The sequence below is a fragment of the Salvia miltiorrhiza genome, chromosome 2 (genome assembly GCF_028751815.1).
Source record: "Salvia miltiorrhiza cultivar Shanhuang (shh) chromosome 2, IMPLAD_Smil_shh, whole genome shotgun sequence".
Taxonomy (NCBI): Eukaryota; Viridiplantae; Streptophyta; class Magnoliopsida; order Lamiales; family Lamiaceae; genus Salvia; species Salvia miltiorrhiza.
In genome coordinates, this window is record NC_080388.1 from 33,670,520 (window position 1) to 33,958,877 (window position 288,358).

Here is a 288,358-nt window from a genome sequence, read left to right on the forward strand (position 1 = left end):
GTTCTTTTGGAGATGACAAGATTTCTGACATCACTTTTTGTGAACCTTGCATTTTAGGAAAGCATCACAAGTCTGCATTCCTCATTTCTGTTCCCTATCCCAGAAAACATGTTAGCACTGAAATTCTTGAGTATCTGCATGCTGATGTCTGGGGCCCTGCAAAGGTGCCCACTCATGGTGGTAATGTGTACTTCCTATCTGTGATAGATGATTTTTCTAGGAAAACTTGGGTGTTTCTTATGAAAAACAAATCTGATGTGTTTGATAAACTGTCTAAGTGGGCTATTCAGATTAAAAACCAAACTAGAAAGAGCATTAAATGCATAAGAACTGATAATGGCCTTGAATTTTGTAATCAGCCCATGGATAGATGGTGTTCTGAGTTAGGCATCATTAGGCATAAGTCAGACCCATATACTCCACAACAAAATGGAGTTGTTGTGAGAATGAACAGAACTCTCCTTGAGAGAGTTAGGAGTCTTCTTGTTGCTTCTGGTCTGTCTAAGCATTTCTGGGGTGAAGCCCTTATGACTGATGTCTATCTGATCAATAGGTCTCCTTCTGTGCCTTTACTTGGTAAATTACCTGAGTCTGTTTTCTGGAATAAACCTGTATGCTTGAAAAACCTGAGAGTCTTTGGCTGTGCTGCTTATGTGCATCAGAATCTTGATAAACTTGAGCCTAGGGCTAAGAAATGCATCTTTCTTGGGTATCCTGAAGGGGTTAAAGGATATAGACTGTGGGATAGGTCTGTACCTGGGTTCAAAACTTGCATTAGCAGAGATGTTTCTTTTAATGAGCTGAGTTTTCCATGTTTGCTGAATTCCTCACATTCTGCTGCTCCAAGTGAGGTGGAGAACCTGAATGCTTATGATGCTGCTAGATATGAGTTCATGTTTACTCCTGTGATTCCTTTTGAGGTGGAACCCGAGCCAAACCCTGAACCTACTTCTCCCCTTGAACCAGTAATTCCTGAACCTATTGTGAATGAACATGATGTGCAAGAGCCTGCTCAAAATGATGTGCCTGTGAATGATGACTTGAATGATTATCAACTTACTAGAGATAGAGATAGAAGACATGTTAGGCAGCCTGCTAGGTTTGATGATTACAACATGTCTATGTATGCTTTTAATGTGTTTAATAATGTGGATCATGTTGAACCTTGCTCCTATTCTGAGGCTGTTAACTCTGATGAATCTGATAAGTGGCCGACTGCAATGGAATCTGAAATGAACTCACTACTAAAAATCAAAATAGGGATAACGGTTCATACATAACGGTTTTGGTCAAAAACCGTTATGTATGAGCGCACTTTTAGTGATATATAACGGTTTTACAAAATTTTGTTATGTATGTACTGTTATCCAAATGTTTTTGTAACAGTATCAAATTAAGCGTTACATATTTGCGTTATCTATTAGTGATATAAATAACGGTATTATTAAACCGTTAAGTTATACGTTATCTATGAGCATCTGCTTTATAACGGTTATTTTAGCGTTAAGAAAATCGTTATATATAAATATTATTTATTTATTAATTTTATTTTTATTTATTTATGTCATTAATTCTAATTTTTAAATAAACTAAATACCTCCCTCAATTTCAAAATCAGATCTCTAGGGTTTCAAGTTTCACTTTGAATTTCTCTTTCTCCGGTGAATCTCGCCGCCGCCGCCGCCGCCGCCGCTGCCGCTGCTCGACCGTTCCTCACGCCCTCTGCTCTCACCGTTTCAGGTATTCCTTCTCTCTTACTCGTTCTCTCTCCCCTTGCCATCTACGCTTCCTCACCGATCTCCCTCCACCCCCTGCTCTCGTTCGCGGCGCCGTCGCGAATCGCCGCTGCGTATCCTTGCTATGGTATCCTCATCGCTGCTGCTGTCGAAAGCTCGCGGCAGTTCGGCAGTCGCCGAGGAAATCTCGGCTGCGGCGGGCGATGAGAGCGTGATTCGGGAAGATAAGCTGCGTAGCACAAGGAATCATCGGCGACATACGACTGGACCGAGGAATGGTATCCGTTGTACCTCGCGAAGCAAGTATCGGACGACGCGCCGCTAGGGCTCACCGCGACATCTGCCGCAAACCGCCGCGGCTCGAGCAGCACCAGCGGTCGTCGCCGCCAGGTGCACCTCCACCGTGGTGGTTCTCGGCTATTGCTGCACCATTTTCTTCTTCTATTTTGTTCTTTTTCTTTACTTATTCTATGTTAAATCCTTGTTCTAATTCTTCCCTAACTATTCCCCTATTTCAGGAATCGACCGAATGTCGAACGTTGTCGATTCGAGGGTGAGAAATGAGCAAAGAGGTCTGCACAAAATCTCTAACTATTTCCCTAACTATAGAATATTGATTTATTACAAGTTCTAGGAAAAAAGTTGAGGTTTTGTTCACTGCCCATGTTAGAATTCTTATGGCTTTTTGTGAATTAATTGGCATTACTTGATGATGATATTCAACCTATTTCTAGCTCTAATTATAAAGCAAGTAATTGTGAGTGTGTCTGTTTTCCCTTTTTTCAGGAACATGAACTCAGCTTTATCCAGGCTGACACATGTTTTAAATGATCATGTTATCCTAATTAAGATTTATAAACTTGTTTCATATAACTTATTAGCATATAATGTGAAAAATCTATGCTACTGAAATTTCAAATTTCAGCTTAATCTAAATTTTTCACTTTAACAGACCAATTAACATATATGAGTAGTTTAGTTGCATTTTCTGATTCCTCATACTGTTGCATTTATCCGGAAGGCACTTGGTTGTTTTGATTGTCCTTATTGTTTATGTTGGGCTACTAATTTCCTATTGCCTTTACCAGGTATTTTGCTTATTAATTGCATCTTCATAGCATATTATACTAGTTTTCAATTTCCAATCTATCATTGTAGCAAGGGCTTATCTAGGTTCATGGGTTAAGCCCCAAAATCCTAGGGGACCCTTTGAAAATCCATGTTCTTTTCCAATGATAGATTGGCTTCTCATATTGCGTTGAACTGATTAATGATTTCTAATCGATGAAATTTCCAAGAACAAATCTGATATGGAGACCATCTTGTCCTATATTTCCAGCCTTGGTTTCAGAAGCAGCGTCTTACTTATGTAAAGCATAAACATGTCATTGTAGGAATCCTAAAGCATTTTAGTTCAAGTCCTTTGGGGAAGCTTAGCACAGAAGATGGAAAACCTAATGTTGATGTATTAAAGAAGTAAGTTTGGTGCTGTCACTTGTCACTATCTTTGCTTGCTATCTCTTTCAGCACTTTATTGATACCTATGATCTGGTATTGTAGGATCTTTAAAAGGATTGATGATGACGATGATGGAAAACATTTCACGCATAGAAATAGGGAGCAAATGCGATCTATTTTGCTTTGGTTGTAGCAAATGCGATCTATTTTGCAGCAAATCCTTTCATGCATGGAAAAGGATCTAGTATTGTAGGATCTGGTATTCCAATCTTGTTTTGGTTGCTTCAGCAAATGTGATCTATTTTGGGGATCAGAGCAGAGCAGGTGAGTGTTGGTATTATTGAAAAATAGAGAATTAGGCAGCAACATCAATGGTTGTTGCTCGAATGCATCTTCTCATCTGAAAATCTACCAAACATTCATATTCTCAGTCCCAATTTTCTTCACATTTATACTTTTCTTGTTTTATTGGTTCTATCACACTCACAATTTCACATATATGAGTAGATGCATAATTTGTTGTAGTCCTCTGCAAGTCGATTAACTCTCAACATTTCCTTTCACTGTGATTACAGAAGGTGAAATTCGCGCCCAATCCCAGCCTTCACTCTTTCGAAGTAAATGATGTTGATTCCTCTGCTCTTACAGCAAGATATTTAATTTAAAGGAGAATATTTTATTTTAATCTCAACCATTTCACAGGCAATTAATTAAAATGAAAATTCAAGACTTCATAGTTGAATTTAGTCATAATGCTTGCAGGATGGAAATGAGTTAAATTCACAGTTGAATTTAGTCAAAAAGCATGAAAAATGAAGTTTGTTGGACAATCTCTAATATAACTGTTGGTAACAGAGCTCAAATTCAGGTACTTGGTTCATACATTGCATAATTGTTTGACTCTTAATTCGTATGTTCTATTATAGGATGGTAAGCTGAATTCACTAGAAGACAAGCAGGTGAACTACTTTTTTTCAACTGAGTATTATAAGTCTCTTCTCTATGATTTTGCTCTGCAAGTTACTTCTCCAAATTAATTTTTTGCTTAGTATGAATTAATTATGCTTCTTGGCTTTGTGCAGGTTCGGGTTTTCCTTCAAATGAGATGTTCTTGTTTGGGCAGTTTGTGGCTTTTTATGTAAGTCCATATATAATATTAATGTCTTACTAAGTGATGATATTTAGTTGTTTGGGCAGATGGTGATTTACCTATTACTATGGACAAGTTATGATGAGATTATTTGTTAACTTGTAATGAAAATCACAACTCTATTATTTTCTCGACTTGTGTTATGTTTGAGATGTGCAGGATAGGAAGCTTGGGATCAATTCAATGAATTGGGTAAATCATCAAGATTTAGTACCTTCACAATGCATCACACTTAGAATTGATTGCGTTTGATTTTCAGATTTCATTTCGCATTTTTGCAGGATGGAAGTTTGGATGGATGAATGGAATGTTGTTGACTGAAAGCCGCTTAGAGTACTTATTTTTTGTTGAAAATTGTAAATTGACTATTCTAGCTACTTAGATACATTACTTGGTTGGTTAATATTTAACAGTTTGATTATGGATGGATGGAGTTATTTGGATTATTAAATATTTATATAATATATGTTTTGGTTGTAGCATATGTTGTGTTTGAGGATATTGTATATTGTATAATTTGTATTTAGAAAATTACAAAAACAGGAAAAAAATGCTTGAATTCTGCATTTGAAAATATATAACGGAAATTACCGTTATGTAAAATACAAAAAAACGTTATGTATAAACGACAACAAAGTGTATAAGAAATACATTTTATAATAGAAAAAATAAGTTTTATAACGGTAAAAAACTGTTATGTATGCTATCATAAGAAAACGGTAATTAACTGTTATGAAAAATATAAAAAATCGTTATGTATAATTACAATACATAACGGAAAAAATACATTTTATAACAGATTTTACCGTTACGTATTACAATTATACACAACGGTATTTCATCTGTTATGTATCCTCTTAGTACCGTTATGTATACATAGTATAGATAACGGTATATTACCGTTATGTATGAGCGCCCTCATACATAACACCACTATATACAACGGTAATTTTGGTACATACATAACGGAAATTTACCGTTACGTATGAGCATTTTCTACATAACTGAAGGAATATTAAATTGAATTAATACTCGATTGCCCGATGATCGTTTCTTGGATTATTATTAATTCATCATACAACGATTAATTCCTAACATGCTCCTATGAATTTAACAGCTGCACACAGGTGTTAGGAAAACTTACTTGAGAATCGGATGCACAGATGGTTGATGATCGCGTCGAATGATTCAGACTCCAGCTCTGATCTTCTCGACTGTATCCCGCTCAATTTCCAACGTTGGATGGACAACGAGCTATGGAAATTCCCAAGACAGAATATCACTCACGTTTCCTGCGCCCCTTCTGCTCTCAAAAACCCTAATATTTATCAGTGTATTTTCCTGAGAGCTGACAGCTGTATTTAATAATACAGAAAAGATAGGGAGGCGCCAGTTTATTACTGAGGGCCGATATTTCTGTCTTCTAGGGCTTGGAGACATTGGGCCAGCCCAGGGACCAGATACAAGGAATAAAGATGGGCCTCAAATAAATTAATTTATCCATGGTCAGCCCAGACCATAATTAATTTATAAATATCAGTTCATTCCACTAGAGAACCGATACTGACTTACCCCTTTATTGCCGGTGATGAGTCGGGGCTTGTATTTAGACTTATTAAATCTCCGTATTTAAAATATCCGACATCCATTAATTAATTAGAGCTCTGACAGCTTAAATTAATTAATCTCTTAATAATTCCTTAAGCAGTACCACTCAAACTTTATTATTACGTCTGAACTTAATCAACCTGCAGGGTTTAGCGTAATAAACCTTATTGAGCTCCTTAAGGGGATGTCATTATCCTATACCGGATACGGGTACTAATACAGATAATCAAATATCATATATTAACCGCTATCACCCAAGATACAGAGTACTCGAGTTAGTATATAACTTTCACCCATAGTAAGTCAAAGTGATATACGAGTTAACATATATATCTGAATACTTATTAATATTAAGATTTATAAGTCACCGAGATCTTGATTCTTCACTTAAGTCAGATAGAAGAATACATCTCAAACTGTGGTCCTATCAATACGTAATGACGTACCAGTATAGACAAGTAGCCAAGACAAACTACTTCCATCTATACTGCAGCCTAAACCAATAACTTGTCCTAGAGTTATTTCGGCTGTGATCATATTATATCTCTTAAGGTTATTCCAATTATACGGTCTTCTGTGATCTACAACACACCATATAATCTACTTATACAGAGATAAAGAACATACATATGCAATCATGAACACAATCAGATAGGAGATAAGAATAGTGAATAACAGGAATCATTGTATACAAGCATAAAGTTCTTGCTTTCAGTATACAAATCCAACAATCTCCCACTTATACTAAAGCAAAACTTTTAGTATACAATGTGTCTAAATACTAGCGATTACAAAAACTTCACTTCATCTCTCCCACTTATACTGAAAGTTTTTCTCTAAGTGGGTGGCATCAACCGCAATCCCATCCCTCGAGCATGCTTCTCATAGGTCTTTTGCGGTAAGCTTTTCGTGAAAGGATCAGCTAGGTTCTCCAATGTATCAATCTTTTCTACTATCACATCTCCTCTGTTTACGATTTCTCGTATGATGTGGTACTTTCTCTCTATGTGTTTTGACGCCTTGTGGCTCCTGGGTTCCTTAGAATTTGCCACTGCACCCGAGTTATCACAATAAATTATGATACTCTTAGGCAAATTAGGGACCACTCCTAGATCCAAGAGGTGGTTCCGGAACCATACAGCCTCCTTAGCAGCTTCCGAAGCAGCTACATATTCGGCTTCCATGGTGGAGTCTGCAATGCACTTCTGCTTTGCACTCCGCCACGATACGGCTCCACCTCCCAAGGTAAACACATAACCAGAGGTAGATCTCTTCTCATCCCGGTCAGCCTGGAAATCCGAATCGGTATAACCCAAAGGAAATAGACTGTCTGACTGGTAAACTAGCCTATAATCTCGAGTCCGTTTCAGGTACTTGAGAATATGCTTTACCGCAGTCCAGTGTCCTGGTCCAGGGTTCGACTGATATCTTGCAACCATGCCAACGACATAGCAAATATCAGGTCTCGTGCATAGCATCGCATACATGAGGCTACCTACGGCGGAAGCATAGGGTATCTTCCTCATCTCCTCAACCTCACTAGGCGTCTTAGGACACATGTCCTTAGACAGAGGAATGCCATGTCTAAAAGGTAGCAAGCCTTTCTTGGCATTTTGCATGCTAAAACGAGCAATCACAGTATCAATGTAAGACGCTTGAGATAAGCTCAACATCCTTTTCTGGCGATCACGAACGACCTTGATCCCCAAGATGTACGCTGCATCTCCTAAGTCTTTCATTTGAAACTGTTCGGATAACCACTTCTTTATGTCCGATAATAGCTCAACATTGTTGCCAATGAGGAGGATATCATCTACATAAAGTGCAAGGAAAACCACGTCACCATTGGCATCTAAACGGTACACGCAACTTTCGTTCTCACAACGAGTAAATCCATAGGATTTAATGACCTCGTCAAAACGTTTGTTCCATGACCTCGAAGCTTGCTTAAGTCCATAAATGGACTTCTTAAGCTTCCATACAAGATGCTCTTCGCCCTTCTTCACAAACCCTTCAGGTTGCTGCATATAGATGTCCCTTCCTTCTTCAAGGAAACCGTTTAAGAAAGCGGTCTTGACATCCATTTGCCAAATCTCAAGGTTCATGTGGGCTGCTATGGCAAGGAGTATTCGGATAGACTTGAGCATGGCAACCGGCGAGAAGGTCTCATCATAATCTATACCCTGTTCCTGGGTATAACCTTTCGCCACCAGTCTAGCTTTAAAAGCTGCGACTTCGCCATCCGAATCTCTCTTTCTCTTGTATACCCACCTACTACCTATAGCTACAAAGCCATCTGGTAGTTCGGTCTTCTCGTATACATCCATAGTACCCATGGATTCTATCTCAGAAACCATGGCCTCGTACCAAGAATCTGCATCTTGATCTTTCATCGCTTGTCTATAGTTATCAGGGTCGACATCCTTTTGTTCATCAACAGGGAGTAGATCCGAAGATTCTCCCAAGAACATAAATCGATCGGGTTGAACTACAACCCTCCCACTACGACGAAGCGGTGGTGGTACAGCTGTGACAATGGTTTGTGCAGTGTCCTGTGGTGCATTCACTTGCACACTTGGCTGGGGTGATGGATTCGCCTGTCCATTGCCTTCGATTTCTTGAAGGACAATCTCGGACCTAGACTTGTGATTATCTATATAATCCTGTTCCAAGAATCGTGCATTGGTGCTAACAACCACTTTCTGATCCTTAGGATTATAAAAATAACCACCTTTCGTTTCCCTGGGATATCCTACAAACAACATTACTTCGCATCTAGGATCCAATTTCCTTGCCTCTTTGTCAAGCACGTATGCAGGACAACCCCATATCCTCACATGATTTAGACTGGGCTTACGCCCTGACCATAATTCAGTGGGAGTCTTGGGTACAGCCTTGGATGGTACTAGATTCAGCAAGTAAGCCGCTGTTTCCAAGGCATATCCCCAAAACGAAATGGGCAACGATGCATAGCTCATCATCGATCGTACCATTTCCAAAAGAGTTCTATTTCTTCTCTCTGCTACACCATTCTGTTGGGGAGTACCCGGTGCAGTCAATTGGGATGTAATCCCTGAATCTGACAAGTACTGCAAGAACTCGTTCCCGAGGTATTCGCCACCGCGATCAGACCGCAATGACTTGATAGATTTACCCAATCTCTTCTCCACTTCCGCCTTGAATTCTTTGAATTTCTCAAAGCATTCAGACTTGCGTTGAAGTAGGTAAATATACCCATACCTTGAGTAATCGTCAATGAAAATGACAAAATACTCATACCCTCCACGAGCTTTTGTGGACATCGGTCCACACAAGTCAGAGTGAATCAATTCTAACACATGCGAGGCCCTATTCCCCTTGGCCTTAAAAGGCCTTGCCGTCATCTTTCCCTCTATACAGGATTCGCAGGTTCTAAATGGAACAGCTTGAAAGTCTTTCAAGACTCCATTTGAAACGAGCCTTTGGATCCTATTTAGATTGATGTGGCCTAACCTTAGGTGCCACGCATGCGTATATTGTTCATGAGAATAATACTTCCTCTTATTCGGATTTGGAAGGATTTGTGATGTAGATGCAACATGGACAGAGTTGTTAATTGGACATGTAATAGTACAGAGAGAATTGTTCAAAATTCCAGAACAAATAGTCTTGTTATCTCTCATGATAGAAACACCTCTATCAAAAACAACAGAATATCCATTCAAAAACAATTTTGAAACAGAAATTATGTTCCGCCGAAACTCCGGCACATAAAGAATATCTCTCAAAACTAAAATGTCATCACCAAAACATAAAGATAAATCTCCAATAGCAACAGCTGCGACCTTCGACGCATTGCCCATGGAGATGGTGATCTCATCACTTGCCAGTTCCCTTGTTGGCTTGAAGCCCTGCAAGGTGTAACAAACATGGTCAGTTGCCCCCGTATCCACTACCCACGAATGAGTAGAAAACGAAGCTAAACATGTTTCAGTTACTAAAACTTGTGACGTACCTTGTCCCTTTGCCTTGAGCGTTGGACAATCTTTCTTCCAATGCCCAACCTTGCCGCACTTGAAGCACTTTCCCTTGGCCGTTGGCTTGTTCACGCCGCCGGTAGGGCCATCTGCTTTGGCTTTACCGCTCCCACTAGCCTCATTGTCATGCTTGCCCTTTGGACCTTTCCACTTCTTTTTCCCGCCTTTCGACGAAGAAGTAGATGCCTTGGCAGCAACAAGGACCTCTTTCCCATTGCGCGAGCCCATGACTCTCTCTGCCGCAACTAGAGCATTCAACAACTCATTAAGAGTATAGTTGACCTTGCTCATAACGACATTGAGACGGAAGTTCTCAAAGGTCTTGGGGAGAGTATTGAGGATGATATCGACCTTGGCTTCGCCCTCGATACCCCCTCCTAGCAGATCAAGCCTGTCAAACAGATTTGTCATATGCATGACATGATCGTGCACAGAACTGCCTTCGCTCATCTTACAAGATAAGATTTCTCTCATCAAGTTAAAACGAGCAGACCTCTCTGACTCCCCATAAACCTCCAAGAGGTTTAACATGATGGTCGCTGCATCATCCATGCCCTGATGCTGGAGTTGCAAAGTTTGCGACATAGTCATCATAATATAGCACTTGGCCATATTATTAGACTTGTGCCACCTTTTATGAGCCTCCCGTTCCGCATCAGTCGACACATCAGTTAAGGCCGCGGGACGTGGAGTAGTAAGCACAAAACTGTGCTCATCAGCGTCAAGTATATACATTATGTGGCGTTTCCATTCGGTGTAATTAGGACCGATGAGAGGATTGTTTGCTAGAATGTTAATAATCGGAGACATAGACATATCTGAAAGTAAACAATTAAACATGTAAGAACATGAAACGCATACAGTTCGTAACAATAATATTGTAACCTTTTGATAAAATAATATTAATGAAACCTCCAACTGCCCAAGAAAACTCATGAGTAAGCCACGATAGGGTGAACGTTTACCATGATTTCCTCAACCAGACTATTTGCCTAGTCCTTTAATTTCCATCCATGTCAACATAACCTTTTGACAAAGGAAATTAATAGTTGGATTTTAACTAGACCATATCAAATTCAAGAAGGGACTCCGATGGGGAGTTGTACATTGTACTTGATTTGATATCTAAGCAATGACCACAATTTAACCTTGAGCATTAAATTCTTGAAATTAGCATACTCACTAGGACCATGCCGCTTTCAATTTAACCTCTTGGTTATCTTATTTAAAATCCATCCTCTAAAGTACTTATGAAAATCATACGAGTAAGCCACGATAGTGTGGACGTTTACCGCATAACTCCCACTACTTAAATGGATTTAAATATTTTTAATAGAAATCCCAACTTAACAAACTTGTGAAATTAAATATGGAGTAAGCCACGATAGGGTGGACGTTTACCCATACTCTCAATCACTTCGTCTTGGGACCGCATGTGGAGGTCTAAAATAATTTTTAATCACTATAAAAATTATTAAACAGCTTAGTCATTTTTCTTTCAAAAGGTTTGTTCATGCTCAAGCACATAAACCTAAACATGCTTCTCTAGAACGCAACATGTAAATCATGCTCGCAGAATTCTAAAACATGCTTAAGAAAACGGCAACCTACTATCATGCTCGTCTAAGCGCAAATAATAAACAAATATTAACAAGCAAAGACGTGCAAAAGCAGGTAAAGAGCATAAGGGATTAACAACCACGACATGCAAAGAACATAATAAAAGAATTAAAATTCTTCGTGACCCATTCGTGGAATCCCAACATCTATTCTATTTTAAAAGAAAAATAAAATAAATAAAAATGGACAAAAAATGCCCATAAACGCCTAAAACAGGCTGAAAAACAGAACCAGCCCTTGTTTGGGCCCAAAACACGCGGCCCAGCCGCCCAGGCCCGTCCAGCAGCGGCCCAGATCCACAAGGAGCAGCCCAGGACCCGCTCCCAGCCACTGCAGGCCCAAAACAGCGAGCCCAAACCTCCTCTGGCCCAGATCCGCGCTCAGGCCCGTCAACCCGCGAACTGCTAGGGTTTTGCGCCGCCAAGGCGGCGCTGCACTCCACCACTGCCCGCGCGCAGTCGGCTCCCGGCCACCAGCCCTGCCACCTGAAATCTTCAGCTCTCGGCCGCCAGCAACAGCCCCGCACAGCGAGAGCACCAGCAGCAGCCTTCACGGTGAGCCTCGGCACAGCAGCATCAGCCAACGGTGGCGGTGGCTCGCGGCGCACAGCGCCCTGCCCGTCTGCATCTTCGGCAGCCGCTGGTCTGTTTCGGCAGACCCCGGCGCTTGCTGCCGACAGACCACACCCCGTCAGCCAGACTTCACCCCCGTTCTGCCCAGCAAACGCCTGGCGCAGCAACACCAGCCCGGGCATGGGCGCGCGCACAGTTGCGCTGTGACTCGCGCGAAGGCGCAGCCATACGCACAGCGGTGCCCGATGTCCGTCTGCCCGACTCGGCCCTGTCCTGCTAGCACCAGACACGGCGGCGCCCACCAGCGGCGCGGCAGCGACAGCCTGATTCCGGTGTTCTTCGTTCCCCGTTCTTCGTGTTCTTCGTTTGTTCTCCATAATTACAGATTACAACAGAAAAATGAATACAATTCGAAAATCTAATCTAACCATGGATTTTCTCGTGGTGGAAAAACAATTACAACGTCAAACCGACGTATCCCACGAATCAACGAATCACGAAGAACAACAGCAGTTAAAAACAACGCATATTATTAATCGTACACAAATTAATAATAGAGCCAAGAAATTAATCCTGGGCTCTGATACCAATTGAAGGAATATTAAATTGAATTAATACTCGATTGCCCGATGATCGTTTCTTGGATTATTATTAATTCATCATACAACGATTAATTCCTAACATGCTCCTATGAATTTAACAGCTGCACACAGGTGTTAGGAAAACTTACTTGAGAATCGGATGCACAGATGGTTGATGATCGCGTCGAATGATTCAGACTCCAGCTCTGATCTTCTCGACTGTATCCCGCTCAATTTCCAACGTTGGATGGACAACGAGCTATGGAAATTCCCAAGACAGAATATCACTCACGTTTCCTGCGCCCCTTCTGCTCTCAAAAACCCTAATATTTATCAGTGTATTTTCCTGAGAGCTGACAGCTGTATTTAATAATACAGAAAAGATAGGGAGGCGCCAGTTTATTAGTGAGGGCCGATATTTCTGTCTTCTAGGGCTTGGAGACATTGGGCCAGCCCAGGGACCAGATACAAGGAATAAAGATGGGCCTCAAATAAATTAATTTATCCATGGTCAGCCCAGACCATAATTAATTTATAAATATCAGTTCATTCCACTAGAGAACCGATACTGACTTACCCCTTTATTGCCGGTGATGAGTCGGGGCTTGTATTTAGACTTATTAAATCTCCGTATTTAAAATATCCGACATCCATTAATTAATTAGAGCTCTGACAGCTTAAATTAATTAATCTCTTAATAATTCCTTAAGCAGTACCACTCAAACTTTATTATTACGTCTGAACTTAATCAACCTGCAGGGTTTAGCGTAATAAACCTTATTGAGCTCCTTAAGGGGATGTCATTATCCTATACCGGATACGGGTACTAATACAGATAATCAAATATCATATATTAACCGCTATCACCCAAGATACAGAGTACTCGAGTTAGTATATAACTTTCACCCATAGTAAGTCAAAGTGATATACGAGTTAACATATATATCTGAATACTTATTAATATTAAGATTTATAAGTCACCGAGATCTTGATTCTTCACTTAAGTCAGATAGAAGAATACATCTCAAACTGTGGTCCTATCAATACGTAATGACGTACCAGTATAGACAAGTAGCCAAGACAAACTACTTCCATCTATACTGCAGCCTAAACCAATAACTTGTCCTAGAGTTATTTCGGCTGTGATCATATTATATCTCTTAAGGTTATTCCAATTATACGGTCTTCTGTGATCTACAACACACCATATAATCTACTTATACAGAGATAAAGAACATACATATGCAATCATGAACACAATCAGATAGGAGATAAGAATAGTGAATAACAGGAATCATTGTATACAAGCATAAAGTTCTTGCTTTCAGTATACAAATCCAACAATAACAACAATACTTGGATTTTGGTTCCTAAACCTGCTGATTGCTCTATTGTTGAGTGTAAATGGTTATTTAAGATTAAAAATGAGGTGGAAAATGTTAGATATAAAGCTAGGCTTGTTGCTAAAGGTTTCACTCAAAAAGAGGGCATTGATTACAATGAAATATTTGCTCCTGTTGTGAAATTTACTACTGTGCGCATCATGCTTGCTCTCTGTGCTCATTTTAATTGGGAATTAAAACAAATGGATGTCAACACTGCTTTCTTGCATGGAGAACTTGAAAATGATATCTATATGAAGCAGCCTGAGGGTTTTGTGGACAAGAACTTCCCTGATCATGTTTGCCTCCTCAAAAAGTCTTTATATGGTCTAAAGCAATCCCCTAGGCAATGGAACTTGAAATTTGATCAATGCATGAAAAGCTTGAATTTTGTTAGGAGCAGTTTTGATCATTGCTTGTATCACTTGGGTGGTAAATCTCCTGTATTCTTGCTTTTGTATGTTGATGATATGCTTATTCTTGGTCCCTGCTTAAAAACTATACAGCATGTTCAAAAATGCCTTTGTGATATGTTTGACATGAAAGACCTAGGTGATGCCAAGAAGATTCTAGGCATGAGCATAGAAAGAGATAGGGAGAACTGCACCTTTTTGCTGCATCAATCTGAATATGTGAATCAAGTCTTGCATAAGTTCAACATGTCTAATTGTAATCCTGTCAGTGTACCTCTTGGATCCCATTTTGAGCTTAGTAAGAAGCAATGTCCCACCTCTGACTCTGATCTTGAAGAAATGAGAAACATCCCATATGCCAATGCTATAGGATCTGTTATGTACTTGATGATAAGCACTAGACCTGATATTGCATATATTGTTTCTTGTTTGAGCAGGTACATGTCAAATCCTGGTCTCCCTCACTGGGAAGCCATGAAATGGCTCTTTAGATATCTGAAATCTACTATGAAACATGGTCTGCTTTTCTCCAAGTCTGGTAATGGTGTGAAATGTGTTGGTTATGTGGACTCTAATTATGCTAATGATAGGGATAGTAGAAAGTCCTCCACTTCTTATGTGTTTACTTTGTGTAATGCTTGCATTAGTTGGAAGTCTCAGTTACAAGGCATTGTGGCCTTATCTACCACTGAATCTGAATATATAGCTGCTACTGAAGCTGTGAAAGAAGCAATATGGTTAAATGGTGTGCTCTCTGATATTAATTTTGTTGATGATAAACCTGTGCTTTTCTCTGATAGTCAGTCTACTATACAACTATGCAAAAATCCTGTCTTTCATGATAGAACTAAACACATTGATGTCAAGTATCATTTTATCAGAGATGTTGTAGAAAGAGGAGATGTCATTCTGAACAAAATTCCCTCTGAGTTCAATCCTGCAGATATGGGTACTAAGTGCCTTCCAGTTGCAAAACTGGAATCTTGCAAAAGGACTTTGAACATTGGGCCTGGTTGATCCCTCTGTGTCTTTGTGTAACAAGTTCAGCTGTGGCTGCTTGTTTCTGTTCTTTTCTCTGTTGTCTTCTGTTTGCTGCTTGTGTTGAATCTGCTGTTCTTCTTTGCCTTATGTTTGTGTGTTCTGCATGTTTTTCTTTTCTGCTCTGTGCTGATCTCTAGTGCCTTGTCCTTGGTCTTTTTTCTTTCTGCATGTGCTTTCTGTTTGTGTGTTCTGTTTGTGTCTGTGAATCTTCAATGATAACCTTTGGGTTTGAGAAATGGTGATTACCCTGGGTTGATCTCTGTGGTTTGAGATTGAATTAAATATGCTTAATATTTTTCTCACCCTCTATTGTCTTGTCTTTGTGATAGGATGATAGTAAAAATAGGGGCTATGATGACAACTCCAACTTCGATGTCGGCCCTTCCTTGGTGACAGAATGATCAATGTGCCAAAGGTGGATATGTGAGGTTGGCCCATTTCTCATTCTCTTCTCCCCTTTCTTTTCTTTTTGGGTCTGGGCCAACTTCAGGGCCCAGAACCAAGCCCACTCACTTATCCCAAACCCTAGCCCACTCCCTTTTTTCGGATATACCCCGCGCCTCCCTCCCTTTCACTTCACTCAGCGCCACAAACCCTAATCCTCACCTCTCTCTCTCTGACTCCTCGTTTCCTCCCCTTCCCACCGCCCTTTTACCTTGGTTACTCCACCGCCTTCAATGGCGCCCCTCCCTACCGTTGCTGTCACTCCCCTTATATCCCTGATGCTCTCTCATGTTGGTATAACGCATTATTAAGGACAAAAAGGCTCTGCTATTCCTTTTGTGGTTGTTTCCTTGATAATACGGGATTCCCTGCATGGGTGGTGGTATCACCGGGCTTTCCTGACCATCGGAGCCCTGTTTGGTGGTTACCTGTGTAGATCTGAGTCGCCGGAGTTCTGTACTTGGCTCCTGCTGTTGGTGACTCTGCTGAGATCTGAGAAGATGCTCCATATCTGTCACTTTGGCCTTGATCGAACTGCTGCCGGAAGGGTTGCCGAGTTCAAGGGGAAAATCTGAGCCCCACCGTGTCCCAAGGACACTTTTCCCCCTTCTCTAAACCCTAACTCTCTTTATTTCTCTCATTATCTTTCCTGTATCTCTTTTACTCCTTTCATTCTCTTTTGTGCAAGATTTGAAGGTGGGAATGAAGAGTCGTAGAGGGATCGAAGATCAGAGAAATCACTTCCCTGCAGAGCAGAGAAGTCCGAAGGGGCAGAGCAGAGAAGTCGTGAATTCTCTGCCAAGTACCAGCGGGATCAGCGCCAGCGAGATCGGCTCCAGCGGAATCACTTCCCCACTGCCAGAGGATTTGCGTCCCCGCTGCCAGAGGAATTGTCTCGCTGCGAGAAGGGAAGGTCAAGTGCTTAAGCACGAGTGGGGAAGACAGGAGGTTCGGGAACCAAGTGGTGTAACCCTGGCTAGGCGAAGATACCCAACAAGATACAAACTGCTCTCTCTATATATTACTTGCATATCATATGCTTTACATTTTGTATTGTTTATTTTGTATATATTTATTTCAAACGGCTTATAAAGTTGCCCCTTTATGCATAATAAATTAGTCGTCCCAATTTAAACGGTGTGTATTCTTTTTTGGATCGTCCCAACTAAAATGGTGTGTTTCTATATTTTGTAATAATTTTACACTACAAACAATATGATCCAACACACCTTACACATTTTTACACTATAATCTTATTATCTTTAAATCCCGTGTCGAAAAGAAGTGCACCATTTAAGTTGGGACGAAGGAAGTATATATTATTTTTGTTCGTCCACAAATAGTGTGTATTTTCCTTTTTTAGAAAATTCTCTTATAATTTAAACATCATTCATACTCAATGTTTACAAAATATCTACCCCTTACTTTTATAATTTGGTGACCCAACCCTAAATACTACCCTTTGTGGGATATTTTAAATATTAAAATCATATCTTTCAACCATTTTATCAAAATTTGTGCCCTCCACTCCACCACACACTCTTTGTCGACAATATACAATATATCAACTTAGTTACTTATCCTATCATATATGATCCATTAAAATGGATCACTTTCTTCACTCATAATATAATTAATTAATCATTACTAATAATATTTTAATAGTGAATCATTTCTCCATTTACAATACACACATTTATTTTTATAAAAATATGTAACACTCATCTTAGAACTATTTTAATGGGACGGGGGGGGGAGTATTTGATTTCCACACTTAAAGTACATTTTGGCCGGGTAACTTTGGTTTAACTTAACCTGAAGTCCAATTGTTTAAAGGATAAATTGCAAAATAAGTCACGAACTTTAACTCAATTTTCAATTTCAACATTATTTTTAAACTTTTACAAATAAGTACAAATTCTTTTAAGTTTTACAATCGGAGCTTCTCGTCCCAATTTACAGTCTCTTTTTTTCTTGCAAATAGTTGTGTTATTATTGTTATAATTTAGTTATTAGTATATATCTCCACATATAATAGGTTCACCTGCTTCTCTCATATCGTCAATGTCGTAGTTCAAGAGGTGCAAAAATTTGGGGAAGCCCCAATTGCCAAAATCTAAAAGAATTGGTATTTATTTGCAAAGGTTTAAAAGTGGAGTTGAAATTGAAAATTGAGGCAAAGTTTGTGACTTATTTTGCAATTTACCCTTGTTTAAACTAGTATCTATCCTGACGTTGATGGAGATTTAAATAATTAGTTAATATTATTAGTAAAATTATTAAGCATACATTAGTAATCTTCTCTGTTTAAAATAATTTGATGTACGAAATTTCACATATTAAAAAAATTATATATACGTACTCGTCTCGAGCCTAATTGAAAAATATTTTACTGTTCGTACTCATTCTAAACCTATTTAGTAATAACTGATTGATGTCTAATTGTTCTTAATTTGGGAGTTTGATTGTGCTAATTTTGAGTTAAATATTCTGGAATTTGGTGCGTTTATGAGTTTGTTGATGCTTTGTAGGAGCTTTTGATAAAACAAGAGGAAGAATGAAAAGTTGGAGTTTTTGGATCAAAAATTGTGTATTTGGGCTCAAAGTGGTGCGCAGCGCTGACCAAGACCGCAGCGCTGACAAGTGTGCAGCGCTGTCGATTCTGCAGAGCTGACCATATCTAGAGCTGCCTACTTCGACAGGGCTGACCAAACTCGACAAAGCTGACATTCACTCGCCAGAACTAGCAAGGCCGACAGAGCTGGCATTCGTTCGTGCAGAGCTCAAGCTCCAGAGCTACATACGCCAGCATTGTTCCAGAGCTACCTACAACAGCACTGTTCCAGAGTTACCTACGCCAGCACTGCTCCAGAGCTGGCAATCATTCGCCAGTGCTGTCAAGACTTGTCGAGCACTTTATCCCTTGCACTCTCCTGTGCGCGCACGCTGCCTTGATGTTTATCTTTTAGGCCCAATTTTGCAGGGCCCCTTTGATTGTCGCTAGGGTTGATGAAAGGCAGTCTATAAGAAGGGCTTAACGTTCTTGATCAGAGCAACACTTCTGTCTTCGGCATTTGATCTTCAAGCCTTTGGACCAAGACTAGCTTCAACCTTTGGCATCAAAACAATCTTAGTTTAATTCTCGTTTTTTGTAGTTCTTTAGTTTCGAGTTTTTATTCTAAGTTAGCATTCAATTCAGTTTTAGTTAGTTCTTCGTTTTGAGTTGTAATCAAGTGACAGATTTGCTTTTCGCGACGATTCCGGTATTTATTAATTACGTTTATTTATTTGATTTTACTTGAATTATGTCTTACTTTCAATTATGCAATTTAGTTTATGTCAAAGTAGATTAGAAGCTTTTAATTACAGTTATTTAAATTCTTAGCCTCGTAGCGTTTAAATTCAACTTGCCTTTACTTTATCCGTTTAATTCTGCCTAGGGTTAGTAATTTATTTAAGCTTAAGTATTTGAGTTTCGCCTAGTTAATTCTTAAGTTTAATTCAAGTTAAGTTTTAATTCCAAGCTTTAGTTTAATTTTACTGCTTTCAAACGACAATCTTTACCGTTTTCTCGTGATACAATTAGAAGGCATGTAAGATTTTCCTTGCGAGACAACTTGGGTTAGCTTACACGTTAAAATAGATCTCGTCCTATTGCGAGTCAATCTAGCGTAGTCATCACGGAAAAATTCTGGTAAATTACATCACGAAAAATATTAGAATACAATCATATAGCCGCAATAAGTAAGTTAATTGACATTATCTAATTCAAGCTAAATTATTCTATTATTTTAATACTAGTTTGGCAATTGGCATTAGGAATTTATAGCCGCAATAGGCAGACTATCATAAGCAATAAGCATGTATTCTGCAAACTAATTTAGGATCATAGGATGTAGTATGCAAATTAATTTTTTAATGCTAATTTGGTATTGATTCGATAGATTGAGGGCTCATTTTTTTAGTTTCGCCCAGGGCCCCATTTTTACCAGGACCGGCCCTAGTAACCGGAGTTATCAACAACAAGAGTAGTCCACCAATAACCGAACCATGGTTGCTGGTGAGCTGCAGCCACCCAAAGGTCGTTACCATCCCATCAAAGCTCTCAACAAAGCTACCTGGCAAAAAGGGTTAAGTTATATCACATTGCTATAAGTATAAGGTTACTGCACTCCTTAGCTTACAATCCATTTAGAGGGGTGTATTCGTTGTGGAATTTGATGGATTTCTATGGATTTTAAAAGTCTGGGTGTATTCGTTCAAGACTTTTAAAAGTCTGCAGAAATCTAGGTGTATTCGTTCAAGACTTATAAAAGTCCATATAAATCTGGGTGTATTCGTTCAAGACTTTTTAAAATCCATACAAATCTAGGTGTATTCGTTATTCCATTGACTTAAAATCCGGAATGACTTTCATGGATTTCATCCAAAAAATACACACGACGAAATCCGGCCAAGAACCACGAGAATTGAAATCCATGAAGTTTTAAGCGAGCGCTGGGTTCCAGCGCCCGCGGCCAAGAAGCCAGCGAGCGCTGGGTTCCCAGCGGCCGCTGGGTTGTCGCGAGCGTTGAGTATGTATATATAGGTAGACAATCAATAAAATAATGGCTGCAAACCAGCGGTCGCTGGAACTGATCACTAACTGAATTAGATAAATGTATGAAGTTCAAACCTATCTAGTCCCTCTCTTCACGATACATAATCATACATGGGAGATTGCTTGCTGCTGTCATTGAAAATAGAACTGCCATGCAGCAGCTACACCGGCTACCAACGCAACTTTTGCTATCAGCTTATACTTCGTGGAGGACCTCCCCGGCAAAATCTGTAAGTTCGACTGAATTCCGAATCATAACTTCACATTTTCATTCTCGAGCTCGGCCGAATTGAATTCTTCATTTGATTATTTTGCGTCCCCAATTCCAACGCACTCAATGCTATTCCAACGCACTTCATTTCCAAATCCTATCACAACCCATGTTCCCTCTCCCCAATACCGACGAACCCTTCTGTCAATCCTAACTCTTATTCAATATATTCGCCCGATTTGAAAACCCTAAGATTAGCGTCGCGAAGAACAATTTCCGCAACCCCAAACAGTCTTGTTTCAGAAAGCTCCACAAATTCAAAGATGGAGGACTCCAGGAGACACCACAAAGCTCCACAAATTTCTCGCTGCAACCCAGCGGTCGCTGGGTTTCCAGCGGGTGCTGGGACTCCGCGGGCGCTGGTTCTCCGCGGGCGCTGGTTTCATGGAATTCAATTCCAAAATTATCCCGTAAAGTCTTCGAAAATCAGTGAAAATCGGGGTGAAATCCAACCACGAATTCTTTGAAAGTCGTCTGGAATTTATGTGAATTCCATGGAATTTAAATTCCATGGACTTTTTAAAGTCTGTGAAAATCCACAACGAATACACCCCCCTTAATTTAAATAAAGAATTGTGACATCTGATAGATCGAAACAAGTCCTTCAGCCTCAAATCTTTTTTGCAATAATTTATTTCTTCGAATTTTTGATTTGGTTGGGATTGAGAAACCGAAAACTCTAGATGGTGGTGAAGTCGCCTAGTTAATTCTATTCCAGTTCCAATTCTTCTACAAGAATCTATCTCGATCATCAAGAAGCACAGAAGCAGGCTTGGCTTCAGAAGAGAATTGAAGGTAATGTTACTCCATGCATACATGGAAGTTAATTATCTGAGCATGCTTTTTCCTTTTAAGAGTGTTTGGCTGAGCTTATAAGCTCCTCAAAACAGCTTATAAGTTCATCTAAAGTGTTTGGTAAAATAAGCTTTCAAACAGCTTATAAGTTCCAAAAATAAGCTCCAAGAGCTTATAAGCTCCCCAAAAAATAAGTTCCTCTACCCCAACTTATTTTTTATAATCTTATATGCAACAATCATTTTACAAATATTTTTTAACTATAATTTATTATTTTCCTTATATATCATTCAAGTTCATTTTTCTTCGATTTTCTCTCTCTAACAAAAAATTCTCTCTCTAGCTTATAAGCTCAATTATCCAAACACTTTGACAACTTATAAGCTCTTAAAAATTACATCTTATAAGCTCTTGAAACATCTTATAAGCTCCAGTAACTTATAAGCTCTTTAAAATAAGCTTAGCCAAACACCCTATGGGGACTTTTTTTTAAAAAGGGGTTCTACGGTTCTACCACAAAGGATTAATCAGTAGTTCTTTTTATGCCGTTATCAAAATTTTGAGTTAGAGGCTATACAGTTGATATTCGTAGGATTTATATCTAGCATTTTTTTTTATCGTATTTTTTTATACCTAACATTTTTTATTATGATAGAGGGCTATAAATATTCCAGATTACGATTAAGAGTTACTATATGTGTTTATTCTTTTAAATTTATTTAAATAATATTTTTAATTTATTATAAATTTAAGTTAATTTTGAAGTTTATGAAATAATGGGTAAAATAATAAATTTTTAATTATTATTTTAGATAGAAGATTATAAATAGTAAAATAGTCACATGAATAGAAGAATCACCCAATCTTTTCTCTTCATACATTTATGTATGAAAAGCCCAAGAAAACTTATTATTTGCCGCTCTGTTTTGTTTTTTAGTCAAACCTACTTTTTAAAGTGCAAGGATACATTCATTAGATGCATTAATTATTTCATAATTGTATATAAAGTTCCCATAAAGAAAAGTTGTGAATTCAAGTAGATGAACTCATCAGAGAGGTGGCAAACTAAATGAGCTCATTGCAAAGATGGCAAGTGGCAAGCCAAGCGCTAGGGGTGAGCAAAAACCGAACCGAAATGCAAAATCGAACCGAACCGAACCGTTTTGGTGCGGTTCGGTTCCGAATCTATTGGTTCGGTTTTCGGTTCGGTTCCGAAAATTAAAAACCGATAAGTTTCGGTTCGGTTTCGGTTTTCAGTTTTTGGTTCGGTTTTAAACCGAACCGAACCGATAAATATTAATATTTTATTATATATTTATATTTTATAATATATATTCAATTTTCTAATTTTTAATTGGTTTATATATTTATATTTTATAATATTTTATTATATATTTATATTTTATATATTTTATAATATAGTAATTGGTTTTTTCATAAATTATATATTTATATTTTTACATTATTTTACAGGTTTTTAATTGTTTTTTTTCGATAAAAAAGATTTTTTTTTTGCATTGGTTCGGTAAACCGAACCGAAACCGACGGTTTTACCGGTTCGGTTTCGGTTCGGTTTGACACCCCCAATTGGTGCGGTTCGGTTCCAATTTTAACCATCGGTTCGGTTTTCGGTTTTGGATTTTTGGTTCGGTTTTGCACCGAACCGAACCGATGCTCACCCCTACCAAGCGCAGAGCCAATTGCCACCCAAAACGTAAGATATATCCAAATATGGGAGAATCAATTTGTCCAAATAGCATTATTATTTTTTTATTCATGTACACTCAGAAATTAAGCTGAATCTTTGAATTGCGGAATACATTAATAAGGCCGAAAACTATGATAAATGGATACATTAACGTACTTTTATATAATAGGTAGTCTTGAGTATAATTGGGTGTATCGTATAATCGAGTTGATTTGTATCTAAATCTTAATCTATATCCTTATTCTGATTCGAACTCGTATTTTGATTCAAATCGTATAAATTACACTATTCGATTATACAAATAACAATGTCTATGATTGACACTATTATGTTATACAAATGACACTGCGTATAAATGACACCATAACATTATAAGTAACACTGTGTATGATTGACACTATTTAGAAATATAAATGACACTTTCTGTAATTGACACTATAAAATTGTAAATGACACTATAACATTTTAAAATGTTACAGTGTCATTTATATAACCGAATAATGTCAATTATAGGTAGTGTCATTTGTATGAACCGAATAGTATCATTTATACGATTTGGGTCAGGATGCGGGTTAGGGCCTGAGTGCGGGTCAAGCCGATTGTACGGTACACCCGATTGGACCCAAATGTTTATGATTATATAAAATACATTACCACGAAGATATTATAAATATAGAGAAAGTTAATTATGATTAGGACCATAAATAAATCAAGTTCTCGATAATATTCAGAGCTCGATTCGAAAAAAACTCATTCAAATTCTTTTAGAGAAATTCTATAAATAAACAAACTAAAATAGGCATTGGTAGTATTCGGCTCGTTAATTAGTAAATAAGTTCGTTAAGTAATTCAACTTGAAAAATATAAATCATTACTTATTAGTAGGTATAACTTATATTTATCTACTAAAATTAATAATAATTGTATTAAATATTTAATATCAACTCTATTTGTTATAATAAAATAGTAATAAATATATTTATTTTTTTTAATGAAATAATTTATTTTTAAAAGAAAATAATAAATATTTTGAAAATAAATATAAATTAGAATTTCGTATAGGCTCGATTAAGCTCGTTAGCCTCAAAATATTCGGTAAACAAAGCTTGAAATTCGACTCGATACTAAATAAACTAAGAGTAGGTCTTGGGTGAGACCAGTCTCAAATAAGAGATCGGTCGACCCGCTTATATCTGACCCGGAACCGACCCGCGCCCCCTCCCACCCTAAAACCTAATCTTTAGCTGCCACCCCACACCCTCCCCTTCTCTGTCTCATTCTCGTTCGTTCTCTCTTTCTCTTCTTTCTCAATTCTAACAAGAATGCACACATGGTAGCACTCCTCTCTCTCATTCCACCTCCGACTGGCGTTGCTCCGCCTCATATCGATGCTCGATCCACCTCATTCTCATCAGCATTTTTTCTGAGAATGAATTGTCGTCGCGCTTCTTCCATTGAGAAACGCTGCGGCCGCAATAGATTCGTCTTTTGGAAGTCGCCCTGTAGTAACCAGCAAGCTGCACCTACCCTCGCGTTAGCCGTTCGTGCCTCAAAGTCATCTTCTCTCCATTTTCAGATAAAGCCATCTCACGCTGATTTCTGATTTTATTAAATTCTTTTGGTTGTTTTTCTGGAGATCATTTTTGTATCACACAAAAAAACTTTTGGTTGCTCCATGTTCCATGAATTCTTAATTTATTGTGCGATTATACTAGTTGATGGTGTGCAAACATCATTTTTCGGTCAAATAATTATTGTCGTAAGAAAAAAATATTATTGATATGAAGAATGAGAATATTTCAAACATATTACTTCCTCTGTCCCAATAATCTTGTCCCACTTTCCTTTTTGGTTTGTCCCAATAATCTTGTGTCATTTCATTTTTAGAAAAAATTTAGGGCTTGGTTAGTTAATTAAACATCATCTTAATTAATCCACTAAAATAAACCCACCCCTTCATCGTACTCTCTCACCCTCTCTATTTCTCACACACAGAGCACGCACACACCAGCACACACTCTCACCCTCTCTATTTCCACAAAATTCTGTCATTGTCCCTCTCCGACGGCGTCAGCCGTGCCTGAATCCGGTGAGCCGCGCCCCCTTTTCTCATTGTCTGGTTCTTTCTCTCCCTTCACCACCCTTCTCAAATTCTCAATTCAGCTACACTCTTCTGCAAATTTCGAGCCGTAGCTCAATAGCTCTCCCCCAAGAATTCAGCCGCCGCCGCAGCTCCTCTTTTCGGCGACGCCAGTGCCTCTCACCTGACACCACTTCCCCTGCCTGTCGCTCCTCTTGCGCCATAGCCGCCACCCCCTCGCCTTCGCCCTTTGTGCTGCCACCGCCCTCCCGCCTCCGCCCGTCGCTGCCTCCCCTCTCCTCCTCTATTTTTGTTTCTCCAGAAATTAGGGCTCGCCGAAAATTAGGGCTTTTTTTCTTGGGATAATTGCGTGAAAATACACAAACTTTGCCAAAAATCCATATTTGACGTGAAGTTAGGATTTTACATTTTAATACACCAACTTTCGTTATTGTCCAAATTTGACACGACTTAATTCTTAAAAATTCAAAAAATAACCAATTTTTGTAAATAATTATACAAAGACTCACTTATGTTATTATTTGGGACATTTAAACCAAAACAAGATATTTCCTTATGATGTTTTCTTTTAATCTTTGATCCGCGCCTAAAATGGTTTAAAAGAAAACATCATAAGAAAATATCTTGTTTTGGTTTAAATGTCCCAAATTATAACATAAGTGGGTCTTTGTATAATTATTTACAAAAATGGGTTGTTTTTTGAATTTTTAAGAATTAAGTCGTGTCAAATTTGGACAACAACGAAAGTTGGTGTATTAAAATGTAAAATCCTAACTTTGCGTCAAATATGGATTTTTGGTAAAGTTTGTGTATTTAGGTGCAATTTTCCCTTTTTTCTTCATCCCTCTCCTCTTTTTCTCTCAACAATTAAAAGAATCTATTTCTTTTATTTTTGTTGTTGTTATTTGTGGATCTCTTTGTCTATGTGGTGGTGTTTCTCTGTGGTGTGTTTTATCTTTTGTGGACTCGTCGATATTTCTCTAAGGTGGGCCAGCCGGTGTTAAACTGTGGTGGTGTTTCTCTGTGGTGGTGTTGCTAAGGGACGGATGTTCCAGCGGATGTCGCCGGTGTTAAGCTATGGAGCTGTGGTGGTGATGGTGTTTTGAAGGAGAGAGGGACGAATGTTTCAGTGTTTTGAAGGAGAAAGGGACATGATTTATTACCAATCCTTAAACTTAATTACCAATAACTTATCTTCTAATACAACTCTCCTTAATACCCGTGCCGAAAAGAAATGAGACATGATTTTTGGGACGGTGGGAGTATATTTTTTCACATCAATTGTTATTTTTACTCACGAGAACTTGTACTTTTAGTTATTTGGTCAAGTAATTATTGTCGTAGAAAAAATAATCATTGATATGAAGAAAGGTAATATTTCAAAAAATATTACCTTTTTTTATGACAATTGATATCTTTGATCACGAGAACTTGTATTTTTAGTTATTTAGCCAAATAATTATTGTTATAAGAAAAAGTTACTTCCTCCGTCCCGCGAAGCTTGAGTAGTATTTTTTTTTCGGGTTATCCCGCGAATCTTGAGCACTTTCCTTATATGACAAAAGTTTTTCCTTTTATTCACGTTTTTACATTTTCACATACCACACTTAACACAAAAAATACTAATTTCTTAAAATCTGTGTCGAAAAGAAATTGCTCAAACTTCGCGGGACGGAGGGAGTATTGTTGATATGAAGAAAGGTAATGTATCAAAAAAATTATTACATTTTTTCACGACAATTGTTATTTTTTCTCACGAGAATTTGTACTTTTAGTTATTTGGTCAAGACGTCAAGTAATTGTTGCCGTAAGGAAAAGTAACTATTGATATAAAGAAAGGTAATGTTTCAAAAATATAAATAAAACCATGTGACCCACGCCCCGTCCCCCCCCCCCTCCCCTGCCCTGACCTATCTCTTGGGTGAGGCCGGTCTCACCCAAGTTTTGCCAACAAACCAAACTTAAGCTCACCACTATTTGGTTCAGTTCGGCTTGATTCGATTATACCCTTAATTACAATAAGTTAATATATATGATGTACTCCATCTATCTCATTATTGTTGGCCCATTTCTTTTGGACACATGTATTTAGGAGAATAAGATTGTAGTGTAAAAGTGTGTAAAGGTGTGTGAGGCTTCTTTTTTTAATGTAAAATCATTACCAAAAATAGAAATAAGCCAATATTAATCAAACATCCCAAAAAGGAAAACAGGCCAACAATAATGGGACCGAAGGAGTATTATATATAAGGCTCATTTACTATGCATTATAAGGGTGAGATAGATACCTATAACACCCTAATATGTTGTTCGCTTCAAAAATCAAACCTTTTTATAAATTAATGACTGGTTATATACTATATATCCATATCTTTTTTTATTTTAAAGGGTTAATTATAGTTTGTAGCCTGAACTTTCAATAAATTTTATTGTAGCCTCAATTTTGATTTATTTTTTTTATAGGGTTAATTGCACCAAAATACACGAACTTTAGTCACTTTTTCATTCTGCACATGAACTTTGAAATTTACAATTTATAATCGTGAATTTTGCAAGTGTTTCAATTTTTCCATAAAATTAAATTTCCCCCAATTTGATGCTGACATGGATCCTATGTGGTAGCTGGAAGTGTGCCACTTATTTCACCGTCCGGCACATGGAACGACGTTATTTTTTTAAGGGTAAACGACGTCGTTTTGTTTCAATTCACGAAATTAGGTTTAAATTTCAAACATTGCTAAATTTTCCATTTCGATTTCGTATTTGCCAGGGTTTATTTCGCATTTGAAGATCAAATGAAAAGAAAAATTGGCAAAGACGTATCAATTTCTTTCAACCCTTTTAATGGCTACACAGTCGTAAGAGGGGGTGGGTAATCGAGTCCCCAATATGCTCCCACGCCTTCCATGCCAACTGCCCGTTGTGCCGAGCCGGAATATTCCATCCGAACTTGCCTTTCATGCCGCTGATGGTGGCGAGGATCCGGTCGAGCCTCGACGACATGATAATCGAGAGCACAATTTTGGAGCCTCTCACCGAAATCTCGGCGAAGTCGAAAGAGGTTACGGAAGGGGAAATCACTCAGGAACCTTTGCTGCGGCGGAATTACAACCAATCAGAGGAAATCTCGGTGGCGGAGAAAGCGTATGGAGCAAACGCCCTTCGCGTATGGCAAAAATTGCCCTAATTTACTATAGCCCTAAAATTTACAAATTTAAAAATGAAAATAACCCAATTTGAGGGATTTAATTCGATAATTACAACGAAACGATGTCGTCTTCAGCAAAATTGTTGTAGTTTAGATGACCAGTCGCAAATCGACGTCGTTTTGATAATGCCACGTCGATTTCAGTATTGACTGGTGTTATATATGCGTGGCATCTACAATGACATGTCAACTTTCAGGCAGCCGGAATTCAATTTTAAGGAAAAATGGAAACACTTGCAAAGTTCATGATTAAAATTGTAAATTTCAAAGTTCATGTGCAGAATGAATAAGTGACCAAAGTTCGTGTATTTTGGTCCAATTAACCCTTTTTTTATATAACTTGAACTTTGAGAAATTATTTAAATATAGCCACAATCACATCGATATTATATTAGTAGTTTATTCTTTATCATAATTACAGCTAAAATGATAATCAATTGCCACGAAACTAGAGTCTAGTGTATTCTACACGAAAAGAGATTTCCAATGGTAGGTAGCACATCGTCGTCGGATTACCTGTAGTTGAAATTGCGCCTAAAAGTTAGTGCAATGATGCAAACTTTCAGACGCAATTTCAACTTTTCCGGTGATCTGATAACGATGCTCTGCCTATTGTTGAAAATCTCTTTTAGTGTAGAATACATTATGATTTGATTTTGTGGCAATTAGTCATCGTTTCATGTGTAATTTCGATAAAAAAGAAAAAAAGAAAACAAAAAAGAGCTATTGTCATAATTTTGATGTGATTGTGACTATAATTAAACAATTTCTTAAAGTTCAGGCTATGTAGAAAATAAATCAAAATTGAGACTATAAACTGAATTTTATTACTTATTAAAACTTAAGACAATAAACTATAATTAACCCTATTTTAAATACCCATTATTTTTCCATTAGAGAAAATTGTTGTATCTGATTTGTTTGTGAGAACGTCGTGATTCGTATCACAAGCAAAATTTCACACGTAAACTATTTTTTATAATGTAAAATTTCAGACGTAAATTTCACTCAGTCGTATGACAAGCAAAATTTCACACGTAAATTTTACAAGCGAAGTGTTCGGAATCAGAATGTAGCTATTGATTTATGATTTATAATCGGCAAAAATTATACGTGGCTCCTAATTTTCCAATTTGCTATTTTGTTGTGCAGCTTTATTTTTCTCTATTGGTCGACTTTCTTTGTTCTTTTCTCATCTTACCATTTTAATTTTGTACCATTCTCAAATTTTATCATGCTCTAGAAAGTAGAACCGAAATGCAAGGAGAAATAAATTGAACCAGTAAAAAGAAAGGAAATAAATGAAATAAAGTTTTGTTGAAAAAAATATTACTCCTATCACCTATGTTATCAAGAAAGTTGAAAAAAAAAAGGTCAAAAAGCTAAAATTTATTCTGTTTATGAATGAATATAATTAATGATAGTGATGGCCCTACATCTATCGACTATCGTCACTGCTGATGGTTATATCTATAAATGTTTCCATCTAGTAGAACCCGGAATCCCCTCGAACAAACATCAAAATAAGCGCAACATCGAAATAAAAAGTTTGGATAAATATCGTATTAAATCTCAAATTATATTTAATTTATTAAAAATATTTTAAATTATAAAAGTAATTTTTAAATTTCAGATTATTAAATTTGTATTAAAAATTCCATCATCCATTTTTGATTTCCTAATTTTTGACCTTACCGACCGGAATAATTGGAGAATTCAATTGAAGACCCCTATATAATTTATATTTTATTATTTTAAATGATGTCACACAAATTAACATCGTTTTTGTGCTATATCATTTTTAAAAACGACGTTATTTTATGTCACGTCAATTGATTCAAATTGCGTCGAAACTCAATTAACCTTAGTATGGATTTAATTTTTTCTAAATTCTATGACATAAAACGACATCGTTATGTACCACGTTATTTAAAAAAATATAATATAAATTATATGGTGATATTCGGAGAATCACGTTATGATTACAATGATTGAAAAATGAACACGAAAAATGAAGATCCGTTGTCGTATGTTCTAACCACACAAATGTGAACAATGTTTATGGTTAGAAATAACACTTATTCGAATAAATGAATTTCTAATCTCTTTCTTTGCCTCAAAGTTGTTAAATTTAATTGATACAACTCTACAAATTTCAAATAATATAAAATTGAAATAGAAATCATCAACCGACATTGCGCTTATAAAAACGACCGCTTGCCCTTGTATTTTGCATACTCTGCTTCGAGACTATTTCAGTAAATCTCAGAGCGAAAAAAATCCGAGAAAAAAAGAAAAATGGCGGAGAAGGTGATTCTGCTTGATATGTATCCAAGCATGTTCGGAATGAGGGCGAGAGTGGCGTTAGGGGTAAAGGGCGTGGAATACGAATACAGAGAGGAGGAGTTGAGCAACAAAAGTCAGCTTCTGCTTGAATCCAACCCCGTTCACAAGAAAATCCCCGTTTTGATTCACAACGGCAAACCCGTTTGCGAATCCCTCATCATTGTTCAGTACATCGACGAGGTGTGGAACCACAAATCCCCTCTTTTGCCTTCCGATCCTTACCAGAAAGCTCAAGCTAGGTTTTGGGCTGATTACATCGACAAAAAGGTATCATTCGTTTCTACCCAGATTCTTTCTTGTATTGCAATTGGTATTAATTATTTGTTTTTGATGATGCTATTGTAGCTGTATGACGCTGGAAAAAAGCTGGGGACTACAAAAGGAGAAGAGCAAGAAGCGGCGAAGAAGGAATTCGTGGAGATTCTGAAACTGTTGGAGTCGCAGCTGGGCGAGAAGCCCTTCTTCGGCGGCGACAGCTTCGGGTTTGTGGATGTGGCGTTGATCACATTTTCCACGTGGTTCCACACCTACGAAGCGTTCGCCAACTTCAGCATCGAAGAGCAGTGCCCCAAATTGGCGGCGTGGGTGAAGAGGTGTTTGGAGATAGAGGCTGTGTCCAAATCGTTGGCGGATCCCAACAAGGTTTACGACTTCGCTTTGGCCCTCAAGAAGAAGCTCGGTGTCGAGTAGGCTACTCTGTTCTTGCGTAATTCTAATTACTTTGTGTGATTTTTGTGAGTTGTATTTTCCTTGTGTTTATTTTGAGTTGCAGAATAAAGGGCTAGACTGCTCCTAGCTTAGTTATCTTTGTAATTTCATGCATGCTTCTGGCTTGTCTTGTTACGGTGCTGCAGTTAAAGCACTTGTATGTATTGAAGTGTAGTTCTTTAAGGCTGTGTTTCTTTTGAGGCACGGGGAAGGATAAATTCAATTTATCATTTTATACCTTATTTAGTTTGACCTAATAAAGAATTTAGTTAGATGTAGTGTAAACTTTTGAATAACATATTTTATTGAGAATATGCACCTATATTGAGGATTGAAATTCAATATTTGACCATCCAGCTTAAAAACATAAATATTTCGGCCCTTAGTCTGCTCCTTCTGTGCTTTCCAGGCCCGTACTTGAGGGCATGCTCAACATGCTGCCGCATAGGGCCTCAAATTTTTGGGGGCCCAATTTTTTTATTTTTTTTATATACAGTATATATAAAAATTATTTTTGTTTAACAAATAGTATTCCAGAAATATATGCAGTAACTGAAAAGACATTCTAAAAAAAGTGAATCAATAAACTTATCTACGATCAACTATGTCACAAAACTGGTTGAATGGGTTGGCTATGTTATCAATTGAAAGAAAATTGGTTCATCAGATAGATTACACAAACTTGATAAATACATTTGTCTCTAAAATTGCAAGACGTGTTGTATTTAGATAAAGTAAGAAATTTATCCCTATTTTGAACTAATTTTTATTGTATGTTCTATCAATATTTCATATTATTTATTTTTTCTCAAATTCTAATATTTTTGTCCTTTTTATCCTTGCTAGATATACAAGAAATTGTGTTTCGGTTAGATATTGTGGGGACAGATTGCATTCAATGTTGTTGCTATATATGGTGAACCATATTATAAAGTTATTTACATAGCTTCGTCTTATGAAAAATCTTTTCTTCATTTAGATCATATCGTTAATGTTGAATTCTTACTAACTTATCTTTTCTTCTTTTTTGATTGAAAACACTTTTGAATAATTGGTTGAAAAAGTTTATGTTAATATATTATTGTTGTTTTGTTCGATATAAAAAAAATTATAAGGGCCCATTTTTTATTTTTTGCTTAGGGCCCTGTGAGGTACAGGACCGGCCCTGGTGCTTTCAAGGGTTTTTTTTAGGTTTTTTCTTTCCTTTTTTTATATAAAATCGTCATTTAATAAATATTGGTTACTTTTTACAATTTCGAACGATATTGCCCTTAATTTAAACGGATTGGATCGAGTTGGGCGTGCGGGTTTGATGGTGCTTTTGGCACTATATTATCATTTGTGTCTAAAGTATTAAATTACTTAAATAAAAAAAAATATAGAATAATTTTGTACTTTTGGCATTAATATTGTCATTTGTCTTAAAAATACCAAATTACTTGGATTTTTTTTTGAGTACTTTTAGCGCTAATATTCTCATTTGTTCTAAGTAATTTGGTACTTTTGGTACAAATTATAACATTAGTACCAAAAGTATAAAATTACTTAGTATTTTTTTGTTTTGTTTTGTTTTCTGTTGGTACTTTTGGCACAAATTATAATATTAGCACTAAAAGTACCACCGGAACTTGTGTGTTCACTTAGATCCGATCCGTCCAAATTAAGGGTAATATAGTCCAAAATTATAAAAAATAGGTAAAATTTGTAATTTTAAGATAAATGGCTAAATATTGAGTTTCATTGTTCAATATGACTATCTCAGCTCAATTTTATTTTGAAAATATATGAGAGAATGGTATACAGGGCTGGTCCTGTATCTCACATGGCCCTAAGCAAAAATAAAAAAATGGACCCTTATAATTTTCTTTTATATTGACAAAACAACAATAATATATTAACATAAACTTTTTCAACCAATTATTCAAAAGAGTTTTCAATCAAAAAATAAGAAAAGATAAGCTACTAAGAATTCAACACTAACGGCATGATCTAAATGACGAAAAGAACTTTCATAAGACGAAACTCTGTAAATAAGTACTTTATAATATGGTTCACCATAGCAGCAATATTGAATGTAGTCTGTCCCCACAATATCTAACCAAAACACCATTTCTTGTATATGTAGCAAGGATAAAAAGGACAAAAATATTAGGATTTGAGAAAAAATAAATAATATGAAATATTGATAGAACATACAACAAAAAATAGTTCAAAATAAGGATAAAAGGTTCATACTTTATCTAAATACAACACGTCTTGCAATTTTAGAGGCAAAAGTATTTATCAAATTTGTGTAATCTAACTGATCAATTAATTTTCTTTCAATTGATAACATAGCCAACCCATTCAACATGTCTTGCGACATAGTTGATCGTAGATAAATCATAATCAATTTCAACTTGGAGAAAGATCTTTCAGCTAATGCCACCGTATTCCCAATTTATTTTTATGGAACACCTCTGTTCCTATTAGGATTTAAGTTTGAGTAATTGTTAAATTAGTGGGCCTCCAAAAGTGGGCCCAATGAATAGCTTTTTGATTCACTTTTTTTAGAAGACCTTCTCAGTTACTGCATATGTTTTTGAAATCCTATTTTATTGTTAAACAAAAATAATATATATATATATAGTATTATGTATAAAAAAATAATTGGAACCCCAAAAATTTGGGGCCCTATGCAGCAGCATATTGAGCATGTTCTCATGTACGAGCCTGATGGTATATACCACTTTATGAGAAAAAATAATTTCTAAAATTCAAATTAAATTTCCACTCAAATCTTAACCCAAATAAATTCTCAGAATGAGATTCAGTATACCATATTTTATGTCTCACTTCGTGTCCCACTTTCAATTTTGTTTAATTTCTTATATATATTTTCTTCAATTTCAACTTTGTATGCGTTAGTTTAATTTTGTGATTATTAACTAGGATCTATTCCATCAATTTAGGGAATATAATTATTTTTTATCATTTAATTTCACTTTTATTAGTTAATAATAGGTTGATAAATTCAAAGTTACAGTATATACTTTTTAAAAAAATATTTTTTTGAAACAAAAATTAAATATAATTCATAGTATTATAATAAATTTTATTTTTATAAAAAATAATTTTAAAGTAATAGATATAAGCATGAGACACAGTGACACACATAAAATTGTGGGACACTGGATCTCATCCCTAAATTCCCAGCCCCACTCAAATCTTAACCCAGGCCTGATACCACACACCCAAAATCTCAAATTCAAGCTTACTCTGTCATTTTTAATAGTACTAAGGGAAAAGGTGCAGATTGGCCCTCGAAGTAGTAGCCCCTATAGCGTATAACCCCTCTTACTCGCTGTGTGTGCAACTAAACCATCGAACTCAAAAAAATCGTGCAATTAGGCCCCTGTGATTTAACGCCCTCTCTCTATCGGCCACTCCACCGCCGCCGCCACCTTCCACCACCATCACCACCAGCCGCTCTTCCACGACGCAACCGCAGCAGCTGAACGGCAACAACAACAGCCGAGAACAGAAGCAGCAACAGCCGTCGAGCGCAGTAGCAGCGCGCGAACTCGGCCGTGCCGCCGCCTCGCCTTGCCACCGCTACGACCCTCCTACGCCGCCACCCTCACAAAACCAGCCATGGAGGCCGTGGAATCGCAAGGGAGACGCTAGAAAAGCCCCCTGCCCTCTCGCCTGAAACTTGAACAAGAGCTCAAGTGGGCTCTCTTCACATGTTTATTTCGTCGCTGATCGGCCACTAGGCCACCAACCAGCAACGAGTAGTCGTTCACCCATCTTCAGGCTACCACTGACAAGAATCAAAAAGCTCAACAACTCTCTACATCTCCCGAACCAACAGCCGCAATACCCTCTGGTGAAGCGACATCGGCGAACAATCTCCTGTTTGCATTTCCCGAAGTTTGAATTCTATGATCCAAAGACTCCATTCTACATGTCGCCCCGGTTCCTGCCACCAACCAAAATCGACAATTGCAAGGTAACTATGATGGTCTTCAGAAAAGCACGAAGGAGAAGGTGGTGATGGTGGATTGCGGTGGTGGCAAGCGGCGGCTCGAGGGCGGCGGCGGACAGAGGTCGCGAGAGAGAGAAAGAAAAGCGAGAGGTGATGGTGGTGTCGGAGCTAAGGCGTGGCTATGGCTAGGAGCTACTGCAACTGCAGTGGCTGCCAACGAAGGGCGGCGGTGTGGTTGAAAGGAGAGAGGTCGAGAGAGTATTTTGAGAGAGAGAGGGCGTTTGGGTGATTGAAGTGAGGGCCCCACATATTTGAATTTTAAAATAAAACAAAAAAAAATGACTAACGAGAGTTAAACGGCGTTAAATCAGAGGGGCCTGATTGCACAATTTTTTTGAATTCAGGGACATAGTTGCACACATAGTGAGTAAGAGGGGTTATACGCTATAGGGGCTACTACTTCAAGGGTCAATCTGCACATTTTCCCTAGTACTAACAATAATCGTCCTTGCATAAAAAAAAATAAAAATCGTTGTCGAAGAACTAGAATCTATCATTAATAATAATAATTTAATAATAATAATAATAATCATCGAACAACCAGAATCTTTAATAATAATAATAATAATAATAATAATAATAATAATAATAAATCCTAAAAGAAAAAAATCTACCGACAATGAGCTGTCACTTTTGAGTTTTGACTACATATATATTGACCGCCTCCCATCTTTTGCGAGTCTGCTGGACTGATACTCTGCTCTCAGACATCTCTCAGGAATTTCTACTACTAAAACAAATCAAGTCAAAATCTAAAATTTTCTGGGAGGAAAATAAATGAAGGAGAAGGTGATTCTGGTGGATATGCATCCTAGCATGTTCGGAATAAGGGCGAGAGTGGCGTTAGCAGAAAAGGGCGTGGAATACGAGTGCAGAGAAGAGGACTTGCAAAACAAAAGCCAGTTTCTGCTTGAGATGAACCCTGTTCACAAGAAGATCCCCGTTTTGATCCACAACGGCAAACCCGTTTGCGAGTCGCTCATCATTGTTGAGTACATCGACGAGGTTTGGAGCGACAAATCCCCTCTGCTGCCTTCTGATCCTTACCGGCGAGCTCAAGCTAGGTTTTGGGCTGATTACATCGACAAAAAGGTACCACTAATTTCTTGCCCTAGCTAGTTGGCTTCTTTTTATTGGAATTAGTGTTTCGTATGTATTGATCAAGAAAGTAGATGATCAGATGCTTTTTGGATTAGAGGATTTCATGTGTCGTTAGCATTAAATTGTTTTTGGAGCTTTTGTTGATGTATTGTTCGGAAGATTTACTTTATCTGGTCGACTAATTTGATTGACAATATACATCTCAAATTTAATTTGATTGACATTAGAATTGTTGGATCCGTGGATTAGCTTCTATCTAAGTTTTGAGAGTGAATATCTGATGAATTGCAGCTATATGATGCTCAAAGATGGATATGGTGTGTGAAAGGAGAGGAGCAAGACGAGAAGAAGAAGGAATTCTTTGAGATCCTCAAACAGTTGGAGTCGGAGCTTGGCGAGAAGCCCTTCTTCGGCGGCGAGAGGTTTGGGTTTGTTGACGTGGCGTTGATCACATATACACCATGGTTTCAAACCTACGAAACGTGCGGCAACTTGAGCATGGAACAACACTGCCCTAAACTGATTGCGTGGCTCAAGAGGTGTTCCCACAAAGAGACCGTCTCTAAATCCTTGTCGGATCCCAACAAAGTTTACCACTACTTTCTAACCCTCAAGGAAAGGCTTGGCATCGACTAGCCATGGTTTCGTGCAAATTTGGGGCAGCTATTTTCTATGTGCGCTCATTAAATTCTGTCCATGTACAAACTTAGCTACAAATCACGCATATTCTGCAGTACTCCACGGAGTCTGGGCATACTTTAATTTGTAAAATTATTTATTGTTATGTACACTAAATGGGTCTTTTACTAGCTATTCTATAATCTAAATTTCTATATATTTATTTTACGTCCACGTACGTAAAATCAGTCCATACATTACATGACGGAAATACCAATAATCCCTAAAGTATAGCATCCAATTATTGATGAACACGGTTACAGCAGCAGGAATGGATCTTCAACAACGAAAACAATTTATTCTAGTTTATATCTTAATCCTTTTATTAGTTTAGCGAGCTTTTTTTTTTCTTAACAATTATCTTTAGTCTTTCAGTTAAAATATGTTACTATAGTCTCTATAATGCTCTATTTTACTTTGATATATATCATACTAATTAAGTATATAACGATGAGTTAACCATCTTTTTTAAGCGTGCTACTGTAAAACACTCTGTTTTGAGACTCATCAATTTGAACTATGAATTCTTTTCCCGAGGGCGAGGAAAAAGAATTAATGGCGGAGAAGGTAATTCTGCTGGATGCGTATCCTAGCATGTCTGAATGAGGGTGAGAGTGGCGTTAGCAGAAAAGGACGTGGAATATGAGTACAGAGAGGAGAACTTGCGTAACAAAAGCCAGCTTCTGCTCCAGTCCAACCCCGTTCATAAGCAAATCCTCGTTTTGATTCACAACGGCAAACCCATTTGCTAATCCCTCATCATTGTTCAGTACGTCGACGAGGTGTGGAGCCACAAGTCTCCGCTGCTGCCTTCTGATCCTTACCAGCGAGCTCAAGCTACGTTCTGGGCCGATTATTTGGACAAAAAGGTAATGTTTGGATCGAGTATTTCGTGTGTCATTAGCATTGATTTAGATTGACAATATATGTAATGAGTATTCGAAAAATTACATTACATGACAAAACAAAGTTAAAGCTGTTGAATCGAATTTTAGCTATATGATAGTGGAGGATGGATATGGAGTGTGAAAGGAGATAAGCAAGAAACGGGGAAGAAGAATTCGTAGAGATCCTGAAACAGTTGGAGTCGTAGCTAGGTGAGAAGCCCTTCTTTGGCAGCGAGAGCTTCGGATTTGTTGATGCGGCGTTGATCACATTTTCAACGTGGTTTCAAGTCTACGAAACGTGCGGTTTCTGCATGGGAGAACACTGCCCCAAACTGATTGAGTGGGTGTAAAGAGGTGCTTGGCGAGAGAGAGCGTGTCCAAATCATTGGCAGATCCGAACAAGGTTCACGACTACTTTGTGGCCCTCAAGAAGGAGTGTAGCCATACAAGGAGCTAGCGTGACAATATATATGTTGTATTTTAGGTGGAAAATAATGTAATGTTCTACATCTATCTAGCTAGTTGTACGTCTTAAACATTTTAAAGATTAATTTATAATCGTTTCGTAGTAGTTGATGTGGAACGAACAAGTGCGATGTATGTTTGATGACCAGCGGAACTCGAAATCGCTAATCTAATGTGTTTCCGGAAACAGAAAGGCGAGACCAAGTGGAATCGCTATCACGCCCAAATTCTATGGTTTTAGGCATGTTCAGGCGCTTTTGCTGTGTTAGTTAATTTTCGTAATTAGTATTTGTCTTTTTTATTTCTTTTTGAAGTAGGGTCTGTTTTTAGGTCTTTAAATACTCCCTTCGTCCGGCAAATCTTGAGTCAATTCTTTTCGGCACGAAAATTAAGAAAATAGTATGTAGTGTGTTAAGTATGGTAGGTGAAAAAAGTGAATAAAGGAGAATTTTTTTGCCATATAAGGAAATGACTCAAGATTCGTGGGACTATCGAAAAAAGAAAGTGACTCAAGATTCGTGGAACGGAGGGAGTAGTTGTTTTGATGTTTTTGAGAGTCAGATTTTCATATATTATTTTCAAATTTTCAATTAAATTCGTTTGCGGTTGAAGAGAATTCATCTTTAATTTTCTGCATGCAAATATTGTTCTTATAGGTTGTGCCATTCTAATTTGCTGCCACTCTCGATTATTTTCAAGTATAAAATGTAAGAAAAATAGGTTGAATTGATAAAAAGGACGCATACATGCATGAAGCGAAAAAACTAAAGTGAAGTAACATGTTAGCAAAAGCAAATGAAACAAATTAAACTGAGAAAGCTAACATTTATTTATGTTTATAAATAATCAAGGATATTTTGGGGATATCAATATCGTCATAAATTCTGTCCATTAAAACCATATCCACTCTTTGCATATATAAATGACCGCTTGACCATCTTTTGCTGTATCACACTGCTTTGAGACTCTTCCACTAATTTCCGATCAAAACAAAGCAAAACTCTTTAGTTTATTCTCAAAAAAAAAATGGCAGATAAAGTGATTCTGCTGGATTTTTATCCTAGCATGTTTGGAATGAGGGCGAGAGTGGCGTTAGCTGTGAAGGGCGTGGAATACGAGTACAGAGAGGAGGACTTGGGCAACAAAAGCCAGCTTCTGCTTGAGTCCAACCCCGTTCACAAGCAAATCCCCGTTTTGATCCACAACGGCAAACCCGTTTGCGAATCGTTTATCATTCTTCAATACATCGATGAGGTGTGGAATCACAAATCTCCGCTGCTGCCTTCTGATCCTTACCAGCGAGCTCAAGCCAGGTTCTGGGCTGATTATATCGACAAAAAAGTATGTATCATCTTTTCTTTTCTATTTTCAGCTGTAATCAGATTCTTCTATTGCAAATAATGTTTGTCTTCTATTTCAACAAAATAGATGAGACACAAATACGTACACGTACGATCACATGTGCAAGACGAAGATCAAGTAGTTAGTGCATGGTTGTTTTACTTTTGAGCTAATTTTGCTTCATTTATATTCCACGGTGAAATTGTTAGGAAATTAGACGCAACTAATTCCGCCCGGGATCTAGTGTGACGCAATATTTTGGATATCGACCGATATGAAACGAGAAAAATAAATGACACCGATATTTTTAACGTAGTTCGGCCAAACTGCCTACGTCCACGGACCCACACCAATATATTAGAGAATCTCAAAAGGAGGAGTACAACAAAAATACCACACTGTATTTTGTATCTGCTTACGCAGAGGCTATCTCTCAACTCACTTTTATCACTCGTGTATAACTTCCACACTGAAGTTTTCTCTCACAAGATTTTTCTCTCTCTCTATTTCTATCTCTCTCTAGATAGCTATGGTTGTGATTTTGGTGTTGTGTTGTTGTGTTTGGGATGCTGCAGAAGATGTATATTTATAGGAACATTTGGAGGTGGTAGGTGAAGAGAGGTGGTAGGTGGCAAATGGTGGAGGTGGTAGGTGAAGAAGGTTGGTGGCAGCCACTTTTGACTAACAATCTCCCACTTGAAGACTGATTTCAATCTGTCTTCACACCTCGATCAACGCAGCAGCCTTTCTGTCTTTGTCATTCTAGCAAACCAATTGAAGCTGAGCACAACTTCAATTTATCAATGGTTACTGCCTTTGTAAGCATGTCGGCTGGATTTTGAGCTCCTTGGATCTTTTCAAGTATTAACACCTCATCCTCCAACAGAGATCTGATGAAATGATAACGAAGTCCAATATGCTTTGTTCTAGAATGAAATGCTGAATTCTTTGCCAGATGTATCGCACTCTGACTATCGCTGTGCAAGACATTCTTCGTCTGATCAAAACCCAATTCTGCCAACAACCCTTGTAACCAGATCATTTCTTTGCTAGCCTCGGTGATTGCCACGTACTCTGCTTCTGTAGTGGATAAAGCAACAATCTTTTGTATCTGCGAGATCCAACTAACAGCAGTCGTGCCAACAGTAAAGACATAACCGGTAGTGCTTCTCCTGCGATCTACCTCACCGGCAAAATCTGCATCTACAAAACCTTGTAGTGCTACATCACCTTGTCGAAAACACAAGCATCTATCAGTAGATCCACGTAGATATCTCAATATCCACTTTACTGCTTCCCAATGCTGCTTTCCTGGATTTGCCATAAATCTGCTCACAACTCCCACTGCATGAGCGATATCTGGTCTAGTACAGACCATGGCATACATCAGACTTCCAATGGCTGAGGCGTAAGGAATTTTAGCCATGAAGTCTCTTTCCTCCTTAGTCTTTGGAGAGTGCTCTTTGGATAGGCGGAAATGGTTAGCTAATGATGAGCTAACCGGTTTAGCACTGCTCATGTTGAATCTTTGCAAGATTCGATTGACGTAGTTGGCTTGAGACAACTGCAAAACACCTTTTTGCTTGTCTCTGTAAATTCTCATCCCGAGAATTTGCTTTGCTTCTCCTAAGTCCTTCATCTCGAACTCCGCTGAAAGCTGCCTTTTCAACTTCTTGATTTCGTTCAAGTCTGAGCCGGCTACTAACATGTCATCAACATAAAGTAGCAAGATGATATAGCTGGACTCGAACCTCTTGAAGTAACAACAATGGTCAGCATTGCACTTCATGTAGCCATTTTTCTGCATGAATCCATCAAACTTCTTGTACCATTGCTTCGGAGCTTGCTTCAAGCCATACAGGCTCTTTTTCAACTTGCACACCAGCTTCTCCTTTCCTTTGACAGAGAATCCATCTGGTTGTTGCATGTATATTTCCTCCTCTAAGTCACCATTGAGGAAAGCAGTTTTCACATCTAACTGCTCTAGATGCAAGTCCTCCGTTGCAACAATACTCAGGACCGATCGGATTGTTGTCAACTTTACAACCGGAGCAAAGATATCTGTGTAGTCAATTCCTTCTTCCTGTTGGAAACCTTTGACTACCAATCTTGCCTTATATCGCTTTGAACCATCATGCTCTTCTTTGATTCTGTACACCCATTTGTTGTGTAGAGCTTTCTTTCCTTTGGGCAACTCAACTAGTTCCCACGTCATATTAGAGATAAGAGATTTTATCTCTTCTTTCATTGCAAGCTCCCACTTGACAGAATCTCTGACTTGACATGCTTCTTCATAGAATTCAGGTTCACCAGCATCGGTCAGTAACATTTGATTCATGTACTTCCTGTTTGGAACATGAGGTCGAGATGACCTCCTGGGTATAGGAGTTGGAGCTGGAACTGGAGACTGTGGTGGATCAGCCTCAGAGTTGGGCTCCTCCGTCTGCAAACCTTCATCTGTTTGCTTTGATGTACTGCACTCTGTAGTATCATCTGGATCAACATATGTTGGATCATCACTTGTTGTGTCGGTGGACTGCACTGCATTCCTGTCCTTGTACATCACATTTTCATTGAATATGACATTCCTGCTTCGAATGACCTTCCTGTTTTTGTCATCCCAAAAACGGTACCCGAACTCATCTCCACCATATCCAATGAAAGTACATTTTAGTGATTTGGAGTCGAGCTTACTCCTGGCATTATCACTAATGTGTACATACGCGACACAACCAAATACTTTCAAGTGAGAAAGTTTAATTTCTTTGCCGCTCCAAACTTCCTCAGGTATTCTGTACTCCAATGGTACAGATGGCCCATGGTTAACGAGATATGCCGCTGTGTTGACAGCTTCTGCCCAAAATTGTGTTGGCAGTCCTGCATGTATCCTCATGCTCCTAGCTCTTTCTGTCAACGTCCGGTTCATGCGTTCTGCAACTCCATTTTGTTGTGGTGTCCCTGGCAACGTCCTTTCTAACTTGATGCCATCCTGGTAACAAAATTTCTTGAACGCCATATCTTCGTATTCTCCACCATTATCGGATCTCAACTTCTTTATCCGTAAGCCAGTTTCATTTTCCACCATGGCCTTCCACTTCTTGAACGCCTCGAACACCTCTGACTTGTGTCTCAAGAAGTAAACCCACACCTTTCTCGAGTGGTCATCGATGAAAGTCACAAAGTAAGACTTTCCGCCATTGGATGAAACTGCTGCTGGGCCCCAAACATCTGTGTGGACTAACTCAAGCTTTACTTGCTTCGGAGTTCTACCACTGGTATTGAAACTCACCCTCTTCTGCTTCCCGTAGATACAACTTTCGCAAAAGTCTATATCAACAGACTGAAGCTCTGGTAGTTTCCCTTTCGAATGCATATACTTGAGCCCTTTCTGGCTCATGTGCCCAAGTCTTTGGTGCCACAAATTTGCATTCTTCTTGCTATCAGCAACTGCAATTGTCACACACGCATTCATCGTTGTGTATAGGCTTCCAGTATCCTTGCCACGTGCAAGAATCATTGCGCCCTTAGTGATTTTCCAATAATCACCTGAGAAGTGTGTATCACATCCTTCTCTTGACAATTGCTTGACGGAGATCAAGTTCTTCCTCAACTCTGGAATGTGTCTCACGTCCTTCAATTTCCATACAGATCCATTGAGTTTGATCTGTACTTCTCCTATGCCCACCACGCTGCATGGGTGATCATCTCCGAGATATACTTCTCCGAAATTTCCCGACATGTAATTTATGAAGGAATTTCGATTCGAGGTGGCATGGAAAGATGCTCCAGAGTCTATGACCCAATACTCGGCCCTTTTCTCCATGGAACATATCAAGGCATCGCCTTCTTCTTCAGCCACAACATTGGCTTCGGTCTTTGTCTCGTTTCCCTTTGAAGGTACTTTACACTGCGTTCTGTAGTGTCCGACCTGACCACAATTCCAACATTCAACAGACTTTGATTTGTTGGAATTCTTGTGGATCCTGGAGCTCTGCCTGCCATTCCTTGACTTGCTCCGTCCACGCCCTTGACTTCTGTTTGAGTTTCTGCCTCTGCTTTCTGCATTTAAAGCGGCACCTGAAGTGGAGACTACATCTGACTGCCTCCGGATCTCCTCGGTTAAGATCATGCTCACGACATCATCGAACTTCATTTTGGACTTACCGGCAGAGCTGCTAATGGCCGTGACTGTGCCATTCCAGCTCTCAGGTAACTGCCCAAGAATTAACAAAGCCCGGACCTCATCATCGAATTCGATGTCCACCGTGGTAAGTTGGTCCGTCACTTCGTTGAACTCGTTCAAATGTTCTCCAAATCTTCCGCTCTCCGTCATTTTCATATTGAACAATTTCTTGATCAAATGAACTTTATTTGCTGCAGACGGCTGCTCGTACATGCTGGATAAAGCTTTCATGAGAGACGCTGTTGTCTTCTCATGCTTTATGTTGAAGGCGACTGACTTTGACAAGGTCAGTCTGATTGCGCCGAGTGACTTTCGATCAAGCACCTCCCACTCGTCGTCCTTCATATCCACTGGTTTTTCCTTCAAGGGCTTATACAGGTCCTTCTGGTACAAGTAATCCTCCATTTGCATTTTCCAAAATCCAAAATTCACACCATTGAATTTCTCCATTTTGGAAATTTTATCGTCTGTCGACATTGCTCCCACTCGATCAAAAAACACGATAATTTTCTCAAAAAATTCGTTTCTGATGTGGAGGTTCAGTTTACACTGCAACCACAGAGCATACTAAGAATTTTAAAAGAATAATTACCGTTGCGCACGAAAAAAAATTTCGCCACCAACGTGGCTTTGATACCAGTTGTTAGGAAATTAGACGCAACTAATTCCGCCCGGGATCTAGTGTGACGCAATATTTTGGATATCGACCGATATGAAACGAGAAAAATAAATGACACCGATATTTTTAACGTGGTTCGGCCAAACTGCCTACGTCCACGGACCCACACCAATATATTAGAGAATCTCAAAAGGAGGAGTACAACAAAAATACCACACTGTATTTTGTATCTGCCTACGCAGAGGCTATCTCTCAACTCACTTTTATCACTCGTGTATAACTTCCACACTGAAGTTTTCTCTCACAAGATTTTTCTCTCTCTCTATTTCTATTTCTCTCTAGATAGCTATGGTTGTGATTTTGGTGTTGTGTTGTTGTGTTTGGGATGCTGCAGAAGATGTATATTTATAGGAACATTTGGAGGTGGTAGGTGAAGAGAGGTGGTAGGTGGCAAATGGTGGAGGTGGTAGGTGAAGAAGGTTGGTGGCAGCCACTTTTAACTAACAGAAATTTGAGAAATCCTAATCGTGAGGATAAAAATATTCAATCATGAATTTTATCAATCCTACAAAATAAACGCCCCTTAAATATGTTATTCGAATTAAGTGAGTTCAGGCATATTCTTTGTTTTGAATAGCTTTGTCACTATAGCATTTTCTTATAAAGCTAGGGTTAATCCTCTTTAAGTGAATATATATCAAACATATAAACTAATTAATTTGGAAACCTTTGTTGGGTTCTCGTGATCGAGAATTAGGGAGTTATTCCACACTCATAATTTTGACAGCGTGCTCGGGGCATACCAGATACTGCATGTTTGGAATAATTTTGTTGATGTTGTTTACTTTAATTGTATGGTAGATTAAATTGATAATATGATGTGATTGAGCATATGAAAATAGTTAAATAAACCTAAATTTGTCTCATCCACAGTTTTCGGCATTAGTCTACACTCTCGTTGTCCTTAAAATTATGGTCCGAAGAAAATGACACGAGTTTTAAGAAAAAACTAATATTTGCATTTGGTACAATGTACCGGAAATATTTTTATATTCTATATCTATGTAACTATGAGATATCATAGAATAAATACTTGATGTGATGATGAATTGTAGATATACGATAATGGAAATTGGATATGGAATGCGAAAGGAGAAGAGCAAGAGGCGGGTAAGAAGGGATTCGTAGAGATCATGAAACAGTTAGAGTCAGAGCTCGGCGATAAGCCCTTCTTCGGCGGCGACGACTTGGGATTTTTGGATGTGGCGTTGATCACATACTCCCCATGGTTCCAAACCTACGAAACATGCGGCAACTTGAGCATGGAAGAAGAGTGCCCCAAACTGATTGCGTGGGTGAAGAGGTGTTGGGAGAAACAGAGTGTGTCCAAATCATTGGCCGATCCCAACAAGGTTTATGACTTCTATTTGGCCCTCAAGAAGAAGCGCGGCATCGACTAGTCTTGCACGTGAAAGAGCTGTCACAAGATGTAGCATTTCCTATGGGAAATAAGGTAATGTTCTAAAACGAGTCGTATAATTGAAATCATAAATATTTATATGTGATTAAGTACTGGACTATGTAAGTGGGTTATTCCAGTTGGTTTTATTATATACTAGCAGTGAGAACGTGCGATGCACGTTGAACACGCGTGATTTTATACTATGTAAATAAAATACATAGATATTATTATATTTTGAATATTAATTTGTAATGAATTAATTGTATTTATTTAATTGACATATTCATTTGACTATTATTGTAATTTAAAAAAGGAATCAATGCAACTATTAATGAATAAATTTAAATGAAAGAAAGTAATATTCATAATATACCTCTAAATAAAAATGCAAAAAGATCTATGAAAAACATCCTAAATTATCTAAGTACGGAGCAAGACGAATTTTAAATCGTTTCTTGTTTGATTTTAACGATTGAGGATCTTTCTTCTTATTTTTGGTTTGCAACAAAATGTTGTTCAACGGCAGATCGTCGTACTTGTAATATCAATGTAGTCATCAAACTTTTTCTTGGCTACTCTATTTTTTCTTTTGTGGTTTTGTAGGCTGCAACTCCATCGTAGATTTTTTCTTTCTAGACGGGATTATGTGTTTTTTGATTTCTCGAGTGAATTTTCTTTTCTTCCTCTTGAGTTGGCTCTTCTTCAATTTCTCCAACATAACTAACTGTATCTTCAAACATATCTTACAAGATTAAAACATTTTGATTACGCATGATTATGGTAATTAACGCATGATTATAATTATGGTAATTAACGTAAAATATTATGTTTAAACATATCAGCCGTTAGATTAAGTTAGACGGATGGTTGTGATTACGTCTCACTTCTCAACATATTTGTGCTTCTCAATAGAACCTTTGCCTATATATATGTAGTTGCATTCTATGACAACGACTCCCCTACATAGAGAATAAACACCCAATCAAGGTCATTCATTGAATCACAATCAACGATCCAGATTGCATCCAGATTTAATTTTTCATGTAATTAAAAATAGGTGATTAGCATTTATTTAACAAATTCTGAAAATTCCTCTCTTCCCATTCTAGGACCTGATCTATTTCGACGAACGTATCGATAAACATTAGTATGTTCATTTGTTTTTATACAAACAAATCGACGAACATTAGTATGTTCATTTATTTTTATACGAAAATATCGACGAACATATCGACGAAAATTAGTATGTTCATTTATTTTTATACGAACATATCGACGAACATTAGTATGTTTATTTGTTTTTATACGAACATATCGACGAATATTAGTATGTTCATTTGTTCTGTGAATGCGTTATTCACGTAACGAACGGATATTCCATAAATAAAAGATTTTATTAGATATATTTAGTGCAATAATTACATACCTACCTTTATTAAATAAAATGACAAAAAATTAATAATCTTAATCAATTGATTGATCACCATTAGATTAAGCAAAATCGACGCACAAGATTTGTAACACCCCAATTTTCATAAACTTTACTGTTTAAAAATTTAGAGAGCAAAAGATAGTAAAATAATAATTTATTGATTTATAAAGAAAATTTAAACTAATTTCAAAGTCAACTTGCCAAAACTAAAGTAGCATCATATATATATATATATATATATATAAAAAACCGATAAACTAAAACTTAACAAATTCTACTAAAATGTTCAATGTAAAATCTTTATTCCTAATCATTCTCCACTTTCATGGCCACTTCGACTCTGAAACTGCAAAACTGAAAAGATAAGGGGTGAGCATATTGAAAAATATACTCAGTGAGGAACATAAAAAAATATTCATATACGTCACATATATAATCAAATCACGTTATCATACTTGCAAACATACGCCAAGAGACAGGAGCCCCTAGACAAACATAATCATAGTTTGAGTCGATGGCTTAAGTCCCATGACCAAACACATACATAGATCAATAGCTTAGGTCCCTTGATCGCACTTAACATCATAGATCAATGGCTTAGGTGCCATGAAAGCACATAACATCATAGATCAATGGCTTAGGTCCCATGATCACACATAACAACATAGTCATAAGATGCACGTAAACAAGTAATCAAACGCGATAATAAAAATATATATATATAACTATATGAATAAGCGTAAAACACTACAAAAAACGCCAGGAGATGATCTTTTGCATTTCGATGCAAGGTAGTCTGTTTTCCTAGCCAAGAGACCAGATCATACCAAATTTCTGAGGATCTTTGACATGAGAAAATGAGGTGCTCGATGCTCTCCGTCTCCGTGTTGCAAAACACGCATACCGCTTCCGCGCTCGGGATATTTACTTGTCTTCTTTGGAGATTATCACAAGTAGCCAACCTTCCCTTCAATATCTTCCAAACTGTAGTTTTTGCCGAATGCATGGCTGGGGCTCTCCAGATCGTTGCAAACTTCGGCTTCTCCCTGTTGGTGTCAATGGAACATGTTGAAGTACAGAGGGTTTTGTACGCTGATTTAACCGAGAAGAGCCCTTTAGCGTCTGCTTTCCATCTCCATCTGTCTTGCTTACCTTCGGTCACAGCGAAATTGTTGATGATGGAAGTGAGTTTATGAATCTGTTCTTTCTCTTTTTCCGACGGCTCTCTATTCCATTCTCGTTTCCAATTCCACTTTCCATCAGACCAGCCTCCCATACTTTTAATCGAGCCTTTTTGGTTGTTATTGAGGTGAAAAAGTCTTGGGAAGATGTCTTTCAAATATGACTCCCCCGCCCAACGTTGTTCCCAGAAGGCCACTGATCCTCCATCCCCCAGGACTTAATGTGTAATGCATTAAGTGAGTATGAATAACCAGGACTTTTCTAAATGTTATGTTTATGAGGCCCTTGTTACCTTATAGCTCCACCAAATTATAGGAATATGTTTACGAGTTTGTAGGCGCAAACGGTTCGCAAATCCGAGTTCGAACGAGGAAGATATGGCCGAAACAAGAAAGTCGCGCGCAACAGTATTTATCCCCGGTGGGAATTTTTGAATTTTCGAGATTTTGCGGGATTTTTGAAATTTCTCAGTATTTTCGAGTCCTACACTGTATTTATCCCCTGTGCCTATAAATAGGTCCTCTTTTGACCTATTTAGAGTTCCTAACTTTATTTTTCAGTTCCCAGCTTTAGTTTTTCAGTTTCATAGTTTTAGATTTTATTGATTTCCAGTTTTTAGAGTTTGAGTTGGATTTCCACAAGGATTGAAGATTCAGGATCATTCTTTCAATTTTATTTAATTCAGTTCTTTCAATTGGGTTCTTTTTAATTATGTTTCTGGTTTATTTTAATATGTCTGACTAAGTTCTTTATCTGATTCTAGGGTTTGTAAATAGTTAATTAGATTCATGTGGTTTATTTGTTAGTACCTATTTACCTTCCAGTTTATGATTCATAATTCCTGGTGCTTGATTTCTTGTGGATTATCTAGCCATTAATTTGTATGTGTAGCTATTCGGTTTGAGACCTAGCAGAGATAACTGTTTAGCGGATTCAGGAATGTATGATATGATCTTAACCTTGAGACCTAGCGGAGATAGGTGGATCATAGGGAGCTATTCTTAGGAGCTATTAGGAGTTAGTAAATTTTCTTGAGACCTAGCGGGGATAGAAAATTTACTAATCTACGATCATTGCTGCTCTAGCGAGATTGATTGATTAATTAAGTGATCTCTCATCATAAGTGGATTAAATTGGTTAATAGGATTAATAGATTTATTATGTGGATTTAGTTAATGAAATTACTACCCTAGGATCAGTTGTTTCTATAATTTGATTTTTCTCCGTGAATTTTATTTGTTGATGATTGAATTTAGTTTTAATTAAATCTTCTTCCTATTATGTTTGCCTGTCTATTGTGAGAGTTTGTTTAGGGAATAGATAAAGTTATTTCGTTTATCAGTTCCTGTAGATACGATACTCGATTACTATATATGCTACAATTACACCGTGTTAGTTACGGTATTTTGTTGCTAAGAAATTAGTGATCAAATATATTATTATTTTGAAAAAAATAAATCGTATTAAATAAAAGGTAATACGTGTAACGCACCTAAGTTTTGCTAGCTGATATAAAGAAAAGTAATATTTCAAAAATATTATTTTTTTTATATTCATTATTATTTTTCAACCCAATAATAATTACTTTGAATTATTCGATCGAAACTCCGAATCCGCGCTCATATTCACTTCAACCTGCGCCTAGATTCACACCTCAGTCTCGAGTCTCGAGTCTCGACCTTTACAAAAAAAAATTGAGTTTCTTGGAAACATGCGCTAGTGAAAGAAAAAAGAAAGAAAGAAATAGAATTAAAGATGGGAGGCTTGGAAAGATATACAGAATATATCTGCCATAAACAAAGTAAATATATATATATATATATATATATATATATATATATATATATAGCTTAATATAGAAATATCGATGAGAAAAAAAGCAATTTACATTTTACAAATATAACTTTAATAAAAAAAAATGCATACAGTATAAATAGGATAGATATATCTATATTTTTATTTTCATGTGTTAACTCTTGTATTTCCTCTTTTAAATTATTTATTTCTATTATGGTGTTATTAATGGTGAAAATAGGATTTTCTTCTATCTTCTTTTGTCTTATTCTTTTATCACAAAAAATTTGACTATAATCGAGTATATTGTACAATCGGATTGATCTGTGTACTCAGATCCTGACCAGCATCTCAACCCAAATCGTGTAAATATATGACACTATTCGATTATACAAATGATACTACCTCTAATTGACACTATTCGGTTATATAAATCACACTGTAATATTTTAAAATGATATATTGTCATTTTCAATCTTATAGAGTCATCTAAAATATTATAGTGTCATTTACAATCTTATAGTGTTAATTACAATAAGTATCATTTATAATTTTGAATAGTGTCAGATGATGAAGCGCAGTCTATTGGTAAGACGCTTATCCTCCAACCAATAGGTCGGGGGTTCGAGTCACCTAGAGAGCTAGAGTGTGAGTGTGTTTTTCCTTTCTTTGGGTTATAACAAAAAAAAATTGAATAGTGTCAATTATACACAGTGTCATTTACAATGGTATAATGTCATTTATACGCAATGTCATTTGTATAACCGAATAATGTCATTTACACGGTTCAGATTAGGATGCGGTTTCAGATAAAAATGCGGGTCAGGATGCAATCCAATTGTACGGTACACCTTGTACCCAAGATCACCTCTTCTACAAACTTCTGACATCATATATAAAACTCTTATGATAGAATATTTATAGAAGTATCAAAATATTGTCACCATCTGATTAACTATACTCCCTCCGTCCGCGATATCGTTTCCACATTTGTCATTTCGGTCCGTCCGCGATATCGTTTTTGTTTTTATTTATAGAAGTAGGGTCCACAAACTTCCACTCATAATAATAGTGGGACTAAAACTTCACTCACTATAATATCCATTACTATCTAATACTATTCACTATTTTTTTTTAAATTTGTGTCGTCCATAATGTGAAAACGATATCGCGAATGGGGGAAGTATTAAAATATCATGTTTATAAACTATTTATTCTCATTTTTGGACCCTTGAAATGGCAAGCAATCATTGATCAGCATGGGCAATGCTGACACGGACATCTAACAACTAAAACAATTTTTTTTGGTTAATCTCTTTAGTCCTTTCTAAAGTTTAGACTGTTCAGTATGTTAAATGTAGGGCTGGAAAAATGTGTTAATAGGCAAAAGTGCCCCATTACTTATTCATATTTTGAAAAATGTCCACCCTTATCATGCAAAGCTATCCATGCCTTAAATTACTAATTAACCCTTAAGTGGGTCAACATCAAATGTAATGATTTCGGCAGTCTTACACAATCTTACACATTTTTGAGTTTCAATGCATTTCTTTACAATAATGACCGAAATGATTTCAACCTGTGCATGCAATGATTTTGTAAGTCACTGTATATATATATATATATATATATATATATATATATATATATATATATATATAGTGTTCATATCTTTAAATGCAAATATATCGACCGGACACTAATTAACACTTAAACAATATATTAAATTAAATTCAGCAAAATAGTAAAAATTAATATAAAGATACAAATAGATAGAATACAAACTTTTATGTCGATATATCATTGTCACACCCCAATTCTTGAATGAATAAATATAATCGAGGTGCAACTAATTCATAGAAATAAACAAGGGAAATACCTTGTTAAAACCCGAAATAGGATAGAAAGTCGGGCTATGCCCCTTTGGATCACAAGTTTTGTTTCATGCTTCTGACAACCGACGTTCATTAACATAAAACTATAAATTTTAAATTGAAGCTCAAATGAAGTCATCTTAAGTTGAGAAAACAAAAGATGTATAAGAGTAATTGCTACAGCGGAAGTCTAACATAGGAATTTATCGCTAGCCTCAGCTCCGTCCCGTCAGCACCGGCCAGCCAACCTGAAAACATTTGAAAGTATTTTTGGGCTAAGTACTAATGTACTCAGTGGGCATGCATTTTTTTTGAAACATTTTATATTTTAATAAAGAGCAGTTTATCCAATTATACTTGACATGACTTAGAAGGTTTTAAAATGAAATAACTTCTAAGCATGCTAAAACATTTTCTTTCATTTGTGCGCACATGTCACACTCCCTTTCCGTTACTCGCTGTGATCCCGGACCTTTTAGCCACCGACGGATCCATTACTCCTGCTTTACTTGGACTGAGGGCGTAACCCAGCCAAGCTCCCATTTGGGACCCAATGCTCCGGAACACATCCCGTCGAGCACCCTTATAACGCCTCATACATACATGATTAGTGCCCGAATGGAGATCAACCCACCGAGTCAGCTAATAGGTGTACACAATTCTCAAATAACGTGTTAGGTCAAGAGAGAACCTCGATCGATTCATGAATTGTGAGCCTTAAACGGAGCAGAGTGCACAAAATATTTTATTGGATAAACAGTTTGCATTTCATTGAATAAATAATTTGCATTTAATTGAAACATTTAGAGCTTAATAACTCAATCATACTTTATACATTTGGAAAGTAAGCCCACCTGGATAGGCAAAGCCTGAAGATCATAATCACATAAACTCGTCTTGGGAAAGCAGCGCTAATCCCATTGGTTCATAAAGCCTACAAGAAATTCTATTCTTAATAGGTCTCCTTGAATCTAATCTTAAGTCATGTTGTAGTGCTTAATATTCTATGATTCACTTAGCCGGGTTTTCAAAATTTAATGAATAAATAATTGAAAACATTTCTCTTGAGTTAAGAACACCAACAATATTCTTACTCGTCTTTCTTTAATAATTGGATTTAATGAAAACCAATTTAAATCATGATGCAAATGCATAGCTCATTTCATACTTTAATCATATATATGAAATTACTTAAAATATACAAATAATAATAATATAATATTATTATGCATATTACCTTTAAACAATTAATCAAACTAATGATAGTCCAATTAAACAAGTAGTGTAGCTCATTTTAATAAAATTTTAATAGTTAAGGCCCAATCCCTTTTTAAAATCTGCAGTCCAAATATTTAATAAAAGTCAGGCCTGGCAAATAAAAGAACACAGCCCAACACATTAAAATAAAACTCGGCCCAGCAGAGAAATAATTTGGCCCATGACAGAGCCCAACACCTAACCCTTCTCTTCAATTCACCTCAATACTCTCTCTCTCACCACTCTCATCGGCTCCCTCTCTCCTTCTCGCCACTCTCTCTCCCTTCCTCTCATCTGACGTCGCCGCCGCCGCCTACAATTCCGCCGGCGCGTCGCCGGCGTACCACCGCCGCACTCATCTCTCTCTATCTTTCTCCCTTCTCCCTCAATTCGCCAAACCCCCAAACCCCCAAATCCACAAATCCTAAATCCCCAAAATCGTCAAAAGCCCTAAGCTCCTGCCTACCCATCCACCGCCTCCTTCCTCCGGCGAAGTCGTCGCCATCAGCGACTGTCGGCGACAACAGCAGCCGCGGCCGACGCCATCGCCACCTCCTCTGTCTCCCTCTCGCCTAACCCTTCTCTCCGTCCAACCGGCAAGCAGCAGCAGCTAATAGGCCACCGCTGACCTCCCTCGCAATCTCTCTCTCTCTCCTCGGTCAGTGGCAGACCACCACCACCGCCGGACGGACAGCAGCGATGAGCCGCCGCCGCCTCCCTTTGTCCTGCGGCCCTCTCTCTCTGTTCACTCCGGCGCCTCCTCCTCTTACACGGCCGGATGGCCGGCAGCGAGCACGCCGCCATCCCGGCGCCGCTCAACTCAACCCAACACACACACACGGTTCAAAGCTGATACAAGAATTCAAGACTCTACCTTTCTTTTCCTTTCATTGTTAAAACAAAACATGTTTCATATATGTATAGATGTACACAGATCATGAATGCATATATGTTTTCGTATATCAGTTATGAATGTGTGTATGGGTGTGATTCTTGATTGGGCAGCCGAAGTTTGTGTGTTCTGAAATTTGTGTGTTCTGAAAGTAATGGAGAATACTGTAAAAACTAGTGAAGTTTAAAGAAAATGAAACCTTAAAACTTTCGGTCGAGCTTGTCTGAACTTGGTTGATTTTGATGTAATATTCGGTAAAAGCTTGGTTCTTGAATCTAAGATATGGAATCTGAGTTTTTTTTTTCTTGGCGAGAGAGTGTTGTGTGGGATGAAGGAGGACTTTGGCTGATGAGATAAAGGGATGCACAGGGTGGGGTGACTGCACGACTATGTTGTTGCTCTTTCAAGAGTAGATGTGTGAATGAAGGAAAATAGAGTGTAGGAATAGACTTTAATTGTGTGAATGAAGGAAAATAGAGTGTAGGCATAGACTTTAATTGTGTGAATGAAATAAAGCTGCAGGGAGGGTGTCGTAGGTGATGGGGAGGTGTTGGTATTTGGTGTACTTGTATCTTATAAATATGTGTATATGTCTATGTATAAATGAGTACCAATGTAACTTTCTTTATTGTATAATGTAGGAATAATAGATGTAGTAAAATTGTAATGGGAATGTAATTAAATCCTTGGTGCATTTATAAAAGGAATTCCTTTCAAATCTTGCTAATCAAAAGCTCGTGAAAATGCTTAAATGCTAAATTAAATAAATATGCAATGCGTATAAATTTAAATAACTAAATTTACCAAAGCTTTTGTAAATTATTTTTGTTGGAATTAAAATAAATTCTTTTTCTCAATCCGGCGTGAATCATCCTAATCTAAGTTTAAAATAAATTCTAAACTTAATATAAATAGGCGGGGTGTTACAATCATCGATCCGGCCGTTGAAATGGCCAGATCAATGTATCCGACCGGGTACATTTCAGGTAAAAAATGACCCGGCCGGATACATTTTTCCTTGACAATTACCGACCGGATAGATATTATTTAGGCATAATATATTCTATTTTATTCAATTTCATAAAAAAAAAAGTCAAGAAGCTAATAATATATATTCATGCGTATCTATCTTAAATTTTTTATTTTTTTTCCCTTTAATATCTTAATTTCAATACATATATTCGTTGAAATTATTTGTATATATTAACACTATATATATTGTGTTATTCTTGAATGTTGATATATAGTACTATATAACACTATATATATCGTGTTAATCAATCGATATCTTTAAATTTAAAATATATATATATATATATATATATATATATATATATATATATATATATATATATATACTCAAAATCCGTCCCAAATAAATGCATGCTTGTTACCCAAAAAAATCATGCATGTTACCAAGTGAATTTTGCAAGAACCGATACATAAAGGTCAAAAATATCTTTCTAAAAAATTTGATTCCCTTTTGATAGACATAAAGCCGATACAATCGGTCCATTCACTTCTCTATTTAACACTATATTTACTTTAAAATACTAGGGTTTTTTACTCACCACACACCTCTATCGGCTTCTTCACTTTTTTTTACCCACCGAGAGAGAGAGTTCAAAATATTGAAGCACGTCGGACTCATCCATGGCATCTTCTTCACAGGTATTTATTTTTAATTTTCATAAAATTGAATAGAATAGAATAATTTATGCTAAAACACGATCGGTCCGACCGGTGAAGTGGCCGGATAAATCGATCCGGCCGAGTACATTATTTAAATGAAACATACGGCCGGATCGATTTATCCGGCCACTTCACCAGCCGGACCGATCGTGTTTTAGCATAAATTATTCTATTTTAATTAGTTGTATGTTTATATTAATTATTAGTAATTTACTGAATTTAATTTAATTATATTTGTTTAAGTAATCATTATTGAATTATTATTGCGAGTTTTGCTGGGTATTACATTGCATTGTTTATGTGGTTTTTGTGCAATTTAATAAAATAAAGTATTTTATGCCTATAGAGCAATTATCCGGCCGGCACTATGCCCGGAATAATGCGTCCGGCCGGAACAGTTTCAATCTGAAATGTACCCGGCCGGATACATTTTACCGGACACTTCACCGGCCGGATAGTTGCTCTTTAGGCATAAAATACTTTATTAAATATATCTGTATGTTTACGTTAATTATTACTATTTTACTGAATTTAATTTAATTATAATTATTTAATTATTAATTATTGAAACTGTTATTGCTTGGTAAAATATTAAATTGCAGTTTTTTAATATTTTACTGAATTTAATTAAATTGCTTGGTATTAATTGTAGTTTAATAATTTACTGAATTTTTACTGAATTTAATATTAAATTGCTGAATTACTCGAATTTTACTGAATTTAATATTAAATTGCTGAATTTTACTGAATTTAATTGCAGTTTAATATTACTAAATTTTACTGAATTTTAATATTACTCAAATTACTGTTTTAATATTTTACTGAATTTTACTATTTTACTCGAATTTTACTATTTTACTGAATTACTGAATTTTAATATTATTTAATTAAATTGCTTGGTATTAATTAATTTCGCCTCTTTTTTAATTATGCCTATTTGTATTATTTTTTAACATTTTACTGAATTTAATATGTTTTCATTTTGTAAATGAATATGCGAATGTCTCATATCTTCGTCGCGACACTATAGACCAGACGGAGGTTGCTATCAGCACCTACTATAGGGATTCACATTTTCCGGAGCTGGTTGAAACTTTAAATGTGGTCGGCGAACAGTGCAATTAAGATTTATTGGGAAGATTTAGAGCATCATGTTTTGGGCATTTCACTGATTGGAGGCCCGGCCCGAAGAGCAATAAAGCCTTACACCAGATTGTATCGAGGCAGATTGTGTCAGAAGACGATGAGATGTGCTTCTTTCTGTGCGGAGCACGAGTCAGATTTTCCCCAGCGGACTACGCATTAGTGACTGGGCTCAATTTCGGGGGATCGAGGTTCGATGCGACATTACAGCATGACTGCAGTCGCGTGGAGGCATACCGACGATTATGCGGTGGGCGAAGCATCACCATACAGTCGCTCATCAAACGCGTGTGCGATTTGGATTGTCGAGTGGATGATGAGGATGGGAGCCTGTACCTTCGTGCTGTCCTCGTGTGTGTGGCTCACACCCTTGTTCTTGGGTTGGATGCGCGAGTACAACCATGGCTTTGGGTGTAGGTGGATGATCTGGCTGCATTTGATAGATTCCCCTGGGGCGCGTATTCGTATAAGATGTTATGCCATTATACGACAGAGACAGGAAAGGGCGAGAAGTATCACTTCTACGGTCCTTCGTGGGCTTTATATGTCTGGGCATTGGAGCGTGTCCCGGGCCTCGGACACATGGTCGCAGCATCTAGCGGTGATCCGACAGCGCACCCTCGATTTTTGAGATGGACTTTCAGGGTAAGCCCCGGCTTCACGGTCTGCGCGAGCTATTTGAGGGACAAGTAATCAGTTATTTCAGATTTAGTGTTTCACCGTTACTGGTTTTACTTATGTTCTAATATATTATCTTTGTTTCTTTCTAGGGTGGTGTCCTGCCCCTGGAGCCCGATGGTGACGATCTGTCGAGTCACTACTTCATAACAGCGCTGACACCGGGCGAACTCTCGGTGAGCTTCAGGCCCCCCGACAACCCATTAGCTCGGGGTGTCCAATTTCCACAGCACACCGGAGCCCGTTTTGTGGAGGAGCGCGGTGACGAGGAGGATGTACCTAGACAACCTCGTACGACTCGCAGTCACAGTGTTCGGGGCCCTGTGAGGGATGCTCGACCCCACGAGCCGGCTCGTCATTCAGTAGATACGGGCAAGCGCCCAGCGCCGCATACTTCTTCATCGTCGAGCGGATCTCGGGCTGTATCCAGTCCCAGCGAGGGTGAGGTGGACCGTAAGTGGGTGAAGAAGACGATCCGTCAGGAGATTAAGAACGCCTTCGGCAAATTACTGGATAAACTGAAGGGCAAGGGTAAAAAGGATAGGTGCAAGAAGAGCAAACATTTCCGAGTGCCCGACTCCCCTGATGATGATGCCCAGCGATGGTCCTCTGATGATTACCAGCCACGGTCTCCTCCAAAGCACAGAGCCCCAACCAGTGCTTCAGGGCCCGACGCTTCAGGGCCAAGCGTTTCAGTTCCCTGCGACGACGACCCCCGCGATGAGGAACCACGCCATCCAGAGACCCAGCATTTTGCTGCACGCCCTTCAGATTATGATTCTCGCCCAGCAGAGACCCCTGATTACAACGAGCAGTGGCGGGCCATGATGCAGTCTGGTCAGGGCGACTACACACCGGCACAGCAGACTTTTGACTGTTCGACCCATGTCTACCCTCATTGGTCGTCCCCATTCCTGAAGCCGCAGTATAGGACAGAGCCCTCGATATTCTTTGATGAGCCCCTCACTTCTATTGCACCATATGAGTGGGGACAGTCTAGTTCTGCAGGCCCGTATCAGATGGAGGAGCCTGAGCCACAGGCAGAGCAGCCACAGGCACTGCTGCTGCAGCACCCAGAGCAGCCGTCGGCAGAGCAAGAGCCCCCGCGTCGCAGTCAGAGGGTGAGGCGTCCGTCTAACTTTCAGAGATATACCTCAAGAAAGAGTGGGGCGCTCTATTGGATAAGTGGACAGGAAGTGAGTTCGGCCCCAAAGAGTTTCATGTATTGACTAGTACAACAATGGTTGATGGTTGGGAGCCTGAGATAGACTGGATCTGCCAAGTACGTGGAAAATCACTTAAGGGCCATGAACTTCCTCCTGGTCATATAGGATGGATGGATGCCACACAGGTTATCAGTTAAACAATTATTGTTACTTGTCATTTGTACTTTATCGTTGTTTCTTATCAATTCATTGTGGTTTGTCATAGGTTCTCATGCCAGTCATAATTGGCCACCATTTTATCCTATGTCGGATTCGGTTAGGAGAAGCCGTTTGCGAGGTCTATGACCCAGTATTCCACAAGCTAACACCTCGACAACAGGATGCTCGAGTTGGTGATTTACTACCTTTACTGAGATTGTTGCCAGCTGTCCTTCAGGTGTCGAGGTGGCTAGACGACACATCCATTGATTCGACAGTGGCAAAGAACAAGTGGCCACTTATGACGGCAGAGTTTGCTCCAGCGGAGGTTCAGTTTCACCAGCAGGACTCTGTCAGCTGCGGGCCTTTCGTCTGCATGTATGCTGAACGACTGATATCTGGCTCTCCATCCATTGAGTGGGGTAATAGCAATGTGGCGGCATATAGGAGCAAGATTGCTAGATCTATATTTTCGTTGTGTGAAACTTGGACGGCCCGATGCGATTGCCTTGGTCTTACATAGTGTTGTATATTGTTACATTCATTTGTGGTTCTATTTGGTTATTCAAATAACTTTATTTCCAGTTAATCATTTCAGCTTATCGAATAATAAGATAATTCAATCAATATCAATAACTGTTATGATGTGTGTGATTTAGTTGTCTATTTTCGTGGCGTTTTGCCGTTGATTTTTCCTTGATATTACCCAAGTTGTTGACATTTGGCGTAGGAATTGTATGGATAGAGGAGAAAGCTTGAAGATGGAAGAAATATTGAAAGTCGAGAAATTGTTGAAGAAGTTGGTGATTTTTGGAGGAATTTAGAGATTTGGCTTTGGAGCTAATTATTTTGTAATTTAATTAAGCCAAATACTCTTTTAATTAATTTTGGGCTTTAGTTTTTTGGAAAGGGCCGAAACCCATATTAATTAGGGTGTTCGGCCACTTATGGGTTGGATTCCTTGTGTTTGATTAGAATTAGGATTCTTAGTTTTGATAGGAGCCGCACACATATATATATATATATATGATAGATAGGAGGGAGATTAGATTTAGTTTTATTATATATTCTTTTAACTTAAGCATTAGGTATTTAGTTTTAGTTTTTTGACAACAGTCGCACTTTTGGAATTTGATTAGCTAGAGTTGACTTTGTTTTTATTTCATGCAACTTTTCCCTTCCATGCAAATTCTCGATTCCATAGTTTTTAGCCTTTGATTTCATAGCTTTAGTTAAATTTAATTCTTGCATCTGTTTTCTGAATTTTGCGGCTGGATTAAGTTTCGAGGGGGCAGACAACTTTTTCTTTTGGTTCTAGTTTGGTTATTTATTTTAATTTTAATTGCAATTTATTTTTCTGTTCGATGTTTGCTTTTAATTATTTTATTGTTCTAGTTTTAATTATGAGTAGCTAATTCTTTAATTCGGCGAGAATAATGAAGCACTAATTTAATAATCTGTGAGACCTAATTGAGCATATAATTGGTTCCTATTGATTCCGATTAATTCCTTGTGTTTAAAGATAATTTCGATTTTATTTAAGTCTGGCCAACTTAGGTTTAATTGGATTACAGTCAATTAGCACCTCCAATCCGTAATTGTTGGAATAGGGCTGATTAGTGATAAAACTACCATGTTCGTAGTAGGAATTAATTGGTATATTAATTATTACTAGCGTATCTAGGATAATTGATATAAATTGGGTTCCTTTATCTTAATGCTATTAGAATATTAAATCTAGGTTGGCGTCTCCAGCTAGGTTATATTTTAATAAAGGAAATAAGCAGGTCTGACGTCTCCAGCTGTTTATCCACACAGTAAGTAGGAATTGGGGTACGTCCGTTGCGTTTCACGGTATCCTATAACTGGTTGGTTAGTAGGGATTAATTAATTATTGCGTCAATGATCAGAGCTTTGAATTAGTGTGGATTTATTCGAGCCGAATTACCTTTATTATTGATTTAATTCACGAGTATTTTATTTGATTAATTTTGCATTCTTAGTTAATTAATTCTTATTAAAATTAAGGCGTGGTGGCATCACCAAATTTATAGATTTTAGGGAATTGAATGATTTTACCTGCTCTCTGTGGGATCGACCCTGCTTACCATTATACTAATTTATTTTGGTAATTCCGCAGGAATTATTTGGTGGTTGGCGACGTCCACCATGTTACAACACACAAATACAAACCACTACTCCCTGGGCTCAGTCGCCCTGCCAGCGCACGTTCTCTTGCTGTGTCCTTCTTCATGGCAGATGCTGCACTTCTTTGGTTTACGACGCCTGATACTAGAAGACTCATCTACTTGTGTGCTGCTGCCTTCACCACCACCTCGATGTCTTCCTTCTTTTGGGCGCCCCGATTGACCTTTTACAATCAGAGGTAATACAACCTGCTCAGCGATGTGCTCGGGAACCAACCACTGACGTCTCGGCGGGAGATTATTAACTTCGCGAGAGTAAGTATCGATAAGAAATTCGTTCGTGTAGTACGAGTCTACATACTCCGCGATCGTATCACCGGCCTCACTATAAAAACAAACAAACTCCGACAGTAATCAATATAACGAACATTAGAACATATTTACATTTCACTGAACCCGCCTTAGAAATAATGCTCGTACCTTATTGCATCGATTGAATGAGAACAGGGCAGTTGGTCTAGCTGGAATACTCGACATTCGCATTTTTTCTTCTCCAGATCCACCTTAAAGCTTCTGTCAGCAGTTTGCACCTTATATTTCATGCCACTCAACCTTTGTGCAGTGTATCGACGACTTTTTTGGACTTCAATAGCTACACTTTTACCGGCCTCAGCAGTCAAGCCTTGCTCGATTTGTTGTGAAGACCTTAGTCGCTCGCTGAACCATTTCTCAATAACAATTCTGATTGCCTCTAACATCGAGCAGATATGAAGTCTTCTTGCCCACAACAATCTGGAATTAAAAGCTTCAGCGGCATTTGATGTCATAAAACTGTAGCGTCGCACAGGCATAGGACACATCGAACGAGCCCACTTTTCCGGCCCAATCCCCATTAGTTTATCGTACGCGGCTCTCTTCATAACCTTCAGGGCGTTCATAGCCCTAGTGAAGTCGGACTTCTCGTACGCAAATGCAGCTTGTCGATACACCTCGACCACTGCCTTACCGTAATGCTTCAGGTTATTTTGCAAATGGTAGTAGCATAGGCCGTGGGTGGCATTTGGTAACTCATTCCTGATAGCATTGGCAATGGAGATATGTTTATCAGAGACAATCAAAAGTGGATTGGCTTGGCCATAAACACGTCGAATGCGTGACATGAAATAAGTCCACGATTCATCGTTCTCTTTCGGGCCAACACCATACGCGAGTGGGAACAAACTCTCGTTGCCGTCCTTCGTCACTGCAACAAACAAAATACCCCTATTTTTGCCCTTCAAGTGTGTGCCGTCGACGACAATCACTGGCCGTAAGCTGAACATGAAAGGGGTAGCCGAAGCTGCAAGAGCAACAAATAAGTGTTTGAATCGGCCATCATCGTCAACTTCCCACTCCACCATCGAACCGGGATTGGATTGTCTCAACATGTATAAGTACTTGGGCAGCATCTCGAAGGACTGATCATGTCGACCATAAACCATCTCAGTGGCTCGATTACGGGCTCGCAATGCAACATCGTACTTGATCTGTACGCCAAACTCATGTCGCAGCTCCAGCTGGATTGCCTTCGGCTTCAAGATCTCGCAATCGTCGTGTATTTTCTGTGCTAGATATGCTGCGACGACTTTTGCGGGGGCCTTTATTCGCGCTACGCGCCCTAGCTCACCGTCGCATGAGTGCTCATTGGTGAACTTATACACTTCCCAAATGGCTCCATCTTGTGACGATGCATTGAGCTTGAAGGGGCACGTATCTGAATGCTTGCATTTGAAGTAAATTCGTCTGCTGTCTGATTTGCTGACAGAAAATTCCTTGCCCTGCTTCATGTTCCACAGACCGATTGCAACGATCAGATCATCTTTGCTATTGAAATACATATTCTTTGACAACTCCCGAGGTAGTAGCTGATAATCTTCAATATCCACAAGTGTCGCTGCAGCGTCCAACGGGATAATCGGAACTAACCAATTAGTTAGTTCATCTGCTCCAGGAACCTATTCGTCATCATCGTCATCGATCTGCAAATTCTGCCACCCTGCATATTCAATCCCCGCCCTTGTCTTCAGAGGCGCTTGTATTAGTCTCGGCTTCAGACGATGGAACATAATCTTCATCTACATTACCAGCATTCTCCACAAACTGAGGCTCGTACGTATATTGATCATCAGCTGGACCCCAACAACGATCAGTTGTTAGGCGATCGTAATTGTACGGATTTGGCTCATCCCATGAAGGCCAACCCGTTGACTGATCATTACCCCAAGTGACCGACGGTTCAACAATTTCTTGCGCCGGTGAATCTCCGGCTGATAGGTCTAAATAAGCATATCTTTGGATTGCTTCCAATCCGTCCCCACCTTCGAATGTTGCACTGGATTCACCTCTATACCCGGAAGATTGAGGGAGATCGAACGAAGGAACATACACTCCTCCACTATAATCGTCTTCGACAACATAAATCTCAGGAAAATATGGCTGGGACACCAGCAACTGAAGCAAATCATTGTCATCGGCAAGAAGATTTTTACTGTATACCCTGTCATTTAATCCCTTCGTCAAATAATACAAGCTGTAATTAGTGCTCAATGAATTCTCCAACATCAGGTGATTTATCATGTACACCGTAGTGGCCATTGTGTCTCCGAAAATATGCAAACTCTTTGAAGAGCCGCCGATGTACTCATAACCATTGAAGCCACCTCCATAATTAACCAAAAAGTATCTCCCATATTCATTCATCTACAGAAAAAATAATAAATAAATAAATATATGATGTAAAGGGAATAAAATGTAAAAATACAACATATAACATGTTAATACACTCGAAAAACATCTATCCGCCCGGTAAAGTTTTCGAGGAAATGTGTCCGGCCGTGTATTACATGATATATAATTACACACGGCCGGACACATTTTCAAGGACACTTGTCCGGGCGGATACATGATTTTCGAGCATATTAACATGAGTTATGTAGCAATATATGTGTATAGAACTAAAATGCAACTAATAATTACTAATTAATACTTTAAAACATGATAGAATGTGCTCTAATTCACATGTATTTCCTTCAAACGTGGCTTTAAATCATAGTATGCTATAATATGCTAATAATTCACATAAGCATATAGGATCAAACAAAACATTGAAAATAAACAATAACCAACTTAAATTATATTTCAAACGTAAAATGACATACCTTTAAACGTTCGGATGAGAGAATTCACAAATAATAGCTTCACCACTTGGAAAATATTAGAATTTCTAATGAGTTTAAGTGTTTTTTCACTTTGAGTGCTCGGATGAGAGGATGAGAGAATTCACTCATATATAAACAAAGATTCCTTCATTTCACGTGAATTTCAATGAAATTAGAGTGTTTGACATGAATACTTTACTGACAAGGCTATTTCACATCATATTTGTCGTTTATCATCTATTTAAAAAAAATTATGTCCCTTAATTGAAGGCTAATTAATCGATGAAATATAAATACAAAAAATTAACACAATCCATATTAGCACTCAAAACACACATCGGAACCAAAAAAACATCTATCCGACCGGAACATATTTGCGTCCGACCGATGAAACCTTATGTCCGGTCAGACACTTTGTTTTTCCGGTCGGACGCTCTTTTTTTTTTCAATGTGTGTTTTGAGTTCTAATATCGATTGTGTTAATTTTTAGTATTTATTTTCCATTGATTAATTAGCCTACGATTTACTTGTAAAACCTTCGATTTTAATTCAAAAATAAATAAATATTACAATATATGTCAGTCTTTCGCATGTTCCAACACTTATTTGACCGATTTCAATCTTTAAATTGATGACATTGATATTTTTCTTACACTTTAACAACTTTTGTCATAGATGTGTAAGAACTTTTGCGGAAAACAATGCACATCCATCACATTCAAATGGCATTTTCGGTTCTTCACACATTTAGGGCATGTAGTGCTTCACATAGTAAGAGATGGCATTTTTCAAATTATTCATAAGAGAATGGGCATTTTAAATTTCGCCCCTGGAAAAATATACCGAAAACTCGGTATACCGGCCATACCGTACCGTAAAATACCTGAAAATACCGAATTTAAGGTAGATCGGTTTTTCTGGTAAGGTATGATACCGTACCGAAGATCTACGTTAAGGTAAAGGTATGAATTTTCTAGATACCGAGGTATACCGGTGTATACCGATACCGCGGTATATACCGAAAAAATCAATAAATACTGTATTAAAGGTATATACTGGAACACGGTATGATATCGTATTACTGTATACCGAATATTACTGTATATACCGGTGATGCGGTATCATATCTTATTCTAGTATACCTTAATATTCGGTATATACCGTTAATAAGGTACAATACCTTATTCTGATATACCGCAGTTGTCCGTATATATTGGTATACCGAAAATCGCGGTATATATCGTATCAAAATCTATAGTTTTAAAATATATAGTAATATATATTTTTATGTTTATATTTTGAAAAATATTTATAAATTTTATAAAATGATGTATATAATCTATAGAGTAAAATTTTGAAGTAGCCAAAATGAAGCATAAAACACAATTTATGGCCACACATTGAAAAAACACAAATTTTGGCCATTTTTATTGATTTGGACGTTTTTGCCCTTAATGAGGCGGACTGGGTAGGATCAGGCACGCGGGTCGCGTGCCGGGTCGGGTTAGGCACTTAGGGTGGTGGCATTGGTAGCTCCTTTGCTTCTCTAAGGAGTTGGGAGCTAGCTCCCTTCCATTGCAAATTGCCATGTTGGCTCAACTCCCTAAACCCAACTCCTACACATAGAACCCAACTCCATGCACATAAAGCAAGAAATTTGTGGGCCATGGCTGCCAATTTTACTTTTGTTTCAATTTTTGGTTTTTTTTGCATGTTTTAAACTTTGAATTTATTTAATGAAATTATTGGCAAATTAGTGCTCCAATTGCATTTAATTTCTTTTTTCTGTTTCAAAATTTTCGTTGCATTCAATTTTTTGTTTTTTTTTTTTGCATGTTTTAAACTTTCAATTTATTATTGCGAAATTATTGGCAAATTTGTGCTCCAATTGCATTTAATTTCTTTTTTTTTGTTTCAAAATTTTCGTTTCATTTAATTTTTTTTAATGAGCATGCATTTCTATTTTTTTCTTTATAATGATATAATTTTTTATTTTATTTTAATGTGTAATTCTTTTATTTATTATGTGTAATTTTTTTGCAAGCAACTGACACAAGCTTGTTTGCTAAATTATTTGTAGTTTTATTAATTATTTTTATTTTAGTTTTCTTATCTATATATACTTCAAGTTCTCAGTATTGCATACCATAACTTATCTTCTCTTCTTTGTGTTTATTTCTTGATTCTATTTTTCTTTCAAAATGTCGAACTCACCAAATCAAGATCAAATAAAAGAAATGCTTAAGAATTGGATTCGTGAAACAGCGAAAGATGATATAGAACGAGAGATGATTGCTATTGCTGATGAAGAAGATGCAGAAACAGCTCATAGTTCGTCAAGAAGAGCAGCCCGCCGAAAATATGTTGAGCGAGACCGTGAAAGCGGACATGAGCGTCTTATGTTATATGAGTTTTCAATCCCATCTACCAGACCGTGAAAATATGTTCAACTCTCAAACCTTCACATCTCAACCTTTCACTTCTCAACCCTTTGCCTCTCAAATTCCATCACATTGTACACAAATTAACCTCACTGATGACGATGATGTTGTCGAAATTCCCACAAGCACAAAAAAATCAAAGAGAAAATGGTCTGTTTCAGAGGAGATTTGTCTTGCACAAGCTTGGGGCACCATCAGCAATTCCTCTATAGTTGGAAATGCACAAAAAAATAAAGAATTCTGGGAGAAGACTGTCGAATATTACAACGCAGCAAGGCCAAAGGACTCAGAACCTCGAAAATGGGAAGCTATTAAATCTCATTACTATCATATAATGCCTGATGTTAATATTTTTTCAGGTTGGTACAATAACTTCTATGAAAATCGAGCTAGTGGCCAAAGTGACGAGGATGTTCTAGACGCTACACTAGAAAAGTGGCGAAGCGTAAATCCAAAAAAGGAGTTCAAGTACCAGCACGTATGGAAGATAATGAGAGATTTAGAAAAATGGGCTCCACAACAAATGGCTCGTCATGCCAGTAAGAAAGCTAAGACATCTGAGTCGGAAAGTCATACGTCAACAGAAGGCATGCCTGAAGTTCGGAGACGTCCAATGGGGCAACAACGAGCAAAGAAACTTGATAAATCAAAAGGAAAAGGTAAATTGGTTGAAGAATCAAATAATAAGTGGGAACAAATGTTGGAGATTAAAACAAAAGAATTTGAGCGCGCAGATGGAGAGCTTATGTTGAAAGAATTCGAAACAATTAGAATGGACACTAGCGGAATGACAGATGAAGAACTCCACATTCATTCCATGATTGTGGCAAGTATTAAAGCAAAACGTAATTGGTGATTTTTGTTATTTCTACTTTTATCTATGTAATTTTCGTTTGAATTATGTATTTTCAATTATTAAAATTCTCCTTTAATTTTTAATTTTAAGTTCTGTTGATGAATAATATGCGCAAATATATGCTACTCATAAAATAAAATTAAATTATAATTAAATTAAATTAAATAATATTAAATTTTAATAGAATTAAATTAAATTAAATTAAATATATAATTATCTTGCATAATTTAAATGAAATACACATTTAAATTGATGATAATACATTTAAATGTGTATATATATAATATTAAAAGATATGGTGGGACCCATAAAGGAGTTGCTTTTGTAGGTTTATTGTTGCAGAGGTAAGTTTATAAAAGTTGGTAGGTTTAAACTTTTGATGTGGCGCTGATGTGGCACATAAGGAGCTGCTTTTTTCTTCAAACCAATGCCACCACCCTTATGGCACTATTAGTGCCATAAGTGCCATCGAAAATCCAAAATAAAACCAAGTAAAATAGTCATTTTGGCACTTATGGCACTAATAGTGCCATAAGTGCCAACGAAAATTCAAAATAAAACTAAGTAAAATGGTCATTTGGGCACTTATGGCACTAATAGTGCCATAAGTGCCATACGTGCAGCACAAATACAGAAACAACAACATCATTTAAACCCTAAATGGAACATCTAAACCCTAAATGGAACATCTAAACCCTAGGGGGAAGTGTGCACTTATGGCACTTATGGCACTAATAGTGCCATAAGTGCCATACGTGCAGCACAGATCAGATCAGCACAGATCAGATCAGATCAGATCTGATCTGCCGCCGCCGCCGCCTCATCATCCGCCACCTGACCAATCCCTCCTCCACGCGTTTCAGAGGATCGGATCTCCTCCACCGCCGCCGCCTCATCCTCTACTCCGACGAATTCTGCCGTTGACTTCTGCTCGGCGCCGCTGCGATCAGATCTGCTTGGCACCGCCGCTGCGATCAGATCAGCTGCGATCATATCTGCTCCGGTGACTTCTGCTCGGCGCCGCTGCCGCGTAGCCGCTGGAGAAAGAGAGAGGGAGATGAGAAGGAGAGAGGAGATAGCGCAGCCGCTGGAGAGAGAGAGAGGGAGATGAGAAAGAGAGAGAAGGGTAGAATAGTCATGACATACAAAAAATGGCTAAAATTTATGTTTTTTCAAATGGTGGACAAAATTTGATGTTGTATGTTGAATAGGGTCATTCGGCCCTATTGTTTCTAATCTATATTATGTGAATATATACAATTGCACATGAATTTATAAATATCATCAAATGATACAAAAACAAATAAAATATACTAGTATATAGTATAAGTCATACAATAATATAAAATTATTTATTTTGATATTATAGTATAGTTGTAATATATAACTAAAATTATTGTTTTACAATAGATTATACATCTAACTTATATTAGTTACATACATAATAGCATAGTTATAATATTAGTATTATATTATAAATAATATTACGTCTAACATATAAATTATATGTAACTTATAACATCTATATAATTTACTATATATTACATGAATGCATACAAGTATGCGAATATAAATATCATCAAATGATATAAAAATGAATAAAATATAATATAGTATGTAAGTTAGTATAATTTAATATAACTGAATTATTTATATTGATATCATAACACATTTGTAATATAATATTCTATATTATATAACTAAGATTATTGTTCTACAATAAATTATACATCTAACGTGTAACATCTATGTATATAATAGCTTACTTATAATTAATATTGATATTATATTATAACTTAGATTACATCTAACTTATAAGTCTCAGATAACTTACATTGATATCATTAATAATAAATGTATTACTTTTTGTTTATTTGTGATATACTTTAATTATTATGTCATTATTATATTTGTTAAATATTATTCATTATCTAAACATGTTTTAAATAAATAAGTTATCAAATTTTTACCGTATTGAATTTTTTCGATTCGGTAATACCGATTATTTTGGTATATCGTTAAAGTGCGGTATACCGTGAAAGTACGGTATACCAAAATTCGGTAAAGTATACCGAAATAAAGGTACGGTAAATATTTTGTATATTCTCCATACCGTACTTAAGGAATACCGAACTAAGGTATACCGTACGTAAATGTATTAATTTTTTTTATACCGGAGGTAAAGGTAATGTTTAAGGTATGGTCGATTTAATAAGGTATATCGTACCGTCCCATCCCTAGTTAAATGTTTTATTAATATATTAAAGCCTTTCCATTAAAATATGCTATTACCTCTTTATTATGTTACGAATCTAGTATTCTATTATAGTATTATATGATAGAATAGAATTCAAAAATAAAAAATACTGACTTATAAAATGTATCGCAATTAATATTTTGACAAGCAAATTTACACACGCAAAGTATCTAATCTATCTATTATATGAAAACACAGTTTGTGGCAATTCTGTAAATAAATCTATATCTATTTATTATTATTTATATATCTATCTATATATTATATGAAAACATAGTTTGCAGCAGTTATTTGCTAAAATTCTCCCACACACGTTCCTTCACAACAACAGCTTTCTCTCTCCCTCCCTATCACGTTTCGCTCAGAATTTCAATTTTATCTCTCTCTCTCTCTCTCTCTCTCTCTCTCTCTCTCTCTCACGTTTCTCTCACAATATAAATTTTATCTCTCTCACACGGTTCTATCACAATGTCTCTGGAGCAACTATTATTTTTCAGAAATCAATTTAATTTTTCCAACTGCTCTCCATCCACTTATGCATTAGCATGCAGTTGTTATCGAATTGAAGCACAATTAATGTTATAATGGGAGAAGAAGCATAGATAAAGAGCATGAGACTAGATTTAGTGCATCTAGGGATGATCGGGATGCCAAACCGCAGAAGAAGAAATCTATCGGTTAAATTCTTTCTCATCCCTCTTTTTATTTTCTTCAACTTTGAATCGAACGAGAGGAAAGCATGCATCTGTTCAGTCATAAAGGGCCTTACAAATTTTGGTCTTTATTGCAGGTCATGGATAAGATAGCTTGCGATTCGCAGTCTCACCGTCTCTGTATTCCCGTAGGCCGTAGCACAGCCTCTCATCTCTCTAATCCCACATATGAAATTAACCCATATTTTAAAGTTGATAGAGGTTGCCCCAAATTTTAAGCCAAAAGAAGGAGAAATTTTTAGGCGTGGAGTATCCTCAAATTGAGAGTGGTAATTACGTTCTATCTCTTATCTCTTTTATTTGCATTTATTCAGTCCTGTGTCTTTTTATAGAGTTCATTTAGTTGGATGTAGTATTGTAGCTTCCAGTACTGAAGTTGCGAGTAGCTTTGAAGTGATGATAGAGAGATATACAACTTGAGCTGTTAAGTTAGTGGTTGGAAGAATTTGTTCATCATAGGCAATGTTAGGCAGTGCTATGATTCTGAATTTTATGATTTAAATTAATCTATTTATTTGGTGGAACAAAGTCTGTGGCTCTAAATTGTTTTTGTTGCATCAGAAAATTAAGTGGAATGTTAAATCGACATAATGTTGAGAAATTTACTATATTGCTATTGCTATGGATTGTTGAGCGGTTCGAGCCATTGCATGAATTGTAGATATTCTTAGATAAGAAATTGTCGAATTGTTATTTAAGCATATGATAAAAGGAAAAGGGGAAAATAGATTTGGTGATGCAATCATAATGCTGAACTTTTCTAATATATGTTGTTGAATGGTTGCAATCTCATTATTCCTCTTAATGTGTAATCTTCATTTGAATAAATCTTGGTTGGTATGATTGCAGAGGATTGGAACCTGATCCATCATTTTCGGAAGAACAAGTAAGGAGCACACTGGGAAATTTTGGTAAGTTCATAATTACATTTATTTAAGAGTAGCACGCAACTGAAGATGTTCATGAATCATTTTTGTGACCCTCAATTAATTGATTTGAACGAACTCAAACAAGTGTTCCGATGAATTAGCTTAACTATATCTCCATAAAACGAGTTAATAAGTTAGTTTCTTATAATTTTTGTACTGCACAATTTATAAGTGAAGTTCTTGAAAGTACATGGGGGAATATATTATGTTTGTAGATCTTGATTTTGTTGTTCTTCTAAAATGTTCATTGTATGATGAATGAGAATATATATTAGAAAGTGTTGTGTGTAGGCTCATTGTTTATGTTGCTAAACTAATGTGCTGTGTATATTGGTATCAAGCAATATCTTGAAGTTATGAAAGAATTTATTTTGGTGCATATCAGAACTACAAGCTTTTAAGTATTTTAGTATTTAACAAATGCAAGAAAATGAATATCAGGAGAGTTATTATTACTTTGCAAGCAGTCTATTCAAAAATAATAAACAAGCCAAAGGTGGATTAACAATATAAATTTGGAACTCCTCTGTCAGCCTCTATTCCCGTAAAGAAGTAGGTAATGCAAAGTAAAATAAAATCAATAAAAGTAAAACTATCTCCACCACCTTTAATGCCCAAAAATCGCATTAATAAATTTTTATGTATATATGATTCTTTGCTTTCATCTAAAACTGGAAGATGATAGAGGACTTAGAGACCAAATTTATGGAAGCTAATCACAGGTGTATAGAGCAACTGAGCAACTATGTGTTCAATTATCTAGCTATTTTTCTCACTGATTTAGAGTTTTTAGACTTAAATATGTTTAAAACGTTAATTTTGTCAATCCAAGACATTAACTCATTTGCTTATTATTTAGTTCATTGGTGTTTGGCAGGGTGTTGACATACCAATAAAACCTTCTCCAAAGTAAGGTGTTCCATTAAGTGGCATTGGAATAAATCTTGCTTCCGATTTCCAAGTTCAAAGTAATATAAGTGTTGCAAATGTAGTTCTCTAATGTAATTTCTATTTATCTATTTTAGGGCATGACTGGAAGAAGCTTTCAAGGTGAGTTTTAATAGTTTTAGTTCTTTCCAGAGCATGTAAAGACACCAAGTTCTTCCAAACCTATTGTCCATAAATACATTATGAGGTTTAATTATATGAGCTATTGTAAGTTGGAACATTAGGGACAAAATAATTAAAATAACATATTTTTATTGAAATAATATATCAACTGCTTTATTTTCTCTTTCTTAATTAGTTGAAAGAGAATATGGAAACTTTAAAATGTAGAGTGAATAAAAAAAAATTAGATGTGATTTGCAGCACAGCTGGACATTCTTCTTTTATTCTTTCATTGAAGTTATATTCTATTCAAACTTTCATCTTCGAAGCCTAAAGATTATAAAAATTACTATAGTGATGTGAAGAAGTAGTTGGAAGAAGCATAAGAGGTAAGAAGAAGAAAAGCACGAGAAGAAACATTTAGGAGAAGAAGCAAAGGACCAAAGAAGAAAAAGAATAAGAAAAGGAACGCGGCGTTAATATGGAGAACAAGAAACTGAGTTGGAACGATAAAAAAAAGCTACGGTTTAGAAATATATTTTGATATAGTTATTGGGGCTAATCAGTTTAATATTGTATTAATAATGAAAACTACCCATGTCAACTTGAAAGAAAAAAAAATACCCATTTTCATTATTCTATAATTTCAAGAAAGAAAAAAAATGTTTTCATCAAACGTGATAATGGTTAAAAATTATTCTTTTGAAGATATTAATAATAATACAAAAATATGACTTGAATCAATTATATTTATATGACACATAATTGATATTTATTACTTATTTATACTTGCTTTTGATTTTGAGTAATTTAAGTACTTATATTCATGTTTTTTATTGAATAATTTTAATTAAAAAAATTTCTTTTGTTTATGTTTTTATTATATGTTATACTCCATCCGTCCACTAATTGTTGGCCTACTTTCCTTTTTGGTCCGTCCACCAAAAAATGTCCTACCCATTTATAGTAAGTCTTTATAATTTTTTAATTGGTGGGTCCCAATAACCAATACACTTTTTCTCCACTCAACTAATAAACAATACACTTTGTGGGTCCCTTTCTCCACTCAATTAATAAACAACATATTTTGTGGGTCCCTTTCTCCACTCACTATATTTTTTCTTAAAATCCGTGTTTTGCCTCCTAGGCCAACAATTAGTGGACGGAGGTAGTAATATTTATATATTTCAGTGCTCCCCGTGCATCGCACGGGCGAACGTACTAGTACTCTGACAAAATAGTAGTAGCTGGTACTGGCGCCTTTATGCTTTATCCCCACAAAAGATCTTGCCATCGATACGATTCACTCAAAGTTACATTTTCCAACCATTGCTTACTTTCTCTTCATTTTCTTGTTATACAATCCTACTGACTGAACATAAATTAAAAATAAATAAAAAAATAAGCGTAGTGTACTGGACAAAAACAGAAAAAGAAAGAAAAGAAAAAGGAAATTAAATTGATAATATATAAGACACGTAAACAGAGACAACTGAAGTAGCATATCAACAAGAATCAAACGAAATTGAAAAAGCAGTATTTTTATATATTTATTACAAGGAATATTCTCGGAATATCTATCGTCATCGCTGATGGTAATTACGTACGACGACTATACCCCAAATTTTATATAACGATATATGGAACTTTGGCCTAATTTTGATGCATGAGATAGATAATATTACGTTATAATATATTTTAAATTTATATAATTATATAAATAATATTTAATTTGATGGATAAAAAAATTAAAATTAATAAGATATAATAAAATTAAAGAATGATTAACTAATGTTAATGAGGTCTAGCTCAAGTGGTAAATGTGAGACATCCAAATACTTTCATTTATGAGTGATTTTTTCTCGTGTATAACAAACGGCTTTCTAATGTATAAAATGTGTATTAGATTTTTTTAAAGATGTATTTAATTTGAGGTATAAGGAATGAATATACTTCATTTATGACTTTATACTTCGATTGTTTTAACCTATTGAGCAAAAATTAAAAAGACATGGATTATAATTTACACCTAATGAAGTGTGTTATAATTTTGCTTGCACCAGAGGGGTTAGACAAGGAGATCCCCTTTCTCCCATTATTTTTGGCATCGCCGAGGACTTGCTTAGCCATCTGATTTTGAATTGTGTTGCTGCGCAGCGCCTTACTCCGATGAGTTTCAGTAGATCTATGTTGTTTCCTACGCACTTACTTTATGCGGATGATATTCTTATCTTCTGCAGGGCAACCATTCGTAACGCCAAAACGATAAAGCACATTCTGGAGTACTATGGTGAGCTTTCCGGGCAGGTTTGCAGCTTGGAGAAATCACGTACTTATTTTGCAAAAGGGGTCTCTTCTTCCTTGAAACGCGGCATTAATCGCGTCTTGGGTTTCACTCTTGGGAGTGATCGTGTTAATTATTTGGGGGCGCCGCTGTTTGTGGGAAAACCGAGGGTGTCTCATCTCATGAGCATCAAGGACAAGATTGTTCATAAATTTTCCAGATGGGCTGGCCTGCATCTTTCAATGGTCGGGCGCATATGCTTGGTGAATTCGGTCATTCGGAGTTCTTTAACTCACACTATGATGGTCTACAGCTGGCCGAAATTGCTTCTCCATGAGATTGATCGTAAATACAGGAATTTTATTTGGACTGGGAATACTGAGCAGCGGCCTTCTTGCTCGGTTAAATGGAGCAGATGCTGCGCTAGCAAGGAAGAGGGTGGTCTGGGGATTCGCTCGTTTACTTTAATGAACAAGGGTTATCTCATGAAGATTGCGTGGAACATGATCAAAGGAAATTCTTTTGCTCACAAGGTGCTACGTTCTCGTTATCTTACTGCTCATGGCTATGCTAAAGAGCATGTGGCTAACTCTTCGGTCTGGATTGGTTTGAAACATGAGATTAATGCTCTTGTTGATGACTCTTATGCGGTGGTGGGGAATGGTACGTCTACTCTTTTCTGGCATGATGATTGGTTGGGATACAGGATCCGCGACAGAGTTGGTATCCCTATTTTTTTATGGAGTTTTCTGCAGCAACCTATTTTAGATTATTTTTTTGATGGCTGTTGGCATTTCTCGGCAAATTTTGTTGAAAACTTTCCGGCGATTGTTTGTGATATTCTTCTCATTCCTTTGGGGAATGTGCCTGATGAGCGTTTCTGGAAGCCTTCGCTGCGCGGAGATGTCACCTCCTCTTTGGCTTTCGCTAATATTTCGAATAGATATCCCAAAGTCGTTTGGGGGAAGTGGATTTGGGATATAGTAGTGCCTATACGTCGCTCTCTTGTTTGCTGGCGTCTCATTCATGGCAGGCTTCCCACGATGGATTGCCTGATCAGACAGGGACTTACTGCTCCTAATGCTTGCTATCTTTGCCTCATGGATTCGGAGTCTATTACTCATACTTTTTGGGCTTGTACCAGGGTGACGCCGATCTGGGCGACGTTCCTGGATTGGTTCCGTCAATTTCATTTGCTTGATTGCCCTGATATTCACAGCTTCTTGGTTATGGCGTGGAACACTTCTTTTAGCTCTTTACTGCAGCGTCTTTGGAAGATCGGTATTCTCAGTGTTATTTGGATGATTTGGACTAGCAGGAATGCCTGCATCTTTGAGGATCAGATTTTTAATGCAACTAAAGTCCTTAGTTTCGTCAAGACTGCTTTTAAGGAAGCGGAGGCTTTGCATTCGAAACTTGGATATATGGCGAACGAGTGGAGCGATTATCTCACCTTACGGTCCATTGGGGTTTCTTCGCGGCCAGCACCTCCTCCTGATTACGTCTCGGTCCATTGGTGGCCGCCGGACGTCGGCTGGATCAAAGTAAACACGGATGGCTCTGCGTCTGGTTCCCCGGGCATAATTGCTGGCGGCGGGGTGTTCAGAGATCATGCTGCAATGGTCCAAGGTTGTTTTCATACTAAGGGCGGCTCGGGATTTGCTTTTGAAGCTGAGCTACTCGCGGCTATTACAGCCATTGCGATCGCTTACAACCGTGGTTGGCGTAAGCTTTGGCTCGAGGCGGATTCTTCGTACGTGGTGGGTCTTCTTCAGCAGCGCACGATGGAGGTTCCTTGGCGTTTCATCAATTATTGGAAAGAAACGTTAGCTCGTTTGCAGGAGATCACTTTTCGTGTCTCACATATTTATCGAGATGGTAATGCAGTGGCGGACATTATGGCAAATCATGCTAGACAAGAGGGGTGGTGGAATAATGGTATTGATGCCATCGAGGACGCGGTCATCCGAGACATGGCTTGTCATAGTCACACTCGACGCATCTAGTTCCGACCGTCGGGGCTGCTTGCTGGTTTTGAGCCCGTGGATGCTTTGGTTTTTTGACGTTTTGCGTGTTTCTTCTCGGTTGAGATGCTGCTGGATTCATGAGGGGGGGCTGGCTGGACAGCTAGCTACTTCGAGGGGACTCTCGGTTTTTTAGTTCTCGGCGACGGCGTCTCACCGGCCGGAACTGTTTGCTTTGTCTTGGTCTGTGCGGTAATTTCGGCGACGGAGTATAACCGGCCGTTTATTTACCACTTTATTTTGGGGTCTTGTTTTGTGGTTAGCTCACGGCGACAGCGTATAACCGGCCGTGTTGCTGACTTTTGGTTCTTTTGTTTGTTTGAGCTAGCGGCGACGACGTCTAACCGGCCGCGTGGCTCCTTTTTGGTGTGGGGCAATTTGGCGACGGCGTCTCACCGGCCTTTTGCCCCGGCTCGTTTTTCTTTCTTCTGTGGGACGAGAGCCGGGTTGGTTTGGGGACGATGGTTAGGCCGGAGTTCCGGAAACTTACCCTGCCGCTCTCTCTCACTCTTGCTCTTCTGGTTGTTTAGACGGGTACTCTTTTTCATTTTTACGGTTTTTCCCATGTGGTTTTCCGTAAAAAGGTTTTAACGAGGCTCGGCCCTTAGACTGCGTTCCTGTGCTTTCAAGGGTTTCTTAGGTTTTTCTTTTTTATATAATATCGCATTTTAAGTAATAGGGCAAATTGCATGAAAATACCCTCACTTTATACCAAAATTTAGTTTTTTGACAATTTTTTTAATTGTGGCAAAAATTTCAACGAGTTTGCAATTTGTTGCAATGTCCGTCCGGAGAAATTTTCCGGCCAAATCAAATCTGAGTTGGCAGCCGAAATGCCAATGTGGCATTAAAAATGTCAAATCACACCCATACACCCCCTCCCGCGTCACCCTCCCCCTTCCACGTCACTCTTCCTCCTCCCCCTCCCCCTCTCCCTCTCCCTCTCCCTCTCCCTCTCCCTCTCCCTCTCCCTCTTCCCCTTTCTCCAGATCCGCCCAGACCCACCCTCCCCCTCTTCTCATCCAAAGCTTTAGAAAGATTGCAAGAACACAAAAGAAAACTAAGAACTAAGAACACCTTATTAGATATACACAAAGAACTAAGAACAAATATTATAACTTGTGCTCTGCTTTCATACAGAAGAAAACTCATGAACAAATGAAATCCTATTACATATAGAAACTGAATTTTGAACTGCGATTTTGCTATGAACTTGTGGGTCCTTACTTTTGTGAGTATCGAAGTATAGGTTGCGTCGCCGGAATTTAAGAGCAGAGGGAGGAGATAGGCGGTTTCAGGGAGGCAGTGGCTGTCGAAGCTCCTGTTGTCGACGGCGACGATGCTCCTTCAGTGGGGAGGCCGACCTGCCGATATGAAGCGGCAGCAGCGGATTCAGACGACGGTGGTGGCGGCTGACGAAGCTACTGTTGTCGACGGCGGCGTTCCTTCAGTGGGTGATGTGTGTGTGTGCTGTCAACAAGAGACAGAGAGACCAGCGGCGTTCCTTCAGTGGGCGGACAGCCGGAGGGGGAGGGTGGGTCTGGACAGATATGGAGAAACGGGGAGAGGTGACGGGACGAGGGAGAGGGGGAGGGTGGGTCTGGACAGATCTGGAGAAAGGGGAGAGGGGGATGGGGAGAGGGAAGAGAGAAGAGTGACATGGAAAGGAGAGGGTGACGTGGGAGGGGGTGTATGGGTGTGATTTGGCATTTCTAATGCCACGTTGGCATTCCGGCTGCCAACTCAGATTTGATTTGGCCGGAAAATTTCTCCGGACGGACATTGCAAAAAATTGCAAGCTCGTTGAAATTTTTGCCACAATTAAAAAGATTGTCAAAAAACCAGATTTTGGTATAAAGTGAGGTATTTTCATGCAATTTGCTCTAATTTTATACTACCTTACAAATAGTGAGATAAATATTACTTCAATTTAAATAATATATTTATACCTAATTATATTATCTCTTGTCTACAGGGATAAAAAATAGCAATAAATCTATTCAGCCACATTGCAGCCACCCATAAGCTAGTTTAATAAGAAATTTTTTAATTTATACTGTAATTTATTTTACTATATTGTTTATATTGTATTTATTTTTAATTTTTTTTGTATTTTTAATTTATAATTTTTTTAATAAAAATTAAAAAAATAACTATAATTTAGAAAGTACAATAAATAATTATATTTTATTTTTATTTAAAAACTAAATTAAATAAATAATTTTTTTTTATTTAATTAATTTGTGAGTGGCCAGCATGGGTGTTTTGTGGGTGGTTAATTTATTGTGAAAGCTCCTCGAGCGATCCGCACCTCTGATTTTGAATTTTGTGGCCGTTAACAACCATATCTGCCTACACTCTATATATAAAGTGTGCCGCTTGCTTAACCACTCTCACATCAAAACCCAAGATTTTAGTTTCTCCCCGAGAAAGCAATAAAAAGAAAAAATGGCGGACAAGGTGATTCTGCTGGATCTGTTTGCTAGCATGTTCGGAATGAGGGCGAGAGTGGCGTTAGCTTTGAAGGGCGTGGAATACGAGTACAGAGAGGAGGACTTGCGCAACAAAAGCCAGCTTCTGCTTGAATCCAACCCCGTTCACAAGAAAATCCCCGTTTTGATTCACAACGGCAAACCCGTTTGCGAATCCCTCATCATTGTTCAGTACATCGACGAGGTGTGGAACCACAAGTCTCCTCTGCTGCCTTCTGATCCTTACCAGAGAGCTCAAGCTAGGTTTTGGGCTGATTACATCGACAAAAAGGTACCACTAATTCAATGCCCTGATTAATGGGATTGTTTTTGTTGATGTATATGTATTTGTAGCTGTATGATGCTGGAAGGAACATCTGGACTTCGAAAGGGGATGAGCAGGAATTCATGGAGATTCTGAAACAGCTGGAGTCGCAGCTGGGCGAGAAGGCCTTCTTCGGCGGCGAGAGCTTGGGATTTGTTGATGTGGCGTTGATCACGTATTCCACGTGGTTCCACACCTACGAAATGTGCGGCAACTTCAGCATCGAAGAGCAGTGCCCCAAATTGGCGGCGTGGGTGAAGAGGTGTTTGGAGATAGAGGCTGTGTCCAAATCGTTGCCGGATCCCGACAAGATTTACGACTTCGCTTTGGTGCTAAGGAAGGTGTTCGGCATCGACAAGGCCTAGTTTTAGTTTAATGGAGAATTAATAAAGGGCCTTGTGGTTTTACTCTGTGGTGAAACTATATGCCGCAATTTTTACTGTACAACTACCTGCTTTTTGGTAGTTGAGAAATTTGAATTGCTGTAAAGTAGGTGGCTTTTTGAGTCTTGACTACGTAGTACGTTGCAAGATTTTCAAGTCATCACAGCGTTGAAATGTGCTACTTACTACATGCGCATCGGTCTACGTTTATAAACTTTCAATTGAAGTATGCATTCCCGAGATTTTGATTTTGGTGAGTTTTGTCAACACTCGAGTCTCGTGGTAAAACCATTTGCTACCGTGGTTTCTTTTTTTTTTTTGCTCAGGCAAAGAAAAACGATTAAAATAAAAAGAACAGATACCAGCGCTACCACACAAGAAAGAGAGAATACAAAGAGAACAGGGGAAGAAATAAAAAAGCAAAAGTCTCAAGACATGAGCAGCAACGCAGAAAAACGCAGCTAAGAAGAAAGCTTGACTACTCCAATCCATCTAAAATCCGAAACAGAAATCAACATATTGAAGGCCACCTTCCACTCCCACAACCTCTTCTTGATTTCTGTTGGGTATCTTCGCCTAGCCAGGGTTCACCGTTTGATTCCCGAACCTCCTGTCTTCCCCACTCGTGCTCAAGCACTTGAATATTCGTCTTCTTCTTCTCCTCTGTCACTTTGACTTTGCTGTTCTGGCACACGACTTCGCTGCTCTGGAGAGCTTCGATCCCTCTGCTCTGGAGCTTCGATCCCTCTGCGAGACTTCTCTGCGCGACTTCTCTGCTCGGCAGAGAATCTTCGACTTCGCTGCGCTGGCCTCGACTTCGCTGCTCTGTCCCTGCAGAACACCAAGAAAAACAAAAAGTAAATGGATACAAAATGAAGAGAATAATGAAAGCATGAAAGTTCAGAGTAGATTCGCAGTGGGAAAATGTGTCATTGGGACACTTTGGCTCAGATTTTCCCACAGTAGGCAAAAGGCTCTTCCAGCAGCTCAATGATCAAGGCTCAGGGGAGCAGGGAGAACAGATCGGCACTCCAATCCCGATTGCACAGCCACCAGCAGCAGGAATCCGATGGACAGGATTCCGATGGCTTGCACACCCACAAAGTATCACCAAACCAGGAAACCGATGGACAGGAATCCGGTGATACAAGCACTCAATCGAAGCGAAGTTCACACCCACAGTCACCAATCAGGAAACCACGAACAGGAATCCGGCGACACTTCAGGAAGGAATAGCAGAGCCTTCCGATCAAACAGTGTGTGAAACTTCCTTACGATTGAAAGACTTGCAGCAGGGATAAAAAGGAGTGGAGGTCATTGGGAAGGAGGGTGGAGCATTGAAGTCGGAGGTGGGGATTGAGGAGACGGGCGTCGGAAAAAAAATGAAGCGGTGCAGGTAAGTGAGGATGAGGGGAGTAAAACTGAAGGGCAGTGGGCTTAGGGTTTGGGAATGGGCCGGGTAGCAGATTTGGGCTAGGGAAGAGTATTGGGCCAGAGGAGTTAATGATAATTGGGCCAACTCTCCACATTCCACCTTTGGCACAATGATCATTATGTCACCAGGGAAGAGCCTGCCTTTGATTTGAGTTTATCATCACAGCCATTTTTACTATCATCCTATCACAAAGACAAGACAATAGAGGGTGAGAAAAATATTATACATATTTAACTCAATCTCTACACCAGAGACCAACCCAAGGGAAATCACCACATTCTCAAACCTGAAAGGTTATCATTGAAGACACAACAGACTCAACAGAACACACACACATGCAGAGACAGAAAAAACGACCAGACCAAGTAAGAACAGGGCAGACATACAGATCAAAACAAAGCTCAACAACATAAGCAAAGACAACACAAGAAAAAAAAAAAGACAAGGGACAAGCAGCCACAGAGGCTGAACTTGCCACACACAAAAGTACAGAAACTGAAAATTTAACCACAATCAAAGTTCACAACAGGAGCAGAAACCACATTGTAGTCAAGGCCTACTTTTTGAGTAAAGTCCTTAACAACAAGTCTAGTTTTGTATCTCACATTATCAGTTTCATGCTTGACTTTAAACAATAATTTGGACTCAACAACAGAACATTCAGTAGGCTTTACCACAAGTGTCCAAGTTTCATTTTTAGTAGGTTCATTCATAACAGGCTCATCATGCATGATAGGTTCAATATCAACCTCAGGGTTTGCATCCAAAATGGGTAGAGGATCCACCTCAAAAGAAACAGTGGGGGTAAACACAAGCTCATTCTTGTTTTGATAAAAAAACATTCAGTTTCTCCACCTCACTTGGAGCAGCAGATTGTGAGGATTCAAGTATGCATGAAAACTTTGTTCATTGAAGACAACATTCCTACTGATGCAAGTTTTAAACTCAGGGACAGACCTATCCCACAACCTATAGCAGTTGTTCATGATGACAAAAAAACTCAAACAGCTGCAAGCAGCAACACTCAAGACAGCAACCTCACAGACACCAACAAACAACAAAGTAGACAGCAAGCAACAACCCAGAGCAGAGCTCAACAAACACCAGAGCTCACACAACCAATCCAGATAAGCCCCTCTCTCCCTTGTTTTCCAGGATACTCGCACGAGGAGACTCCTTTAAAGGAGAATCCAGACGAACTGGACCAACTACAAGGGAGATCTCACTTGGCTTGGAATGCCAAGGGTTTATCGAGATTTCAGGCAACACGCGGAAGCACAAGTAAAGGCAGGATCGCAAGATACCAAGATCTCAGCAAGCAAAACATGCAAAACACAAACAACAGCAGCAACACCAACCTTAGAATCTAAGAGCTTCAGTGATTAAGCCAATTTACCAGAGCTGGATTCCCAGGTAGGGGAAAGTCCAGACTTACCACAATCTTTGCTCGTCGGGAGCGAATCGGCGCAACCAAAGGACGGCGAGGTGGGTAAGATGTGTTCGGAGGGTGCCCTGGCTAGGTCACCGTGGCTCTGATACCACTGTTGGGTATCTTCGCCTAGCCAGGGTTCACCGCTTGATTCCCGAACCTCCTGTCTTCCCCACTCGTGCTCAAGCACTTGAATATTCGTCTTCTTCTTCTCCTCTGTCACTTTGACTTCGCTGCTCTGGCACACGACTTCGCTGCTCTGGAGAGCCTCGACTCCGCTGCTCTGGAGCTTCGATCCCTCTGCTCTGAAGTGTCGACTTCTCTGCTCTGGTCTTCACTTCGCTGCTCTGGCACCTCGGTGACTTCGCTGCTCTGGAGTCTCGGCTTCGCTGCTATGCCAGAGACGACTTCGCTGCGCTGGCCTCGACTTCGCTGCTCTGTCCCTGCAGAACACCAAGAAAAGCTACAAGTAAATGGATACAAAATGAAGAGAAGAATGAAAGCAGGAAAGTTCAGAGTAGATTCGCAGTGGGAAAATGTGTCCTTGGGACACTTTGGCTCAGATTTTCCCACAGTAGGCTCGGCTCTTCCAGCAGCTCAATGAATCACGGTTCAAAGGGAACAGGAGAAACAGATCGGCACCACAATCTCGATTGCACAGCCACCAGCAGTAGGAATCCGATGGACAAGATTCCGATTGCTTGCACACCCACAAAGTATCACCAAACCAGGAAACCGATGGACAGGAATCCGGTGATACAAGCACTCAATCGAAGCGAAGTTCACACCCACAGTCACCAATCAGGAAACCACGAACAGGAATCCGGCGACACTTCAGGAAGGAATAGCAGAGCCTTCCGATCAAACAGTGTGTGAAACTTCCTCACGATTGAAAGACTTGCAGCAGGGATAAAAAGGAGTGGAGGTCATTGGGAAGGAGGGTGGAGCATTGAAGTCGGAGGTGGGGATCGAGGAGACGGGCGGCGAAAAAAAATGAAGCGGCGCAGGTAAGTGAGGATGAGGGGAGTAAAACTGAAGGGCAGTGGGCTTAGGGTTTGGGAATGGGCCGGGTAGCAGATTTGGGCTAGGGAAGAGTATTGGGCCAGAGGAGTTAATGATAATTGGGCCAACTCTCCACAATTTCAAAGATAATTTTCTCTTTACACCAAATACCTTGATTAAACTTGCATTCATTCCTTTCTTTCCAAACATACCAAATAGTACAAATCCAAACACCAACAAGGAACGGTTTATCCTCCTTACTTCCAAGATTGGTGAAAGCAAAGAGATGATCCTTTGCCTTGTGGTGCAAAACTGCCTGTTTCTCGATCCATGACAGATTCTCCTTCCAAATTTCCTCAGTTTTCGGGCACTCAAAAAAGATATGATTAATAGATTCGGTCTTCAACTTACAGAAAATACAAAGCCCCACCGTGTTCGGGACGCCACTTGTCTTTTTTGAAGGTTGTCACAGGTTGCTAACCTCTCTTTTAGAACTTTCCAAACAGTCGTGATAGCCTTAGTAGGGGCGGGAGCTTTCCAGATCGACAGAGGCTAGAATATTTACATTAGGCATACTTGTGCATTAACATACGATGTATTTATCGTGATTAATAATTTTTAATTGTAATATATCATAATTGAAAAGTATTAAAATATAATTGAAATTTTATTAATATGTAATTAATGATTTTGTGACGCTTATATGTTAGTTATGGTTTACATTAATATGCCTAATGTAAAGGCTATACAAACTGAAACTGGGAATGCGAAGTCGATTGGAATATTATATATACGAGTAGCAAATTTCATTTAATAATTTGTGACGAATTGTAAATTTTATGTTTTTGATAATTAAGCAGTACTTATCTTTATCTTTGTTAAGAATTACAATTCGCAGACACTCTCATATTCAAGCCTCGCAACCAAAACTAGTTATTGATTTAAAAGAAAAAAACACTTTACCAATAGAACTCTATTTTATGGTGAGTAGCCTTTCCTCTCATTAATAACAACGTTGTCCTACTCAATCAAAATCATATCGCTATCGTTTTAGAGGTATTCTTGGCGTTGGACCCTTGTAGATATTATTTGTGAAGGAGGAAAGCATGTCCCTCTTTTTTCTTGTAGGGCAAAACCAACGTAGATAAATAAATAAGACGTGGCAAATCATGGACATGTAATTAATTGAATGGCAGCAAGTAGACGAGAATTAATACATTAATCGGTTCTCTCATGATCACTATAAAAATATCGCAGTTTAGCATGAAAATTCCATCCCAAATACCTTCATCGCAAAATGTGGGTTGCGATGGAATTCCGACCATCTTCGGCCGACGTAAAAATGGCGATTGTAAAATCAACTTGTAATAGAACTTACGCTATGTCACAAGCTAAACTAATGACAGAATAGCCATCGATAGACACATCCGTCAAAGAAGGAGTTCATCGAGATCGTTAAACAGTTGACCTTTACGAGGGTTGGACCTCATTGGCAATGGTCGAAAATTGGAATTGAACTTTATGGAGTGTTTGATTTGGTGAATATGATAAATAAAGTTGATAAGATTTATAGAACTCGAGGATAATTAAATAATCAATTTAATTTGAGGTGATAAATAATCAACTAATTGAATGATTAGAGAGCGGACGAGTCTAATATGCAAACCATATACTTAATTAAATTATTTTTTAGTTATGTCTTATCACCCAAACCAAATGCTTTCAATAAGTTTAATCTAATCTGAGGAACAAACACTTTTATGTGCATAAGACGAGAATTTCTCTCTGTGTTGAACAAACCTTAATCTATACTGTATTAAAAATGGAGTTTCCAATTCGAAATCAATTTCAAATTAACTTCAAATTCAAAATTGAGTGGAATTTTGTAATTATAATAAAATAGAAGGTTTATGTTTAAACTATATATTTTTCTTTTCATTTTCATTTTCTTTAATTTTTTATTTGTTGTTACATTTCTTTCTAAAATTATGAAATTCGATTTATTATAAAATATTTAATATGCATATGAAATTAAAGATCACGATAAGAGCTTTAATATGATATATTTTATGAAAATATTTAATTTTAAATGTAAAATTAAATTTGTTTAAATATTAAGTTTTTATGAATTTCTCTCTCCTCTCTCATCTTTTTTGAATTAATATATTTTTAATTCTTTTTAATTAGTATTTTATTTTTAATTTTTGTAGCTTATTTTTTTGTTTTTGTTTTTCATAATATCAAATTTTATAATTGTGAATAGTTTTTTATTTTTTCAATATTCAAATCAAATATATTCAATTAAAATTAGTTTTTTTATTATATTTATAAGTATAATAATTGAATTAGTATTAATTTTATATAAATACTCCTTCCGTCCACGAAATGAGTACCCATTTGTGGACGGCACAGGTTTTAAGAAATGTATGGAGTGTAGTGTGAATAGTTTAAGGGTCCACTTTTTGAGTGTATTAATTAAAGAGATGTGTGTGGTACACTTGCCAAAAAGGGAATATAACATTTAAAAATGCTATGAGAGATCACACAATTAATCATCAATTACTTGCGCTACAGTAGCAACGATCGTAGATTAGTAATTAAATTATCTATCTCCGTTCGGTCTCAAGAAAATCTACTAACTTCCAAAAGCACCTAAGAATAGCTCGCTCCCTATGAATTACCTATCTCTGCCGGTTCTCAAGGTTAATATTATATCACACATTCCTGAATCCGCTAAAACAGTTATCTCCACTAGCTAGGTCTCAAACCGAATAGCTAAACATGCAAACTATTGGCCAGATAATCCACAAGAATTCAAGCACCAGGAATTATGAATCATAAACTGGAAGGTAAAAATGTATTAACAAATTAATCACATGAATTCAGTTAACTATTTACAAACCCTAGAATCAGATAAAGAAACTAGCCAGACATAGCAAGAGAAAACATAAACATAATTAAAAAGACAGTAATGGAAAGAACTGAATTATATAAAACCCGTAATAAAACCAAATGAACAGTCTTGAATCTTAAATGCTTGCAAAAATCCAATCCAAGCTCTAAAAACTGGAAAACAATGAAAACAAAAAGCCATAGAACTCAAAACTAAAGTTGGGAACTCTAAATAGGTCAAAAGAAGACCTATATATAGGCACATGAGATAAATACAGTGTAGAACTCGAAAATACTGATAGAATCTCAAAATCCTGCAAAATTCCGAAAATTCGAAAGTTCCCGTCAGGCACTATTCATTGTTGCGCGCGACTTTCTTGTTTTGACTATATCTTTCTCGTCCGAACTCAGATTTGCGAACCGTTTGCGCCTACGAACTCGTATCGAGACAAAATACAACTTTCATTAGGACCATGGGTCCAAATTCAGACTACATATTTCTATAAAATTCATCAAAGTTCGAGCAAGTATCATATTTCACAAGATAAAACAATTTAAGTACAAAATAATCATCCAACACTCAATTTCCTATAGAATTAACATCATATGAACACTAAAAACCATGAAAACATGAGTATTATCAGAGTGGATCGTCTACAATAGCTTCCCCAAAGACAGTTGCGATAACTATAACATGTGTGGCGCATACGACAGTTGCAACGTCGCGGACTCTCCACCCTGTGGATGTCTCGACAGGTTTGTGCATAAGGATCTGGAGAGCTGGAGGCAGATGGATTGGTCCGGTAGATGCATTAGGAGGGCGCCATTGAAATAGGGCTCAAAAGACGGCAAATTTCGCTCTTTCCAGGGGTGAAATAAAATACCTCTACTTCTGGTTTCTGCTCTACTAAAGGATGGGCTGGAAAAAGCCCCGATTCCACCTATAAGAAGAAGAGGAGCCAAACCCTTTCCGAATCATCGCTCCTCATCCTCATCCACGGCTCCACGCCATGTATTACTCTGCATCCAGCAAAGCCAATGCTTTACTTACCATTTTATGTCTTTTCTGGTTCGCCCCAACATTCCCCACTTGTCCGACTGTTGCTGAGCAGTTTTTGGATATCAAACGGACCTTCCCAGAAGGTAATTTTAATGTGGCCGATTTCCCCTCTTTTGCAATCAGTTTCGCTATGTTGCTTTGCTGGATTCTAGGTTTGGCAAGGGCTTTTTCAAACTAATCCGAAGGGTTCTTTGCTTGCAACTGCCGAGGTGATGTGTTCTTCAAGTACTCCGGGCTCAAAATGCTGGATTCGAAAAACTCATCATTCAATGAAGGGAGGATGAGCTTGGCTGAGTGCGAAGCAGTGTGCACGGCGAACTGTTCTTGTGCGGCGTATGCACGGCTGGATGTGAGCAAAGAGAGGAGTGGGTGCCTCTTCTATTATGGGGACTTACTTGAGATCAGAGTTGTACCTATGAGTGGACAACATCTTTACATCAAAATGTCTTCCACTGAATCAGGTGACTCATAATTGGACAAGTTCATTATCTTGTTCTCTTTTGAGAATTAATTACCATAACATAGTGCTTTGTTGTAATGGAAATGATGCAGGATCTAAAGGGAAGAAACGAGTAATACTCATACCCAGTTTTGCATCAGTGGCAAGGATCTCTTTATTCCTCATCATCATCTTATTTTGCACTAAGAGGATGAAGAACCGAAATAAGAGAAAAGAAGGTATTTAATTGTTGTTCAATATGTTGAACAGTCATATATTTGATGAGAAGTGAAAAGTTATTCGTCGCTCAATATGTTGAACAGTTGCAGGGCCGGTTGCAAGAGAAGCAAAGTTGTCGTTCTTCAATTTATCTACAATTTTGAAAGCCACCAATCACTTTTCTATGGCTAACAAGCTTGGTGAGAGAGGATTTGGACCAGTTAATTACAGGGTATAATGCTACAATTTCTTTGCACTCATTCATTATCAATTATCTGAAACTAACATTAATCCATCATAGAAATATGGTATGAACACAACTTCCAACATCGTAATGGCTGTAGGGCATGCTGGAAGATGAACATGAAATTGCTGTGAAATGCTTGGCCAAAAACTCCTCACAAGGAGTTGATCAATTGATATTGATTGCCAAACTTCAGCATAGGAATTTGGTAAGGCTTCTAGGAGGCTGTATTGAAAGAGGGGAGAACATGTTGATCTATGAATACATGCCTAACAGTAGCCTCGACTCCATTATATTTCGTTAGCGCTTTCAACATAGAAACACAGAACATAGATGATACAAGAAGTTCCATGCACTACTCACTCACTCGACAATATGTTAATACGTACAGATGAAACAAAAAGCAGGCTACTCGATTGGGGAAAACGCTACAATATTATCAATGGAATTGCTAAGGGGCTTTTATATCTTCATCAAGATTCGAGGTTGAGAATCATCCATCAAGACCTCAAAGCCAGCAACATACTGCTAGATGCTGACATGAACCCAAAGATATCCGACTTTGGCCTACCTAGGAGTTTTGGAGGAAACGAAACAGAAGCTCAAACTCGCAGAGTTGTTGGAACATAGTAAGAAGGTCGACAAACTTATTATTCTAAACTTGTTGAATCTAACAACAAAAATTTAATTTCAGAATATGCAATAGACGGGGTATTCTCAATCAAGTCAGATGTTTTCACCTTTGGGGTTCTTGTGCTAGAAATTGTGAAACAGAGGATTCTTCCTAAAAGACCATGATCTTAACCTGCTCGGTCACGTAAGCATAATTTTGTAGTTAATCAATCTGACAAACACTTTTAACCAGAAACTAACTCAACAATCATTTAACATTTTGCAATGCAGGCATGGACACTTTACAAAGAAGACAAATCAAGCCAACTGGTGGATACTTTTCTACGAGATTCAGTGGACCCCGCTCAAGCTTTATGGTCAATCCACGTGGCGTTATTATGTCTTCAGTGGTTTTCATGCTGGGGAATGAAGTATCAGTAGCTCAAGCTAAGGAGCCCGGGTATTTCACAAAGAGAGATCTTTGCATTGCACATAAGTCTAATACAAATTCGGAGAATCAAGTAACCATTTCATTGATCCAAGGCAGATAGCTAGGAAAATGAAGCACATGTATATAAAATATTATATACATCTCAGTTCTCACCATATTCAGTCATTTACTTTTGTTACATGTATATTTATTGATATCTTATTTGATAAACAATTCGATTATGTACTTGTGAAAAATAGTGTATACATACAACATCAAAAGGAAAATTATATATCTTCCAAAGAATTTAAACTCGATCTGTAAATTTGTTTTTCGTAAGTGGTCGAATATATGTCTTCTTTTTGTTTTTATTTTACTTTATTTTATAGGAAGAATAATATTTTTGAGTTGACGGTATGTTAGTAACTATCCCCTCTAATTTAGGATACTTGTTACCCTGGGTGAGATTAGAAATTATTACTCCCTCCGTCCCATAAGCTTAGGCTTGTTTTCCTTTTATGAATGTCCCATTTATATAGGCTTGTTTCCATAAAAAGTAATACTCCCTCCGTCCACGAAATGAGTACCCATATTTCCTTTTTGGTCCGTCCACCAAATGAGTATCCATTTCCTTTTTTGGTAAGTGTACCCCACACATCCCACTCACAATAAAAGTGGGTCCCTTATTCCACTTACACACACTTAATCAATTTCTTAAAACCCGTGCCACCCCCAAATGGGTACTCATTTCGTGGACGGAGGGAGTATTTTTTTACTCATTTACTATTATATCCCTATTTAATTCTTTAATTTACTCCCACTTTAATACATCATTAAATAATAAATATGGGCATACTAGGAATTTTACTTATATATTTTCATTTCCAATGATTTTTCTTAATCTTTTTGAAAATCCCAATCAGCCTAAGCTTATGGGACGGAGGGAGTATTAATATTATTTGGATAATTCATTGAATATGTTGATGTGGCGAGGAGGGATGGAGGTTGCGACGTCGGAGTTGGCTGCATTAATGTTCGCAACTGGAAGAGAGGGCCTATCATAGCAGTGGCTCAGAAGATTGGGAGCACTACTTCTACTCTCATGGGGGAGCTTCATGCTATGTTAATCGGTATTGGCCACTGTCTTCAACGTGACCTCGGCCCCATTATGGTCTTATCAGATTCTCTTCTGGCGGTTCATGTCGTCCACGATGAGCAAGTGAGCTCGGATTCTTTATGTGCTGATTTTTGTGAGGCGTTTGCTTTTGCTAGAGAGGCTTGTGTGGTGGATTTTCGCCACGTTCGTAGATAGGCTAATTGTGTAGCCAATTCTTTAGCGAATTTCACTATCTCTTGTGTCGATGTAAAGATTTGGGATTCAGCTTTCCCGAGCTGGCTCCTCGACTTGATTCATCGGGATTATAATTAATATATTCAGTCGTCTTTCCCTAAAAAAAATTCATTGAATATGTTTTAATTTGGTGGATTAAGTGAAGACTTTCTTGAGTATATTTCGCAAATAAGTTGAAAAATAATTCACTGCAACTGTCACTACTAGAAAAAAACGCTTATACTGACCGAAATTAACGATCGAAAATTTCGGTCGTTAAATTAGGAGCCCTACGACCATTTCACGATCAAACTTTTTTAATTTTTCTAAATTTTATAATGACCGAAACTTCGGTCGTTCATAATTTTTTTTCAACGATCGAAATCTCAGTCGTTCATAATTCTTTTTATATCTTATTCTTATTTTAAAATCGTTAAGAATTTGTTAAAATCGATCGTTATTTTTTAACAAGGGTTAAGTATCAATTTGGCCCCTAACGTAGAGGCCCCTATAGCTATTAACACCCTATGGGCAGGGGTGTGTCAACTAAGCCCCTGAAGTACCTAATTTCCGCCAATTAACCCATCCGACTTAACGGACGGTTAACATCGTTAACTATTTTAATTTTTTAATTTTTTTAAATTTTATTGATGGTGGGACCCACACCATTTTCTTCACCAAGCTCGCCGAAAACACGCCGAAAACCTAATCCACCCCTTCTCCGAAACTCCAGCGTCGCAGCGGCGACAAGCCGCGAAGAGGCCATTGTGGAGTCGGATCTCGGCGGCTTTAGCGGGAGCTACAGATGCGAGATTGGCGTGGGTTGTGAGTAGCATATTGCGATAGATCAGGAAGCTCGTGCCGCCGCCGTTGATTCTCGCCATGGCCGGAGCCTTGCCGGAGAAAATGGCGCCCTTCATTCTCTCTGACTTGCCCCCACCATTGCAGAAACACCACGACTCCCCTAAAACCCTCATATCTTCCCCTCCCTCCACCTGTAGACGCCGCGTCGTCGAGGCTTCCCCCGCCCACCTCTGCCCTTCACCTCCTTGACAGCCCGCAGTTCCTCCCCCTTTCGGCCGGTCTTCCTCCAGATCCAGTCGGCAGTCGCACCCTCCAGATCCAGTCGCCCGGTCTTCCCTGTCGGCCGGTCTCCTTCCAGATCCAGCCGCTCCTCCAGATCCAGTCTCCCTGTCGGCCGATCTTCCAGATCCAGTCGGTCTTTCTCGCCGCTTCTGGTCGGAGTTTGAAGCGAAGTCAGGCTGGTGGCGGTGAGGGACGCATGGTCCGGCGGCAGCGCACGGCACGGCGGAGGGCATGGGGCCTAATCGCCGCTTTGTGCTGGTTTGACCGGAGACGGCGGCCATCCTTCATAATATTTTTCTTCAGAAAATCTTGATTTGGAATGGTGTCAACCACTTTGGTGAGATAGGCGGCCGCGGCTTGTCGCCGCTGCGACGCCGGAGTTTCGGGGAAGGGGTGGATTAGGTTTCCGGCGTGTTTCCAGCGAGCTTGGTGAAGAAGATGGTGTGGGTCCCACCACCAATAAAATAAAATAAAATTAAAAAATTAAAATAGTTAACGGTGTTAACCGCCCGTTAAGTCGGAGGAGTTAATTGGCGGAAATTAGGTACTTCAGGGGCTTAGTTGACACACCCCTGCCCATAGGGTGTTAATAGCTACAAGGGCTTCTACGTTAGGGACCAAATTGATACTTAACCCTTTTAACAATAATATTAATTCTTTATTATTCTAAAATCGATCGTTATTTTTATCGTCACTCTTTCGCTGACACCACAAGTCTTAGATATTCTCTCGATATATTTTAAGGTTATGAATGAATAATAGTGTGTATACTGAAATAGAGTTTAGTGGGAGTCCTATTTATGATAAACACAGAGGAAACAAAAGCATCATCCCAAAACTTGGTGGGGAGATTAGCTTGAGCTAAAAGAGAAAGCCCCATTTCAAACACATGTTTGTGCTTTCTCTCAGCTAAGCCATTTTGCTGAGGAGTATAGGGGCACGAGATTCGATGTAAGATACCAGTGTTCTGGAGGAAAGTACTCATGCCTCTATACTCACCTCCCCAGTCAGTCTGAAGAATTTTGATTTTGTGAGAAAATTGGGTTTCAACCATTGTTTTAAATCTTTGAAAAATAAGGTTCACTTCAGACTTTTGTTTTAACAAGTATAACCATGTGAACCGACTGTAATGGTCAATGAAAGAGACATAATAGTGAAACCCATTGGAAGAAAGAACAGGGGATGGACCCCAAAGATCACTATGAACGAGGGCAAATGGTTCATTATAAACAACAGTAGAGTGAGCATAAGGAAGTCTATGAATTTTTGAGACAGAACAAGAATGACAAAAGCTTGATATTGGCATTGATGGAAAATATATATTACAATGTTGTAGTGCCTTTTTGACAATGTCTAAAGCACAATGGCCTAATCTCCTATGCCAAAGATCAAGAGAATCTACAATAGAGCAACTATTACTAGAAAAAGAAGAAGTAAAGGCAGTGGGAAGAGGAGGGCAGGCAGCAGGTCCAGCAGAATGAGCAGCAATGCTCTTGATTGAAGAAGGAGAAACTAAGGATGATTTTTGCAGAGTGAACTGATATAAGCCATCTCTAAGAGTGCCCTTGAGAAGAGGTGCTTTGGTTTCCTGGTCCTTAACAAGATAATAGTAGGGGTGAAATTCAAAAAAGACCTTATTATCATGAGCAAATTGAGACACGCTAAGTAAATTTTTCTTTATGCGAGGAACATGTAAAAGATGTTTAAGGATGAAGTGTTTGGAATGGTTAGAGGGAGAAGAAATAACAGAATCACCAACATGTGTAATATCAACCAAGGAACCATTACCCATCTGAAGTTTCTTACCTCCATGAGAATCAGATGCAGAATGAAAGGCATTGTAATCATGGGAGACATGGTTTGTTGCACCAGAATCTGGGTACCAGGCGGAAGTGTTGCTGGTGTCAAACCAAGACTCTGAAGGGGTGGTGGTAGAGGGTAGTTGAGCCAGGTTGAGGCCAGGTTGTGGAGAGAAATTGTGATGTGGAAAACCAGACTGTATATTGCCTTGAGCTAGAGAAGGAGTTCTCATGGTGTTAGGCCTTGTTGATCCAGGAACAAAATTCGGCTCAAAGCGATGCCAACACCTGTCAGCAGTATGCCCAGGTATCCCACAAACTTGACATATGGGCTTGTTGTTGTTATATCTGCCTCCACCTCTGCCACCACGACCACCATTTCTACCTCTTCCACCAAATCCTCCAGAGAAACCACCTCTGGAAGAGTTGTTGTTGTTGCCTTGATAGCCTTTTCCTCTGCCACTCTGATTTGAAGTAGTATTTTGTTGAGCACCTTGAACAAAATTAGCTGAAGGTTGGGATCCTTCAGTGTTAATAATCTGAGCCTTGGCAGACTCAATTCTATTTTCAAAACTCAGCAACAACGAGCTCACATCACCAATGGTCCAAGCTTCTGGTTTTGAAGTAATGGTGACCATGACAGAGTCATACTCAGTGCCTAAACCCGCAAGAGTATGCATGATTTGGTCATCTTCGGAATCCTTGTATCCTGCAGATCCAAGGAGATCGCAGCAGGTCTTAACTTTGTTGAGATAATCCCTCATGCTAAGAGAGTCCTTTTTTAATGTCTGCAGCTGAAGCTTGTACTGCATCACCTTGGCTTTGGACTGATTTGAGTAGTTGAGAAGAAGAGCCTCCCAGATCTCCTTGCTTGTAGTGAGGCCTACAACAAGAATCATGGTGCTTTCAGTCAAGGAGGACTGAATCCAAGCTGAGAGAAGCTGGTCCTGTCTGATCCAGCTGATATACTCAGAGTTTGGTAAAATTTCTCCATCTTCACGAGTGATAGTTGCAGATGGTGGTTCTCTCACAAAAAACTTTTCAAGGCCTAGACCTCTTACATTAGCCATTATCTGTTGTTTCCAGCACTACTAGAAAAACGCTCATAGATAACGGATTTTTTCCGTTATCTATGAGCAAAAAAACCGTTGTGTATAGTGGTGTTATCTATTCTATACGTCATACACAACGGTTTCAAAACCGTTATGTATAGTAGCATAGATAACGGTACGATGCGTCATACATAACAGTACGCATCCGTTATCTATAAAGGTTATACATAACGGTTTTTCACCGTTATGTATTAATTTGTTTTTTATTTTTTTTTTATCATAGTTAACAGTTTTTTGCACTTTTTATAACGGTTTTAACCGTTATCTTTGATAGAATACATAACGGTTTTTCACCGTTATGTATTAAGATTTTTCCGTTATGTATTAATTTTTTTTTTATCATAGTTAACAGTTTTTTGCACTTTTTATAACGGTTTTAACCGTTACCTTTGATAGAATACATAACGGTTTTTTGCACTTTTTATAACGATTTTTTGCACTTTTTATAACGATTTTTGCAGTTTTTATAATGATTTTAACCGTTATCTTTAATTAGAATACATAACGATTTTTTGCACCTTTTATAACAGTTTTTTGCACTTTATATAATTGTAGTATATTTTTAAATTTTGCAATTTTTATAAAACGACAAAATGATAAAATCAATGATAACAATATTATATATCATCCAAAAAATTCATACATTATTATACAAATGAACCAAATATCAAGTATACATCATCATTGCATATTCCGATTCAAAATTGAAAATACCAACTACCTTATGGCTAAAACAAAAATCTATCATACAATGTTTCTAGCACCAAGTCCTCAAGAACTAGTTAATCAACCTGCTATGATTCTCTGGTTGTCTTTTGACCTCAAGCCATCCCAAGCTACCATAGCCCATGTACTTTACTGAGATTCTCGCAGTCCCCACAGCCCATGTACTTTACTGGTTCTCCTGCATCACTTTTCTTCTTTTTTATCTGGAATAAAGGTTGAATAGGTTTTTGAGAAAAAACTAAACCGTAAACCCTAGAATAAAGGTTGAATAGTTGTTTAAGCATTTAAGCATCAATTAATGGCCGATACATTCTGTGACAGTTGCATCAAAATATATACTCTTTTACTTGAGAAAATGAGACACAACCTTGAGAGTAAAAGCTCTTCCTTGCACTCCACATCCCTGCAATCGAAGTGCTACCTCCTTGTATAGATTTTTTAGAAAGTGCTGAGCCTGAGACCAAAAAACAACAGTCACAGAATTTAACTTTCATTTACAGAAGGTATGTGGAGCAAAACATTTATTTTACAATATTAATAACTTGTCATTTAATGCTATTAACTAATTCTTTCACTTATGCTTATGATCTTTGTAACTCACCTTATCATTGAGCATCTGGTCAAAACTAAATGTATAGTTCGTTGTCCGGTTATTCTTCAGATCATCATATCTGTTTTATGGACAAAAATTGACTATCATGAGAGATCTTGTTAGCAACAGCTAGTGAAAGATTTATAATCTCTCTAGCCAAAACATCATAGAACAATACTCATCAGAGAAAAACAGCCCAAGATGCAGGAAACTTACTTAACAGCCCCATATCCAACTGCTTCAGCAGTTTTATCAAGCTCCTCCTCAGTCCATTCTTTATCTTTGCCTGGCATGCATTTAAGTACTTGTTAGGTCCGGTTTTCTCATTTCAGAGCATAAGCAGAACAATATGAATCAACTCAGGTATTAGAGCCGAGGATAAAGAATACACAACTAACCTCTTTCAATTAAAGCGGTTTTGCATCTACTTTTGGCTTCAATTAGTAAATCAACCAGTTTGACAGTTTCAGTACTGCGAGTATAGAATCGTTTTCCATCTTCTCCAAGGACAAGCCCAAACCCGACATGACTAGCTTTAGGATACTTACTGCCATCAGCTGGAAGCCAACCGCTCGTTTGGCCGCCTGAAAGTGCATCACTCTCTCAGCATGAAATTCAGCATGCAAGGGAGTTTATGTAAAGACATGAAGTGTAAGACATTCAAACTTACAGCAAAAAGCATTTCAAAGTGCTCTCTTTGGCCAACATCAGTAACATATATAATCCATTCAGCCTTTTCCTCGTTCAGTCGGTACCTACATATTGTACATGTAAGTCTTAGAACAAGAACACTTTCCAAGGCTTACATTTACAAGTTTTTTATCAGCACCTGTTATAGCAATAACAGTAAAAAGGCACCAACATTGTAGGTATCTGACCCTATTCTAAACCAGGGGTACACTACTCCTAGCAACTAGTAGTGTGCTACAATAAGAAAAAGGATCAGAAAGAACCTTTGCTAAATGTGGCAACTCACCACAGAGCAGCAAGATCTGTTGATGCATAATTGCACCCACCAAACTCTTCAACAATTTTTATGTTTTGAACAGCTATCTGTCAAACAGTGAAACACTAAAATAAACACTAAACTGCCGTCTACTGTTATTAAAAAGGGCTGCGTTAAGCAAAAGAACCTTTGGGTTAAAAGCTTATCAAATCAACATAATTTCAATTACATAATTACCTGCAGCCTCTTCGTTCCAAACATATAATCAAACTGCAAATAGAATATCATTCACATAAATGTAACTCAGCATCCCACATCACAATCTATAAAGTCCCTGGGCTAAATAAGCTCATTTCTTAATGGATAAAACTCAATCACTTGTTAGTGACTATAGTGTTGAACATAACACTCCCTGAAATTGAGGTAGTTCAAGCATGATAAGATTCACAATAAATGCATTGGAAGATGAAGTTAGAGGCTACAATAGAATCTTCACTACTAAGAATCACCATATTTGATAGCTCTGCTAAGGCTCTAAATAAACATCTTCGGCAGGCAGCGTGCTTATAATGAACTGAACAAGTTTCACATCAAGCTCCATCACATGGGAACTCTACAATGCTTTACATCAGTTTTAATCACATGAAGGGACAACGTTACACAAATCAACATTTTCAACACCAACTTCACTTGAAAACACCAAGAGAAATTGGTAATCCACAGAACGGGGATGAGCTGCAGGTAATCATTCAAAAGAAAAAACAGCTACTCAATCCGCGCATAGGTAATAAGAAAAGAGCAGGCCTGAAAATCCATTTGAAAAATTAGCATGCAGCAGATGAAGTTATAAAAGCATGAACCTGTTGTTTAGCATGTAAACTCATGTAATGTCTCAGCTTAATTAAAATTTCAGTTTGCATCATTGACATTTTAACATTTCAGTTTGCATCAAACACATCCAAACCTAGGTTTCATCCTAGGGGTTGCATGCCAATACAAACAAGCAATCGAAAACCAACTAATAACCCACAATCATAACCCCAAGTAAGCATCACAATGCCTCAGCATCCAAAGAAGAAACAATCAGATTGCATCATTGACAAATTAACCAACAATCAGTTTGCACCAAACACATCCAAACCTAGGTTTCATCCTAGGGGTTGCATGTCAATACAAACAAGCAATCGAAAACCAGCAAATAACTCACAATCATAACCCCACATAGTTAGGGTTCATCCAAACCAACAATCACAACCTCAGATTCCAAATAAACAAAAATCAAAGAGTGATAGAACCAAAAATTATCTTAGCTGGATCGAGAGAAACTAGGGCTCGATCTGTGAGCAGAGGAAGGACTTTAGCGGTGTTGCGATCTCCGACCAAGAGAGACGCGGCGGCGTCAAGCCAGGGCGGCGACCGGCAATTTCAGACAGAGAAGCTAGGGCTCGACTTCTCCCCTTCAATTGTGCGCTTCCAGTGAGGGATTAGAGAGGGAAACCGAGACGAAGAGAAAAAGAGGGAAAGAACGGCGAAAATCAGTCGCCAGATTTTACAGAAGCGGCGTCGGAGTTTCAGAGAATGATACATCAGCGGCGGCGGCTCGGACCGCTGCTGTTCGCAGAAGAGAAAGGGATAAAGGGCCTCAGCGGCGAGGATGGTGGCGAGGACGGCGGCGCGAACAGCTACGCGGCGGCGAGGACGGTGGAGAATGGCGGCGAGGATGGGGGCTGGCGGCGACAGTAGCCGCCTGGTTTGAAGGGAGTAAGGCGGTGGCTAAGAGAAAAGGAAGAGGAGAGAACGGTGAGAGAGAGAGAGTGGATTGGCTGGGTGTATTAGGAAATTAGGGTTTTAATTTTTTATAATATTATTAAAATTAAAAATAAATACTATAAAAGTAATACATAACAGTATTGAGGCGCTCATATATAACGGTTAAAATAACCGTTACAAAAGATGGTCATAGATAACGGTGGCACAACGGTTTTGTAATACCGTTATGTATGCAACTAATAGATAACGCAAAAACATAACGCATTTGTTCAAACCGTTATCTATGCATTTAGACAACACTACATAGATAACGGATTTTCGCAAAATCGTTATCTATTCCTAAAAGTGCGCTCATACATAACGGTTTTTGAAAAAACCGTTATCTATTCACTGTTATGTATGTAAACTTTTGTAGTAGTGCAGATGAGAAAATTATTCTCATTAAGCTTCACAGAGATCTGGTTGTTTTGTGGTATGATAGGAATGAAATTGGTTGGATTTGCCATGATAAAGACAAGTCAAAGGAAGAAAGAAAAAGAGGGATAGAGACAGGTCCTAGACAACCTGCTCTGATACCATGATAGAAAACAATAAACTAAGGGAAGAAGCAGACATAATGTAAACGAGCAGATGAATTTCTTAATCTAAAAGAAAAACCCAAGGAACAATACAGAGTAACCTAGCATATATAGTAAGCTAGAGAGGATTCTAGATAATCTCCTAAACCCTAGAGCTCACTCTACAACGGACAAATATTGCACTCTCATAATGAGGAGCAGAAGTACAATCATAAACAAACAAAACTATGTAACAGAAAACTTGTTCACACTTTGTTCTCACGAGCTCCAGTCAAATGACTTTGAATGCCACTCAACATGCAACGTGGCATAGGTTGATGAGGTGGAACCTTATTAGGATAATCTGCATAAATATCATGCTTGGCCATCTGTGCATTTCTTCCAACACGGCCGTAAAACTCTTGTACACTTCCGCCCACGCGAAGGTGATCAGGCGCCGACGCTCGATCGCCGACGGCCTCTACGAGCACCTCTCGTACATCGTCGCTCGACAAGGATTCTTGAACGGTGGTGTTGTAGTTCAAAGTAGGGAGGGATTCAAGAAAGTGTGGGTCCATTGGCGAATATGGGTTTACGACATAGTTGGAAGTTTCGGTGTGTATGGAAAGTTGGAATTTGATCTTCACATAGTGGACTGGAATGCACTTTCGATTACTTCCACTGAGGCGCTCGTAATTCATGCTCATTGCTCCAGAAATTAATAATGGCATTGTTGTAAACAGAATTTGGTGTTTATTCTTTTTCGAGAAAGAATGTAATTTGGAGAAAATTGGATATGACTGTCGACGTTTATTTATATCGTGTTGCTAGGAATACTTGGCGTAGAAGGATTCGGACTCCAATTAGGTTACATTTCGGTTAGGCTTACTTATCTCTTCTTGCCTTCTTTAGTTTTATTTTTTAATCTCTTTTTGTGGATTAACTTCATTTTAAATTTTAATTAGTTGTGTTATAATTACGTGTTTTGGCTTTTAGTTTATTTCTTGAATTAATTAACTAGGTTTTATTCTTATTTTTAGGTTTCTTTCTGGATGTAGTTATACATTTGTTTTATTTACTTTCTAAATATTTATTTTCATCATTTTTAATAACTAATTTGTTTCCATGCAATCTGTAATACGCTATCTGATTTTTGTTTTTGTTTTATACTTCATATAATACGTATCAAAGTCGAACTCCAACTAGAGAATATTTGGGTTACTTAATTATATCTCTTCTTGGTTCTTGCCTTCTTTAGGATTTTTTTCTTAAAAAAAATTCTTTTTGGTGTTTCTTTTATATTTGAGTGACTTAATAAATACTTTTGGGTTTTTATTTCTTAAATTAATTGACTAGATTTGTTCTCTTATTTTCGGTTTTCGTAATTTGGGCGTATTTTCTATATCTTTATTTTTCAAATATTTTCCTTATTTTTAATATTTTGGTTGGATGGATGGTCTAACGTTTACTAAAAATAAGTGTTATTTCGAAAGAAAGAAAAAAAAAGAGAGGTTATTTCGAATTTTTCGATAGATTGTTTTGTCAATTTGTTATATTAATTTCATGCATATTACTTGATTTTTAACAGATAAAAATATATATGAAAATCACAAATTATATTTGGTAGAATCCTTATTTTTGTGTGTGAAGCACATCCTTTGGCTACTCTAGCGTGGGTGAGTATGTATGTGTGTAATAATAATAATAATTATTTTGAGATTCAATATATCTTGTACTAATAAACAGTTATAGAATAAATCACTTGTCATTCATATAAATTAAAAATAATTAATTCCAGCAGACTACATAGAAATTAATGAAATGTTTGGATGGCGATCGTGGGAGTTCTGGAGGGGCTGCATTGATGAGCTGCGCTGCGGCTTTGGTTTCTGGAGTTGCTTTTGGCATGATCGTTGCTTGTTGGGCAGATCGCGCAATCGGAGATTTCACAGAGTTTTAGTTTCCGGCGACGACCTCACTACGCTCTGATCGTGGTTTAGTGGTAAGCTCACGGCGACGGCAGCTTACCGGCTGTGTTGCTTACTTATGTTTGTCTTCTTTGTTCGAGCTAATGCCGACAGAATCTTACCGGCAGTATAGCTTTCCTTTCTGGGCTACTTGGCGACGGCGTCTCACCGACAAGCTGCCTCTGTTTGTTTGTTTTTTTTTTTTTTTTTTTTTTTTTTTTTTTTGCGGGGTGAGAGCCGGGTTGGTTTGGGGACGATGGTTAGGCCGGAGTTCCGGAAAATTAACCCTCCGCTCTCGCCCCCCTTCTTTTCGTTTTTTTTGACGGGCACTCTTTTTCCTTTCTACGGTCTCTCCCTATGGGTTTTCCGTAGAAAGGTTTTAACGAGGCTCGGCCCTTAGTCTGCGTCTCCTATGCTCTCAAGGGTTTCTTTGGTTTTTTTTATTTTTTTCCTTTATTAATAAAATCGCAGTTTAATAACATAGAAATTAATGAAATCTGGAAATTGTTGTAGGAAACATGCAAAAACATGCAGTGGATATATATATCTAATTGGTGGGCATCTGGTAGCGGCAAAGCGGGCAACAATGACTCTTCCGCAGCCATTCCTTGATGCAGCCGCCATGAAACACATGCGAACACGGCATTCTCCTCAACGCCACGCTGCCGCGGAGCTCCTCCAAGCAGATGCAGCAACAGCTCTCCTCATCAACCTCGTCGCACTTCTCCAACACCGAATCCGCTGCGCGAGGATTGTCGGCATAAAGGTACAAGTGTGTGGACCGTATATACAAATGGAGATCAAAAACGGTGTACTTAGGTAGGGTTTGGATGGGCATGAAAGCCTTCCACACCTCCTCCCACGCCAGCATAATCGCACGCCGGCATTCGTGTTCATGGAGACGGCCGCCGATGGCGTTTCCTACCGCCTCTCGGACATTGTCGTACCACACGTGTCCTCGAGCGATGATGTGGGCGGCGGTGTTGCTGTGGCCCGAGGCAGGGAGGCGTTCAAGTCTGGAATCTTGGCGGTGGTAATACTCGTTGCCGAAGAAAAGCTTGAATTGGATTTCGAGATGAGGGAAAATAGTGCCCCGGAATGAGCGTTTGACTACGTTGAATGTCGTGAAACAATTGTACCCGGAAGCCATGGATGGGAGATTTTGTGAGAGGGAATGTAATTTGGATGTAATTCATTGGGCTTTATTTATGTTGTTTTAGCACCGCATTAATTCAATCCTTGGCATACAAGGAATCCAACTCCAATTAGCTTTTCTTACTCATCTCTCGTCTGCCCTTCTCTAATTCTACTAGTGCATTGCATGCAATTTGTATAAATTCATTAATATAGACTTAAACAGTTATCATATTGTAAAATTTGAGTAGTATAAAAATTAATTTTACTTCTCATATATACATTTATCACTTTGTTAAAAAGATCAAAACATAATTAGAAAATAAAAAATTAAGAATATTAATCTTATCTTCAATTAGATTTTTTTCAAATTAACTTCTCAAGAGATACAAAAATCTTAAGGGAAATTACTAAAAGGCTAAAATTCAAGTGACTTTATTAATTAGTTCAATATTTTATTTTCACAAAAGTAAATCGAATAATTACTTTAGTGGTAAATATTCATATATAAAAGTAAAAATATTACTAAATTTTGAAAATTATGATATGGATATAATCCATCGGTCAACAAACGAATTTTCTATTTTTGGACTATACGCCACCACTTATAATACATTTAATTACTCTTACTTTTTATTTTTTTCACAACTTGATAAAGTATCTTATCAACACCTAATTCTAAGTTGCGAGTTTTACCTAGTGTTTGAGCGTAAAAGTTGAGAAAAAGCTGAATTGCCGAGAAAGAATAGAATTGTTGTCGTATTGAATGAAGAGCACGTAGTTTACACAAAGGGAATGCATGGGGTATTTATAGAGTACAATAGAAGGGTAAAATAGAAATTTCATCTCTGAAAACATGCTCCCCGCGTGGTCAGGGGCATAGTAGTAATTTTGCCCGCAGACGGGCGATTCCTCTGCTCTGGCGCTTCCCGGGTAGAACGGTCGCTCATACCGCTGCCTATCTTACGTAGTAGGTCATTCATCTGTCTTCGGTGATTCCTCTGACTGAGCCCATTCCTCTGGCAGAATCTATTCCTCTGGCAAAGTCCATTCCTCTGACCCTAGTAATTCCTCCGTCCGAGTTCATTCCTCTGTTCTACATATATTATTCCTCATCAGCTACTCCCCCCTCTGGTCTGGCTAGTTGCTGATGAAGTAACTAGTCAGAGTGTTCGCCCGCAATGCTGACGTCACCTGCATTAAATGCCCGCCCTTTCGCAGTATACTTTTCCGCATCTCGAGGTTACTTTTTCAGAACTTTCGTCTTTTCGTGTTCCCGTAGAAATCCTCAACCGTCGATCCTCTCCCTAGTGCCACGTGTCGTTCATCCCGCTATTTGGTTGTTGCCCGCGTAGGTTGTACTTAGCAGTTTCAAACTTTCATTTTTCATCTTCTTCATTTTCACTTCAAACCCTTTCGACTGTTCTCTCGATTTTCGGTGATCCTCCGTCTTCAACTCCGGCGTATTCCCCGCGACTTTCCCTCTCCAGTCCCCTCCGCCAACTTTAAGGAGAATTTTACCTAGGTAAATCGTGTATCTCCTTCCCCTGGTACTTATATTCTGTGTAAAGTAGTCGTATTAACTCTGTTGGTGCTCTGATTGAGCGTGTGAACCCTAGATTTTCCGTCCATGGCTTCCACCTCCGCCGCTCAACCTGCTTTTTACCCTTCCCCTTCTCCCTCTCCTCCAGCCTCTCTGCCTTCTTCTCCCCAACCCTAGAATCCTCCGAATCTGCCAACTCCTTCCGCCCTTCCGAATCCCCAGGATCCCCCAGCCTCTCCCGAATCTCCCCCATCCACACCCAAAATAAAAAATTAAGAATATTAATCTTATCTTCAATTAGATATTTTTCAAATTAACTTCTCAAGAGATACAAAAATCTTAAGGGAAATTACTAAAAGGCTAAAATTCAAGTGACTTTATTAATTAGTTCAATATTTTATTTTCACAAAAGTAAATCGATAATAATTACTTTAGTGGTAAATATTCATATATAAAAGTAAAAATATTACTCCCTCCGTCCACGAAATGAGTACCCATATTTCCTTTTTCGTTCGTCCACGAAATGAGTACCCATTTCCCTTTTTGGCAAGTGTACCCTACACATCTCTTTAATTAATACACTCAAAAAGTGGGACCCTTAAACTATTCACACTACACTTCATACATTTCTTAAAACCCGTGCCGTCCACAAATGGGTACTCATTTCGTGGACGGAGGGAGTACTAAATTTTGAAAATTATGATATGGATATAATCCATCGGTCGACAAACGAATTTTGTATTTTGGGACTATACGCCACCACTTATAATATATTTTTTCTTACTTTTTATTTTTTTCACAACTCTCAATACTAATCCCTCCGTCGCGCGCGTCTATCTTAAGACAAAATTTTTGAGCATGGAATTTAAGAAAGTACTTCATTCGTCCCTAAATATTGTGACATTATTACCATATCGGGATGTCTGTGAAAATTGTGACATTTCCTTATTTGGAAATAACCTCACAAACTTTTTCTCTCACTATTTACAAAAAGGTGTGGAACCCAATCTCTACTCAAACACAGTTACCACATTTTTTCTTAAAACTAGTGCCACCTTCAATGGGTCACAATTTTTAGGAATGGAGGGAGTAGTATTTAGTGTGTTAAGTGTGATAGGTGAAAAAGTGAAAACATGAATAAAGGGAAAAACTTTTGCCATATAAAGAAATGTATGAAGATAGTTGGAACGACTCAAAAAGTAATATGAATCAAGATAGTCGGGACAGAGGGAGTAATTACATTAATTACAATGCCTTTTCTCCATTCTCAATACACTCAACAATCTTTTTTTCACTCTCAATACACTCAACAACTTTTTTATTAAAACTCGTGTCACTTCTTCCTATAAAATTCTTTCGTGGACGAAAGGGAGTATTATAGAACGAAACTTTGCATTTGCGTTAATAGTTGATAAAAATTAAAGTTATATGCTAAAATGAAAGTTAAACATAATTTCAAACAACTATTTATTTATTGTTTAGCTCAAAATAAATATCGATATATATTGTTTAAATAATACTATATTTGTTTATTCATTTAAGTGTTACACAATCGCCAACATGGACAAGGAAGCAAATGAAGATAATTGTAATGATGAAAGTTGAAAATAATTTGAAAAAATTTAAACTTTTTCATTTACTTATTATGTCCCTATTACACTTAATATTGATGGACTCTTCATTTTAGTTTTGTAATAATGTTTATTTGTCTTAATACATTTTTTTAATCAATAGTTATACAATTCTGAGAATTTTATTCATTGGTGGCTGGGAATAAAAGCAGCGTGGCCTCAATCGGTTGAGGCTCACTTCGATCTGTTCACAAATCTTGACAAAGGAAATGAAGGTCGACTTTTTCTTGCGACAGTTTGGGTTTGTACCACTTGGCTGTTGTGGAAACGACGTAATGAAAGCAGATTTGAGGGCAAGAATTGGGAGATCAATGACGTGATCGAAGAAGTGAAAGTGAGGATGTGGAGTTGGAACAAGATCTTTGGAATACTTGATAAGGAAATTAGTTCTCAAGCTTGGTTCTCTTGTGTATTTCCTCTTGCTCTTGTGTAATTTGGTGGTACCTCTGGTACCATTATCTCTTCTAATAAATTTCTTTTTCTGATCAAAAAAAAAAAAAAAGTAAGTGTAAGATTAGAAGTAACCAAAATATTTTATCGTAAACCCTTGTATTTTCAGTTTATTTTCATTCTCGGTCTTTCAAAAAGTACAATAAGTATAAGTAAAATAATATATACTTCCTCCGTCCATGATATATATTCGCCATATTGCTTTTGGTACGAGTTTGAATAAAATGAGGGTGGAGTTGGTGGTAGGGGAGCAAAGGTCCTACTTTAATGTGAGTGGAGTGATGTGGACCTTACTACTAATGTGACATATATTTTATGGACAGACGAAAAATAAAATTGTGTCATAATTTTCGTGGACGGAAGGGAGTAGGAGCTAGAGGGTTTTTTAGGACAATAACTTAGGTTGATTTGAAAATTAGGACAATAACTTTCGGACTCGTAAAAATAGGATACTAATTAATATGCGTTGCACCCGCATGACATTTATAGGCCAATTATTGAATTTTGAGACTTTTTTGCACGGACCAAGCACATGACAACCCGCACGGAGGGGTTGATTATGTGGCAAGCACGTCATTTTTACGGCTCTGGATAGGATGTCGTGTGCTTGGTCAATGCAGGAAAGTCCGAAAATTCGATAATTGGCCGAGAAATATCCTACGGGTGTAACACTTATTAATTAGTGTCCTATTTTTATAAATCCAAAAGTTATTGTCCTAATTTTCAAATCAACTTAAATTAGTATCCAAAAAAACACTCTGACTTGAAGGAGTAGTATATATGTCTTCGACAAGGAAATTGGCAACATTAAAAGATTAGATGAGATCCTCTGTCCCAGAATATTGTGTGTACCACGTGTACCATTCTTCATTTCTTTATTTTATAAATTATTTTTTATAAAAATAAAAATTATTATTATATTATAAACTCTAATTAGTATTTATCATTGAAAAATAAAAATTTAAAAAATTATATACCCTAACTTTGAATTAATGAACCCAAATAATCTATTATTAATTCAAATAAATATAAAAAAATAATTATAAACTCTAAATGGATGAGTGAACCCTTGTTAATTATATTTATATTATATAAAAGCATAATAAATTAAAATTGAATAAAAAATAATTTAAAAATATAAAAAAATGAAGAGTGATACACGTGGTACACACTATATTTTGGGACAGAGGATTCCATTTGTTAAAAGATAGTGAAAACTTTTTAGATGACCTAAGCAAGGAGTTGACCAACTGCAAGAAAATAGTTTCATCTTCTAACAGATGAAACAGTATGCCATACACGGACTATATATGTTCAATCAAATCAGATGTATTTAGCTTATATTTTCTTGCTTTATTTCACAAGTTTTGAGTGGGAAACAAACAAGCCGACAAAAATCTTAGTCAAATATGATGAGAACCATAACCTTCTTGGACTTGTAACTATTATTCCTAGCTAAGTAATTAAAAACGAATTTACTCCAATTCATGTCATCATTTTCAGCCTAGCTAAAGTATTACTCAATAAGTAGGAGTGCAGGTATATATCGTATTTCGTACGACAATAATTTGATCATATGACAGTAAATGAAGCACTGCACTCGCTCTATATGAGACTATTTAATCAACTTCTTACAATCTTGTCAATGATCTTGCAACCTAATTTCAGCCACTATTCCAAATTCTGATCATCACATAATTTCTTATAGATTTTCTTCTTCTTCCTCCTCCTTTTGATGGAGGGAAAAACTAATTTCTAAGAGATATGTAGACATTTCTTGTATCGAGTGAATTGAACAGTGAAATGATGGAAGTGATATTCGGAGCAATACATGTTCCTTTCGATGAAATAAATATGATGGACCAACTTCTCACCTACATTTTACAGCTCAGTCATTAATGCCTTGCGCCAAATATCCACTTCAATTCGTGACAAGTATCCGAACCCATGTCATTGGCCAAGTAAAACAACAAGTTCAATTCTTGCATACAAGTTGTACAAGTACTGCAACACAAAGTAGTAGCTGCCTCATAGGTTTTCTTTTTCTCTTTGCAAAATTAAAATATAAAAAAAATGTAAATTACGATTATAGATGATAGGTGTTTGGGTTAGCTTATTTCAAAGAGCTTATAAGCTCTAGTAGCTTTATAAGTTGTCAAATGTTTAGATAATTGAGCTTTATAGCAAGAGAGAGAACTTTATGCTAGCTAGAGAGAAAAAATATTTATTAGAAAGAGAAAATTAAAGAAAGATGAACTTAAAATGATATATGATGGAATTATTGTTGAATAATCTATACTAGTCTATTAAAAAGTGTCATGGACATAAAAAATAGTCTATTATATCCCTATTATATATTTTATTTTAAGGGTAATTTTATAAGCAAAATATTAAATATTTATAAGGGGATGAACTAAAAAAAAAACTTCTAATTGTACGTACGTCAATAATTAGGCAAATAAACTCAGGCAGCTTGATGATTAAAGATGAAATTCATGACGCACGTGAAAACTTGAATCAATAATTACAGTGGCTCAAGAAATCCTCCTTACTACTCAGATACTAAAACAAAGTCGGGGTGGAAATGCTCTAATTAATGATAAATCCCAATATCCTATCGCAAGAAATCAAACTCCAAATTCTTGTCCTTCGCTCCAACGCGAAGATCGCAGCTTAGTTTTGTGGAGAGGAATCTTTAAAGTGCAAATGAAATTCAATGGATGTGAGCTTAATTTTTCCACGAAATTAATCTTAAGTTATAACTAGCAGTTATAGATCAAATTCCTTAAATTTTTGGCCCACAAAAACTTTCTGTATCACCATGCCTAGTTGGTTGTGGTTAAGATTTCAAAACATATGTCGTTTTAATTTGAATTTATGCACACTCCAAGTCGGCATCCTCTTTTTTTTTTCTTGGGATCAGATGATGTTGTCTTGAAACGTCATAAGATTGAGATGAATCACGTCCACCACAACTTCACTCATTTACACGTTATACTTCATCCGTCCCTAATAATTAAAAAAATATATAAAAAGTAGATAAAATGAGTTGATAAAAATTATTTAAACATTAAGTATAAAGAAAAAATATATATTGCCAAAAAAAAAGAGACATTTGTAAGGAGACATCCCATTATGAAAAATGAGACACTTGTAATGAGATGAAGGAAGTACTATTATATAGATAAAAATATTATATAAACTCTCTCCGTCCCCAAAATAAGTTCCTCTTTGGGGACGGCACGGGTTTTAAGGAAAAGTAGTAAAGTGTATTGATTGTGGAGAAAAATATGTTATAATTAGTATTGAGAGTGGTGAAAAAGTGAAAAGTAAGAATAAATAAAGTATTATTAGTGGTGGGGTAGTTGTCCAAAAATGGAAAGAAAAAAAGAGGAACTTATTTGGGCGACGTCCCAAAAAGGAAAAGAGAAACTTATTTCAAGGATGGAAGGGAGTATATATATATATATATATATATATATATATATATATATATATATATATATATATATATATATATATATATAGTATATAGGGTTAAGTATCAATTTGGCCCCTAACTTAGAGGCCCCTATAGCTATTCACACCCTATGGGCAAGGGTGTGTCAACTAAGCCCCTGAAGTACCTAATTTCCGCCAATTAACCCCTCCGACTTAACGGACGGTTAACACCGTTAACTATTTTAATTTTTTTTATTTTATTGGTGGTGGGACCCACACCATCTTCTTCACCAAGCTCACCCTCAACTCCAACCAGATCACCGGAGCAATCCCGCCTGAAATCGGCGGCTGCATGAAGCTCAAGAACCTAACGTTGTTCGACAACAGGTTGAGCTGGAGCATCCCCGCCGAGATTGGAATGCTGTCGGAGCTAGAAGCCCTCTGCGCCGGCGGCAACCAAGACATCGACGGAGAGATTCCCGCCGAAATCGAAAACTGCCGGAATCTGCAGGTTCTCGGGCTGGCCGACACCAAGATCTCCGGCGGGCTTCCCCGCACCATCGGGAGGCTTCAGAAGCTCCAAGTACTGTCGCTCTACACCACGATGCTGTCAGGCAAGATTCCCGCGGACATCGGCAACTGCTCGGAGCTCGTGGATGTGTACTTGTACGTGAACAGTCTGTCAGGGTCACTGCCGCCGGAGATAGGAAAGCTGCAGAAGCTCCAGAATCTGCTGGTGTGGCGGAATAATTTGGCGGGCTCCATTCCGGAACAGATTGGAAGCTGCAAGAGTTTGACAGTCCTTGATCTCTCCTTGAACTTCTTCTCCGGCACTATTCCCCAATCAATCGGGAATCTAACCAATCTCGAAGAAGTAATGCTCAGCAGCAACAACATCTCCGACTCCATTCCTGCGGTTCTCTCCAGTGCTACTAGGCTGACTCAGTTCCAAATCGACAACAATCAGATCTCCGGCTCCATTCCGCCTGAGCTCGGGCTGTTGCAGCACCTGCAGATCTTCTTCGCCTGGGATAACAAGCTGGCGGGCAGCATCCCGACGGCGCTGTCCAGCTGCCAGAGCCTCCAGGCGTTCGATTTGTCGCGCAATTCGCTCACGGGAAGCCTGCCTCCCGATAACTTTCGGCGAAGAGGTGGATTAGGTTTCCGGCGAGCTTGGTGAAGAAGATGGTGTGGGTCCTACCACCAATAAAATAAAATAAAATTAAAAAATTAAAATAGTTAACGGTGTTAACCGTCCGTTAAGTCGGAGCTGTTAATTGGCGGAAATTAGGTACTTAAGGGATTTAGTTGACACACCCCTGCTCATAGGGTGTTAATAGCTACAGGGGCCTCTAAGTTAGGGGCCAAATTGCATACTTAACCCTAGTATATATTATGCTATGAGAAATGCTTTGCTACATATCTTATGTGAGCGCATACATTTACCCCTTGTTAATGTTGTTTTTTTAGGTTTAGGCATTTATTTTTATTTTAATACTTCATAAATTAGATTGAGATAATTAATTTTATAAATTATGTAAAAATCAAAGTTTGATTTGTTTATATTCCCTTTAACTTCAAATTATTAATAAAAATAACTTTGATTTATGTAATTTATAAAATTAATTATCTCAGTAATAGGTGTTCTTATTTTAGACCCCTAACACACACACACGTATGTATATATATATATATAGAGAGAGAGAGAGAGAGAAAAGTCAAACAGAGAATGCTAAATATTTAGAGAATAGAGAATTCGTGAAATAAAAACGAATAGATCTATATTTTTTACGAACAAATCAATGTACCGCATGAATAACAATTTGCTTCGGGTTCGAATCCTAGTGGTGGCGAGTTTTTCTCTTTTTTTACTAAATACGTCTGTTCGTTAGTTATGTTGATCTGTTCGTAAAATGTATAGACTTGTTCAAAATGAAATATATAATAATTCTCTATTTAACTTGACCCTATATATATATGGGGGTGGGCTACCATGATAGCACATCTTAAAATAAGAAATAAGAGTAATTTTTAATGTATGAATTTTATGTAAAACATGTATGAATTCGCTATATAAAGGTATGAATTGTGAAAAATAAATTTTTGCTACCTTTAAGATTCGAACTCAGGACCATAAATCCATCCAACAGGATTACGAATCAACCGTAGATCTTGATGATCTAAGGGCTGAAAATGATTCTTATTTTATATCTTAAGAAATGCTCTTATTTTAGCCCTTCCCTATATATATATATATATATATATATATATATATATGTACACACACACATAGAGAAAAGTTCAATGGAGACCACTAAATATTCAAAGAATATTCATGCCATGTTCAATGAGATTTTTTTGTTGAACATATACAGGGTCGAATCCCACAATCCCCAAAAAATCAGCATTTATTCACGCTATGTTCAACGGATTTGATGAACGTTCATCAAATCCGTTGAATATATTAGTAATTTCGTTGAACGTTCATCAAATCCGTTGAACATGGCGTGAATAAATGCTGAGTTTTTGGGGGTTGTGGGATTCGACCCTGTATATGTTCGACAAAAAAATCTCATTGAACATGGCGTGAATAAATGGTGACCGTTAGATTAGATAAGATCAACGGTTGAGATTTGGTCTCTGTTCTTTGAATATTTAATGATCTCCCTTGAATGCGATCCTATATATATATATAGAAACAATCTACCCAAATGGCCATAATGAGGAACAAAAATGAATTTTTGGCCCCTAATCTTAAAACATCAAAATCTGGCCATTAATTAGGTGGTATGCCTAATTTGTCCTTTTTACCCATCGCACTGCAGCGCATCGATCCGCCGACGAAGCAGATAGAGAAAATAAGGTGATTTATGGGGTTCCGGTGGCAACGTGGCTGATGCATTCCAATCAGCCGTTGAATGCTATTTTATTGACGGAGGTTTTGGGGATTAGCGTGGTTGTGAGGGAGTGGGAGGCGAGGGAGGAGGTGGTGGGTGCTGCCATGATCAAGGATGTGGTGGGAAGGTTGCTGTCAGCGGAGGAAGGAGTGGAGATCAGGAAGAGGACGGAGAAGGTGAGCGTCGCCCTCAAGAAATCAATGGAGGAAGGCGGTGACTTATGCAGAGAACTGGATGATTTTATTGCCCATATTACTAGATAGGAATTTGATTTTTTGTTTTTTATCTTCCCAAAAGAGATGGAGACGATAAGTATTGTCTAAAAATAAACTAGAGACACATATTAAAATTAGGGATGTCAATCTAGCCCGAAACCCGTGGGCTGGCCCGATTAACCCGCCACCCGAGAGGGTTAGGGTTGAATATTTCCAACCCGATAAAAGTTACAACCCGATTAGCCCGTAACCGAATAGCCCGGCACCCGATAGGGCCGGCCCGACTAACCCAATGGGCTAGCCCGAAACCCGAATACTTAATATTAAATATTTAGATATAAAAATAAAAAAATGACAAAATATTATAAAGTCTCATCATTTCACTTTTCTGTATTTTTGAGATGCTTTGCTTCTATGAATTCAAACTATTGTTGGATATTTTATTATTTTTTCGTTAACAAAGTTGAACATTTTATTGTTACCAACTTATTTTATATGTTATGCAATCTTGATGTTTTTTTCAATATCTTATATTTTTGAATTTCATGCTTGCTATATAATTTATATCTTTGATTTCTATGTATATTTTATACATTATACATTAGATCTTTAAAAATAACAAAATACAAATAATTATTTTATTTTACGCATTTAAGCAGACTAGCCCGATGGGCTAGTCCGAAACCCGAACGTTTAGGGTTAGGGTTGAAAATTTATAACTCGACAAAATCCCCAGCCCGATTAGCACGCACCCGATTAACCCGAAACCCGAAACCCGATAGGGCTGGCCCGAAACCCGGTGGGCTAGCCCGATTGACATCTCTAATTAAAATAATCATTTTAATTAATATATTTTTAATTTTATAGTTGTAATTAATCTTTTCTTAAGCAAAGTGATTATTTAAGAGTATTAACACAAAAAAATAATAAAGAAAACAAAGAAATGAAAAGTCTACTATGACCGCTTGTGAAAAAATTCTGCATTCTCTCTCTCTCTTTCTTCCGCGTCGATGAAGTTTTGGTGCGAAATTTTGTTTGCTTTTTGTTTTTTATTTGTTTGTTTCATGTGTTTTATCTTGTTCACATCACAATTTCTTCATTGTATTGTTGTTGTTTCTGTATTTGTGATGCACGCATGACACTTATGGCACTATTAGTGCCATAAGTGCCAACAGATGACCATTTTAAACACTTCCCCGTAGGATTTAGATATTCCATTTAGGGTTTAGATTATCCATTTAACATTTTTTGTTTGTTTGTTTGTTTCATGTGCTTCATATTCTTCACATCATGATTTCTTGATTCTATTGCTGTTGTTTCTATATTTGTGCTGCAGGTATGACACTTATCGCACTAATAGTGCCATAAGTGCCAAGAGAATCATTTTACTTGGTTTTATTTTGGATTTTTGTTGGCACTTATGACACTATTAGTGCCATAAGTGCTAAAAAGACCATTTTTCTTTGTTTTATTTTGAATTTTCGTTGGCACTTATGGCGCTATTAATGCCATAAGTGTCAAGATTTTACTTGATTTTATTTTGAATTTCCCTTGACACTTATGGCACTATTAGTGTCATAAGTGCAAAGATTTTACTTGATTTTATTTTGAATTTCTGTTAGCACTTATGGCACTATTAGTGTCATAAGTGTCAAAAAGACCATTTTACTTGGTTTTATTTTGGATTTCCGTTGGCACTTACGACACTAATAGTGCCAAAAGTGCTAATGGAAATCCAAAATAAAACCAAGTAAAATCTTGGCACTTATGGCACTAATAGTGTCATAAGTGTCTAACTCGACCCGGCACGTGACCCGCGTGTCTGATCCTACCCGGTCTGCCTCATTAAGGGTAAAAACGTCCGAAATCAATAAAAATTGCCAAATTTTATGTTTTTTCAATGAATGGCCATAAATTGTGTTTTATGCTTCATTTCGGCTACTTCAAATTTTACTCATATATATATATATATATATATATATATATATATATATATATGAGTAAAATTTGAAGTAGCCGAAATGAAGCATAAAACACAATTTATGGCCCTAATATATATATATATATCAAATGAGAACCCTTACTTAAATGAGAATGTAGCGCATAAGCTCGAATCCTAATTAAAAGGAGCGAAATTTTCATTTTCTTTTTCATTTTTTCAAAGTGAAGTTAACTTCATGAAGAATGCAATAACTCTAGACGTCTTTGCAATGTTCTCAGTTCTCACGATAATCAACCCCTAATATATATAGGTTGAGTTATAGTGAGAATACTCCTTAAAGAGTGTTTACTAAGATATATTAAAAACTTTGGGATATTTCGAAACCTTGATAATTTTTACCATTTGAATTAAGTCTACTTGATGCATTAATAGGTGGAATTAGATATACCCTATTAACGAAAGATAGAAATACTCAATTATGTATTTGATCAGTTATGAAAAATAAACATCCCTTAATTATATTAGATTGGGCATACATGATTAATCCGGAGGAAAAAATCGAAGTAACTTGCAATATCTTATGCTAGTTATGCGAGATTTTCGATGATTTGAATTTGCAAAAAAAACCATGATTAAATTAAGGTTTTTAGTTGTCATTAGATAGCGTAGTTCTCATTAGTTAAATAGCGGGGGACCGGATTAATCTTGAATTGAGATATAGTAATCATTAATGGTGCCGTGCTTCAACATACAACATTTGAACTTAAAAGAAACATCCACGAGATAAATATATTAGTAAATATAGTTGAAGTAGAAGAAAACAAAGAATCAGGAATGATTGAGCGTCGAAACAAAATCGTGCTTTCTATACTGATCTCCTCTCTTATAATTTCTGCTGCAAACGACACTATAAACAAATCTGAAAGCATCAGAGATGGAGAAACACTGGTATCATCAGGTGGCATGTTCGCCCTCGGATTCTTCAGTCTCGCCAACTCCACAAATCGATACGTCGGCATATGGTACAACCACATTAAACCCAACACATACGTCTGGCTCGCCAACAGAGAAGCTCCGCTCACCACAAAATCCGGCGCCTTAACACTCACCGACTCGGGATTTTTGCTGCTTCTCGACGAGACAAACGCCACCGTATGGTCGTCATCCACTACAGCAACAACGCCGCAGAATCCAGCCGTACAATTATTAGACTCCGGGAATCTGGTGGTGAAGGATGCGGAGAATCTCCTCTGGCAAAGCTTCGATCATCCCACCGACACCTATCTACCCGGGATGATGAGCCTAGGCTGGAATCTCGACACGCGGGTCGAGACCTACCTGTCGTCGTGGAAGAGCCACGACGACCCGAGTTCAGGTGACTTTACAGCTCACCTGGACCCAACCGGCTATCCGCAGATAATCGTCAGGAGGGGCAAAACCGTCAAGTTCCGGCTCGGGCCGTGGAACGGGGTCCGGTTCAGCGGCTCGCCCGGGACGAGGAACAATCCGACGCTGAACATGAACAAGAACGAGGTCAAGTACGGCGAGGACAACGTCGACGGATCGGTCATAGCCCGTCTCACGCTGAGCCTCGAGGGCGTCGGAGTGCGGTGGATATGGAACGACCAGAGCAAGTCGTGGATGACCTACAATCTCGAAGCGGACGCCTGCGACAACTACAACGCGTGCGGCGCCTACGGCGTCTGCAGCGTCGGAGACTCTCCGATCTGCAGGTGTATGGATAGATTCGTGCATAGAGATGAAGGGAATTTGTCCCTAGGGTGCGTGGCGAGGACTGCCTTGGCGTGTGAGGGAGATGTGTTCTTCAAGTACTCCGGGATGAAGCTGCCGGACGCGCGGAACACGACGTTCGATGACCGGAAAATGCTGCCGGCGGATTGCGAGGCGGAGTGCTTGAAGAATTGTTCGTGCACTGCGTACAAGCAGTTGGATATTAGGGAGGAGACGAGTGGGTGTCTGTTTTACTATGGGGAGTTGTTTGATGCTAGGACTATGGCTGTAGGTGGGGATGAACTTTACATCAGAATTGCTTCTGCTGATTTAGGTAACAATTTACATCAATACTTTATTTTTATGTGGGGATATATTTCTTGATGTTATTGGTGTTTTGTTTGGATAGAAAAAGATGCAGAGTCTAAAAGGAGGAAGAGAGTGAAACTCGTAGCGAGTCTTGCATCAATGGCCGCGACAGTTCTTATCTGCCTTGTCCTGATTTTGATCTGTGTTTGGAAGAGGAAGAAAGATTCAAATCCTTATAAAGAAGGTATGAATATTGTGATCAACAATTATGGAGAAAAAAAAAGTTAAGTAGTTATAAGGTTCATTTACCATTGTGCAGGGCAATATAGTGGAAGTCTAGGCCAAGAAGCAGATCTGCCATTCTTCAGCTTACCATTAATCTTGAAAGCTACAGACAACTTTTCAATAGATAACAAGCTTGGTGAGGGTGGATTTGGACCTGTTTACAAGGTATAACAAAATTCAAAAATGAGCATAGTCTACAAAATGTATATGAACTAATTAACAACATGCATTTTGAAACTAGGGAGTTCTTGAAAACGGGCAGGAAATCGCGGTTAAGCGCTTGTCGAAAACCTCCAAGCAAGGAGTGGATGAATTGAAGAATGAGGTGATCTTGATAGCCAAACTTCAACATCGGAATTTGGTGAGGACGTTAGGATGTTGTGCTGATGGAGAAGAGAGCATGTTGATCTATGAATACATGCCTAACAAGAGTCTTGATTTTATCTTATTTGGTGAGCCTTTTTGGTCATATATATATATCAACTAGCAATGAGCGATATATCTTAGCAGAAGAGAGAACTGACTTGGCTTTATATATGTTTTTGACAGATGAAACAAAAAGTATGTTACTTGATTGGAAAAAACGATTCAACATCATCACTGGAATTGCCAAGGGACTACTATATCTGCATCAAGACTCGAGGTTGAGAATCATCCATCGCGACCTCAAAGCCAGCAACATACTGCTGGATGCCGAGATGAACCCAAAGATATCCGACTTCGGCCTAGCCAGGAGTTTCGGAGGGAACGAGACTCAGGCTCAGACGAGTAGAGTTGTCGGAACATAGTAAGAAGAAGACCAGCAATTATTGATTACTTTCTATCTGTATATATTGTGACATGGTTAATGAATGTGGCGAATTTTGTGGTGCTGCAGCGGATACATGTCTCCGGAATATGCGATAGACGGTATGTTCTCAATCAAATCAGACGTGTTCAGCTTTGGTGTTCTTGTGCTGGAAATTGTGAGCGGAAAGAGAAACAGAGGATTCTGCCACGACGACCACAACGAAAACAGCCTAAACCTTCTGGGATATGTAAGTATGATTTGCACAAGTTAGATAAAAGTGAAATCTAGCTAATTGGTGGAGTGAACGCAGGCGTGGACACTATCCAAGGAAGGAAAGTCATGCGAGCTAGTGGATCCATGTGTAGGCGAGTCGTTCAACTTGTCGGAAGTGCTGCGTTCAATCCAAGTGGGACTGCTGTGCGTGCAGAGATGCCAAGAAGATAGGCCGACCATGTCCACGGTGGTTTTCATGCTGGGAAACCAGGTTGAACTGCCTGAGGCCAAACAACCCGGTTTCTTCGCGGGGAGAGATGTAGGCGGCGGCCGCAGTTACAGTAGCTCAAACGCCGCCAATTCAGAGAATCAGCTTACCATTACCTGGAGTCAGGGTCAGGGAAGATAGAATGGGAAATAACCAACTGCTCATTATAGAATGTGTCAACACAAACTCCATGTTTTTGTTTTGTTTTTACTATGTGCATAGTAAACAACCATTAAAACAAGATTGTAACTGGAATGAAACATCAAGCTTGTAGATATGTAAAATATTTCTCAAATTGTGTATGTGATAGTATAATGGATATGTCCGAGGCTATATATTCATGTAATGGTAAGCCATCACTATATACACAATTTTTTCAGGAACAATATCGTTCTCATCTTATTAAATTTTGCAATTCCAAAAAAATTGTAGTATTATTTTTTAAGAAATTTTTATTTTCTTATTAACAATAGTTCGCTGACTATTTATGTTAACTTAAAAGTACAAGTGTTTATTATTTAATCCCGTTTCAGTTTTTCTTTATACAAGAAAACGAAAATGAAACTAGAATATGTGGAATAGAGGATAAATGAATAAGGTAAACATGTGTAGCTCCCTTTTATATATATAATGTTAGGATATAATCACGATTTTATTAAAGATATTAATAACTTCTAATCTTAATTTTTGGGTTTATAGTTTTTATATTATCATTACCCAACAAAATAATAATAACAATAATAATATGGTGCAAAGTGAATACGGTTTTAGTTTCTTCTAGTTATTCTTTTGCCTTCCCAATTACACATTAATCATATCTAGGTCGTAATTCGTTAAGTTTAATACCCATGCTAGTGTCCCACATCGAAAACATAGAAATAAGATGTCGAACAGATTGAATATAAAATAAAATGATGGGACATCATGTTCCATACTTACCTGGACGGGGTCAATGTGCGATCCATAAGGCCCATGGCCTAGATTGGCGACTTCCATTGCACTTTGGAGGGGCGCCCGTCTAAGGTCGGCCCAAGTGGTCGAACCTACGTCATAATTTGTGCTAGTGGGGGCCTGCGTTCGCGCGGCTCCTACCCATATTTTAGTCCAAATTTTGTGTTTTTTCTGTGTGGGGCTTTACGGCCCAAGTGGTTGAACCTACGTCATAACTTGTGCTAGTGGGGGCCTGCGTTCGCGCGGCCCCTACCCATATTTTAGTCCAAATTTTGTGTGGGGCTTTACTCTCTTTGTCTCGGCTCCTTTCTTTTCAGCAAGGGTATTAAGGAGAATTTCATTGGGAGAAAAGTTGTACGGATACATTTTTAGTGTTAATGTTAATTAACTTTAAAGATTGTTAATAAAATAACTCCCTTCTTCATAAACACTGGCACTGCTGTCCAACAAAATGTCAACAAAATATGTTTTCCCCAAATTCAAAAAAAATAAAACCAAAATCAGGTTTTCGATTGTAGATCTCTAAACCCGACACAAACAACAAGATACCCAAGATAAGTAGAAACTAGTGCAATCACGTAGGGAGCTCGATTTCACGGCATACTTGGATGGTGGAGAGTGATTCCGAGCTTGACGGTGCGACGGACTTGGATGATGGAGACGGCGCCTCAGAGCCGGACGGGGCGGCGGATTTGGACGGTGAAGACGTAGATGGTGGGAGGCAAGGTTTCTGTGGAAGGATAGGAACTTAGTGCACATCAATTTGGGGAGAGGATAGTTCAGCCGCTCAGAGAGGTAGTGGAGTAGAGAGAGATTAGGTGGAGCAACAGATGAAAAACTCATCTTTGGATGCAGAGGGTGGAGGCAGTGGAGAGATGGGAGGCGGAGGCGGTGGAGAGATGGGAGGCGGAGGCGGTGGGAGACGGTGGAGTAGAGAGAGATAGAGTAGAGAGTGATCTGACGAGAGTGAGATAGAAATTAGGTGAAGGTGAGAAATAATTAGCGTTTGTTGGTCTTAATTAAAAATTTTAATTAAGTGTTAATTATAGCTCAATAAGAAAACAGACCATTATATATGGAACAATCCAAAAAGAAAAACAGGCCATCAATAATCGGACTGAGGGAGTATAATTTATTTTGAGGGATTGGGCTTTATAATTAGTCGTGCTTAGGGGTGTAATCGAGCTGAGCCGAGCCGAGCCGAATAGTGTCTTATTCAAGCTTGGCTCGTTTAGCTAATCGAGTTGTTTGATTAATTATCGATCGAGCTTTAATCGAGTCGAATACAATGCCGAGCCTAATCGAGCTTTTTAAATTTAAATTTTTATTTAAAATTTAGTTATTTTCCTAAGTTTTCAAATATATAAGTTATTTTATTTACAAAAATATAATATATTTACTATTTTCTTGTAAATAAATGATGTTAATTAGATACTTAATCCAAATATTACTACATATAGTATAAAATATAGTAAGACATTTAATGAATAATCTTATGTTTTTAAGATAAATCACTTCACGAGCTTGTTCACGAGCTAACGAGCCGAGCATCGTCATGCTCAAGCTTGGCTTGTTTAGCTAAACGAGCTGTTCATTAAATTACCGAACGAGCTTTTATCGAGTAGAACGTCGAATAGCTCACGAGTAGCTTGGCTCGTTTACAGCCCTAGTCGTGCTATGTCATTATTGTCAGTGGGCTTTATAATTTCTTTATCAGTCGTGTTGCGTAAATATCTCAAATGAGAAAATAAGGCAGTTAATTGAGTGCTATATGAATGGTTAATTTGATATCCTGATATATGAATGGTTGATTTGATTTTTATGATATTAAAATTAGTATAGATTATGATATTGATTTCTCCATAATCTGTAAAAAGTATTATTAAAATTTAATCAAAATGAATTTCAATACGGAGATAATATAGATTTTTTTTGGAGTTATATTGCTTTGATGTTATTTTCTTTTAATTGCGATCATCGAAGTTAGAAATAAAATATAAAAAATACTAAAAATGTGCAAAATGTAGTTTTAGAAACTATGTGATATATAACAAGGCCATATTAGAAAACCAAAAGTGAAGGGTTGTTCATCATTCTCCAAAGAAAATTAGCAGTGGGTGGCATGCAAGCAGCCTGTGAGATGATGGAAACCTTGTGTGGACCACACTGTACAACAGTCTTGATTCCTATCTACCTTTTATCAGGATAAATTTCCTCATAAACCCACAACAACAAAGGATGATCATTTGGGATATACATGGAAGAGTTTGACAATTATTTAATATCTTTAGATTCATGTTAGTATGTATATGTTGTGCTCATGTATCATTAGTGTTTCTCTTTTCTTGTTCCAAATCGGGACATTCTTTCTGGATGCATGCTTACAATTTATAAAAGACTATTTGAGGTCTAAATCTCGAAAACTTCCAAACCCTTACAAAAACGAGGAATATATTTCTACAAAAAAAATCACAAAAGGATGCTTGGGACTATTCCTATCTACGGAAATGTCTTAGCTACACAATGTGTAATACACATTGCCATTAGGATCCTTACACGTGTATTGTTAATAAAGTGAGGGAGTATAATTTATTTTGAGGGATTGGGCTTTATAATTAGTCGTGCTTAGGGGTGTAATCGAGCTGAGCCGAGCCGAGCCGAGCCGAATAGTGTCTTATTCAAGCTTGGCTCGTTTAGCTAATCGAGTTGTTTGATTAATTATCGATCGAGCTTTAATCGAGTCGAATACAATGCCGAGCCTAATCGAGCTTTTTAAATTTAAATTTTTATTTAAAATTTAGTTATTTTCCTAAGTTTTCAAATATATAAGTTATTTTATTTACAAAAATATAATATATTTACTATTTTCTTGTAAATAAATGATGTTAATTAGATACTTAATCCAAATATTACTACATATAGTATAAAATATAGTAAGACATTTAATGAATAATCTTATGTTTTTAAGAAAAATCACTTCACGAGCTTGTTCACGAGCTAACGAGCCGAGCATCGTCATGCTCAAGCTTGGCTTGTTTAGCTAAACGAGCTGTTCATTAAATTACCGAACGAGCTTTTATCGAGTAGAACGTCGAATAGCTCACGAGTAGCTTGGCTCGTTTACAGCCCTAGTCGTGCTATGTCATTATTGTCAGTGGGCTTTATAATTTCTTTATCAGTCGTGTTGCGTAAATATCTCAAATGAGAAAATAAGGCAGTTAATTGAGTGCTATATGAATGGTTAATTTGATATCCTGATATATGAATGGTTGATTTGATTTTTATGATATTAAAATTAGTATAGATTATGATATTGATTTCTCCATAATCTATAAAAAGTATTATTAAAATTTAATCAAAATGAATTTCAATACGGAGATAATATAGATTTTTTTTGGAGTTATATTGCTTTGATGTTATTTTCTTTTAATTGCGATCATCGAAGTTAGAAATAAAATATAAAAAATACTAAAAATGTGCAAAATGTAGTTTTAGAAACTATGTGATATATAACAAGGCCATATTAGAAAACCAAAAGTGAAGGGTTGTTCATCATTCTCCAAAGAAAATTAGCAGTGGGTGGCATGCAAGCAGCCTGTGAGATGATGGAAACCTTGTGTGGACCACACTGTACAACAGTCTTGATTCCTATCTACCTTTTATCAGGATAAATTTCCTCATAAACCCACAACAACAAAGGATGATCATTTGGGATATACATGGAAGAGTTTGACAATTATTTAATATCTTTAGATTCATGTTAGTATGTATATGTTGTGCTCATGTATCATTAGTGTTTCTCTTTTCTTGTTCCAAATCGGGACATTCTTTCTGGATGCATGCTTACAATTTATAAAAGACTATTTGAGGTCTAAATCTCGAAAACTTCCAAACCCTTACAAAAACGAGGAATATATTTCTACAAAAAAAATCACAAAAGGATGCTTGGGACTATTCCTATCTACGGAAATGTCTTAGCTACACAATGTGTAATACACATTGCCATTAGGATCCTTACACGTGTATTGTTAATAAAGTGACTTTTGGTTTGGTTTTCTTCGACCGGTTCGAGTTGCAATTGTCAAATACCACCCAACCCATTTTGACTGTTTTTTTGAAATACCACTCCCATATTCAGATGTTTCCACGTGTCCCTATTCTTCCATAGCACTCCCTTTGTATTTTTGAATTTTGTAGGACACGTTTCGCACTCATGTTTACTTAGATATTTACTCCCTTTTTTTACTCACCGTTGGATTGTAGCTGGTAGTTTTTCGTCGACAACTAGAATTTTTTTCCGAGTTCATTCATAAACACTTTACGTCGTTTTCTTTGTAATTTTTGAAGCAACTGTAATCCTAGCGTCTGAACGAAATGATTGTGTAATGATTATAAAGTAAACATCTGTGTTTTTGTGGGTAGTTAAGTTTTTTTTTTCTTTTTTTTTTGCGTTTTCAAGTAAATAAATTTATTTGAGATTGTTAATTCGCAGTAGTTCTAGCTGTGTGTGTGATAGTTATTGTAGTATAAATTTTTTATGTTATTCCAACGGACGACCGAAAATTATCATTTTATTCCAGTTTTGTGAATTAAATAATATGTTGGATTTATTTAATAACTCTTTCTGCCGAATATAAATTTTAATGGTAACAGTTGAAATGTGTTGTAGACAACAACTTGATATTGTTGGATTAAAATACATGCTACTGATCTATTCATTGTAAAACTTGGAATCACTATCTGAAATGACCACATTATATTTTTAGTGCAAATGTGGATTGTTATGTTATTTGTGGAAATGTGTGTTCGCTACTCAGAACTATTTATTAAAAGTTACTCCCTCCGTCCCATTATTTATGGGACAACACTGTTGGCCACGGAGATTAAGAAGAGTAGAATTAAGGGAATTAGATGTTAGTGTTATTTTAATTAACAAGTCACACACGCACAGTCACTCCTCTCTCGGCCTGTCTCTCTGTCGCCGGCCTGGCTCTCTGTCGCCGGACTGGTACACGGCGCCGCCGCCGGCGAGCGCCTCTGTCGTTAGCCCCTCTCCGTCCTCCCCCTGTCACCTCTCTCTCCCTTCCCTCTTCCCTCTCTCCATCTCTCTCTCTCCGCCTCTCGTTCGGAACAGGGCGTACGCCCTTTGTGCCGGAGACAGAGAACGGCTGCCGCCGCCTCCTTCATCCTCCAGCGCCGTCGGGCTCGCGGTGGAGAGTCGCCACCGCCGACCGCCGATGCCTCCGTCGTCGGCCAGCTCGATTCACCAGCATAACCCACAAACAATATGCAAAATCGACAAACAAAAATCCACAAATCCAAATCCACAAACAAAAATCAAAATCCACAAGTTCACAAGTATCGAAACCAAAATCGAAACAAATATCAAAACCAGATCTACCCACAAACATTGAAACCCAAGTATTGAAGACAAAAATTGAAAATCCAGAAACTAGAGTGGAGGCGGAAAGGGGCTACGCCGAGGGTGGAGGCGGACCGCACCGCTGCTGCGTCTCCTGGCGGTGGGGCTGAAGATTTCGTCGACGACGGAGGAGGCGCGATGGAGTGATCAGAGAGGGAGGCAGGGGCTTGGGCGCGGCGGAGGTTGGCTGTCGTCACCGGGAATCGAGCGGAAAAAATTGGCGAGAGAGGAGAGAGCGAAGCTGGTGGCGGCGCTCTTCAACGGAGAGAGAAAGGTGGAGGCGACGAGAGAAGACTTAGGATTTGGGTTCACTGGTTGAGTGGGTGCGTGAGAAACTGAGAATAGAGGAAGAGAGGAAATGACGGTGGTGGCCGGCAGATCGACGGGCGGTGGTGGCGGTGGAGGCGGCAGATCGACGGGTGGTGGTGGCCGAGAATTTTAGAAGAGAAGGGAGGCGGCTGGTAGGTGGGGGAAGGAGAGAGAGAAGAAGAAGTAGGAAATGAGTTTTAGGTGGATAATTAGTGATTAGGTGGATAATTAGCGAATATATTAATGCTTAAATGCCCCCTGATTTTTTCCAAAAAAGAAAATGTGTCATGTAGGTTGGGACAACCCAAAAAGGAATACGTGTCATGAATAATGGGACGGAGGGAGTATTAAAATTAAGTTTTGGGAAGTGCAGTTTTCTGTCTAAAAAATCATTCTTCGTTGGCATTATAATTCAATTAATTTTCTTATTCTTTTTTCCAGAAACCATCATATTCGAACTTTGTGGAAATGAGTATAGATTTGAAGGTCCATCTATTATACGAAGCTCTATCTTGTGTAGACCACCCACACCACCTGTTTGACAAAATTCATCAAAGAGTGATTTCAAAATATAGTCAGCATTCAACAACAGGCAAACTAAAGAATAAAGAAAAGAAAAGAAAAGATAAGCAAAAGCAAAACTTTTTTGTCGGTGCCGCACCTTCTAATGTTTGAGTTTCTTCTCCATAGTTTTCGGCCACGATCCAATTCCGAAGCTCTGCGACAATCGTTTTGGTGGCTGAGGCGACGACGGGTCCCTTCGCCTCGGAGAGGGCGAAGAGGATGTATAACAAAAATAATTGATTGAAGAGTGCAGCAAGTGCAGGGTGATGAAAGCGGCGCCGACGAATGATGGCAGAGCAAATTTCAGCCTAGAGAGATGGTAAGGGTGGTGAGGATGTGTGGTGATGTTGAAGATAGAGACGCCTTCAGTTTCATCTTTATGGATCAAAATATTTTATGTGATGAGATATCAATGAGAGAAGGAGGCAAATGAGGGAAACAATTGAGCAGAAAGAGACCTAAATTGTCGCTAACTTTTATTTGGAGGGCGTTTTTTGGTGTAGGGCGGGAAATGAAATTTTCAGATATAGTGAAATTTATATTATGGCATATACTATAATTTATTTTATATTTAAAAATTTATATATTGATAAAAATAATACAAAAATTGAATGACATATGGTTATCCACTAACACAAAGATTAATTAGAATTTTAATATTTAACAATAATCATAAATAAAATAAGCTATATATACGTTATAAAAATATTAATGGTATGATATATTAAGATAATATATTAAAAAAAATATTAATGAAAAATATTTTTGGATAGTATATTAATAAAAATATTAATGGAAAATATTTCCAAGTTATATAGTAATAAAAAAATATTAGTGGAAAATATTAATGGTAGGATATGTTAAGATAATATATTAATGAAACATATTTTCTGATAATATATTACTAAAAAATATTAACAATATGATATATTAATAAAAAAAATATTTAAGGAAAATATGAATGGTATGAGAATGATACTTTAACATAAGAATGATTGCCACTATTAGTGAATCATTAACTATTGAATCTTACCATAATACCCAAATGATTTCTCACTGATTTCATTATATATTATAATCTACAATTGCATTTGCACTCATCTTACTTCGATTTCAAAACCTTCAATTAATTTTCCACTAATCTTACTTCAATTTCATAATCTTCAATTGCATTAATCTTACCTCGATTTCAAAACCCCCAATTTCATAGTCGCATTACCACTAATTTTACTTCGATTTCATAATCCCCAAACAATTTTCCCACTAATTTTACTTTATTTCTTAATCCCTAATTGCATTTGCACTAATCTTACTTAGATTTCAAAACCTCTAATTGATTTTCCACTAATCTTGATCACTTCAATTTCATAATCCACAATGGCATTCCTACTAATCTTTTTCGATGAATTAGTTCTTAATTTAAAGTATGGTTCTCAACTTATATCTCTAAGTTCTAAACTTAAAATTGAGATGAATTTGTTCAATTAGTTCGTGATTCACTAATAGTGATGATTATTCTTGTGTTAAAGTATAATTCTCATATTACAATTCTAAGTTATAAACTTATAATTGAGATGAATAAGTTTAATTAGTTAATGAATCACTAATGGTGATGATCATTCTTTCATTCTTATGTTAAAGTGTGATTCTCATGTTATAATTCTAAGTTATAAACTTATACTTGAGATTAATTTAGTTCAATTAGTTAATGATTCACTAATAGTGATGATCATTTTTTATGTTAAATTATGATTCTCATATTAAGTTATAAACTTAGAATTGAGATGAATTAGTTCAATTAGTTAATGTTTCACTAATGGTGATAATCATTTTTAATTCAAAGTATGATTCTCAATTTATAACTCTGAGCTATAAACTTAGAATTGAGATAATTAGTTCAATTAGTTAATGGTTTACTAATAGTAAGGATCATTCTTATGTTAAAGTATGATTGTCATATTGTAATTCTAAGTTATAAACTTATAATTAAGATGAATTAGTTCAATTAGTTAATGATTCACTAATGATAATGATCATTCTTATTTTAAAATATGATTTTCAACTTATAACTCTAAGTTATAAACTTATGAGTTTGTGTTACTAAATTCTTAGCAAAAAATTCCACCAAAAACAATCATTATTAAGATAATATATTAATAACAAATATTAGCAAAAAAAAAAATGGAGTAAGATTAGGGGGAATCAATTGAGGATTATGAAACCAAAGTAAGATTATTGAGAAATCAATTAGGGGTGTTTAAGTAAAATTAGCAGGAATGCAATTGGAGGTTATAAAATCAAAGTAAGATTTGAGAAATTAATTGGGGGTTTTCAAATCGAAGTTCGAATAGTGAGAAATCAATTGAGGATTATGAAATTAGAGTAAGAATAAAGGAAAAATAATTGGCTACGCGGTCAGGTGACATCTACATAGTTATGTCATTCTACTATGTAGTAAACTGTGTAAGATATTTTGTCTCCTATCGTGTATGTCTCGTATAGCTGTTTAATTCGTTTGCGCAATTGACGTGCATGGTTACCTTAAAACAATTATAAGTATAAATCAATTGGGGATTATGAAATCGAAGTAAGATTAGTGCAAATGCAATTGGAGTTTTATGAAATTGAAGTAAGAGTAGTGGAAAATCAATTGAAGATAATGGAATCGAAGTAAGATTAGTACAAATACAATTAGAGATTATGAATCTGAAGTGAGATTAGTGGGAAATCAATTGGGGGTTTTCAAATCGAAGTAAGATTATTGCAAATGTAATTGGGGATTATGAAATCAAAGTAAGATTAGTGTGAAATCAATTGAGAATTTTGAATTGAAGTAAGACTAGTGGATATTAGTGGGAAATCAATTGAAGTTTTGAAATCGGAGTAAGATTAGTGCAAATGCAATTTGAGATTATGAAATTGAAGTAAATTTAGTGACAAATCAAATCAAGCTTCTTACTAAGAATGTTAGATTCTTACTACTGAATCACTAATCAAATTAAGATTCTTATGTTATAATTATAAGATTCTTACTAAGAATCTTAGATTAGATGAGTGAATCACTAATCAAATCAAGATTCTTATGTTATAATTCTAAGAACAAAGAATCTTAGCTTAGATGAGCGAATCACTAATCACATCAAGATACACATTAAGAATCTTAGATTCTTACTAAGAATGTTAGATTCTTACTAGTGAATCACTAATCAAATCAAGATTCTTATGTTATAATTCAAAGATTCATCACTAATCAATCAAGATTCTTATAAGAATCTTAGATTCTTAATAAGAATGTTAGATTCTTACTAGTGAATCACTAATCAATGCAAGATTCTTATGTTATAATTCTAAGATTCTTACTAAGAATCTTAGATTAGATGAGTGAATCACTAATCAAATCAAGATTCTTACTAAGAATGTTAGATTCTTACTAGTGAATCACTAATCAATTCAAGATTCTTATGTTATAATTCTAAGGTTCTTACTAAAAATCTTAAATTAGATGAGTGTATCACTAATCAAATCAAGATTCTTATTAAGAATGTTAGATTCTTACTAGTGAATCACTAATCAAATCAAGATTTTTATAAAATCAAGATTTTCATGTTAGATTCTCATAAAAATCTTGATTTGATTAGTGATTCACTCATCTAATATAAGATTCTTAGTAAGAATCTCATAATTATAACATAAGAATCTTGATTTGATTAGTGATCCCTAGTAAGAATCTAACATTCTTAGCAAGAATCTAAGATTCATAATAAGTATCTTGATTTGATTAGTGATTCACTCATCTAAGCTAAGATTCTTAGTGAGAATCTTAGAATTATAGCATAAGAACCTTGATTTGATTAGTGATTCACTAGTAAGAATCTAACATTCTTAGTAAGAATCTTGATTTGATTTGCGACTAAATTTACTTCAATTTCATAATCCCCAATTGCATTTGCACTAATCTTACTTCGATTTCAAAACCTCAATTGATTTCCCACTAATATCCACTAGTCTTACTTCAATTTCAAAATTCTCAATTGATTTCACACTAATCTTATAGAAATGAATTGGGGATTCTCAAATTCAAGTATATGATTTGATGAAATTGATTAGGGGATTTTCAAATTCTTTAGGGTTAATTGCCAATAAAATATTGAACTTTCATCCAATTCTGATTTTGCACACAAACTTTGAACCGTGACGTGATAATTACTAAACTTTTAATGTTATTTGATTTTGCTACTAATTCAAATTCGGGCCAAATACCAAGCTAATATGAAATATAGTGTGCCAATTTTGACGTAGCGTATTTATTCTTGCGTGGCAATTAGTTGGTAAAATAATATATTTTTTATTTAATTTCTTATCAATAAAAAAAGAACACAAAGCAAATAACTAAAATTGTCAATAATTTAAAATATCAAATCAAATAATAGTAGTATTTTTTTAGTTGAATTAATTAATTGAATAAATTCAATAATAGTAAGGGGATTCTTCGAATTTAGGTGTGTCAACCAAAGAATATTTTAATTATCAATAACTTAATATATCAAAAAATTATTTAGCTACATGATAAATTTTATTAAATTTTCATTATCTAAAGATTATTTTTTTTATATACTATATATGTTTATAATATTTGAATGACTTCTATTGTATATATTGGAGTAATAAGTTTTGTAATAGTGAACTAAAAAAAAGTAGATTTAAACGTGTGAATTACTACTTATTTAATTTGATATATTAAGTTATTGAAAATTTGGGTTATTTGCTTTGTGTTTCTTTTTTTTATTATAAATACGCCACGTCAAATGTTGGTACTCCATATTAGTCTTATATTTGGCCGGAATTTAAATTAGTAACAAAATCAAATAAAATCAAAAGTTTAGCATATCACGCTATAGTTCAAAATTTGTGTGCAAAATCAGAATTGGACAAAAATTTATGCCTATTAACTACGCGTGAGAACCGCTAGCAGATTATTGAGCAAGTCAATAATTATTGTCTTCATATTAATAACTGACTTAGCAAAGTCATGTTATTTATTTATATGCAATAGAAATATTATTTTCAATTGGGGATTATGAAATTGAAGTAAGATTAGTGAAAATACAATTGAAGATTATAAAATTAAAGTAAGATTCGTGAAAAAATAATCGGGGATTATGAAATCAAAGTAAGATTAAAATAAATAAATAAATAAATTAAAAAAAAATCTAAAATTGAATGTCAAGTCCGAAAATTTAATTCCACCATGTACCAAAAAAAATTCCTCTAGAATTATCTAACGAATTTGGTGATAGTTTGTGTATTTTTCGGCTATTAACTTTGTTTTAATTAGTGGCCAAATATTGTGATTTCTTCTTCAAAATGACTATTTCAAAAGCGCGACGACTTTGAATAAAGATTATATCTCATAAATAAAATTTTCACTATCAAAATTTCAATTCAAATTTTGTCTTATTTATTTTTCTATCTGGATAAAAGTTTAATATAGCTATGGAAGGCCATAAATTTTGGATATATTGTAAATAATTTTATTTTGAAGATGAGATTTACGTGTTGTAATCTGCTTCAACCACATATTCTGCGAATCATGTATCATCCCAAAATTCATAGTATTACTAGTACGCCTAGCCGTGTTATGCACAACGAACATCGAAATTAAACGACATGTTTAAATAAATAAGTATAAATATTAAATAGAATTTAAATATAAATAAATATAAAAATTTATTTTAAAAATAAAATAAACATATCAATTTCTCTAAATTATTTAATAACGAAAATTAACATTACACATTTTTATTATAGAGTATTACATGTCATAATAAATAAATAAATATTTTTCATACACAAACATAAATAAAAAGTTAGTAAAATATTAACAAAGAGAGAAAATAATATTTTCAAATTTTCATAATTTATTCGATTTAAATTTATTTTTGATGATTTTAATAACATATTAAATATTTTGTCACGAACTTATATATAATATGCATAAATTAAATTTAAGGAAAAGAAAAGAAAGAGGGAAAATATGGAGAAAAAAAATTCATCTTTTATATATTATATAGATTTATTTCACCCACCAACCGACGTTGACCATTCTAATTTTCTGAAAATTTATCAAAACATAATCTTGTTCAAAAGACTTCTCATTCTATGTTCTTTGCTCTGCAGAGGTAATTTTATTAATTTTGTCAAATTACTACAATTTTTATACATCAACCTATCATTTATTCCTTCTTTCAATTACCCGTGCAGGCATATCAAGAAGCCTAAAACTCTCACAATGATTATTGTTCCCAAAATCTTGACACACAATTGTTTTAATTAATTTTTTTATTTTATTATTTTTTTTTAAAAATCTTGACATACAATACCTTCGATTTAAGACCATAGTTCCAATGATGCTATAAACTCAAATCCAAGCGTTTTGTTAACATTGAAATTTTTTGCTGTTTGAATGTCTTCAAAATGACAAAATCTATTTAATTATATTTATGTGTTTTTTCGGTTTCTCTAATTCTAATGTAGATTGCTTTGATCCGAACATAATCACAACAAAATTGATCCAAAACAAGTAACAAACTCAACTGTTAAAAAGGAGCGTTTATTTGATAAATCCTCCATCATCATGCACCCAGGAACAAGATTCCATCATCAAGTCAGTAACAACTGGGAGGAAACATCTGAAAATCAGAATTCAAAAATACAAAGAAAAGGCTACACAATTTATAGGGACACGTGTAAGTATCCTGGGGGAGAAGTGGTATTTGACAAAATGGGTTGGGTGGTATTTGACAATTGCAACTCGAACCGGTCGAACAAAACCAAACCAAAAGTCACTTTATTAACAATACACGTGTAAGGATCCTAACGGCAATGTGTATTACACATTGTGTAGCTAAGACATTTCCCGTATCTACCTACCCTCTGCCATAGTAATTGTAATATGATTCAGTGAGTTTGCTGCATTTGAGCTACTAAATCTGCGATAAGCTAAAACATCTCTCTCTGCCATGAAACCAGGCTGCTTAGCCTGAGGTAATGCAACTTCATTTCCCAACATAAATACTACTGCAGACATGTTTGGCCTATCTTCAACATAATTCTGCACGCACATCAACCCCACATTAATTGACCGCACCACCTGCGCCGCATCAAACGCCTCGCCTAGAGCCGGATCCACTAGTTTGATGGAGTCGCCTTGTTTATAATGCCTCCACGCCTGTTCAAAAACATCCTACTTTGTTATGTCTGTTAAAAAGATAGGAGTGATAGAGACGTACGTGTCCAAGAAGGTTGAGATTATCATCTTTGACGAAGAATCCTCTGTTCCTCTTCCCGCTCACAATTTCTAGCACCAGCACACCGAAGCTGAACACGTCGGATTTGACTGAGAACAGCCCGTCTGCCGCGTATTCTGGAGACATGTATCCACTGCGCATGGAGTGAGAATTAGTGTTACGAATTGAATATTTAAATACATCATCACAACCACTAGTGTTCTTACTATGTTCCCACAACTCTGCGAGTTCGAGCTTCTGTTTCGTTCCCTCCGAAACTCCTCGCTAATCCGAAGTCTGATATCTTTGGATTCATGTCTGCATCGAGCAGAATGTTGCTAGCTTTGAGGGTCGCGATGGATGATTCTTAATCTCGAATCTTGATGGAGATACAACAGCCCCTTTGCGATTCCGTTGATAATGTGAAACCGTTTTCGCCAGTCAAGTGACATACTCTTTGTTTGATCTGTTTAAACAGATTGGGGAGTTGACACTTTTGTTTTGGTGTAGTGTAATAAACATATTGAATAATTTTGTCTGACCAAATAAAATAAAGTCGAGGCTATGATTCGGCATGTATTCATAGATCAACATGCTCTCATCTCCTTCAGCACAGAACCCTAACGTCCTCACGAGATTGCGATGCTGAAGTTTGGCTATCAACAGTACTTCATTCTTGAGCTCATCAACTCCTTGTGATGAGGTTTTTGAGAGACGCTTTACTGCTATTTCCTGTCCGTCTTCTAACTTGCCCTACAGACCAAACTTTCAAATGTGGAACGTAATAAAAAACAATCTAAATTTGACACAGGATTTGTACGTATTATACCCTGTAAACAGGTCCGCATCCACCTTCACCGAGCTTGTTCTTTGAAGAAAAATGATCAGTAGCTTTCAAGATTGTTGAGAAGCTGAAGAATGGAACCTCTGCTTCTTTAACACGATTTGCACTAAATGCCTCTACAGATGTGGAAAAATCAGGCAAGTAAGCGCACTAACAGATACATCTATGGTGATATACTTTTCAACCTAAATGCACACTCTCCATAAACATGTACCTTCTTGTGTCCCCATCGCCTCCTTTCTCTTTCGCGTTATAATCAAATAGAGGCTTACGCAAACAAGAACCATTCCCGTTATGGATGTCAAACTCGTTATGATTATTGCTTTGTTCCTCCCATTATCGTCTGAAACTTCTCCTGTCCACACAAAATGTATATGAAATATGATGAAACAAAGGTAGTAATCAAGGTAAAATGTTGATGAAATTGATACCTGCAGCAGATTCTGAAGAAGCCAATCTAATATAAAGATTCTGCCCTCCTGTAAACAATGTTCTGATATCAATCAATTCCCCATAGTAAAACAAGCAGCCTCTCCCCTCACCTCTGATATCCAACCGCGTATACGCCGTGCAAGAACAGTTCCTCTTGCATTCTGCTTCACATTCTTGGAGCGTAATGTTCTCATCTCTGATTGTAGAGTTTCTTGCATCTGGCAATTTAATCTCTGGATAGCTCAAAAACACATCGTTAGAACAGTTCAAATCCGCCTTTCTAACACACCCACCCCACCACTCTGCTCTGCCCCAACGCTGTTTATCTCTAGGCTCAAACCTATCTAGGCATCGACAAAATGCCGAGTTCCCATCACAAAAGCCATTCGCACCACAAGAATTGTATTTGTCGCATGAATCTGACACTGTTCTTGTGTAAGGAGTCCAGATGTGGGCTTGAGTGCTCCAAATCCAGCGGCCTGAATCGCCATTGTTTGTCAGAACAGACCTCCAAATAACTGATGGATCAAGCGTATCTACCCTATACTTGACCACATCATTACTCATCTCTAACGATATATTATACACAGAATCACCGCTTAAATTTGGTCCACCACTCAATCTAACCCCATTCCACGGCCCCATCCTTTTTTTAAGAGTACTACCTTCCTTGGTCAGCAACTGCGGGTATCCAGTGGGATCGAGGTGGACTGAGTACCTCCCCGGGGCAGGGTCGCTCTCGCTCCTCCACGAAGAGATGTAGCTCTCCACCCCGCTCGCATAGTTCCATCCTAAGCTCATGCCGGGGAGAAACGTGTCGCACGGATAGTCGAAGCTCTGCCATAGGTAATCATCATCGTCTGCATCCTTTACCACAAGATTCCCTGAATCCAGCAACTGTGCGGTTGGATTCTGCACGCTTCTTGATCTGTTGGTGGACCATATTGAGCCGTTAGTTTCGTTGAGAAGCGACAAAATTCCAGGCTCCGTCACTGTTAAGACGCCGGTTTTATTTGTGAGTGGAGCTTCTCTGTTGGCAACCCAAACCACTGTCTGATTTGGTATCTTGTTGTACCATATGCCCAAATACCGGTTGGTAGAGGTTCCTGGACTGAAAAATCCGAGCGCGAACATCCCACCTGATGAAACCAGTGTTTCGCCATCTCTAATGCTTTCGGAAAGGTTAATGGTGTCGTTTGCGCCATTTATTGTGTGGATTATGAGGGCGCATATCAATACAAAGTTTGAGATTTTTTTTCTGCATTCTACCATGATAACAGTTTTTAGGCCTTTCGGTTTAACTAACTTAGTTATGTTTCTTTAGTCTTGCTTTAACTTTCATAACAAGGCATCTTGTTGGAGTCAGATAAAAAGATATACAAAAATCAACTCTTGTTTCTGTTTTATATGGGTGAATGATGTAAGGTCAAACACAAGATTAATATTATACAAACTATAATTTTGACCGATAGACTAAAATAATGAGAATTTTTTTAAAATAGAGAGGATGAAAGGTGAAGGTAGACGACTCACATTTTAATAATTTGGTGTTGTCTGACTAGGGATTTTTTTTGACCTTTTATAGAATTTTTTACCACGCTAGTTATAGTTATACACACTCAAACTACATATATACATTCCATTACTAGTTTACTACTCCAAAAAACAGAATAATAAATTACTGAATTATTTGTTGCTCCAAAAAAGGGAGTATAAAACTAGGTAAAGCCCATTTACGCCATAAAACCCAATCAGGATAAGAAATTAATTGGTACAACACACTTAAATTATATATAAAGCCGAACTAAAAATAAACAAATTGAACTAACGCCAATCAAAGACCAATTGTCAAGATATAAATTCACAGACTCGGAACAGCGCATGAGGCCGGGGTTGGGCGGGTGGCCGCGGCGGTGCATACATGTGTCGTTGTACAATTCATCACTTATGTACATAATTATTATACCTGTTTCAATATAAAACTTATATATAGAATTAATTAATGTTAATTAAATAATGTGAGATGAGCATTAGGTCATCTTTAATGTTTATGACTTTATCCCATATTTTCACATTTTAATTAATCAATTTTAATTATTTTTTGCACACCAAAAATTAATTTTGAGTAAATAAGTATATCATGATCATTTCGAGGTGAATTTTTTGCTATTTAATTCTACAAAATTAAATATATCATGACTCAAAATATCATCTTTTTAAAATCAATTTTCCAACAATATCATGCGTTTCCACCAAAAAGTGGGGTTGAGATGCCCATTGTGTTTAGAAGGTGGAAAAAGCTAGCGTTTGTCTTCTTCCATGTAACTGCTCCATAATATTGATGTAAACGCGGTATCAATATGATCACAAGAAAATAACAGGACCGAAAATCCAAAGGCTTAACGAGTACAGAATGGCCGACTTTGTGAACATAAATGAATTGGTTAAACTCTTGACATTCTCATTTTCTTCTACGTTTGACTTTATTTTCGTAACAGAGAATATAGTAACTAGAATGGGAGAGACGTAGGGGTGAAAAAGAAATCACAGAAGTTTTTGAATTTTCTTAGGGGTGTATTGGATTGAGATTCTCTAGGATTTTAAAGGATTTCGAAAGTTTGGGTGTATTCAATTCAGACTTTTAAAAGTCCTTTAAAATTCAGAGATATTCAATCCAGATTTTTTAAAGTCTTTTAAAATCCAGAGGTATTCAAACCAGACTTTTTAAAGTCTTTTAATATCAGGTGGTATTCAACATTTCATGAATTTTAACAATCCATAGATTCTGATGTATTTGTCAAAAAAAAGAGGGTAAATGTGCAGATTAGTCCCTAAAGTAGACCCCCCTCTAGAGCGTTTAGCCCCCCACACTCGACTTTGGTGCAAATACCTCCCCTATAGTACATGAAAAATATGCAAATAAACCCACGTGCTAACGGTGGGCTGACGTCGTTGAAAATTTGTTTTTTTTTTTTTTTTTTTAATCCGAGACGGGCCCACACCAACGAAATGCGCGCCTTTAGATATGAAGGCAAAATGTGAAGAGTTTTCTTCACATTCGAAACTGTTCTTCACATTCGAAAACTTCAAGCGGCAGAAAAGAAGGAGAAGGTGATTTCCACCCCATTTGTTGACAGCAATCGATCATACGAAGACGCTAAACACGAAATAGGTAAGTTACGGCTAAAATCCAATCGTTGAATACCTTTTTTCAGAGCATGCAAGGGCGATGGAGTAATATGATTTTTGATTTTTTTTTCTTCGAATTTTTTTAAGATGAAGCATGAATGTAGCCCCCTAAGTTGTTTGTGTTATTTGTGCAGCATGTCGGATACTTTGGTTACATTTATTTTCAATTGGTGGGGTTTATGGGATCGAAGGGAAGAAAATGGTGAATTGTTTTATAATGGTTTTAATCATGAAGAAGTAAAAGACACAATGAAAAACATGACTTTAGAACGAATAATAGCTAAATTTGAGGAATATTATGGTTCAAAACCTAAATTAGTCTATGCATTGGATTCTGACTACATCATAGAGAAGGGCCTAGTTCCCCTTAGAGATCCTATCCAGTGTAAAAAAGTAATTAACTATCTAGAATTAGTTAGCGAAGAAGAGATTCAGTTCTTTGCAGATCATGAGCGTGACCCTATGCCTACTTTTATACCTTTAGAGATGTTTGTAGAAGATAATGATCATCAAATATTAGAGGAGAAACATGAGGTTGAGATTCATATGGAGGATGAAGGAGTTGTGGGATCTGAAGATGGGGTAAATAAAACTGAAAGGGCAGAGGGCATGGGGCAGAGGGTGGAAACAAATGATTTGAATGAGGGCAAAGGTGGTGATGGGGTAGATGAAAGTTTGAGGGCAGAGGGCATGGGGCAGAAGATGAAAAAAAATGATTTGAATAAGGGCAAAGGTGGTGATGGGGTAGATGAAAGTGTGAATGCAAATGGTATTGATGATATTGACTTGAATGTTAGTTGGGTGACAGGCATAGGGATTGTGGAAGGAGTTCAAAATGAGGGTGGTGAGCAACCTCAAAATGATGGTGCAGAGACAGACATAGGGAGAAACATGGGAGTTGAAAATGAGGGTGGTGAGGCAGATGAGAGTAATGACAACTCTAGCATATATAGTGAAGAGGCAGAGGAGAGTGATGATGATGAGAAAATTATAGAGCAACTTGTGGGATCTGTTTCAGGGGGTGAAGAGGGTGGCTTTGAGTTGGGAATGACTTTTGCAGGGGCAAAGGAGGCTAGGGAAGCCATTAATGCTTATTCTGTCAAGTTTGGTTACAAATTGAAGTTTTTGAAAAATGAAAAAACTAGAATTAGAGTAATCTGTGTCAATGAGAAAGAATGTCCATTTGTGATGCATGTTTCTAAGGATGGGGATGTTGGTGGTCTAGCTGTGAAAACTCTTGTTGCTGACCACACTTGTATTAAGCAAAGGGAAGTCCATGGTGCTAGCCAATCTTATTTGGCTAAGTACTTTAAGGAGACAGTATATAGGAACCCCAAGTTCACTTCTAAGGACATGCAAGGCCATGTCAAAGAACATTTGAAATTACATGTAAGCTTGCACAAGTGTAAGAGAGCAAAAAAGGAGATCATTTGTAAGTTAGATGGCAGTTACAAGGAGAAATTCAATAGGTTGTCTGCCTATTGTGAGATAATTAAAACTTCGATGCCTGGAAGTAAGATGGAATTTCAGCTTTCTAGTGAGCAGCTTCAGAGTGGAATGAAGGTATTTAAGAGAATCTTTGTGATGTTAGAACCATGTAGGCAGAACTGGCTAGGTGGATGTAGGCCCCTAATATCTCTAGATGGTTGTCACTTAAAGGGAAAAACATTTGGATGTCTCTTGACTGCTGTGGGGAAGGATGGGAATGATGGCATAGTTCCCATTGCTTGGGCAGTGGTTAATAAAGAAAACAAGAACAACTGGAGATGGTTTATGATGTGGTTGAAGAAGGAGCTGAATCTAGAAGAGGGTGGTCAAGTCACAGTAATGTCAGATATGCAAAAGGTAAGCAACTTCAAATTGCTTACTTATTAGCTATTAATATCTGCCTATTATCTATTAATGTCTGCCTATTTTTGCATAGGGTTTGATGGAGGCAGTGAAGGAAGTCACACCTCAAGCTGAACACAGGTGGTGTGCAAGGCATATTTATGCCAATTGGAGCAAGAAATTGAGGGGTGAAGAATTCAAGAAAAAGTTTTGGACTACAGCATGGAGTTCTTATCCAATGGAATTCAAAATGAACATGGCCAAGCTTTCAGCCATCAACAAGAAGGCAACTACTGACCTTCTTCAATACCCAAGTGAGCACTGGTGTAGAGCTTTTCAAAGCTCTAGATGTTCCACATACATGGTGGACAACAACATCAGTGAGTCATTTAATTCAAGTATTTCAGATGCTAGGCATAAGCCAATCATATCTATGCTAGAAGATATTAGGATGATTGTTATGTCTAGGATAAGGGATAGGAAGTCAGTGGTAAATACTTGGAAAACTGAATGGTGTCCGAATGCCCTCAAATTATTTGATTCAAACTAGCAAGAGTCGATGGAGTGTAATGTCCTATGGAATGGGGACAATGGTTATGAAGTAACTGATGGAGAAAACAAACACATAGTGTTTGTAGACACTAAGAAATGTACATGTCAAATGTGGGAATTAAGTGGTATACTCTCCTCACACTTGAATCATACTTGCCCTCAAGTATGAAGTGAAGAAAAGACTCAATAGTGGAAACAATTATCTAGACACGACTTTCCCCCGACTCAACACACAAACACACGGAAAGGAAAAAGAAATATGTAAGATAAGAAGTGAGACACGAAAACACAACAGCCAAGTAAATGCCAACTGCTAGCTTGTAACTTATACTGCCAAGATAAACTAAGTAATTCATAAATAACTCTCAACCTTCAAAATGAAAAATTTAGAATCTCAAGAATGCATCTCTATCATCAAATTAGTCAAAATCAGGCAATAACAAGTACAGCTCACGACTTCACTCATTCGCTCAAATTGCAATTGGGGACATTCACACACACAAGAAAAGATCCACTCAGTCAAGATATACCGCGGTTAAATAGTGACTCAAAAAGGACTTTGTTCAATTGGCGTAATGGGGCTAGGGACCATTCATAAGATTGGAAGGATCTAAAGGGGTTCCTAGGCTCAAGCAATGAAGATCAAAGTGTGCACATCTAATCCAAATCATCATCCACAATTTCAAGTTCATAGAGAAAGAAAGCAACCAACTAATCTTGGGGAAAACTCCAACAATAATAATGATACTACATGCTCAACTCAAATTGGTGCAACATTTTTGTTTGTTTTTTTTTTCTCTTTTCTTTTCTTTTTTCGATTTTGTTTTCCTTTTTTTTTTCTTTTTTCTTTTTTTTTCATTTTTTTTTAAACAGCAGCACCCTTCTTTTTTTCTATATCCCCAATCAACATGCAATCATAATCTACAAAAATATCCCCACAAATCGTCTCCCAAAACTGCTCCCATCCTAAAAAATTGATCTGATCAATGCCATTGTTTGGCCAAATGGATCACAGATCCTTATCATTTTATACAAGACAACAATTTGGGCAAACGGCACATGTAACCACAGCTTAACTTTCTCTAGTAATTAATGGAATGAAGTTCAAAATTAGACATGCATCATTGGGTCAAAGAGAGAGTCCAAAACATGTCTTGGCTAAATATTTAGTGACTAGTAAGAACAAAAATGGCCAAGGCTTCAAAAATGGCTCACTAGGGGTTAATGTATGGGTAGGCAATGAAACGCAGGCCAAATGAGCTTTCCTAGTGCCTTCTATCATTTGTCACATATGACACACTTAATATCACGACCTCATGAATATCAAATCACTCAAAGAAGAAATATAGTAGAGAGTGCTCTACTCTATTAAACTCAAATCTCACTTATGTGTGGTTTTTACTCACTTATTGCCTTTCTTCGTCATCCCAATTTTCATCTAATAAAGATTCATCCATAAAATCACAATTCTTTGATTCCAAAAGTATCAAGTCATCTACTTCATCACAAAGTGCAACTTGGCAGCATGCGTACACAAAACTAACAAACTAACACTCACTTGGCTAACATGCAAGAAAACAACAACTCAACATAGACACACAAAAACAAAGACATATCCCCCTCCTCACACTTAGACGTTGCTTGCCCTCAAGCAAACAAGAAAAAGCATAAAAAAGGGAAGCACACAAAAAACTAACAAAAACACAAGATAATAAACAAGACAAAGATAAACAAAAAGAAAAAATAAAACACAAGAGAAGGATATCACCGTGCACGTTGCCTTGTGGAGATGCCAGCAGAGGGCGGAGGGCGGCGGTTCTGGAGGGGGTCGTGACGTCGGTGGTGTTTCAGGCGGAGAGATGTGAGTGGAGATGGAGGGCGGTAATGGAGGTTGGCGGTGGTGATTTCCAGATGCAGACGAAAAGATATGATGGCCGGAACAGGGAGGTGTTGGATTGTGGAATTGGAGAGCAGCGGCGGGTGCAGGTTGGAGATAGAGGCTGGAGGTATGTGGCTACGGCGGCGTTTCTGGAGTAGGTCGCGGCAGTGGTGGTGTTTCAGGCGGAGATATGTGAGTGTAGATGGCTGGAGTATGTTTTGAAGGAGGTGGAATTGAGAGGGAAACGATGAGGGGAATTTTGACTAGGTCAAACCCTCCAGCATATCTCAGAATTGCAGTTGACTCCACCACATTTAGCATATTGTCCAATTTGACCCCAACTTCTCCATAATCTTCAAAATGACACCCAAACCCTACCTCTTTCGAGTCTACCTTCGATGGCTTCACAACAGATGGCATAATCGATTCTGAGCTGGTCGATTTGGGCATCATGCTCGATAGGTGCCGAATTGGAATTTCATCTGTGGAGTACAGCTGCATGATAATCTCTCGAATAGCATCATTCTCCTCCGTTTTGACATCCTCATCATTCAGCACACTAAAAATAACTTGCTCGAGCTCCTCTTCCCTGAAATTCTCAACAAAATCATCAACCAAAGGATCAATCACAGTCATGAAAATAGATTCAGGATCCACTTCGATTTCTGTCTCTGCCTCTGAGTCAGGATCCGTTTGGGCAAACAGATCCTCTTCAACAGTGGAGGCACTGAGTTCAGCTTTGAGAAACGGTTCTGTTTGGGCAAACAGAACAATTTTTCGATTCAGACAGTTTTCGCAACTTCCTCGCATTACCTCTTTTCTCAACCTGGATTTTTTTTTAAAATCCGCTAAAAAAACAACAGAAAAAATAAAATAAAATAAAATCAATAGGAAAAAAGAAATTAATTAACACCGTTCCCCGGCAACGGCGCCAATTTGGTGGACGTCGTATTCCACCAAATAATTCCTGCAATAGCTAAGAATTAGTATAGTTAGTAGCAAGTAGGGTCGAACCACAGAGAACGGGTAATTGCAATCAATTTCCTAAAGATCTAAAATTGGTGTAGCCACCACGCCTTAAATTGAGAGAAATATTAATTAACTAAGAAAGCAAATTAAATCAAATAAAATAACACTAGAAAATAATCAAAGAAAAGTAACTCAGCTCGAATAAATCCATATTAATTTAATGACTCTGTTCATCGACGCAAAGATAAATTAATCCCTATCAACCAACTAGTTATAGGATACCGTGAAACGCAACGGACGTACCCCAATTCCTACTTACTGTGTCGATAAACAGCTGGAGACGCCAGACCTGCCTATTTCCCTTATTAAAATATAACCTAGCTGGAGACGCCAGACCTAGATTTAATATTCTAATAGCATTAAGATGAAGGAACCCAGTTTAGATAAATTATCCTAGATACGCTAGTAATAATTCATCCACCAATTTATTCCTACTACGAACATGGTAGCTTTATCACTAATCAGCCATATTCCAACAATTATGGAATGGGGGAACCAATTGACTGTAATCCAATTTAACCTAAGTTGATCAGGCTTAAATCAAATCAGAACTATCTTTAAACACAAGGAACAAATCGAAATCAACAGGAGCCAATTTTATGCTCAATTAGGTCTCACAGATTATTAAATTAATACTTCATTATTCTCGCCGAATTAAAGATTTAGCTATTCATAATTAAATCTGGAACAATCAAGTAAATAAAATCAAACATAAAACAAAATAATAAACTAGAATTGAAATTGAAAGAAATCACCATAATTAAAACCCAAAAGAAATCGTCTCCTGCACTAATCTTCAAGGTAGCCGCCAACTCCAAAAGTAAAAAAAACAAAGTAACAAAATAATTTCTAAAGCTAATCAAATGTGTGTTGCAAGACTAAAATAAACCTAATTAAACTAAGTAGTAAAACGTGTGTCTCCAAAAGTTGACCAAATTAAAAATCTAACTCCCCCTAATATATAACTCTAATATGGCGGCTAAGTTGGGGATCAAAACTAAAGGTTAAAGGAATCAATCCCTAAAGTGCCGCCCCATTGCCCAACATGGGCTTTCGGCCTTAATCAAAACAAAAAACACAAAGTAATTAAAAACATGAGTTTTGGACATAATTAAAATTAAAACAATTGTTTTCAAGTCCAATCTCTAAACTCCTTCATAAATCAACGCTTTCTTCATCAAAAATTCGACTTTCACTATCTCTTGATATCTACTAGCATGCATCACTAATCCATCTAATTCCTGCGCCAAATGCCAACAACTTGGGTAATATCAAAGAAAAATCACACGATAAAAGCATAATCTAGATAACTAAATCACACACATCATATACCATGCCCCCACGCAATTGCTGCATTCTACTCTAGTTCTCTAGATCCTCTTTCTGTCATGAGCAGCTGGTATCATAGGGAGATGCACAAGATATGCTATGAACATCCCATACAACCAGTTCCTGGTGTGAGGTTCTGGACAGTTAGAGAGGAAGATGCTATTGAGCCAAGAAGGTGGGAAGGCCTAAGAAGAAGAGAGTCAGAGCTCCAAATGAGCCAAGGCTAAAGCATAAGCTTTCAAGGGTAGGAAAGACACAGCATTGCAGTATCTACAGAAGTTCAACACACAAGAAAGATGCATGCCCTCACACACTAACTTTCTTTGCCTTGGATTGTGTATGCAGTTACCCAACACATCAGAGGCTTCTACTTCTGCAAATACTAGAAGGAAAACAACAAGTTCAGTGTTTGGAGTGGGGCTTTATGTCAATCTTGACAGTGAAAAACAAGTACTAAATGTACGAGCTTTCTACTTCTCTACTTCTCATATGCTTGCCTTTACAATTATTGATTTTAAGAGTGTGGAATTGAACTAACTACATATTACATGCTTGCACAACCCGGAGGACCTTCATCAATGGTGATAGATGAAGGGACACCTATGGAGGCAGACCCAAACACTAGGTTCCCTATACCTAATGAAGCAAAGCTGAGGTCAGAGAAGAGAAAGAGAGGACAAGGAACATTAAGTGAAGGGTCAGTGAAAGGGAAATCATAGCAAAGGAAACCATTCAAAGCACCAAGAGGAAAGTCAGAAATTGTGGATAAAGAACCCATCCTCAGAAGAAGTCCTAGAGGAAAAAATATAATTTCAACTATTGGATCTACAACCACTAGTTGAGATGACATTTAGCAATGGGTTTTGAGTGTTTTTTGATAAACAAGTTTTAAGTTTGGCAAGTATTTTGGTTTATACAATGGTTCTGGTTTTTGAAGTCACATTGGGATGTTTAGAAGTCAGGTGGGATGTTGATACATTGGCTTAGTTTTTTTGTTATGATCAAGATACATTGTCTCTGTTTTTTTGCAGATGATCAAGATACATTGGGTTATGAAATTTTACTGCCAATTGTCTGCCATTTGTTTTAACATTAATTCTTGCTTATGTAATTCAGATTACATTGCTCAATGACCATATTCTTGTCAGATTATGTTGAAACTAGATATGATTTCAGAATAAAATTGAACACAAGATAAATTTCATTCATTCATTTGAAACAAAACCAAGATACATCAACTAAAGCATAACTACATTGAAGCATAACTATATTCAAGCTATAAGAAGCTTCATCATCACAAACCAAGATATAATCAACACAATTACAAGAAATCGGTTTTTCCTTCTATCAACTCTTGACTCTTCTTTACAAGCTTCAATTTCAGTCCATAGATCACCAATTTCTGCTTCAAAATCAGTGGGTGGAGTCGAATTTTCATTCATCTTCACAAGCTTCATGTTTTTCTTCTTTAAATGGTTAATTACTTCCATTGCTCTCTCAGACATTGGTTCATCATACCAATCAAAAAAACCACAATTTTTGGTCTGCAAAATGTATGAATCAGTGTAAATTCAGGGACCGAATATACCACAACCAAATGAGTGATGAAAACGAGTGATTTACCTTCCAATTTCTGCATCCATAGAACCTTCTCCCCGGATTCTCTTCTGTCCACGAAGTCATCCTTGTAGCTTTCAACCTCTTGCTTCCAAATTCACAGTTACAATACTTGACATCATACTTGTTCTCCATCTGTCGGCTACCGCGCGGCGAAGATGACCATAAACCTGAGTTCGAACTCATGTTTCTGTTCGAAGAGTGATATCTTGAAAAAACCCTAGCCTAATTCCACAAGATTTCGTTCTTTTCTCTCAATTTCTAGAAGAAGTATTCGAAAATTAGGGTTCTTGCTATTTGAACCCTAAATTGTAATTAGATTACCGTTGCATTTCGTTGGTGTGGGCCCGTCTCGGATTAAAAAAAAATATTTCAACGGCGTCAGCCCACCGTTAGCATGTGGGTTTATTTGCATATTTTTCATGTACTATAGGGGAGGTATTTGCACCAAAGTCGAGTGTGGGGGGCTAAACGCTCTAGGGGGTCTACTTTAGGGACTAATCTGCACCTTTACCCAAAAAAAAATACAAAGGACGAAATCCAAGCTTCAGACTTGATCGCACAAATGTATACTTATGTTAATATAAGTAGTTAACATCATAAATGTATGTTTCAAAAATATTACTTTTCTTTATAATAATAATTAGTACTCCCTCCGTCCACGAAAAAGTGCCCCATTTGGGTGCTGGCACGGGTTTTAAGAAAGCTGAAAAAGGTGGTGTAAAGGTGGTGTAAAAGACTAAAAAGGTAGTGTTAATGTATTGTGGTTACTTTTACTAATCTTGTACTAACTATTTGGCATTATTTTATTAGGTGAAAATTCAGAAAATAAATATATAAATAAAATGGAAAATAAATAAACTGGAAATAAATAAATAAATAAATAAATAAATAAGTAAATAAACTGGAAATAAATAAACTGAAAATTCAAAAATAAATAAATAAATAAATAAACTTGAAATTCAGAAAATAAATAAATAAATAAACTGAAAATTCAGAAAATAAATATATAAAAAAATGGAAAATAAATAAACTGAAAATAAATAAATAAACTGAAAATTCAGAAAATAAATAAATAAACTGGAAATAAATAAATAAATAAATAAAATGGAAATAAATAAACTAAAAATTCAAAAATAAATAAATAAATAAACTGAAAATTGAGAAAATAAATAAATAAACTGGAAATAAATAAATAAATAAACTGAAAATTCAAAAATAAATAAATAACTAAACTTGAAATTCAGAAAATAAATAAATAAATAAACTGAAAATTCAAAAAATAAATAAATAAATAAACTGGAAAAATAAATAAACTGGAAATAAATAAATAAATAAGTAAATAAACTGGAAATAAATAAACTGGAAAATAAATAAACTGAAAATTCAAAAATAAATAAATAAATAAACTTGAAATTCAGAAAATAAATAAATAAAGAAACTGAAAATTCAGAAAATAAATATATAAATAAAATAGAAAATAAATAAATTGGAAATAAATAAATAAATAAATAAACTGAAAATTCAGAAAATAAATAAATAAACTGGAAACAAATAAATAAATAAACTGGAAATAAATAAACTGAAAATTCAAAAATAAATAAATAAATAAACTTGAAATTCAGAAAATAAATAAATAAATAAACTGAAAATTCAGAAAATAAATATATAAATAAAATGGAAAATAAATAAACTGGAAATAAATAAATAAACTGAAAATTCAGAAAATAAATAAATAAATAAATAAACTGAAAATTCAAAAATAAATAAATAAATAAACTTGAAATTCAGAAAATAAATAAATAAATAAACTGAAAATTCAGAAAATAAATATATAAATAAAATGAAAAATAAATAAACTGGAAATAAATAAATAAACTGAAAATTCAGAAAATAAATAAATAAACTGGAAATAAATAAATAAATAAATAAATAAACTGGAAATTAAGAAAATAAATAAATAAACTGAAAATTAAGAAAATAAATAAATAAATGGGATTAATTGTGTGGGTTAATTGCATAGATTAAATAAAAGTGTGGATTTATTAATGACATAAATTGTAAATAAATTGAAAAGTAAAGGGTATGAATGTACAAAAAGGTAAACAGGGCACTTTTTCGTGGACAAAAAAAAGGGGTAAGTAGGGCACTTTTTCGTGGACAGAGGGAGTACTTTTTATTATAATAATAATTACTTTTGATTACAATAATAATTACAATAAATATACTAATATTTTTGAAACATTACCTTTCTCCATATCAATTATTACTTTTTATTATAACAATGATTACTTTTAATAAACATAAATAATTATATTATTATTTGATCAAATAATTATTGTCGTAAGGAAAAGTAATTATTACTCCCTCCGTCCCATTAAAGTTGACCACATTTCCTTTTTAGTTTGTCCCACTAAAGTTGGCCACTTTCTAAAAATAGAAATATTTATTTAGTTAAGTCCAATTAATTCATTTAATTAAAATTTTCTAATTAAATCTAAACTCTCTTTATTTAAAAAAACACACACACACACACAAAACACACACTAACACACGCACACAGCCAGCACCCCCTCCCCCTTCCTCCTTCCCCCCAGCGCCCCACCCCCTTCTCTCTTCTTCTCCGGTGACTGACCTCGTCGCCAGCGGCGGCCCCGTCCCCTGACCTCCCTCTCACTCTCCCACGCATCTGCTCTCTCATGTCTCTCTCGTTGCACACGCACACACACACACACCGGAAAATCACCATGGGAGATCTGGTTGTCGAATTTTGCCCGGACCCTAGCCGCACTGAGATGGGTCACCAAGGACGCCGCTGCCGTCGCTAGCAGGAGCGGCGGCGAGGATCTGGCCCTCCACCGCCTCCCTCCACCTAGCGCCGCTCCACACCCTCCATTTCTTCCACCCCGCGCCGCCTTCCTCCACCTCCTCGCCTTCCTTCACCCGCCTCCGCCTCCACCTCCATCCACCTAGCGCCGCTCCACAGCTTCCATTTCTTCCACCAAGTACTGCCTTCACCAATTTGTAGATTTGTGGATTTGATTTTTTGGGGTTTGTGGATTTGTGGATTGAAAGGAAGTTGGTGCATTTGTGGATTTGCTATTTTGGGTTTGTGGATTCGAGAGGAAAGAGTTGATTTGGGGATCTAGGGATTTAGAAATAAACGTCGTTGCTCTTAGATCCACCACCTCACTAGAAGATATCCAGTCTCGTCGCCGGCGACCGCCTCCAGCAATGGTCTGAAGAATTTCTTGGAGAATAGGTTTGGGTTCAAAGAATTTCTTGAAGAATTTCTGGCTATGCGATTTGATGAATCTGGTTTGGGTGTCTGATTTGCGGTTTGATAGAGGGGAATGGGGCGACCGTCACCGGCGTCGCCGTCGCTGGAACAGATGCAGTGAGAAGGTGGACCACACTTAATTAACTCCTTAATTAGCATTTAATTAGCATAATTTGAAGTCTATGATCTATATTACATTGATCTTTTGATTTTGTTCAACTGTCTTTCTTGCCTCCACTGATTCACTTTGTTGCTCTTTGTTCAAATATTGTCTCTTCTTCTTAAGATGCTTAAGACATGGTAGGAGTTACATAACTACCAATGTTTTTTGCATAAACAGGTTGGGTTTATATCATTGATTAGACTTCAATTGTAATTGTGCTACTTCTTTGGTTAAATCCATTTATGTAAGCAAATTAATAAAGACAAAGCATTAGGTAAAATTTGACGGAAGTAAAATGTTGTTAGGAGTAAGGACATCCACTATAGCAAATCAAGGTGGGCTCTTAAATGTGGTTCCTACCATTTAAGAGCCCACCCTCCACTACGGGAGACTCAACACCCAAACTCTTAAATTTTGATTTTTATTTTGTATTTAATTTTAATGCCTTTTTTAATTAAAATTCACATTAAATTTAACAACTTAAATTTCATTAAAATAAAAAACAAACATTACATTAACAATAATAAAAAAATGAAAATAAACATTACAATAATTTCGAGAAAATTAAATTTACGACCTATGGCTCGACGGGATCAAAGCGTGCCCATATATACTCGACTAAATCGTCGCGGAGGTGAGCGTGCGAACAGTTATTTCTCAAATAAAAATAAAATAAATAAATAAGTTTTCTTAATTGCCTGAAAATTCCTGATTGTGCCGTGCTATACACGCACCCAACCAAAAATTTGTCTACACCTGGCTCACGGGGGAGGGCCTGGTGCGGGATGAGAGGGTGCATCAATGGTGGGGTGCGCACAGGCCTGGTGCGCACTGCCTTGCACACCCACCACCATAGTGGGCGCTCTTAGTATGAAGATCTAGACTTTACAGTTTACATCAATTAGATATATATGTTGATAAACGATTCCCTGTTGAAGTTAAATTAATCCACTATAAACAATTTTCTATAAATTGGTATATATATTGAGACAAAATTTACAGTCAAATGGATAAAAAGTGTTAAATATCTAATATCTCAAGATTCATGTTAGTATGTACCAGTATATGTTGTGCTCAAGTATCATTAATATTTCTCTTTTCTTGTTCCAAATCCCAGCATCTGTGGGCTTCAAGCGAGCGCTAGACCCAGCGATTGCTGGGTGCCAGCGAGCTATATAAACCCCGCGGGCGCTGGAACCCAGCCCTAATTTCCCCTTTCTCCACCTAGCGCCGCAAGCTTATCTTCTTTCCCAAATTCTTTTATTCCAGGCTCCTCTTCTTCCCCAAATTATTTTCTTCCAATATTCATCCACCGCAAGAAGCCAGATCCCAACCGCCTCTACCACCGTCGCTCACCTCCAATGACCACTGGCAACATGGTTCAAACCAAAAACGCCAACATCAGGGCAGACGAAGATTTTGGGGCAGGAGGAGGAAGATATCACGGAAAGGTACATGTGTCCATTTCAATTGATTTCTTAATGGGAGGGCACAGTATTTAAGAAATTCAACGAATCAGAGATTACTAGTCCTCATTATTTGGATTGGGATTTGATTAGGGATCTTCGTCTTGAGGGTAGAGTAATTAGATATTTGAAGCATTTGGGGATGGATAATTATGCTAAGAATATTTTTTTTTTGGATATGATCCTCTGTGTTATGAATTCTTAACTACCATGTCTGTGAGTGGTGATAAGAAGAAGATTAAAGTTAGGATGAATGAGAGCGATTATCATGTTAGTTTGACAAGAATGAAATCTGTATTTGGATTTTCCATTAGTGGGGTAAATGAGAGACCTAGTTCATTTAATGCTAATCAAGTTTGGACTGAATTGACGGGATTTGATAATTAGAATTCTTCTAGTATGATGAATGGATACATTAGATATCCGGCATTGGCCATTGTGCACAAATTTATTGCATATAATGTGTCTGGAAAGGAGCAGGCAAACAAAGTGAATGCAATTGAAGTGTATCTGTTGTCTTGTGCTTTAAATGGCAAAAAAATTTGTATTTCAAACTTTATTTGGACGGCTATGACTCAGATGCAGAAACGGTCTTTTGCCCATGCTTCTTTTTGTCCCATTGTCACTGGTTTAGCACATGCATTCGGAGTTCTAACTGACACAACGGGCAATCAGGATGGTTACGAGGAACTCGCCCCTTATTTCATTGATTTTAGTGAGCTAAAAGGAGCTCAGTTGATTTATGATCGATACACTTTAGTTCCTCCTGCGAAAAGGCATTGTGTTAATACGTTCATACACTCCGAGATTGCAGCGGGCTGTCGTTCTCCCACTTTTACTGTTTATGGAACCGGCACATCCACTGGTGGCAATGAAGAAGAGGAGAACAAAGATGAAGATCAAGAGGAAGAGGAAGGGGGAATGAAGATCAACAAGCTGGTGGTTCAATGTCGGGAGATTACTATCGACAATTTCAGAATGATTTGGCCTCATTCCGTACTCACATTGACTCTTCTTTTGGAGCATTCCAAAATCATTTCGACGCTTCAATTGGATCATTGAGGCAAGAGATGAATGCTCGCTTTGATGCACATGACCAACAGATGGCTGATTTACAGTGCCAGTGGGATGCTTGGAGACCTCGGAAGTTATCTTTTTCAGTTTTTAATTTGGATGAATGTTTGGATTGTTTTTGAATTTGGATGATTCATTTTTTGAATTTGGATTTGTATTTGAATTTGAATTTTGAATTTGAATTTGGATGAATGTTTGGATTGTTTTTGAATTTGGATGAATGTTTGGATTTGTTTTTGAATTTGGATGATTTTAATTGATTATAATAATATTGATATCTTTAGGTTAATCATGCCACATATTAATTAATTAATTGATTAATTATTCAATCTTATTTTATCTCATCATCGAATTACCTCATGTGATGATGATCTACATTTTTTTTAATTGGAGTTCCTAGTTTTGACTTTGGTTGTCATAACTAATTAAGCTTTAATTGGTTAGTTTATAACTTTATATTTACAACCATCAAATTATAGTTTATTTATTTGTAAACTTGAAAAAATCATAAATATATATGAGTGATATATAAATTTTAGTAGCATTTTAATAAAGACTCCATTATTGAGATTTTGTTGAAGTTAATGATGAGAGGAACCTGCAACCTATTTTAGGTGAGTGTTAAATAAATTTATCTCATGCATAATAATTTATACTTTTAAAGGTAAATCTATCCATATGAACTCGGGTCAGCCTTGTTTTGCTAGTTCTAAATCACACTTTTAAATATATAAAATAATTCATCAACGTCCATGAAAAAAATAATCCAACATCCATAAAAAAAAATCAATCCAACGACATCCGGATAACAATCCACCAAAACACCTCCCTAAACATTATGTTCGGTCTCATCATCTTCATTTCCATCGTCTCCATACATTCGCCTATTTTTCCACATAGCATTAGCAATACTTGTTCTCCATGTATTAGCTTCATTTATTTTAGACAGTTGGCTTTGAGAAAGATATTCCAAATTGTCCTCATCGTTTTCAAGATCTGGTGCAGCATCCTTTTCTTCATCTTCGACTGGAAATTCATCAGAAAGACATTCTTTCTGAAGAAAGTTGTGCAATCCAGCACAAGCTAATACTAACTCTGCTTGTGTGCGAAATGGGAACAGGGGTGCGGTTTTGAAAATTGTGAATCGCGACTTAAAGATACCGAAAATCCTCTCAATCACATTTCTCAATTATGCATGACGAAGATTGAATAACTCGCTTGCGTTTCTTGGGTGACGACCTTGACCACCAAAATCTTTGAGATGATATCGAACACCACGTAACGGAGCCAAAAACTGACGTCGGTTAGGAAATTCACAATCCACTAGAAAATATTTACCTTGAGGCACATGAAGTCCATTTGGTCTCAATAATGCGTCACTTAAAAGTTTTGAATCATGGGCCGAGCCTTCCCATCCACTAAGCACATAGATGAACTGCAAATCAAAGTTACAAGCTGCTAAAATATTTTGCGATTGCACACCATGACGGTTACGATAACTGCTTACGTCTCTGCCTGTTACCATTGCCGGGATATGAGTGCCATCTATAGCTCCGATAAAATCCTATAATAAAGTGAATATGTTATACAAGAAAGCTAAAATATTTGATATACTACAAGAGAAACAATTTAATATACAACGAAAAATATTAATGAACATAAAATAAAACATTGTTGTATATACAACGAAAAGCATTAATTAATACCAATTTCATATATTTACGATGATTAATTTTTTTTCATGAAAACAATAGATCATACTACAATAATCTAAAAGTACCTAAATAATATAATATCGAAATGATCCATACCTTAAAGAAAGGATTAAATCTTGTACTTTTCCGAATTTTAGCCGGTATTGCTGTAGTCGGCTTAACCATCATGTCCGGTGCTATGGTGTTCAATGCTTTCAAGATTTTATTGAAGTTTTGACTAGTAGCAAAATGCGAATGACCGAACCTTTGACGAATATTATCATATCGATCGTTGTGTCCTACAATGATCAAGAATGTTGCCACCATTTCTTCAACAGATGTGTTTCGTGTATCTGAAACATGAGTTTTCTCTCTAATGATCCAGCATAATTTCATAAACACATCCGGATACATTCTATACAATTGTCGAAAACTATTTGGATCTCCATCGAGCATATTACGTACAAAATGGTATCATTCCCGAGTCTTTGGTCGTCGCATCAAAGAGTTGTCAATAGTGCGCGGCATCATCATAACATTTCCTAATAAAATTATTAATGCCTTAGTTGCCATCATCAAGAGCTTAACCTTTTCATAAAGTTCAAGCTCCTCTTCTATTTCAATTTCATCTTCAATTTTATCTTCATAATTCATGCTGCCATATAAACAATGAAACAATAAAAAAAATTATAATAAAGACATTTTACTAAAATACAAAAATAAAAATACGAATTCATTAATGATCAAAGGAAAGTTTGAAAACCACACCAACAAAACAATGTACTTATAAAAAGATGATCAAACCAAAAAAAAAAAAAAACATAGTTTCCAAAACATGACTGAAATCATCACTATCCTCTAATCCTGTAAGCTATCCAACGTGCTCGTTCCTCAACAGTCATTTTCAAAAATCCATCTTTCTTTATCTTGGTATCAAGCAAGTCAAATACTTTGATGCAAACGTCTTCATCCAAATTTGGGATTTCTTTGATAGCATCCCAAGTTGTATAAGATCTTTCTCTTTGTCTTTTCTCTAGCATAGTATCTCGTTTCTCTAAGAGGCTATGAACTCCATCAAAAGTGTTAGTTATTTTTTTTTTAACTTCTGCCATGAAATCATGATGCGAACTATTTTCAGTATGACCAGAATTCATGTCAAACTGGGCTCTACTTCTTTTGGCAGCAGCTCTTTTCTGAGTGGAGACCTCAGGCACTTCAGGGAATACTAAAGGTGATTTGGATCCAAATGATGGTGGATCATCTTGAGCTAGTCCTACAAACGCCTCATTTTTAGCATCATAATTCAATTCTTCTATGTGCGGAGCTCTATTTTCATCAACTCCTAATGTCTTAGCATCAGTAGCACTACCCAATCCAATTGAGTTTTTTCCTACAGCCCCACCATTCCCAACAGCAATTCCCAACTCATAATAATCCGAACAATTCCCCAAGCGTAAGTATGCATCTTTTGGGTGAGCCTAACATAATAAAGAATAAATTTATTAATTAACTATATTATTTAAATAACATTATTAAAAAAAAATTGCTAACAAGTTTACCTGACAGTACGCCTCCCATACTTCATCCGAGGCCGTGAACTTTTTAGCATTGTTGTCATAGCCAAAACCAGAGTTAAACTTCATGAGTGTTGAATAAGCTAACCAACGATTCTTAAACCATTTGATACGGCTTAGGTAGTGGTTATAAGTCTTATTACATCCAATTCTTTCATTAAGAACAGGAAGTATCCTTTCTTCAACAGTTGCTTTGCTAAAGATACCACTATTATCACGCCATCCCCGATTCGCAAACTCAACCAACATTTCTAACAATACATCGCTTTGTTCCTTAGTCCATGGTTCATAGACTGCCCTCTTTTTCGTATCTTGTTGTTGAGAATCTCTCATGATATTATTACTATACAAAATATATATACGTATATAGTAGTCTATTGGTAAGACGCTTCCCCTCCAACCAATAGGTCGGGGGTTCGAGTCACCTTAGGAGCTAGAGTGTGAGTGAGTTTTTTCCTTTCTTTGGTTGTAACAAATTAAAAAAAAAAAAAATAGTACTATAACAATGAATATAAGAAAATATAAAGAAAAACAACAAAAACTGGAATCAACTCACATGCAATAGAAAAACAGAATACAACTGCTAACAATTTATAATGATACTCCCTCCGTCCACGAAAAAGTGCCCCATTTGGATGCTGGCACGGGTTTTAAGAAAGCTGAAAAAGGTGGTGTAAAGGTGGTGTAAAAGACTAAAAGGGTAGTGTTAATGTATTGTGGTTACTTTTACTAATCTTGCACTAACTATTTGGCATTATTTTATTAGGTGAATTAAATGAAAGCATTTAAATGAGAAAACATTAAACAAAAGTGCCGATTCAATAAATAAATGAACTTGAAATTCAGAAAATAAATAAATACATAAAAAAATGGAAAATAAATAAATTGGAAATAAAATTTTCAGAAAATAAATAAATTGAAAATTCGAAAATAAATAAATAAATAAACTGAAAATTGAGAAAATAAATAAATAAACTGGAAATAAATAAATAAATAAATAAGTAAATAAACTGGAAAATAAATAAACTGAAAATTCAAAAATAAATAAATAACTAAACTTGAAATTCAGAAAATAAATAAATAAAATGGAAATAAATAAATAAATAAATAAACTGGAAATAAATTAACTGAAAATTCAGAAAAAAAAATAAATAAACTGGAAAATAAATAAACTGGAAATTCGAAAATAAATAAATAACTAAACTTGAAATTCAGAAAATAAATAAATAAATAAACTGAAAATTAAGAAAATAAATATATAAATAAAATGGAAAATAAATAAACTGGAAATAAATAAATAAATAAATAAATAAACTGAAAATTCAGAAAATAAATAAATAAACTGGAAATAAATTAACTGAAAATTCAGAAAAATAAATAAATAAATAAACTGATAAATAAATAAACTGGAAATTCGAAAATAAATAAATAAATAAATAAACTGAAAATTCAAAAATAAATAAACTTGAAATTCCGAAAATAAATAAATAAATAAATAAACTGAAAATTCAGAAAATAAATAAATAAATAAACTGGAAAATAATTAAACTGGAAATAAATAAATAAATAAGTAAATAAACTGGAAATAAATAAACTGAAAATTCAAAAATAAATAAATAAATATACTTGAAATTCAGAAAATAAATAAATAAATAAACTGAAAATTCAGAAAATAAATATATAAATAAAATGGAAAATAAATAAACTGGAAATAAATAAATAAATAAACTGAAAATTTAGAAAATAAATAAATAAACTGGAAATAAATAAATAAATAAATAAACTGGAAATAAATAAACTAAAAATTCAAAAATAAATAAATAAATAAACTTGAAATTCAGAAAATAAATAAATAAATAAACTGAAAATTAAGAAAATAAATAAATAAATAAATGGGATTGATTAGGTGTGGGGGAGTTGGTTTCGTAGTTTTAATTAGTGAGTTAATTGTGTGGGTTAATTGCATAGATTAAATAAAAGTGTGGATTTATTAATGACATAAGTTGTAAATAAATTGAAAAGTAAAGGGTATGAATGTACAAAAGGTAAACAGGGCACTTTTTCGTGGAAAAAAAAAGGGGTAAGTAGGGCACTTTTTCGTGGACAGAGGGAGTACAAGATTTATGCAATAGAAAAATTGAATAAGAAAATAATATGAAGATACAAGATTTATGAGAGAAAACCTTGGTAATAGCCAATGCAGAACCCTAAACTTGTGTTTTTTTTAGAGCCTGCTTCAAATTTTGTGTGATGAAATAAACTGAACACGACTAAGCTACTATTTATAAAGATGTCGCTGGCCCCAGCGATCGCTGGCTTCTCCGAGCGGTCGCTAGGGCCCAGCCATCGCTGGCTTTGTGAGCATCGACCGCTAAGTGCCAGCCGGCGCTGAACCAGCGAGCGCTGGATAATCTGAACAATTCCAAATTCTCGTGGTATGTGGTCAGATTTGTTCATGTGTATTTTTTGAACGAAATCAATGAAAGCCATTCCAATTTTAAAGTCCATAGATTTTTAAATACCTTTAGATTTTCATAGAATTTTAAAAGTCTGAAACGAATACACCTAGATTTTTATAGACTTTTAAAAGTCTTGAACGAATACACCCAGATTTTCATAGACTTTTAAAAGTCTTGAACGAATACACCCAGATTTTAAAAGTCTGCAGATATCTATTAAAGTCCTGAACGAATACACCCCCCTAAATCTCGATAACTTCTGAACTCTAACAAAACGAGAAATATATTTCTATAGAAAATTCACAAGGATATTTTTGCGACTGTTCCAATCTACCTACCCTCTGCCATTGTAATTGTAATCTGATTCTGTGAATTTGTTGCATTCGAGCTACTATATCTACGGTAAGCTAAAAGATCTCTCTCTGCCATGAAACCAGGCTGCTTAGCCTGAGGTAATGCAACTTCATTTCCCAGCATAAATACCACCGCAGACATGTTTGGCCTATCTTCAACATAATTCTGCACGCACAACAGCCCCACATTAATCGACCGCACCACCTGCGCCGCATCAAACGCCTCGCCTAGAGCTGGATCCACTAGTTTGATGGAGTCGCCTTGTTTATAATGCCTCCACGCCTGTTCAAAAACATCCTACTTTGTTATGTCTGTTAAAAAGATAGGAGTGATAGAGACGTACGTGTCCAAGAAGGTTGAGATTATCATCTTTGACGAAGAATCCTCTGTTCCTCTTCCCGCTCACAATTTCTAGCACCAGCACACCGAAGCTGAACACGTCGGATTTGATTGAGAACAGCCCATCTGCCGCGTATTCTGGAGCCATGTATCCACTGCGCATGAAGTGAGGATTAGTGTTACGAATGGAATATTTAAATACATCATCACAACTGCTAGTGTTCTTACTATGTTCCCACAACTCTGCGCGTTCGAGCTTCAGTTTCATTCCCTCCAAAACTCCTCGCTAATCCAAAGTCTGATATCTTTGGATTCATGTCTGCGTCAAGCAGTATGTTGCTAGCTTTGAGGTCGCGGTGGATGATTCTTAATCTCGAATCTTGATGAAGATACAACAGCCCCTTTGCGATTCCGTTGATAATGTGGAACCGTTTCCGCCAGTCTAGTGACATTCTCTTTGTTTGATCTGTTAAAACAGATTGGAGAGTTTACACTTTTATTTTGGTGTATTGTAATAAACATATTGAATAATTTTGACTGACCAAATAAAATCAAGTCGAGGCTATGATTAGGCATGTATTCATAGATCAACATGCTCTCCTCTCCTTCAGCACAGAACCCTAACGTCCTCACGAGATTGCGATGCTGAAGTTTGGCTATCAACATTACTTCATTCTTGAGCTCATCAACTCCTTGTGTTGAGGTTTTTGAGAGACGTTTTACTGCTATTTCCTGTCCGTCTTCCAGCTTGCCCTACAGACCAAACTTTCAAATGTGGAACGTAATAAAACAAATCAAATTTTGACGCAGGAGTTGTATGTATTATATACCCTGTAAACAGGTCCACATCCACCTTCACCGAGCTTGTTCTTTGAAGGAAAATGTTCGGTAGCTTTCAAGATTGTTGAGAAGCTGAAGATTGGCAGTTCTGCTTCTTTAACACGATTTTCACTAAATGGCTCTACAGCTGTGGAAAAATCAGCCAAGTAAGAACACTAACAAATACATCTATTGTGATATACTCTTCAACCTAAATGCACACTCTCCATAAACATGTACCTTCGTGTGTCGCAATCGCCTCCTTTCTCTTTCGCTTTATAATCAGATAGAGGCTTAAGCACACAAGAATCAATCCCATTATGGATGTCAAACTCGATATGATTATTGCTCTCTTCCTCCCATTATTGTCTGAAACTTCCCCTGTCCACACAAATGTATATGAAACTAAGGTAATAATCAAGGTAAAATGTTGATGAAATTGATACCTGCAGCAGATTCTGAAGAAGCCAATCTGATGTAAAGATTCTGCCATCCTGTAATCAAAGTTCTGATATCAATCAATTCCCCATAGTAAAACAAGCAGCCTCTCCCCTCTCCTCTAATATCCAACCGCGTATAGGCCGTGCAAGAACAGTTCCTCTTGCATTCTGCTTCACACTCTTGGAGCAAAATGTTCTCATCTCTGATTGTAGAGTTTCTTGCATCTGGCAATTTAATCTTTGAATAACTCAAAAACACATCGTCGGAACAGTTCAAATCCGCCCTTCTAACACACCCACCCCACCACTCTGCTCTGTCCCAACTCTGTTTATTTCTAGGCTCAAACCTATCTAGGCATCGACACGATACTGAGTTCCCGTCGCAATACCCATTGGGACCGCAAGAATTGTAAATATCGCAAGAATCTGTAATTGTTCTTGTGTAAGCAGTCCAGACGTGGGCTTGAGTGCTCCAAATCCTGCGGCTTGAAATGCCATCGCTTGTCACAACAGTCCTCCAAATAACTGATGGATCAAGAGTGGCTACCCTGTACTTCACCACATCATTACTCATCTCTATCGATATATTATACACAGAATTACTGATTAAATCTGGCGCTCCACTCAACGAAACCCCATTCCATGGCCCCAGCCTGTTTTTGATAGTATCACCTTCCTTGACCAGCAACTGCGGGTATCCAGTGGGATCGAGGTGGGCTGAGTACCTCCCCGGGGCAGGGTCGCTGTCACTCCTCCATGAAGAGATGTAGCTCTCCACCCCGCTCGTGTAGTTCCATCCTAAGCTCATGCCGGTGAGAAACGTGTCGCATGGATAGTCAAAGCTCTGCCATAGGTAATCATCATTGTCTGCATCCTTCACCACAAGATTCCCTGAATCCAGCAACTGTGCGGTTGGATTCTGCACGCTTCGTGATCTGTTGGTGGACCATATTGAGCTGTTGGTTTCGTTGAGAAGCGACAAAATTCCAGGCTCCGTCACTGTTAAGACGCCGGTTTTATTTGTGAGTGGAGCTTCTCTGTTGGCAACCCAAACCACTGTCTGATTTGGTATTTGGTTGTACCATATGCCCAAGTACCTGTTCGTAGAGGTTCCTGGGCTGAAGAATCCGAGCGCGAACATCCCACCTGATGAAACCAGTGTTTCGTCATCTCTAATGCTTTCGGAAAGGTTAATGGTGTCGTTTGCGCCACTTATTGTGCGGATTAAGAGGGAGCAGATCAACACAAAGGATGATAATGTTTTTCTGCATTCTTCCATGATAACAGTTGTTAGGCCTTTCGGTTTAACCAACTTATGTTTATTTAGTCATGTTCTACCTTTCATAACAAGGCATCTTTTCAGATATCGATATACAAATCAATTCTTGTTTGTGTTTTATATTGATGAATGATGTAAGGTCAAATACAAGATTTATATTATATGAACCATAGTCTTAACATATAGACTTAAATAATGAGAATTATTTGAAAATAGAGAGATTGAAAGGTGAGGGCAGACGACTCAGATTTTAATAATTTGGTGTTGTCTGACTAGGGATTTTTTTTTTACATTTTGAAGACTGAAAATACAGATACATTCCCTTACTACTACAAAAAAAAAAAGATAATAATAAATTACTTATTGAATTATTTGTTGCTCCAAAAATGTATAAAACTAGGTAAAGAATTAAGATTGGAGGTCGATGTAATAGCATTGGAGATTGGAACTTTCTGGTCGACAAAGTTGAAAAGAAAATCAAAGGCTGGAAGAGTAGAACTTTGTCGCTTGCAGGGCGAATTACCTTGATCAAATCGATTTTGCAAGCCATTCCGGTGTTTCAACTTTCTTTCTCCTTTATTCCAAAAGCTGTGCTTAGCAGGATTAACTCTCTTTTCTGTAATTTCTTGTGGGGGGGAAATGGGGAGTCGAGTCACATTGCTTGGGTCAAATGGAGGGTCCTTTGTAATAAAAAGCGAGAGGGGGGGCTGGGTTTTCGGAATCTCGAATGGTTCAACAAGGCGTTGGTTTTTAAATGGCTGTGGAGATATTTGTCGGAGGGCGGTTCTCTTTGGGCTAGGGTGGTTAATTCTATGTACGGGCAGGTGAGCTGGGGGGAAGAGGGAGAATGTAGGTTGGAGAATAGGGGCAGCAGGAAGGGGTGGTGGATGAGAATTGTCGAGAAGGGGGGGAGGTGGAGGAGAGATGGTTCTCGAGTAATATCTGTCGTCGGGTGGGTGATGGCATGAGGGTGAGTTTTTGGGAGGAGGTTTGGGTTGGAGGTAAACCTCTGAAATTCATTTATCCAAGATTATTCAACTTATGTATTGACAAAATAGGTTTGGTGGGGGAATCGGGCTCTTGGGAGAACGGCGAATGGAACTGGGAGATCGGATGGAGAAGAGAGTTGAGAGAGAGGGAAAGAGAGATGTGGGAGGCTTTGAGGACTTCTATTTCTCAAGTTATTCCTTGTGCAGGTAAGGAAGATGAATGGAGTTGGAAATCTGGAAAAGACGACGTTTTCTCAACAAAGGCGGCATATGATATCATCGCGGCCTCAAATAACGGGCTGTTCCCGGAGGAGGAGGTTGAGGCAGCAAAAGTTTGGAAGGCTCAGGCACCCCATAAGGCAACAGTTACGGCTTGGCGAGCCTTGATCAATCGACTGCCCACATGTGATAACTTGCTTAGAAGGAATGTCTCTATCGGTGTCGAAGAGAGATGGTGTAATTCTTGCGTGATGCAAGACGAAACAGCGGAACACATCTTTCTTCACTGCCCCAAAGTCAAGACGGTGTGGAATCAAATTCATCAATGGATCGACTTAAAAACAGCCAAGCCCAAAGATATTTTACAACACTTTAAATCTTTTGTCCTCGGAGTTAGAAGGAAAGAAGGGAGAAAACTGCTCCTTGCAATGTGGGTTGGAATTATTTGGCTGATTTGGAAATACAGAAACGAGAGTAGGTTCGAGGGTAGGGTGTGGGATGCCAATCAACTTGTTTTGGAGATGAAGGGTAGATTGTGGAGTTGGAACAAGATTTTCCACCTTGTTGATGAGAATGTTTCCTTCTCTTCTTGGTGTTCAAGTGAACACAAACTATCCTTTTTGTAATTTTCTTGGTACCTCTGGTACCTGTTTTCTTCCCCTTTCAATAAAGTTCTTTTACTGATAAAAAAAAAAAGCCCACTTATGCCGTAAAACCCAACAAGGAAAAGAAATAAATTAGTACAACATACTTAAATTATAGAGGTAATATATGGAATTTGCCATTTTCTTCTAGTCAATTTAAAAATTAACTTATTAAATAAATTTTTTAAAAATAGGTCATTTTTTGTTTAAAACATACAAAATAAAAAATTGCCAACTCTCTTCTCTCCCTTACAGCATCATGTCTCTCTCTCTCTCCTGCAATATCGAATCCCCCAGATAATTCCATCACTTCTTTGAGAATCGTTAGCAAAGCCTCATGTTCCTTAGTGTGGTTGGTGCGTGTTCCGCTTTCTGTTGTGAAATTAGTGCCGCATTCAAATGGTTTCTAGATAGGTGATCTACAATTTGAGATCTTCATCTCTCCTGCAGTGAAATTAGTGCTGCACCCCAATGGTTTCTAGATAGTGATCCATCATTTGAGATTTTCATCTCTCCTGCCCCTCAATTTCTCAAATGGATCACAACATTAGACTTCCGATCTTATAAATGGGCTCAACTTCGCCTCTCATCCCAATCTTCTTTTTTCGACTCCTAAGGTACATACTTTCTATGTTCAAATTTCTATGAGATAAACCTTATGAAAATGAAATTTACTAAAATGATTGGGGAGACACTGTATTTAATCCAGTAATAATCTGGATTATTTGGTGATGTTTTTTTGAGGATTAGAAGTTGATTTTCAAGACTTAGAGAAATAAAAAAATAAAAAAAATTAATTAATGTTCTTGAATTTACAATCAGATATATGAATTTACAACTTAATATTTTTTAATTCACAACCAAATTTATGAATTCACAACTAAAACTAAAATTCACAATCAGTTCGATAAATTCACATCTGAATTGTTATGTTAGTTGTAATTGTTAGCATTTAATTACCATAATTTATCATCAAATGTGTAGTCTGATAATAGAAGGTGTTTACCATATTGGTATAAATTTTAGCATTTAATTAGCATCATTTACGTTTTAGGGAAAATTATAACAAAATGTAAATTCATGTTATTAGTGTTACATATTAGAATTAGGGGTGTGCAGCGGGTCGGACCCGGACCGACCCGCCGGGTTTGTAAACCCGAATTTTTTTAAAAAAGGGACCGACCCGGACCGAAAGTAGCGAGTGGGCCGACCCGGGACCGGACCAAACCCGAGCAACGGGTCCGGTTCGGTCCGGGTCAGACCCGCAGCAACAGCAGCAGCAACACAATTTTATATCACAAATGAAGCTCAAAATGGGGAAATTCTACTGACCAAATAAAGCAACAACCAAGCAAAGCAATTATATGAAGCAACTTCAATAATTTTCTTCAATAACAAGCAATAGAAGGCCAACAACATGGCTGCACGAATTGAGCATTAATCGAGAATTAACATTGAGCATGAGATTCGAGACTTACCGGAGGAGGCCGTGGCGAGGCGGCGAGGGCCGAGGGGTGGTCGCAGGTCGGCGTCTGGGCAGGGGAACACCGCGTCTGCACGTCAGGGGCGTGGTCGGCAGCGGTGCTGGGCGTTAGGGGCGTGGTCGGACCAGTAGGCGGGGCGGCGGGTTTGAGTGAGGCCGAGGCGTCTGGACTCTGGGCGTGGGCGCGCAGGGGGGGAGACCTCAGACCGCGTCTGCGCGTCAGGCGTCTGCGCACGGTGCTGGCCTGCTGGGAGTGGGCGTCAGGGCGTGGGCGGTCCGGGCGGCGGGGCGGCGGGTTAAGGTTAGATTGAGGAGTGGATGATGGGTGTGTGCGGCGCAGAGGAGAGAGCAGCAACAGATTGATTTTTATTTTTTAGGGTTAGATTCAAAAGTATAAGTTAGATTAATATTATATTATTATTATAAATATTAAATATAAATATTAAATATTAAATTTTAAATGGCATGGGTCGGTTCCGGGTTCGCCGGGTTCGACCCGAACCGACCCGGAAATCTCTCGGTCCTGAAAATAGGACCCAACCCGGACCAAACACCTATACTGGGCCGGTTCGGTTCGGTCCGGACCGAACCCGTCGGTTCGGGCGGGTTCGGCGGGTCCGGGTTGGGTTTGCACACCCCTAATTAGAATTCATGAAAATGAATAAACTATGAGCATATTTCTTGAATTTAATAAATAATTAACCGTAAAAAAATAAATAAAAGGAACATACAAGTAATAACTGCAAAAAAAAATAATACCCCTTTATATCAAAATTCTAGCAAGATTCTAGTCCGATATCTTAGGATTTATGTCTCGTAACATAATTCTTGTTTGATCTATCAAAACAAATAAAAAAAGAACAAATATGTAGTGCTCGAAGTATCAATATTTCACTTTCTTGTTTCAAATAGGTGTATTTCTTTTCGCTATGGTTATGATTTACCCAAACTATTCTAGGTCTAGATCTCGATATTTTTCAAATCTTTATAAAGATGAATATATTTGAATACAAAAATTAAAGAGGGATTGCAACTATCTACCTACCCTCTGGCATTGTAATTGTTATTTGATTCTGTGAATTTGCTGCATTTGAGCTACTAAAGCTGCGGTCTGCAAAAACATCTTTCTCAGTAAAGAATCCAGGCTGCTTAGCCTGAGGCAATGCAACTTCATTTCCCAGCATAAATATCACTGCAGACATGTTTGGCCTATCTTCAACACAATTTTGCACGCACAGTAACCCCACATTAATCGACCGCACCACTTGCGCCGCCTCGAACGCCTCTCCTAGAGCCGGATCCACTAGTTTGATCGACTCCCCTTGCCTATAATGCCTCCACGCCTGTTCAACAACATCCTACTTTGTTATGCCTGTTTAAATGATAGCAATCGATTCATATTTGTTACACGTACGTTTCCAAGAAGGTTGAGATTATCATCTTTGACGAAGAATCCTCTGTTCTTCTTTCCGCTCACTATTTCTAGCATGAGCACGCCGAAGCTGAACACGTCGGATTTCACTGAGAAGAGCCCGTCTGTCGCGTATTCTGGAGCCATGTATCCACTGCGCACGGAGTCAGGATTAGTGTTACCAATGGAATATTTAAATACATCATCACAACCACTAGTGTTCTTACTATGTTCCCACAACTCTGCGTGTCTGAGCTTCTGTCTCGTTCCCTCCGAAACTCCTAGCTAGTCCAAAGTCTGATATCTTCGGATTCATGTCTGCATCGAGCAGAATGTTGCTAGCTTTGAGGTCGCGATGGATGATTCTTAATCTCGAATCTTGATGAAGATACAACAGCCCCTTTGCAATTCCGTTGATAATGTGGAACCGTTTCCGCCAGTCAAGTGACATACTCTTTGTTTGATCTGTTTAAACAGATTGGGGAGTTGACACTTTTGTTTTTGGTGTATTGTAATAAATATATTGAATAATTTTGTCTGACCAAATAAAATCAAGTCGAGGCTATGATTAGGCATGTATTCATAGATCAACATGTTCTCCTCTCCTTCAGCGCAGAACCCTAACGTCCTCACCAGATTGCGATGCTGAAGTTTGGCTATCAACATTACTTCATTCTTCAGCTCATCAACTCCTTGTGATGAGGTTTTTGCGAGACGTTTTACTGCTATTTCCTGTCCGTCTTCTAGCTTGCCCTACAGATCAAACATTCAAACGTGGAATCTAATAAAAAACGATCACATTTTGACACAGGATTTGTTCGTATTATATACCTTGTAAACAGGTCCGAATCCACCTTCACCGAGCTTGTTCTTTGAAGGAAAATGATCAGTAGCTTTCAAGATTGTGGAGAAGCTGAAGAATGGCAGCTCTCCTTCTTTAACATGATCTGCACCAGATTGCCCTGCAGCTGTGGGAAAATCCACTTGTATTGTAATATATTCTTCAACCTAAATGCACATTCACCATATATAGACATACCTTCTTGTGTCACAATCGCCTCCTTGTTCCTCTTTCGTGTTATAATCCAAAAGATGCTTAAGCACACAAGAATCACTCCTGTTACTGATGCCAAACTCGCTATGATTATGGCTCTCTTCTTCCCATTTTGGTCTGAAACTTGTCCTGTAAACACAGCATATTCTGAAGAAGCCAATCTGATGTAAAGATCCTGGCCTCCTGTAAGTAAAATTCTGATATCTACCAATTCCCCATGGTAAAACAAGCATCCTCTCCCTTCCTCTTTTATATCCAACCGTGTATATGCCGTGCAAGAGCAGCTCCTCTTGCATTGCGCTTCACATTCTTGGAGTGTAATGTTGTCATCTCTGATTGTAGAGTTTGTAGAATCTGGCAATTTGATCCCGGAATAATTCAAAAACACATCATCAGAACAGTTCAAATCCACCCTTCTAACACACCCACCCAACCACTCTTCTCTGTCCCAACTCTGTTTATCTCGAGGCTCAAATCTGTCGAGGCAGCGACAGAAGGGCGAGTTCCCATCGCAATACCCATTGGGACCGCAAGAATTGTAAGCATCGCAAGGATCCGTGACGGTTCTTCTGTAAACAGTCCAGATCTGCTCCTGACTGTTCCAAATCCAGCGGCCTGAGTCACCATCGATTGTGACAACAGACCTGGAAATCGCTGATTGATCGCGAGTGTCTTCCTTGTACTTGACCACATCATTAGTCCTCACCAACGACAGAATATACATTGGATCATTGCTTATATCTGGTGCACCACTCAATCTAACACCATTCCACGGCCCCATCCTGTTTTTGATAGCATCGCCTTCCTTGATCAGCATCTGCGGGTATCCAGTGGGATCCAGGTGGGCTGTGTACCTCCCCGGGGCAGGGTCGCTCTCGCTCCGCCACGAAGAGATGTAGCTCTCCACCCCGCTCGTGTAGTTCCATCCTAAGCTCATGCCGGGGAGAAACGTGTCGCATGGATAGTCGAAGCTCTGCCATAGGTAATCATCATCGTCTGCATCCTTCACCACAAGATTCCCTGAATCCAGCAGCCGTGCAATTGGATTCTGCACGCTTCGTGATCTGTTGGTGGACCATATGAGGCCGTTGGCGTCGCTGAGAAGCGACAGAATTCCGGGCTCCGTCACTGTTAAGACGCCGGTTTTATTTGTGAGTGGAGCTTCTCTATTGGCAACCCAAACCACTGTCTGAACAGGTATGGTCTTGTACCAGATGCCCACGTAACGATTGCTCGAGTTTTGGGGAGAGAAGAATCCGAGTTCGAACATCCCACCTGATGACACCACTGTTTCGCCATCTCTAATGCTCTCGGAAAGCTTAATGGTGTCGTTTGCGGCAATTGTTGTGTGGATTATGAGAGAGCAGATCAACACAAAGGGTGACACTCTTTTGCTGCATTCTTCCATGATAAACAGTTTTTTTAGGCCCTTCGGTTTAACCAAGTTATTTATGTTTCTTTAATCTCTGTTGTAACTTTGATAACTAAGGCATCTTGTTGCAGTCAAAGATCGATGCACACAAATCAACTCTTGTTTGTTTTTATATTGATAAATGATGTAGGTGAAGTCAAGATATCAATATTATTAGTGTTAACAGGTAGGCTAAAATAATGGGAATTATTTGAAAATAAAGAGCGTGAAACTAAAGGACGGACGACTAAGATTTTAATAATATGGTGTAGTCTGACTAGAGAAAATTTACCTTTTATAGAGTTTTCCATTTTGTTGGTTTTTTCTTTTCAAAAAAGAAACTTCTTTTTTCTTTTTTAAGGAAATTCTCAAAAAAGAAATTTATTCCTACACGAGTCATATGCATCATACATTGATACATATACATACATCGTGTTCCATTACCCTAGAAAAGAGTAATAAATGATGGATTGCTCCAATAAAAATTGGGTAATTATATTCATAGCTTCTACTTTATTATGTACTAATTTTCATTTATAATAATAATAATAAACATGACTCGTATTCCTTTTTAGGTCGTCCCACGAAACTTATTACGTTTCCTTTTACAGTAAATATTAAGAAAAAATAAGGATTTTTAATCATGCATTAAGTTAAATAATTTACCTGTCACACCCCAATTCTTGAATGAATAAATATAATCGAGGTGCAACTAATTCATAGAAATAAACAAGGAACAACCTTGTTAAAACCCGAATAAAATAACAAGTCGGGCTAGTCCCCTTTGGATCACAAGTTTAGTGTCATGCTTCTGATAACCAACATTCATTAGCATAAATCTAGGAGTTTAGAGTCTAAACTTAATCGGGGATATCAATTGAAATTTAATATGAAAGCCTTAAGTTAGGGAAAACAAAAGACTAGATATTATTGAGTGCTACAGCGGAAGTCTTAATAGGAAGTTGAACCATAGCCTCAGCTCCGCCCCGTCAGCACCAGCCAGTCAACCTGAAAACATTTGAAAGTATTTTTGGGCTAAGTACTAAAGTACTCAATGGGCATGCATTTTCATAAACATTTCATATTTTCGTAAAAACAGTTTATCCAATCATACTTGACATGACTTAGAAGGTTTTAAATAACTTCTAAACATGTTAAAATAATTTTCATTTGTGCGCACATGTCACACTCCCTTTTCGTTACTCGCTTCTGATCCCGGACCTTTTAGCCACCGACGGATCCATTTCTCCTTCTTACTTGAACTGATGGCGTAACCCAGTCAAGTTCCCATTTGGGACCCAATGCTCCGGAACACATCCCGTCGAGCACCCTTATAACGCCTCATACATACATGATTAGTGCCCGAATGGAGATCAACCCACCGAGTCAGCTAATAGGTGTACACAATTCTCAAATAACGTGTTAGGTCATAAGAGAACCTCAATTGATTCGTTGTGGCGAGCCTTAAATAGAGCAGAGTGCACAAAATATTTTATCTGATAAACAGTTTGCATTTTCATTGAATAAATAATTTGGATTTCATTGAAACATTTAGAGCTTAATAACTCAATCATACTTTATATATTTTGGAAAGTAAGCCCACCTGATTAGGCAAAGCCTGTCGTTTAATCTTAACTCTGAATCGGAATAGCAGTGCTAATCCTCCTGACCTACAAGAAATCTATTCTTAATAGGTCTCTTAAATCTAAACCAAGTCACGGTAAAGTGCTTAACATTCTATGATTCACTTAGCCGGGTTTTCAAAATTTAATGAATAAAAATTTGAAAATAATTCTCTTGAGTCAAGAACACCAACAATATTCTTACTCGTCTTTCTCTCGTAATTCAAATTATAAAAACCAATTAAAACATGATGCAATGCATGACTCCAGGAACTGAACACGAACAGCAGCCTAGTTCATGCAAACTCTAACATTTACACATAACTCAACTGCCCTGTCAGAGAAATCGCCTAGCCAGAGGAATCGCCTAGCCAGCGGAATCGCCTAGCCAGAGGAATCGTCTAGCCACCGGAAACGACGCCAGAGGAATCGACGCCAGAGGAATCGACGCCAGAGGAATCAACGCCAGAGGAATCGACGCCAGAGCTGGACTTCACGCACCAACTCAACAAAAACAACACTCATGCTTCTCTCTCGATCTAACACTCCTCAAAACCTTAACTTCACTTATCATGCTCAACTTCAAACTTAGAACGCAAAACTCAAGAAAACCTTAATATGCATTTCTAAGTTCACGCATAGCACAACCATTTGTACAACCTAAAATCTATCATGTTTGGTAAAAACAATGATAAATAAAGAACAAACCTAGCATGCTCCTAAAACACAAACACAAGTTACATCGATTAACAAAATCGAAGAACAAGTGACGACGACGAAGAACATAGCCGGGCTGCCCTCTTGGGTTCCCTTGCTATGGTTCGAACCAACCTTAACTCCTTCATTAAACATGCTCAACATCTACCCAAGAACAACATACTAAAAACTCACGACGATTCGTCGTCATTTCAAAATAAAGTCGAGAATCGACGTTTTTCGACGTCGACGAAAATCGAAAAGAAAACCATGGAATCGTAGGTAGAGATGTTACCTACGTAAAAACGTGATCGAAAAAATGATCGGCGCTCGTCTCAGTGCTCAAATCGGAGCTCAAAAGCTTGAAGAAGCTTTAATGGTGAGTGTGTGTTCTTGGTGTGTGTGTGTGAGAGAGAAAAGGTGATAGTGAATGGGGTGGGCTGCCAACAGCCGTGAGTTGTAGATATAGGGAGTGTTGGGCGTTGGGGGGGGGGGGGTTTGGTGGGGTAGGGTTAGATCTTTTAAGATATTATCCCACTTAGTCGTTAAATATCCCGTTTCGTCTCGTTTTAACGTCTAATTACCCACATTCTTCGTTACTCGCCCTCTCGACCTCTACTCAATTTCATTAAACTCGTAATTCTATATAAATATAGAAAACGTAAGCTCGTTCTCGAAATTCTGATAAACGAGATCTACACGTTTATCGAGAAATTTCGGTTTACTATTCACTCGTCGTCCAAAAATAAAAACTTTCATTATTGGACTCGTATCGAAAAACTAAGAATATTTCTCGACGACGTGCACGTAAGATTTTGAAAGTCGACAAAAAGACGAAATAGCAGTATTTTACTATTCATCAACAAAAAGTCAAAATTTTCAAAAACGTCGTAACGGACTCAGATCTCACTTCCGAGTTCACCGTTCTCATTCAAATAAATAAAAGCTTAAGTCCCAAATAAAATTAAAGCTCACTCATAAAAATGCTTGAATGCTTAATTAAATAAATATGCAACACATATAAATTGAATTACTAAATTTACAAATGCTTTTGTAAATCATTTTTGTTGGAATTAAAAATAATTTCTTTTTCTCAATCCGGCGTGAATTATCTTAAATCTAAGTTCAAAAATTATTCTAAACTTAAAATAAATGGGCGGGGTGTTACATTACCCTTATTACTTCACTAATCCCTCCGCCTCTTCTGACTTTTATACCCCCAATCCTAATTTCCTTGCACACTCTCTCGATTCAGTCGCCACCTCTTCAAATCTCTCTCCCTCTCTCTCAAATCTTTCGCAGTCGACACCATTCACAGTCCCCTCCTTTGGAGGCGTAAATTCCTCCACTTGGAACGAGTGATTCAAGGCCTCTCTCTTGATTCACTCGCCGCCAATCTCACTTATCTTTCCTAAATCACTTATCCTAAATATTGCCCTCTCTTGCTCCATGGCTTCAACGCCCCCTTCGAATGAATCAGGTTAGCTCAATCCTCGTCCATCGTGTCAAAGAAGATCGCTTATGTTAGGTCCGGAGGGTCTCGAATAGGTGTATGGGGGGGGAATACACCTATGGGCTATTTTTTGCTTTCTCCTCTAAAAACAGAGGGATCTCAAGAATGAGATCAAAACGAAACTTTACACGCAAACTATGATGCCTGTTAACTGAAAACAGTTTTGAACAAACAGGGTTGACGACTGATACTGAAAACTCTTCAGTAAGCAGTTATCAGTTAAGTTACTGGAACTTAACTGATCCACGTAAGGGCTTCAGTCGAGTTTGCTAAAACAGAGATGATATAAGTCTTCCTGACTATCGGAGGATAGATCAGTCAGACTGATATCACACGCAGCGAAAATAAACTTGTTTCGTAATAGCCTCGGTTGAGCACGTTGTTAGTCTTAGGTTTCTCTTTGCAGTTATTCAGTATTCAGTTTATCAACAGTAAGAACACAGATAAGAATGTAAAGACTGAAAGCTGTAAATAACACAGAGAGTTTTACGTGGTTCGGAAAACACTTTCCTACATCTACGGTCGGTTGATCAGACCAACAATCCACTCCGCAAGTGCTTAACTGGTGCACTGCAAACCGAACCGTGTGCTTGCCGGGTGCACACAACCATTCCACTGAAGAGACCTTTCTTCAATACCCACACTTCACTCGTGTCGGATTTCTCACTCTTAGCACAACCCGTGCTAAGATCTCTCAGAGTCAGAGTACCTTCCTGAACTCCGAATCACTCAAACACTCGGCTCTTTCTTTCGAAATGAGGTTTGAAAAACTTGCCAACTAGACTTCAAAGAACAAGTTCTTTGGAGCAAGTTTTGACCTGGGCTTCTGGGTAAACAGATATATGCCTAAGGTCTAAGAGAATGTGTGTAATCAACAGTGACTGATTTTGGCTTTGGAATTTTCTTCTTCGATTCAAGCTTTGGGGAGATTAAGCTTTGGGCTGAGTAGCAATTTCGGCAGAGCTTCAGCTTAGGTCGTTGAATCGGTGAAGATTGAAGTTGATCCTCGAGCGCTATTTATTGGAGAGGTCTTGAATAGATCCGTTGGCGGAGAACGTCTTCAAGATTTCTTCCGTTGGAGAGCATTTCAAATTTGGGCTGAGGCTTCAATCTTCGAGGTTCCTTGTTTGGTGGAAACGTCTCTCTTGAAAGACAGGAGACGTGACGTCTCTGATAAAGTAGCCACCAAATAGGAATGACCTCTGCAGAGAGGGATGATCCTGAGATCTCTGCATTTAATGCGGCTGTACTGTGTAAGCACGTGGCTTCCTTTGAACGTTGGAAGTTCAGTCCGAGGAAGAATGTTTAACTGATACTTGACTTTAGTATCAGTCTGTTGAGTCCACGGAGCACGCATTAACTAATCAGTTCTGAACTGATTCTTCAACTGATACTTCAGTTGGTATCTTCAGTCTTCAGTCTTCAGAACTGCTAACTATACTAGAAACGAACTCTAACACTTGAGTTCAAAACAGTTCTAGTCTATTACAAATTAAACCTAAGGATTTTGGTATCATCAAAATAAAACCTGATATTCCATGGGGTTCCCAACAGCTTACTACACATGCAACAAGTAAGTTATTTCAACATGTGGTAATACATAGTAGTAGCACATTTGGTAAAAGAAATAAATTAAATATCACCATCCATAAAAATATAAGTTTAGTAGCACATTTTGAGTGAAAGGACTTGAATACCCTTATGACTAGTCAAAAAGTGTTCAAAAAGTGTTGATGTTGACATCTAATATAATTATATGTTTAATAAAAGTCAAAAAACTAACGCCTACATACATTGCTGCTTACAAATTACACGAGAATTTCATACTTATGATTTTACTTTGAAAGAAATCGTGATTTATGCACATTTATTATGTTTAGAAGTTAAGCTGCAGACTTTGCACTTTTTAAGGAAACATTAAACCTTAAATTTTCATCCGTACTTAAGGTTGTTGGTTAGTTAATGAAGGAGAGAATAAGTATACCAACCAAATCTGTTCATTCATTAGAAATTTGAACTAGAAACAAGAAAATCCTCTCAACATATTGCTCGACGGGTACACGGTTACTCTAAATTCAAAAACAAATTGATCCAACATATTGCTCGACGGGTACACGGTTACTCTAAATTCAAAAACAAATTGATCCGAAGTCTTATATTGCATATGGTTTGTGAAATATATATTTTTTTTAATTTCAATAGTACACGGTTATTGTTCTTTCGTGCACGGTTGTGCACGGTTGGCTTTCTACGTGTTGTTTGAATGTGAAATTTTTTGAGGGAGATTATAATATTGTTTAGAACTAAATTAGATAACTTTAAACAGTAAAATATAATCGTGTATTAAACCGTGCACGAAATCGTGTACAAGTATTTATGAGTGCACGGTTTAATTTTAAGTGATTTAATGTTGTTTATTTCGATAATTATGTTATATATATGACTTATTACATGTTTTGGACTTGAAAAACTCCTGAAAAACACTATGTACGTAAATTGCATTATTTTTCCACCCTTAGTGTTTGTCCGTGCACGGTTGTGTACATGGTTGTGCACGGCTAGAGATTTTGCTGTACACGATTTGGTTTAAGATGTTTTTTATATTATTTCTAGCATTTATGTATATTTATTTCATGTATTTGAGTACACGATTTCCTATTTTGTGTATTTAAATATTGTTTTTTGTCGTTTTGAAGCAGATGTCGTTTCAAGCAATCGTTATACGACATAGTGGTTAGTGGAACTTAACCGAGTATGAAGGCGGCGATGAGGTTGTCGTGTATGTGTCGAATGAGGAGCTTTGTCATGCGAAGTTGATGCAAGAGGTGCACGGGCAATTAAACGAGAATGGTCGATCCACTTATATGCTTTTCTACACATCGACCACGGACGAAGGGAGAAAAATAAAAGTGGTTTTGAAGGCTGATTCAGATTTGAACCGTCTGATTTTCGAGCAAAAGAAATATCCCGTTGTGTACGTGATCGAGAAGGTCAAACAATCTGCGGCTGCGGTTCCTCAAAATCAGGAGCGAGGATATTATGAGTCACAGCGGTCTACTGTGTTTCCTACTGAGACGGACGTTGAAAGAAGTATCCCGAAAGAAGATGATAGTAGGGATGAATCATCGTCGCAGGAGGAGGAAGACGAGTCCGATTCTTTGGATGAGGAAGAAGAGGCGATATGACGCGGATAGATATTGGATTCAGTGTCGACTGAACATGAAGCTTGGAGACAGACAGGGCCTTAGAATTTCACATCGGATGAGCAGCCCTATGTCGAGCCTCGTGGCGGAGTTGAGCAGCCTGAGGCACGTGACTGGGAGATTCTAGTCCTCGATTTTGACGATGCGCCGACATTAGGTTGGGAGGATTCTAACATACTAGAGAGCGGGATATTATCAGTGGGGGTTCTATTCCGGTCGAAGGATGAGTTGGCGATCACTGTTGGCCTGTACCATATGGAGAATCACGTGGAGTACGCCATGGATCGTTCCAGTAAGACTCGTTTGTGGTTTGTTTGCAAGCATGGCAACGATTGTCCGTTCATGCTGCGAGCCGTTCAGAATGCATCGATTTGGAGAGTGATTAAGGTGGTGATGGATCATACCTGCCACACGGATTTGAATCGCACTACCCGAGATAGATTCCGGCGAGGGTTGTTGGAAAGCATTTTACACGGAAATTGGTCAGTGAGGGGGTCGTTTTGAAGCCGAAGGAGATGATTTCAGAGATGCAACGCTTATTCAGGATTGAGATCAATTACAGCTTCGCTCTCCGTGCAAGAAACATCGCGATTGAGATGACATATGGTGATTTTGGGAACTCCTATCAGATGCTCCCGTCGTATTTGTATTTACATAGAATGAGTAATCCCGGCACGTTATATGACCTTGAGATAAAGGCTGATGGCGAGTTCCATCATATGTTTGTTGCACTTGGACAAAGCGTGGCTGCCTTTGGGAATAGTTACTTGAGGTCGGTCATCGTCGTAGACGGGACCCATCTGAAGGGAATGAACGACGACATTTTGTTCGTCGTTGTTACAAAGGATGAGAACGAAGGAATATTTCCTCTCGCAGTTGGGCTTGGTCCTATTGAGAACGACGAGTCTTGGACTTGGTTCTTCCACCGACCGAGGAGTTGCTTTGGTCAGCCTGATGATCTCTTGATTGTGTCTGATCAGCACAAGAGCATCAGAAATGTTGTCTGGTGACAATCGCGCTGCACAAAAATGAATCAATCAGTTTTAATTATTCGTCAATCATAACATAATAAAAGGATTGAAACTTTAAAACATCAATAATTACCTCCTCCACATCGAAAAAGTGAGTGAAGTCAGCAGGCGACTTCTAAGTCGTCCACATCAAGCATCGTGGCATCTGGAAGCGCGTGTCTCGAGCCCCACACGCGATGCCCAACCTCGGAACGGCCTCATACGACCAAATATGTAATGCCCATATGGGACCATAGAAGTGGTACGTCCTCCTATTCCCGCTAATCTACGAGGGATGCTTCTTCAGCACAGTCATGCCATGGCACAAAATCTAGAATGAGAAATAGCCCCACGGGAAGTCGATCCATGCCTGAGGCTCCTCGACCAGTGCCCACACCCAATCGTGCACGTATTTATAATCCCGACAAAAGATGAGATCATACGCCACCAGAATGTTGGCCACCTTCAAATAATCCTCTGCCTTACGGCCCAACTTATGCTTAGTGAACTGCTTATGCAGATCCCTTACAGCCACCCTCTTGCCTTTAAATACTCGGTGTCACATACTCTCTTTCCCAACTAGGTGATCCACATTAGGATCAAAACCCTGCGGGGATGGCCCAAAGCACAATGCCGTCACCAAACAATACTCCAATGCACCAAAACGTATGTCGTGTCCACCAACGTGGAACCACTTCTCCCACGGACCGAATGACTCGTCGAACAACTCCCATGCAAGAAGATGGTGCAGTGCGACATTCGCACTCTCCTGCCTCCTCAAATCAACTAAGTGGCCAAACGGGACCACTTTTAAATTGTTCATAACATCTGTAATGCATCAAGCACGTCTCCACTTCCTTTAATGTTCCTATCCGGGTGTAGTGATTGATACGTCCGGCATAACATCGCATGTGCGGACGTAACCAAACATAGTTCGGAGGCTGCAATGAATTCAAAATGATGATTAGTATCAACAAAGACCAAACGCAAAAAAAAACCGTGCATGAAAATAGAACCGTGCATAAAAAATCCAAGAAACCAACCGTGCACGGTTGAATTGTGCACATCAGAACACGCCAGAGTTCATATAAACATAAAATAATTACAAAAATTACAACCGTGCACAGTTTTTTTGAAACCGTGCACGATGGACCGTGCACGATTGAACAAACCGTGCACGGTGAGTTCAACCCAAAACATATATATACAAATACGTACAACATATTAGTATCAAATACATCATTTAAACTTAACCGTGTACTATAAAATTGAAACTGTGTATACAAGAACTAACCTAACCGTGCACGGTACACGGTTTCTTCGAAAATTTCCAGATTTACATAATTCATGATTTCAAACACAATTTTCAGATTGCCACTTTCATAATTTCAAACACGAAATTAACTATACACAATTTGACAACGGTAGAATCAAACATTAACGTCATTCTTACCGGAGGAGGCGTCAGATATTGCTCATTCCTAGAATTCGTCTGTTCAATTCTTTGTCGTGGTTGCTCTTTCCTCTCGTAATCTGATTACGTTTCACTCATAGTGGATCGGTGAAGTGCCGACGTGAAGTAGATTTGGTTTGTATGGTGTGCACGGTGAGTAGGCGGCGTGAGTTTGAGTAGGCGGCGTGAGTTCCGTTTCAATTTGCTTTTTTTTTTGCATTTGCATAGAAGCTGAAAATAATAATACAAGAGAGAGAGAGACGTGTATTGTTTTGAAGGAATGCTACATTGGGTGGGTGAAATTTTGCACGGTAGCTTTTGCTTGTGAATAACCGTGTCTTCTTAATATTTGCAAGATTTGTTTTTTTTTTTTTTGGAATGATTTGAAATAAGATTCTTGTTTTGACCACTTTTCGGCTGCAAAAGGCTGAAAATTCATGCACTTTCTTTATTCTCTTCCAAATCATGTACATGCAAGAAACCCTAAACCCTAAATAGGTGGAACCGTGTATATCGAATATCAAATTCGTAATTTTTTTATTTTAGAGAGACAATAATAAGACAAAAAAGAATATGTTGATAATGATGGAAGATTCTATACTTACTTAGTTGCACGGTTGAATTGTACTATTATTTAAAAAAAACAAGAATGTTTTAAATAAGTCAAAGATGTGGGGACCATTAAGGATATATTTGACAATTTACAAGGATTGTGCTACTAAACTTATGTTAGGTCCGGGGGGTCTCGAATAGGTGTATGGGGGGGGGGAATACACCTATAGGCTATTTTGATGACTATCTACAAACCTCAATCAGAGGGATCTCAGTCAGAGATAGAAGCGAAACTTTACAAGCAAACAAGACACCTGTTTAACCGAAATAAGTGTTGACCAACAGGGTTGACGACTGATACTGAAAGCTCTTCAGTAAAGAGTTATCAGTTAAGTCACTGGAACTTAACTGATCCACGTAAGGGCTTCAGTCGTGTTTGCAAAGATGAAGATGATATCTCTATTCCTTACTATCAGAGGATAGTGAGTCAGATTGATATCATACGCATCGGAAATTAAACTTAGTTTCGAATAGCCTCGGTGGAGCAGATAGTTGGATTAGAGTTTCTCTTTTCAGTTAGTCAGCATTCAGTTTTATCAATTGAAATAACACAGTTATGAATGTAAAACTGAAAGGTGTAAATAACACAGAGACTTTTACGTGGTTCGGAAAAACTCTTTCCTACATCCACGGCTGGTTGATCAGACCAACAATCCACTCCGCAAGTGCTTCCCTGGTGCACTGCAAATCGTGAACTGAAGATAAACTCTCTCTTCAGCACCTACACACCTCGCGTAGGGTTTCCCTACCTACACACCTCGCGCAGGATTTCAGCACCTACACAGCTCGCGCAGGATTTCCTTGCTAAGCACACCTCATGCTCAGACTTCCCTATCAGAGTTCAGAACACCTTCTGAAACTCCGAGTCACTCAAACACTCTTATGGGGGAGAGGTTTAAACGAGTGCCAACTATACTTACAAAGAACGAGTTCTTTGAAGCAAGTTTGACCTTTGGCTTCTGGGTACACAGAATATATGCCTAGGGTCTAAGAGAATGTATGTAATCAGCAGTGACTGATTTTGGCTTTGGAATTCTCTTCTTCGATTCAAGCTTTGGGCGGTTTAAGCTTTAGGCTGAGTAGCTATTTCGGCAGAGCTTCAGCTTATGTCGTTGAATCAGTGAAGATTGAAGTGATCCTCGAGCGCTATTTGTAGGAGAACTCTTGAATAGATCCGTTGGCGTAAATCGTCCTCAAGATTTCTTCCGTTGGAGAGCAATTCGAATTTGGGCTGAGGCTTCAATCTTCGAGGTTCCTTGTCTGTGTGGAAACGGCTCTCTTTGATGGACAGGAGATGTGACATCTCTGAAAAGTAACCACCAGATAGGAATGACCTCTGCAGAGATAAGATATTGAGATATCTCTACATTTAATGCGGCTGTACTTGAGCGTACGTGGCTTCCTCTGAACGTTGGAAGATCAGTTCTAGGAGGAATGTTCAACTGATACTTGACTTTAGTATCAGTCCATGGCGCGCATTAAATAATCAGTCTTCAACTGATTCTTCAACTGATACTTCAGTTGGTAACTGCAGTCTTCAGTCTTCAGTCTTCGTTCTTCAGTCTTCAGTCTTCAGTCTTTGACACCGCAACTAAACTAGAAACGAACTCTAACACTTGAGTTCAAAAACGATTCTAGTCTATTACATTTAAGTCCTATGAATTTTGGTATCATCAAAACAAGGGTTAGGATATTCCACAAGGTTCCCAACAATTTCCCCCTTTTTGATGATGCCAAAACCACACAGCAGTTCTAGACAGCAAAAAGACTGAGCTCACAGTACAAGTTCTAGACAAGGGGTGAAAGCTGTTCCCCCTTAAAAACAGAACCTAAATAACTTGTACTCAGAGCAAGAACGAAAACAGTTCTAAACACAGAACAGCAAGAAGACAGAAAAATAACCATAAATCAGAGCCTGGACAAAGAGTCATTGTCTTCAGGGTGAGATCAATAAGAAGTTCATTTCATTAAACGGACTGATAAGCCATCAGTCTAGGTACAGAGCAAGACTTACATTGGAGTAAAAAGTAAAACAAAAACATCATGGATAAACCATGGACTCCAGCAGTCTGCTTGGCTGCGCCTTGAACTTCTTGATCTTCATCTTCTGTCTTCGTGTCTTCAATGTTCCTAAGCTTGTTCCACTCTCACTTGTTTTCCGTTGAATTGAGGTCTCTTCCTCTTGGTGTATCTTCCTCATGATCATCGGATGAAATAGAGTCCAATGATCATGTTGCTTATCCGACTTAAGTCCATTAGATTGTTCTTCTTTCCCCCTTTTTGGCAACATCAAAAAGAAGGACGAACATAAGAAGGAAGCACATATCCTGCGAAGGGAAGTTCGCAGGAGGAAGATATTGGGGTTATTGGGGATGCAGAAAGCGAAGGCTTAGAAGGAGGTTAGAAAGAAGAAAGAAATGACGAGGAAGAAAAGAAGAGAAGCAGAGGGTTTGAGAGGTGAGGGGTTGTCAAAACAGGGGAGATTGTGAGGGTCTCCCTGTTGACATAGCGCCGGCTGACAATGAGTTCCTGCTCATTGGTGTTGCTCCGCATCGGTTCTCCACAAAAAGCGAGAAGCCTTTCGGTGAAGACGATGAAGTCTGTCCTATTTCAGACAGGTACTTCAAACCGATGCACCAGGCATGAGGATGGAAGACGCTCGCTTCGCTGGATACAAGTGAGGGTAGAGCAAACTTTGACGCCGGAGAGACGTTGTGATCCAGTGGAAGGGTCCGGTGAAGACCAAGACTATGAGCGTCATTCTTCCACTCCATGACTTTGCAGTCATAGATTTCTCCTTTAGTCGGAACAATTTTTATCTGCAACTTTGGAAACAATTGAAATTTTTTTCTCACAGTGAAAGCTGTGGAGAGTTGTAGTTGATGCAGAAACACTATGAAGACAACATGGTATAAATAGACAAGATGTGAACCATGTAGAAGATGAAAAGGTTTTTCGAAAACTGTGCCTTAAATGCAATTGAAGAAAAATTTCGCGTCCGCCGTCACTGCGAGGGACTTCAAAAGGCATCATTACATATGTCATGTCAATGAGCGTTTCAAGAAATTTTATTGCAGAGGCAAAAAGGTTGGAAGGATTTTTGGCAAAAAGATCAGGACAAGTTCAATCAAAATAGATTTTCATTTTATAACAATCTTGTCCTTTTTCGGATATTCCAATTCCAACAATTCCAATAATCAGTTAAAGTTTTTGAAAGAAACTGATCAGTTAGAGAAAAGATTTTGAACTAAAAACTTAAAGCTCTAAACTGAAATAACTGATTTTGAAAAGGTAAGCATCTTAAAATACTTACTGATCAACTGAACATAGTAGTCAGTTGATACCACGTGATCCTGGATGATTCATCAGGATGACTTCCTCTTCAGATGAGCACTCGGACTTCATTGCTTTTTACGTCGACGATCGTAGAAGCAGCAGTTGGTTGACCACCAGTCAGCATGACTGTTTGAGAAGATCTTCAAACACAGCATCACTCTTCAGGGTTGATGAGGCCAATCTTTGCACAAAGATCGTTGAACCTCTCTTCTGGAAGAGCCTTGGTCAGCAGGTCCGCTCTCTGAATAGCAGTGGGAATCATTTCCACAGAGACATTCTTCTTTTCGACATGATCACGAATGAAGTGATGTCGAATCTCAATATGTTTGACTCTGGTGTGATGAACTGGATTCTGGGAGATTGCAATAGCACTGGAGCTGTCGCAATAGATATGAACTTCCTTTTCCTCGATCCCATAGTCCTTTAGTTGATGGACTAACCACAGGATTTGTGAGCAGCAGCTTCCGGCAGCAACATATTCAGCTTCAGTTGTAGAGGTGGCGACTGAAGTCTGTTTCTTAGAAAACCAAGAGATGAGCTTGTTTCCTAGGAATTGACATGTTCCGGAGGTTGATTTGCGATCAAGCTTGCATCCACCGAAGTCGGAGTCTGAAAATCCGGTGAGCTTGATGTCGTCCTCTGCTGGGTACCACAATCCTAAAGTGGGTGTGCCCTTGAGATATCTCAGAATCCGCTTAGCTGCATCTAAATGAGCTTCCTTAGGATCTGATTGATATCTTGCACAAACCCCGACTGCAAATGCGATATCTGGTCTGCTCGCAGTCAAATACAGCATAGATCCAATGATTTCTCTGTACTTCTTCGAAGAGACAGAGCTTCCTTCTGAACCTGGATCAACTTTCCAGTTTGTGTTCATTGGGATCTTGACTGACTTCATGTGCTGAATACCGAACTTAGCTATCAGCTCCTTCGCATACTTGGACTGGCTGATCAGTATTCCTTCTTTGGTCTGCTTGACTTGCAATCCGAGAAAGAAATTCATTTCTCCCATCATGGACATTTGGAATTTGTTCTTCATGATGTCAGCAAACTTATTGCACATGTGTTCGGATTTGGATCTGAAGATTATGTCATCGACATAAATTTGAACAAGCAAGAGATCTTCTCCTTCTTTGAGAGTGAACAACGTTCTGTCCACAGATCCCTTTTTGAAGCCTTGTTCAACTAGATACTCCGAGAGAGTATCATACCACGCTCTTGGTGCTTGCTTCAACCCATAGAGCGCTTTCTTCAGCTTGTACACCTTTTCTGGTCCAGCAGCCTCAAATCCTGGAGGTTGTTCTACATAGACTTCATCTGTGAGCACTCCATTGAGAAATGCACACTTGACATCCATTTGGTGTACCTTGAAACCTTTGTGAGCTGCAAAAGCTAAAAAGAGTCTGACTGCTTCCAATCTGGCAACTGGGGCAAATGTCTCGTCGTAGTCGATTCCTTCTTCTTGACTGTATCCTTTAGCCACAAGCCTTGCTTTGTTTCTCACAACGTTTCCTTCTTCGTCTTTCTTGTTCTTGAAAATCCATTTCAAGCCAATCACCTTTGCATCGTCTGGTCGATCCACAAGCTCCCAAACAGAATTCTGGTTGAATTCATTGAGTTCTTCTAGCATTGCGATGACCCATTCTGTGGACTTCAGAGCTTCTTCAATATCCTTCGGCTCTGTAGTTGATAAGAAACAGCTGAAATTCTTATCTTCGTTGATGCAGTTCTGATTGATGTCGAAGACGAGGTTGCACATAGATCTCCGAGTCTTGACGCCATCTGATGGTTCTCCAATGATGTTCTCCTTAGAGTGGAGTTCAAACCATCTTCGATATTTCTTGATTTCTTCAGGAGATGGTGGAGCTTCTTCAGTTAGAATAGCTCTGGGATGTTGAGCACTTTCTGGAGCAGGGGAGAGTTGAGCTGGGGCGGCTTCTGCGCGTTCAACTTGAACTTCAGCAACTGGAGTTCCCCCTTGACTATTGCCATCTGTATTGGCTCCAGTTTGAACTTCAGACCGTTGGTTGATCTTCTGATACTGAAGCATCTCAGTATCTTCATCCTTGCCAGGTCCCCATACCAAGACAGTAGAGGGCTCGTCAGTATGGATTTCAGCTTTGGAACCTTCAGTGATCTGAACATTCTTTTCAGCATCTTGTTCCCTGAAACCATCTGTAGACTCATCAAAGATCACATGAGGTGTTTCTTCTATATATAGAGTTTGAGTATTAAACACTCGATAGGCTTTGCTTGAACGTTCTGTTCCGGAGTATCCAAGGAAGACTCCTGGATCAGCCTTGCAATCGAAGGTGTTCAACCTCTTCTTATCGTTGTTGTGTATGAAACACTTAGAACCGAAAGCATGAAAGTGGGCAATCGATGGCTTTCTGTTCTTCCATAACTCGTATGGAGTATTTCCATGTCTCTGAGTGAGGAAGGAGCGATTCTGCGTGTAGCATGCGTTGTTGACTGCTTCGGCCCAAAACTTCAAGGGGAGTTTTGACTCGGCTAGCATCGTCCTTGCTGCTTCCTTTAGAGACCGGTTTCTTCTCTCTGCAACTCCATTCTGCTGTGGAGTTCTTGCTGCAGAAGTTTGATGACTGATTCCTTGTTCATCACAATACTCACGAATGACAGTATTGAGGAACTCAGTCCCACGATCTGATCTGATGCTGATGATGTTGACTTCCTTTTCAACGCTCAGTCTCTTCAACAGCTTTGGCAGTTCCTCCAGTGTCTCCTTCTTTTTGAAAAGAAAGATAACCCAGGTATATCGTGAATAATCATCCACAACTACCAAGGTGTACTTCCTACCGTTGTAGCTTCTTGGAGTGATCGGGCCAAACAGATCCATGTGAAGTAGATGCAGAATCCTTTCAGAGAAGTGTCCTGTCTTTGACTTGAATGATGTCCGCGTCTGCTTTCCTCTGAGGCATGCTTCACATTCTTACTTCTTCTGGAATACAATAGAAGGGAGTCCTTCTACCAGTTGATGTTTAGCAAGTTTGTTGATCGTCTTGAAGTTGAGATGGTTGAGTCTCTTGTGCCATAGCCAATTGAGCTCTGAGCTGCTTTTACTGATGAGGCACGTTTCTGGTGTGCTGTCTTCTCAAGAAACGACGTAGAGACTTCCTTGTCTGAATCCCTTCAGAACCACCTTCTTCTGATTGTTTCTAACAGTGAATTCATCCTTTTTGATTTTCACTGTGAAACCACTGTCACAAAATTGACTCACAGACAACAGATTATGTTTAAGACCAGAAACAAAGCTAACATTACTGATACTGGCGTTACCCATGTTGAGCACACCATAGCCTTTTGTTTCTCCAATCGAGTTGTCTCCGAATGCAACTTTGGATCCAGCTTTCTCAACATACTGGGATAGATATTCTTTGTAGCCCATCATATGCTTCGAGCAGCCACTGTCCAGATACCACGTTCTGATTGAAGCTTTGGCCTCTTCCTTCTTTTTATGTTTCCTGACATTGACCTCTAGGCCATTCATTCCATTGTCGTAGCTGTTGTCAGCTACACTTTCTGATTCATTGGCCATCAGGGCTCGGCTCTCATCATCTGAGCTGGAACTGTCGAAGTCGGATGATTCTGATGTGTCGTTGGAAGAGTCAGCATCATCAGCAACCATCGCTTTCTTCTTCAAAGATCTGCGATCTTTCTTTGCTTTCAGTTCCCTGCGCTCAGCTGGAGTCAGATCAGGACATTCATGCTTAAAGTGTCCTTTCTTTCTACATCCATAACATTCCAATTCTTTGATGTCGTAAGCGGCTGACTTCCTTTCTCCGCTTCGATCTGTGGAATGTCTGGAGTTCCTTTCTCTTTCTTTTCCCTTGTAGTGCTGCTTGTGGAACCTTCTGTACTTCCGGAACTTGGACTCCATCTTGTTGAATCTGTCAGTCAACAAGGCATATTGACTGAAGAAGTCCTCAGGGTTGAGTTCCGTTGGCTCCTTGATCTGCTTCTTGTCTTCTCTGGTTGAGGCCTTCAGTGCAACTCCTCTTGAGGTTGATGGACCATCTTCGTCTGATCCTCCAGCCTTCTTGTTACCAAGATTTCTCAGAAGATCGAACTCATTTGCCATGAGATCGGAGAAAAGCTTGTTTGTCGGGAGCTGACTGAATCCTGGCTTATACTGATGAGCGACTGAGTAGATCTGCCATTCTCCTCGTGGCAGTGCTCGAAGAATCTTCAAGTTGATTTCTCGTTGAGTGTATTTGTCTTTGGAAATGGATTGAACTTCATTCAATATGAGATTGAATCTTTGTTCCATTTCCTCGACAGATTCATTCTTGAGCATGAGGAAGGAGTCGAATTTCTGACAAGCTATGGAAAGCTTATTCTCCTTGATCTCCTCAGAACCTACGCACATTCTTTCCAGAATATCCCACATCTCCTTTGCTGTCCTGCACTTGATGATCTTCATGACATACTTGTCAGGAACGGTGCCGGAGATGATGCTTTTGGCGAGGTTGTCTAGCTCATCTTGCTTCCTTTCTTCTGTGGTGAAGTCTGCCTTTGACTTGGGCTGGTCCTCATCGTAAGGTTCCTGACGGATGTCAGTAGGAACCCTTTTTACAGTTTCGGTGATAATGATTGGACCGCTGGTGATGACTTCCCACATTCTACAATGTTGGGCAATGAGGAAGCTTTCAAGCCGAAACTTCCATATGTCGTATTTTTCAATACAAAACATAGGTAGAGAAGATAATCTGCTGTGGTTAGTCTCCATCAAAAAAAAGAGAACAGATAACAGCAGATAAATGAAATAGCAAGCACAAAAATAAGAAAGAGTAAAACTTTTTCGAGACCTTTAAAAAGGATCTAGTTCAAGTAAAACTAGTCAGAGACAGATAGTTCTTGCGAACAACCTGCTCTGATACCAATTGTTAGGTCCGGAGGGTCTCGAATAGGTGTATGGGGGGGGGGGGAATACACCTATAGGCTATTTTGATGACTATCTACAAACCTCAATCAGAGGGATCTCAGTCAGAGATAGAAGCGAAACTTTACAAGCAAACAAGACACCTGTTTAACCGAAATAAGTGTTAACCAACAGGGTTGACGACTGATACTGAAAGCTCTTCAGTAAAGAGTTATCAGTTAAGTCACTGGAACTTAACTGATCCACGTAAGGGCTTCAGTCGTGTTTGCAAAGATGAAGATGATATCTCTCTTCCTTACTATCAGAGGATAGTGAGTCAGATTGATATCATACGCAGCGGAAATTAAACTTAGTTGGTGGAGCAGATAGTTGGATTAGAGTTTCTCTTTTCAGTTAGTCAGCATTCAGTTTCATCAATTGAAATAACACAGTTATGAATGTAAAACTGAAAGCTGTAAATAACACAGAGACTTTTACGTGGTTCGGAAAAACTCTTTCCTACATCCACGGCTGGTTGATCAGACCAACAATCCACTCCGCAAGTGCTTCCCTGATGCACTGCAAACCGTAAACTGAAGATAAACTCTCTTCAGCACCTACACACCTCGCGTAGGATTTCCCCACCTACACACCTCGCGCAGGATTTCAGCACCTACACAGCTCGCGCAGGATTTCCTTGCTAAGCACACCTCGTGCTCAGACTTCCCTATCAGAGTTCAGAACACCTTCTGAAACTCCGAGTCACTCAAACACTCTTATGGGGGAGAGGTTTAAACGAGTGCCAACTATACTTACAAAGAACGAGTTCTTTGAAGCAAGTTTGACCTTTGGCTTCTGGGTACACAGAATATATGCCTAGAGTCTAAGAGAATGTATGTAATCAGCAGTGACTGATTTTGGCTTTGGAATTCTCTTCTTCGATTCAAGCTTTGGGCGGTTTAAGCTTTAGGCTGAGTAGCTATTTCGGCAGAGCTTTAGCTTATGTCGTTGAATCGGTGAAGATTGAAGTGATCCTCGAGCGCTATTTGTAGGAGAACTCTTGAATAGATCCGTTGGCGTAAATCGTCCTCAAGATTTCTTTCGTTGGAGAGCAATTCGAATTTGGGCTGAGGCTTCAATCTTCGAGGTTCCTTGTCTGTGTGGAAACGGCTCTCTTTGATGGACAGGAGATGTGACATCTCTGAAAAGTAACCACCAGATAGGAATGACCTCTGCAGAGATAAGATATTGAGATATCTCTGCATTTAATGCGGCTGTACTTGAGCGTACGTGGCTTCCTCTGAACGTTGGAAGATCAGTCCTAGGAGGAATGTTCAACTGATACTTGACTTTAGTATCAGTCCATGGCGCGCATTAAATAATCAGTCTTCAACTGATTCTTCAACTGATATTTCAGTTGGTAACTGCAGTCTTCAGTCTTCAGTCTTCAGTCTTTGACACCGCAACTAAACTAGAAACGAACTCTAACACTTGAGTTCAAAAATGATTCTAGTCTATTACATTTAAGTCCTATGAATTTTGGTATCATCAAAACAAGGGTTAGGATATTCCACAAGGTTCCAACAACTTATATTTTTATGGGGTGTGATACTTAACTTATTTATTTTATTGGAAAGGCTACATACAAGTTTCGCCCTTTTAACATTGTGTTATTATCTCTATACATGATACGGTTGTAAATATAGATCTTATACGGTTGTAAATATAGATCTTATCTTTAATGGTAATTTTCGTTGTATATTACTCCCTCCGTCCCAGCCCAATAGTCCTAGTTGCTTTCGGCACGGAGATTAAGAAACTTGCTTTTTGATAGATAAGTAGTGTGGCCCACTAAAGATTAAGCTTTTAAGTATTCCCTTATTTTTCCTTAATCATTTTTTCTTTGTTATCTCATTTATACTTTCTTCATTAAATTTAAGTGAATTAAAATAAAATGTGAATTGAAATATGCGGCTGAATTAAATTGAAATATGCGGCTGGAATTAAACACTGAATTAAACACCAAAACCATTAAAAATGCGGCTGAATTCAATAAATTTTCATCCAAAATTGGCGGCTGTTTACGCCAAAAAAAAGGCGCCATATTTTTCCTTCAACGCTCGAAAGCTAAAACCCATTACTCCTATAAATATTCATTTTCTCCTACACAACATTCTACACTTCTAAACTAAAAGCTTCATACTAAAAGAAAACACTGCAGAATGCACTTGAGGGATCTTGAAGATGATAAGAAGATGATGGTTGTCCAGTTTCTCCTTCAACACTCGAAAGATGGCATCCCCAAGTACGGAAAAATGAAAGAAGCCGGCATCAAATTCAACTTAGGGCGCCGAACTGTCACTCGATTGTGGGCTGAAGCAAAGAAACAAAAACAATAAGGTCAGCTTATCAATTTGACATAAAAAAAAAGATTCACACCACGTTTGAGGAAGAGAGTCCAGATAGACATAGCACAAATTCAGGCTCTAGAGCTATGTAGAAGAGGCACAATCAGAAAATTGGCAGTTGGCATACAAGTTAGCAAGAGCACAGTGGGACGTTGGGTTCATTTGGGCCTAATCAGAGCGCATACGAATGCCATAAAACCTGATCTCACTGCTCCTAATAAGTTGCTGAGGTTAAGGTGATGTTTTTGGGTGCAGTTTGCAGGCCACTCTTTGATGAGAATGGCAATGCATTGTTTGATGGGAAAATTGGTATTTTCCCATTCACACAAGTCATTCCAGCTCAGAGAAGAAGCAAGAATAGGAATGCAGGGACACCAGAGACTAAACCAATTCAATCAATCACTCAAGCAGTGATGAGAGAGTGTTTCATCAATCAGGTATGGAGACACACAAAGACTTGTATGCAATGCCAAAATGTACTTTATGTCATAGAATTAGTATGCAAAGTGTAATGCAACCTTCATTTATTCAAGTTATTGCTTTTTTCAGCTTATTCCAGCTATCATGAACAAATGGCCTCAAGGTGCATCAAAGTTGATCTTCATTCAACAAGATAATGCAAAGCCACATATAAGTGATTCAGATATAGAGTTCAGACAGGCTGCCTCTCAGAATGGCTTTGATATTAGACTTGTTCAACAACCCCCCAACTCACCTGACACAAATGTCAATGACTTAGGGTGGTTTAGAGCAATTCAAAGCATTCAAGAGGAGTCAGTTTGCACTACAGTGGATCAGTTAGTTAATGCAGTATGCAAAAGCTTCATGGATCTCAGTCCAATAGCATTGAACAAGGTTTTCTTATCACTACAAGGCTGCATGATAGAAACAATGAAGATGAATGGGCATAATGCTTACAAACTGCCCCATATGAGCAAAAATGCTCTAATAAGGCAGAATGCCCTCCCTCTCACATTGAAAGTGGACAAAGATCTTGTCGATCAGTGTATTATGCACATGATAGAGTAAGGGGAAGCAGAAAGCATGCAGGACCTCAGTTTACAGTTGGGTTTTGGAAATGAGGCTCACCACACAACAATTTCAAGCCTAGGATGAAGACAAGGTGACTCTTTTTGTAAGCTTAAATGCACATGAATGTGATTGAAAGTGAAATCCTTTTTGTATAGACAGATGACTCTTTTTGTAAGCTAGAATGCACATGAATGTGCTTGTAAGTGAAATCCTTTTTGTATAGACAGATGGCTCATTTTGTAAGCTTAAATGCACATGAATGTGATTGAAAGTTTAGAAACAATGCATCATTTTAGACACTTAAAGTTCAGAATATAGCAACCATCAACCATCACACACAATCAGTGGTAAGCAAACAGGGGCAATGACGACCGGCGGCCTCAAATTCATCTATTCATACTCGAATCAAAGATGAGTTCAGTTGGCCAAACTAAATCCCACAAACACAAAAACAAAAATCATCATTTTAGGCATGAACTCAATCCCACAAACACTCTTGCCAACAGATGCAACACAACCAAAAAGGCATCACAGATGCAACACAACCAAATAGGCATCACAGATGCAACAATCCAAGGGTTCACCAACAAATCGAAGCATAATAGAGGGTAAAACAACAAATCAAGGCAACACAGATACCATAGCAAGAAAAGAAAAGTCCTCACCCGTTTGATAGTGGGAAAATAGATTTCAGTGAACCGATCTACGATCCTCTGAAATCGGTAGGGCGGAGGCTCCGCCTTTTCCTCCAACGTAGGCGCCGCCACTTCATCTTCTACAGCCACCACCGCATCAGGTGGCTCGGATTCTGGGACGAAGGTCTCCGGTAGATCCACAGGAACCGCCTTCCTCTTAGCCTGTCGAACCGCCTTCCTCCTAGCTTGTCGATCCGCCTTCCTTTTACTCTCTCGAGGAAGATATGGGAAGTAGCCACCAAGATCTATACGAGAGTCACAACCATCGAAAAATTGCGAGTCGGAGACGTGACCACCGCTCAGAGACTCGGAATCGACGAATTCAACCAAGGATTGGTTGAATTCTGGACAAATCGAAGGGGGTTTTGGAGTACACATCACGGCGGGAGATCGAAGAGGTGGGTTGCGGTTGATCGGTGGAGGAGCGGCGGCGGAGGTTGAAGAAGGGTCGGCGCCTTTTCGATTCTAGGGTTTGAGTAGAGAGAGAAATGATAGAATGAGCTTGTGAATGAGTTCGGTGAATGGGCTGAGTGTGTGAATGAGAGAGAAATAATTAGGAGTATATCTCCCTTAATTAAGCCTCATACTTACACTTACATAAGCCCTAATTATTTCTATAATAAGACTGGGCCTATTGGATTGGGACGTCCCAGAAAGGAAACTGAGCCTATTGGGCTGGGACGGAGGGAGTACTAGATTATGTCAAGAATTTTCAACATTAAAATATATGATTTCATGTGTTATATGTTTGAGTTGTGCACTGCCATATTTTCAAGTGAATTTTGTCTTCATTCTCTTTTTAATATATGTAGAGGCTAAAATCTATAATTGAAGTTGACGTCTGCACGTCCGGATGGATTGGGCACTAGCAACCTGTCAACACAAGAACACGTAAGAGCCCTAGGTTGAGCATCGGGTGAGGGTGTCGACCGTAGAGCCTCCGACGCTCAAGTCAGTATCGGAATAGCCAAACAGAATGATAAATGAATTGAAATAGAGAGAAAGGCAGGCTGGAGTATGCGGTGACTCCAGGCTGTAAGCGGCATCAGAGGGTGGAAACGGTGACAGTGTGTTGTGATAATGGAATATGGGAGGCGTAGATAGGCCAAGTTGGCTAGGCGGCGGAGTAGAGAGAATTCAAAGAGTAGAGAGCAAGTAGGATTTCGTCGTGTCCTTTGTAACCTAGTCAGTCTGTCTATATAAAGGGCAGCCAGCCGCTAGGGTTTTACAAGCTGACCTTATCCGTCCACGCTTTCCACTTCCAAGTTGTTGCGATTTGGACGGGATCATAAAGATTCATCCTTTGACTGTGTCAGCTTGGCGAAAGATATTTTTTAGGGTTGATGGCTAGGTCATGTGACTTCGTTAACAAGGTGGGCGGTAACCCTTGGGCCGGATGTGATACCTCCAGCCTGGTTATCAATTCAAGTTGATCTATAGCTTCTTGGGCTAGATGGACCAATATGCTTGACTGACTGGGCCTCTTAGGGTCGTTCCAGATTGGCGAGCTAACTTGATGGGTTTGGGCCAAGTGCGATTTATCCAACCGGACTATTGAGACAAGTTGGACTTGAAGTTTGTCGGGCTGGATTGACCGGGCTGTTTAGCTCATTGGTCCAACTTGAAAGATTAATTGGGTTGGATTGACCAGGTTGCTTGGCTTGCTGAGCCAGCCTGGAGTGCTGATTGGATACGGGTCATGTTGACGAATTTTGCCCACTACAGTTAGCCCCCCACTCTACAATTAGAATTTTCTAATTGGAGAGTCATTATAGCTATTCCGTAGAGGTGAATGTCTCGGAACGTCGGGTTGTCTCAGTTGGTATAACCAATCGGTTTGTAGAAAAATTCACGTCAGTCTTTCAAAATGATGTTTCACGTCAGTCTTTCAAAGTAGACGGCGTGGACAAGTTCGGATTTTTAAATGCCAGCTTGTAAATATGTGAGTCAAGTTGGATCGGTTTGCCAACGTGGGATTTGGTACTTCATAAGCTTGGAGTGATTGATCAATCTTGAAGTTTATTTTTTTTGAAATACAGCTTGTAGAGCTTTGGAGCGCTTCACCAGCTTGGGGGTTTCTTTTCCCCTTGTTCTTTTGAAATTTGGAGCTTGATAACTTGAAATAGGTAAGTAGCTTTCGGTTTGGAATTTTGAAATAGGCAAATTTTTAACTGCTCCAGCCTTTAATTGTTCCAGCCTGGCTGGTTTGTCGAAATACTCGGCTGCTTCCAGTTTGGAGTTTCGAACCTTAATTTTCAATAGGTAAGTATTTATTGGCTTGAAATTTTGAAATAGGCAAATTTTTAATTGCTCCAGCCTGGCTGGTGTGTCGAAATACTCAACTGCTTCCAGCTTGGAGTTTCGAACCTTTTCATGTTTTACTCCAACCAGGCTTATTTTGAAATAGGCAAATTTTTAATTGCTCCAGCCTGGCTGGTTTGTCGAAATACTCAGTTGCTTCCAGTCTGGAGTTTCGACCCTTTACATTTTTGCTCCAACCTGGCTTATTTGTTGAAATATTTCACTGCTAGCTCCAGCTTGTATGCCATATATTGAATTCAATTTTGCAATTTGTCTCAACTCCAGCCTGACTTTGTTTAGTCGAAATTCGCAACCTGATTGCTCCAGTCGAAATTTGTTCAGTCGAAAATAGGCAAATGGTTCTATTTACTGCAGCCTGGCTCATTTATCGAGACAACTAATTGCTTCAGCCTGGTTTTGAAAATTTGAAGGAAAGGAGTTCTCTTTCTTGGTTTCTCCGTCTGGTCCAAAAGAAAAGAAAATGGGGATATTTCATTTTTCATCTTAGATCTCTCTCTCTCGTTTCGTCTTTCCCGACGAGCAGTCGACGACCGTCCCTGCCGTTCTCACGGTCGGACGGCGCGGTTCGGGTTTTGGCCAGCAGGAGAGAAGTTTGGCGGCGTTAGGTGCGCCTAGGGTTTTTCAGGCAGCCTGGGGGCTGTTGGGCGACTGGTGGTCGGAGGCGCCGCCTTTCGTCGGATAATCGAAGGAGAAGAAGTTTGTTTGGTTGTTTCAAAGTTGGAATCGACTGATATTAGCCAACTTGTCATTTGCGTTTGACTTGGGCGAGTTGTGTCCCACCTTGGAGTGCTAACTGATTATATAGTTTCATGCAACATGTCGACTTGGGAGTATTTTTATCAATCAAAATCTTCTAATTGTAGAGTTGTTGGCTCTGAATTGTCCGAACACAATAATTGAAGTCGAAGCAAGTTGGAATTCATTAGATTTGGGTCGTACTGATTTCTACCAATTGTGGCTATCTCGTTGATTGTTCCAAGCTGGGTGGTTCCTTTGACTGGATGGCTAGAGATCAAAGGTCTTGGACTCTATGTTGTGATGATGATTTCTTCTTATAGATCCAGGTTGACGTTGTCCGTGTAGGTGAGTCATCATTAGCGACTTGTATCTCGCAGGCTGAGACATGTAGATTTGAGGTTGGTGGCTGCACTCCGGAGAGTTGCCTACATACCTCTTGCGAGGATCAAGCCAAATGTAGTTCTTGGGTCGGACTGAGCTCCGTAGAGCCATGCTCCGTAGAGTTGCCTACATACCCTTTGACGGGATCAAGTCCGATGTAGTTCCGACTTGGCCTGGGTAAAATTGTTAGTAACAGTGTGGAAAAAAATATAAACTTAACGAAAAAAATAAATAATCGAATGGAAAGTTTAGAAATGATAAGACCGAAGATGGATGGCGTTCCAGCTGTTGCTGATGTCACGCCCATCTTTGTCCTGCAGCTTGTAAGCGCCATTGCCGAACACCTTGGTGATCAAGTATGGACCTTCCCAGGTTGGACCCAGCTTGCAAGCTCCGATCTCCTTGGTGTTTTGGAATACACGTCGGAGTAACCAATCGCCCAGCTTGAACGTCCGAGTGCGAACATGCCGGTTGTAGTGTCTGGCGACACTCTGCTGGTAGGATGCAAGCCGTAGTCTTGCCGTATCTCTCTTTTCATCCAGTGTGTCTGCTTGGTGAAGATCGGTGATGGCTGTATTGATCTTCCTCCCACTTGATTTGTGCCCATGCCTTGGCGAGGACATCTTCCATTGTTCTACAAGGGTATTTGGTGAGGTCTTTGTAGAGGTCCGAGTCGGGCAGGAGACCCTTTCGAAAGGCAGTGATCGCTGTCTGGGTGCTGCAATTTGTAATGGACACCTTCTCCTTGTTAAATCGACCTATGTAGTCCCGAAGGGACTCGTCACGTCGTTGGATCACGGCGTAAAGATCCTCTGATATCTTTTCAAGTTTCCTGCTACTAGCATATTGCTGCACAAATATATCGGTTAGTTGAGCAAAACTTGAAATATAATAATTGGGAAGGTTAGTGTACCACTGGAGGGCCGGTCCTGTCAAACTAGAACCGAACCCCTTACACATGCAGGCCTGCCTCAATTCACGAGAAATTGCTGCAGTGAACATCCGTTGCTTGTATTGAGCTATGTGGTCGGTCGGATCCGTTGTTCCATCAAACATTTGCATGATTGGAAAGTTGAACTTGACGGGCATTTCAACTAGAGCAATTTCATCCACAAACGGTGAGTCGGCGTAGCAATTCTCTGAGCTTTTGTGGATGGGTGCCGGGACACCAGGAATTCGCTGGATCAGGGCCTCCATTTCGGCCAACTTTCTTGCCAGGACCTCGTCTCTGATTGCATACGGGCCGATCGCGGTTGGTTGGGCGAATTCATTCCCAAACAACTGTTCTTGGGCGATCTCCCTCTGACTGGGTCCGTCCGCCTGTTGATTGGGTTGGCTTGGCGCGACCGCCAAGTTGGGCCCCAGTATAGTAGGTTGTGTGCCTCCTACGACGGCATTGCTCATTGCTATGCCCGGGGTGGTGAAGTTGGTTCGGGCGAGTTTTCCTCCGATGGTGGTTGTTCCATCCTGTCGGAGTGTTCCTGCATTCAAAGTAGTACGGCCTGGATCAGTCAGGTTACTAACGACATTGCGGTTTCTAACCGAAGATGATGGATCCATCATGAGATGGTTGGATCCGTCCTTGTGAGTGATCGGTGTATCTCCCAGGGGTTGCATGGAAGATACTTGGGCTCAGAAGCCGGGAGGTTCGATGATCTCGATAGGCTCCATGGCTTCGAGACGGTCATACAAGTTGGCATTCTCCTTTTCCAACTTCTTGCACCTCTCCCGTTCCTGATTCATCTGTTCAGTCAGTGCGGAAATCTGGGCGGCTAGGTCAGCCTGAGTAGTTTGAGCAACCACGTGGGGTGCGTCAGGAGTTTCAGATCCGTCGCGACCGTCAGACATGATTGATGCTTGTAGAGATCTACGGAAAGTGCGTTGATTCGCTTGATTGCTAGGGCCCCACGGTGGGCGCCAAAATGTAGAGGCTAAAATCTACAATTGAAGTTGACGTCTGCACGTCCGGATGGATTGGGCACTAGCAACCTGTCACTACTACAAAAGTTTACATACATAACAGTGCATAGATAACGGTTTTTTTCAAAAACCGTTATGTATGAGCGCACTTTTAGGAATAGATAACGGTTTTCGAAAAATCCGTTATCTATGTAGTGTTGTCTATATGCATAGATAACGGTTTGAACAAATGCGTTATGTTTTTGCGTTATCAATTAGTTGCATACATAACGGTATTACAAAACCGTTGTGCCACCGTTATCTATGACCATATTTTATAACGGTTTATTTATAACGTTAAAGAACCGTTATGTATAAGAGTCATTTACAACGGTTTTTGAACCGTTATGTATGAGCGTCTCTAAAAACTGTTATGTATAATTTTTTTATTAATTTTTTTAAAATAATATTATATTATCTTATATTATATTAAAAAATAACAAATAAATTATTTATCCTAAAATTTGAATTTATTCCTAGATATGGACTTTGAAAAATAAAAAATTCATAACATTTTTTTATTTTATTAACACTTATATAAAATCTAAATTAGAAATCTAAATACCAAAAATTGAATATTAAAAGTGAAAAAAAAAGAAAACAAAATTAGGAAATTTAGAAATTAACCCCCAAAACTAGAAGCCCTAGTTTTGTTCTTCCTCCCTGTCTCTCTCGACTCTCTCTCTCCCCTCTCGACTCCGCCGCCGGCGCCGCTGCCCCGAGCCAGCCCGTCGCCGCCCACCCTTGTCGCGCTGCGTCGCGCCGCTGCCTCCCACCCTCGCTGCGTCTCATCTCCTCCCCAAATCTCTCTCTCTCTCTTCGCGATCTCGCTGCCATTTCACCCTCATCGCCTCTCTCTATGGCCTCTGATGAAATCCGGCGAGCCGCCGCTTTCAACGGCTCTGTGCTCTCTCTCCCTTCTTTGTCTTCCACAGAACCCCAAATCTAGAACCCTAGGACTTCGACCTCTCCGTGCCGCCCTTTTCCGCCGACCTCTCCTCACGCAGCCTGTACACGCCCAAACCCCTTTCAATTCCTCAATCCCTCTTGCCCAATCACACGATTCGACTCTCAATTGTGTGGAAATGCCAAAGCTAGGGTTCAAATGAAGCTGGAGGGCTAAAATCTTCTTCTGCTTCCAATTGATTTGTCGCTGAGAAAAAGGATGTCCGTCGCTGAACTGAAGGAGCGGCAGCAGCCATGGCCGCCGGCACACCAGACCCTAATCACCTCTCTTTCTCCTCCAACTCCCGGCGAGCAGTGGCGGAAACGATGCCACCGGTTCACCTTTCTCTTTCCACCGGATGGACAGCAGCGCCGTGCAACCGCCGTCATTTCCGGTGGGAAGTTTCGAGGAAATGGGATGCCAGAATGATCTCTTCTTCACCTACATGGACATAGAGAATCTGAGCGCCGGACCTGGATCTGGACCTGCCGACTCCGCCTTCGACAATGCTGCAGCCACTGACGACGACGCAGAGAAAAGCGGTGCTCTTGGTGATGTTCAATAAAGCTGCTCTTTCTTCATACAACTTCCCTTGTGCTATTGTGATTACCCTTTGCGAGGTGATACAAAGAGCTCGTTTATGGTAATTTCTTATTTTGTTCAAAGATTGATTGGATTACAAACTGTTTTCTTTGGTGTACATATGTGTTGCAGATGGCATCTTCATGCTATTTTCTCTATGCACTAAGGCGCTTAAAGCTTATATCGTTTAGTGGTTTATAGGCTGGATTGGGGGTGGATTTGGGTTCTGGTTATTTGCTGAGGGATGAATTGGGGGTTTTCGAGCTATGAGCTCAGGGAAGGATAGTGTAACGCCCTGAGCCCACGGGGGTGGGGTTTCGTTATGCATTCGTTATAGATAGCTTGCTAGAGAACATGAGTTTCAGATACTTCAGTATTTTGAATGCAGTCAAAAAGTCTAGGTTGGACTGTATTTATATTTGTTTTCAGTTTCTGTAGGAATTAGTTCAATTTAGTGTTATACAATCAGAATTATTTTGTTGGTTAGACCTTTTCATTTCTATTTGTGGAACAGGTTGGGTGGAGTCGGAGGAGATGGGAGAAAGATGCAGATTACTCATGGATTTGGGGGCTGAACCGTGGTTGGCTGCTCATGCAGATTTATCTAGGTATATGCTTTGATCCTGTTTAGTTGAAAATTGAAATATTCTTGAAACGGAGACTGAAACTTTGTTCTTCTTTGATGCTTGCTTAGTTGATCTTGAAATTTTCTGAATTTGCTTATGATTTATTGAATTCAATATGCATATGATTGGTTTTGGTATTTGCATTAGGTCAAGTGACTTGTGTTTCTTGTCACTGGTTGATGCTTCATGGTTTGCAGGGGGGATTGTGAATTCTTGATTGCTCCGGGTCCGAATTGTTATGACAGTTTTCTTAGGTGGTAAGCATTGCTTAATTGAAGATTAGGCATGGTGGATGCTCACAATGAAATCATGTTTTGTATTCCTATGCTCTAAGACCTAAATTTTAAACTGATCATGTACTGTTAGGCTGATGCTGGAGAGTCACCCTCACTTGTTGCTCGAGGATTCAGCACTGTTCAGGCTGCTAGTGGTGGTGACCAACTTGAAATTCAAGTTCCAGTTGAAAAGGTTCGTTCTTCACTTCTCATCTGCTATCTCTTTATCTGTATGCATATACTTACATGTGTATTTATGTTTTGTATTTATTTACTATGTTTGTGGAACTGAGGTGCTAATTATGTACTCTGCTACTTTAGGTTGGTTTAATAATTGGGAAGGGTGGAGAAACTAAAAACTTGCAGACAAGATCTGGGGAAGTCTTTCTTGTCCCAATTTGTTCTATATTATGTCCTTAAGTTAGGCGACTGGGCTCCTAATGTTGGATTTGTATACTGAAAGCAAGAACGTTTTATGCTTGTATACAATGTTTCCTAAGTTCACTATCTAATCTCCTATCTGATTGTGTTCATGATTGCATATGTATGTTCTTTATCTCTATATAAGTAGATTATATGGTGTGTTGTAGATCACAGAAGACCATATAATTGGAATAACCTTAAGAGATATAATATGATCACAGCCGAAATAACTCTAGGACAAGTTATTGGTTTAGGCTGCAGTATAGATGGAAGTAGTTTGTCTTGGCTACTTGTCTATACTGGTACGTCATTACGTATTGATAGGACCAACAGTTGAGATGTATTCTTCTATCTGACTTAAGTGAAGAATCAAGATCTCGGTGACTCATAAATCTTAATACTAATAAGTATTCAGATATATATGTTAATTCGTATATCACTTTGACTTACTATGGGCGAGAGTTAAATGCTAACTCGAGTACTCTGTATCTTGGGTGATAGCGGTTAATATATGATATTTGATTATCTGTATTAGTACCCGTATCCGGTATAGGATAATGACATCCCCTTAAGGAGCTCAATAAGGTTTATTACGCTAAACCCTGCAGGTTGATTAAGTTCAGGCGTAATAATAAAGTTTGAGTGGTACTGCTTAAGGATTTATAAAGAGATTAATTAATTTAAGCTGTCAGAGCTCTAATTAATTAATGGATGTCGGATATTTTAAATACGGAGATTTAATAAGTCTAAATACAAGCCCCCGACTCATCACCGGCAATAAAGGGGTAAGTCAGTATCGGTTCTCTAGTGGAATGAACTGATATTTATAAATTAATTATGGTCTGGGCTGACCATAGATAAATTAATTTATTTGAGGCCCATCTTTATTCCTTGTATCTGGTCCCTGGACTGGCCCAAAGACTCCTAGCCCTAGAAGGAGAGAAAAACGCCTCCTACACTAATTCTGTGCCCACACGTATTTAATTTTAATTAAATACAGCTGTCAGCTCTCAGGAAAACACACTGATAAAAATATTAGGGTTTTTGAGAGCTGTGGGGCGCAGGGAAGAAAAACGTGTGGAGCTTATTTCTCTCTTGGGACTTTCACAGATCGTTGTCCATCCAACGGTGAAAGCTGAGCGGGATACAGTCGAGAAGATCAGAGCTGGAGTCAGATTTTCGCAGGAAACCAAGTTCTGGCAGTTTCCGTAAAACGGCCATAACTTCCTTCACCGAACTCCGTTTCAAACGAATCAGGCGGCCACGGAAAGCTCTCTCGAAGATGAAGAAGTCGTATTTCTGGGCGAAATACGATTTGAGGACGTTTGGGGCTTCAAACGAAGGCTTGAAGCTGACTGGTCTGTTCAGATGCGAATCTGCGAATTCTTCTGAATTCTTCAGGTATTTCTGAACTCCAACGTGCAGCTGTTAAATTCATAGGAGCATGTTAGGATTAATCGTTGTATGATAAATTAATAATAATCCAAGAAACGATCATCGGGCAAAGCGGAACGTTAATTCAGTTTAATATTCCTTCAATTGGTATCAGAGCCCAGGATTAATTTCTTGGCTCTATTATTAATTTATGTACGATTAATAATGTGCGTTGTTTTTACTGCTGTGGTTCTTCGTGGTTCGTTGATTCGTGGAATACGTCGTTTGACGTTGTAATCGTTTTTCACCACGAGAAAATCCGTGGTTAGATTAGGATTTCAATTGTATTTGTTTTTCCGTTGTAAATCTGTAAAACTGAGGAACGAAACGAGGATGACGACGAATCAACGACGAGGAAGGTGTAAGGAGGACGTCACGGGCACGGTGCGGCACGGGCTACCGGCGCCGAGGGCCGCGCGCAGCACGGGTGCTTCGGCACCGTGTGCTGCGCGCGCCTGGTCAGGCCGTCTGCTGCTGCGTGCTGCTGTCACCGTTGCTGCCGGATCGTGGCGAGGCGAGGAAGACCGGGAGCGAGGGGCTGCGGGCGCCGAGGGGCAGCGCGCGCGCGGGTGCGTGCACACCGTGCGCTGCGCGCCCAGATCGGCGGCCGCGCGGCCGCTGTTGTTCTCTGGTCCGTTCTGCGCGCTGAAGGCGAGGAGGGCAGGAGCTGAGCGAGGGCTGGAAGCCACCGGCGGGGGCGGTGCGCGCCCGGGGCCGCGCCTGTGCGCTCTGCGCGCTGCGCGCCCGGCGGGCGGCGCACTGCCGCTGCTGCCGTTGCTGTTGCCGTCGGGTGCTGCTGCTATCGCCGAGTTCGCCGAGGAGTTGCTGCTGCTGGGGGCTGCCGGAAGGGAGCTGGTGCAGCGGTCGAAGAAGGTGGCGGCGCCGCCCTAAGCGGCGAAACCCTAGGCGGCGCCTTTTCTCGCAAACCCTAAATCCAGACGCGGGTCGAATGGCGGGTCAGACGGGCAGGGCGCGGGTCGACGGGTCCTGAGCGCGGGTCTGGGCTGCTCCTTGCGGGCCTGGGCTTCTCCTTGCGGTTATGGGCCGCTGCTGGACGGGCCTGGGCGGCTGGGCCGCGTTTTTGAGCCCAAGCAAGGGCTGTTCGTTTTTTTCAGCCTTTTTAGGCTGTTTTGGGCTGTTTTTGCCCATTTTTAATTTCTTTTCTATTGTTTTATTGTAATAGATTAGAAATGGGGTTCCACGAATGGATCACGAAGAATTTAATTCTTTAATTATGTTCTTTGCATGTCGTGGTGTTAATCCTTTATGCTCTTTGCATGCTGTTTTTTTGTCTCTGCTTGTTAATATGTGTTTATTAACTGCGCTTAGACAAGCATGCTAGTTTTATCGTTTTCTTAAGCATGTTTTAGAATTCTGTGAGCATGTTTTACATGTTGCGTTCTAGATGAGCATGTTTAGGATTATGTGTTGAGCATGATCAAACCTTTTGAAAGAAAAAAGACTAAGCTTAATAATTTTATGGATGATTAAAATTATTTAGATTTCCACAAGCGGTCTCTAGACAAAGTGATTAGCAATATGAGTAACGGTCCACCCCACGTGGCTTACTTCATGTTTGTTCTTTCATAAGTTTGTCAGATGAGGTTTCTATAAAAAATATTTAAATTCATTAAAGTAGTGGGAGTTATGCAGTAACGGTCCACCCCACGTGGCTTACTTGTATAATTTTTCACAAGTACTTTAGATGATGGATTTAAATAAGATAACTAAGAAATTAAATTGAATGCGGCATGGTCCGAGTGAGTATGTCAAAATTCGAGAATTTAATTTCAAAGTTAAATTGTGGTTATTTCTAATTAATTTTATTCTTAAAATTATGTAGACCTCCACATGCGGTCTCTAGACAAAGTGTTTAGCAATATGAGTAACGGTCCACCCCACGTGGCTTACTTCGTATTTGTTTCTCATAAGTTTGTCAGAAGAGGTTTCTATAAAAAATATTTAAACCATTGAAGTAGTGGGAGTTATGCAGTAACGGTCCACCCCACGTGGCTTACTTGTGTAATTTTCATAAGTACTTTGGAGAATGGTATTAAATAAGATAACCAAGAAAATTAAATTGAAAGCGACATGGTCCGCGTGAGTATGTTAATTTCGAGAATTTAATTTTCAAGGTTAAAATGTGGTTATTGCTTAGATATCATATCAAGTACAATGTACAACTCCCCCACGGAGTCCCTTCTTGATGATGATATGGTCTAGTCAAGGTGCCAACTATTAATTTCTTTTGTCAAAAGGTTAAGTTGACATGGATAGAAATTAAATGACTAGGTAAATAGTCTGGTTGAGGAGTTCGTGTGTAACTGTCCACCCCACGTGGCTTACACATGGAATTCCTTGAGCCGTTGGAGGTTTCACTAATATTGTTTTATCAAAAGGTTACAATATTATTGTTACGAACTATATGCGTTCATGTTCTTACATGTTTAATTTTGTTTACTTTCAGATATGTCTATGTCTCCTGTTTCTTTATTCTTGCACAAAGTCTTTTAACCGGTCCACATATATAAAATGGAAACGCAGTTTTGGATTTTTTATCTTTATCACAAACTAACACAATTTTTGTGTTGCTTACTACTCCACGTTCTATTGGTCCAAATAATGAGTCAACTGATGAGAAAAATGAATTACATAAAAGGTGACATAAGGCGAATAATGTGGCTATATGCTATATTATGAGTATAATGACACAAACCTTGTAGCTTCAACATCAGGGCATGGACGATGCTATTAGCATCATGCTGAATCTCAAGAAAGTGTTCGGAGAGTTGGACTGAGCTGCTCATTTAAATTTGATGAGAGTAATCTCGTTATTTTTATGAGTGAGCACAGCTCAGTGCACGAGCATGTCATGCAAATTTTGACGGATTTGACTTGCTCTGTGGAAGTATCGACGGTGAGGCAAAAGTCGATATTATCCTGAACTCTCTTCCCAAGTCTTTTAATTAAGAACTTCCGCCTCAACGCTGTTATGAGCAAGAAAGATAATACTCTTTTTGAGTTGTTGAATGCTCTAGTTACGGCTAAGGAAGTTGTGGAAAGAGATGTGCAAGCACTTGTTATTGCCAAAGGAGAGCCATCTTCTTCGTCGAATGACGGGAAGAAGAAGGGTCCAAGGGGCAAGAAAGACAAGGGAAATAGTGGGAGTAGTGGTGTGATAAGATTGGGTATTGGAGATTTCTTCTTTCAATACTCAAGGCAAAGGGTTAAGGTACTTCACTTGCTATAGTAACTGAGACATGTCAGCTCGTTTTCTACTCAGTTGTGAGTAGTGGATAACGAGAGAAACTGATAATGATTGTTACACCTTGCATGGCTTTTTAAGCTGACAAGGAAGCTGAGAAGTGATGAGATGATTGTCTTCCTAGGCAACGTGACTAGAGTCGCAGTTATTGCAATTGGAGACTTGTCTTTAAGTTCTAAAGACATAGTTTAGCTTTTGAGAGTTCCTTATCATGTTTCAAAATTTTGAATAGATGGATCTTATGTCATTTTTGATAGTGGTGTTTCTATCATAAGAAATGACAAAGTTGTCTATTCTGGTATTTTGAACATCTCTCTTCATACTATAACTTGTCTACAAAATACCTTTATATTGCATTTACATCATCGAACAAAAGAAAGAGAAAAATTAAGGCTAATCTCTCATGAGGATCTTACACATATATTGATACCCTAGAAATAGGTCACATCTATCTTAATAGGATCCAAAGGCTCGTGTCTAAATAAGTACATTGGATTCAATCCAGGTTGTACTATTTCGAACCTGCGAATCCTGTATAGAGGAAAAGATGGAGACCAGGTCATTCATGACAAAGGGGATAAAGGGCCAATAATGTGTTAGGAATGATCTTTTCTGATTCATTGTCAGTGTTTGGGATTCCAACCCAGTTTACTACACCATGTAATCCCTACATAAAATGGTGTGGTGGAGAGAAGAAATAGGTCACTCTTGGAAAAATATGTCCGATGATGAGTTATGCATCTTTGCAATTAGTCCTAAAGAATCAGAAGGTGGTTATTAGCAATGACACACGATTCTTAGAAGTGGACTATGGGAATAATTACTAATCCAAGTCAGATAGTGTGTTTCAAGAAATTGAAGACATTAGACAGGCGATTCCATCACCCAAGCCAAGTGTGCAAGAGTTTTGTACCACAAGACACTGCACGCACTGTTGACACACATGTGCCACCACAGATCCATTGTAGTGGGAGGGTTGTGGGACAACCCGATCGATTTATATTCTTGGGAGAATCTTTGGATTCAGTCCCTAGTAGTGAATATAAGAGAATCGACCCAGATATCTACTTGGAATTAGTGGAAGACGAGAATGTAGATTTCTGGCACGCCTCAATGGAGCAATCCATTAAGAATATGGTTGTATACTAAGAAAATCTTGCTACCAGAATGCCGTAAAGCCATAGGTTGCAAGTGAGTATACAAGAGAATGATAAGTCCGAATGAGCAAGGTCGTAGCTTTTAAAGCTAGACTGGTGGCGAAAGGTTATGCCCAGTGTGAAGGTATAGGTTATGATGATATTTTCGCCAGTGCCATGCTCAGAACATTCGGATCATTTTACCCATAGCAGCTCACTTAAACCATCGAGGTTACGTGAGGGAGGGAGAGAAACATCTCGTGTCAATCGCTCTCGTGTCATCGGTAATGTGGTTTATCTTGCATTTTATGTAAACAATATCCTCCTAATTGGCGACAATATGGAGCTATTGTTAAGACATAAAGTAATGGTTATCCGAACAGTCTCATATGAAAGACTAAGGAGGTACAGTATACATCCTTGTGATCAAGGTTATAAGGGATCACTAGAAAAAGATGTTGGGCTTATCTCGAGTGTCTTACATTGATACTGAGAATACTCGTTGTAGTATGAATACCGCCAAGAAAGGATTGCTACCTTTTAGATATGGCGTTCCTTTATCTAAAGACTATGTCTTAAGATACCTATTGAGGTTGAGGAAATGAAGGCAGTATTCTACGTTTCCGCAGTAGATAGCTTCATGTATGGTTTGCTATGTACGAGATCTTACATTTGCTATGCAGTTAGCATGGTTGTAAGATATCTGTATAGTCCTAGTTAAGGACACTGAACTGTGGTAAATTATATTTTCAAGTCTCTGACTAGAGAATAAGGATAGTTTACCAGTTAGACAGTTTAGTTCCTTTTTGGACTATACGATTTCGGATTTCCAGGCTGACCGGAACAAAGAATAATTACCTCGAGCTATGTGTTTTTTCTTGGGAGGTAAAACCTTTTGGTTTGACCACTACCTCCAGGATCTAAGGGTAATTCCTAGTTTGCGTGGGAGCATCACCTTCGTGATACCTCAAGTGCAGTTGCGAACTCTAAGGAATTCAAGAACCACAAGGGGTTAAACACATGGAGAGTAAGTACCAAGTTATACGATTATTTGTAAATCGAGGTTTTTGTGCTCAAAGAATAAATTCTCACATATTGGAGAAACCTATTGATCTTTCACAAAAGGCTTATCGCAAATGGTCATTGAAAGATGGGAATGCGATTGATGCCAGATTGATGCCACCCACTTAGGAAACTTTAAGTATAAGTGGGAGAAGTGTTAGGTGATTGGTAAATAGACGCATTGTATACTAAAAGTTTGCTTTAGTATAAGTGGGAGATTGTTGGATTTGTATACTGAAAGCAAGAACGTTTTATGCTTGTATACAATGTTTCCTAAGTTCACTATCTAATCTCCTATCTGATTGTGTTCATGATTGCATATGTATGTTCTTTATCTCTATATAAGTAGATTATATGGTGTGTTGTAGATCACAGAAGACCATATAATTGGAATAACCTTAAGAGATATAATATGATCACAGCCGAAATAACTCTAGGACAAGTTATTGGTTTAGGCTGCAGTATAGATGGAAGTAGTTTGTCTTGGCTACTTGTCTATACTGGTACGTCATTACGTATTGATAGGACCAACAGTTGAGATGTATTCTTCTATCTGACTTAAGTGAAGAATCAAGATCTCGGTGACTCATAAATCTTAATACTAATAAGTATTCAGATATATATGTTAATTCGTATATCACTTTGACTTACTATGGGCGAGAGTTAAATGCTAACTCGAGTACTCTGTATCTTGGGTGATAGCGGTTAATATATGATATTTGATTATCTGTATTAGTACCCGTATCCGGTATAGGATAATGACATCCCCTTAAGGAGCTCAATAAGGTTTATTACGCTAAACCCTGCAGGTTGATTAAGTTCAGGCGTAATAATAAAGTTTGAGTGGTACTGCTTAAGGATTTATAAAGAGATTAATTAATTTAAGCTGTCAGAGCTCTAATTAATTAATGGATGTCGGATATTTTAAATACGGAGATTTAATAAGTCTAAATACAAGCCCCCGACTCATCACCGGCAATAAAGGGGTAAGTCAGTATCGGTTCTCTAGTGGAATGAACTGATATTTATAAATTAATTATGGTCTGGGCTGACCATAGATAAATTAATTTATTTGAGGCCCATCTTTATTCCTTGTATCTGGTCCCTGGACTGGCCCAAAGACTCCTAGCCCTAGAAGGAGAGAAAAACGCCTCCTACACTAATTCTGTGCCCACACGTATTTAATTTTAATTAAATACAGCTGTCAGCTCTCAGGAAAACACACTGATAAAAATATTAGGGTTTTTGAGAGCTGTGGGGCGCAGGGAAGAAAAACGTGTGGGGCTTATTTCTCTCTTGGGACTTTCACAGATCGTTGTCCATCCAACGGTGAAAGCTGAGCGGGATACAGTCGAGAAGATCAGAGCTGGAGTCAGATTTTCGCAGGAAACCAAGTTCTGGCAGTTTCCGTAAAACGGCCATAACTTCCTTCACCGAACTCCGATTCAAACGAATCAGGCGGCCACGGAAAGCTCTCTCGAAGACGAAGAAGTCGTATTTCTGGGCGAAATACGATTTGAGGACGTTTGGGGCTTCAAACGAAGGCTTGAAGCTGACTGGTCTGTTCAGATGCGAATCTGCGAATTCTTCTGAATTCTTCAGGTATTTCTGAACTCCAACGTGCAGCTGTTAAATTCATAGGAGCATGTTAGGATTAATCGTTGTATGATAAATTAATAATAATCCAAGAAACGATCATCGGGCAAAGCGGAACGTTAATTCAGTTTAATATTCCTTCACCTAATGTTATAAAATCGAGTTTTAATGAAGGACAGCTGACAATAGAAAGCTCATAGTGTTTGGCATTAAGGAGTTTAAGCCTTTGAATTTGAATTGTAGCCTTCTGAGTTTGTTCCTTTCAATTCTTACAAAGTTACAATCATGTTGGGTACTTCATCTGATACTTGTTTGTTCCTTTGAATTCTTACATATGCAGAACTGTCAGCCTTCTTACCATTTTATTACATATTTGCATATATATGTTGCTTTTGGCAGGCTCCTCTCTATTGCTGAGGAGACCTTGGCAGAATTCCTCTCAAAGGCTACAGGAATTGCTGTTGATTGGGTCCAAATGCCTGGGATGAAGGTTCGAGTCATCTCAAATGCATTTTAGCCGTTTTCTATTATTTTTCTATTTGTGTCAGTGAGACAAATGAACCAAACAAGTATCAGATGAAGTGGTGGCATTTTGTGTCAGTGAGACAAATATACTCTAGAGTGGTGGCATTTTGTGCACTATATGATACGAGAAGGAACTGTGATGTTCTAATGGTGGTTATTCAATCCTTGTTTGATTTGCTGTTTCTCTCTCTCTAACAGTGTCAGTTACTCAACATAAGTTACTGTCCATCAACGGAAGAAGATGTTCCCAAAGGGAAGAGTTTGGTAACAATTTCTTTCTCTGCTTATGCACCAATCCAGCAAGTTACAACTATAGAAGGATATGATTGACTGTGTATAACTTCACTTTCAGGTTGTTGTCGCCTACAATTCACTTGGATGGGCCCGTACTGATATTATCAGGATCCCGGTAAGTTATAACATGTTTCTTCTCTCCAACAATCTCTTCAGTTATTGACAGAATCTTGAGTTATATTCTTGAAAAGCTGCATTGTGGTGAATTGGTGATTGTCTGAAGACTTCTCCAGCTTTTCTATACTATACAGGATCATCGAGACCTTTTCTTATCAACAATTTTACACTCTTTAACAAAATATCTGGCTAGTCCTTTTTAGGAGTTTGACCAAAGAGATTAATCCAACTTCATATGTAATCTATTGTATATATTGGGTTTGTGCTTTTGATATAGGCTTTTAGGTTTATAATTCTGCACCTTTTCCCTGCTATAATGGGATAATGAGAATTTGGCATCTTATCTTTTGAGTCGGAACTGGCAGATTCGCTCTTTACAGGTTAATGATTATAATCTTGTCGTCAAAGACTCCTCGGGGAATGTTGTTGAGTCTCAATATATAGAAATGGATAATGTGACAAGTGAACTGAGAAAGTTCTATCTGAAGGCATATCTTGGGATTTCAGACATCAATGCTGCCAAATATTGGCTCGTCTTTCCGGCATCTGTGCCACCTTTGGGCTGGAACACTTACTTCATCTCTAAAGGAACTCAAAAAGGTACTGTAACGTAATATTTCAACTATAGCCGCAGGTTTCATGCTAGAATTCTCTATACTCGTGTTCTTCTTCAATAGTTCGAGTCACATCTGTTTCTGAAGATTTTCTTGTACTTAATGATGCAGGAAGGAGACGAAAATTTATGTCTATGATGGATGTTGCACAGAATGAAACTATCAATATTGGACCAGGAAACTTGAAACTGTCAATTTCCACCACATCAGGGCAACTTACTCGCATCTTCAATTCTAAAACAGGAGTAAATCTCTCTCTCTTTTTTTGTTTTAGCTATAAGGTAGTTGGTGCTAGAAATATTGTATGATAGATTTTTGTTTTAGCTATAAGGTAGTTGGTATTTTCAATTTTGAATCGGAATATGCAATGATGATGTATACTTGATATTTGGTTCATTTGTATAATAATGTATGAATTTTTTGGATGATATATAATATTGTCATCGTTGATTTTATCATTTTGTCGTTTTATAAAAATTGCAAAATTTAAAAATATACTACAATTATATAAAGTGCAAAAAACTGTTATAAAAGGTGCAAAAAATCGTTATGTATTCTAATTAAAGATAACGGTTAAAACCGTTATAAAAAGTGCAAAAAACTGTTAACTATGATAAAAAAAAAATTAATACATAACGGAAAAATTTTAATACATAACGGTGAAAAACCGTTATGTATTCTATCAAAGATAACGGTTAAAACCGTTATAAAAAGTGCAAAAAACTGTTAACTATGATAAAAAAATAAAAAAAATTAATACATAACGGAAAAATCTTAATACATAACGGTGAAAAACCGTTATGTATAACCTTTATAGATAACGGATGCGTATTGTTATGTATGACGCATCGTACCGTTATCTATGCTACTATACATAACGGTTTTGAAACCGTTGTGTATGACGTATAGAATAGATAACACCACTATACACAACGGTTTTTTTGCTCATAGATAACGGATAAAATCCGTTATCTATGAGCGTTTTTCTAGTAGTGTGTCAACACAAGAACACGTAAGAGCCCTAGGTTGAGCACCGGGTGGGGGTGTCGACCGTAGAGCCTCCGACGCTCAAGTCAGTATCGGAATAGCCAAACAGAATGATAAACGAATTGAAATAGAGAGAAAGGCAGGCTGGAGTATGCGGTGACTCCAGGCTGTAAGCGGCGTCGGAGGGTGGAAACGGTGACAGTGTGTTGTGATAATGGAATATGGGAGGCGTAGATAGGCCAAGTTGGCTAGGCGGCGGAGTAGAGAGAATTCAAAGAGTAGAGAGCAAGTAGGATTTCGTCGTGTCCTTTGTAACCTAGTCAGTCTGTCTATATAAAGGGCAGCCAGCCGCTAGGGTTTTACAAGCTGACCTTATCCGTCCACGCTTTCCACTTCCAAGTTGTTGCGATTTGGACGGGATCATAAAGATTCATCCTTTGACTGTGTCAGCTTGGCGAAAGATATTTTTTAGGGTTGATGGCTAGGTCATGTGACTTCGTCAACAAGGTGGGCGGTAACCCTTGGGCCGGATGTGATACCTCCAGCCTGGTTATCAATTCAAGTTGATCTATAGCTTCTTGGGCTAGATGGACCAATATGCTTGACTGACTGGGCCTCTTAGGGTCGTGCCAGATTGGCGAGCTAACTTGATGGGTTTGGGCCAAGTGCGATTTATCCAACCGGACTATTGAGACAAGTTGGACTTGAAGTTTGTCGGGCTGGATTGACCGGGCTGTTTAGCTCATTGGTCCAACTTGAAAGATTAATTGGGTTGGATTGACCAGGTTGCTTGGCTTGCTGAGCCAGCCTGGAGTGCTGATTGGATACGGGTCATGTTGACGAATTTTGCCCACTACAATATATATAAGGTTCTCATTTTTCAACGTGCACATACATACAAATATACTTAAAATTTAGACTTAATTTTCACGTTCAATTAATAATTATAGAGACATTTCCTCATAATATGCTTACTTTACATATATGTACAGTTCATGTACGAAGTGCTTATACAAGTCTATATTGGGAGTGATCAGGCTAAAGAAGCTATGTTGTCGGAGTAAAAGAGAATAGATTTTTTTTTGTGTGTTGTTTGTTACAAGTACAGGATGATGAACATAAAGTATATATAGGTCAAAAAATTCATAAACTTTCTAGCCCAATTAGGACAACGAGTTAGCCGGAAACTCCAAAGTTTAATTGAAGTTAAGAATTTTAGCTTGAATTTTTTTTTTTCAATTCGGTAACCGAGTGGGCGTGCTGAGTGAATTGGCCACATTAACATTCCTAGTTATCCCTTTATAAATTTAGAAGATAATTAATTTATGATAATGGAACCATAAATTTATATAAGGATCTTAAAATTATTATATAAGGAGTACTATTATTTTATCAAAATTACTCCATTAATTTTCATATTGAACCCAAATCAGGATTCAGAACCAAAGAAAATGATACAAATTATGGAGTATTTATTTAAGAATGTTGTACTATATAAGAGAGTTCGGACCCCGCCTCTTCAGCCATGTTGAGGCGCGCTGACACTCGATTCATGAGGGACGCTGCAAGCAGAGCCGCGGGGAGAGAAAGCTATTGTGTTTTTTGGTGTGAACTTTTGAGAGCAAATATGTGACATTTGGTGATGTGGAGAAGTGGGAGAGAAAGATCTTGCATTTCTCTTCTACCATCAATTGGATGATTCGTCATAGTTAAGAACTTTCCTTTTGCATGTTTTAAAGTTTTTAAAACTGTATTTCTATTGCTACTTAATTAATGTTCAAAAATGAAAAATATAAAGAGCATAATCTATAGAACAATTAAAGAGCAAAATCGAGACAAGACAGTGCATGCAACCTTATCCCGTGTTATTAACGAGTAACAAAATAAGTGCGTACGTGTTGAGTGAAGCAAATTCCGAGTGACTAAACATACATAAATAGGGATTAGAATTAGTTTTGCAACTGCAAGCGTGGGAAATTGTAGCATTGAGGCGGAGGGGCGGCAGTGGCATCGCAGTAACCACGGAGAACGTTGGTTTCTTCAGTAGTGATGCCGAGGGTTCCGAGCATGGAGGGCCAGCACTGTCGCTCTATCACTTTTATGGCGCTGCAGCAGTTTTCCCCAAGTTGAGTCTCCCCATTCAGGAAGAACATCACCACTTCTCCGCTGCAAGATTGAAGTTCAAACAACGCATCCCAGCAAGTGCTAGGCCCTTCTTCCGCAACTTTCAGACGCGCTGCTAGGCTCCATCTCGACTCCGCCACTTTCCTTGCCGACGTCATGATGGGCGACGCTAGCACAGCCACCACCACAACTGCCAGGAGCTTCGTGGAGAAAGCCATTATATATTGTGGAGTGATGAGAGAGGAAATGTGTGAATGATAAAATGGTGATGGGGAAAAGCAGTGGGAGCTAGATTTATAGGGGGGAAATGGTTGCAAGCGCTATACAAAATTGATGGGCGAATTAAGATGTGTGGGAAGAGGAAAGGGCTGGGAATTCAGCAAGTTTCTGTAACTCATGAATTCTCAAATCAATTAAATCGTCAACTTTAATGCTTAGTTTTCGGTCGTTTATTCTTTCTTGTGTAGTACTAGCTCGTGAAGTTTATCTATGTTTTGTAATGATATTGTCATCATGTACGTATCAAACATAGGCATGTATATACTCAAAAAGCTAGGGATTAATATTCAATGTTTTTTTGTAGGAAATTAAGTTCAATTAATTTATACTCTCAATATTCGTGGAAGTTTATTAGTTTCAAGGTGGTTTATGGCTAAAAGAAATACAACTGTGGTTTGATTTAAACTATTATCATATAGTTAAAAGAAAATATTTTAAATTATATTACATATGATACATGATTAATTAATTATGAATTTATAAATCACAAAATTTAAATAGTTAGACCATTCACTTGTAATTAATCAAGCAAGACAATATGTTTGATGTATTTAAAAAAAACTGTACACACACACACACACACATATATATATATATATAATTGCTATGATTAAAAATAAAGAAAATAGAATATAAAATTCAAAAAGAATAAGAGAGAATATAATAAGAGGGAGGGAGAGAAAAGTGGTTTTGCACCATCGTAAGTAAACATCAAAATTGAGGATCAAGTGATTTTGGAGTTGGAGAGTCACATAAACTTACTAAATTCTCAGCCCTTTCCTCTTCCAACAGCCCATTAATTCCTCATAAGTTTTGCACCATCTTTCCCCTATATATATAATATAAATCTTCCCATTTCTCCACAACACCAAGTATCACGCATATCTATTCACTACAAAAAACATGGCTAAGCTCGTCGCAGTTGTCGTCGTTGGTCTTGTAGCATCATCCCTCATGGCCATGGTCTCGGCAAGAAATTTAGCAGCGCGTCTGAAAGTGGCGGAAGAGGGGCCTAGCACGTGCTGGGATGCGTTGTCGGAGCTTCAATCCTGCAGCGCAGAAGTGGTTATGTTCTTCCTTAATGGGGAGACTCAGCTGGGCGCCAACTGCTGCGCCGCCATAGGAGTCATTGAGCATCAGTGCTGGCCCTCCATGCTCGGAACCCTCGGCATCACTACTGAAGAAGGCAACGTTCTCCGCGGCTACTGCGATGCCACCAACTCCGCCACCGCCTCTGCCCCCGCATCCAGCTTGGACCAATGCTACAACTTCCCACGCTTGCAAAACTAATTGTAATTTTTATTTATACATGTCACTGCACTACTCTTCGTCCAGAGTGATTAATAACATGAAATAAGGTTGCGCCACCCTTCTGACGCACTACTTTTAATTTATTTATATTTTGGGTTCTTCTTATGTTTCTTTTTCTTACCGTTCGTTTTTTAAAGAGTAATGCTAAACAGCCACATTGTGGCCACCCACAATTTACCTAAATAAAAAATAATTTAATTTATTTTTTAAAATAAAAATAAGATTTAATTATTTTATCATGTTTTCTACGTTGTAGTTATTTTTTTGTAATTTTTTGGTAATTTTTTTATTTTTATTAAAAAATAAATTAAAAATAAAAAAATGCAACAAAAATTTAAAAGAAGTACAATATAGAGAATATAATAAAATAACTAAATCCTATTTTTATTTAAAAAAAATAAGTTAAATAGATCAATATTTCTTTATTATACAATAGTTTTTGGGTGGCTATAATGTGGCTACATAGATTTATTGTTTTTTAAAAGCTTCTTGCCATGCTTTTTCAACTTACGAAAATGTGCGAATTATATTATTACTATTATTAAATTCTAGGTTCTTACAGACTAATAATACTGATTTTTTGCTTTTAAACAGTAGTAGTAGTTAATGGATGTATATATAAATATATGGATTTAGCTTTCATTAATTTGATGCAGGATAGGAACTTTTATGATTTTTTTTTCGGAATTATGATCAACTTGTTTTCGAGTTCATAAATTTTAATCTAGGCGCACCACATGTATATACCGATTTCCAAGTATTATAGTAGAGAGCACGTGCGTAATGTTGAGCGATGAACGAAATTAGAAAAAGTGAATACTTTCTTACGAGTTAGAGGGAGTATATTGATTTTAAATTAATAACTTCAACCAATATAAGTAAGGTGTAAGAAAGTAGACAAAAGATGTTAAATCTCCTATGTCGTGTGTACATACTCATAATCTATTTTAAGACAATGTATAACTAGAAGAAGCAAAAAATCACAATACTTCTTTCTCCCACAAAAACATTCTCAAATTTGTCATTTTGGTAAGCCTAACAAAATATTCACTTTTCACCTTTTGACATTATCCCACGACAAATTCTTTAGGTTTCATCTCAGTTTTCTCAATTTATTCACAATATTACAACTCATAGTGCATCATAAGCCCCTTATTTTTTATTCTCACAATAAAAAATGGGATTCCTTCTCTACTCAAAATATATCACCTAATATTTCTTAAAACTTGTGTACCCAAAAATGATGTATGTTTTTATGGAACGAATGCACTACAAAAGAACACCACAATAGCGACAAAATTTTTCATTGTAAAACCCCATCTTTTCATCGCACCTTTACAATTCTGGCGGATTTTCGACTGTCACACCCCAATTCTTGAAACAATAACTATAATTGGGGTACGACTAATCATCTAAATGAACAAGGGAGAATCCTTGCGAAATCCGAATAAAAGGGATCATAATCGGGCTTAGCCCCTTTGGATGAAGAAAGACAAGTATTCAAGCGATACGAATCAATCAACAAACATAACAACTTCAGGCTCACAAGTTTAGTGTCATGCTTCAGATAACCAATATTCACTGATCGAAATACTTGTGAGTCAAAAGTCTAGGCTCAACAAAAGATATTGTTTAGAGTTACAACATAATAGGTCTTAAGTTAAGGAACAAAAGACAGATACTGGCTAGTTCTGCAGCGGAAATCGAAATAAGGAGTTGAACTCTAGCCTCAGCTCTGCCCCGTCATCACCTGCCATTAACCTGAAAACATTTGAAAGTATTTTTGGGCTAAGTACTAATGTACTTAGTGGGCTGCAACTTTTAAAACATTTCACAATCTATAAGAGCAGTTTATCCAATCTTACTGACATGACATAGAAGGTTTTAAAGAGAAATAACTTCTATGCATGTTAAAACATTTCATATATATATATATATCTTTTGATTTGCGCGCAGTTGTCACACTCTATTATGTTACTCGCTGTGATCCCGGACCTTTTAGCCACCGACGGATCTCTGTCTCCCACTGACTTGGACTGAGGGCGTAACCCAGCCAAGTTTACTTTGACCTCGGGATGCTACCCAGGCAGGCCTCATATTTCTCATGCTCCGGAACACATCCAGCCGAGCACCCTTATAACGCCTCTGGTTAGAGCCCGATGGAGATCAACCCACCGAGTCAACTAACAAGTGTACACAATTCTCAAACAACGTATTAGGTCATAAGAGAACCTCAATTGATTAACTGTGCGAGCCTTAAACATGGTAGAGTGCACAAAAATATTTATTGGATAAACAGTTTGTATTTCATGAAACATTTAAGCTCATTAGCTCAATCATATATTTGGAAAATAAGCCCACCTGTATAGGCAAAGCCTGTCGTTAACGTTATCTCTGAATCGGAATAGCGGTGCTAATCCTCCTGTTGCTCAAAGCCTACAAGAAATCTATTCTCAAAAGGTCTCCTTAAATCTAATCTTAAGTCACGGTGAAGTGCTTAATATTCTATGATTCACTTAGCCGGGTTTTCAAAATTTAAGAATAAATAATTGAAAACATTTCTCTTGAGTTAAGAACACCAACAATATTCTTACTCGACTTTCTTTAGTAATTGGAATTATAAATAAAACCAATTAAATCATAAATACTTTTATTGCAAAATAAAAATGCAATTTCATGTCATGCTTGTAAAATTATATACGAACAGAGTGTATGCACTTGCAAAAACTTATACTGGTATGGTGGTTTACTGGAATGACACCATTGATATGCTTGAATTACAGTTGAGTAAACGAGATAAGGGCTCAAGAGAGAACCTTAAGAGGTTTCGGTTGAGAATCGTTCTGTTGTTGCTTGAATGAGGAGTTGATGGTTTAACTTCTTACTGAAGGGATAACGAATGTGCCGAGAAGGGTGGAGTAATCTTATCAATGGTGTTGGGTGATGACAGTCGAGAGAGGAGAGAGAGAAAAGAGAGGAAAGAGAGAAGAAAGAGACGTCTGTTATGGGGGATGAAAAAGAAAGGTGTTGGTTTATTTAACCCCATTTACTTAGCCATCAAGTATTGGATAAATAACACATGCTTAATTATCCACTTGCGTAAAATATCTTATCCGTTAACTATGTTTATCCACTTGCTTTGACTTCTCTCTCTCTAAAGTTAGTTCCGCACCAGAGCAGGGGAATGCTCGCCAGTGCAGAGGAAAGCTCGCCAGAGGAATCACTCGGCAGAGGGTTCACTCGCCAGAGGAATCACTCGCCAGAGGAATCACTCGCCAGAGAAATCACTCACCAGAGGAATCACGCTCGTATTTATTTATTTATTTATTTTAAAATTAATATGAAATGCACAAAATAAAATTTAAATAACTCGAAAAAAATTACAAAAGCTTTCGTAAATCATATTTGTTGGAATTAAATAAATTCTTTTTCCTCAACCCGGCGTGAATCATCTTAAATCTAAGTTCAAAATTATTCTAAACTTAGCTCGAGAAAACGGGGTATTACATCCCTCCCTCCTTAAAGAAAATTTCGTCCCCGAAATTACATACCTTGGTAATCTAGCTCGGGATACTTGACTTTCATTGAATCTTCAAGTTCCCATGTGGCCTCTTCCATCCCGTGATGGTTCCATTTCACTTTGACAAGAACAATGTTCTTGTTCCGTAAAACTTGAACCTTGCGATCAAGTATCTGGACTGGTTTCTCTTCATAACTTAAGTCATGGGCTAGGACCACTTCATCGGGCTTAATCACATGTTTTGGATCAAACACACACTTTCTTAACTGAGAGACATGAAACACATTGTGCACGTCTCCAAAATTGGGTGGCAAAGCCAACCTATAGGCTACGGGGCCTATCTTATCTAGGATCTCAAAAGGTCCTATAGAACGGGGTCGTAACTTGCCCCTCTTTCCGAAACGTATAACTCCCTTTGAGGGAGAAACTTTGAGGAAAACTCGATCCTCAACATTGAATTCTAACTCTGATCGACGTTTATCAGCGTAAGACTTTTGTCTATCTTGAGCTTCTTTGATTCTTTGCTTGATGTGGTCGACTTTCTCAACCATCTGTTGGACCAGTTCAGGACCAAACAACTTTCTTTCACCCACTTCATCCCAGTAAAGTGGTGATCGACATTTTCGGCCATACAAAGCCTCATATGGAGCCATTCCAATTGTTGCTTCATAACTGTTGTTATAAGCAAATTCTACAAGAGGTAACAAATCCTCCCAACTTCCACCTTTGTCTGCGACAATCGTTCGCAGCATATCTTCTAGAATCTGAATCGTTCTTTCTGACTGCCCGTCAGTCTGAGGGTGGTACGCTGTGCTGAAGTTCAGTCGAGTGCCCATTGCTTCTTGTAAACTTTTCCAGAAACGTGATGTGAATCTGGTGTCACGATCTGACGTGATAGATACAGGTACACCGTGAAGGCGTACTATCTCTTTGACATATAACTTTGCAAGTTTCTCCAATCCAAAAGTCATTTGAATTGGCAGAAAGTGCGCTGACTTTGATAATCGGTCCACTATGACCCAAATTGCAGTGTTTCCACGTGCCGACTTCGGTAGGCTCACTACGAAGTCCATGTTGATGTGCTCCCACTTCCACTCAGGGATTGGTAGTGGTTGCAACATTCCATACGGCCTCTGATGCGCGGCCTTCACTTGTTGACAAGCGAGACATCGCTCCACAAATAAGGCTACATCTCTTTTCATTCCTTTCCACCAAAAAATTTTCTTTAAATCCTGGTACATCTTTGTGCTGCCTGGATGTGCAGTGTAAGGAGTATCATGAGCCTCGCTCATAATCTTGTTCTTTAATTCTTCCTTATGTGGCACACACAATCTTTCACCAACCATAAGTGCGTTATCATGTGCTTCAGAGAATCCTTTCGTTTCATTCCTTCTTGCAGCGAGACGCATCTTCTCCAAGAACCAATCTTCTCTTTGTGCTTGCACAATTCTTTCTCTCAAATCAGGTTTAGCTATCAAGGCAGCTACACAACCCGATACTGTGTTCGGAGGATGAACGATCTCTAAACTGAGGGAGGCGAAATCACGAATCAATTCTTTCTGCTGAGTGATGAAATACCCTAGCTTAGCCTTCGTCTTTTGACTCAGGGCGTTAGCTACTACATTCGCTTTTCCTGGATGGTAACTGATGGTGCAATCGTAATCCTTTACTAATTCAAGCCATCTTCGTTGTCTCATGTTCAAATCCTTTTGCTCGAAGAAGTACTTCAAACTCTTATGATCTGTAAAGATCTCACACCTAACTCCATAGAGGTAGTGTCTCCAAATCTTCAGCGCGTGTACGACGGCTGCTAGTTCTAAATCATGAGTTGGGTAGTTAAGCTCATGGGGCTTCAATTGACGAGACGCGTATGCTATCACTTTCTGATTTTGCATCAACACGCAACCCAATCCTAGTTTCGAGGCGTCAGTGTACACCACGAATTCTTCATTCTCTTTTGGTATTGCTAACACTGGCGCAGTAGTCAGCCTAGTCTTAAGCTCCTTAAAACTTTGTTCGCACACTTCAGACCAAACATATTTAGTCCATTTTCTCAAAAGCTGAGTCATTGGCCTAGCCAATTTCGAAAATCCTTCAATGAATCTTCTATAGTAACCTGCTAGACCGAGGAAACTTCTAATCTCATTGGCATTTGATGGTGCCTTCCATTCCTTGACCGCTTCGACCTTGGCGGGGTCTACTTTGATTCCTTCACTCGTCACTATGTGACCGAGAAACATCACTTCCTTCAACCAAAATTCGCACTTGCTGAATTTGGCAAACAGTCTCTCATTATGCAGGGTTTCGAGTACGATGCGCAAGTGTTCCTCGTGTTGCTCTTCAGTCTTAGAGTATATGAGGATGTCGTCAATGAACACTAAGACAAAACTATCAAGATACTGATGGAAAACTCTGTTCATCAGGTCCATGAAGACTGCTGGGGCATAACGCGTTCGAAACGCTGTCTTTGGGATGTCCTCTCTTTTCATTTTTAGTTGGTGGTAACCAGATCTTAGGTCAATTTTGGAAAATACACCGGCTCCTCTCAACTGATCGAACAGGTCGTCTATCCTCGGAAGAGGATATCTATTCTTTATCGTGAGCTTGTTCAATTCCCTATAATCGATACACATCCTTAGTGAGCCATCTTTCTTTTTGACGAATAGGACTGGTGCTCCCCACGGTGATACGCTAGGTCGTATGAAACCTAGGTCCAACAATTCTTGTAGTTGCACTTTCAATTCCTGTAACTCCGGCGGGGCCATTCTGTATGGTGCCTTGGACACTGGTGCTGCTCCAGGTTCCAGATCTATTGTGAATTCTAATTGTCGGTCTGGTGGCAAACTAGGCAAGTCTTCAGGAAAGACATCTTTGAACTCTCGAACCACACGAACTTCTTCGATCGTTTCCTCTACTTCATGTTCTCCTGTCAAACTGACTAGGAAAGCCTGACATTTTCCCTTCCTTATCATCTTTGTGGCCTTCATTGCTAAAATCACTGGTACTCTTTCTCCCATTCTTATGCCATGAAAACTTGCTTTCTCCTTTCCAGCGGATTGGAAATAGATCTTTTTCTCATTACACAGTATCGTGGCACCGACTTGAGTAAGCCAGTCCATCCCTAGGATTATGTCAAAATCTATTATAGCGATGACATACAATTTTGCCTTAAACGTTTTAGCACCTATGTTTAGCTCTAAGTTTGAGATAACGTCTTTAGCAGCCAATCTTCCACCACCAGGGGTGCTAACCTCTAAAGTTGTCTCAGCCAATTGTGGAGCCAATTCTAATCTCTTACAAGCAGCATATGAAATGAAAGAGTGGGACGCTCCAATATCAAACAAAGCTATTATCGGTACGTCAAAGACATTAATCATACCTGCCAAATTTCCTTGGTTTCCCGCTGCTTGATTTTGGTTAAGAGCATAAGCCCTAGCATTCTGTGGCTGTCCACGGTGTCCTCCAGGACCCTGATTTTGTTGCTGCTGATTCCTGGGGTTCTGCTGTTAAGGTGCTCCTCCGTTCTTCTTCGGACATGCTGAAGCATAGTGCCCAGTTTCCCCGCAACTATAGCAGACATTTATTCCTTTCAGGCATTCCCCTGAATGAGGTCGTTGACACTTTGGGCAAAGTGGTTGCCCCATTGCTTGCGGCTGTTGGTTCTGACGCTGATTCTGATTTTGGTTAGCAACCCATGGTTTCTTCCTATTTCCATTTCCAGGGTTTCCACCCATTCTCTCGTTCCATTTCCTTTTCCCTTTACCACCATCTTGAGGTGGTACAAGTCCAGACTGTCCTGGAGCTTTCCCTTTCTCCCTTGGTAGCAATGACTCAATGGTGAGAGCCCTGCTCAGTGTTTGTGCGTAAGTGAGACCTCCCTGACTTGCTAGGGAGATTGATATCTCGTGGCGCAGTCCGTTCCTGAATTTCTCGGCGCGTTTCTCATCAGTGTCCACTAAGAGTGGAGCATATCTTGACAGCTGGTTAAAGGCCCTATCATACTCAGTTACTGTCCCAGCCCTTTGCTTCAAATTCCAGAACTCGTTCTGTTTCTTCTGTCTATAGCATCCCGGTATGTACTTCTCATACAACTCATTCTTAAAATCTTCCCATGTGAAATTTTCCAACTGTTCTTCAGTCATTGTGCGCCTCACCGATTCCCACCAGAAGTCGGCTTCGTCTACCAGTTGGTAAGTTGCGCAAGTCACTTTGTCTTCGTCATCGCAACGGATGTAGCTGAAAATTCGCTCTACTGCTCTAACCCATTTCTCGGCATCCGTGGGATCACCCAGACCATCAAACGTTGGTGGCTTTTCTTTACGAAACTTTTCTTCAGCAGTATGCTCTGGTGCTACTTGAGGGATAGGTTGTTCAGGGATGAATCCCCTGCCGCGTCCGCGACCACGTCCTCGTCCCCTACCGCGTCCTCTTGGCGCGTCTTCCATTCTGATTAACGGACGAAATCAACACAAATGTGAAACTCATTCCGCATGCATGCATACATGTATACATACATAGATATACCCAAGGTATATTACTTCTATTGTGTAACCCTATGAAAGGCTAACTCTATGTGGAAACTGATCTATCTTGGTGGAATACTTAAGTGAATCCTTAATCTTATCTCATTTCTGCTACGTTATAACATATCTATGTTTAACGTCTCTATCTTACCAGTCCTTACTTAAATCGATCAAGCGGAGCTATCACGACTAACATTCCCAAGGCATTCTTGGGTGGTACTCAAACAGTTGTAAGAGGACCCTTCATTCTGATCGTATAGGCAGTGAACCTAAAACGATAACATAAACTTTCTCATTCATTCATTCTTTTTGAAACCTGAAACACGTGGACATTACATGCCACAAGAAACTTTTCTATTGCCGGAGAGATTCAAAGAATCTAACTCGACCATACATCTGGTATTCGTGAAAGGCTCAATAGTCCTAAACACGACTTTAACTCATCTTATCGTTAAGGGCTCGGGTTGTCCCAAACACGATACTTAGCTGGTTATATGAGTGAAAGACCCAAAATAACAATATGAAAGTGATTAGCAATTCATAACTTATAGCATATGGAAAGCGGTAAGCAATTCACATAGCATCATTTACTGAAAGCGCGCACTTCTTGAAAACTCTTCAAACGTTTAAAATCTTTGAAACTTTGAAATCGTACCTTCTTTTTTTTTTGCGGCAGTGTGACGGCGAGCTGAGGTTCAACAACTATCTTAGAAGTCTAGAGGTAGGGCTGGCAATTTTCGACACGACACGAAAACCCGACACGAAACCGCACGGAATTAATGGGTTAGTAACACGCACGATAAGGTTCGGGTCCTTATCGGGTCGACCTGATAAGGACCTGATAATTTCAGGTCGGGTTCGGGTTGGGTCGGGTTCGGTTCAGGTAACCCGATAATAATATTATTATTTTTATTAAACATTTATTTTAATTTTTAAACTTTTGATTTCTTAGTAGGGTTTTTGGTTTCATACTTTCATTCCCGCCGCACACACCCTTTCGTCCCTTCCAAATTCCAATTTCCATTCTTCCAACTCCCAGTCCCAGCCTCCAGCCGCCGCACTGCCCCGCCCCGCCGCGGCGCCGCCCGCACTCGACGTCGACTCTCACTGCCCCGCCCCGCCGCGGCGCCTCCAGCCGCCCGCACTGCCCAGCCTCACAGTCGCTCCCTCTTCGCCAACGCCGGTGATTCCTTCAATAGTCACCCCGCCCTCACTCTCAGACGCAGTGGATTCTCGGACTTAGGTAGGTAGAATGGGATGTGCCATTATTTAATTACCTATAGCAGTTGTTGACTAAATTAGTTCCGATGTAAGTTTGGTGTTTGGATGAGAGCTTTTTTTCATCTTTAGCATCTCGTTGGTCACCTGCTGTCAATTTTTTTTGGGTGTTTGCTCCTGATTTAGGTGATAAATTTTTGTCTTCATTTGTGACCATTTCAGTTATGAAATCAATTATGAAATGAGTGCTTGTTCATGAATCATAGATTGTGGTTAGTATGGGCCTTTGAGTTTGTGATTTTGCATTTTGTTCAGACAAGTGAAAGAGTAGTATCACTCCACGGTCTTCGCCTCTTCGGCTGCCTTTGGTTTCCTGAGCGAAAATTGAAAACAGCCGATGGCGATATTTTCCTGAGCGAAAATTGAAAACAGCCTTTGATTTTGCATTTTGTTCAGACAAAGTGACAAGAACTATTTGTGGATTGGACTCCAAGAACAGGCACTAGATGGCGATATTTTTATGTTGTTAGACTTTTATTTTGTTGAACTTGATTTGATATGTAATTCACATATTATTGTATTATTATTGTGTTGTTTTAATCAGGTCAAATTCGTGTAATTATTGTGTTCGTGTTTAATCAGGTCAAATTCAGGTTATAAGCATATCGTGTCGTTATCGTATCGTGTCAATCCGATTTAAATCGTGTTGCTATCGGGTTCGTGTCGGGTTCGTGTCGTGTTCGGGTTTGAGTAAATCGTGTCGGGTTCGGGTTCGTGTCGAGCAATTTCTTAACAGGTCGTGTTCAGGTTTGGCCTTAACAGGTCGGGTCGATATCAGGTCGACCCGATAACGATCCGACACGCACGATTTGCCAGCCCTATCTAGAGGTACTAATCTAGACTCAACATTAGAAGCTTTTGGTTATCAGAGACATGAAAGAAAACCTGGCTCTGATACCACTCTGTCACACCCCAATTCTTGAAACAATAACTATAATTGGGGTACGACTAATCATCTAAATGAACAAGGGAGAATCCTTGCGAAATCCGAATAAAAGGGATCATAATCGGGCTTAGCCCCTTTGGATGAAGAAAGACAAGTATTCAAGCGATACGAATCAATCAACAAACATAACAACTTCAGGATCACAAGTTTAGTGTCATGCTTCAGATAACCAATATTCACTGATCGAAATACTTGTGAGTCAAAAGTCTAGGCTCAACAAAAGATATTGTTTAGAGTTACAACATAATAGGTCTTAAGTTAAGGAACAAAAGACACACTCTATATATATATATATATATATATATATATATATATATATATATATCTTTTGATTTGCGCGCAATTGTCACACTCTATTCTGTTACTCGCTGTGATCCCGGACCTTTTAGCCACCGACGGATCTCTGTCTCCCACTGACTTGGACTGAGGGCGTAACCCAGCCAAGTTTACTTTGACCTTGGGATGCTACCCAGGCAGGCCTCATATTTCTCATGCTCCGGAACACATCCAGCCGAGCACCCTTATAACGCCTCTGGTTAGAGCCCGATGGAGATCAACCCACCGAGTCAACTAACAAGTGTATACAATTCTCAAACAACGTATTAGGTCATAAGAGAACCTCAATTGATTAACTGTGCGAGCCTTAAACATGGTAGAGTGCACAAAAATATTTATTGGATAAACAGTTTGTATTTCATGAAACATTTAAGCTCATTAGCTCAATCATACATTTGGAAAATAAGCCCACCTGTATAGGCAAAGCCTGTCGTTAACGTTATCTCTGAATCGGAATAGCGGTGCTAATCCTCCTGTTGCTCAAAGCCTACAAGAAATCTATTCTCAAAAGGTCTCCTTGAATCTAATCTTAAGTCACGGTGAAGTGCTTAATATTCTATGATTCACTTAGCCGGGTTTTCAAAATTTAAGAATAAATAATTGAAAACATTTCTCTTGAGTTAAGAACACCAACAATATTCTTACTCGACTTTCTTTAGTAATTGGAATTATAAATAAAACCAATTAAATCATAAATACTTTTATTGCAAAATAAAAATGCAATTTCATGTCATGCTTGTAAAATTATATACGAACAGAGTGTATGCACTTGCAAAAACTTATACTGGTATGGTGGTTTACTGGAATGACACCATTGATATGCTTGAATTTACAGTTGAGTAAATGAGATAAGGGCTCAAGAGAGAACCTTAAGAGGTTTCGGTTGAGAATCGTTCTGTTGTTGCTTGAATGAGGAGTTGATAGTTTAACTTCTTACTGAAGGGATAACGAATGTGCCGAGAAGGGTGGAGTAATCTTATCAATGGTGTTGGGTGATGACAGTCGAGAGAGGAGAGAGAGAAAAGAGAGGAAAGAGAGAAGAAAGAGACGCCTGTTATGGGGGATGAAAAAGAAAGGTGTTGGTTTATTTAACCCCATTTACTTAGCCATCAAGTATTGGATAAATAACACATGCTTAATTATCCACTTGCATAAAATATCTTATCCGTTAACTATGTTTATCCACTTGCTTTGACTTCTCTCTCTCTAAAGTTAGTTCCGCACCAGAGCAGGGGAATGCTCGCCAGTGCAGAGGAAAGCTCGCCAGAGGAATCACTCGGCAGAGGAATCACTCGGCAGACGAATCACTCGCCAGAGGAATCACTCGGCAGAGGAATCACTCGCCAGAGGAATCACTAGGCAGAGGAATCACTCGCCAGAGGAATCTCCCGGCAGAGGAATCACTCTCGTATTTTTTTTGTTTTAATTAATATGAAATGCACAAAATAAAATTTAAATAACTCAAAAAAAATTACAAAAGCTTTCGTAAATCATTTTTGTTGGAATTAAATAAATTCTTTTTCCTCAATCCGGCGTGAATCATCTTAAATCTAAGTTCAAAATTATTCTAAATTTAGCTCGAGGAAACGGGGTATTACATCGACCAATCGAGCGCAACGCTAAATTGGGGTCATAAAATTGTGTAAGGACGGATTGTGTTGTCCGTCACAACACTAGCGACGAATTTGAGATAGATATTTCATCGCTGAAAAAGGTCTTCTCTTCGTCGTCGTATTGTTTGTACGACGATATTAACGACGAAATCTTTTGTCGCAAGTTACAATGTCGGGTGCCCTGTCGCTAGCTTTTTCGGTGGTCGACATGGCTGTGCCGGCCGGCAATAGTTACTTTGTGATGAAATTTCGTCGCAATTATTTCCATAAAATTGTAATTTTATTTTTATTTTATATCTCCTGTATATATTAATTCTAAAATTGCTATATAAAATATTATGTTTTAGTGCAATAAAATCGAATATTAATTAAAACAACTCCATAATATACAATACAATAGTATCTTGCAATCAACAATTTAAACATTTAATAAGCTAAATCCAAGTTTAATAGTAAGTGTACGAAGCCTAAAACTCTAAAAGAATGACAATTAGGAGGGTGGTGGATTCTTTATCTGCTATAACATCTTCATAAACTCGGCTTGTTAAGCATGACTGCAACAACACATGCACCTCTGCTCGCATCTGAGCCCTTCTCACTTGTGCCTCATATAGTATTTGAGCCTCTCTAGCTTGCAATTGAGCCCGCACCTGAGCCTCCAATTGAGCTTTCATTTGAGCCTCGTACTCCTTCATCTTCTCACCTACAATTATATCAAACTAATGCTCTGAGCTAGCTCCTCCAGTGGATCTAGAGGTGAAGGTATAAGCATGAGATCGTGATCCAAATCCAAACACTTGCTTCTTTGCCAACACACATCCCACTACCTTCAGTAGTAACCTTTTCATGTCTACCTCCTGTAATTCAATGCCATCGCTTGGCTAAGATAACTATACAGTCTTGACTGTCATTTCAGCATATTTAGTAGTTTACAATACACAATAAGTTACGTTCAAATACGTAAAAATCGTAATAAATTAGTTTAGAGCTTTCATACTTGTGCATCTCGAGCTTCTCAGATGCGTACATTCTCCACCATTCACATACAACTTATTGAAGACTGCCTAATCCACTTGTTCATCCGTAACTCCTTGCTCTTTCTTCAATTCACAAAAATTACTAGAAGTTAGCAAATTTAATAAAATCATGGTACTAAATTATAAGTCACTTACAATACTGCAACGTGGTGTTGGGAATTTCTCAACCCCCATCTATGGATGGAAATACCAGACCCAAGGCATCAGGCTCAAGCATCCTATTCTTTAATGCTTTGCTCACCATAAGTTTTACCTCATCCTTTGTTCCAAAACTCCAACTACCAATTCCACACATTATGTCTCATGTAAGGAGGTCTCACTGGGAGATATTTATTCATTTTGTAGAATAAATCTTTATATCACTCAGTAGCCTTCAAATTTTATTTGGCATATACCATATCATAAGGTTTATTGTACTAAAAATCCGATCGATTGAAACTAATTTCAGGTACAATAATAATGTTAGAGCAATTAAAACACTTGGATAATATAATAATTAACTAAAGTTGTCAGTAAAATTAAATTAATTAATGAATTGCGATATCTTAAACACAGAAAATAATAAAATCAAAATGATTTAAACTATTTTAAGTCTATTAGGAGGTCTTATCCTAATCCTCATAGGAATCCATATCTTAGCCCATCAACACCAATAAATAGGGGAGAGGTGAGCACATAATTCCTACACCAGAAGAGCAAAAATTTTTGCCTCCCTCTACATAGTAGTCGAAAAATTTGCTCCCTCATACGGTGAGGATTTTGTCCTCTTCTCTCGGCTATTATTCTTTTTAGTTTGTTGTCCATCTAACCTTAGAGCTGTAGGAGGGAATAAGCTAGAAGATTCTCAAATCGGATCCGCAGTTGCTAAAGTACTCAAAGGCCATTAATTTATAACAAGATAAATTATCAATCTCTAGGAGCATGCTAGCATTGATGTATTTCATTTTACTGTAGCTATAGTATTTATTTTGTGATAATTATAGGAATTAAATATGCATGATTATTTTAATAATCATCCTATGAGATCCTTGGCAGAGGAACTCCTCACTCGGGTTACATCAGAGCAACCTCCACATCGAGTACCAGGTGAAGTGGCGAGGTCGCCCGGATGAAAAGAACACCTGGAAGACAACGATGAAGTTAAAGGATTTTCAGCCGCTCATCGACCCCTACCTAAAGATAGTGGCGATGAGGGAATCGCCAATTTAGGTGGGAGAGATGTTACGGGATCTCAGGCCATAACAATATTTTGCCCAAGCCCCACCGCCGCAGGCATCTAAGTACCTATTGATGTAAGACTCTAAGGTATATTGCCGGTGACTTCTGAGCAGCTCAACATGCTGAGAAGATCAAATTTTAGGTGTTAGGACCTTTTTCTATGTATATAGAGTTAGTTGGAAGCATCAACCTTGCACGGATATTTTTTAAGTTCTAGAGCTTTTCAACGTCCATTGGTGGCTATAGGCCTATTTTTATTTTAGTTATTATATGGGAAAAAAGTTGTAGAAAGACAAAGTTGTCAGAATTTCCTTGAGTGTCCCCCTTTCTAATCAATTCATTGTAAAGTGTTGCCTATTGTACACATTGTTGCTACTAATAAAAATGGTGTTTGTGGCTAATGTGTATTCGATTACAGGAGTACTAAAGTACTTTCGGGTGTAAGTGCGCGTCGTCTCAGGACAAACTTTCGAGTGTGAGGTGAAAGTAGTCACTAGAGTCGGCTACTAGCCACATGGTGCGATTTACGCTAACGATACAAGCGCCTCGTGACATGCCATTACGCTGCCACTGTTGCATTCATCCCTCTATCTCGCCTCTTTTCTTTCCCTCAAGACTCTATGTCTCTCCAGAACCACCGTTGCCTTGACCTCCACGCCACCTCCGAAGAAATATTACACATTTTTGCAAAAAAGTGTGAAACATTGTAAAATACATTGTTATACAAAATTGAAAAAATTGTGTAACAGTGTATTTTACAAATGTGCGTAATTACGAAAAAGTATGTAATAGTGCAAAATACATTGTTACACATTTTTCACTATTATTACACGATTTTGCAAAATCGTGTCAATCGAAAAAAGTGTACAAGGGTAATTTAGTCTGAAATATTACTATATATTTCCACAATTTTATTCAAATGGCTAGAATTTCTTTTTTATATTTGATTTGACTAGACTAGGTTGTTGCCTTAGACTATCTTTATCAACAACCTACACCAACCCAACCTTTTAATAAAAAAATTATTTCTCTCTCTTCCACATACACAACCTATAATTTAACAACTTTTATACTTTATCAATAACCTACTACAACCTAAATATTTTTTCTTTTTTATTATTTGTTGTCATATTTTTTTATTATAAAATGCCAAATGGCATTATCTCATTTAATTAAAAAGGTTGATGACCTTGGTTGGTCTGCAATTTTTTTGGACAATCGGTTATCATGCTTACCAATATTTTATTAATTTTTTGGTTTAATCTTTTTGTCTTCTAGTTATGACCGGTGGTAGATGGTCATGGATAAATGTAGCCTTATATTCTCAATGCCAAAATGAAACAAAATTTCTCATTTATTTGGATCTTGAAAGTCTTATTTTGACCGAACTCCTTGGAGGCCCAAACCCACACACCAAAGCCCATCCTGGCTGACCCATTGCTTGGCTTCCAAAACCCTCTTTGCCCTAATTGCTAAGTAAAACTATGTTAGTTCTGATAGACGCTGGTTGATTATTTTAGTGAAAAAGAGTTAGAGGCTTCGTCGTTGAGTGTGAAGAGAATACGAAAGTTGTCATTCTTGTGTAATCGAGCGAACCTTGTTCTCTATCTCCCATGTCCTCTTTCTCACGAAGATCGAACAAGAAGCTTTATGTCTTGCTTGTTCTTCCCAGATTTGTGTTATCTCGCTATAGCTACTGAGTGGAATCGTCGAAGAAAGTCAAGTAAGTTGTGGGTGTGTGGAGTAGCCGAAGGTCATTGTGGTGCACATTGTTGTGCACTTTGAGAAGGAAACGCGATTGAGCCGAAGCTCTAACCCATGTTGCTCATGTTCTACCGTAGAAGTTGGAATCCCTCTGTCGCGCAGTTGTTGTACGAAAATTGTCGTTGCTGCTATTCGGAAGTTGTTGCTTCTTCTGCTTACTCTCCTTCCAAAGCTTGAAGAGCTCATTGGCTTCGTGCTAAGGAGTGCGTGGACGACCACGTGCCGTGAAAATACCCAACAGCGCCATAGATGGTACGCCGTCGCACCCCTATCTTGCTCTTGCTACCTCGGGATACAATGATCCAAATCACTTTTGGTAAGTCGAAGCTCTAATCTTAGGACCTCGCTAAGGTAAAGTGGCGAAACCTCTCTATTGTCTAATTTCTCAAAAATGGCTGAGTGGTGCAGTTTAGGCTTACGGTTTGTTGTCTACCAATATGTGTTTTGATATGTGATTAATTTTATTTAAATTATGTGTTTTTATCTTATTGATCTTAAAATTGTTGTTTGCCTTGTGAATCTGCTCTGCTTTGTATTATTATGTTGCACCTGTGATTTTGTGAAGGCGTTTTAGTGTTTGGTCTCGGTGTTCAACCTTGTTGTGTCTTCTTGTGATAACTTCGTATGACGTATTTCTTTGGTATGACTAGGGGTGTGCATTCGGTCTGGACCGGACCGACCCAAATTGAACTGACAAAATCAAAAATTGAGAAGATTATTTCGTTGGACCGACCCAGACCGACGAAACTATAAAAATGGACCCAAAACCGACTGAAACCAAGCCTCAGTTTCAGGTCAAACCGTGAGAGAGAGAAAGAGCGCTAATCTGCTCAAGCCTGAGGAACCCACTACTAAAAAGAAATTGGTGAAAAAACCAAATAGGGATAATTACACTACCAGATTCATCGAGTATTTTTTGGAACTCGTGCCCTAATTCCAAACTCAAGCACTCCTTAGCACAAATCTTCAAAAATTTCGGATACGAGATACAATACTTTTCTATCTGCCTCAATTTCGACTTCACCATTACAAGATGCAACAACGGAAGTCTAAAAATCTTCCTCATATCCATTATCATCATACTCTCCTCACATGACTCCTTCGTCTGCCATAGGCCGTCGAGCGATGCCGGACGGCAGACCGTGAGAGCCGAGAGAGAGAGGACTGGAATCTCAACGAAGATTGAACCTGAGTCGCGGTGTAGGGAAAGGATTGGTGCAGACGGGAAAGAGGTGCTGAGTCCCGAGAACGGTGTCGCAGGCCAGAGAAGAGGGTCTGCCGACTACTATTTGGACTGGACAACTCACGAGAAAGGAGAGCGATGATGTCACTGTTTGTTTACCTACGAATTTGAAATGGAAACATTAGATTTTTTTAGCGTTTGCAAAAGAAAAAAACTAAATTATATATAATACTAATAAAATATATATTTATTAAATATAGCGAGTTGGTTCGGTTTTCGGCGGGTTTGGGTAGCCCGGAACCGAAACCGAACCAACAACATTTCAATCCTTAATTGTGGAACCGCCCCAGACCAATTTCAACTGTCGGACCGCCCCGAACCGATCGACCCGATCCGGTTCGACAGTTTTGGTCCGATTCTACTCACCTTTTGATGTGACTTTTTTTCATGGAAAATCTGATTTTAGTATCTGGAAGCAGAAGATCAAGTGTATTTTAATTCAACAACACGTGTTTAAGGTTATTGATCATTAATTTATATGCTGAAAATGAAACTAAAGAAAGAAATCTGATATGAATAAACTTACATTGTCCTCTATCATACTCAACTTATTTGACTGTGTGTTTTGAAAAGTACGAGTGTGTGCTAAATATTTGTAGTGTAAATTGGAAGATCTATACACTGAAAAGTCGCTACCATCCAAATTATTTTTACTTTGAATTTTTTTTTTCACTTTGAACTTGATTTGTCTAAGGATATAGATGAAAATTTGAATGTATTTTCAAAACTTGTGCAAGACATTAAGTTGACTAGCGATGAACACATTGATGATTATGCCCATATTATGTTGTTGAATGCTACATTGATGTCAAGTCTACTATTAAATATGATAGAGATAATGTGACTTATGATACTGTTGTAAATGCTTTAAAAAGCAAAGAACTTGATTTGAAGCATAATGTTGGGAGAGAATCTAAGACGAAGGTTATGCATGCGAGAGAGACAGTAAAATCAATATAGGTTTCAAAGCATGCTAGTAACCAAGAGAATTAATGATGACACTAAAAAGAAAATTCTCATAAGTCGAGGACTAAAAAGTGTTATAACTGTGGTAAACCATGTCATTTTGCTAAAGATTGCCCTAGATCTAGTTCTAGTTGTAGTTTTAGGGGGTGTATTCAATTAGGATTCTACAGGATTTTGACAGACTTTTTAAAATTCATGGATACTAGTGGATTTTACAAATTTCATAGATTCTATATAGAGTCTAGGAGATTCTATTAGATTGTTTCATAGACTTTATTAGATTCTTATAATAAAAATGACTATTTTAAAATATCTCAATTAAAAGTACCATGCTTAATAAAAACATAGTCCTACTTAACTACCGAGAATCAATTTCTCAGAAAATTCCCACCAAAGCCCATCATCTTCAAATCTGAAGTAGAGATATAGATGTATTCAAGGATTGCTAATAACACAAGATTGGACATTACTCTATGCATGACTATGAGAGAAATGTGTTGGAACCTATGAAGTAGACCATATTTGGATAAGAGAAGAATATGAAAAACTGTCGAAGATGCATACATACTAACCTTCCATATAAATGCAAGCAAATAGTAAACCAATTAACCAGTCAGAATACTTCAAAGTGGCAAAAACATCACTCAAACACATCCTCAATAAGATCTCAAGGCAGCCTTGAACTGTCTGTTCCCATCATCAGCACAAAAAAAACACCATAGAATGCAAACAAACAAAAGCATCCCTTAACTAGGGTTTGTCAACTTAGAAAGCGACAAGTCTTGATTCTTCACATTGACAGTAGATTTCAGTTTGAAGCATAGTTTGGCGAAGTTTATCGTGAGAAGCGCGACGAGTGGCGGGCACCACTCACTCGGCGCAGTGTACTGAGAAATTCAAATTTCCTTAAACTCCTGGACCCACACAATGCCCTCTTGCGGCTGCAACTTAGTCTCTCCCAACAGCCTCACACCTTCATACATCAGTACCATTTTCAGATACATTTACGAAAGTTTGTAGTTTCAATACCAATTTCACTACTTCAAATGTGGTTTTGTAAATTTGCGTTGCATCAATAATTCAGTACCAACCGGCCGAGTAGGTCTTTGAAATTCATCCGTCCGAATTTTCCAGATTTATAAATCGATTGCTGACGAAATTCGAGAGAACACGAAAAAAGAAGAAGTTGGATTTAAAATCAAGATTGCGGCAATTTTGTTGTCGTCGACGGTGGTTGAATTCTTGAAATTCTTTTGTTAGAGGACAAGAGGAGAAAATTGAGAGCGTGGTTAGTTCATATTTTTTCGCTGCTGATGTTTCATCTTCTTTTGTGAGGGAGGCAATACGTCAAAATCTTGTGGGAATAGAAGAGATTTCTGCAGAGATTTTTTATTTATACTAGCTAGGGCATTTGAAATCCTAAGAAGACTATCAATAATTAGATTCCTCAGAAGTCAATGGAATTTTCAATATCACTAAATTTGGATGGAATCTTAAAAGTTCTAATTGAATACCATAAGATTTTTAAGGATTTCTAAGAATCTAGATTGAATACCTCTAAATTTCTAAAATACAAAAAAAAAATCCTGTAGAATCCTAATTGAATACACCCCCCAGTTCAGATGGTCAGTCAGAGTCTGATGATGATATGCAAAATGAGCATGCTAACTTGGCTTCTTGAGGTGATAACATGGGTGATTTATTTTCGATTGTTGGAGCATGTGATAACTTGATGAAATCTACGCATTCTAATTATGTGTGTGAAGTGAATGACACGTAGATTATGGTTTCTCTTTTCATATGTCACCATTTAAGAATCTATTATGGTCGGGATCGGGTACCCTACTCGAAAAAATCAGGTACCGATCCCGAATAAGGCGGAAAACCCTATTCCGACCCCGAACCCGATTTCTTAATCGGGTACCCTAATACCCGACTCGGGTATTCGGGTACCCTAAATTACTCGGTCAAAATGGCAAGTTTCAATAGTCAACTTTGAATTCGGGTAAATCAGGTATTATGGTACCCGAATTACCCGATTTGGCTTAATAGGGTATTCGGGTACCCTAATACCCGATTTTCTAAAAAAAATTCGAAAATGTATCCCCTATTTTCAGCCATTGCCCTATATAATTGTGTACGTTTTAAATTTTCTGTATTAACAAATAATATATAACATCAAATGAAGAATCAACAAGCACAAATCTCAACTCCCAAGTCTAAAATTTTAAATTGAACGAACGTCTTAAGTAACCAAGTAAGTTGTTAGTTGTTACACAAACAAATATCAAATGCTCAAATAAATCACAAAGTTTAATAAAATGATGTCCATGGCAACTCCGTTTCATGATTTTCACTTTGATCCGTCTGACTCTGTGCCGTCCTCGAATCACCATGAGCATAGCTATGGAGCACTGTAAGAAATAGAAATTGAGGTAAACAAAACCAAACAATGTAATGTATTAATATGTTAAATAATTAGAATAAAATAAAATTACCCATTTCAAACTCCTTCTGTTGATCTTCTTCTGGAACACCTTCTTTATTTTTTTTATCAAGATTGGTAGATCTTAACCAATCCTCAGCACAAATCAAAGCGTCAACCATTTCCGGTGCCAAAGAGCTTCTATACGGTGATAGAACACGTCCTCCCATACTAAATGCACACTCCGAAGCAACACTAGATATGGGGACAGCTAAGATATCTCTGGCCATCTCAGCAAGTACAGGATAACGTGGAGTATTTCTCGACCACCACATCAAAATATCAAACAGGTCGACATCATTCTTACCCACTTTGTATCTCTTCTCAGTGAGGTAGATAGTGAGCTCGTTTGTAACAAGATCATCACAATCTTGATCACTCTCTTGCAAAGCATCAAGGCTTATTGCACTACGACGTTCTGATCTCCTCCCTCTGACTGCTGTCGATGTAGAAGCACTAACTCGTGGTCGAGATGTGGGTGCCACATGATGAGATGCCTTATAAAACTCAAATAACTCCTTCAATGCGCTCGTCACCTCACTCACCAAAACAGCTGCACGTTCCAGACCATACACTGATTTGAAGCATTTCTCTCTACAAGTTTCAACTTTTGCCTGGGGTCTAACACAACAGCAATATAAAGAAGCTTATTCATGTTTGGATTTGAATCAACTGCTTCCAACCAATATTTTCCAATCTTCACCCTCATTTTGGTAGCCATCGAAGACACCTCATGATCCTCATTCAGCTCCAGCTCAGCAATAAGATCAAATATATCACACATCTCAATAAAGAAGAGGTGTAAAGTGGCATATGAAGTCGCGGATGTAAGAAGAGTGAGGTCGTAGAATTTCTTGAGGTATTCTATGATCTTCCTGATGTTCACCCAATTTACCACTTCAACTGGTCCAATATAGGCACATTCTCATATTTCTTGTTCCTCAAGTCCTCTGTATATGAAAAACATACTCCCACACACCCCGGATACCTCCTCGTACGGCTCAGAGCTGACTCCAATATAAGATATGTTGAGTTCCACCCTGTAGGGACATCCAAATATAATTGCTTCTTGGATTCAATCTTGACTAGTTTTGCATAGTCATAAAACTTTGAACCTCTTGCTAGAGAGGCCTTGATCCACTTCACTGCTTCTCTAACTCCGTAACGCATATGGAGGTAACCTCCATCGAGAACAGTAGATCGTAGCCCATCGAGATAAGACTTCACATGTTTTACTGCAACATTGTTTGTTGTTGCATTGTCTAACGTGCAACAAAGCAACCTCTGCAACCCCTAATCCTTCATTTACGTCACAATAGCTTCACCAATATCAACTACCTTGTGACTAACAATCTTGACAAAGGTAATGATCCTCTTATGTAAGATCCAATCCTTACTAATGAAGTAGGCAGTAACACACATAAAATTTGTGTTGTTTACTGATGTTCAGCTATTTGTGGTAAATGAGACCCTACCCATGCCATTTTTGCTGAAGAAAGTCTTCAATCTATCTTTCCGCTCTAAGATGACCTTCACATAATCAGCTCTAATCGTCTGCCTTGATGGAATTTGGAACATTGGGCAAGCAGCAGCAACAAATTTTTTGAAGCCCTCTTTTTCCACATTTATGAATGGGAGCTCATCAAGGATAATCATCTCACACATAGTGAGCCGAACAATCTTCTGGTAAAATTTTCAAGCTGGCAACGCGCTAGTCCCATCCATGCCGGCAGGTGTGAAATGAAATACAGTTTGACCACCTGTTGCATTTTTATGCTTCCTAGAGCATGAAATAGTGTGATTTTTTAGGCCATTCGTCTCATTACGGTATGAATCAGCTCTAATTATAGCTCCACATTTCTTGCACTTTCCCTTGTGCGTCTTCTCCGGAGGATCACCTTCTTCAACCCATAAAAGTGTGTATGCTTTCCAATAATCTGAGCGTGCACTTCCTTTCATTTTCTTTGATCCACCACTTTGAGCTCCAATTTGTATTGTTTCTTCCCCGTCTTCGCCAATAGGAATATCCTCTAACCCATCATCATACATATCATCATTCATATCATTCAGAGCTCGGAAGCGGCGCAGCTGCTGCGCGGTGACAAGCTCGGTGGCGGCAGAACGACGGCAAAATGATGGGGCGACTGGGCGAAGGTCGCGGACTCGCGGTGGGACTGGAGGGCCTGGGAGTGAGTGGGCGACTGGCGAGGGTCTGTGAAACGGTGCCGGCTGAGGGGAACGACGACGGCGAGCAAGCGAGGGACGCCACTGGGTCGCTGGGTAGGAGGCCGGAGGCTGCTGGTTCTGATTTCTGGAACAGGGAGTGGCTGTGGGGCGGGAGACTCACGAAGGACAGAAGGAGAGTTCAGATGTAACACCCCGATAATTTAGATTTATTTTATAAGTTTAATTAACAGTATTTTCTTGTATAGCTTATTTTTTTAAATAATTACATGATACATATAGATATGCACCATTAATTTTATCTAGACTATTATTATTATTATTATTATTATTATTATTATTATTATTAGTATTATTTTTGTTTCCTATTAGAACTAGAACTCTTTAAAAACTAGTATAAATATGGGATCTATTTTCAAACCCTAAAGGAGACGGACACACTAATTAATTAGGGTTTTAGAGAGAGCAGAGAGGGCCAGAAACGTGTAGGCAGAAGATCTGAGCTGGAGTCAGATTTTCGCAGGAAATAAAGTTCTGGCAGTTTCGGGAGAACGGCCATAACTTCCTCCACAGAACTCCGATTCAAGCGAAACAGGCGGCCACGGAAAGCTCTCTCTCTCGAAGAAGTCGTATTTTCTGGGCAAAATATGATTTGAGGACGTTTGGGGCTTCAAACGAAGGTTTGAAGCTGACTGGTCTGTTCAGCTGCGATTTGACGAATTCTTCTGGTGCGGCGCTATTAAGACCTTCATTCCGGATTTGATTTATTTAGCTTCGACTTTAAGGTGAGGGATTTTACACTTATTCATATGGTTATATATGTTTTATTATCGCGTTGATTACTTGTTTACGTGCATCCTTGACTATGTTGTTATGTGTGATCATGGGATCTAAGCCATTGATCTATGTTATGTGCGATCATGGGACCTAAGCCATTGATCTATGTTATGTGCGATCATGGGACCTAATCCATTGATCTATGTTATGTGTGATCATGGGACCTAAGCCATTGATCGATCATGGGACCTAAGCCATTGATTTATGTATGTGTTTGGTCATGGGACTTAAGCCATCGACTCAAAATATGATTATGTTTGTCAAGGGGCTCTAGTCTCTTGGCGTATGTTTGCAAGTATGATAATGTGATTTAATTATATATGTGACATATATGAATATTTTGTTATGTTCCTCACTGAGTATATTTTCAATATGCTCACCCCTTATTTTCTCAGTTTTGCAGTTCTGGAGTCGAGGTGGCCATGGAAGTCGAGAATGACTAGAGATTTAGTATTTCCATAGAAATTTAAGTTGAAACATGTTACTTTTTTAGTTTATAATTTTATTTCATGTTACTACTTTAGTTTTGACAAGTTGATTTCAAATTGATTTAAACTTTTATAATTCAAGAAATTTTATTTTTATCTATTAGTTTTCAAAGATTTTATATTGAAAAGTTTATGAAAATTGGGGTGTTACATAGTGGTATCAGAGCGGGTCTACGTTCCTGTAGACTCGTGCCCAAAAAAAAATGTTTTGCTTTCAAAAAGGTTTAAGTAAGCTTAAAAGGTTAGATAAGCCTAGTCATTCGAAACTCATGGGCTGCATCGACTCCAAGGTATGTGTTTTAATTGCTTAAGTATACGACCGTTAGGATGTTTTACATGACTTTTTTTTATGATGTCTTTATGTTCTAGTACTATTATGTTTAGCTTCGTTAGAAATAGTTGAAATTGTGAAATTGTTAGATGGTACGGACACGTCAAACTCCCACTAGAGCTCAAGTACCCTACAAGCACGAATTGAGAAATTGCGCGAAGAATATATGAAAGATTAAGTGAACGTTGTGAATTCTTGCGTGTACAATGCGAGAGATACGAAAGGATTAGGAGGCTGCAATCGGTGTACGCGCTATACATGGAGTAGCGACTACGGGTTCGTGGAACACGTGCGAAGGATGAAGTTACCTCACCATAGAACTAGATTATATGGCTCAAGAATCGTGACTAGAATTTCGAGGACGAAATTATTTTAAGTGGGGTAGGTTGTAACACCCCGATAATTTAGATTTATTTTATAAGTTTAATTAATAGTATTTTCTTGTATAGCTTATTTTTTTAAATAATTACATGATACATATAGATATGCACCATTAATTTTATCTAGACTATTATTATTATTATTATTATTATTATTATTATTATTATTATTATTATTATTATTATTATTATTAGTATTATTTTTGTTTCCTATTAGAACTAGAACTCTTTAAAAACTAGTATAAATATGGGATCTATTTTCAAACCCTAAAGGAGACGGACACACTAATTAATTAGGGTTTTAGAGAGAGCAGAGAGGGCCAGAAACGTGTAGGCAGAAGATCTGAGCTGGAGTCAGATTTTCGCAGGAAATCAAGTTCTGGCAGTTTCGGGAGAACGGCCATAACTTCTTCCACAGAACTCCGATTCAAGCGAAACAGGCGGCCACGGAAAGCTCTCTCTCTCGAAGAAGTCGTATTTCTGGGCAAAATATGATTTGAGGACGTTTGGGGCTTCAAACGAAGGTTTGAAGCTGACTGGTCTGTTCAGCTGCGATTTGACGAATTCTTCTGGTGCGGCGCTATTAAGACCTTCATTCCGGATTTGATTTATTTAGCTTCGACTTTAAGGTGAGGGATTTTACACTTATTCATATGGTTATATATGTTTTATTATCACGTTGATTACTTGTTTACGTGCATCCTTGACTATGTTGTTATGTGTGATCATGGGATCTAAGCCATTGATCTATGTTATGTGCGATCATGAGATCTAAGCCATTGATCTATGTTATGTGCGATCATGGCACCTAAGCCATTGATCTATGTTATGTGCGATCATGGGACCTAAGCCATTGATCTATGTTATATGGCTCAAGAATCGTGACTAGAATTTCGAGGACGAAATTATTTTAAGTGGGGTAGGTTGTAGCACCCCGATAATTTAGATTTATTTTATAAGTTTAATTAATAGTATTTTCTTGTATAGCTTATTTTTTTAAATAATTACATGATACATATAGATATGCACCATTAATTTTATCTAGACTATTATTATTATTATTATTATTATTATTATTATTATTATTATTATTATTATTAGTATTATTTTTGTTTCCTATTAGAACTAGAACTCTTTAAAAACTAGTATAAATATGGGATCTATTTTCAAACCCTAAAGGAGACGGACACACTAATTAATTAGGGTTTTAGAGAGAGCAGAGAGGGCCAGAAACGTGTAGGCAGAAGATCTGAGCTGGAGTCAGATTTTCGCAGGAAATCAAGTTCTGGCAGTTTCGGGCGAACGGCCATAACTTCCTCCACAGAACTCCGATTCAAGCGAAACAGGCTGCCACGGAAAGCTCTCTCTCTCTCGAAGAAGTCGTATTTCTGGGCAAAATATGATTTGAGGATGTTTGGGGCTTCAAACGAAGGTTTGAAGCTGACTGGTCTGTTCAGCTGCGATTTGACGAATTCTTCTGGTGCGGCGCTATTAAGACCTTCATTCCGGATTTGATTTATTTAGCTTCGACTTTAAGGTGAGGGATTTTACACTTATTCATATGGTTATATATGTTTTATTATCGCGTTGATTACTTGTTTACGTGCATCCTTGACTATGTTGTTATGTGTGATCATGGGATCTAAGCCATTGATCTATGTTATGTGCGATCAGGGGATCTAAGCCATTGATCTATGTTATGTGCGATCATGGGACCTAAGCCATTGATCTATGTTATGTGCGATCATGGGACCTAAGCCATTGATCTATGTTATGTGCGATCATTGGACCTAAGCCATTGATCTATGTTATGTGCGATCATGGGACCTAAGCCATTGATCTATTATGTTATGTGCGATCATGGGTCCTAAGCCATTGATCTATGTTATGTGCGATCATGGGACCTAAGCCATTGATCTATGTTATGTGCGATCATGGGACCTAAGCCATTGATCTATGTTATGTGTGATCATGGGACCTAAGCCATTGATCGATCATGGGACCTAAGTCATTGATTTATGTATGTGTTTGGTCATGGGACTTAAGCCATCGACTCAAAATATGATTATGTTTGTCAAGGGGCTCTAGTCTCTTGGCGTATGTTTGCAAGTATGATAATGTGATTTAATTATATATGTGACATATATGAATATTTTGTTATGTTCCTCACTGAGTATATTTTCAATATGCTCACCCCTTATTTTCTCAGTTTTGCAGTTCTGGAGTCGAGGTGGCCATGGAAGTCGAGAATGACTAGAGATTTAGTATTTCCATAGAAATTTAAGTTGAAACATGTTACTTTTTTAGTTTATCATTTTATTTCATGTTACTACTTTAGTTTTGACAAGTTGATTTCAAATTGATTTAAACTTTTATAATTCAAGAAATTTTATTTTTATCTATTAGTTTTCAAAGATTTTATATTGAAAAGTTTATGAAAATTGGGGTGTTACATCAGAGTAGGGTTGAATAACTTGAATGAATTCAAACTTAATTTCAAATTTTTTTAAATTAAATTTAATTAAATAATTTAAAATATATTTAATTAAAAATTCGGGTATACCCGATACCCAATTTTCTGTATACCCTAATGTTGGATTTGTATACTGAAAGCAAGAACTTTATGCTTGTATACAATGATTCCTGTTATTCACTATTCTTATCTCCTATCTGATTGTGTTCATGATTGCATATGTATGTTCTTTATCTCTGTATAAGTAGATTATATGGTGTGTTGTAGATCACAGAAGACCATATAATTGGAATAACCTTAAGAGATATAATATGATCACAGCCGAAATAACTCTAGGACAAGTTATTGGTTTAGGCTGCAGTATAGATGGAAGTAGTTTGTCTTGGCTACTTGTCTATACTGGTACGTCATTACGTATTGATAGGACCAACAGTTGAGATGTATTCTTCTATCTGACTTAAGTGAAGAATCAAGATCTCGGTGACTCATAAATCTTAATACTAATAAGTATTCAGATATATATGTTAATTCGTATATCACTTTGACTTACTATGGGCGAGAGTTAAATACTAACTCGAGTACTCTGTATCTTGGGTGATAGCGGTTAATATATGATATTTGATTATCTGTATTAGTACCCGTATCCGGTATAGGATAATGACATCCCCTTAAGGAGCTCAATAAGGTTTATTACGCTAAACCCTGCAGGTTGATTAAGTTCAGGCGTAATAATAAAGTTTGAGTGGTACTGCTTAAGGAATTATTAAGAGATTAATTAATTTAAGCTGTCAGAGCTCTAATTAATTAATGGATGTCGGATATTTTAAATACGGAGATTTAATAAGTCTAAATACAAGCCCCGACTCATCACCGGCAATAAAGGGGTAAGTCAGTATCGGTTCTCTAGTGGAATGAACTGATATTTATAAATTAATTATGGTCTGGGCTGACCATGGATGAATTAATTTATTTGAGGCCCATCTTTATTCCTTGTATCTGGTCCCTGGGCTGGCCCAATGTCTCCTAGCCCAAGAAGACAGAATTTTCGGCCCTAGCACTGTAATTGGCGCCTCCTCCCTTATTTCTGTATTATTAAATACAGCTGTCAGCTCTCAGGAAAATACACTGATAAAAATTAGGGTTTGAGAGCAGAGGGAGGCGCAGAAAATCGTGAGGTGCCATTCTGTCTTGGGAGTTCTCATAGCTCGTTGTCCATCCAACGTTGGGAATTGAGCGGGATACAGTCGAGAAGATCAGAGCTGGAGTCTGAATCATTCGACGCGATCATCAACCATCTGTGCATCCGATTTTCAAGTAAGTTTTCCTAACACCTGTGTGCAGCTGTTAAATTCATAGGAGCATGTTAGGAATTAATCGTTGTATGATGAATTAATAATAATCCAAGAAACGATCATCGGGCAATCGAGTATTAATTCAATTTAATATTCCTTCAATTGGTATCAGAGCCCAGGATTAATTTCTTGGCTCTATTATTAATTTGTGTACGATTAATAATATGCGTTGTTTTTAACTGCTGTTGTTCTTCGTGATTCGTTGATTCGTGGGATACGTCGTTTGACGTTGTAATCGTTTTTCACCACGAGAAAATCCGTGGTTAGATTAGGTTTTCAATTGTATTTGTTTTTCCGTTGTAAATCTGTAAAACCGAGGAACGAAACGAGGATGACGACGAATCAACGACGAGGAAGGTGTAAGGAGGGCGGGACTGCACGGCGCGACACGGGCTGCCGGCGCCGAGGGCGGCGCGGGCACGAGCGCTTGCGCGCTGTGCCGCGCGCGCCTAGTCGGGCTGCCGAGCAGCGCCGGGTGCCGCAGATGCCGAGGGCGATTGCTGCTGCTGCTGCTCGATGCGAGGCGAGGCGGGCTGCTGCTGTGCGGGTCGGGCAGGGAAGGAGGCTACAGCCGGCAGGGGCTGTGCGCGCTCGGGGCCGCGCCTGCGCGCTTCGCGCGCTGCGCGCCCAGCGGGCGGCGCACTGCCGCTGCTGCCGCTGCTGCTGTCCACGCCGGGATGCCTGCTGGAGCTGCTGCCGCTGAGAGCGCCGGAGTACGCTGCTGCTGTGCACGCGAGGGAGGCGCGCTGGAGCCATGCGGAGGCTGCTGCCGCCGGTCTGCTCGCTCATCGGGCGGCTGGGGCGGGGCTCGCCGATCGGCTGTGAGGCGCCAAAGGCGGCTGTGCGTGAGGGGGCAGCGGCGCCTAGGGTTCCAAACTCTAGGTGGCTGCGTCTCAAACCCTAGGGGGCCCAAACCCTAATTCCAACGACGGGCTTGAAGTTTTTTGGGCCGTTTTAGTTTTTGGGCTTGTTTTTCTATTTTTTTTTGTAATAGAATAGATGTTGGGTTTCCACGAATGGATCACGAAGAATTTTAATTCTTTTATTACTGTTCTTTGCATGTCGTGGTTGTTAATCCCTTATGCTCTTTACCTGCTTTTGCACGTCTTTGCTTGTTAATATTTGTTTATTAATTGCGCTTAGACGAGCATGATAGTAGGTTTGCCGTTTTCTTAAGCATGTTTTAGAATTCTGCGAGCATGATTTACATGTTGCGTTCTAGAGAAGCATGTTTAGGTTTATGTGCTTGAGCATGAACAAACCTTTTGAAAGAAAAATGACTAAGCTGTTTAATAATTTTTATAGTGATTAAAAATTATTTTAGACCTCCACATGCGGTCCCAAGACGAAGTGATTGAGAGTATGGGTAAACGTCCACCCTATCGTGGCTTACTCCATATTTAATTTCACAAGTTTGTTAAGTTGGGATTTCTATTAAAAATATTTAAATCCATTTAAGTAGTGGGAGTTATGCGGTAAACGTCCACACTATCGTGGCTTACTCGTATGATTTTCATAAGTACTTTAGAGGATGGATTTTAAATAAGATAACCAAGAGGTTAAATTGAAAGCGGCATGGTCCTAGTGAGTATGCTAATTTCAAGAATTTAATGCTCAAGGTTAAATTGTGGTCATTGCTTAGATATCAAATCAAGTACAATGTACAACTCCCCATCGGAGTCCCTTCTTGAATTTGATATGGTCTAGTTAAAATCCAACTATTAATTTCCTTTGTCAAAAGGTTATGTTGACATGGATGGAAATTAAAGGACTAGGCAAATAGTCTGGTTGAGGAAATCATGGTAAACGTTCACCCTATCGTGGCTTACTCATGAGTTTTCTTGGGCAGTTGGAGGTTTCATTAATATTGTTTTATCAAAAGGTTACAATATTATAGTTACGAATTATATGCTTTTCATGTTCTTACATGTTTATTTGTTTACTTTCAGATATGTCTTTGTCTCCGATTATTAATATTCTAGCAAACAATCCTCTCACCGGTCCAAATTACACTGAATGGAAACGCCATATTATATATATTCTTGATGCTGATGAGCACAGTTTTGTGCTTACCACTCCACGTCCCGCGGCCTTAACTGATGAGTCGACTGATGCGGAACGTGAGGCGCATAAAAGGTGGCACAAGTCGAATAATATGGCCAAGTGCTATATTATGATGACTATGTCGCAAAATTTGCAACTCCAGCATCAGGTCATGGATGACGCAGCGACCATCATGTTAAACCTCAGTGAGGTTTATGGGGAGTCCGAGAGGTCTGCTCGTTTTAACTTGATGAGAGAAATCTTATCTTGTAAAATGAGCGAGGGCAGCTCGGTGCACGATCATGTCATGCATATGACAAATCTGTTTGACAGGCTTGATCTGCTAGGAGGGGGTATCGAAGGCGAAGCCAAGGTCGATATCATCCTCAATACTCTCCCCAAAACTTTTGAGCATTTCCGTCTCAATGTCGTTATGAGCAAGGCCAACTATACTCTCAATGAGTTGTTGAATGCTCTAGTTTCGGCAGAGGGGGTCATGGGCACGCGCAATGGGAAAGAGGTCCTTGTTGCTGCCAAGGGATCTACTTCTTCGTCGAAAGGCGGGAAAAAGAAGTGGAAAGGTCCAAAGGGCAAGCATGACCATGAGGCTAGTGGGAGCGGTAAAGCCAAAGTTGATGGCCCTAGCGGCGGCGTGAACAAGCCGACAGCCAAGGGAAAGTGCTTCAAGTGCGGCAAGGTTGGGCATTGGAAGAAAGATTGTCCAGTGCTCAAGGCAAAGGGACAAGGTACGTCACAAGTTTTAGTAACAGAAACATGTTTAGCTTCGTTTTCTACTCATTCATGGGTAGTGGATACGGGGGCAACTGACCATGTTTGTTACACCTTGCAGGGGTTCAACCCAACAAGGGAGCTGGCAAGTGATGAGATCACCATCTCCATGGGCAATGCGTCGAAGGTCGCAGCTGTTGCTATTGGAGATTTATCTTTATGTTTTGGTGATGACATTTTAGTTTTGAGAGATATTCTTTATGTGCCGGAGTTTCGGCGGAACATAATTTCTGTTTCAAAATTGTTTTTGAATGGATATTCTGTTGTTTTTGATAGAGGTGTTTCTATCATGAGGGATAACAAGACTATTTGTTCTGGAATTTTGAACAATTCTCTCTATACTATTACATGTCCAATTAACAACTCTGTCCATGTTGCATCTACATCACAAATCCTTCCAAATCCGAATAAGAGGAAGTATTATTCTCATGAACAATATACGCATGCGTGGCACCTAAGGTTAGGCCACATCAATCTAAATAGGATCCAAAGGCTCGTTTCAAATGGAGTCTTGAAAGACTTTCAAGCTGTTCCATTTAGAACCTGCGAATCCTGTATAGAGGGAAAGATGACGGCAAGGTCTTTTAAGGCCAAGGGGAATAGGGCCTCGCATGTGTTAGAATTGATTCACTCTGACTTGTGTGGACCGATGTCCACAAAAGCTCGTGGAGGGTATGAGTATTTTGTCACTTTCATTGACGATTACTCAAGGTATGGGTATATTTACCTACTTCAACGCAAGTCTGAATGCTTTGAGAAATTCAAAGAATTCAAGGCGGAAGTGGAGAAGAGATTGGGTAAATCTATCAAGTCATTGCGGTCTGATCGCGGTGGCGAATACCTCGGGAACGAGTTCTTGCAGTACTTGTCAGATTCAGGGATTACATCCCAATTGACTGCACCGGGTACTCCCCAACAGAATGGTGTAGCAGAGAGAAGAAATAGAACTCTTTTGGAAATGGTACGATCGATGATGAGCTATGCATCGTTGCCCATTTCGTTTTGGGGATATGCCTTGGAAACAGCGGCTTACTTGCTGAATCTAGTACCATCCAAGTCTGTACCCAAGACTCCCACTGAATTATGGTCAGGGCGTAAGCCCAGTCTAAATCATGTGAGGATATGGGGTTGTCCTGCATACGTGCTTGACAAAGAGGCAAGGAAATTGGATCCTAGATGCGAAGTAATGTTGTTTGTAGGATATCCCAGGGAAACGAAAGGTGGTTATTTTTATAATCCTAAGGATCAGAAAGTGGTTGTTAGCACCAACGCACGATTCTTGGAACAGGATTATATAGATAATCACAAGTCTAGGTCCGAGATTGTCCTTCAAGAAATCGAAGGCAATGGACAGGCGAATCCATCACCCCAGCCAAGTGTGCAAGTGAATGCACCACAGGACACTGCACAAACCATTGTCACAACTGTACCACCACCGCTTCGTCGTAGTGGGAGGGTTGTAGTTCAACCTGATCGATTTATGTTCTTGGGAGAATCTTCGGATCTACTCCCTGTTGATGAACAAAAGGATGTCGACCCTGATAACTATAGACAAGCGATGAAAGATCAAGATGCAGATTCTTGGTACGAGGCCATGGTTTCTGAGATAGAATCCATGGGTGCTATGGATGTATACGAGAAGACCGAACTACCAGATGGCTTTGTAGCTATAGGTAGTAGGTGGGTATACAAGAGAAAGAGAGATTCGGATGGCGAAGTCGCAGCTTTTAAAGCTAGACTAGTGGCGAAAGGTTATACCCAGGAACAGGGTATAGATTATGATGAGACCTTCTCGCCGGTTGCCATGCTTAAATCTATCCGAATACTCCTTGCCATAGCAGCCCACATGAACCTTGAGATTTGGCAAATGGATGTCAAGACCGCTTTCCTAAACGGTTTCCTTGAGGAAGGAAGGGACATCTATATGCAGCAACCTGAAGGGTTTGTGAAGAAGGGCGAAGAGCATCTTGTGTGGAAGCTTAAGAAGTCCATTTATGGGCTTAAGCAAGCTTCGAGGTCATGGAACAAACGTTTTGACGAGGTCATTAAATCCTACGGATTTACTCGTTGTGAGAACGAAAGTTGCGTGTACCGTTTAGATGCCGATGGTGACGTGGTTTTCCTTGCACTTTATGTAGATGATATCCTCCTCATTGGCAACAATGTTGAGCTATTATCGGACATAAAGAAGTGGTTATCCGAACAGTTTCAAATGAAAGACTTAGGAGATGCAGCGTACATCCTGGGGATCAAGGTCGTTCGTGATCGCCAGAAAAGGATGTTGAGCTTATCTCAAGCGTCTTACATTGATACTGTGATTGCTCGTTTTAGCATGCAAAATGCCAAGAAAGGCTTGCTACCTTTTAGACATGGCATTCCTCTGTCTAAGGACATGTGTCCTAAGACGCCTAGTGAGGTTGAGGAGATGAGGAAGATACCCTATGCTTCCGCCGTAGGTAGCCTCATGTATGCGATGCTATGCACGAGACCTGATATTTGCTATGTCGTTGGCATGGTTGCAAGATATCAGTCGAACCCTGGACCAGGACACTGGACTGCGGTAAAGCATATTCTCAAGTACCTGAAACGGACTCGAGATTATAGGCTAGTTTACCAGTCAGACAGTCTATTTCCTTTGGGTTACACCGATTCGGATTTCCAGGCTGACCGGGATGAGAAGAGATCTACCTCTGGTTATGTGTTTACCTTGGGAGGTGGAGCCGTATCGTGGCGGAGTGCAAAGCAGAAGTGCATTGCAGACTCCACCATGGAAGCCGAGTATGTAGCTGCTTCGGAAGCTGCTAAGGAGGCTGTATGGTTCCGGAACTACCTCTTGGATCTAGGAGTGGTCCCTAATTTGCCTAAGAGTATCATAATTTATTGTGATAACTCGGGTGCAGTGGCAAATTCTAAGGAACCCAGGAGCCACAAGGCGTCAAAACACATAGAGAGAAAGTACCACATCATACGAGAAATCGTAAACAGAGGAGATGTGCTAGTAGAAAAGATTGATACTTCGGAGAACCTAGCTGATCCTTTCACGAAAAGCTTACCGCAAAAGACCTATGAGAAGCATGCTCGAGGGATGGGATTGCGGTTGATGCCACCCACTTAGAGAAAAACTTTCAGTATAAGTGGGAGAGATGAAGTGAAGTCTTGTAATAGCTAGTATTTAGACACATTGTATACTAAAAGTTTTGCTTTAGTATAAGTGGGAGATTGTTGGATTTGTATACTGAAAGCAAGAACTTTATGCTTGTATACAATGATTCCTGTTATTCACTATTCTTATCTCCTATCTGATTGTGTTCATGATTGCATATGTATGTTCTTTATCTCTGTATAAGTAGATTATATGGTGTGTTGTAGATCACAGAAGACCATATAATTGGAATAACCTTAAGAGATATAATATGATCACAGCCGAAATAACTCTAGGACAAGTTATTGGTTTAGGCTGCAGTATAGATGGAAGTAGTTTGTCTTGGCTACTTGTCTATACTGGTACGTCATTACGTATTGATAGGACCAACAGTTGAGATGTATTCTTCTATCTGACTTAAGTGAAGAATCAAGATCTCGGTGACTCATAAATCTTAATACTAATAAGTATTCAGATATATATGTTAATTTGTATATCACTTTGACTTACTATGGGCGAGAGTTAAATACTAACTCGAGTACTCTGTATCTTGGGTGATAGCGGTTAATATATGATATTTGATTATCTGTATTAGTACCCGTATCCGGTATAGGATAATGACATCCCCTTAAGGAGCTCAATAAGGTTTATTACGCTAAACCCTGCAGGTTGATTAAGTTCAGGCGTAATAATAAAGTTTGAGTGGTACTGCTTAAGGAATTATTAAGAGATTAATTAATTTAAGCTGTCAGAGCTCTAATTAATTAATGGATGTCGGATATTTTAAATACGGAGATTTAATAAGTCTAAATACAAGCCCCGACTCATCACCGGCAATAAAGGGGTAAGTCAGTATCGGTTCTCTAGTGGAATGAACTGATATTTATAAATTAATTATGGTCTGGGCTGACCATGGATGAATTAATTTATTTGAGGCCCATCTTTATTCCTTGTATCTGGTCCCTGGGCTGGCCCAATGTCTCCTAGCCCAAGAAGACAGAATTTTCGGCCCTAGCACTGTAATTGGCGCCTCCTCCCTTATTTCTGTATTATTAAATACAGCTGTCAGCTCTCAGGAAAATACACTGATAAAAATTAGGGTTTGAGAGCAGAGGGAGGCGCAGAAAATCGTGAGGTGCCATTCTGTCTTGGGAGTTCTCATAGCTCGTTGTCCATCCAACGTTGGGAATTGAGCGGGATACAGTCGAGAAGATCAGAGCTGGAGTCTGAATCATTCGACGCGATCATCAACCATCTGTGCATCCGATTTTCAAGTAAGTTTTCCTAACACCTGTGTGCAGCTGTTAAATTCATAGGAGCATGTTAGGAATTAATCGTTGTATGATGAATTAATAATAATCCAAGAAACGATCATCGGGCAATCGAGTATTAATTCAATTTAATATTCCTTCACCTAATACCCGAGTCCGACCCGATACCCTAATTTTTTGGGTATCGGGTACTCTATACCCGATCGGGTTCGAGTATACCCGATACCCGACCCCTATCTTCCCACCCCTAGCTTTAACCCACCCCTAGCTTTAAAGAGTGATGTGTTATAAGGTAGGTGGGGAAGGGTCTGATGAAGATTGTGAAAGGACCCTTGGTTGTTTTCACAGTTGAAAAACGTGATAACTAGAGGTGGCCACGGTTCGGTTCCCGGTTCCAAAAACTAGAATCGGAACCGAACCGGAAAATAACCCTCACGGTTTCGGTTCCGAACCGTGAACCAGCGGTTCCGGTTTCGATTCCAAACCGCGGGTTTCAGTTCGAACCGTTTGAATCGTTCATTTTTTTTTTACTTTTTTATGTAATTTGTATTGTTTTATATGTATTGTTGTGTAAAATTTAATGAAATTTGCTTTAGTAAAATAAAAGACACAAGAAAATATAAATTTCATATACCTTATTTTCTAAATTGAACTTATAATTCAAAGTTACACCTTACAACTCTTATAATACAATTAAGGCAACTTAGTTTACAATTTATAATTGAGTTGCCTACGTATCCCGAAAGAATCAAAGTCCACTATGGATTAATTAACGATAATTATTCAAAAAAAAACCAATTAACTGATAACTATTAACCTGTACCACTAATCAACAACTAACGACATAAGTATTTTTACAACTCATGCATGATCCTCCATTTGTAACCAAAATAACTCGGTTCCCAAAATAATAAACACTATGGAGCTACTGATATAAACTCCCTTCGTTCCGTCTTAAGTTGATCAACTTCTTTTTAACATAAAATTTAAGAAATTAATATTTTAAATGTATTTGATAATAAAGTAAATAAGTGGTTATACTTATATATTTCCTTACTTATAAGCGGTTCTCAGACGGTTTCACAGTTCTGCAGACGGTTCCACAGTTCCCGGTTCTAACCGTGGAACCGTCAGTTCACGGTTCCAGTCCTGTTCCAACACAGTTCTCGGTTTCACGGTTCGGTTCTGATTCAGAACCGGGTACCTGAGATTTGAAGAAATTAAAATCGGAACCGAACCGACCGAGCACGGTTTCGGTTCCGATTCGGAACCATATGACACGGTTCCGGTTCTAGAACCGTCCCGGACGGTCCGGTTTCACGGTTCGGTTCCCGATTCTGATTTTTTTAGCCATGTCTAGTGATAACATATATGTTTGCCTTGCTGAACCTTTTACAATTGAGTATAACTGTGTGGATGACATCTAAGTTGAATGAGACTTGGATTGGTGTGTGTATTAGCACGTCTTATGATATTGCTTACTTTGAGGTGGAGTTGTTCACCCCTCTTAGTTTATATGATCTTTATGATCTGAACATTTGTGTATCTGTGTGTTTGAGCATTATGTTGCACATTTGATTTGCGTGTATCTTCTTTGTGACTTTCCATGTTTGATCTTTGTGGTTGTTGTTCGAAAATTAATGAAATATCATTGCCCTAGTTTTGATGAAACCAAAACCCTTAGATTTTATTTTTCTAGACTAGATCATTTTGAACTCAAGTGTTAGAGTTCAGTTTACTAGCTAGACTGAAGTTTTGAAGACTGAAGACCGGCGGACTAAAGATCGAAGGACTAAAGACAGCTTGACTGAAGATCGTAACTGAAAAGGCTGAAGACAAATACTGAAGTGTTTAAAGGACGAAGACTTCACTGAAGATTCAGTTATGACTGAATAATTAATGCTGACCACGTGGAAATAGCGGATTGATACATAAGTCAAGGATCAGTTGACATTTTTCCTCGGACTGGAGTTTTAAGTTTAAAAAAAGCCACGTACACTTCAAATACGGCCGCATTAAATGCAAAGATATGAAGATCGTCCTTCATCTGCAGAGCTTTTCCAATTCGTGCAACCTTTTCAGAAGCACCATGCTCCTACAACTAGAGACGTCATTTATCTACAAATCAGGAGCTTCGAAGATTGAAGCCTCAGCCGAAAATTCAAATCTATCTCACAACGGCCGACTTCTTGAAGACCATCTAGCCAACGGATCTATTCAAGACTTTTCCTATAAATAGAGCTTGAGGAACATCTTCAATCAGCACCGATTCAAACATTCAAGCTGAACCTCTGCCAAAATTGCGACTCGGCCTATTCACTGCCATTCAAAGTTTGAATCGAAGAAGAGAATACTCAAAGTCTAAAATCAGTTTACTGATTACCCAAATTCTCTTACATCCTTAGGCAATTACATTGTAAAATCCCTAGCCTAAGTTCTTCATTACAGATAGCATGTTCTCTGTAATCTTGTTGGTATTTCGAACCCTTTTCAAAAGAACGAAAAGAGAGTTTGAGAGAGAGAGTTCTAGACTATTGTCTGAACTCAAGAGTTCTTAGCCCCCGCAAGCAAGGCGAGTATAGTCATTGCAACTGCGAGCTAAGAATGAGATAAGAAGTCTAATCCAGAGTATTGGCACTGAAACCTAGTTTCAGTTGAAGGTTTGCTGTGCACCCGTAAGCATAAGCCCATAGTGATTGTCAGTATGATCAACTGACCGTGGACGTAGGAACTTGTTCTGAACCACATAAAAATCTCGTGTTGTTTATCGCTTTCAGTATTTACTATTCCTTACTTGTGCACAAACTCTTCTTTTAACTGAAACTGATAAATTGCAAAGAGAAACTTAAATCTAATAAAGTGTTATTCACTAAGGCTATTTTCTTAAAGTTTAATTTCCACTGCTGATGTTATTAGTCTAACTGACAAATCATTGGATAGTTAGCAAGATTCATAACACTTATCTAATTTCAAATTCTAGACTGAAACCTTACGTGGATCTTCAGTTAAAGCTTTGTGCCTAACTGAAATCAAAACACTGAAGTCATTTCAGTATCAGCCTATACCCCTGTTTTAACTGAAACAATCTTTGACTGTTGACTTTCAATCTACATCTTTCAGTATCAGTCGATACTCCTTCAGTTCTTCAAAAGATTTTCTAAAAATAGCCTACTGGTGTATCCCCCCATACACCGGTTTAGTGATCCTCCGGGACCTAACAATTGTTCAACTGTGTGTTGTGTTACTATCCTTTCTTGATTTGTATGGCCTTATAGGACCGTTATATCTTGGTATTCTATGTATGTTTTGCGGGTTTCTTTATCTTGTGTGATATGCAGGTATTTGAACACGATTAGTGTACACTGTGATCTGTATGATCGGAGCTCACTTTATGTTTGCTCACTTTTTCCATTGTATTGTCTGGGTGATTATACAGGGATATGGGCACGCAAGTAATCCCATAATCCTTCTCGTTTGTACACCACGATTAGGCCAAAGGTGGTATTGTAAGTCTTATTTTAGCCCAACTTCTTAGAGGCCCAAACTCACACACCAAAGCCCATCGTGCTGGCCCATTCCTTGGCTTGCCCTAATTGGTAAGTAGAGTGAGTTCTTAGAGGGGATGACTGATTTTCTTAGTGAAAAAGAGTTAGAGGCATTGTCATTGAGTGTGAGAGAGAAGACGAAAGTTGTCGTTGTTCTTGTGTGATCGAGCGACCCTTATTATTTATCTCTCCATTCGCTTTCTTCACGTTGATCAAACAAGAAGCTTTGTGTCTTGCTTGTTCTCCCCAGTTTTGCGTCATCTCGCCATAGCTACTGTTTGGAGCCGCCGGATAAGGTCAAGGGTGTTGTGGGTGTGTGGAGCAGCCAAAGATTGTTGTGGCGCATATTGTTGTGCACTCTGAGAAAGAGATGGGACCGACCCGAAGCTCTGTCCCATGTTGCTCATGTTCTACCGCCGGAGTTGGAATCCCACCATCGTGTAGCTGCTATTCGGAAGTCGTCATTGTTGTTTTCCGAAAATTGCTGCTGTTGCTGCTCACTCTCCTTCCAAAGCTTGAAGAGCTCGTTGGCTTCGTGTTAACGAGTGTGTGGATGACGATGTGCCGTGAAACTACCCAACAACGCTCCATCACTGGAAACCAGCCCATTTTAGATGAGGGGCTTACGTGAAGGGTGGGCGATGGAAAGATTGAGAAATCCAATTATTCTGTTTAGGGGTGAGCAGAAACCGAACTGACACTGAAAATCGAACCGAACCGAACTGGATTGGTGCGGTTCGGTCCCAATTTTATTGGTTCGGTTTTCGGTTCGGTTTTGAAAAATAAAAACCGAAAATTTTCGGTTTGGTGTCGGTTTCCATTTTTTGGTTCGGTTTTAATCGAACCGAACCGATACATATTAATATTTTATTATATATAATTATTTTATAATATATAATTATTTTTCTAATTTTTTAACCTAAAACTAAAACCCTAATTCACAATTATAATAAATAATTATTTATCATGTTCATGTTGTGGGGATTTGATATTTGAAATTTGTGCATTTTACATTATTTTACAATTTTTAATTGGTATTTAAAAAAAAAAATAATAATAATTGCATTGTTCGGTTCGGTGAACCGAACCGAAACCGATGGTTTTATTGGTTCGGTTTCGGTTCGGTTCCGGACCCCCAATTGGTGCGGTTCGGTTTTCGGTTTTGAGCTTTTGGTTCGGTTTTGCACCGAACCGAACCGATGTTTGCCCCTAATTCTGTTGGTGAGGGAGTGAAGGTGGCTTAATTGAGTAATGGGTAGGCGAGTGTAATGTGGAGAAGATTAAGGAAAGTTTCATGCCCCATGTTCGTGGGCGAAAGGACGAGCTGTGGTGGAAACTGGAACTTAAAGGCTTGTTCCTAGATTAATGCATGAGTCTTTGACAAGAAATTTTGGAGCAAAATGGTTTGGAGAAGCACTAAAAGCGAGAGTGTTTCCTTTAAAAATTATATTCCAATCTTTGAGGTCACCATGTTTCATGTTTTGCAAAGATAGATGGGCAATTCGACCGAACATGCACTTATTTTCTACCCAAACATCGAAAGTTGGATGCTGCGGAGGTTGTTGTTGAAGAGCATTGGCGATTAACATGATGATCAAAGGAGCGAGCCAAGAATGCAAGAAGAGATTTGATGTTTGTGTTGTTGCCAACGTGTAACGTCCACTTCAAACTCAATGAAATGCTACCCCTACAAAAACCATAAAATTAACTTTTACAAATTATATTATCCGCTGGAGTTGGCTAAGGATTTCCCTTGTAATTCTTTCTCGCCATCTGTAGCCATCCGAAATATTGAGATCGATTGCTTCAAATTAATGTGAAACGGACACTTGCAATTTCATTATTTTTATTTCATTAATATATGCATAGCATAGTGTATTTTGATTGCATACAATAATTAGCGTAATTAAAAATTAAAAGGGGTATAAGAATGGTAGAAAAACTGACTGGCACGACAGGAAATTAATAGCAAGTTGTGGAATCTCTTATTATTCAATTACTTAAAGTGGTCGGTTGTAGTAATGTATATGAGTTGTGGATTGACAAATAAGAAGTAGAAACCTACTAAAAATGTTAGGTAATCGGCCAAATATTAACCATAAATTATTTTGTTAATCAAAAGTCAAACCCCCTCTCGCACCCGTAAAACGAGGCCCCATGTTGCTCCCACATGCTACCATATGTCCACATTAATCCATAAGTTTGCACTGAATGATATGAGAGAATTGTTTTATATATTTGTATTAAATTATTATTATTATTAGTATTTAATATACTCACATTTTTTTTATTATAGAGGTATCGTTAATTAAATTCTGTTGGTCATGATAGAACACCACCCTTTCATAATACGCAAAGTCAAAACTTAAAATTTTCAGGGTAGTGCACAAATGGTGAAACTAATTATACTTCATATTAGTGCTAATAACGTCGAGTTTTATATTGTAAAACCGATCATTCATGTCTGAAGGTAGACCAATTTGACAACAAGATCTAGCTAGTATCATCAACTTTTCAATATGAATTTGATGATGTAATAAATTGTTTTTTTTATTGGATATATATATATATATATATATATATATATATATATATATATATATATATAGCGATAAATTAATGAAAACAAAACAACATCATTTGGCTCGCAGATGAGTGTAAAGAATTTAATGAATGTCTAAGAAGGAAGATGAAAACAAAAGAAATTAATGATCGATATACAAACTGTGTATTTCCATGTCCCCCTTTTCCTCTGTGATTTACAGCCTTTCCAAAATTGATGTATTTTCTGGCGACCTAACTCCACACAAATTTTACAAGATAATAAATACATCTAATTAGACCAGAAAAAAAAAAAAAAAAAAAAGTTACTCCTCCCAAACCTCAAGCAGATTTCGTAACGTCGTAATCAACGTACGAGTAATAGTTGGAATTGCAGTTTAATCTATACTTAGACCTCTTAATCCTCATTAAATTCCTCAGCTTCTTCCAGAAGCATCGCCGCCGCCTTGGCGACGAAGCTCCGCTGACGTGCGTCTTGCTCTTGGTCCGTTTAACGGCGAGGCCGCGGATCTCCGGCGGCCGGTACGTCCGGATCAAGGGCCACTTAATTCCGTCAAAAAAGGGGTGGCGTTTAATATCCGTGGCCCCCCTGGCGCAGCCTAGCCGCCTCCTGGGGTCCTTGACCAACAATTTCTCGATCAAATCTCTGGCGTCGGCCATCCCGGGCTCCTCCCTCTCCCCTTCCGCCACGTGGAACCTCACCCCTCTCGTGGATGCTATATTGCGCAGGGTGGACTCCTTGCTGGCTCCTTTAAACGGCGTCGTCCCGTGCAGCAGCTCGTATATAAGCACGCCGAAGGCCCACCAGTCCACGCCGTTGCCGTGGCCGTTGCCGCTGACCAGCTCCGGCGCTAGATACTCGTGCGTCCCCACGCACGACTTCGAAAAGGCCGTCGTTGGCTCGGCCACGAATTCCGTGACCTGCTCCTCCCGTTGCCGGTGAGTGAAGCAACCGGAATGCACCTTGCTCTGCCGCCGGCTTTCCAATTTGGGCGAGATGTCGGAGTTGAAACACAAATCGAAGTCTGAGAGCATGATGTGGCCGTCTTCACGGATTAAGATGTTTTCGGGCTTGAGATCGCGGTAGACGATGCCCTGCGCGTGGAGGTACTCGAGAGCAAGGAGAACCTCGGCGGCGAAGAATCTGACCGCCTGAAGGGATAGCCGGTTGTAGGGCTGTTTGCGGAGCAAGGCATGGAGATCTCCGTTAGGGCAGTAGTCCATGAGAAGGCAGATGTAATGCGACACCTCTATGTGAGCGTAAAGCGTCGGGAGAAACGGGTGGTCGAGGGAGGAGAGGATCTGCGCCTCCGTTTGCACGTGAGAGATCTTCTTCGAGCTCAGAGAATCGCGGTCCACCACTTTCAGGGCGAAGTTGGCGTGCTCGTAGTCGCGGAGGCGGCAGAGGAACACGCGCCCGAGGTTCCCGGCGCCCACCAGCTTCAGGAGCTTCAGGTGCCGGAGGTGGAGGGCGCCGTCGGCGGATAGCGTCGTGGCGGCGTTCACGGCCGCCCAGTTGGGGTTGTCGTGGCGGCGGTGGGGGCGGTGGTGGACGTTGGGGACGGCTGTGGAGGTGGTGGAGGCGGTGGAGAGGCGGGACTCGTTGAAGCTGAGGGTGAGGCTGCTCCGGGCTAAGCTGCTGCGGGCGGAGAGGGTGCGGTCGGTGGTGGCGGTGGTGACGGAGGTGAAGCTCAGGTCTAAATCGGAGTCTGCTGCTAAGTAGTAGCTGTAGATGGACTCTTCTTGATCCATATTTTCGTTCGAGGGTTTCTTTCTTTGGCGTAGTGGGTTGCATGAGATGCTTGCTTTATATAGGCAATGCAGCTGCGATGTATTATTAATTAATTATAGACGCTAACCGTAGAGGAGAGATAATTAAAGAGGGTGATAAGTTAGGTTTAGTGAGGTTTGACTATAAAGGTTTAGTGAGGTTTGACTATAAAGTGATGAGAGAAGCATTTATTAATCATAAGTTAGGAGCAGATAAGTAAGCGGCTGCTGCGAAACTCATCCAATCGCGTCATTAATTACATTGGAAGCAGTGAAACTCAATAAATGAGGTTTCCTATGCTAATTACTTACAAATTACAATAAACCAGTTTTCCATCTTGGAAGACACGGCCCACGTCGCTCACTCATCTTTTCTTTTTGTTTTTTGGGCGGAAGAAGTCGTGCATTAATTATAGATATTATTACAGAGAAACACACTCACACACACACACAAAGAAGAAAAAGAACTTGCGTCCACATTTACTTGGACTGTGGACAATATTAATAACTTTCTTATCGTACTTCAAATTAAAAATACATAAATAGTAATCTGAGGTTTGCATAGATTAGTGAACGACAAGTCTTGCATGCGTCTGAAAGTCATACCAAATCCATATACATATTTTAAGAGTGAGGGTGCATGCATCTGCTGATTACTATTCCTATCATTTTATCTCTACAATAAATTTTCTAGTACGACGTAATTATAATGACATCAATGTGTCACAGAAGTTATTACTTGTGTAAAAAAACTTAGTTACATCTATATATACATTTATGTAATTTTATTACACGTAAAAAAATAAGTAAATTTTATTACTTACAAAATTTATTGACATGCTTAATTTAACTACTCTAGCTCTCCTTCCATCTCACAAGATTGTGATATTATTATTAAATTGAAATTTTATTAAAAAGAAACACCTAAAAAACTCTTGAAAGCACAGAAAAGCAGACTAAAGGGTCGGACCTCATTAAAACCGTGGGAAAAACCAAAAGCAAGGAAAAAGAGTATCCGTCTAAAAACGCTAAAGAAAAGCAGCAATTAAACCACAGGGCGACAATGGGTGGACGCATCTTCAGGAGCTCCGGCCTGACCATCACCCCTAAGTGCGACCGAAACCCATTGCCACTCACAACAAAACCAGGAAAAAACAGAATCAACATGAAGAACGGGGCTAAAAAATCCACCACCAATTCTACAATGACAGTCCAATTGGTGGCTAAGAAACTCAAGGCCGAAGGCATGAGCAAACGCCGAGCAACCAACGGGGATCGACCCGCACGACCCCAGGCTCGAGCACACCCGAAACCTGAAAAAAGGCCATGCGTCGCCCCAAAAACCCACACCCGCCTCCTTCCCAGCCGAGACAACCGAGGGGACAACCAAACATTCGCCCACCTCCTGACCAGCCGAGAGAACAGCAGCCGAACCAAAGCAGCAACCACAGTCACCACCACCCGCAAAACGCCCACCAAACCACCGAACCTCACCGTCGGTGATCATTTCACCATATTAAGAAACGATATATATATAGAGAGAGAAAAATAGAGTAACTATGAGAAATTGACTATGATATCTAACCGGCGGATGAGATCCTATGTTCCATAATTTAATGTGTAGTTTCACTCTCAATTTCTCTATTTAATAATAGTTTGTTATAAAAATAAAATATATTATTATATAATGAACTCTAATTAATATTAATCACTAAAAATTAAAATTTTTAAAAATTATATATCCTAACTTTGATTTAATTAATCAAAATAATCTATTATTAATTTCAAATAATTATAAACCCTAATTGGATGAGTGAACCCTTGTTAATTACTATCTTTTATTATATTAAAACATAATAAATTGGCATTGAAGAAAAATTAATTAATTATACTCTCACCGTCCCACTTCAAATGACCCAATTTCTATTTTGGGTTGTCCCACTTCAAATGACCCAACCCAAATTTAGAAATAAAATTAGGTATTTAACACTAGTTTTTGGGTTGTCTCACCACCACTTTACACCTTTATCACACATTTCTTAATCTTCATGCCCATTTTTTTTGGATCATTTGAAGCGGGACGGAGCGAGTAAAAAATTAAGAGTGGAACACTGTGGTACACACAAAATTGTGGAACAGAAGATCACATTTGCCTAACTAGTGGGTATATTTACATTGAAATTAAGAGTCGAAGACAATATAGGGTGCTTTTTATTTGATTGTTAATTTATCATGACAAAATAAGAGTAATATAATCATAAGGTATTAATTAGCGTGCAGGTAATAATATTATTTCTCCTTGGAATGAAAATGAGAAAGAAGAAACAATAAAATTCTTTTTTATAGAAAATAATAGAAATTAAAGAAATGAGAGATTTGACAAATTCTTTTTTGTCCCTAATTTTTTTTACAATAATGTTACAATCAAAGAGAATGCACCCATAATAAATTATCTATGAGTATGTGGGTGTTGAGCTTATAAGCTCCTTAAAACAACTTATAAGCTTTTGAAAAGTATTTGACAAATTAAATCTCTAAATAACTAATTAATAAGCTGTAAAAATAAGTTTCGAAAAGCTTATAAGCTCCCCAAATAATAAGTTCTTCAACCATAACTTATTTTTCGTTGATCTTATAAACAACAATCTTTGACCGAAATAACTTTATTATAATTTGTTATTTTCATCACATACTTTTTTCAATTTCATTTTTCTACAATATAAGATCAATCATCTAAACTTTTTAATAACCTATAAATTCTTAAAAGATTATATTTTATAAACTCTAAAAATATTTACAAAATTTTAAAACTTATAAAACCTCTTTAAAATAAGTCTAACCAAACATCCATATCTATTCAGAAAGCCACATTCAATCAGGGTATGACTTCCGTATGGTGACCAACTAATTTCCCACATGTATGCAGGCATCCAATACACACTGACATACACTGTCACACACACATACTGTATATATTTATTAACAGATTAAATATGCATGAATTATAAATTAGTCAAATGAAAAAAACTTGATTTTTTTTTCCAAAAAAAACAAAAAATTGACTATTTTACCGTAATGCTAACATTGTAGCCATTTCTTCATAAATTTGTATTTTATTAAAAATAAAAAATAGTTATAATGTGGATCGGATCGGATGCTAAATAGAATAAATCCTTTTTCTTTTTAAAATAACAAAATGAAATGAATATTATTTATTATTTGACTAGTTAATTTATGATTAGCTATAATGTGGCTACAAGGATTTATTTTTATATAGTGAGACTATTTCTTCAGTTATAATATGATTAATTATCATTGATAGATTTTTCTCCTCTTGTAAATATAATATTCAATTATTTTTATTAAAACCCATGTTATTCTCTTTTAGACAATATTTTCTTCAAAACTAGGACTATTAATTTGTTATATTTATGAGTCAAGTTTCCAGGCAATGGGGTTCATTGATGGCGGTCGGCACTCGGCAGAATCGGAGTTGAATTGAAGATTTCTTTTTTGCAGAAATTGTCTACTTCTGCGATGCCATTCCGCCGTGGTGATACATACATACTTACATTGACTGATTCTTTGCACCAACTTAAATGCGTTCTCTGAATCCTAATTTCTACTATAATTTATTACCACCTGCCCGCTGCAATACTGTTTAATATATTTAATTACTACTTTTTCAGTTCTAAAATTAATATTTATATTTTATTAAACGTATTATTTTTTAAATTTGTGTGCCAACTTTATTTTGCTGAATATATTTATAATTTATATGATCTTAATTTGTACAAAAAAGAATAAACCTGCATGACCCTCTCTCTATCTGGTCCATTCATGATCGTGTCGTGTCCTCAGCTTCAAGTTCGTGCACGGTTTCAGTAAATACATATCATTGCTAAATCATAGTTTGATCATCTTTTTCCCATAGACATTTATATATTGCATCATATATTAAATTCTACTTTTGGGTTGTATATAGTAGGTATTTTTATAGATAAAGGTGTCTACTTTTTGGTGTCAATGTATATTTGCTGGCTAGCAAGCTAGCTCAACATATATACTTAATGTTCATATATCATATGTTGTCCATTCTTTTTTGGGTTAATAGCCGAAAAATACACTAATTATTTTCAAATTTACATATTGCACAGGACCTTCAAAAATAGCTCCAGAATGCATCACCTTTCAATTCAATCACAATTTGCACCCGTGTTGACTATTACCTTGATCGGTGGTGATGTGACTGTCGGATTTTGTTGACGTGGACGATTTTTCGGTGTATGAATACGACGTCGTTTTGGTGTTACATTACAACCCCCAAAACGACGTCGTTTCGTAGGTGTAGAACTTAAAATCTTTGTCTTCCCCATTTCAATTTAGGGTTTTGTCATTTCAACTTAAAATCTGAGGGCGGCGAGGCAGCGGACATCGCAGGGGAAGAGGGAGGGCGGCGGGGCAGCGGAAATCGTGAGGGAAGAGTCTGGAGGGAGATCCGCACGAGTTTGGCGCGGAAGAAGAAGCCGCCGCTGGAGGAGGCGCTGAATTGCTACTATCACCGCGAACCCAATCGATTTGGTAAGTTTTAGTTTTTGATTTTCTTTGGGAAACGATGGTGGTGGAGATTTTTGTGGTAGGTGGTTATGGTGGAGGTGAGGGAAAACGGTGGTTGCGGTGGTTGTGGTTGTGTTTCAAAGGGGCGGAGTCATGCTGCTCAGCCTTTGAATCGGAAGGGGGGGCCGGTGATGGCTCGCCGGATTCTAAAAATGGTGATGGCGGCGCGGTGGACCGCCTAGAGCAGGAAAAAGGTAGTGGAATTGCTCGCCGGAAAAGCAAGGATTTTCTTTTTTTTCAATTCTTCAAAATATCAAAACGACGTCGTTTTGCCCACGTGGCTTGCCAGCGTGTAAAAAAAACCACGTGGCTGTCCATGTCATCGTCGGTCAAACTTAAAAGTTGTCGGAATTTTCGCTGTGTGCAATTTACAACTAAATTAAAAGGTAATGTATTCTAGAGCTAATTTTAAAGGTGATGTGCAATATGCAAATTTGAAAATAGGTCATGTATTTTTCGGCTATTAACCCTTCTTTTTTTCTTTTTGGAAGTACAAAGCAATAATTATAGGTTCGATTTAATGAATACCTAAGTAAACATGTTAAATATAACCGTGAGATCTTAACTACTACGTCTGCCCGAACCATATATGGCGAGCAATAAAATTAGATGAATGGTTAAATAAATAAATAAATACAAATATTAAATAAAATTAAAATATATTTAAATGTAAATTATTATCTTTAAAATAAAATATAATTAGAAAACATGTAAAAATACAAAACCGAATATTTACTTATTTTCCTTTTAATAAACACAAAAATAAAAGTAAATGAAAATATGCAAAAAGAAATCAAATGAATATAGCAAAAAAAAAAAAAAGTAAACATGTGTTTAACATTATGGAGAGATAATTTTCAAAGATAAAAACCATTAAAATGAATGGAGAGAGGAGAGATAACAAAGTATTTAAAATCTTTAAATTACCTTTAATTCCAAATTCACCTTTCTACTTCATCCGTCCATAAAGACTGTACGGTGGAGTGAAGGACAAAGATTTTAATAAAAAATTGAGAGATATATATAAAATGTAAAAAATGACCCACCAAAATTGAGTGAAATGACTCATCAAAGTTGATGTGTTAATAGATTGTGTATTTTACAAATATTGACTGCGAATGAGATTTAAAATATAAGGGTTAGTTTCCAAAAAAATGAAAACATACAATATTTGTGGACGTACGAAAATAGTACACCCCTCTCTGTCCCACTTATAATAGCACACTGCTAAATATACCATATATCCTTATCCATTCTAAACTCATTAAATAACTGCTCTCTATCCACTTTATACTCTTAATACTTTATTCTTAATCTTGTTGCTCATTTTTATTGTGTCATTTAAAGTGGGACGGAGGAAGTAATAAACAACAATATTCGTGGACAGAGAGAGTAATTTTTAGATCAAATAAAATATTTTATAATAAATTAAAATACATATTGAATCAAATTTGACAATTTTCAAAAAAATCAAAATATAAAATGATGCTAATACACACGCGCGTGCACATACATGCGCACGCGCGCGCGCGCGCGCGCACACACACACACACACACACACACACATATATATATATATATATATATATATATATATATATATATATATATATATATATATATATAATGCAGTCTTTGCAACTCTACTTTCACATATCATATAGATGTTTTTTTCTAAAAAAACAAAAAAAAAACTAGATTTTGTTCTCCGTGTGATGTATTATAATAATTATAATTAAACTAAAATTTTTATAAATATAAATATATGACTAAATTAGAAAAAAAAATCTAAATTAATTGTAAACTTTAAAATGATTAACTTTATACCAAATTCATAGTTGTATTACAGAGAAATTGAGTAGCAAATTAACAAAATAAAAGCTTAATTGTTTCATAAGATTAATTTTCAAAAATGAAAATTTGCAAATTAGTTTACTAATCATAGTTACTATTTTCAAAAAATTGTAGTTATTTTTATATATTTTATAGATACAAGTAATCTTTTAATAACTAACATGTAAGACTGAGTATGGTATTTATCAAAATTATTGAATATAATTAATTATACAACCCGCACGCAGGCGGGACCTCACCATCACTCAAACGATAGGAAAATATCACCCCACGCAGGCGGGAATACAACACCGCCTAAAGTGGGAAATCATCACCGCACACAAACGAGATTAAACCCAAGACCTCTTACAAATGAGAATATTTGAGTGTCTTAGCTTTGCCACTAGAGCAAGGCTTCATTGGCGTATTTATCAAAATTATTGATTCATCACTGATTTAATAGAATCAATTAATCATAAGATCATATATACATGTATAATATAATATTGAATTAACTTCAATTAAAATTATCTATGCTTATCCCTCTCAAAAAAAAAATTTATCTATGCTTATAAAATTTTTATAATAAATACTTTCTCCGTCCACGAAATGAGTACTCATGTTTTTTAGTAAGTGTACCACACACAACACACAACTCATTCACAATAAAAGTGGATCTCTCATTCCATTCACCACACTTAATCAATTTCTTAAAACCCTTGTCACCTCCAAATGGATACTCATTTCATGGACGAATAGAGTATATATATATATATATATAGAGAGAGAGAGAGAGAGAATTATATTTTTCGAGAGAATGGAGAATAACGAACAAATCTATAAATTTTACGAATAGATCAACATAACTAATGAACAGATGTATTTAATAAATATAGTGAAAATATCGCCCCCCTCATGATTCGAACCTAGGTCAAAATGTTTGTTCATACAGTACATTGATTTGTTCATAAAAATTATAGATTTCTTCGCTATTTTTTAACGCATTCTCCATTATCTAAATATTAAGCATTCTCCATGGAATCTCTCTCTCTCTCTCTCTCTCTCTGTATATATATATATATATATATATATATATAGGGGAGGGCTAAAATAAAAACACTTCTTAAAATATAAAATATAAACAATTTGCAGCCCTTAGATCATCAAGATCTACGGTTGATTCGTAACCTTGTTGGATGAATTCGTGGTCCTGGGTTCGAATCTCAAATGTAGCAAAAATTTATTTTTCACAATTCGTAACCATGTTGGATGAATTCGTAACCATGTTGGATAAAATTCGTACATTAAAAAATGTTTATATTTATATTTTAAGAAATATTTTCACTGTAGCCCTCCCCTATATATATATATATATATATATATATATATATATATATATATATATATAGGGTTGAGTTCCGGTAGAACCATTCCCTTAGGTAGTATATAGGTTCAAATCTACACCATTAATTAAAAAAGGCGGACTGCGCAGATAAATGACATGTGGCGCTGACACTAAAAGATTCATTCTTAAAAAAACACGAAGGGGCAAAACTGTCAGTTTTCCGTTTCTCGCTAAAATCATGCATATGACAAAGCAGAACACTGCATATTTCATAGCAGAACAATGCATATTGCACAACAGAATGATGCATATTATAAAACAGAATCATACACGACTAATTGCAAGAAAATATTAAATAGAACAATACATGACTAATTGCAAGAACCATGCGTATGACCGATATCGGATCCAGGATTTTGAATTTGGGGTTCGACAAATAATTACATAATCATAAACGTAAAAGATATTTAATGTTAAAAGTAATACATTTCCAAACATTGTAAAGTTTTAAAGTTATATATTTTAAAAATACAAAAGATCAATATATAAATATCTAATTTAATTTTCGACGAGTCTTCATTATTCGAAAGTGATCGACAAGTTTGTCATTAGAAATTAAAGTGACTGAATAATCATATAGAACTAAATCACTCATACTATTTAAATATAGCAGATTTTAATTTAAATATATCATATTTCAGGAAATATAATGCATAATTAATTGACACGAGATGCATGTTTCATTGACATAATATGCATGATTTATTAACACAATATGCATTATTTAATTTTGACAGCAAATCAGATTTCAGGAAAAATAATGCATGGTTCATTGACACGAGATGCATGTTTTATTGACACAATATGCATGGTTTATTAACAAAATATGCATGGTTTAGTTTTGACAGCAAAATCATTTCCAATTTTTCCTCCACCAGTTTTACAACATTCTTCTTCGTGTTTCCGGCGAACTCCTCTATAACCCACAGCCTCCTTCTCCGATTTTCGGCGATTCTCCGATTTTCGACGAGTCTTCATTATTTGAAAGTGATTGACAACTTTGTCATTAGAAATTAAAGTGACTGAATAATCATATAAATCTAAATCTCTCGTGCTATTTAAATATAGCATATTTCAGTTTAAATATAGCAGATTTCAGAACAAATGATGCATGGTTCGTTGATACAGATGCATGGTTCATTGACAAAATATGCAGGCTTTACTGATACAATATGCATGGTATAATATTGACAGCAAAATCTTTTCCCACCAGTTTTGCAACCTTCTTCTTCGTGTTTCCAGCTGATTTCTCTGCAATTCACCCCCTCATTCTCTGATTTCTGGCGAACTCCGTCATAAACCACCACTATAACCTCCATATCTATAGATCCATCAATATTCTATCAAAATCGTTGAATTATTACGTGAGAAATCACTAGTGGTTTCTGCGGCAACCGTTGTCGCTGATCATCAGCCACCATCGTCTACCACCATGCGGCTGCGCATCAGCCACCATCGTCTACCACCACGCCGCGACACATCGCGTAACTTAGGAGGAGAAGGAGAAGAAGAAGAAGAAATTACGTAATTAATTAGGAAACAAAATCAGCTCTGACCATTATACCCTTCCTAAGCAGATTCAACGTGAAAAGGGATGAAAAAGCGGGTTCAATCTCAGCCACTAGTTCAAATACATGGGTGGCCGAGATTGAGACCTATACTTAAGGGAAGGGCTATATTCTAGAGAGAACTACAGTATTTGTGAGAACGTGAGAACCATCAAATCTAATGCATCCACTGTAAAAATTAGTGCATTCACTGTTAAAATTAATGCACTCAAAAAATTAAAATAACATTGCTCCCTTCAGGATTCGAACCCATGATCTGCATTCATCCTACAAGATGATGCATCCACCGTAGATCTTGATGATCGAATGGCTGAAATGGTTCTCCGTTCTTCTTTTATTTAATGGTTCTTTCTTGAACCTCTCCCTATATATATATATATATATATATAGGAATTGGTTCAATTGAGATTTATATATTTATTGAGATTTTGAGATAAATGAACATATAAGTACATTTTGATGAACTTGTCAATTAATTTTTATGAACGCGCGTTGGTCTGGGGTTCAATCCCTACAAGTGGCGTGTTTTTTAAATAAATTAAATAGATTCATATGTTCATGAGTTATATTGGTTATGTTCAAAGAATTTATTGATATGTTCATTTATCTCAAAATCTCAAAATATTTAAAATCTCAATATAAGCTAACCCTATATATATATATATATATATATATATATATATATATATATATATATATATATATATTTAGGAGAGGGCTATCGTGAAAACACTTCTTAAAATAAAAATAAAAATATTTTTTAATGTACGAATTTTATGTAGAACATGTATGAATTCATCTAACAGGGTTACGAATTGTGAAAAATAAATTTTTGCTACCTTTGGGATTCGAACTCAGGACCACGAATTCTCCAACAAGGTTACGAATCAACCGTAGATCTTGATGATCTAAGGGCTGAAAATTGTTTATATTTTATATTTTAAGAAGTGTTTTTATTTTAGCCCTTCCCTATATATATATATGTGTGTGTGTGTGTCTATATATATATATATATATATATATATATACCATGAAAATACTTTTAAGTGTTGGAAATATGGTTTTGACCATAATCTGAAATTAATTATTTAATTAAATATTTACTATTTAATTGAAATAATTATTGGATGTTAATCTACGTCTTGAGTAGATGAACATGATATACTTGAAGTCTCAAAACCGATTTCTGGTGAGTGAGATATTGTATGTCGAAGTTTGGATGTTGAGTAGAGAGGAGTAACGCGTGTTATCCCACATTGAACGACAACGACGCCGCCGGACGGGCGGGTCGTGTACGGGCCGAGGCCAAAGACTTGGTACTTTGGGTGGTGCATAAGTCCAAACTTTGTAGTTTTGGAAAAAAAAAATGCTTTGGGCTATGTCTTCTCCTCTTGGTTGGCCCAACTGAGATTATTTCCAGCCCAACCACCGAAGCCCATTAGGTCAGCCCAAAGGCAGATCAGTTTCGCCTAGCCTTAGCAGTTTCGAAACTGCACAATCCTTGAATTGATGCAAAGTTAATTTGTAACTTACAATTCAAATGGATTTGAATTGTGTAACATCCATAACAGCTCCTTGCTGTTTAATGTGTTTTAATCCTCCACATGTATGAGAGTTGCCTATAAATAGGCGTCTAGAGCATGGCATTTGATACAAGAAAATTCTGCACTTTTCACTCTCATTCTTTGCATAAACGCTCAGTTCTTCATCCTATTCCGTTCGCCGGAGCACGTCGGATTGTGGTGTTATATCCTACGAGACGTCGCCGTTTTACCTTTGGGGAAGATTCGCCAGCACCATGAGCACTACCGGGGCGATAATCTTCTTGCGGGAAGAGATTCATCTCGACTCAACGTTTTTCTTTCCTGTCTGTTCTTTCCAATCCGAGCTGCCAAATCTAGAGCTGCCGACTCCTGAGCAGATCTGACTTCGAGAGCAGAGCTAACCTCCAGAGCAGAGCTGACGTCCAGAGCAGAGCTGACCTCCAGAGCCAGAGCTGACTTCCAGAGCCAGACACGACCAGAGCCAGAGCTGACTTTCAAAGCCAGAGCAGACCAGCAGCCAGAGCCAGAGCGTCGAGACCAGCCAGCAGGTCCAGAGCAGACCCGATCGACAGAGTCAGAGCAGCGAGTCCACTCGCTTACAATCGCAAAAAGATTATTCGCTGCTGTTGCACGTTCCAGTTTGGACTCTTAAATTTAACTTAAAATTTTCACAACTTTAATCCTTTGCTTGGAGGAATGGTGTCCACTATTCCCGCTTCCGACTCCAACACGAACGGCTCCACCACCTCCGCTACCATTGGCTCCACTACCTCCGCGACTATTGGCTCCACCACTTCCACCTTCAATGGTTCCTCCTTTGGCTCAACGGGTGGTTCCACTTCCACCATGGCCCCGTTGCAAACGTCGAGGACATTGGGTCTTGCCGAGAAACCCTCCATTTTCTCGGGCAAAAACTTCAAATATTGGCAAGAAAAGATGTTATTCTACCTCACAACCGTGGGGTTTGCCTGGTTCTTGACGGAGGATAGGCCTCCAACCCCGAGTGAAGAGGAGACGAGCTTCGAAGTTCATGCCGGGTATGTGAATTGGTGTCAAGGCGACTACTTGTGCCGCAACACCGTTCTCATGTCCTTGGACGAGCGGCTCTACAACGTCTTCAAAGTTCATAAGACCTCGAAAGAGGTGTGGGAGGCACTTGATCTCAAATATCAAGTGGACAAGACGAATACTACAAAGTATGTCGTCGCCAAGTAGTTGGACTACAAGATGGTCGACTCCCGCCCCGTGATGGACCAAGTGGAAGAATTCCAAACTCTTTTACACGAAGTTCAAGCCGAAGGAATGCCCTTGGCGGATGCGCTACTTGTAGCAATCATCATCGAGAAGTTGCCTCCTAGTTGGAGGAGTTTTCAAAACCTTTTGAAGCGTGAGCGCTCGGAGATGTCCGTGGCAACCTTGGTGTCAAAGCTTCAAATGAAGGATCACATGAGGAGTCGTGATCAAAAGGGCAAAGCGCCGATGGATGCTAAGGTAAATCTCACCGAGCGAGGTGGTCCTTCCAACAAGCGCGGTTGCCCAAACCCCAACAACAAGGGCAAAGGAAAACAAAGTGGTGGCCAACCATCAAAGTTTGATGGTGTATGTTTCAATTGTGACAAGCATGGTCACATGGCTAAGGATTGCCGCAAGCCAAAGCGGAAGAAGGCGAAGAACAACATCAAAAACATCGAGAAGGACTTCGATGATTGGGACCAAGACGACTTTGCGGCGATGATTTCCGAGGTGAATCACGTTGATAGCCCAAATGCTTGGTTCGTAGACACCGGTGCTACCGTCCATGTTTGCATCAATCGTGAGTTGTTCCAAAACTACAAAGAAGTGGAAAACCAGATGATCATGGAGGCTAGCGAGCGGACTTCTCAAGTCTTTGGCATGAGAGATGTGGTTCTTCAATTCACTTCAGGCGTGGAGATCACCTTGAAGGACGTGCTACATGTTCCCACCGTTCGAAAGAATTTGATTTCGAGCATTAAGCTCACTAAGAAAGATTTTGAATTGTTTTTCAAATCCGATTATGTTGTAATTCGCAAGTGGGGAAAGTTCCTTGGGAAAGGCTATGCCTCCGAAGGGCTTTTCAAACTTGGCATGAGAGCTTGTAAGCCTGCCAAGGCAACTATCAATAAGAAAGAATATACTTCTTTTCCTTACTTAATTGAGTGTTCTGATTTATGGCATTGTAGACTTGGACATATTAATCTAAATGCTATAAAAAGATTAGTAAAAATGAATTTCCTAAAAGTTGATGAATTTAACTCACAAGACAAATGCGAAGTTTGTGTTGAAGCCAAAATGGCTAAGTTACCGTTTAAATCGGTTTAAAGGAGCACTAAACCATTAGAACTAATTCACACCGATGTTTGTGATTTAAAGTTTGTGCAAACTAGAGGTGGTAAGAAGTACTTTATCACCTTTATAGACGATTGCACAAGATATTGTTACATTTACTTATTGAAAAGTAAAGATGAGGCTATTGAAGCTTTTAAAAACTTCAAAAATGAAGCCAAGAATCAACTTGGATGTCGAATTAAGATGGTTCAAAGTGATAGAGGTGGAGAATATGTAGCTCCGTTTGCTGAATTATGCAACGAAAGTGGTATAATCCATCAAACGACGACTCCTTATTCACCACAATCTAACGGCGTTGCTGAACGCAAGAATTGAACTCTTAAGGAGATGATGAATGCCTTGTTGATTAATTCAGGATTATCCCAGAACATGTGGGGGGGAAGCTGTCTTAACGGCTAACTATATCTTGAACAATATTCCACTCAAAGGGAAATATGTAACTCCCTATGAGCTATGGAAAGGAAGGAAACCTTCGTATAAATACCTCAAAGTATGGGGGTGTTTAGCTAAGGTAGAAGTGCCTTTACCAAAGCAAGTTACAATTGGACCTAAAACGGTGGATTGTATCTTCATTGGTTATGCACTTAATAGCAGTGCCTATCGTTTCATAGTACACAAATCGGAGATACCTGATATGCATGTAGGGACAACAATAGAATCAAGGAATGTTATATTCTTTGAAAATATCTATCCCAATAAGGATAAGGTTGTATCTAACACGAACAATGGAGTTCAGTGTGAAGCTACAAGTTCTAAACCTTTAGACGTAGCTAGCAGTTCTACACAAATAGATGCTGCCACGAGTTCTAATCCTGTACCACCTAATAGGAAAAGACCAACATCTAAACCTGTGGATATAGAACTGAGACGTGGGGAACGAGTTAGAAAGGCTAAGGTCTATGGACCGGATTATGTTGTCTTAATGTTGGACGGCGAACCGGTGACGATCAAAGAAACCTTATCCGGCTCCGATGCAGCTCTTTGGAAAGAGGCCATCGATATTGAGATTGATTCCATTATGCAGAATCATACTTGGGTGTTAGTGGATCTACCACTTAGATGTAAAACTTTAGGGCCCGTTTGATATGAGTTTAAAAGCAGGATAAGTTAAATTAATATGGATTTATGCAGTGTTTGGTATTATGTGCTACTAATATGGTCAACTCCAGGTTTATCCCAAGACCCTAGCTTATTTTGTGGGATTAACCCACACTAATTATACCACCCTCCCCATGGGATAAATTTAATACCGAGATGTTAAAATCAAAAATTGATACCCTTTTCACGCCAAACGATGCTGTGATGATACCAATGCCTCCATCTTATTTTCAGATTTGAGGACACGAATGTCTTTTGGTAAAATATGTGAGGATAATTTAGGTATTTGATATGTTAATCCAACCTATTCCAATGGATACCAAACACTTTTTGGGATTAATTACCAATGATATCAAACACCCATATGAGATTAGAAATCATGACTAATCCACACTAAATTATCAGGATAATTTATATCCAGATTAATCCAATACTGAAAACCAAACGGGCCCTTAGGATGAAAATGGATCCTAAAGAAGAAGTACAAAGCCCGACTTGTCGTTCAAGGTTTCAGGCAGAAAGAAGGGTATGATTTCTTTGATACCTATTCGCCTGTAACTAGGTTGACATCTATTAGGATGCTTCTCGCTATTGCTGCTTTGCACAATCTCGAGATTCACCAAATGGATGTGAAAACTGCATTCTTGTACGGCGAGTTGGAAGATGAAATAAATATGAAGCAACCTGAAGGGTTCGTAGTACCTGGGCAAAAGCACAAGGTATGCAAACTTCAACGGTCTTTATATGGATTGAAGCAAGCACCGCTTCAATGGCATTTGAAATTTGACGGTGTATTGTTGTCAAATGGATTTAGAATCAATGAGTGTGACAAGTGTGTCTACATTAAGAATTCTGATAACGGCTATGTTATTATTTGTCTTTATGTAGATGACATGCTCATCATGGGAAGTAATTCCCGAGTGATTCAAGAAACAAAAAATATGCTAAGTAAAAACTTTAGCATGGAAGATATGGGCTTAGCTGATGTAATTCTTGGAATTAAAATTCTAAGAAAGTCTGATGGTATTGCAATAACACAATCTTACTATGTTGAGAAAGTGTTAAAGAAGTTCAATGCTTTTGACAAGCCAATAGCTAAGACTCCATGGGAACCTAGTGCACATTTGAATGTACATAAGGGAGAACCTGTTGATGCGATAGAATATGCTAAGATTATTGGGAGCTTGATGTATCTAACAAATTGCACTCGTCCCGATATAACATGCTCGGTCAACAAGTTAAGCAGCTTTACAGCCAATCCTAGTAATGAACATTGGAAAGCTCTTGAAAGAGTCTTGAGATATTTGAAATATACTCAGAACTATGCAATTCATTATACTAGGGAGCCCCATGTACTTGAAGGGTACTGTGATGCAAATTGGATATCTGATGCAAAAGACTCGTTCTCAACGAGCGGTTATGTATTCACTGTGGGGGGTGGTGCTGTGTCTTGGAAATCTAAGAAGCAAACTTGTATTGCTAGATCGATCATGGAATCCGAATTCATAGCTTTGGATAAATCTGGTGAAGAAGCCGAGTGGATTGGAAATTTCCTTGAGGATATTCCATGTTGGTTGAAACCTGTGTCGTCCGTGATAATTCATTGTGATAGTCAAGCTGCTATCGGACGAGCACAAAATAATTTGTATAACGGTAAGTCGAGACATATTCGTCGACGTCATAATACCGTGAGACATCTGATCACGAGTGGGGTTATCACAATTGACTATAAGATCAATTGATAATATAGTCGATCCATTGACTAAAAGTATCCATCGAGATCAAATGTATAGGCTGTTAGGGGGAATGGGTTTGAAATCCACATCTTAAGGATAATCATAGTGGAAACCCAACCATGATGACTAGAGGATCCCAAGAACTTGGTTCAATGGGACAACTAAGCTATGAGAATCCGTGTGTTGAACACTCGATTTGCCTATTCCTTGTAGAACAGTGAGTGTTCGGAAACCTGCATGTGGTGAGGTTAAGTCTTTGACTTTTAATAACTCTAGAATTCCTCAATAAGGACAAATATAGCAGGATACTTGTGTTAAGACTTACCTATATAAGTGTGAAGTGTGGCCGCTTCGATTGAAACACTTATGAACCCAAAGGGGTGTTCCAGGGCCTGTAATGGACACAAACGTGAGAACGAATCAAGATTGCAGCAATATTGTGTCAATATTGTTGACTAAGTATACACCGAAGAGGACTAGTTCAAGAAACTATATCCACTAAGTTGCCGGTATACTCGATAATGTTGACTATGGTAGGTTCAAAGCCACAAGCTACCTTTCCAAATGCAATGTTGTTTCTTAAGAGGACTGAGCTAAGTGTCTGCATACACCTGCATACGGCTTTCTTACTCATGTGGGGGATTGTTGGAAATATGGTTTTGACCATAATCTGAAATTAATTATTTAATTAAATATTTATTATTTAATTGAAATAATTATTGGATGTTAATCTACGTCTCGAGTAGATGAACGTGATATACTTGAAGTCTCAAAATCGATTTCCGGTGAGTAGGATATTATATGTCGAAATTTGGATGTTGAGTAGAGGAGTAACGCGTGTTATCCCACATTGAACGACGACACCGCCGCCGGACGGGCGGGCCGAGGCCAAAGACTTGGTACTTTGGGTGGTGCATAAGTCCAAACTATGTAGTTTTGGAAAAAATGCTTTGGGCTATGTCTTCTCCTCTTGGTTGGCCCAACTGAGATTATTTCCAGCCCAACCACCGAAGCCCATTAGGTCAGCCCAAAGGCAGATCAGTTTCGCTCAGCCTTAGCAGTTTCAAAACTGCACAATCCTTTAATTGATGCAAAGTTAATTTGTAATTACAATTCAAATGGATTTAAATTGTGTAACATCCATAATAGCTCCTTGTTGTTTAATGTGTTTTAATCCTCCACATGTATGAGAGTTGCCTATAAATAGGCGTCTAGAGCATGGCATTTGATACAAGAAAATTCTGCACTTTTCACTCTCATTCTTTCCATAAACGCTCAGTTCTTGATCTTATTCCGTTCGCCGGAGCTCGTCGGATTGTAGTGCTACATCCAACGAGACGTCGCCACTTCACCTTTGGGGAAGATTCGCCAACACCGTGAGCACTACCGGGGCGATAATCTTCTTGCGGGACGAGATTCATTTCGACTTGACATTTTCCTTTCCTGTCTGTTCTTTCCAGTCTGAGCTGCCGACTCCAGAGCAGAGCTAACTTCCAGAGCAGAGCCTACCTCTAGAGCAGAGCTAACCTCCAGAGCAGAGCTGACCTCCAGAGCCAGAGCTGACTTCCAGAGCCAAAGCCGACCAGAGCCAGAGCTGACTTTCAGAGCTAGAGCAGACCAGCAGATCCAGAGCAAACCAGCAGCCAGAGCCAGAGCGTCAAGACCAGCCAGCAGGTCCAGAGCAGACCCGATCGATAGAGTCAGAGCAGCGAGTCCACTCACTTACATGAATCGAAAGTAATTTTGTTACGAATTATGTTCTGATTAAGCAAGTTTCAAGCCACAAGATCAACCAATATCTAATGGACATGATTTGTTCCTATTTTATACACTTAAAAGTATTCTTATTTTAACTCACCCCTATATATATATATATATATATATATGGCAAAATTCTATCAAAACACAAATATAGGCACAGAAAGGAAACAAAATCTCAATCGTTGATCTTATCTAATCTAACGGTCAACGTTCGTTCTTTCAACGCAGAATTTTGTTGAGCATGAACATCCATCGAACCCCCCAGTCCCTAAAAGTTCAACAAATTATTTGTATGTTCAACAGCATTAACTGTCATGTTCAATGTTTCTGATTTTCCTGTGTAACCTCTGTTTCTGTAGAAAGTGACCCTATATATAGAGGTAGGTTCCAGTGAGATTGTTATTTTTCATGAGATCGTGAAACTAATGAATAAAGCAATATATAGTGTTGAATAACTATATTCAAAATATTAGTAAAATTTTCGCTCCTTTCAGAATTCGAACTCAGGTAAAAAAAATTATTCTCCAAATAAATATCAATTATAAGATATATTAAATTAATTTATAAATTAATCTATGATTCCATCACATATAAGGATCTCATTGGAACGTTATTATATATATAAATTTAAATATCAAGTATTGCAATATTTTATAAATGTATTTATCTTTAGAAAAATGTTTGAGGGAGAAGATCAAGCATTGGGCAACACACGTTCTCGATGTTCGTTTTATGAGAAAAATGTGACTATCTATTACTATAAGCTACGATGGCTCGATTAGCAAGATAATGACAAGTCGTGACTCTTTCCTGAGTTTCCTCTATTATTGAGCATTGAATTACTCATTGACCTACCTAATGCATAGTACCCGTAGTCAATGTCAAAAAAGTTTTCTTTTTCTTTTGAATTCCCACTACCGTTATTTGTAAAAGCATACATACATATATATAGAAATGTTTCCTTAAAAATACTAAATATGTTTTTTTTTTTTGAATATTAATTCTCCCGAATAAATTAATAATTGTAAAAGTATGAATAAATTAATAAGGGTTAATTGCATATAATATCACGAATTTTGCTCAAAATCTATTTTCTCCACGATTTTTAAAAATTCCATTTTTTATCAATTACTTTGACATTTGTTCAATTTTCCCACAATTTTTTTTACCCGCAAATCGAAATCGACGTGGCGCTGATGTGGCTCGTCGGCACACGCCATTTCGATAAATTAAACGATGCGTTTCACTTTAAACACTAAAACCCTTGTTTTAGCAATCAGCGCCATCAATGGGCAAAACACCAGCGCCAACAATCGATGCCAGCAATCAGCACACTGGTTTGGAAGACTGGAAACACGAAGCAATCGACGTCAGCAATCAGCGAGCAATTTGCGCCACTGATTTGGAAGACCTCGACACGAAGACTTCCACACTGGTCTGAAGAGGAACCCTTCGACAGAGGTGATGGAAAGAAAAGCAATCATTTTTTTTTCTAGCGCCAAAAAATAATATATCTTTGATTTCCTTTTGCCCGATAAAAATGAGAAATTAAAAGAAATTAGGACTTTTTATTATGATTTGATATTATATGTGTAATTTAAATTCATATATATATATATATATATATATATATATATATATATTTCATGTCAGTGTTACGTGTAAAATTAAATCCGCGTCACTGCTATGTCATTTTTCCGGTCATCGGAAAAAAAAATTGTGCAAAAATTGAACAAATGTCAAAGTATTTGATAAAAAATATAATTTTTAAAGATCGTGGGGAAAATGAATTTTGGGCAAAGTTCGTGATATTATATGCAATTAACCCAATTAATAATTGTAAAAGTATGTATATATAGATGTGTGTGTGTGTGTGTGTGAAAGAGAGAGAGAGAGAGAGAGAGAGAGAGAGAGAGAAATGATCCAATGAGAAGTAAATATTTTTGCGAAATTGACAAGGGTGGGTGAACAGATCAATAATTATTAATTTATTATGAATAAGTCAATAATTAATTTTTATGAACAAACATATTGGTCTGGGATTCAAATACCATATGATCCAAATTTTCAACATATTAATAGATATGTCTGTTAATCAGTTATATTGGTTTATTTATAGAATTTAGTGTTTATTTATTATTCTCATTGTTGAATTATAATGTGAGCTCTTATTCTAAATCGGTGGATTACCTGCACAAGTATGGAAGATGACGAAAAGAGATTGTAGAAAACGCAAAAAAGGTGATAGTATGGTGTATTGCTGAGTATGTGTGTTACAAATGACGAGAAAGAGAGATCTATTTATAGGATACGTGAATATAAAAGTAAAATGGTAAATTCCTACTCTATTCACACAATAAGTGTGGCAAAGGGTGGCTCCGCTAGAAATGGTGTGTCATAATTTGTTAAGCTCCAGATTCTAGTGACAATGATGTGTGAACACAGGACTGTCTCAAGACATGGGTGGAACTCCTACTTGACTTCTACTCAGCCTTACTCCAGGGCTGGATATCATTCCTGGTCTATACTCCTTTCGAGACTCCCACTTTCTTCGCTGCATACTTACAGGGCTGGTTATCTTTAGTCTTCCTTCTAAGGACGGTTCTCTCGCACACGCCTACTCTGGCATCTCTTCTGTCTCAAGTACACGTGTAACGATCCTAGTTGTTCATGTATCTTACTCCTCATCACTCATTTCTTATGAAAAATCAATTTATCAATAGAACCCAACCCTATTATATATATATATATATATATATATATATATATATATATATATATATGAATTTGATTGTGTAGTACTAAAATCTTAGATAATATGTAGTACCGATTTTAAATCACGCATATTGTTTATATGGCACACTAAGAGCGTGATACGTGGCAGAGAGCTTCCAAAACAATACACATAGAGGTAAAATCAAAATAAATTTTTTTAATATTAAAAAAAGTCATTTTTTAAAAAGTTGATATGTTTTACATGCATAACTTTGCATACAAAAATGCATAATATTGCACAAATATGCACAACATTATAAACAAAAATGGACTGCATTTGCAATCTATCACATACCTCTTGTCATTGATCCCCCCTTCCCCAGTCTGAACCATGTTTAAGTATTCATTTTTGTGTCGAATGTTATGCATATTTGTGTTAAGAGTTAATATATAAAACTATCCACTTTCATATTGTAAAGATAAAAATTGTCCACTAAGATAAAAATAATAAAAACTGTCCACTTTTTGATTGAAAAGACAGAAATACCCTCCTTTAAAATCCTCACTTAATTCTTCTTAATCAAAATCAGATTTATCTGCTCTGTCTTCTCTCTCTCGCTACCTCTCTACGGTCTCTCTCTCCCTTTCTCTCTCGCGCGCGCATTACAAGAAAATTGACTCAATTGATCTTGTGTTTCTTTTGATTTAATTAGATAGATGCTAGTCTGACGAGGTTTTCTTTTAACTCAATTAGATAGATGCTACTACTCAACATATTTGATTTGCACATAGTTTTCTTTTGATTTGCGCCTATTGATTCAACAGATTTGTTTTCTTTTAGTTTAATGAGATAGATTTGCGCATGGTTATGATTGGTTGTGGTGAAGAATTGATTTGTGAGGAATTGGTTGTGAGAAATTGATATGGATTGTGAAGAATTGATTTGTGAGAAATTGATATCCTCAGCACGAGGAATTGTGAGGAATTGATTTTTTGATGTTGGATTGAGAGTTGAAGTTGTTGAAGACGCCGATGAGGTGGTGGCGCCGCCGTCACGACGTGATGGAGGTTGAGCGGGGAAAATGAGTTTTTTAGGTTTATAAAGTCTATAATTATGATGTTATTACAGTCAGATTTATGAATTTACAACTTAATGTTCTTGAATTCACAATCAGATTTTGAATTCACAACTTAATATTTTTAAATTGACAACTAGATCTATGAATTCACAACTTAGTGTTTTTGAATTCACAAGCAACTCGATGAATTCACAACCAGATTTATGAATTCACAACCAAAATAAATTCTAGTTTTAGGTGTGAATTCGAATTTTAAAAACTCAAATTCACAACTATTTGAATTCACAACCAAAATAAATTCTGGTTGTGAATTCACAACCAAAAAATTCTGACTGTAAATTTGACTAGTTGTGAATTTACAATTAAAAAATTCTGATTGTGAATTAAATTTTGGTTGTGAATTTAACTGGTTGTGAATTCACAACCAAAAAATTCTGGTTGTGAATTAAATTAAAATTGTGAATTCGACTAGTTGTGAATTCAGTCTAATTCACAACCAAATTTTGGTTGTGAATTCGACTGGTTGTGAAATGCGGGACTTTTTAAAGGGGTAGTGTTTAAAGGTAAAATGAAGTGGACATTTTTTTAATTTTTAATGTGAAGGGCATTTTGGTAACGGTGGACATTTTTTAAGTTTTTTATTTTAGTGGACATTTTTTATCTTTACAATATGAAAGTGGACATTTTACAAATCCACTCTTGTGTTAATATGTATGCATTTTTGTGTACAAAATTATGCAAGAAATACATGTTAGCTTTAAAAAATAAAAATATGTGTATAAAAAAATTCAAAACACCCGCCCACCCCCACCCTCAGCCTCACCCTCGGTCTGCACCATGCATAAAATGCATGTATTTTCGTATGCAATGTTATGCATTTTTGTATTTATACGTATGTATTTTTGTCTGCAAAGTTATGCATGAAATACATATCAGCTTTAAAAAAATTGATATATATATATATATATACATTTATATTTAATATTCAAAAAAATTATTTCGATTTTACCCATATAATTTTCCTTGAAAGACTTTGGAAACTCTCTGGCACGTGATGCATTTTTAGCGCGCCACATGTACAAAATGTGTGGTCCAAATTTAATACAACATACTACTTAAAGGCATGGTACTACTGGAACCTAACTAATATATATATATATATATATATATATATATATAGGGGTGGGCTAGGGTGAAAACACCCCTTAGTGTATAAAATAGGAATAAATAGTAACCATAGATCTAATTAATTGTACGGTCCAGATAAGAGTTTTACTAATTGATCGATTCAAACTAATTCCAAGTGTGAATCATATATAAAAATCGATTGAGGCTATTTTGGTAAAAAAAAACACGGCTGATGATATGCACTAACCTTCCTCCGAAAATAGTGTCCAATTTAATAGGAAAGTGAAATCTGTTGTCATTGCCTGCGAATTGAAAGGATTCGTTCATATCAAACTAATATTTGATCATTAATGGCTAGATAATCTATTGGGTGAAGAAATAATAAATTATTAGTTTTTAGTGTATGAATTAGAAGTTTTAGGGTTTATTTTCCAATTGTATCACTTCATCACTGCCGGCGGAGAACTTGGTCTTGAATTTTGGCTGTCAAACGGCGATTCATGCCATAAATAAAAAAAAAATCGGGCTAGAATATTTTAGAACTACAATGGCGATTACGAAATCAACGAGAGCGGGTATGTAAATAACTATCTAGTGTTTTGTTTTTTTTTCTTTCTGTTTTTTGTTATCTTGATTGGAAAATCGACGACTTGGATTTGAACAGTCGAATCGTCGGTGATTTTCGATTGTTATTTGTAGTGGATTACACCTTAATGTTTTGGGGATTCTTTTTTGGGAGAGGTTATGAAAATGATTTTTTGTTTTCTAGTTTGTGCTACTGTAAAATATCTGTGAGAAGTTATTGTGAACCACAGTACCTATAGCATGAATCATTAGTGTTAGTTGGATGAATTTGTTTATTAAATGGGTAAATTATTTGATGTATGAACCACGTTGTGCGAGTATGATTCATTCTGTATTGTCGTATGAATCGTGGTCGCATCACATGATTTAATTTGCAAAGATTAATGTATAATAGCATTGCTGGAATTTTGAATTGGCCTTCCTTATGATTTAGGGGTCTTGAATAAGAGGAAGAAAATGGATGTTGTGGAGAATTCTGAGCAGGAGACGTCAGATGATTCGATAGAGGATGGTGGGTCTCCTGTTGCAATCGTCAAAAAGACTAGGTATAAGAAACGCAAGGAAGGGATGGTGAACTACAAAGAATGGGTTGTCAGACCGTTTGAGGATTATCCGACATTGTTCACAAGGAACACTCCTTCTGTGTTGGTGAAAGCTGTGGAACAAATGAACGAGCAACAAAAACATGAATCACATAGTTCATTGCATGAATTATTTTACATGATTCTGAATTCATACATTTGATTCGTGCTGTATCAACGATTGATTCATGCAATGTATTTTTGATTTATACAATATCAAAACATAATTCATGCAGTTTACTGTGTATGAATCCAGACTTTGTTGATTCGTAGCGTTTTTGTTCACGAGAAATATTATATATCTATCCCATATTACATGTTACTAATTCAACGTTCTTTCTCCCTAAGTAAGATAATGATGAACTAATTATTTGAATGAATCCAAACAGTTATTACAGAAGCAAGTTTTTGTATTCAATTCTATGTGATGTTACCGAATTAATCTGGAAAACAAATAAGTAGGCATGGATAGTTAGAAGAGATAATCGATGAGATTAATGTACCAGACGACTCCATGCAAAGCTGAAAAATTACGAATTGATTTCTGGATTCAAAAGTGTTCTGTAATTTGCGTGTGTGGAAAAGATAATCTAAAAAAATATTAGGTATTTTACGTGTACCTTAAGATTTAATTTGCAAAGATATATTTTTTGATGATGTAAGGATATGTTTTGATATGGGAAGAAAATAATGAATATATGGTAACCGATTGTGATAACTTAAAATGACAAAATAATCCTCCCATCTAATAGGCGTTAGTTTTAAGGCTTATATCTAGGATGAAATCAAGCCATAGGATCTAGGAAAATGAAAGGGTGAGATCCATTCCTATTTTATACAAAAAAATCTGTTTTTATTTTAGCCCACCTCTATATATATATATATATATATATAAAATAGGAACCATTTTCGGCCCTTAGGTAATCAAAATCTACGATTGATTCATCACCTTATTGGATGAATTCATGATCCTGAGTTTGAATCTCATAGGTAACAAAATAATTATTTTTTACAATTCATACCATTATATAGTGAATTCATACGTATTGTACATAAAATTCATACATTTTTGTTGGTTCGTATTTTTTATTTTAAGAGCTGTTTTTACCGTAGTCTCTCCCTATATATATATATGGTCAAGTTCAACAGAGAATTATTATATATTTCGTTATGAACAAATCTATATATTTTACGAACAGATCAACATAACTAACGAACAGACGTATTTAGTAAAAATAGTGAAAATCTCGCCCCCATCGGGATTCGAACTCAGGTCAAAATGTTTGTTCATATGGTACATTGAATTGTTCGTCAAAATTGTAGATCTGTTCGTTTTTGTTTTCACGAATTCTCTAAATATTTAGCATTCTCTGTTGAACCTTTCTCTCTCTCTCTCTCTCTCTCTCTCTATATATATATATATATATATATATATATATATATAGGGAAGGGCTAAAATAAGAGTATTTCTTAAGATATAAAATAAAAATCATTTTTAGCCCTTAGATCATCAACATCTACGGTTGATTCGTAATCCTGTTGGATGGATTTATGGTCCTGAGCTCGAATCCCAAAGGTAGCAAAAATTAATTTTTCACAATTCATACCTTCATACAGCGAATTCATACGTGTTCTACATAAAATTCATACATTAAAAATTACTCTTATTTATTCTTTTAAGATGTGCTCTCACGGTAGCCCACCTCTATATATATATATATATATATATATATATATATATATATATATATATATATATAGGGTGCAATTATAGTGAGAACCACAATTATCGTGAGAACATAAGAACCAATAAAATTACTGCATCTGCTATACAAATTAATGCATCCGCTATTAAATTTAATGCATCCGAAAAAAATAATTTTTTTGCTCCCTTCAGGATTCGAACCCAGCACCTGCATCCATCCACCAAGATGATGTATCCACCGTAGATCTTGATGATCGAATGGCTTAAAATGGTTCTCCGTTCTTATTTTATTAGTGGTTCTTATTTGAACCTCTCCCTATATATATATATATATATATATATATATATATATATATATATATATATATATAGGGTTGAGTTCTATAGAGAATTATCTTTTTGTTCATCGTGAACAAATCTATACATTTTACGAACAGATCAACATAAGTAATGAACAGACGTATTTAGTAAAAATAGAGAAAAACTCGCCACTAGCAGGATTCGAACCCGGGGCAAATTTCTGTTCATATGGTACATTGATTTGTTTATCAAAATTATAAATCTTTTCGTTTTTGTTTCACGAATTCTCTATTCTCTAAATGTTTAATATTCTCTATTAAACCTTTCTGTTCTCTCTCTCTCTCTCTATATATATATATATATATATATATATATGGGGAGAGAGAGGTTCAATTGAGAAACATATATGTTATTATAAATTAAGAAACAATCATAACCTTTTTAATATATCTCAATCTAATGGTCATCAATTTATTCCATTTCTTGCGTCCATAATATGAAAGAGGTTAAAATTGTCAAATACTCCCTAAGATATTCCGTTAAATACCATATTTAAGTATTAAACAAATCAAATGTTTTAGGAAGATTTGATGGAAGATAAGTTTCTAATTAATCAACAATTATTTATGGAAGATATTATTGGCTATATGTTTCTTCTGAGTTCGAGGGTTTTTTAGGACAATAACTTAGATTGATTTAGAAATTAGGACAATAACTTTCGAACTTGTAAAAATAGAACACTAATATTTTTTTTGAGTAAAATAGGACACTAATTAATAAGTGTTGCATCCGCAAGACATTTTTCGGCCAATTATCGACCGAGAAATGTCCTATTTTTACGACGCTTATTAATTAGGGCTCGTTTGATTTTCAGTAAAGGATTATGTAGGATAATTTGTAACCAGGATATTTGGCGTGGATAATGACAGATTATTAATACTGAGTTGGTGTTTGCTATCATGGCTAAATACAGAATATCCTGGTTTAAGTTAATCCTAGGGGGGAGGTGGTATTATTAATCCTAAGAAATCTGGATTAATAACACTGGGTCGTGGGATTAAACCGGGTCATCCGCATTATTACTAAATAATACCAAACACTAGACTGATCTGTACTAAATTAGCTAATACAATGTATTAGTCAATATCAAACACGCCCTTCGTGTCCTATTTTACTCTAAAAAAAATTAGTGTCCTATTTTTACAAGTCCGAAAGTTATTGTCCTAATTTCCAAATCAATCTAAGTTATTGTCCTAAAAAATCCTCTGACTCCGTTTCTTCTTCTACAACGCTGATTTTTTCTCATAATATTTTTTGTTATATTTTTTAATACGCTCATTAGAATTATATAATGAACGTTACTGACTTTTATTGAACGTGTATCACAAAGTAACGAACAACTTTGTTTTTCGTTATATTTTTTAATACGTTCGTTAGAATTAAATAATGAACGTTATCTGATTTTTATTGAACATGTATACAAAGTAACGAACAACTCCGTTGTTCGTTATATTTTTTAATATGTTCGTTAGAATTATATAATGATTGTTATCTGGTTTTTATTCAACGTGTATCACAAAGTAACGAAAATGTGGCATCTAATGAATAAGGTAGGCGTAAATTCATGGAGAAGAATCTGGGATTCTATTAAACGCACATTTTTGGGTATTCCAAGCACCGTGGGACGCTCGAAGACTGAGATATTCCAAATGTTGGTTGATCGGACTAGGAAAAAATCAAAGGATTGGAAGAGACGGTTTTTGTCGGGCGCAGGGAAAGTTGTTCTTATCAAGGCGGTCCTTCAAGCTATCCCGTCATATCTTATGAGTTGCTTTGTAATCCCGGAGCAGATTTGCCAAAATCTTAATGGCATCGCGGCACGCTTCTTTTGGGGCCAAAAACAGGAAGAACGCTGCATTCATTAGAAGAGTTGGAAGAGTTTGTGCGTGCCGAAGAAAGAAGGGGGACTCAGATTCAGGGATTTGAGTCTCTTTAACCGTGCTATGTTGGCAAAGCAGGTTTGGCGAATTATTCAGAATGATTCTTCCTTGTTAGCACGTTCTCTTAAAGCGAGGTACTTTCCTCGGACGGACATCCTCCTTGCTAGTAAAGCCCATAATCCTTCTTACATTTGGACTAGCTTGCTAGCAGGTAGGGATCTCCTGAACGAGGGAGTGGCGTGGAAGATTGGTGATGGTTCTCGTATCCGCATTGGTCATGATGCTTGGTTACCTGATGGAGAATGGAGGTTTCATGTTGCTCGAGTTGGGGAGAATCTCAGGACCATGAAGGTGTCGGATCTCTTCTTGGAAGATGGAGAGATGTGGGATCTGGAAAAAGTTCAAGAGGTACTTCCTCATACGGAGTGGTGGAAATTTACTGATTGTTTTCATGGAAATCGGACGGATGTGGACAGGCCTTTCTGGCCCCATGATAAAGGGAATGTTTTCACAGTTAAGTCCGGTTATTTTCTTGCTATCTCCAATAGACGTAGAGGAGAGGCTTCAACCTCTTCGAGGGAGGATCATCTCTGGAAATGGATTTGGGGCCTTGATGTCATTCCTAAAGTCAAACTGTTCCTCTGGCGATGTCTTTCTTCTTCATTACCGACTGCTTTGAGTCTTAGAGGACGATCCATTGATGTTGATCCCATGTGTAGAAGGTGCGGTCTGTTTGAGGAGACGGCGGAACATGCTCTGCGGGATTGTCAATGGACTGCTTTATTTTGGGCTTCTTCGCCGCTACGCTTGAGACCTCTTGGAGGTGAGGAACTTTGCAATATCCCCTCTTGGTTCGAGAAGATCAGACAAATCCCTCAGACAGAAGTTCACAACTTGTTTGCTACTCTCCTGTGGTCAGTTTGGTATGCTAGAAACTTACTCTTATTCCAAGACAAAATTATTGCCCCCATTGAGTGCTTCCAGATTGCATACAGAGCTGTCTGGGCAAAACCAATAAGCATTCCTAATGTCCAAAACTCCCCTTGTCAAGTGGAGTGCAGTAGACGAGGTCAATTCAAAATCCGGTGTGATGCGGCTTTTGCCTCTGGAGTGGGAATGGCTTTTGGGGTGGTGATTTCTGATGCTGAGGGAAAGAAAGTGGGATGCTGTTACGGGTTTAGGCCGGGAGCAGTCTCGGTGATGGAGGGGGAAGCTACTGCTGTGTTGGAAGGTGTTCGCCTCTGCACTGAGAAAGGCTTATCGGACGTGATTATTGAAATGGACTGCCAACGTCTCTACTGGAGTTTAGTGAACAAAAAATATGATCCTTCTTATCTGGGAACCACTCTTGACAGAATTTGGTCTGCTGCCATGGCGTTACAACGGTGTTCTTTCAGCTAGACGTCTAGAGAAGGGAATGAAGATGCCGATCGCCTCGCCAAATTTGCTTTATGTAATCATTTAGCTCCTTCCTCTGTTGAGGTGTTTCCTTCTTTGTTGAACTCGTTTTCAAGCTAGTAATATCAATACTACTTTTCCTCAAAAAAAAAAAAAAAAAAAACACCCTTTGCTGTCCAAAATTCATCTTTATTTTATATAAATGTAATTAATAAATGATTAATCATAAATGATATGATGTGAACCATCAGATTAGAAGTAATCAAAGACATTGATTTGTTCTTAAAATCTAACACTTAAGAGGGTTTCTCAATTGAAGCTCACTATATATATATATATATATATATATATGTGTGTGTGTGTGTGTTTATGGAATGTTCAATTTGTGGAATTAAATAAGATTAGTCTTGTAATATTTTATTTGTTTGGATAAATACAATGTGATACTTAATTTTTAAATAATGTCATGTATGAAATCATGATTTATAAGTCTTGATGTATTTATGTGAAAAAATAATCTCGGGATCAATTCAAGTTCGTGATAATCGTTTATAGAAAAAGTTACGTATCATACATTTACATGGTATGTTAACTTTGAAGAAATATATCAACATAGACTAAGCTTGGAGTTGGTTGTAGATAAGGATAATCAAGCTATCA

At 38.1% G+C, this 288,358-nt stretch overlaps 17 protein-coding genes, 3 long non-coding RNA genes, 2 other non-coding genes and 2 pseudogenes across 39 annotated transcripts; 17 read left to right on the top strand and 7 right to left on the bottom strand.

The window, feature by feature from the left end:
• The first annotated feature begins 1,601 nt into the window (after window positions 1–1,601).
• LOC131012096 (uncharacterized) lies at window positions 1,602–4,826 on the top strand. 15 transcript variants are annotated; one of them, XR_009097193.1, is made up of 7 exons: window positions 1,602–1,740; window positions 1,892–2,142; window positions 2,255–2,308; window positions 3,131–3,212; window positions 3,297–4,153; window positions 4,277–4,536; window positions 4,626–4,826. XR_009097193.1 is itself a non-coding variant. In XM_057940012.1 (7 exons), the coding sequence occupies exons 1-5, from the start codon at window positions 2,012–2,014 to the stop codon at window positions 3,774–3,776; spliced, it is 294 nt and encodes a 97-aa protein (XP_057795995.1). In that variant the 5' UTR covers window positions 1,608–2,011; the 3' UTR covers window positions 3,777–4,153; window positions 4,277–4,536; window positions 4,626–4,826. The 15 variants fall into 15 exon arrangements, 2 of the variants coding, with proteins under 2 accessions (XP_057795995.1, XP_057795994.1); XR_009097188.1 differs by having other exon boundaries at window positions 1,892–2,126; XR_009097189.1 differs by having other exon boundaries at window positions 1,608–2,126; window positions 4,277–4,332; window positions 4,504–4,536.
• Window positions 4,827–30,809: 25,983 nt separating this feature from the next.
• LOC131012097 (glutathione S-transferase U19-like) lies at window positions 30,810–32,000 on the top strand. The gene is made up of 2 exons (XM_057940015.1): window positions 30,810–31,317; window positions 31,396–32,000. Exons 1-2 carry the CDS (start codon window positions 31,003–31,005, stop codon window positions 31,738–31,740), a joined length of 660 nt encoding a protein of 219 aa, XP_057795998.1. The 5' UTR covers window positions 30,810–31,002; the 3' UTR covers window positions 31,741–32,000.
• Window positions 32,001–36,474: 4,474 nt separating this feature from the next.
• Window positions 36,475–37,732, top strand: LOC131012098 (glutathione S-transferase U19-like). The gene is made up of 2 exons (XM_057940016.1): window positions 36,475–36,877; window positions 37,178–37,732. Exons 1-2 carry the CDS (start codon window positions 36,563–36,565, stop codon window positions 37,520–37,522), a joined length of 660 nt encoding a protein of 219 aa, XP_057795999.1. The 5' UTR covers window positions 36,475–36,562; the 3' UTR covers window positions 37,523–37,732.
• Window positions 37,733–38,119: 387 nt separating this feature from the next.
• On the top strand, window positions 38,120–38,908 carry LOC131008331 (glutathione S-transferase U19-like; annotated as a pseudogene).
• An 830-nt stretch (window positions 38,909–39,738) lies between these two features.
• Window positions 39,739–46,795, top strand: LOC131012099 (glutathione S-transferase U19-like). The gene is made up of 2 exons (XM_057940017.1): window positions 39,739–40,257; window positions 46,175–46,795. The coding sequence occupies exons 1-2, from the start codon at window positions 39,943–39,945 to the stop codon at window positions 46,517–46,519; spliced, it is 660 nt and encodes a 219-aa protein (XP_057796000.1). The 5' UTR covers window positions 39,739–39,942; the 3' UTR covers window positions 46,520–46,795.
• A 12,910-nt stretch (window positions 46,796–59,705) lies between these two features.
• On the top strand, window positions 59,706–60,352 carry LOC131008332 (uncharacterized). Its single transcript, XM_057935214.1, has 2 exons — window positions 59,706–59,816; window positions 59,897–60,352. The coding sequence occupies exons 1-2, from the start codon at window positions 59,706–59,708 to the stop codon at window positions 60,350–60,352; spliced, it is 567 nt and encodes a 188-aa protein (XP_057791197.1).
• A 7,058-nt stretch (window positions 60,353–67,410) lies between these two features.
• LOC131008333 (glutathione S-transferase T3-like) lies at window positions 67,411–68,470 on the top strand. The gene is made up of 2 exons (XM_057935215.1): window positions 67,411–67,504; window positions 67,605–68,470. Exons 1-2 carry the CDS (start codon window positions 67,411–67,413, stop codon window positions 68,468–68,470), a joined length of 960 nt encoding a protein of 319 aa, XP_057791198.1.
• Window positions 68,471–71,012: 2,542 nt separating this feature from the next.
• LOC131012100 (uncharacterized) lies at window positions 71,013–73,919 on the top strand. 3 transcript variants are annotated; one of them, XR_009097199.1, is made up of 5 exons: window positions 71,023–71,404; window positions 71,518–71,709; window positions 72,290–72,351; window positions 73,247–73,278; window positions 73,395–73,577. It is a non-coding gene; the product is annotated as an uncharacterized LOC131012100 (long non-coding RNA). The 3 variants fall into 3 exon arrangements; XR_009097201.1 differs by adding an exon at window positions 73,775–73,919 and having other exon boundaries at window positions 71,113–71,404; window positions 73,247–73,419; XR_009097200.1 differs by having other exon boundaries at window positions 71,013–71,404; window positions 73,247–73,577.
• Window positions 73,920–80,175: 6,256 nt separating this feature from the next.
• Window positions 80,176–81,139, top strand: LOC131012102 (glutathione S-transferase U19-like). Its single transcript, XM_057940018.1, has 2 exons — window positions 80,176–80,490; window positions 80,553–81,139. The coding sequence occupies exons 1-2, from the start codon at window positions 80,176–80,178 to the stop codon at window positions 80,886–80,888; spliced, it is 651 nt and encodes a 216-aa protein (XP_057796001.1). The 3' UTR covers window positions 80,889–81,139.
• Window positions 81,140–88,358: 7,219 nt separating this feature from the next.
• On the top strand, window positions 88,359–90,256 carry LOC131008334 (G-type lectin S-receptor-like serine/threonine-protein kinase SD1-1). The gene is made up of 8 exons (XM_057935217.1): window positions 88,359–88,467; window positions 88,578–88,807; window positions 88,877–88,949; window positions 89,000–89,185; window positions 89,277–89,402; window positions 89,493–89,614; window positions 89,727–89,925; window positions 90,018–90,256. The coding sequence occupies exons 1-8, from the start codon at window positions 88,359–88,361 to the stop codon at window positions 90,254–90,256; spliced, it is 1,284 nt and encodes a 427-aa protein (XP_057791200.1).
• Window positions 90,257–95,448: 5,192 nt separating this feature from the next.
• LOC131013746 (small nucleolar RNA Z247) lies at window positions 95,449–95,584 on the bottom strand. The gene has a single exon (XR_009097832.1). It is a non-coding gene; the product is annotated as a small nucleolar RNA Z247 (small nucleolar RNA).
• A 2,299-nt stretch (window positions 95,585–97,883) lies between these two features.
• LOC131012104 (uncharacterized) lies at window positions 97,884–98,322 on the bottom strand. The gene is made up of 3 exons (XR_009097202.1): window positions 98,290–98,322; window positions 97,984–98,068; window positions 97,884–97,897 (listed from the first exon to the last, which is right to left on the bottom strand). It is a non-coding gene; the product is annotated as an uncharacterized LOC131012104 (long non-coding RNA).
• A 12,782-nt stretch (window positions 98,323–111,104) lies between these two features.
• On the top strand, window positions 111,105–113,912 carry LOC131008335 (LRR receptor-like serine/threonine-protein kinase RGI2). The gene is made up of 3 exons (XM_057935218.1): window positions 111,105–111,912; window positions 113,128–113,193; window positions 113,578–113,912. The coding sequence occupies exons 1-3, from the start codon at window positions 111,105–111,107 to the stop codon at window positions 113,910–113,912; spliced, it is 1,209 nt and encodes a 402-aa protein (XP_057791201.1).
• A 2,647-nt stretch (window positions 113,913–116,559) lies between these two features.
• On the top strand, window positions 116,560–119,697 carry LOC131012103 (G-type lectin S-receptor-like serine/threonine-protein kinase At4g27290). Of its 2 annotated transcripts, none has more exons than XM_057940019.1 (7): window positions 116,560–117,871; window positions 117,947–118,090; window positions 118,166–118,296; window positions 118,373–118,583; window positions 118,681–118,918; window positions 119,009–119,168; window positions 119,232–119,697. In XM_057940019.1, exons 1-7 carry the CDS (start codon window positions 116,641–116,643, stop codon window positions 119,541–119,543), a joined length of 2,427 nt encoding a protein of 808 aa, XP_057796002.1. In that variant the 5' UTR covers window positions 116,560–116,640; the 3' UTR covers window positions 119,544–119,697. The 2 variants fall into 2 exon arrangements, with proteins under 2 accessions (XP_057796002.1, XP_057796003.1); XM_057940020.1 differs by having other exon boundaries at window positions 116,568–117,871; window positions 118,394–118,583.
• A 636-nt stretch (window positions 119,698–120,333) lies between these two features.
• LOC131013737 (U1 spliceosomal RNA) lies at window positions 120,334–120,494 on the top strand. Its single transcript, XR_009097824.1, has one exon. It is a non-coding gene; the product is annotated as a U1 spliceosomal RNA (small nuclear RNA).
• Window positions 120,495–133,463: 12,969 nt separating this feature from the next.
• LOC131012105 (G-type lectin S-receptor-like serine/threonine-protein kinase At4g27290) lies at window positions 133,464–136,537 on the bottom strand (annotated as a pseudogene).
• An 18,626-nt stretch (window positions 136,538–155,163) lies between these two features.
• On the bottom strand, window positions 155,164–156,219 carry LOC131008336 (uncharacterized protein At2g29880-like). The gene is made up of 2 exons (XM_057935219.1): window positions 155,872–156,219; window positions 155,164–155,790 (listed from the first exon to the last, which is right to left on the bottom strand). The coding sequence occupies exons 1-2, from the start codon at window positions 156,217–156,219 to the stop codon at window positions 155,164–155,166; spliced, it is 975 nt and encodes a 324-aa protein (XP_057791202.1).
• A 2,402-nt stretch (window positions 156,220–158,621) lies between these two features.
• Window positions 158,622–168,886, bottom strand: LOC131008337 (uncharacterized). The gene is made up of 13 exons (XM_057935220.1): window positions 167,362–168,886; window positions 167,154–167,290; window positions 166,865–167,075; window positions 166,550–166,787; window positions 166,326–166,476; window positions 165,957–166,254; window positions 160,304–161,626; window positions 160,098–160,238; window positions 159,869–160,005; window positions 159,581–159,791; window positions 159,267–159,504; window positions 159,043–159,193; window positions 158,622–158,981 (listed from the first exon to the last, which is right to left on the bottom strand). Exons 1-13 carry the CDS (start codon window positions 168,782–168,784, stop codon window positions 158,676–158,678), a joined length of 4,965 nt encoding a protein of 1,654 aa, XP_057791203.1. The 5' UTR covers window positions 168,785–168,886; the 3' UTR covers window positions 158,622–158,675.
• A 20,447-nt stretch (window positions 168,887–189,333) lies between these two features.
• Window positions 189,334–190,548, top strand: LOC131008338 (uncharacterized). The gene is made up of 3 exons (XM_057935221.1): window positions 189,334–189,439; window positions 189,775–189,956; window positions 190,069–190,548. The coding sequence occupies exons 1-3, from the start codon at window positions 189,334–189,336 to the stop codon at window positions 190,546–190,548; spliced, it is 768 nt and encodes a 255-aa protein (XP_057791204.1).
• An 18,098-nt stretch (window positions 190,549–208,646) lies between these two features.
• LOC131012106 (uncharacterized) lies at window positions 208,647–209,788 on the top strand. Its single transcript, XR_009097203.1, has 4 exons — window positions 208,647–208,780; window positions 208,869–208,925; window positions 209,308–209,527; window positions 209,653–209,788. It is a non-coding gene; the product is annotated as an uncharacterized LOC131012106 (long non-coding RNA).
• A 2,689-nt stretch (window positions 209,789–212,477) lies between these two features.
• On the bottom strand, window positions 212,478–212,870 carry LOC131008339 (egg cell-secreted protein 1.3-like). The gene has a single exon (XM_057935222.1). It carries the CDS (start codon window positions 212,868–212,870, stop codon window positions 212,478–212,480), a length of 393 nt encoding a protein of 130 aa, XP_057791205.1.
• Window positions 212,871–213,747: 877 nt separating this feature from the next.
• LOC131012107 (egg cell-secreted protein 1.2-like) lies at window positions 213,748–214,323 on the top strand. The gene has a single exon (XM_057940022.1). The coding sequence runs from the start codon at window positions 213,835–213,837 to the stop codon at window positions 214,219–214,221; it is 387 nt and encodes a 128-aa protein (XP_057796005.1). The 5' UTR covers window positions 213,748–213,834; the 3' UTR covers window positions 214,222–214,323.
• An 8,690-nt stretch (window positions 214,324–223,013) lies between these two features.
• LOC131012108 (uncharacterized) lies at window positions 223,014–224,027 on the top strand. Its single transcript, XM_057940023.1, has 3 exons — window positions 223,014–223,068; window positions 223,238–223,528; window positions 223,819–224,027. Exons 1-3 carry the CDS (start codon window positions 223,065–223,067, stop codon window positions 223,824–223,826), a joined length of 303 nt encoding a protein of 100 aa, XP_057796006.1. The 5' UTR covers window positions 223,014–223,064; the 3' UTR covers window positions 223,827–224,027.
• Window positions 224,028–256,696: 32,669 nt separating this feature from the next.
• Window positions 256,697–258,407, bottom strand: LOC131012109 (serine/threonine-protein kinase WAG1-like). The gene has a single exon (XM_057940024.1). The coding sequence runs from the start codon at window positions 258,318–258,320 to the stop codon at window positions 256,890–256,892; it is 1,431 nt and encodes a 476-aa protein (XP_057796007.1). The 5' UTR covers window positions 258,321–258,407; the 3' UTR covers window positions 256,697–256,889.
• Window positions 258,408–288,358: the final 29,951 nt, after the last annotated feature.

Excerpts from the sequence above, each read along its gene's own strand:
- LOC131012096 (XM_057940011.1), top strand. The coding sequence starts at position 2,012 with ATGGTATCCGTTGTACCTCGCGAAGCAAGTATCGGACGACGCGCCGCT. Across the intron at positions 2,309-3,130 it reads GGTGAGAAATGAGCAAAGAG|GAATCCTAAAGCATTTTAGT; the intron begins GTCTGCACAAAA and ends ATGTCATTGTAG. Across the intron at positions 3,213-3,296 it reads AATGTTGATGTATTAAAGAA|GATCTTTAAAAGGATTGATG; the intron begins GTAAGTTTGGTG and ends CTGGTATTGTAG.
- LOC131012097 (XM_057940015.1), top strand. The coding sequence starts at position 31,003 with ATGGCGGAGAAGGTGATTCTGCTTGATATGTATCCAAGCATGTTCGGA. Across the intron at positions 31,318-31,395 it reads CTGATTACATCGACAAAAAG|CTGTATGACGCTGGAAAAAA; the intron begins GTATCATTCGTT and ends ATGCTATTGTAG.
- LOC131012098 (XM_057940016.1), top strand. The coding sequence starts at position 36,563 with ATGAAGGAGAAGGTGATTCTGGTGGATATGCATCCTAGCATGTTCGGA. Across the intron at positions 36,878-37,177 it reads CTGATTACATCGACAAAAAG|CTATATGATGCTCAAAGATG; the intron begins GTACCACTAATT and ends GATGAATTGCAG.
- LOC131012099 (XM_057940017.1), top strand. The coding sequence starts at position 39,943 with ATGGCAGATAAAGTGATTCTGCTGGATTTTTATCCTAGCATGTTTGGA. Across the intron at positions 40,258-46,174 it reads CTGATTATATCGACAAAAAA|ATATACGATAATGGAAATTG; the intron begins GTATGTATCATC and ends GATGAATTGTAG.
- LOC131008332 (XM_057935214.1), top strand. The coding sequence starts at position 59,706 with ATGGTTGATGGTTGGGAGCCTGAGATAGACTGGATCTGCCAAGTACGT. Across the intron at positions 59,817-59,896 it reads GATGGATGGATGCCACACAG|GTTCTCATGCCAGTCATAAT; the intron begins GTTATCAGTTAA and ends GGTTTGTCATAG.
- LOC131008333 (XM_057935215.1), top strand. The coding sequence starts at position 67,411 with ATGCTTAAGAATTGGATTCGTGAAACAGCGAAAGATGATATAGAACGA. Across the intron at positions 67,505-67,604 it reads AGATGCAGAAACAGCTCATA|ACCGTGAAAATATGTTCAAC; the intron begins GTTCGTCAAGAA and ends CCCATCTACCAG.
- LOC131012102 (XM_057940018.1), top strand. The coding sequence starts at position 80,176 with ATGGCGGACAAGGTGATTCTGCTGGATCTGTTTGCTAGCATGTTCGGA. Across the intron at positions 80,491-80,552 it reads CTGATTACATCGACAAAAAG|CTGTATGATGCTGGAAGGAA; the intron begins GTACCACTAATT and ends ATGTATTTGTAG.
- LOC131008334 (XM_057935217.1), top strand. The coding sequence starts at position 88,359 with ATGTGTGGCGCATACGACAGTTGCAACGTCGCGGACTCTCCACCCTGT. Across the intron at positions 89,186-89,276 it reads AATGTCTTCCACTGAATCAG|GATCTAAAGGGAAGAAACGA; the intron begins GTGACTCATAAT and ends GAAATGATGCAG. Across the intron at positions 89,926-90,017 it reads CCTCGACTCCATTATATTTC|ATGAAACAAAAAGCAGGCTA; the intron begins GTTAGCGCTTTC and ends TAATACGTACAG.
- LOC131008335 (XM_057935218.1), top strand. The coding sequence starts at position 111,105 with ATGAAGCTCAAGAACCTAACGTTGTTCGACAACAGGTTGAGCTGGAGC. Across the intron at positions 111,913-113,127 it reads TCGGCGAAGAGGTGGATTAG|GGTCGAATCCCACAATCCCC; the intron begins GTTTCCGGCGAG and ends GAACATATACAG. Across the intron at positions 113,194-113,577 it reads GTTCAACGGATTTGATGAAC|CGCATCGATCCGCCGACGAA; the intron begins GTTCATCAAATC and ends ATCGCACTGCAG.
- LOC131012103 (XM_057940019.1), top strand. The coding sequence starts at position 116,641 with ATGATTGAGCGTCGAAACAAAATCGTGCTTTCTATACTGATCTCCTCT. Across the intron at positions 118,584-118,680 it reads TCTTGATTTTATCTTATTTG|ATGAAACAAAAAGTATGTTA; the intron begins GTGAGCCTTTTT and ends TGTTTTTGACAG. Across the intron at positions 119,169-119,231 it reads GCCTAAACCTTCTGGGATAT|GCGTGGACACTATCCAAGGA; the intron begins GTAAGTATGATT and ends GAGTGAACGCAG.
- LOC131008336 (XM_057935219.1), bottom strand. The coding sequence starts at position 156,219 with ATGAGAGATTCTCAACAACAAGATACGAAAAAGAGGGCAGTCTATGAA. Across the intron at positions 155,791-155,871 it reads TATGGGAGGCGTACTGTCAG|GCTCACCCAAAAGATGCATA; the intron begins GTAAACTTGTTA and ends TTATTATGTTAG.
- LOC131008337 (XM_057935220.1), bottom strand. The coding sequence starts at position 168,784 with ATGGAAGAATGCAGCAAAAGAGTGTCACCCTTTGTGTTGATCTGCTCT. Across the intron at positions 159,194-159,266 it reads CGCAGAGTTGTGGGAACATA|TGGATACATGGCTCCAGAAT; the intron begins GTAAGAACACTA and ends CTTCATGCGCAG. Across the intron at positions 158,982-159,042 it reads ATCTCAACCTTCTTGGACAC|GCGTGGAGGCATTATAAACA; the intron begins GTACGTCTCTAT and ends GTTTTTGAACAG.
- LOC131008338 (XM_057935221.1), top strand. The coding sequence starts at position 189,334 with ATGCACTTGAGGGATCTTGAAGATGATAAGAAGATGATGGTTGTCCAG. Across the intron at positions 189,440-189,774 it reads CGGAAAAATGAAAGAAGCCG|TTTGCAGGCCACTCTTTGAT; the intron begins GCATCAAATTCA and ends TTTTGGGTGCAG. Across the intron at positions 189,957-190,068 it reads GAGAGTGTTTCATCAATCAG|CTTATTCCAGCTATCATGAA; the intron begins GTATGGAGACAC and ends TGCTTTTTTCAG.
- LOC131008339 (XM_057935222.1), bottom strand. The coding sequence starts at position 212,870 with ATGGCTTTCTCCACGAAGCTCCTGGCAGTTGTGGTGGTGGCTGTGCTA.
- LOC131012107 (XM_057940022.1), top strand. The coding sequence starts at position 213,835 with ATGGCTAAGCTCGTCGCAGTTGTCGTCGTTGGTCTTGTAGCATCATCC.
- LOC131012109 (XM_057940024.1), bottom strand. The coding sequence starts at position 258,320 with ATGGATCAAGAAGAGTCCATCTACAGCTACTACTTAGCAGCAGACTCC.